General features: G+C 38.9%; 4 protein-coding genes across 17 annotated transcripts in view; 2 read left to right on the forward strand and 2 right to left on the reverse strand.

Annotated features, from left to right (window-relative positions):
- The first annotated feature begins 4,257 nt into the window (after window positions 1-4,257).
- On the forward strand, window positions 4,258-29,924 carry PCF11 (PCF11 cleavage and polyadenylation factor subunit). Of its 4 annotated transcripts, none has more exons than XM_049652869.1 (16): window positions 4,258-4,782; window positions 8,500-8,625; window positions 10,544-10,732; window positions 11,084-11,278; window positions 12,215-13,332; window positions 13,726-13,906; window positions 14,013-14,496; window positions 15,042-16,606; window positions 18,148-18,247; window positions 21,278-21,397; window positions 21,904-22,009; window positions 23,917-24,100; window positions 24,614-24,769; window positions 25,020-25,112; window positions 25,621-25,656; window positions 26,759-29,924. In XM_049652869.1, exons 1-16 carry the CDS (start codon window positions 4,591-4,593, stop codon window positions 26,972-26,974), a joined length of 5,061 nt encoding a protein of 1,686 aa, XP_049508826.1. In that variant the 5' UTR covers window positions 4,258-4,590; the 3' UTR covers window positions 26,975-29,924. The 4 variants fall into 4 exon arrangements, with proteins under 4 accessions (XP_049508826.1, XP_049508833.1, XP_049508843.1 ...); XM_049652876.1 differs by having other exon boundaries at window positions 21,907-22,009; XM_049652886.1 differs by having other exon boundaries at window positions 4,259-4,782; window positions 14,013-14,103.
- Window positions 29,925-31,515: 1,591 nt separating this feature from the next.
- On the forward strand, window positions 31,516-108,256 carry ANKRD42 (ankyrin repeat domain 42). The gene is made up of 14 exons (XM_049640605.1): window positions 31,516-31,519; window positions 35,062-35,290; window positions 35,346-36,358; window positions 39,647-39,810; window positions 52,487-52,594; window positions 55,739-55,858; window positions 57,191-57,326; window positions 66,938-67,138; window positions 71,190-71,315; window positions 75,380-75,485; window positions 78,956-79,131; window positions 101,229-101,355; window positions 104,414-104,555; window positions 108,128-108,256. Exons 1-14 carry the CDS (start codon window positions 31,516-31,518, stop codon window positions 108,224-108,226), a joined length of 2,751 nt encoding a protein of 916 aa, XP_049496562.1. The 3' UTR covers window positions 108,227-108,256.
- A 4,241-nt stretch (window positions 108,257-112,497) lies between these two features.
- On the reverse strand, window positions 112,498-158,379 carry CCDC90B (coiled-coil domain containing 90B). Of its 7 annotated transcripts, none has more exons than XM_049652972.1 (9): window positions 157,839-158,364; window positions 155,054-155,173; window positions 152,822-152,925; window positions 134,408-134,509; window positions 133,726-133,767; window positions 133,562-133,633; window positions 133,416-133,469; window positions 132,057-132,171; window positions 112,498-113,006 (listed from the first exon to the last, which is right to left on the reverse strand). In XM_049652972.1, exons 1-9 carry the CDS (start codon window positions 157,936-157,938, stop codon window positions 112,951-112,953), a joined length of 765 nt encoding a protein of 254 aa, XP_049508929.1. In that variant the 5' UTR covers window positions 157,939-158,364; the 3' UTR covers window positions 112,498-112,950. The 7 variants fall into 7 exon arrangements, with proteins under 7 accessions (XP_049508929.1, XP_049508945.1, XP_049508937.1 ...); XM_049652998.1 differs by having other exon boundaries at window positions 112,919-113,006; window positions 133,416-133,462; window positions 157,839-158,369; XM_049653020.1 differs by lacking the exon at window positions 112,498-113,006 and adding an exon at window positions 116,354-118,050 and having other exon boundaries at window positions 157,839-158,379.
- A 100,208-nt stretch (window positions 158,380-258,587) lies between these two features.
- The window catches only part of LOC125914581 (disks large homolog 2), a 780,669-nt gene continuing 750,898 nt past the window's right edge, over window positions 258,588-288,358 (reverse strand). For 3 of the 5 annotated variants that reach the window (XM_049619999.1, XM_049619986.1, XM_049620014.1), the window contains 7 exons: window positions 283,522-283,567; window positions 272,919-272,969; window positions 271,838-271,939; window positions 269,240-269,412; window positions 266,774-266,883; window positions 261,713-261,804; window positions 258,588-258,775 (listed from right to left, as the gene is read on the reverse strand). In XM_049619999.1, the coding sequence (XP_049475956.1) occupies window positions 258,669-258,775; window positions 261,713-261,804; window positions 266,774-266,883; window positions 269,240-269,412; window positions 271,838-271,939; window positions 272,919-272,969; window positions 283,522-283,567 (681 nt within the window). In that variant the 3' untranslated portion in view covers window positions 258,588-258,668. Of the gene's footprint in view, window positions 258,776-261,712; window positions 261,805-266,773; window positions 266,884-269,239; window positions 269,413-271,837; window positions 271,940-272,918; window positions 272,970-280,316; window positions 280,359-283,521; window positions 283,568-284,404; window positions 284,505-288,358 lie in introns of all 5 variants that reach the window. The other 2 variants (XM_049620008.1, XM_049619993.1) reach the window with 2 other exon arrangements.

Raw genomic sequence — 288,358 nt, forward strand, 5'->3', positions numbered from 1 at the left:
AATATCTTCCAAATTGTATATGCTTCGAGCCCCCACAAAACCTAGATCTACTTCTGTTTTTTTTTTTTTTTTTTTGGTCTGGAATACCCTTTTTTCCCTTAATCTAGGTAATCCAATTCATTCCTTTGAAACCTGCCAACTGTCAACAATTCAGGGAAGGTTTAGTTGACCACTCCAGTCTGATTTAGAGGCTTCCTTCATGCTCCCAGTCTATGCTGCTATCTTGTCACATTGTGTGTGGTCTGACTCTTGTCATCCTGTAGGGTAATTGTTGGTTTACTTGTTTATCTCACCCAGCAGACTTGAGCTCCCTGACAGCAGGGGTCATGTTGAATGAACTAATGAAAAAATGAACACTTTTTTTGTGAGAAAATCTATCTGTACTTTGTTATGAAATAATATTTGGGAGGTTTTCTGTTAGTATTAATTCACTGCATGTCTTTCTGCTTTTTCATCCACAACTACAAGGAAATGAAACATGGTTAAGATAAATATATGGGAGCAAAACTTAAATTGAGAAATTATTTTCGCTCAGTCATATTTTTCTGAAAATATGTGAAAAGATTGCTAAGACTAGCACTGCTGGCAAAATAAAAATTTTAAGGCCCCAAACTATGAATTGGTTTTTGGAACATGGTGATTGCATCATTTGAATTGTCAGTCAGCCTCCCTCCCTGATAATCTCTATCTCTAAACTCTGTAATGTCAAGTCCAATCTTTAGTCTAGGTTCTCGGCTAATCCTGTATTTGTCTATTTGAACTAGAGGAATACAACAGGGACAGGCAAGGTGAAATTGAAATCAGAAGGTCTGGATCAGTCAACAAATATTCATTGAATGTCTACTACAGGACAGTTTTAGAGTCTCCTTTTGAGCTAACACCAGAATGGCCCTATTCTTGTGATAGCTATCTTCCTAAGCCACACACTTGAAAAAAAAAAAAGATTGAATTACATAGTTTTAGGACTGTTCATGAAAGAATGTCCATGATACCTTGAATTTAAAAAGCAAGTAATAAACTATTATATAATGATCCTGTTTCAGTAAAGATCAAAAATAAAAAGCTATACACACCCTGTTTGTGTGTGTGTGTTCACTGAAAAAGGAACGGAAGGATGCATATTAGACTATGAACTGTAGATACCCTGTTCCCAAGGGCAGAGAGGGAGAACGTTCATTTTTTACTTATGTGCTTGTACTTGAATTTTTTAGAATAAGCACGAATTATTTTGTAATTATAAAATGTGTAAACAATAAAGAATGTTTAAATAGGTAAAATGCTTGTTCATGTTTTAGTAAAAATATATATTATATATAATGTGTAAATATTTTATACATATATACATATACATACATATATACATATATACAGTTGGCCCTTGAACAACATGGGTTTGAACTGCCTGGGTCCACTTATTGATGGATTTTTTTTATAGTACGATGAATGTATTTTCTCTTATCCATTTCTTAACATTTTTTTCTTCTAGCTTAGTTTATTGTAAGAATACAGTATAGAATACATATAACGTACAAAAGTGTGTGTTGATCTACTTTATGTTTTGGGTAAGGCTTCTAGTCAATGTAGATTATTAAGTATATGGAGAGTTAAAAGTTATATGTAGATTTTCCACCATGCTACTGGTCGGTGCCCCAACCCACCATGTTGTTCATGGGTCAACTGTGTGTGTGTGCTTGTGTGTGTGTGTACACAGTATATATGTGTGTGCATAGTATAAAAATATAGTATAAATATATATCAATACATGTAAATATTATTTTGCATATTATTTACACACATTGGATTCACATATTGAAGGGGAAATACCACCTGCTGGCAGTGCTAATTAATTATTTACATCAGAAGGGTACTTGATTGTCTAGAACAGAGGTTGTTTTGGGAGGAATTAACTCCTCTTGTTAACACTTTGTGAACCAAAGGAGGAGTATAGTTATTTTCCTCAAAAAAATGGAAGACTTCACATTCTGTGGAAACACAAGAATCAGTGGGTTTGATTTTTGAAGACAGCTCTGGAAAACCCACTGTCAGATGCAGTACTTTTTCATACTACTCCATGAGATTACAATTAGACTGTACATTTCATGAAGGTCAGTCCATGGGCCTGCCATGCTCACCACTGCACCTAGCATAGAGAGGGCGTATAACTGGGGCTTAAGGTTGGTACAAAGAGTGCATTAGCTGCATATTCTGATGAAAGAATTGGCGCTGAAAATCATGGGAGAAGTTTCATTCATTTATATATTTAAAAATAGTGATGATCTAATTTGTGGTCGGTCCTAAGGATATAAAAAAAGAAAAATTCTTGGGGTATCTGACTGGTTCAGTTGGTAGAGCATGGACTCTTGGTTGTGTGTTCAAGCCCCAGGTCGGGCACAGAGCTCACTTAAAAATAAAATAAATAAGTAAAAAAAATAATAAAGGTTCTTGTTGTAGTTTAGCACATGATTTGAAAGAGATTGCTACAGCACTTGAGTTTTTCATGTCTTTTGAGGGTACACAGATTTGTTGATTTAAATCCCAAGCATATATTGTTTGCTCTGCAATGTGTTAGGGATACAATAGAAGCAAAATTAGAGCTTTGAAAAACTCTTTTTAAAGTGCACTTGGTTGTTAACAGAATATAAAAAATAACAAAAGGTGGACAGCTTTTATAACTCAAAGTTTAGTAACTGAATTCACTTTTAAAATTACAAGGAAACCTATTGGAGACTGCTTTACCCCGGACATTACCCTTCAGAAAGCAGGAACTTTCAAAGTTCCTTAATTTTAACTGTGTTCACTGTATCTAAATATCACCACTAACAGTGGTGTGAAATTACTGAAATCAATAAAACCTATGCAACAATATTTCCTAGCTTCAAATGAGAAAAGACAGGCTTTACTTTATCCAGACTTTACTTCTCATTCATATGTGGTAGCACGTCAAAATAGTCTCACGTCAAAATAGTCTCACGTCAAAACAATCTTGTACATTTTACGTATGTGCAGTTTACTATATGCCTCAATAAAGCTGCTTTAAAAAACTCAAAAAACCGAACAAAAATAAGACATGAAAATGTTACTTTATGTGGGACAAATAAAGGAATTCACTTAATTCTTAAGAGCGGTTTCCACTGGAGAACAAAGTATTTCTGCAGGCCCTAGTAGCCTGAGGAGGACAATCGTGAATCAAATTTTACGTAATTAATACCTGTTTTTTTGTTTTTTTTTTAACTACATTTAGGTTACCATCTCTTCAATGAAAAAAAAAAAAAACAAAAACAAAACACAGTCAACCCTTTTAGTTTATTGTGTTATGATGCAGCTCCAGGGCAGAACTATTTGAATGCTTTGTGTCTCGAGAGCATCACTTCCAGCCTCCAAATAGGATTTTAGAAGTCTGGGAAAAGACTCTCGCACGAAGAGACTCTCTCCTACGTGCCCCAAATAGCGTATTCTAAGGCTGTTTCGAAGTGAAGATTGAGAGAGAGGAGATATCAGGCTAGAGGCTGGGTGTGGCTTTTGAGAAACCCTTCCTAGAGATCTGAGTTGGCTCCCCAAAGATCTCCAAATCCCTACGGAAAAGCCTTTCGCACACAACTCTAAATAAAAGCCTTTTCCCGGGGATTCGACTCAAGAAAGCTGGCCTAGGTGTTTTTGTTTGTGGATGTGGGAAGCAGCGTGGAGACCACTTCCCTAGGTTCCGGGTAAATTCGGCGTCTCACTCCCTGTGTCAGTTCCAGGAGGGACAATCTGCCCCGCAGCCGGACCCGCCCAGGCTCTCGGGAGCACCTGAGTCGCCAGCGGCGAGGTGGGGTGTGGCGGGCCGAAAGCCTTCGCTCCCCTCAGCCCCCACCCCCTGGCCGCGGCCGCCAGGGCAGGCGGGAGGGAGGATGATTGACGGAACCGCTCAGTGGCTAGGGGATTGCGGAGGGAGGGACGAGGGGAGGGAACGGCTGAGCTTTCTCCTTAAACTGGTTGGGTTGGGCCTCGGGAACAGGCTCCCCCAAGCCTATTGGCCTCCCTGAATGGGTTGTTATGGTAACAAATGACCGAACAGTCCCTTATGAATCAGCCAATGAGAGGGGCCGTCTTTTTCACCGCACCTCTGAACGGTAGGTGTTGCGAAAGCCCGGGTAGGGCCGGGAGAAGAAGGCGGTGCCAGGACGCCCTGCGGAAGGGCCGAAGGCGGGGCTTGTGACGTTACTGGATGAACCAATCACCCCTGGTTTTCTCAACGGCCCCGCCCTTTTACCGCACATTTCCCCTCCCCTTGCTCATTTCGCACGACGCAGCGGTTGGGAACACAGACATTTTCGGAGCTGGAGCCGCCACTGCCGCCGCCATTTTGTGTCTGTGGAGAAAGAAGCTTCTGTGGCGGCTGGAAGTGGACGGAGATCACCCTTGAGACGGTGGCGTTTCATACCCGAGGTTCCCCCTGTGTCGTCCCCTAACCCCCCTCCGCGGTCAGCATGTGGTGAAGCCGGAGCCGCGAGAGACCCGGGGAGAGGAAGAGGAGTCGGAAGGGAGGCGGGGTATCGAGAGCGGCTTCAGCTTCAGCTGCGGCGGACCTCGGAGGGGGGCCGCGGCGCAATGTCAGAGCAGACGCCGGCCGAGGCCGGTACTGCGGGGGCCCGGGAGGACGCCTGTCGGGATTATCAATCATCACTCGAAGACCTGACCTTCAATAGCAAACCGCACATCAATATGCTGACCATTCTAGCCGAGGAGAACCTGCCCTTCGCCAAGGAGATCGTCTCTCTCATCGAGGCCCAAACCGCCAAGGTTTTTATACACCCCGCAGCCTCCTATTCTTCTAATACTCCCTGATTTTAGTGTCAGCCTCATCCCAGGTCTCGCTTCCATCCAAAGGGGGACAGTGTTCCTCCTCTCCAACCCCCCACCTCCAACTCAGGCTCGGTCTCTGGCCCAGGCTTCGAGCGTGGGCCTCTCTCGGGGGGGAGGGAGTGGGGAGGATAAAGGGTGGAGTCCCACTTCCGCTTACCAACTCCCTATTTAGGCCACCGCATTGTATATCCCGACACACACGTTTTGAATAGAGCCCTTTGGGGAGGGGGGTATTTAAAAGGCAGTTTGTGGTGTGGGGAAGTAAGAGTTAAAACCATTTTAACCCCCGGGAAGGTGGGGAGTGGTGGTTCTCCCATTCCCCGCCCCCACCCCCTTACCCTTTTGGGTAATTGTGCTCTGTGGGTTGGAAGGAGGTGAAGGGGGACCTGGGAGCGAGCTGTTGGTGGGTGGGAGTAGGGAATTGGCCCCGAGTGGAGCAGCCGCCTGTTAGGAGCCCAACATGGCGCCTGAAAAGCACATGATGCGAAAGGGAAGAGAGGAGAATCCATTCCCTGCCAGCCAGGCAGCTGCTCACACCCGTCAGCCCCGTTTTGGGGTGGGGGCGGCCAGATCGAACTTTTATTCTCCTATCGGAGGGTCTAATTTGCCCCAAAATACGGGAAATTGGGGGTTCGGGCGGGGTTCGGGTGGGGGGAGGAGATCTTATCCAACCTGTAGGTGGAGAACTGGCCCAGTGGGTAACAAGTACTTGCAGTTTTTTTTTGAAAAGTTCAGTCCCTCCTCCTCTTCCTTTTCTCTTTTTTTCCTCCCTTCCCTGATAGTGAAGACGTGCTTTTCTTCACCCCTTGACAGAAGTGGTCCTCTGCCACCCTATATTTCCCTGTAGTCCTCCTCTTCTGTGGATTCATGTGGGAGCGATGTCATTTAAGTTACTGTTAAACTTAGTTATCATAATGAGTTTTAATAGCTTCCCAGTATTACGTTTTAAGTTATTTTTCAAGCTTGTACTATGGTTCAGTTTTTTCTAGTTGTTAGTGATTGAAATTAACAGGATGAGCCTCCTTTTAGCAGAGTGAACCCCTTTTAAAAGGCCACTTTAACAACAACCACCAATATATTGTTTAGAGGCGGTTTCTGTCTAGTGTACAACTGAGTGGTCTGACTCTTAATAAATGGTTTTGAAATGTGTGACTGGTATTATAAAATTTGTGAATAAAACATATAAAATATGTATTTGTCTTTTTTATTTACCTTTGTAAGGTGTAGAATCTGTTTCCAAGACTTATTTTTATCTACGTGGTTGTGTGTTTTAAACAAAAGTCTTTAAGTGACTTGGGTTCATTCTTTAGGTTCCATCCACTCTTTTGGGTAAATCTGTTCACAAGATACACGGTTTCAGGTGGTCCTTTCATACCTTAATTTAAAGAGGACAAAAAAGTAAAGATGTTTTGTTTTGTTTTTAAGGGCCCAACAAGTTTGTCATGCTCAGTCTGACAGCTAAAATACAAGTCTTCATTCACCTTTTCCTGTGAATGTCTGTGAAACAGCTATTGTTCTTTTTTTAAAGTATGAGACTTAAAAGGAAGCATTCCTCATACTCAACATCCTTTTTATTGATATCACAAACATGTTGGACGTGAAAACTTAGTTTTTGCCTTGTTGAAGGCTTACCTTGACATTGAATGCCTTTTTTAAAAAACAAAACACTTGCGTTTCTTTCTTTCTTTCTTTTTTTTTTTTTTTAAATAACATTGATTTTTAAAATCTAATTACCTAGTAGTTTGGGGATTACTAATATTCCACAGAGTCTAATATTTAGCAGTTCAGGTTGTCACTCAACAGTTTCCTTGCTGGTTTTTAATGGATCCAGAAGATCTTCGAGAAGTGAAAACTAAATGCTGACGATAGTGACCACATTAAAATTTGTATTTGTGTATGGCGACACAGAGTGGTGAAAATAGATGGACTATTTGCTGATAAAAGCTGAAATTTTTTTGGCACACGTTTCCTGGTTATTTTTGGAAAGCCAGGTTGAGGAAAAGATGTAAAAGTCACTGGGGAAATAATCAGGGTTGGGGTTGAGGGTGAGGGGAGGGATTTTCTGTCATTTGGTAGCAAACTGGCTTGGTTTTGTGTTTCTGGAGGTGAATGTTTGTGTCCTTATTCTCTAGCGTCTCGGCATTACTAAAGGATTCACACCTAATTTGACTCTTCCCATGAGGCAGTAGTAGTGAAAAAATATTACATACAGGATTCACTTGTACAATAAAAAAATTAGCCTACTGAACAGATTTTGGTTTTAAAGAGAGCCTGTCTTCATAAGTACAACAATGACTAAAATGGTATAAAACATGACATGGTAAGATAAAGACACAGCAATAAAGCATTGGACATGTTGGTACTTACTAGTATACCCACATGCAGTGGCCTTGTGAACCCTTTTATTAGGACCCTAAAAGAAATTTTTCATACAAAGTTATTCAAAGGTTTCCTTGGCCAACTTTGGTTGTAAAGGTGTTATCAGAAGCAAGAGCACTTCCACACACTTGTATGGGCAATTGGTTTTGTGAAATATGATGGCGTTGTGTACTGCAGAACTGTGAGCCTACCCTAGCTACAGATAGCTATGGGTAAGTGTTGTTCAGGGTTAAGATTCCGATACACATGGGATGGGTAAATGGGGATAATTTTTTTTTTTTTTATTTTGTCTTTAAATCATGGGTGCTCCTGTGGAGTCGGAGTTAACACTTTTTATGGTGTGTCTTAATGCTCCTCAAGTCTGTGAACCTGCTGATGCTTTCTGGAAACTTGCTGTACATTCTAAAAGCCAGTGGTGGGTTAGGCATTGCAGTTGAACTGGGGGCAACATTTCTTTGCTTTGGAAAGGGCCACCTGTATCAGCATCACCACACTGGCTTTGCACAAATTTAGAAACACTGGTTTGTGCATGTCAGAGGAAAAATATTTCGACGGAGAGTCCATGCTGTGAAGAAAATCTTCAGGACAAATCCTGGTTTCCAGAGTCAAGTTCAACCTGATTTACATGACTCAGCAGCTGCTCCATCCAGTTTTTCTTGTATCAGTAACAACTTGCACCTTCCTGCATGTCCTTGTGCAAGTTTCAGAGTGTTTTTTGCCATTAACTTCATATGTGAAGTGTACTTAATTTCTTTGTTCATTGGATTATAGAAAAGTAATCCTAATGATTTTACAGGTAACAAAAGCGTCATAGAGTCTAACATATAAAATATGCCTATGAAAATTAGGGTTTCTGCCAGAAGTCTGGAAACTTTACTTCGTTGAGTCTAGGCACACTATTCTAAGTTAATGGGAGTCACAAAGCTTACACTTGGGTTACAGAAAATACCCATTCTCCTTTTTGCTCACTTAAAACACAGGTCTTTTTACCGTATGAACCTGAAATTACATCGAGTGTTAAATGAATGTGCTAAAGATTACGGTTTGTCTTTCTGGTATTTCTGAGCTAATTTTATATGCTCAACTAAAGATCATTGTAAGAGATGACACCTTGATTGAACATTTAATTTTCATAAAGGTTAATATTAATTCGAAAGTATTTAGCGTCAACAAGAATAGAAATCTGTATTGTATGTTTGAAAACTCACTTTTAAAAGTAATTCTTTGGTGACAATTCATTATACTAAACTTCTCAGTTTCTTTTTATCACTTCAGGCTCCTTCCTCAGAGAAGCTTCCTGTTATGTACCTTATGGATTCTATCGTGAAAAACGTTGGAAGAGAGTATCTCACTGCCTTTACTAAAAATCTAGTTGCAACATTTATTTGTGTGTTTGAAAAGGTATATATGCATTTAGAAACATTTGAATTTTTTAAAAAATGTGTTCCTGATTAAATAAATACTTGTGTTTGTGTTGGGTTTTCTTGGGTGGTGAAATGTTTTATTCTCTTGGATATTTATCAAGTACCATGCTAAAGTTAGTGTTTTATGTTAGATCTTTAAAGCAGATTCTAGGGCTTTTCCATTATCCATTCAAGAATAGATGGGGTTTGCTTTTAGAATTTGTTTTGTTTTTAATTGAGTTCATTTGATTGAAGGTCTGTTCCATCACTAGAATATGGGCAAAAATATCTGAAGCTATCAATAATACTTCAAATTTCATTGTTGCAGTTTTTGGTGTTAGGATGTTGACTATTCCTATCTGAAAAAGCATAATCTTCCTGTGTGTCCCAGCCTGTGATTGGTGCCTGAAACTTTTGTGATCCCCCTCCCCCGCCCCCCGGAAATGTTTCCTGTTACTTTGTTCAAGTGTGTTTTCTGTGAATGTAATAGGTATGTGTGAATGGTGGACCAGTTAATTGCTTTAAATTATTTTGGAAATAACTTTTAATCCCCTCTTAATGTTTAGAAGAAAGGCTTGTTAGTTTCTATACCCAGAGATTGCAACTTCTTCCTTCCATAACATTGTATCTGGTAGTTTGTTTAATACAGTATTAGGCTGAGGAAGACAAGGGATTTGCTGGAGTAATCCATTCTCTTCCTGTCAGACTTGATCTTTCACACTTAGCAAAAGGACATTTATAAGTAATTTAGTTTTAAATCTTGTTACCTAACATAAAAAAAATGGTAGTTCTTATCTTTTATTAGCTGAACCTGTTGTGTTTGGAGAAATCTTACAGTTGTCAGACTTGGAGAATTGGAATTATTTTGAAAGAAATACCAGATTTTACTTGTTTGTTAGAACAGATTTTACTTGTTTGTTACTTGTTTGTTTTACTCAAGTAGTTGCTACTTGAGTAATTTTTTTCTTCTCAGTTCTTAGAAAAAAATACTGCTTGTAAGTATATGCAGAAGAAATTTGGAAAGCTGGGTTTCAAATTGTATTAAGGGGCTTGCTGATGAATAGTGTATTGTAGACCTTGGCTAAATACAGCTTACCTGAAGCTGTAGTCTAAGAAGCCAACTTTGCATTACAGGAGTTGGGAAGCTAAACCAGCTTCTTGGTTTCAGTTTCATTATGTTCAAATTTAGTTGGGTGTTTGGTAGAATATTACTGAATCTAACAGGGCATTGACCCTGCAGTTGATGAAAATGACTATAATAAATATAATTCTCTAAAGACTTGAATATAGGCCAGGCTTTATTATCCTAAAGCTAAAATTCTAATTCAGTTTTCCCAAGTACTAGGTGTCTCTGCTAACTAGTTTCTGAATATCATTGTTATTGTTATTCCTGTCATAGTTAGGTAACACTGAAGCTCAACAGTGGGTAAGATACCTGTGAATTTCAATTTTTATGGTGCCTTTCATACCACAAATAACTTGTTCATAGGTGCCAACCATATTGTATTGCAGAAGATTGGTTAGGGAGACAGATTTGTCTTACAGGTTCAACTAATTTCTAGTTGTTTTACACTTTTGTCCAGAGTAAGAGTAACATAAGGAATACTATATCAAGCCCTAAAATTTGGAAACATTTTGTACTGTTAAAAATAGAATTGCTTAGTTGTTTGCTTTCATAAAGGCCAGGGGACAATGACTTTACTTTTTCTGAATTTTTTTGAAGGAGAAGTTTCTTAATTAACTTTACATTTTCAAACCAAATATACCTTTAATAAGTTATTACTGTTGTACATATTTATGAATGAGTAGTATGTTTGCTGTATTGAGTAGAACAGATATTTATATAGCTTTAATTCTTAATAATTAAAACATTCTATAGTAACTTAACAAGCCATAGAATTGTTCTGTTGTTCTAGGTGGATGAAAATACTAGAAAAAGTTTATTTAAATTACGTTCCACATGGGATGAAATATTCCCTTTGAAGAAACTTTATGCCCTGGATGTCAGAGTCAATTCGTTAGATCCTGCTTGGCCTATTAAACCTCTGCCCCCCAATGTGAATACATCTAGCATCCATGTGAATCCTAAATTTTTAAATAAATCGGTAAGTTTTAATATGAATGGTATATAATACTTTATCAGATTTCAATTTACCTAAAATTTCTTGTTTGAAATCTCAAGAATACCCCGTGCTAAGTTAGTTTCGTTACAAAAAAACTTTTTTTTCACTCAGGTTCACAGTGCATTTAAAATACATTCTTCTTGTTGAGGTGTTACATAATATCCTTATTTCGGTTTTTAAATTTTTGGAAGATTTTTTTGTGTGCTTTAAACATGACAAGCCATTTATGATTATGGATAATATTTATTAAGAGGTCAGCTGATAATTTTTAGTTCCTCAGCTTCCTTTTTAGCCGTGAAATATATATTTTTAACACATTATTTTCTCTTCTAGCCCGAAGAGCCTTCAACACCTGGCACAGTGGTCAGTTCCCCTAGCATCTCCACTCCTCCAATTGTTCCTGATATACAGAAGAATCTTACTCAAGAACAACTAATAAGGCAGCAGTTACTGGCAAAACAAAAACAGTTGTTAGAACTTCAGCAGAAAAAGCTGGAGCTTGAGCTAGAGCAAGCTAAGGCACAACTGGTAAGTAGAGGAGATTTGGCATTTTAAATATTTTAAACCTGTCTTCAGATAGAGAAGTAATTATTTTGTATTTGTATTAGCATGTTGTTTTTATTAGTGAGTGTATTCTTTTTCCACATTTATTTTGTAAATTATGGTACCTTTATTACACCAAATTTTTATTTCCTTATTGTAAAACTCACTTGAGTATAAACTATACACTAGTTTCTTTCAAGTACTTTTTTCTGTTAAATTGCTATCTTTTAAGATAACACCTTAGTTTAATTAACATTATATCATGTGGACTTAAGACCTGTCCCAAGATGGTTAGGTGTGTTGTTGTGAATGTTTTTGCGTAGTCTTTAATGTTTTATGAGCTTAGGTTTCAGGAGTAGAAATCCAGTTCCTAAAGCCTATGAAAGAAAAGCCATCACAAAATTAAGGAGGCCAGGAAGATTACATATTTCCATGCATGAATGACCTTTTACTAAGTTATTTTACTTAGCACTTGAATTTGAGAGTGAGGAAGTACAGGAAGGCAAGATTTTATCAAGTTCATTATCAGTGACATTAGGAGGAACTAAATTTTATGACCTAAAATTTAGCTGGAATGACTCTGATTCTTGTGCACCTAGGGTGCAGTGATTTATTTGGTAATTTCTTAGTAGCAGTCTGGCTCAGAATCCTGCATAATTAGGAAGAGGGAGGATGTTTTTTTCATTCTCTTAAAGATTATATTACAAAAACCCCAAAGTAAAGGACTAGTAAGAAATAACAAGCCCCATAAGTACATGAACTTTCTCTCTTTATTTTAATCTACACTTAAACACTAGAAGTATACAATGTAGCTGTAGTATTGAATGGATTTATTGAAAAAACATTACATTCTTTATTGTTTTCCTGACAGATAATCTGCATGTTTTATGTATTAACATGAACGTTTATTTTGTATTTCAGGCAGTTTCTCTTAGCGTTCAGCAGGAGACATCCAACTTAGGTCCTGGATCTGCACCATCCAAATTACATGTTCCACCAATTCCCCCTTTGGCTGTTAAACCTCCCCATCAAGTTCCTGTGCAACCAGAGAAAAGCCGTCCAGGTCCATCCTTACAAATTCAGGATTTGAAAGGAACTAATCGGGATCCCCGTCTTAATAGGATGAGTCAACATTCTTCGCATGGAAAAGATCAGAGTCACAGGAAAGAATTCCTAATGAACACATTGAACCAGTCTGATATTAAGACAAGTAAAACTGTACCCTCTGAAAAACTAAATTCATCCAAGCAAGAGAAAAGCAAATCAGGTGAAAAAATAACCAAGAAAGAACTTGACCAATTAGATTCTAAATCTAAATCTAAATCTAAATCACCATCACCTTTGAAAAACAAATTATCCCACACAAAAGACTTAAAAAATCAAGAATCCGAAAGTGCAAGGGTGTCGGATATGAGCAAGAGAGATCCTAGGTTAAAAAAACATCTTCAGGATAAGACTGATAGCAAAGATGATGATGTAAAAGACAAGAGAAAAACTGCAGAAAAAAAGGACAAAGATGAGCACATGAAATCATCTGAACACAGACTCGTTGGAAGTCGAAATAAAATCATCAATGGCATCGTACAAAAGCAGGATACAATAACGGAAGAATCAGAAAAACAAGGGACAAAACCAGGGAGATCAAGTACTAGAAAGCGGTCAAGATCACGATCACCCAAGTCTCGATCACCAATTATACATTCTCCAAAGAGAAGAGATAGGCGGTCACCCAAACGAAGGCAGAGGAGTATGTCTCCAACTTCCACACCCAAAGCTGGAAAGATTCGCCAATCAGGAGTTAAGCAATCACATATGGAAGAGTTTACGCTACCTTCCAGGGAAGAGCGAAATGCTAAAAGGAGTAATAAACAAGATATTCGAGATCCGAGGCGAATAAAAAAGACTGAAGAGGAACGACCACAAGAAGCTGCGAATCAGCATTCTACAAAATCCGGCACTGAACCAAAGGAGAATATAGAAAATTGGCAAAGTTCGAAGTCTACCAAAAGATGGAAATCTGGTTGGGAAGAAAATAAAAGGTAGGATGTTAACGTTTTTAATTAAGTAAAATAATAACGTATGTTTTAAAGACCGTGTTAATTTTAAAATTGGGTAATATTTATTGGATGCTGTAATTAGTGCTTTATTTTTCCTTTTATTTTTCAGTAACTGGGTGAAATACCATTAGTATTCCTATTTTACAGATAAGGAAACAAGTTTAGAAAGGTTAACTAGTCTACCTAAAGCTTCATGTCTAGGACATGCAAGAAGTAGAATTCATGTCTGATTTTCCTGACTTCAGACCTTGTGCTCTTAATCATTTAGTTAACTTTTGTAGTTACATGTATTCATTTTAACCAGATCCTTTGGAATATGGTCCTGAGTAATTGAAAAAATTTTCATGAAGTAACATCATGCTTTTGTGGTTTCAGCTTACAACAGGGTGATGAACATAGTAAATCTCCTCATCTAAGGCATAGGGAGAGCTGGTCAAGCACTAAAGGAATCTTGTCACCTCGAACCCCAAAGCAGCAGCATCGATTAAGTGTAGATGCCAATCTTCAGATTCCTAAAGAGTTAACTCTTGCAAGCAAAAGAGAATTACTTCAAAAGGTAGTTACTATGACCACATGTAGTCATTATTCTCTTTTGTCTAAGTTTTTTTGTAAGTGCTTTTTATACTTAAAATATTTGATTTCCTTTTATCACCCCTACACAGACGAGTGAACGTTTAGCATCTGGTGAAATTACACAGGATGAGTTCCTTGTTGTTGTGCATCAAATTCGACAGCTATTTCAGTATCAAGAAGGTAAACATAGATGCAATGTACGGGATAGTCCTACAGAAGAAAATAAAGGTGGATTAAAAAAGAAACCTCTCTTATCTGATGCTGAATTAACCTACTATGAACATAAAGCAAAACTGAAAAGGACACAGGTTCAGCATTCATTTCCAAGACTTGATCTCTTAGATCCTGATATTTTTGACTACCCTTTGACCGATGCCTTGTTGTCTGGAATAGAATGTGAGCCATCCAAAAGTAAACATGCAAGTAGGAATAGTGGAGCACAGTTTGACAGAAAAGAACAATTTAGTGAAAGAGCAAGACGTCTTTCTCCTATATCTGGGAGTCGTACTTATGCTGAGAATCTTTCACCCCATGAGGGCCGGAGAAGACATGACGAGCAAGTCTCTGCTAAAGGTAGAAAAAGTTAAATCAGATTATGCCTATTGAATCAGCAGTGAAGGGAAAATGAACAAGCTAAGTGGGGATGGATTTCTGTGACTGTTCAGACTACCTTTTGTTTATTTTGTTTCATTTTTTCCCCTCAAAGGGAAGGGAAGGGAGCTAATACTTAAGGCCACCCTATGTGTTAGGTACTTGACTTAGGTTCTTTATATATGTAATCTGATTTAATCCTCACAATAACCCAATTAAATATATTTTATCCCATTTTACAGATAGGAAGCAAGACCAGAGAGGTTAAATAACTTGCTCTCAAAGTCAAATAATTAGTTGACAAAATGGGGATTTTTTTTTTTTTTTTTTTTTCAAACCCAGGTGTGTCTGACTGTAGAGGGCATCCTCTTTCTTGCTGCTTGATATGCTGTCTTTTCCTTCCCCTCTAATAAAGTGAGATAGTTTTGGATATTTTTGGCTAAACATTTACATGAAAATAAAAAGAATTAAGATAATTTAATAAAAATTCAGATTCAGGGAAAATAACATCTTTTTCTTTTTAAAAGGTGTACGAGAAGAGCAGAGGTCACCATTCAATGATCGTTTTCCACTTAAGCGACCTAGATACGAAGATTCAGATAAACCATTTGTAGATAGCCCAGCATCAAGATTTGCCGGCCTCGATACAAATCAGCGACTTACAGCTTTAGCTGAAGACAGACCATTATTTGATGGACCTAGTAGGCCATCAGTAACAAGAGATGGCCCAACCAAGATGATTTTTGAAGGACCTAATAAATTAAGCCCTAGAATTGATGGACCTCCTACACCAGGTTCTCTTCGGTTTGATGGGTCACCAGGACAAATGGGGGGAGGTGGCCCTTTGAGATTTGAAGGACCACAAGGTCAGCTAGGAGGTGGGTGTCCTTTAAGATTTGAAGGTCCTCCAGGACCAGTTGGGACGCCTCTGCGGTTTGAGGGGCCGATTGGTCAGGCAGGAGGAGGTGGTTTTCGGTTTGAAGGTTCCCCTGGTCTGAGGTTTGAGGGATCTGCAGGTGGTTTGCGATTTGAGGGACCAGGGGGCCAGCCTGTGGGTGGTCTCAGGTTTGAGGGACATCGGGGTCAACCTGTGGGTGGTCTACGGTTTGAGGGACCTCATGGTCAGCCTGTGGGTGGACTTAGATTCGATAATCCCCGAGGTCAGCCTGTAGGTGGACTTAGATTTGAAGGGGGTCATGGTCCATCAGGGGCTGCAATTAGGTTTGATGGACCGCATGGTCAGCCAGCAGGTGGGATCAGATTTGAGGGCCCTTTGCTACAGCAGGGAGTTGGAATGAGGTTTGAGGGTCCCCATGGTCAGTCAGTAGCTGGTTTGAGGTTTGAAGGACAACATAATCAACTTGGTGGGAACCTTAGGTTCGAGGGTCCACATGGTCAGCCAGGGGTTGGGATCAGGTTTGAAGGACCGTTAGTCCAACAAGGAGGTGGAATGAGGTTTGAGGGTCCTTCTGTGCCAGGAGGTGGCTTGAGAATTGAAGGGCCTCTAGGTCAAGGTGGTCCAAGATTTGAAGGTTGTCATGCTTTAAGGTTTGATGGGCAGCCAGGTCAGCCATCACTCTTGCCAAGATTTGATGGATTACATGGGCAGCCAGGTCCTAGATTTGAAAGAACTGGTCAGCCAGGCCCACAGAGATTTGATGGACCACCTGGACAGCAGGTTCAACCAAGATTTGATGGTGTACCTCAAAGATTTGATGGCCCACAACACCAGCAAGCATCAAGGTTTGATATTCCTCTTGGTCTTCAAAGCACACGATTTGACAATCATCCTTCACAAAGGCTTGAATCAGTATCTTTCAATCAGTCTGGTCCATATAATGATCCACCTGGCAATGCTTTTAATGCCCCATCCCAAGGACTACAGTTCCAAAGACATGAACAAATGTTTGATTCACCTCAAGGACCAAATTTTAATGGACCACATGGCCCTGGAAACCAGAGTTTCTCGAATCCCCTTAACAGAGCTTCTGGACACTATTTTGATGAAAAGAATCTCCAGAGTTCCCAATTTGGAAACTTTGGCAATTTACCTGCTCCAATAACAGTAGGAAATATTCAGGCGTCTCAACAGGTAAGTCTGTTGTTACTCTAAAATGATGTTCTTTACAGATGTGGACCATTTTAATGTTTCTAGGGTTTGAAGATTTTTAGGAGATAATTTATTCTGTAGATTGACAGTTTGTAAGGTACTCCAGAAGTCCACATGCTAGGCAAGTGGGATGAGAGTCTTGAGCCTTAAATTTGCAATTTAAATCCAAAATTGATTTTAGCTCTCCCAGGATCTGTAGAAATTTCTCTCTGTCTCTGTCTCTCTGTCTCTCTGTCTCTCTCTCTCTCTCTCTCTCTCTCTCACACACACACACACACACGCACACACAGTGTTTGTTTTTTAATGGACTTTATTGTTTTAGAATAGTTTTAGGTTTACAGCAAAGTTGAGCTGTGAAATACAGAGATTTCCCATATTACCCCTTACACATGCATAGCCTCCCCATTATGTTTTTTCCTTTTTGGTTTCAAAGCTAGTAAAGTATTACACAATTGTGAGTTTGTTTCATAGACTCGTGCTACATTGTAGAACTGTGGAGCCCTTAAAGTTATAGGGAGCTGGATTTTTAGACTTTTAAGAACTTCCTTAACCTGAGTTAAATAAAATCAAACTGCCCATGCTTTTACAGCCTTTCTTTTTCTTTTCTTCCTACTTTTCACCACCTTTCCAGTGATTCCAGTTGAATACAGTTGTGTGATATTAATGTAAACACAGGAAACTTGTGACATGTCTCCCAAATACATTCAGTGCATCACCTCAACTTGTACAATCATCTGTTGGTATTCTTTTGCTTTTGTTCTGCATATATTTTAAAATGCATATTGAAATAATTATAAAGCAGTGTGCTTACATTGTGTGATTAATGACTACCTTGCTTGCCTGCTGAAATTCTCCTGGGCTAAATTCACTTTTTTTCTAGGCACTGACATTTTCTTACTAGGACAGATTCATTTTATAGTAGTAATGTCTCATGGAAGAAAATGTAAAACAAAAAGATTTTAAAATGTGTTATAAGCATTATTGATAGCAAGCAGTCTGTACAGTAGTTGTTTGTCTTTTACAGTCTACTTTGCAACCCAAAGTATGATGTTCAAGCAGGATGATCAAAAAAGAGTTAAGAGATTGCTGATTAAAGCAGGCTTTTCATATCTGTGGGAAGGAGTCTCGTCAGCAGTTCTGGCCTCAGCTTTGCTGACAGCTAGCCATTATGATTGTGTACAGGTCATATCCCTAGATATCAGTTCTATTTGTAAAATAAGGGAAAGCATCAGCAAGGTAAAATGATTTGTTTAAGGTCACACAGACTGTTGGCTATCTTATGTTTGCATGGTATCTTAAACTTCTCGTATATCTTATAACCCATGAAACAGGTAAGGGAGTATTGTTTCATTTTTGTAGAAAGTCTAGAAATGAAGTGATCCAGTTAAGTTACACTTGTACATTTTTATTGTAGAAACCAGACCTTATGATATCTGTCGGTATTTTTATATGATCAGAATGTTAAAGTTTTAGTTAAAATACAGAAAGGATGTTCTTTTTTAAAACCAAGGTTTCTCTTAAAGGTTCTTACTGGTGTTGCTCAGCCAGTAGCATTTGGCCAAGGACAACAATTTTTACCAGTTCATCCACAAAATCCTGGAGCATTTGTTCAGAATCCTTCAGGTATGTACTTTCTGAACTTAGCGTTTTTTCAAAAAACAAATATTGTTTTGTTGAGTAGCTAGTTTTGTCAGTTTTAGGAAATGACAATTTTGAGAGGGGATATGCAGTTTAGAGAAATTTAATCTGGCTAGAAATTTGTGTTCCCTTTTTGAGTTTGTTTCCACTGTTTATGTGTATTCACTTGGATCCTGTTTATAGCTAGACATGGTCAGCCAGGGTTTTGTAGACCATAAAAAAGAAAGAAACCTGTGGAGGGTGGAGTAAAGGGTGATGTTTGTGTTGAGGTAAAATGAAATAAATGACAAACCTCAGAAATCTCAGTTATTTGATATTTTGAGTTTTTGTTTTGTGTATATGTGATGATCCAGCAAACACGAAGTGAATACTAGGGACTTTGCTTTATAAAGTTGATTCATTCATATGTCTTTATGGGCACTCAAATAATAATTGTACACAACATGTTAAAAAAGTAGAAATAGGGTGCCTGGCTGGTTTAGTTGGTAGAGCATGTGACCCTTGATCTTGGGGTTGTGAGTTCAAGCCCTGGGTTGGGTGTAGAGCCTTCTTAAAAAAAACAAAAAAGTAGAAAAACCTGAGTCCCTAGCCAGGTCCCCTGAGAAGCTCTTGTTACTGTGAGATGAGGCATAACAGTATTGTTATGGATACAGTAACTGTATTGGGTATGAGAGCTTTAAAAGCGATTTTTAGTTTTGGGGTGTCTGGGTGTCTTAGTTAAGCATCTGACTCTTGGTTTTGGCTCAGGTCATGAGTTTGAGCACTCCATCAGGCTCCATGCTGCAGAGCCTGCTTGGGATTCTCTACCTCTCCATCTCCCTCTGCCCCTCTCCTGCTTGTTCTCTCGCTCTTGCTTTCTCTCTCTTTCTTTCAAAATAAACGGAAAAAAAAAGTGAATTTTAAATTTAATTTGAAAACAATGGGAAGTATATAAATTATGGTATTTTATAAAATAACTGCAAAGCTTTAGTGTATTGAGAAGCAGCCCAACCAAATTGTAGTGGTACTTGCTTTATTTTTTTAATCATTAAAATAGGCACTTTCAGAAACATGCTCTAGCGTGGCACTATTTAGTTTACAAAACTTAGGGAGTTTTCCAAAACTTTGGAAGTAACTAGGGAAAGCCTAGTCAGTCAAGTTCTAGTTTATGCTTTAGTTCTTAAATTGTGTCATCACAAGTATTTCATGTAATTAATTTGAAAAACACTTTGTGTTTTTAGTTCCTAGATTGACAATTAGGATAAATTAATATTTTTTAAATGTTTTTTTGTTGTCACCTTATTGAAAAGGGAAGAAAGAACTGGGATCTAAAGTCAGAAGACCAGTGTTAGAAGCTATACTTTACTACTTTATAGGTAGGCAGGGTATAAGCAAATATCCTCTCCGGGATTCAGTTGCTTCCTCTTGACAGACAATAAAGTCAGTATTTGCTTGGGAAGTTTGTTTTTTAAGAGTCAAATAAGGTAGTATATGCAAAAGTGCTTCGTAACATGTGCTGTATTAACGTATTCTTTTTAGAACTCAGTTTTTTTTTGTTGAGTAGAGGATTTGTTATGTTGGGGTGAGTAGCACGAGATAGTGTGCAAAAACTGCAAATTTTCTTTTTGTTTTTACAACCTTGGGGTGCATGTGTATACACACAGGGGATAGCAATGTCACAGAGGAAATCACATCTTTTTCCTCTAGGTTGGAGGAATTGAGTGAGATGTTAAGTATGCCTTACTTCAGGTTCTGCTCACTCCTACTAAAGAGGTGTGAAAAGCATCCAGTGTTCTATATTCAGCTTCTCTTAAGGTTTCTTCTTGAAAATGAAAGTAAAAACACCTCCTAGTAGTAAATATTTAAACATATTGATCATTTGCTGTATGCTAGGTATTGTTCTAGGATGACTCTTCTTTACCTATAAAACTGAGGCACAGATATGCAACTTGGTTATGTCACACAACTAGAAAATGGGATTTCCAGTTAGAATCCCAGGAGTCTGTTTCCATAGTTCATGCCCTTGATCACTCAACTCAGCTGCTCACAGACTTGTGAATAGCTGGTTACAACTCTGAAACATAAATAGCTAATCCCAGTGAAATGTAAATGTTAAACTAGGGTGTGAAATGGTGTTGTAATTGACTGTTGAGGTTAATTTATTCATTCATGTATTCAGACATTTCAACAAATATTAATTAGCCCGCAATGTACAACGGACTGTGCTAAGGGTACAGTATACAGTGGTTAAGAGCAGGGATTATGTATATTGTGGATGCAAACTGAATTTCTGTCATGAAGAGAAATTTTTAGTAGTTCAGAACTTTTTTCTAGAGGTGTAGTGAGATGCATAATAGATAATAGTGATATACAAATACATTAAAATACTGTGTTTACAGTTGATTTAAAGAATAGTAATTGGGGCGCGTGGGTGGCTTAGTCGGTTAAGTGTCCGACTTTTGATTCTGGCTCAGGTCATGATATCCTGTCGTGGGTTTAGCCCTGCTCAATAAAGTATTTATAAAGTACTTATAAAGTTTCATAAAGTATCAGTGTTTTCAGTGTTAACTTTTAATATTTGTCCTAGAATATATTTTTAAGAGATGAGGACTTGCTGACCTAAATGAAAAGTTCACTTTAGGAGCTTCTGTGATAATTACACTCATCCTGAAGAAGATTTTTTTCAAATTTATTTTTATTTTTTTATTTTCTTTAATGTTTATTTTTGAGAGAGAGAGAAAGAGAGCGTGCACACGCGCCGCGTGAGCGAGCATGAGTGGGGGAGGGGCAGGGAGAGAGGGAGACACAGAACCTGAAGCAGGCTCCAGGCTCTGAGCTGTCAGCACAGAGCCTTACATGGGACTCAAACTCACTGACCGGACCTGAGCTGAAGTCAGACGCTTAACCGACTGAGCCACCCATGCATTCCCCAAATTTATTATTGATAGGGCATCTTGAAGAAAACTTTGAAAAATGCATAGTATGATTTACATCTTTGAGTTCTACTTTCATTTTAAGAGTGCTATTTTTTTAAAGGAGCCCTTCCAAAGGCATATCCTGATAATCATCTCAGTCAGGTGGATGTAAATGAATTATTTTCAAAACTGCTAAAAACAGGAATTCTCAAATTGTCCCAGCCTGATTCAGCTACAACACGTGAGTATGGTTCTTCTATACTGCATGTACACAAAACTTTATTAAGTTTTAAAGGTGTATGTATGATTTGCTATAATGTTATAAGTTATGATAAAAGTCATTAAAATTTTGAATTTTTAATTTTTTTCTGGAAATCAAATATAATTGGCTTATAATGAAATACTTTAAAAATTTTCTAAGATGGTACTAGTAACTTTATAGTGGACATTGTTTCATTTAACGTTCCTGCAAATGCCATGTGCAGACTTTTTACTAGTTATTTTATATTGATTTAGTTTTTAAAAATAATTTGCATATTGATGAAATAAAATTTCATGAAAATTGACTTTGAAGAAATCAGACTTAATTTCAGTTATCAAAACAAAGAATTGTATTTGTTTCCTTGGTCAGTAAATACAGTGAATAGACAAGATGGGGTTCTCTGTATGTTTATGACACTTTAGTATTCCTCTATAATGAATGCTTAGAGAACGGTATTGAGAAGTTTGTTTTTTTTTCAATTGAAGAAGTAAATGAAGTTGCTGCTCAGCCTGCCCCTGAAGAGGAGGAAGATCAAAATGAAGATCAAGATGTTCCAGATCTTACCAATTTTACAATTGAAGAACTGAAACAGTATGTAATCTAATTTTCTTTCTAATTTTCCAAGATAAATGGGACAATGACTTTAATTAAACAGTGGATGTTATTATTAGTGCTATTCATTTTACCCCTCTTTCAAGTGTTTATAAAATTTAGGAAGCATGTTTTCTTTTTCTTTAATGTAGTGAAATATACATAACATAAACTTCAAGAAGCCTTTTTGTTTTTAAATTTCGTTTTAAAATATGTCTGCTGCACAAGTATTTAGGCCAAGAGACCATCCCCAAATTTCAATTTTTTAATATCTGTATTTGGTATAGGAAATATAAGGAGTTACAATAATAGGTATTAATCATCATGTATTCCTTTTATCTCCATTTCTCTTAATCATTATTTTTTCTGTATTTGATATTCTTGTGCTTTTGAAGATAGGAAAATGAGATTTTTATAGTCTAGTATTTAAGAACTTAAAAAAAAAATCTATTTTCATTTCATAAGTAATGCATATTCAGTGTAGGAAGTTAGAAAATTCCTACATGCTCTGTAGAGCATGTGACTCTTGATCTCAGGGTTGTGAGTTTAAGCCCCATGTTGGGCATGGAGCCTACTTAAAAAAAAAAATTAAGGAAAAAAAAAGAAAATTAGAAAATTCAGTTAAATCAAGAAAATAAATTTAACCTACAATTCCAACTTTACTGATAACCACTCTTTTAACATTTGGCGCATATTTTTTCCTAATATTCTATTTGTGTGTATTACTCCTATAAAAAAAGTTAAAGGTGCTTTATGGACTTATTATATCCTTATGAATACTTCATAAAAATATAGACACCTAATGGATTACACCTTTTAAAACTCAATTTTTTTTAACTGTAATTCATGGAATTAAAGCTTTATAATGAAAGTCTTCTAATAAAGGCTTATAATAAAAGATAGTATCCCTTTTTCCTGGCATTACTCTTTACCCAGAAGCATTAAAAATAATTGTTTTTAAGTTTATTTATTTATTTTGAAAGAGAGAGAGGGAGTGTGAGTGGGGAGTGGCAGAGAGAGAATCCTGAGCAGGCTCTACCCTGTCAGCACAGAGCTGGATGCGGGTCTGGCTCTCAACGAACCCTGAGATCATGACCTGAGCCAATATCAAGAGTCAGATGCTTAACTGAACCATCCAATACCCCCACCCAGACGCTTTTTTTTAAACCATTTTTAACTGTTAGTTATGGTTCCTTGCATTTCTCTATTTCTTAAAAGATACATATTTTCTTGATTTCTTGATTTATCACATTTAGACAATCTTTTGATTTCCTGAAAATGAAGATTTAGCCAGCTCTTTTACTGTCCTACCAACTCTTCCCCATATAGTTATAAAACCATTTTTATTAAATCATTATTTAGTATTAACAGTTCATAACTGCCCTATTTATTCAGTTAGTTGGTCTGTATACCTATTTCTTTCCAAATAGGAATCTCAGAATTGTAAGAACTGATGGTGACCTCAGTTTACCATGAGTCTAATTTTTCTTTTTAGTTATGTATACTATTATTATTTCTTTTGTACTACTTTCACCATTCTTTAGATGAGGGTGGGGTAGTTGAGTCATTCAGAACTCCAAAGATCTGAAGAGGTGAAATCCATTTGTTCTGCCATACCCATCTGCCATGTCCACCTTGATGTTGACACTGATCTAAGAGCAGGCCAGCTATTGGCTTATTAGTTAGCAGATGATCATTCCATTTTTAGCTAGAAAGGAAATAACTGGGCCAGGCCTATCAATAAGAGGATAGACTCCATGTTCTAAAATTCACCAAAGTTAATTTAAAGAGGGTCAGTGACATGATATTAGAGAACAATATTGATCTTAGGGTATTATTTCAGCCAGCTTTTGGCCATTTTTCCATATTATCAGAACTAAAGATGATTTCTTTGTTTTTCAAAATAGACGTTATGATAGCGTTATAAATCGACTGTACACTGGTATTCAGTGTTACTCTTGTGGAATGAGGTTTACAACATCACAGACAGATGTATATGCAGACCACTTGGACTGGCATTATCGGCAAAACAGAACTGAAAAAGATGTTAGCAGAAAAGTCACTCATAGACGTTGGTACTACAGTTTAACAGTAAGTAATCAGTATACCTCTAAACCATCTTTTAACCCTTAAATCTTATCATTCTAAAGAGTGTTATAGTTTAAATAATTGCTGGGAGCTATCTCATCAATTTTCTGAATAGAATTTGATCCCTAGAATATAAAACGTTTTTAAAATAAATTTGAAGAGTATGTATTTGCTTTTTGTTGAGATAAGAGTAGGACATAAGTTTCTACTAGCTGTAAAATTCCAATTTCCTATGACATTTTTTTTGTCAAAAATTTTATGTGAAATTTATCTTGTTTAAATTAGTAGTTGTAACTCTAGAGGTAATGGAAAATGAACATTAAGAACTTAACTGTTCAGTAGTTGCTTTGTATTGTCTCTAAGTTGTGGGGTTCATAGAGAAAGTATAATTTTAAATAATATTAAAGCATATTATAGGTAAATGTACCCTTATCTTTCAATGCTATTATATTGAAGATAAGCAGTAAAAGTTTAGAAACAAATGAAAATATTCCTTTTAAATCAACTTGTTTTAAGGACTGGATAGAATTTGAGGAAATAGCTGATTTGGAAGAACGTGCAAAGAGCCAGTTTTTTGAAAAGGTGCATGAAGAAGTTGTGCTCAAAACTCAGGAGGCTGCAAAAGAAAAGGAGTTCCAAAGTGTACCTGCTGGACCAGCTGGAGCAGTTGAGGTAAGAAAAGAATATTAAATTTTCTACCTCTGGTCATCCCTGACTTCCTTATCAGTGACCAACAACAGCAAAATAAATGTTAACTATTTTTGCATGGAAGAATGCAAAATCCTTAGAACTTATTTTGTATTTATATATTGAACTTCCAGATAGCACGTAAGTTTTCTTCCACTTAATAAAATGTTTATATGTTTTTACCTAAGGTGATTGAATATGTTCTGTAAATTTCATTTTTATCATTCTATTTTAGAGTTGTGAAATCTGTCAAGAACAATTTGAACAATACTGGGATGAAGAAGAGGAGGAATGGCATTTAAAAAATGCTATTAGAGTAGATGGAAAGGTAATTTTCAATTCTTTATAAGTGTTAAGATTAGATTTTTTTTGTAGGGGCTAGCTCACCAGTTGGAAAGAAAAATTTTTGTTTTTTGATTCTTATAAAAAAGGTATAGAGTGAGTTGGAAGTTATTTTAGCAGTCAATTGGTTCTATACTCATTTTATATAAGAAGTTGCAGAATTAGTTAACGATAAACCCAGAGTAGATCTGAATCTAGTCAGTCTTCTTTTTACCTAAACCACATCATTTTAATTCTGAATTTATAATTCATCATAAAAAAACTGTTACTATCTTAAAAGTATACCATGTTATCTACTTAAATGTATAAAGCAAGATTACAGAGAAACTGGATGAAATTTTTGTTTTATCCACATATGTGACCGAGTGATTTTTGCCACCTTTCTAAGATAGCTATTTTTTGGTGTAAATTAAAAAAGAAAATCCTATCAGAATAGTCTATTGGAAATGAACACACATGTGAATACCTACTTACTGTTTTTCTTTTTGCTTCAGATTTATCATCCATCATGTTACGAAGATTATCAAAATGTAAGTTCTTTTTGATTACTGTTTTTTCTCATGTACATTAATAAAGTCTATTTTCAGTTATTTTTTTTGCATCAGAGCAATATTTAACTTTATTGAGCTGTTTTGTGTTTTGATGTAGCATTTAGGTTGTTCACTAAATATTGGTGCTAGATTGATAGGATCTGATTTAGATTTTGAAATTTCTGTATTCCTTGCATTCTATTCATTTGAGTCTTGATGTTTTTTACTAAAACAGTAGGCCCAGAGAAATGTGAGGGAAACTGAAGAGGAGGATCATAATGTGAACAGATTTCTAGAGTTATGGGTAGTGTTTACGGCCCTTTTTTTTTTTTTAAACTTAGCATATTATAGCATAGGAATAATTTTAAAGTGATCACATGTGAAATCTGAAAGACCTGTCTTGACTTCAGAAGTTCAAATTTTCATATTTGAGAGTAACCATTTCTTAAAACCAAACAATAAACACTAACTGGTTCAAGAGGGAGTTTGAGGGGCATGTGTGTGGCTCAGTCAGTTAAGCGTCAGACTCTTGATTTTGGCTCAGGTAATCTTGCAGTTCATAGGTTTGAGCCCCACTTCAGGCTCTGTGCTGCCAGTGCGGAGTCTGCTTGGGAAATTCTCTCTTCTTCTCTCAGCCCCTCCCCTGCTTATTCTCTCTCAAAACAAATAAACTTAAAAAAAAACTAAAAAAATAAATAAAAATTAAAAAGGAAGTTTGGAAGATACATTTAGGTCATCAAAACAGAGTAGACATTCTAGGACATTTGATGGTTTGTGAGGTCAGAGTATTTGAAATTACAATAGTCAGAATTCCATAGTATATGTAGGGGTTACTATCTCTGTGGGGTTAAATATAGAAGTATATCTAATCAACTTCTTTTGGCCTGACAGTGGTTACTGCTTTTCTTAGCTCAGATCACTGCTGAGGATGTATTAAATGCTCAGTATATTTATTTGCCTGCTTTTATAATGTTGTATGGGGAAGCAGGTATTATTTATTTGTTATGTGTATGTTTCTTTGTCCACACAAAGGTCTTATACATAAAACTAATGTGGTACTTTTGAACTTGAATTAGAACTCACAGGGCTTTTCATTTTGTAGACATCTTCATTTGATTGTACACCATCTCCCAGCAAGACACCAGTTGAAAACCCTTTGAACATTATGTTGAACATTGTCAAAAATGAATTGCAGGAACCCTGTGAAAGTCCCAAAGTTAAGGAAGAACGAATTGATACCCCACCAGCTTGTACAGAGGAAAGCATAGCAACACCCACTGAAATTAAAACAGAAAGTGATACAGTCGAGTCAGTTTAAATAAAATGAGAAAGGTATGTTTTTCTTTTAAAAAAAAAGCTGCTGTTGGATCTAGAAGGTGAAGAATTTTTTATGTATATATAGACATATATCTATATAAATTGTCTAGCTGAGGCAGGGCCTTCAGCTATCATTTGGTTAATAAATACATTTTAGTATTTGCATTTCCTACTGCCTGCACAGTTTCAGGTGCTTGTTGTGTGAAAGTTCTGTAGATGTGTGCAAATTTAACAAAATGAAATTGTATGTGTAAAAATGTACGATTTTCACTTGTGAAACTGTAAATTATAAATAAAAAATATTTTTGCTATCCATGGAGTGTAATATTTATGCACACCATCAAATAAAGACAGTGTTTCTGTACTTTTTATTGGGTGAAAATGGAATTAAACAGCAACCTCAACATAAAAGATTTTTTTTTCTAGTAGCTTCACATGATTAAAGAAGCAAATTCTGGTTAGTTTTATCCTTCAAATGAGGGTTGTGAGAGAGCACTGCAGGACTTTTCTCAAATAGAAAAGCCAGACTTGAAAAATTTTTTAAACCGAAATAGGACTTTGCATATATATCTCTCCAGCTATAGAGAACCATCCAGATGTCCATTTTTGAAAAGTATCTAATGAAGCAACTTTTATTGAACTTGGACACTGATACCATCAAGCGATTAACAAATATATTTAAGTACTAAAGGTGATTTTTTTTTTTAAGTGACATTTTTCAAATTTGTCAAACAATTTAATGCAGATGAACATATTTCTATTTTAAGTTACAGGGGAATCTGTAAGAATGTTCATTTGAAACATGGTTAACCTTTTTCCTTTGTTGGTTTTGACTGAATTAGATGGATACCATGAGATGTTAATATTCATACATGTAATAAATAGAATGATGAAGAAACTTCAAGTTTGTATCTTTTTATTTCTTCAATGGCTTTAGAATGGCTTCTTTTTCTTACGTCTTGTTCATCACTCTGTTCTTTAAAACCTGAGCATGGCACCTGCTATATAAGGCAGGATCTCTGAGATGCAAGATTAATCTTTTCTGTCATCTATTGGAGATGGGCATACAAAACAGTGAAAGTCAGTTTGTTGAGCACTTGCTATGTGGTAGGCATTGGCAAACTTTTTACATATATTTTCTGTGGTATTTACAGATACTACTACATAGTAGAGTGTGTCCCCCAGTGTACAGATTGAGTCACTAAAAACAGTTGAACAAGAATGTGGATCTGGCTTTACTTCATTTTACTGCGATTACTACTTCATTTCTGCAATTAAAAAAATAAGTAGGTACACTAAACTACCTGGAAGTTGGTTAAGGAAGACTTAAAGGTGGTGGTATTTGAGTCTTGGAGGATAACTAGGAGTCCACATATCTATGGAGAATGAACAGCAAACATAAAATCTTGAAAACACGTGTTTTCAAATGTTTATGTGGTTGAAACCCAACAACTTTGAAAATTATTAAGTCTTCTTTGTCATGCTTAGTTGTATTACACTGGGGAGCATGGGAGCCACTAGAAATTGTAAACAGACCCTATCTGCATGTTTTTCTTTTTTTTTAAGATGAAAGTGAATACAAGAGATTGTCAAATGCTATTATAGAGAGGTTCAGTCAGAAAACTTAGGTGTCCAGTGGATTTGAGAGGTAACATATTTGTGATAGCTGAACTTAGGAATATACATGAACACTGTCATGGAAGAAAGGCTGGGGTCTGCATCCAAAAACATAGGCAAAATTTTCTGTTGTACCTTCCTTTGGGGAGACCATAACTTTTATCAAAGGCTTAAAGGTATGACAATCAAAAGAAAGGTGACATTCAAACCTACCAGTGTACCAAAAGTATCCATACCAAGGAAGAAGGTCAAGGACAGGTCCCTGGGGAGCAAACATTTAGACTCCTAGGTGGGAAGGTGAGAAAGAAGCCCTATTGAAAAAATAAAACCAGTAATGGTAAAATGGTAAAACAAAACAAAAGTTTAAAGACTGGGTAGTAAACAAGCCAAGAAAATATGGAATGACCGAGAAACAATTGACTGAAGAACAGCTAGGTATGGGTGCCAACACCAGTAGCAATGGGTTGTGTGAGAGGTAACACAACAGTAAGAGCTACTCTTATGAAATTTAACTAGAGATTTAATTGTAGTTAGAATGAGGCAAAAAAGAGATGTTAACATGTATATTAAAAGGAGTTCATTGGAGAGACATGTTGAAGACAGATGATTGACCAATCTCAGAGTTGGAAAGAGATTATCAACAGCATAAAAGGAATTAGCTTTGGAGTGGCAGATGGACAATACTTTATGAGATGATTACAGGTATTTACAGTTGGAATTGAAAATTTAGTTCCTAGTTTTTGACACAGGAGGCTGGATGTTGGATAGTGATTTAGGTGTGTGGCCCTGAAATTTCACTGCATTAGAATCAGTGAATATTAAGAACAGATTGTTTATCTCTGGAGGGTCTCATTTAGTAGATTCTCATTCATTCAGGTGCCTCTACCATTTAAGAAGCTCCATAGTTATACCTGAAAATAATGTCAATTAAATCTTAATTAAAAGAAACACCATAGTTGATTTTTAATGAACAGCTAGATCTGATAACTTACCTAGAAAGAAGCAACACTGAATTATAGGCCCCCAAAATGGAAAAGTAAGTCAACACATACCCCTGGGAACTAGAACTAGTAAGTGATCTACAATATGAAGTATAGCAAGGAAAGCCAAAGGAAGCCTCAGGGAAGATGGAATATTGTCTTTTAAAGTAATAGTTGAAGTTTGTGAGAATAAAAGGGTTATTTCCTAAAACTTACAAATTTTCTTTCTTTACAATGTTCTGATTTTAACATAATTTGCTTACTTAAAACTTTGAATTTCAATGTTCTGGAAAATACTAAAATACAACCTTATTCAGCTAAAAATAAAATAAGCTTTGGCAAAAAAAAAAAAAAGACCTAATTATATAATAAAAATTCTAAGATTTCCATGTAACAGCTTAGCCTAAAATAGAACATTCTAGATTCCAGTTTTGTTTTCCTGGCTGACTTTGTTTTTACAAACCATTTAGCAACTATTAAATGCTGTAAGAGGTTTATACAGAATATTCAGAAAAAATGTAAGAAGGCATCTATCTATCTAATCATTCCTGCAAGTGGAAAGATTTAGCAGACTAAAGAGGAATCTGGACGTAGAAATGGAACGTCAGGTTACTGTCAAGGCCTTAACTTCTGTAGAAGTAGGGTTTTCTCCTAATCCTATACAGGGTCACTTTGCTGTGCAGGTGGGAAAGAGCAAGAAACCAAGGCACCCATGGAGTGTCTAGTCAGTTTGCAGGTGTGCACCAAAGGGAGAGCAAGGATGCTGGAGAAGCAAGAGCGTGCCTACACAGAAGGGAGAGGATTACCTGGTGTTGGCTTTACTCCCTCCTCTGGAACTAGATGCAGTTTATCTATGGGGGATTAGGCAGACCCCTCTTTGGAAAACCTGAGAGGTGGAACCATAAGCTTCCACTTCTCTGGAATGCTGAGATGCCCACTTCAGTGTTCTCGAATTTCACTTGAGAAATTTCCTTCAGTCAGTCCCTCACTTACCTTAAAATCCTGTGCATTCTGAGTTTTTACATCTTGACTCCTAAGTTTTCCCAATGACTCCTTGCCAAAACAAGTGTTTTTCTTAGTCTCTTAATCTCTCCTGGCCCATATACTCCTTTAAAAGTACTTTCTTCTGCTTTATACAGCAATGCATGTTTTCCTATCCTTTTGTACTTTTACTTAGGAAGAACTTTTTTTTAATTAAAAAAATCAAATAACATAAAGTCTCCTTTCACATCTTTCTTGTTCTATAAAGTAACTACTGAATTTATCTTCTGTAGATCCTTTTTTTTGAAAAAAACTAAAATGAGATTGCATGTGCAGTTTGCCTTTTTTTAATTCAGTGTATCTTTTTCCATGTTGATGTAGATCCTCATTTCTACAACTGTGTAATATTTCATATGAATGCAGCCTAATTTACCCATTCTTTCACTGATATTCAAGTGTCTATTCACAACTATAATGTGTTGCAGCGACTATCCTACTGTGATTTCTGAGATTTTACAACTGGATAAAGTTACCAAGTACGCAGTGTACATTTAGAATTTTGACAATGCCAAATTGTCCTTCTTGGGTCACACCAATTTAATCTCTCACCAGCAGGGTGTTTTGTTTAGTAAACCTCTTCCAATACTCATTATCCATTTTTTTAGTTTTTACTAGCGATGTGCAAAGAGCATTCTTTCTTGTGCATTTGAGTATCTTTTAACTTGCTTTTTTTTCAAATTGATGTCAACTAATACAACATACATTAGTTTCAGGTGTACTTGCTCTTATTTTTAATTATGTTTTTTGTGCATTACTTCTAGAGTTATTCTTTTTCAGATTTGATAATAAAGCTGGTCTACCTTTGATCTCAACTGCATGTTAACATACCTTGTAGCCTTTTATGTTTATACATTTTTTCTCTGTGGTCTTCAGGGTTCATATTGCTTAGGAAGGCCTTCGCAATATGCGTAAAACAACCTTTAATTCTTAAATTTTTGTATATGGAAATGAAGAGCCTACATTCCTGTATTTGAAATGCTACCTCTATAATGAACATACACATGGGATTATTTCTGAATTCTAGTTTGTTCCATTAATCGAATTGTCCAGTCCTATTCCAATACCTCCCTGTTCTAAATACTCTAGCTTTGTACTTGTGATGTGTATTTGGGTTATTGTATTTTTTTAAAAAAACATTTTGGTTAATCTTGCACATACATTCTTCCAGAGAAACTTTAAAACCATTTTGTTGGGTGCCTGGGTAGCTCAGTCAGTTGAGCATCCTTCAGCTCAGGTCATGATCCATGGTATGTCAGGTTCTGCACTGACAGCGCAGAGCCTGCTGGGATTCCTTCTATCCTCTCTCTCTGCCCCTCCCGTTTGTGCTTTCACTCAAAATAAATGAACTTTAAAAAACCCCAAAACTTCAGATAATAAAAATCATCTTGTTGATTTCCACTAAAAATTGTTAAGTATTTTTCCTCGGAATGCAAAAAATTTATAATCTGAGGTGAATCTTATCTTTCCATTGCTGAGCCTACTCATGTAGGGGCACAGCATTCTTTCCATTTATTTTGATTTTCTGTAACATACATAAATGAAATTTTATGTTTTGATGTAGGTTTTCCTTTTTTCTTGATAGATTTCTAGAATATTTCACCGTTGTTGCTGCTAATGTGAATAGTTCTTTAGAAGTTGATTATCTGGTTTATAAAAAATCTCAATGTTGCTCTGAGAGCTTACCATCTTCCTTCCAATGTTTCATAGTTTTTTAGTTGTTTTAGATTTCCAGGTAAACATTATCATATACCTTAATTTCTTCCTTTCCGATTTCATACCTTACCTTACTACAGTGGATCCCTAATTCTCAGAACAATGTTTAATTGTAGGAATGACAGCGGATAACCTAAACAATGCCATTAAGTGTGCTGTTTATCTTTGGTTGATACCCTTCATCCAGTTAAGCAAGCTTCCTTTTATTACTTAATATGAACTGTATTTTTTTTAAGAAATCAGTAATTTTCAGTATCAATTAAGATTATATAGTTTTTCTTCTTCAACGTAGGAAATTTTCATTACATGTCTAATGTTGATCATCCTTGACCATAACCCAACTTGGTTATTATGTTATTTTCTAAATGCACTGGTGGCTTCTTAGTTTCCTTAATTTCTTTGCAGGTATATTCCTAAGCGGCACTGAGCTAGGTTTTTTTTTTCAGTATCCTTGTCTAGATTCTGTTACAGTTCTGCTACCTTCGTATCTGGGATATACTACATTCTTCTCTATGCTTTGTTCCTGGTGACTTTCGTCAGGGGTATGTAGAGCATTCTTTTATGCTTCCTTTATTAAGGTTTTCTAACTCTTCAGTCAATTTTTTGAAATCTGTATTTTCCTAGAAAATTATCCAAGTCAATTTTCAAGATTATTAGTATATAAGGCTATGCTAGGGGTGCCTGGGTGACTTAGTCGGTCAAGCATCTGACTTCAGTTCAGGTCATGATCTCATGGTTAGTGGGTTCGAGCCCCACGTCGGGCTCTGTGCTGACAGCTCATAGCCTGCAGCCTGCTTCAGACTGTATCTCCCTCTCTCTTTCAAAAATGAATAAACATTATAAAAAAAAAAAAGGATAGGCTAAATTCACTTCTAATTTTGGAGGTCCCTAATATCCATAATATGTTCCCTTTGTTTCCAAAATTGTTTTCTCCTTTTCTCCTTTAGATTTGCTAAGTGTCTACTCTTTTCAAACAACAGCTATTATTACTAATTTTATTTTCTATTTCATTAATATCTTTTATTTTTAATTCCTTTTATTTTGGGAGATCTTATTTTTTCTGCTTCTTTGCTGTTTCTGTTTTCTTTTCTGATCCTTCCTGCCATGTGTGTATCTTTTAAGGATGTGCTGACCCTCAGTGAGTTTATCCACACAACATAGCAACATATGAAGCCTTTACCATTAGCCTATGTAGCCTATGCAGGCTACAAAGTCTGTATTAATCTGGAGTCAGAGTGGGTTCCAATTCCCCACTTCCTACTTATGAGATCTCGGCCAAATGTGAGCAGTTTCTTCATCTGTAAAACAGAAATAATAATACAGATTAAGTTTGAAACTATTTGCAAATCATTTAGCATAGAAACTTGCTCCTATTAGTAACTCAATAGGTGTTTGGTAAGATAAAACACCTCAGTTGTCCTATTTCTAAAAATAAGGGGATTGGGATGACTAATCCCAAATTCCCTCCCAAGTGCAAAAAAGTTTATTTTCAGTCTATCAGTTCATCCACCAGACAATCAACTGATCAAGCCACCCACGAACCCCCACCACAATTACTAAGCCTTCCACTTGAACTAAGTATTCCAAATGTCAGGAACACTAAGATGAATAATGAAAAAGTCTTTACCTTCCAGAAGCTCAGAGTCCTTGGGGAGTAGGGGTGAAGATCAACTATTAAACAGTAATTATAATGTAATATGGTAAGTGGTTTAATAAAGTCTGTGGAAATTCAGACTTTGAAAAGTATGTGCAGCAAAATCAAAGACCTAGGTTGAAAACCTAATTGAGATACTTAATACTAGCTGTGAACCTTCAGGCAAGTAATGCTGATGCTTTATTTCTCTTTCTGTCTCTATACCGTCCTGGTAGGTTAAGGATTGAATAAGAAAACAAATACAAAGTATAAAGTGCCAGAGTCACATGAACTCAGCAAATAGCAGTTGTTAACATTACTAATATTACAAGAGGCTATGGAAGTTAAAGAAAGCCAATTCACTGTACTTCAAGAGAGGAATGATAGGGTCTGGGGAATATCCCAAATGTGTTTACGGAACAAACCCTGAGGATTGGAAAAAAAAAAAAAAAAAGAATGAAAGGGCAATTAAGGTGGGTGATGCTCTTAAAGGGCAGAGAATTCTAATTTTTGTGTTCTCTGCTGCTAGCATTAAATCCAACCCACATATTCCTTCTCTGTCTCCGTTTTTTAGTAGGCTCCACGCCCAACGTGGGGCTCGAACTCAAGGCCTGGAGATCAAGAGTCCCGTGCTCTACAGACTGAGGTAGCTAGGTGCCCCGTGAACCATGTATTTTCAATAAAGAGTGAATGGAAGAATACCCGTTAATAAGGTTGGAGAAATAAAAGATTTGAGCGAAACTGTTGCAAGTATCATTTTACATTAAAGGAAACCTAGGAGTTAGAGTCAGGAATCATGGAGCAGTCTTTTGACTACTGACCTGTGTTTATACTGGCTGCACAACTTACCTGCTGTTTGGCTTTAGCAAATTACTGAGACCTTGAATCGCCTCACCTACAAAACAGGGCTAACACCTACCTTACACAATTATGCTCAGAATTTAGTACCAAGCAATTATCCAAGAGCCTGGCACTAATAAAGCATTCAATAATGAAAGCGGCTGCAGCTAACTTCTCCTTTGGGTCTTTCTCAGTACCTGTGAAATGACAGGATAAGAACAAATTTCCTCCAATGTTCCAACAAGCACTGAAAAATTATACTAGGTTTGCCAAGGACGAAGAAAGGCCCCGCCCGGCCCGCGCCACACAGGTCACCTACGCAAACTGCAGTCCTGGAGCCCGCATCTGCGTCGCTGAGCCATGGAAGGCGTGATCGATGCCAGGCCGTTAGAGAGACGGGGCCTAGACAGGCTGCATGTGAGACCCCGCGGAATCTCAGGAACACCAGCCCACACCACCATCCGATTTCTCTAGAGGCGAAGCCTCGAAAAAGGTTGAGGGGAGGCCGGAAGTGACGCAAGGTCGTGAGGAACCGGAAATGACCGCAGCACGCCGGAAGTTTACCCGTTTCCAAGGCAACGGCTCCACCGTAACTACGACCGGTTAGCTGTAGTCGGGACGCTGGAAAGCACCTCGGAGGAGAGGGTAGCAGCTGACGGCGGCCGCCGCCAGAGCGACTCGCGGAGAGTAGCAATCGAAGACGGCGGCCGCCTCACTAGTCATCGCGTTTGGAGGACAAACGGCCGACATGGTCAAAGCGGCGGCCAGTTAAGGGAAAGAGTTAGCGAAGACAGGGGAAGTATCCGTGAAGACGGCGGCCACCTCTATAGGGGCTCTAGAAGAGTACGTGAAGACATCGGCTTCTCCCGCAGTGACTCGAGAAGAGTCAATGAAGACCTTGGCAGTGTCCCTCTGGAGAGAGTTAGGGGAGATGGTGGCCGCTGTTACAGCACCTCCTGGGAGACATTAAGGGGAGACCGCGGCTTCAGCAGCAGCGACGTGAATTTAAGTGAAGTTGGTAGCCACCAAACTAGTGACTGTGAGGGACCGGTCCGAGAAGACCGCGGCCTCCGCTTCAGTGATTCTTGGGAGGGGGTCAGAGAAGTCCCCCAAACCAGCGACTCCGGGGAGAGAAGCAGTGACTACCACAGCCGCCGCCTCAGTGACTCTTGGGAGGAAGGGAGTGCCGATGGCGGCCACAGCCTCAGTAATTCCTGGGACGAAGTAAGTGAAGATCGCGGCTACGCGGCCAGCGACTCCTCTGCGGTGAGCGTCAGCATAGACGCCAGCCGCCGCCTCAGTGGATTCTGGGAGGGAGAAAGTATAGACGAGGGTTCCCGCTGCGGGAGCTTCTGGGAGAGAACCAGGGAGGACGGCGGCCCCGGTGCTAGCGACGACGAAGGCGGTAGCCGCTGCAGTGGCTCGTGGGTGACAGCGAGTGAAGATCACCGTAGCAGTAGGGGCCTGGACTCGATTCCTCCCCGAAGTCCGCGGGATCGCACCATGCCGGTGGTGTCAGATTCAGGCCCCTCCACTTCCTCTAGGGAGACTGCAACCCCAAGTGAGTCAGACTACTTCTCTTGCCCGTCTCTGCCTCTCTTCTCACTTCACCCACATCACCGTTGGCCCTTTCTGGTAGTTTCGTTTCTCAGCTGTTACTCCTAATTTCCCTCTGACATATTTTAAGTGGGTCCCAAGGCTGTTCACCTGTTTCTCATCCTCCCTCCAGGTTTCCTCACTTTCTTCCCACCTGCTATGTTCCCGAGACTTCCTACCCAGATTGACATCAACGCTTGTTAAATCTTATGGACCCTTGGCTTCTCTGCAGCATTTGATCCTGTGGAGATGACTTTAGATTTACCTAGTTTTCTTCCACTCTACTGACGCTCCCTTTCCCTTTGATGACTTTTCTACCATCCTCTCCTTAAATGCTGTTTTCCCCCCCGTGGATAGTGCCATCACTGATGCTTTTTTTTTTTTTTTCATGGTCGTGTACTATGACTTCAACCCCTTTGAAATCTTTATTATTCAACCATCCAGTAAATATTTACTGAGGGCTTACTATTTGCTGTATCTTAAGGATACATCAGTGAAGACGACAGACACATTCCTTACATTTTAGGAGGAAAAATAAATGAGCAAATAATGACTAGTGTGATGAATATTATAAAGAAGAGTACAGTGTCCTTGGCTTCAGAATGGGGTGAGGGTAGGTATCAGAAAAAAAACTATGTATGAATACTGAGAGACACCTACCACTGAGATCTGCTGCAGACAAATATATACAGCTCCCTCTGGAACTCTTTGGCACCTCAAGATCAACTTGAGAAAAATAGGATTTTGTGTCCATATGCCCTCTCCGTCCTTCTTGGAGTTATCCCATTATGCCTTCCTTATTTCACCCACTGTATGCATCCTATTTCCATATTTGTTGAATCTGTCTCCTTTTCTGTTCCTGCTGTTACTCTCAGTTGAGAGTTTCAGCGTCTCTGGTGTGGACCACTGTAGCTTCTTACAAGGTCTTCCTGAGTCTCTAGTCTTACCTTTTTGCTCCCCTTCAGGAATAGGATGGGTGTGTGTGTGTGTGGTTTCTTGACCACATCCTACAATTCATGCTGTCTAGGATGCCTTTCCCTGTCCCCATTTTATCTGGCAAACTTCTGTTAATCCTTGAAGATTCATCTTAGAACTCACCTTCCCCAGAAATCCTTTTCTTTCTCATTTCCTTCTATCCTGGCTGATTTAGAAGTCTTCTGTGCTTCCATAAGTTCTTATGAATATTTATCATTGTTCTTATTGCATTATTTTATAATTTTTTTGTTTGTATCTCTCTGTGAGTTCTTTGAGGATAGAGACCATGTTGCCTTCATCTTTTTATCTTTATGGTAGAGACCAAATTAATGTTGAGTGGATACATGGGTGGATGAATGAATGAATTGGGATGGAATGTGGTGGGGGAGAAAAGGCTGTAAAGTTAGATGTAGCCAAGTTAGTGGAGGGCGTACATTGTCATACTGAGGGTTTGGGCTTTGTTCTCTAGACTAGCAGTGGATAACCAGATGCGGTTAGTGGAATAGAGGCATGGAGTGATCAGGATAGTGTCCTTGTACATGATGGATTAGAATGTCCTGTATAAAATGGATTAGAGTAGAACATCATTTGTAGATCTTGTATTGCTAGTTTAAAGGAGAATAATGAAAGTCTGACCTAGGGGATTACGTCATTAAACAATTATTAAGTGGCTTGGTTATTTTTGGTGCCCTCCTTACTCCCTTCCCCATATGCATATTTCTTAATTGTTCTTCAAGATCTTGCTCACATGTTTACTAGTCCCAACGTCTTAATTTCACCTATACTCACTTAGGGCAATACTGTCATTTTTTTTTACTTTATTGAATTTATCCAAATACATTTTATTTTTTTTATTTTTTATTTTTTTAATGTTTTTATTTATTTTTGAGACAGAGAGAGACAGAGCATGAATGGGGGAGGGGCAGAGAGAGAGGGAGACACAGAATCGGAAGCAGGCTCCAGGCTCTGAGCCATCAGCCCAGAGCCGACGCGGGGCTTGAACTCACAGACTGCGAGATCGTGACCTGAGCTGAAGTCGGACGCCCAACCGACTGAGCCACCCTGGCGCCCCCAAATACATTTTAAAGTGTTGGTGGAAATAAAATGCATTAAATCCCTGTTCATTTGCCATCATATTATCTTAGTGCCTGGAACGTGCTAGATGCTCAGAAAGGATTTTGAATAAAATGTATAGCATTTTGCTAAGGGGTGGCATGAGATGCAATTCCATCCCTCAAAGAAATTAACATTTGAGTTATTGAGAAAGGACATACACATGGATAAGTAGTAGTACAAGATTGCCTAGATTTTCTACCAGAAATGTCGGTGAGTTCTTTTGAAAACAGTTTGAGGTCAGGAATCATGCCTTTTTGTTTAGGAAATGCTTTGATTAAACTCTGTACTCTTCCTCCCTCAACAGCTGTTCATGCTGAGATATCTGTATTGCTTCTGGCTTACAGTACACATTAAATATTTCACAGTCACAATGCAGTCTTGTGATGTTTGGAACATTAAATTATAAAACATAAGACCCCTAGAGTGTATGAAGTAAAAATTGTGACCTGCCATTCCTTTCTTAGTGTAGTAGTATGAGAAGGATAAGAAAAGTATATTGATAGAATGTATCAGCCTATATGAGGTGAGGCTCTTGTAAAGTCTTTATCACTGGAGAGTAGGCCTTTGTTACAGAGAATGCACTGGGTATATTTCAGAATGATTACTTTCCCCCTTCCCCTGCCGAAGACATGAAAAGAGTCTTCTTGACTTTTCACAGTGATAACCTGGTGGGATTTACCCTAGTGGGGTAAAATCTATGAAAATGTGGGGGCCTTCTAAGACTGTGGCCTCAAGAGTTTCTCACTCATAGGCTAATACTTTCCCGACATCTAGCAATTTGTCACAGTTACCATTTCAGTGCTTCTAGGAGTTTATGGCTCCAGTGGCTTCTGCTCCAGGTAAGCTGAACTTGTTTGTGCTTCTGTATTTGTGTGTCTCTCCAGACTTGAGGCAGTTGACCTTGAGACCTCAGTTCTCTGATAAATCCAAGAAAAATAATTGATTTTCTGTTTGACAGCTTTTTTCCTGTATCTATGCGAGTGACAACTTCAATGCTCTTTATGTGTTAGAGCTGAAATGGAAGTCTGATTAAGATGTTAACCACAAATATCCTTGTAATAAATTATTTGGAAAATCAAAGTGATTTTGTGCTTTCTATTGAATCATTGCTTTAGGCTTTTTTTTTTTTTTTTGTAATATATTTTAAGCAATTTTTCAATAGGTGCCCAGAAGAAAGTGCATTTTGGTAACATACATGATGCAGTACGGGCTGGAGATGTAAAGCAGCTTTCAGAAATAATAGAACGTGGAGCCAGCATTAACAAAGTTGACATTCTCCATAAGTTTTCCCCTTTACATTGGGCAGCACATTCTGGAAGTTTGGAGGTAAGAAGCTGTATAAATTATTAAACTGAAGTTTACAGCTGTTAGCAATTTTGAAAATTTAGCAAATAGGATTGAGACTTTATGCTAGGTATTTGAAATATTTTTCTTTTTCCTCTTTTTTTAAAGTTTGTTTGTTTGTTTGTTTATTTATTTATTTATTTATTTATTGAGAGAGATAGAGTGTGAGCCGGAAGGGGCAGAGAGGGAAGGAGAGAGAGAATTCCAAGCAGGCTCCGCACTGTCAGAGCAGAGCCCCAAGGGGGCTCAAACCCACGAACTGTGAGATCACGACCTGGGCTGAGATCAGGAGCTGGATGCTCAACCGACTTAGCTACCCATGCGCCCCAGAAGTATTTTTCTTTTTCAATTCATCGTGATATTTGTTGTTCTGGTTACTGTACCTTTGTAACAAATTATCCCAAAAGTTAGTGGCATAAAATAACCATTGATACTCAGAAGCAAATCAGGAATTTGAATCTCATGGATAGCTCGTCTCTTTTTCATGATGTCTGGGGCTTCAGCTAGAAGATTGAAATACTGAGGCTGAAATCTTCTGAAGGCTTGTTCACGCAGATGTCTGGTGGAAGATGCAAGCTACAGGCTGGCTGCCTTAATTCCTCTCCATGTGAACTTTTATGTGAGGCCTCTCCACCTGGGCTAATTTGTGATTCCTCACAATGTGGTGGCTGAGTTCCAAAGGCAAGCCTGGAGGGTAACTTACAGAGGGTAACATATGAATACCTAATTCTATCAAATCTTAATATTTTTGCTATGGTTGCTTTAGATTTTTAGAAAATAAATGGAACCTCACAGATGTATTTGAAGTCCCTTAGCACCCCTCACGGGTGCCATTCCTCCCCTAACAACTCCAGAAGTAACTATTACCCTGCATTTGGTGTTTGATATTCCCATGTAGGGGCACCTGTGTGGCTCAGTCAGTTGAGCATCCGACTTTTAATTTGGGCTCAGGTCATAATCCTAGGGTCATGGGATTGAGCCCCATTCACCGTGGAGCCTGCTTGGGCCTGCCTCCCTCTCCCTCCCCCCCCCCCCCCCCCCCCCCCCCCCCCCCCCCCCCTCTCTCTCTCTCTCTCTCTCTTTCTTTCTCTCTCTCTCTCTCTCTACCTTCCCCTTGCCCCCTCCCTTGCCCTTGGGGATGCTCTCCCTTTCTCTCTCTCTCAAAATAAATTAAAAAAATACTATCTATGTTTTATGTTGTTATTAAATGATTGTATCATTGTTCTTAATAACATTTTATATAAATGACATTATACTATGTTCATCATCCTGCAGCTTTTTGTGTTCAACAATGTATTTTTGAGGCTTAACTATGATGGCATTTATGTATTCCATTTCTTTCAGGCATGTTATAATTATTCTTAGACTAATATCATCCATTTTTCAATGGCTATTTAGTTGGTTTTATTTTTTAGCTAGTACAGGCAGTGCTTACTGAATATTTTTATGCAAAAATTATTCTCAGGTTGTGTACAAGGCCAACTGCACTTTTTCCTCATGATTAGAGATTATGTGTGGAGAACTTATTTTAATTACTGCATTTCCCTAGCCGGTAGGCTGCAGGAGGTCTGCTATGAAGTGTTTGTTTTTTCTCCCTACCACACAGAGACTGCTTTCTATGAAAATGGCTTCTCTGTGTGATTTCTTGTTTGTTTGGGTTTTTCTGCTTCTCAAAACTGAATCTGGCCTGGAGAATCTCTCCGCCAGTTGTGTGCCCCACTTGAACTGTTGTAAACAAGGATTTTTTGATTTGGCCTATTAGTGGCTTCCTCTCATCTAGGAAGTATGTGCCTTGATGGTTCTTTCTCAGTTTGTAGCCCTGGGTGGGTATGTTCTCTGTTTCCTTCCATATCCCTATTGGATCTACACTTCGGCAGCTTTTTCCCATTTGTTTTGTAGCTTCGGGTGTTTCTTAGTTTCATCAAGGATAGAGTTTTATTCCTGTTTTTCTTGCCTTTTTTTTTTTTTAAATGATTTCAAAGAGAGTGGGGTTTCCTCTCTTTCGTGGTATCCTTTCAGCCTTTCTGATTACTCCCAGTCTTCTTTGGTTAACCTCCTCTGACTACTCTATAAATATAAGTATTTTTTATATTTCTGCTAATAGCCTTTTCTCTCCTACTTTATGTACTCTCTCTAGACAGTCTTTTAGCATTCCTTGGTTTTATCACTACTACATAATTACTGATTTGCTTTCTCTCTTGAACTCTGCTTATGTATCAGGTGCTTGATCAATAACAGCACATACGCATCTGACTGGATCTCTAATTGGTCTGAAACTAAACTAGTACTCTTTTCCCTCCCTTTCTTAGTTTTCCAGGCTATTGACTTGGCATCATTCTTGCATTGTCTCCATTTTTTCCGGAAGTGAAACACAATATCAACATTTGTCTGAAGGTGCACTTGATAATGCAGTGAGAACTGATCATTAGGTCATTGATTTTGTTCCATCTTTGTCTCCTGAGTTTGTCCTCTCCACCCTTTTAGCCACTGCTTTAGATCTAATTGATTTTCTTCTTTTGAAACCTTTAAGTCTGTGTAGTGACTCTTTATCCCCTATAGGATAAATTTCAAGCGACTTAATATAAGAGACTTCTCTCTGCAACCTCATCTCCCATCATACTTGTTTTATTCTGTAATACTGGTGACTACTGTCATTTCCTAAACTAGCCTGCTGTTCTTTGTTATCCTAGACTTTACACATACGGTTTTATCTGCCTGGTTTCACTCACCTCTTCCTACTGGTTACTTGGTTGAATTCCAGGTCAGGCAGCACCCACTTGGAAAAGCTTTGTGTGTCTCCCCCCCCCCCCCGCCCCCCCAACATCCCTTAGTAACCTACCTAGGAGCTACACCTAAATCTTACACATATTTTTAAAACTATATTTATTTGTATTTATCACATTGAATTGATCACTTTGAATCTCTTTTAGATTTTGAGCTCTTTGAAGGTACCATTTGGGTTTTGTTCCTCTTTTTTTCCACATTTGGCATATTGGATTCTCAATAAATGTTTGCTGTATAGCTGAATTTGCTGAACTAAATATATATACATTAAAAAAAAAAACCCACGTGTGTGTGTGTGTGTGTGTGTGTGTGTGTGTGGTTTTTTTTTTTTTTTTTTTTCTTATGATTTATTTTCGGGACACGCCTGGGTGGCTCAGTCAGTTGCGTGTCTGACTTTGGTTCAGGTTATGATCTCATGGTTTGTGGGTTCGAGCCCGTGTTGGGCTGTGTGCTGACAGATTCTGTGTCTCCCTCTCTCTCTGTCCTTCCCTCCACTCATGCTTTGTCTCTCTCTCTCAAAAATAAATAAATGTTAAAAAAAAAATTAAAAGATTTATGTTTAGAGAGAGAGAGAGAACAAACAAGTGGGGAGAGAGGGAGGGAGAGGGGGAGAGAGAGAAGGAGAGAGGGAGGGAGAGGGGGAGAGAGAGAAAGAGAGAGAGAGAGAGAGAGAGAGAGAGAGAGAGAATAAATATGAATCTCAAGCAGGCTCCATGCCCAGCACAGAGATGACATGGAGCTTGATCCCACAACCCTGAGATCATGACCTGAGCCAAAATCAAGAGTCAGATGCTCAACTGACTGAGCCACCCAGGCGCCCCTTAAATTTATATTTTAAGTGTTAGCATAGTGCATAACAGATATTCCAGAAATGTTTGTTGAATTTAACAAAAATAAGTTAAACCAAAACGTTTTGGTGCCCGTGTACCTCTCCATTTAAAGATCATCTCCTCATTCTCTACTTGACTACTACATTAATGATCTCACATTTTGTTATCCTTTCTGAAATTTCTTAAGACTGTGGTACTTATGTTGGTAATATAATCACTAGATAAACAACTAGTGAAAACTATGCTTCATTAGACTTCATTTTTTTTTTTTCTTCGTGAGATGAAATCAGCTCTTGAGCCCCTATGGTAAACTTTTTATTTCAGATATATTTTTTACTTCCAGAATTTCTTTTTCTTCTTTCTTTTTTTAAAAATAACTTGTCTCGGGGCGCCTGGGTGGCTCAGTCGGTTAAGCGTCCGACTTCAGCTCAGGTCACTATCTTGCAGTCTGTGAGTTCCAGCCCCCCGTCGCGCTCTGGGCTGATGGTTCAGAGCCTGGAGCCTGTTTCCGATTCTGTCTTGGTCTCTCTCTGCCCCTCCCCCGTTCATGCTCTGTCTCTCTCTGTCTCAAAAATAAATAAAACGTTAAAAAAATGTTTTAAAAATAAAAATAACTTGTCTCTTTGTGTATATTTTCTTTTTTTTTCATTTTCTGCAATTGTATTACTACTTTCACATTTTAAAGTTAACTTGGAAATATAATAGTATTTCATATATTTGGATAGGAATCAATATTTTAATATTCATGGACACAAAATAATTACAATTATTTGAAATTAAAATGAATCTTAATAATCTATAATTGAACAATAGTCTCAAAAACATAGATACTTATAGTTTTATTATAATTCATATAATTCATTTTTATCCACAACTTTGAAATTGAATTGTTTGCCAAACATAGCATGAATTAAGCAAAACTTTAATTCAATTAATACATTTTTATGAGTGTGTATTTATTTCTATTAAAGATTTTATTTAAAAAATTTTTAATGTTTATTTATTTTTGAGAGAGAGAGAGACAGAGTGTGAGCTGGGAAGGGACAGAGAGAGGGAGACAGAATTTGAAGCACGCTCCAGACTCCAAGCTGTCAGGACAGAGCCTGATGTGGGGCTTGAACTCATGAACCACGAGATTATGATCTGAGCCTAACTAAGATGGACACTTAAGCAACTGAGTACACAGGTACCTCCCTCCTTTTTTTTTTTTAATAAGTGCACTCTTTTTTTTTTTTTTTTTTTTATATGTTTATTTTTGAGATAGAGGCAGAGCATGAGTGGTGGAGAAGCAGAGACAGAGGGAGACACAGAATCCAAAGCAGCCTCCAGGCTCTGAGCTGTCAGCACAGAGTCTGAGGTGGGGCTCTAACCCATGAACTGCAAAATCATGACCTGAGCCGAAATTGGACACTTAATGAACTGAGCCATACAGGGACCCCTTTTATGTTTTTAAGTAATCTCTATACCCAACATGGGACTTGAACTCACAACCCTCACAGGGTCAAGAGTTGTATGCTCTGCTGACTGAGCCAGCCAGGCTCCTATATGTGTGTGTGTTAAAAAATTTTTTTATAAGTATACTCCTTAATCGCTGTTTCAGCCACTCCTCACTCACCTCCTCTCTGATAACTATCAGTTTGTTCTCTATAGTTATGAGTCTGTTTCTTGGTTTGTCTTCTCTCTCTCTCTTTTTTTTTTTTAACCTTTGCTCGTTTGTTTTGTTTCTTAAATTCCACATAAGAGAGAGATCATATGTATTTGTCTTTCTCTGACTGACTTATTTCTCTTTGATGAGTCATTGTCATCATACTTTCCTTTAATTTTTTAAAATGTTTATTTATTTTGGGATAAAGAGACAGCACTAGTGGGGAAGGAGCAGAGAGAGAGAGAGAGAGAGAGAGAGAGAGAGAGAGAGAGAGGGAATCCCAAGCAGGCTCCACATTGTCAGTTCAGAGCATGACGTGGGGCTTGAGCTTATGAATTGTGATATCATGAGCTGAAATCAAGAGTCAGATGCTTAACCAGCTGAGCTACTCAGGTGCCCCTCCTTTAATTCTTTAAATATAAATTCTTTCATTCTTATTTATTTATTTTTTTAAAGTTTATTTATTTTGAGAGAAACAGAGACTGTGTGAGTGGGGGAGGGGCAGAGAGAGGGAGACAGAATCTCAAGCAGGCTCTGCCAGTACAGAGCCTTACATGGGGTTTGAAGTCACAAAACCTCGAGATCATGGCCTGAGATGAAACCAAGAGTCGGATGCTTAACTGACTGGGCCACTAGGCGCCCCTAAATATAAATTCTTTAAAAAAAATTCCTTTTAGTTATCCCAAACTGTTTATAATAACTGCTATATTAAGTCATATTAAGTCCAGCCCTGGGCCCTCTCAGATATTGTTTCTGTTGATCATTGTATACATCTCATAATTTTTTTTGTTTGCCTAGACATTTTGAAAACCACTTTTTTTTTTTTTTTTTTAATTGAGAGAGGTAGAGAGAGTTTGAGTGGGGCAGAGGGTGAGAGAGACTATCTCGAGCAGGTTCCACGCTAGGCCTGGAGCCTAATGTGGGTCGTGATCCCACAACCCTGGGATCAGGACCTGAGCCGAAATCAGGAGTTGGATGCCCAACTGACTGAGCCACCTAGGCACCCCAGAAAACTGCACGTTTTAGATTATATATTGTAGCAGCTTTGAATTCTGATCTTATTCAGGTGTGCTTGTTGTTATGTGTTTGCTTGTTGACTTACCTGGACTAAGTGTATGGAATCTGTTCCCCACAGTGTGTGGTCGCTGCTTAGTTTTTTTGTTTTTGTTTTTAAAAATTCTTATTTTTTTAAAATTAAAAAAAAATTTGTTTAAATGTAGCTTATTGTCAAGTTAGCTAACATACAGTGTGTACAGTGTGCTCTTGGCTTTGGGGGTAGATTCCCATGATTCATTGCTTACATACAATACTCAGTGCTCATCCCAACAAGTGCCCTCCTCAATGCCCATCACCCATTTTCCCCTCTCCCCAGTCTCCCCATCAGCCCTCAGTTTGTTTTCTGTATTTAACAGTCTCTTAAGGTTTACCTCCCTCTTGTTTGAAACTATTTATTCCCCTTTCCTTCCCCCATGGTCTTCTGTTAAGTTTCTCAAATTCCACATTTGAGCGAAAACATATGATATCTGTCTTTCTCTATTACACTTAGCATAATACCTTCCAGTTCCATCCATGTTGCTGCAAATGGCAAGATTTCATTCTTTCTCATTGCCAAGTAGTATTCCATTGTGTATATAAACCACATCTTCTTTATCCATTCATCAGTTGATGGACATGGGCTCTTTCCATAATTTGGCTATTGTTGAAATCGCTGCTATAAACATTGGGTACATGTGCCCATATGAATCAGCACTCCTGTATCCTTTGGATAAATTCCTAGTAGTGCTATTGCTGGATTGTAGGGTAATTCTATTTTTAATTTTTTGAGGAATCTCCACACTGTTTCCCAGAGTGGCTGCACCAGTTTGCATTCCCACCAACAGTGCAAGATGGTGCCTGTTTCTCCACATCCTTGCCAACATCTGTTGTTTCCTGAGTTGTTAATTTTAGTCACTCTTACTGGTGTGAGGTGGTATCTCAATGTGGTTTTGATTTGTATTTCCCTGATGATGAGTGATATTGAGCATCTTTTCATAAAATATCTAGGAATAAACCTAACCAAAGATATAAAAGATCTGTATGCTGAAAACTATAGAAAACTTATGAAGGAAATTGAAGAAGACGCAAAGAAATGGAAAACCATTCCATGCTTATGGATTGGAAGAACAAATACTGTTAAAATGTCAATACAACTGAAAGCAATCTACATATTCAATGCAATCCCAATCAAAATTGCACCAGCATTATTCTTAGAGCTAGAACACACAATCCTAATGTTTGTATGGAACCACAAAAGGCCCTGAATAACCAAAGTAATGTTGAAAAAGAAAACCAAAGCGGGAGTCATTACAATCCTGGACTTTAGCCTCTACTACAAAGCTGTAATCATCAAGATAGTATGGTTTTGACACAAAGCAGACACATAGACCATTGGAAGAGACTAGAGGATGCAATCTGGGTGGCTCAGTCAGTTAAGTGTCGGATTTCAGCTCAGGTCATGATCTCATAGATCATGAGTTTGAGTCCTGCATTGTGCTGTGTGCTGATAGCTGAGCCTGGAGCCTGCTTCTGATTCTGTGTCTCCCTCTCTCTCTGCCCCTCTCATGCTCTGTTTGTCTCTCTCAAAAATAAATAAACATGAAAAAAAATTAAAAAAATAAAGAATGTAGAATTGGACCCACAAATGTATGGCCCACTAATCTTTGGCAAAGCAGGAAAGAATAATATCTAATGGAAAAAAGACAGTCTCTTTACCAAATGGTGCTGGGAGGACTGGACAGCAACATGCAGAAGAATGAAACTGGACCACTTTCTTATTACCATACACAAGATAAACTCAAAATGGGTGAAAGACCTAAATGTGAGACAGGAAACTATCAAAACCCAAGAGAGGAGGGGCGTCTGGGTGGCTCAGTCGGTTTAGCACCGACTTCAGCTCAGGTCATGATCTTATGGTTTGTGGGTTCGATTCCTGCATTGGGCTCTGTGCTGACAGCTCAGAGCCTGGAGCTTGCTTTGGATTCTGTATCTCTCTCTCTGTCCCTCCCCTGCTCGCACTCTGTCTCTGAAACATAAATATAAAAAAAAATTAAAAAAAAAAAAACCCGAGGGGGAAAATGCAACAACCTTTTTGACTTCAGCTGCAGCAACTTCTTTTTTTTATTTATTTTTTTAATTTTTTTTCCAATATATGAATTTTGTTGTCAAATTGGTTTCCATACAACACCCAGTGCTCATCCCAAAAGGTGCCCTCCTCAATACCCATCCCCCACCCTCCCCTCCCTCTCACCCCCCCCCCCCTCCCCCCCCCATCAACCCTCAGTTTGTTCTCAGTTTTTAACAGTCTCTTATGCTTTGGCTCTCTCACACTCTAACCTCTTTTTTTTTTTTTTTCCTTCCCCTCCCCCATGGGTTTCTGTTAAGTTTCTCAGGATCCACATAAGAGTGAAAACATATGGTATCTGTCTTTCTCTGTATGGCTTATTTCACTTAGCATCACACTCTCCAGTTCCATCCACGTTGCTACAAAAGGCCATATTTCATTCTTTCTCATTGCCACGTAGTATTCCATTGTGTATATAAACCACAATTTCTTTATCCATTCATCAGTTGATGGACATTTAGGCTCTTTCCATAATTTGGCTATTGTTGAGAGTGCAGCTGCAGCAACTTCTTACTTGACACATCTCCGAAGGCAAGGGAAATAAAAGCAAAAATGAACTATTGGGACCTCATCAAGATAAAAAGCTTCTGCACTGCAAGGGAAACAATCAACAAAACTAAAAGGCAACCAATGGAATGGGAGAAGATATTTGCAAATGACATATCAGATAACGAGTTAGTATCCAAAGCAAACTCAACACCCAAGAAATAACCCAGTGAAGAAATGGGCAGATGACATGAATAGACACTTTTCCAAAGAAGACAACCAGATGGCCAACAGACACATGAAAATAATTCTTACTATTTTTTAAAAAAATTTTTACTTTTTTAAATAAATTAAAAAAATGTTTTATTTTTGAGAAACAGAGACACAACGTGAGTGGGGCAGGGGCAGAAAGAGAGGGAGATGCAGAATTGGAAGCAGGCTCCAGGTTTTGAGCTGTCAACACAGCGCCTGATGTGGGGCTCGAACCTACAGACTGTGGGATCATGACCTGAGCCGGAGTCAGATGCTTAACTGACTGAGCCACCCAGGCCCCCAAACTTTTTTTTTTTTTAATATATTTTTTTTTTTAAAGAAAATTCTTGTTATCTTTAAGCCTGGCTTCCTAGGGGTTACTATTGCATCAGTGACTGATCAGAGGTTGTGCTTAGGTACCTTGAGCCCGTAAGGTTTCTGTCTTTTGCTGATGAGTCTGGATGTGGCTTGGGGAATGTTTTCCAAGTCCAAGCAGTTTATTGTAAGTCAGCTTGACTTTGCTTTTTTTTTTTTAATTTAAATTTTTTAAAATAATGTGTTTAGCCAGGGATATATAGCCAACTTGGGCCCTCTTCAATCTTTCCTGAGAATAAGCAGCTTTGTATATGTAGATGGCCTTTTAGATTACAAGGGATAAGTGGAATCTTAGCAAGGCCCACTGGCTCTCTAATTTCTTGGGTGTTTCTATTAGTTTTATGGGAGGTCTTTTGTTTTTTGTCTTACCCAGTATTGTGACTTCAGGTGAGCTCTAATATTGGCTTTCCCAGATTGTTGGCCACTTGGGTTTGGAATTGTTTTTGACTATGTGCTTGGGCATGAAATTTTCAGTCCCTCCAGCAAGACAGTGAGCTGTTCAGCTGGGGAGAAATTCTGTACCCTATAGCTATGGGGTAGGGATAGTTGTAGTCTCAGGCTAATCTGCCACAGATTCCACTTGTTGTTACTGAGATTCAGAAGATTTTCTTGAGTAAATGCTTCTTATTTTGCTATATGCCTCTGATGAATTCCCATAGTCTTTAAATTGTTGTTTTTGAAAACTTTATCTGGTTTTATCATTGCTTCTTGGGGAGGATTTGCCAAGCTCCTCATTTAGCCATTTCTGAAATCTTATTGATTGGTCAGTTGATTTTTGGCAAAGATACAAATGCAATCCAATGGAGAACAGATGGTATTTTCATTAAATGTTGCTGGCACAATGGAACAGTCGTATGTGAGAAAATGAATCTCAACTTATATTTGGCACCTCATGTAAAAATATACTCAGAATAGATCATAAACAAAGGTAAAACTTAATCTTGTAAGACTTCTGGGAGAAAACATAAGTGAAAATATTTGCAAATCATATATCTAAGAACTTGTAGCCAGAATATATGAGACTCTTATAATTTGGTAGTAAGAAAACAAAAAACCCAAATAAAAAATGAGTGCATGACTTCGATAGACACTTCAAAAGTACCAACTGAATGACAATTGGATGGCAATTGAGCACATGACATGTTCCACATCATTAGCCATTAAGGAAATGCAAATTAAACCCACAGCCAGATGCCACTACATACCTATTAGAATGGCAAAACAAAAACAAAAATGATACTACCAAGTATTGACAAGAATAGGGAGCAACTGGAACTCTTGTACATTGCTAGTAGAAATGTAAAATGGTATAGCCACTTTGGAAAACAGCTTGGTAGTTTCTTATAAAGTTCAACATATGCTTTACTTATGTTCCAGCAATCCTGCTTAAACATATTATCTAGGAGAAATAAAAAACTTATACATGAATGTTTGCAATGATTTTATTCTCCTGTAACTGAATGGTGTTAGCATACAGTAGTCTGTCCCTAAATATTTGTTGATAAATTGATAACTTACTGTGATTAGTAGTGAAGTTGAGCCTTTTTTTTGTCATCATATTTTATTGGCCTTTTATCTCTCTGACAGGCAAATGATACCTAAATGTTAAAAGCCTTTTAACAAGTGATGCAGCTATAACTGATGTGACGGTGTATCCCAATGATACAATCAATTCATTCATTCATTCTTTCTTTTCTTTCTTTCTCTCCTTCTTTTTTAAATTTTAAGTAGGTTCCAACCCAGTGTGGTGCTTGAACTAATGACTCTAAGATGGAGAATCTCATGCTTTACCGACTGAGCCAGTCAGGTGCCCCCATACAATAAATTCTTTTTTTTTTAATAAAATTTTTTTTTTAACATTTATTATTGAGAGACATAAACAGAGCCTGAGCATGGGAGGGGCAGAGAGAAGGGGAGACACAGAATCCGAAGCAGGCTCCAGGCTCCAGGCTCCAGGCTCTGAGCTGTCAGCACAGAGCCCGATGTGGGGCTTGAAGTCACGAACTGTGAAATCATGACTTGAGCTGAAGCCGGTTGTTTAAGCGACTGAGCCACCCAAGTGCCCTGACAATAAATTCTTTAAAAAGAAACTTCTTGCAGATAGAATCTCCAAACTTGAACATATGAAGACAGTAATACTGTATGTGGCTCAGACCTCTAGTATTGTAATCTATTGAGACCTATGTTAATTAAAATATTAAATGAGGATGCATTTGACCCTTGCCCCATTTTTCTTTTTCTTTTCTTTTCCTTCCTTCCTTCCTTCCTTCCTTCCTTCCTTCCTTCCTTCCTTCCTTCCTTTCGAGTTTCGAGTTTCAGAACGAGAGCCAGAGCGAATCAGTTGGGGGAAGGGCAGAGAGATGGAGAGAGAGATTTCCAAGCAGGTTCCACACTGTCAGCACAGAGCCTGATGCAGGGCTGGAACTTAGGAACCGTGAGATCATGACCTGAGCTGAAATCAAGAGTTGGATGGTTAACCTACTGAGCTATCTAGGTGCCCTAACCCTTGCCTCAACCATTTTTTAAAGCCACTTAAAAAAATTTCTTTTGGGGGTGCCTGGGTGGCTCAGTCGGTTAAGCGGCCGACTTTGGCTCAGGTCATGATCTCACGGTCTGTGAGTTCGAGCCCCACGTTGGGCTCTGTGTTGACAGCTCAGAGCCTGGAGCCTGTTTCAGATTCTGTGTCTCCCTCTCTCTGACCCTCCCCCATTCATGCTCTATCTCTGTCTCAAAAGTAAATAAATGTTAAAAAAAAAAATTTTTTTTAGTGTCATCAGGATAACAATGTTTGCTCTGACAGAAGCTTTTGGCCCCCTTTAAAGATCTATGACAGAGGTTGCAAATTGGCAGCCATTGAGTGAAGTTGACTCACAGATGTGTTTTGTTCGGCTTACACAGTATTGGTGAAATAAAAGATTTGGATCAGCATTTCACTTACAGCAACAACTGGCTGGGATTAAGTAGCATCTACATTCTATGGGCAAGGAACGTCATCTTCACTTTGCCATAGCTCCCACCATTCCCTAATGTTTACCCCCAAAAAACCCCACAAAAAACAAAGATCTAAAGACATAAAAAACCAGTTTTGCCTTATCACTTGTTAACATGATTATCTTCTTAATTTAGTGTCTTCACTGGCTCCTCTGGCATGGAGCTGATATCACCCAAGTAACCATGAGAGGTTGGACAGCAGCTCACATAGCTGCAATCAGAGGCCAAGATGCTTGTATGCAGGTAATAATAACTTTGGTTACTTTTTTAAAAACTGGTAAGTTTAATTACTTTAGCATAGTTTGGTTGGGTTGTTGCTTTTATTCTAATAATTTGATCCATAGATTTAGTTCTTTGTCCTAAACAAGAACTTACCGAATTCTGTGACTCAGATATTTTGGTACCAACAACTTAAACAAAGTATGTGAGACTGGGGATCCTTTTATCTCTGAAGTTATTGGCTATCTGATAGATTGTTTTAAGGGCTTTCATAGACATGCCCAGATTATCTCCTTCATAGCTTGCCACGTCTAAAATTTCTTATTTAATGTAATTTTTTTTACCAGAGTTACACATTAATATATGCAGGATCTAGCTTATTAGAGTAACTAGATATAATCAGTGTACTGAAATAAACTGGAATTTGGAGGAATACAAAATTGTATAAGCAAACAGTTCCTGGGTATAAGAAGCCTGAGATTCTATTTGGGAATGGTAAGCATTTACTCAGTGAGTTATAAAACAATACAGAGCACAGTCTATGATTAAGATTCTAATGATTGGAAGGTGATAGAGGAATCATAAATGGAGGAAATACAACTTCATCTAAGTCTAAAAGAACAGGTTGATTTCAGAAAGTTAAATAGTGAGGAAGCATTGTAAGTAGAGTTTATATCAGGAGCAAATAAAAATAATGATTATCACTTTTTATGTGTCAATTACAGTTTTCCATGCATCGCATCATTTAATGTAACAATCTTATGTGTTCCCCTTTTTATAGATAAAGAAACAGATTCAGAGAGTTAAGTACCTTGCCTAAGTAAGTGACAAAGCCAGGACTGGAACCTAGATTTTATTCTATTAACCTCTATCTGTAATTCTATGTGAAATACTGGAATTGGAAAAATAAGGGTGTTCAGGGGATAAACTATTATATGAGTTTGAATTGTAGATGTTTTGTTGTTATATACTATTATGAATTAAGTGTGCATAGCCAGGTATGTAAAATATCTTAGAAGTAGAATAAAGATTAATTTGTATAAGAGACAGAGTTTTTATATGCATACTAATATATACTCTTACACATACATATAATACATGCATACTTATACATACGTACACATGCACATGAGCGTTAATAGAGGAATGAAGTAATGAAAGCAGTTTTTCAGGAGATTATTCTAACAAGATTTATCAAGGATTACCTAGGATGAGGAGATGATTTGGAGGCAAGAAGACCAGTTAGAGACTTTTGGTGTCATCACTACCCATAGAGGGAGAAATTTTATGGTGGCACTGGGAAAGAAAGAAAATGATTGAAGACATCTTGCAAAGCAGGCATTGATAGAATAGAGTGAAAATTTAAATTCGTTTAAAATTTATTTTAAAAATTAAAATTAAATTTAAATTCATTTAATTTTAAAGACAGAATGACAGATAAGTATGACACTACAGATACATAAATCTGAAAGGCAGGGGAGATATGGGAGCAAAAATGTTGAGTTCAGTTTGGCACATGTTGTTTAGGGGCCCTGTAGGTAATTCATGTGCAGAAGGTCCAAGCAGCTGAAAAGGGTGCTGGAGACAAAGATTTCAGGAGTAATAAAGTATAGAGAAGAGAAGGGAGTATTGAGGATTGAATTTTGAAGAATGTTACTAGCAGTGATGGTAGGAAGTGGAGAAATGAGTAAAGAATTCAGAGGAAGAAGTGGGAGATAGGAGAGCCAGGGTTCATTAGGGCTGTGCAAATGAAGGAGGAAGTATAAGAAGTTAGGTAGAGTATCACAGTTACAGGACGAAGCTAAGGAAATGCTATTGGACTTGAGAGCTCACTATCAGGCGAGATTGCTGTATTTCCATGTAGTGTTAGGGGTGGCACATGGTTTGCAGGGGAATTTGAAGTTGAGGCATTGAGGTATTAGTTTGAGAAGTAGGCAATGGAAGAGCAAATACCGTAGTAACTTCAGGGAACATCAGGGTCGAATGAAGCTTTACTTGTTGCTTTCCTTCCTCTAATCATTAGATGAAACCATTCCCTTTGTTCTTTTCATTCTCAGAGATTTTGTAGTACTTTTTTGGTACTATACTGTGTAGTTGTTGCTTATCAAGGACTTCTTTGTATAGTTGATGATCTTTGTCTCTATGTATGTCCTAATTCCCTAGGTTGACATGTCTTCATATTCTTTGTAGTGATTTTTAAAACACAGCAAACACTCAGAATATGGTTTGTGATGATTATTGACTAGTTTGTTAATTATGGAGACTATTCTTAAAACTTGATAAGAATTATGACTGAGTCTTTTGCTAAGATACTGGTAAATACAGACTGGTTAAAAAAGAAACAAAGTCTGAGGGCGTATAACTAGGGGCACCTGGGTGGCTCAGTTGGTTAAGCATCTGACTTCAGCTCAGGTCGTGATCTTAAGGTTCGTGGGTTTGAGCCCCTTGTTGGGCTGTCTGCTGTCAGCACAGAGCCTGCTTCAGATCCTCTGTCTCCCTCTCTCTCTGTCTCTGTTTCTCTCTCTCTGCCCCTCCCCCACTCATGTTCTCTCTAAAAAATAAACAAACATTAAAGAAATACAATATTAAAAAATATTAACTAATAATTCTTTTAAACCAATTACTTGGTATACTATATAGAGAGATGGGCTATGTATATGATATAACCCATATACAGAAACTAGGCCAATTGTAAATTCTGATGGGATTTCCTCAGATGCAGTTAGAAATTTTATTTGGAGCTAGAGCTAGTTACTTTAATAAATAATCCTTTTACAGTATTTTGAAACTCAGGTAATAAAAGATACTGCTTTTGAAATAGTGGAAGTTTACTTTTTTAGTTTATTAGCTTAGCATTAAAGTATTTAATTTAGTGATTATTAATCTCTGTTCCTGAAAGCGTGCCTTATAAATTATATGTACATGCTCAAATCAGAGTGTGAAATCAGGTATTATAAATATCTCTTAGGCAAGGTTAAAAAGGATCTCAAGTGTTTTCTTAGTATTAGCTAAGAATTTCTCATACTTTGCCTGTGGCACATGTGTAAGAATTTATATAGTAATCTAGCTATAGGTTGGTAAATTGCTTGCCTAATAATCTGAATCTGCATTTATGATTTAGCATATATATATATATATTTATGTAAACTCTTATATATCTATTTTGAGGCTCTCATAATCAATGGGGCAAATCTGGCAGCTCAAGATGATCGTGGATGCACTCCTTTACACCTTGCTGCAACACACGGACATTCTTTCACTTTACAGATAATGCTTCGAAGTGGAGTGGTAAGAGATTCTTGTTAATATGTGAGAATGTATAATCAGATATGTAGAGTAGCATTTGGTAGCCTGGTTATCTCTTCTTGACTTTTAAAATCTCTTATATGACGTTGGAGAAGTAATTTGATATATCTCTTTAACTTTTCTGTCTTTAAACATGGGAGCAATAATTTAGATAAAGCTTCAAAAAAACCCAGTTTAGGGGCGCCTGGGTGGCTCAAGTCAGTTGAGCTTCTGACTCTTGATTTCGGTTCAGCTCATGATCCCAGGGTCGTGGGATCAAGCCCTGCATTGGACTCTATGCTGACAACATGGAGCCTGCTTGGGATTCTCTCTCTCTGTCACTCTCACTCTTCCCCTCTCTCCCTTACGCCCTCTCTCCCTCCTTCCCTCCGTCCCTCTCTCCTTCTCCGACTGTGCATGTGTACTCTCTCTCTCAAAATAAAGAAACTTTAAAAAATAGAAACCAACTCCAATTTAGCAGTGCAAAGTATTTCAGAGGCCGTGGGTTCTTCATGTCAGTTCAGAGTTTAACTGGGAAGATTCTGAAGTTTTCAAATACATCTTAACCAGTGATTGTAAATCTTTCTGAATTTCTGTGTGCTTGCCTGTTTGTTTTGTAACTTATTTCATACACTAATTTAGAAAGTGATTTTTAATGTTTGTTTATTTTTGAGAGAGAGAGAGACAGAATGCAAGCGGGGGAGGGGCAGAGAGAGAGGGCGACACAGAATCTGAAGCAGGCTGCAGGCTATGAGCTGTCAGCACAGAGCCCAATGCAAACCACCAAACCACGAGTTCATGATCTGAGGCGAAGTTGGCCGCTTAACCGACAGAGCCACCCAGGTGCCCCAGAAATTTTCTTTATTGTAATATTTACTTTAATATTTCCCAGTGGTTGTTAAAAAAAAAAAAAAACTTAAAAGAACTAACCATATTGAAGACATTGTGGTAAGAGTTGAGAAAAAGTTAAAGGACTATTAAGTATTTTTATTTTGTCATTAACTCTTTGTTTATGCTCTCAAAGATATGATTGGATCATTTGAGAAATCCCTTTCATTTTATTGGTCAAGAACACAGGTTCTTTTTAAGTCCCTTTTTAAAAACTATTTTTATGAAACTAGCTATTGTTTTTTTAAAAGACTATTTTATAAAATTTCATTAGTATTTTATTAGCTCATATGTTTAAATCAGTAGTAAATTTTTCTATTAAATTTGTTGTTTGCCTTATATTTTTAAGAACAGTCCCCAATTTTCATTTGCAGAATTAAGCTGCTTGACTTATTGTTTCTTCTGCAAATGGAAAAAAAACTGAGTTCTTGTGAATGTTACCTCTAGGATCCCAGTGTGACTGATAAGAGAGAATGGAAACCTGTGCACTATGCAGCTTTTCATGGGAGGCTCGGCTGTTTGCAGCTTCTAGTTAAATGGGGATGCGGCATAGAAGATGTGGACTACAATGGAAACCTTCCAGGTATTCTTTACAAAAGCAACTTTTAAATGATTGTGTTTAAGAAATTTAAACTTGTCATCATTCTAACAGTCCCTCAAAAACCAAAGTAGTAAATACATTGACATGAACGTTTTTTACTCTTACACCTATGTTATATACCTGTCATATGATAGATTTTTTTTTTCTGGAACCATATCAGCAAAAGAGAAATTAGCAAAATTAAACTTGGATTTACTCTTCCCACCAGCTGTTTTGTTTATCTACTGTCTAGGGTTATTATTATTATTTTTAATGTCTATTTATTTGTGGGGGGAGAGAGCAGGGAAGGGGCAGAGAGAGAGGAAGAGAGAGAGAATCCCAAGCAGACTCCACACTGTCAGCTCAGAGCCTGACTCTAGGGTTATTATTTTTTAACTTCATACAGCTTCACTTCCCAGACTACTGTTTATAAAAAAATCATATAAATAGTGGATACTCATGTATTTGAGTTAATTTTCTAACTGCAGTTGGCTAGCCTGCGATTAGCTGGCTATTTGAGACCTGTACCTTAAACACTCTGTCTTCTTCTAAGAGGTGCTGTAGAAATTCAGAAGAGGAATAGGTCACAGAGTGGAGTGCAGGTTACTAAAAATTATACTCGAATTATGTCTTAAAAGAATCTTAAGTAGCAAAACAAGTGAAGGGGGAAGCCCAGGCAAACTTGTTCATACCTGAATAGCTTCACTCAAATCACTTTTTGGCTTAAAAACTTCTTAGATTGCTATGGAGCTCTGATTTCTTAGCTTGGTGTGCTGTATGCTCATAATTTGGCTTGTATCTTGGCCTCCTCTTCCACCCCTTTACCCTACTGTCTGGGATTGTTTTGCTTCTTTCCAAAGTACATCCTTTATTGTTCATATAGAAAAGATCTGTTGGTATGGACTCTCAATTTTTATATATCTGGAAATTGTTTTGCTCTTATTCTTTTTTTTTAATAAATTTTTAAACTGAACTATAAACAAAAGTACCCAATTTCAATGGACAGCTCATTGAATTTTCACAAATGAGTAGTTTTCTGTAACCATTAGCCAGATCAAGAAATAGTCTCTTTCATGTCCCCTTTTTGGTTACCAAGAAAGAGTCTCCAAAGTTACTCATCTCACTTCCAACATAAAAATTAGTACTTTTTTCTTTCTGAACTCTATGGGATAAAATAATACACTGGTATTCCTTTTTGTCTGACTTGACTTTCCAAGGTGATTGTTATCAGTTCGTACACTGTTGAGTGGTATTTAAGACTTTGAGTTACTCTACTCTCTCATTAATACTTGTCATTATTACTTTTTTTTTGTTTTAATCATTCTTTTGGGTGTAATACTTTATTGTGGTTTTAATTTACATTTTTTTGATTAAAAATGTAGAACAGCATTTTTTTTTTCCTGGAATTTTATACCTCTCTTTAAAATTTTTTTTTCTCATTTTTTAAATTGAAGTATGTATGGGGCGCCTGGGTGGCGCAGTCGGTTAAGCGTCCGACTTCAGCCAGGTCACGATCTCGCGGTCCGTGAGTTCGAGCCCCGCGTCAGGCTCTGGGCTGATGGCTCGGAGCCTGGAGCCTGTTTCCGATTCTGTGTCTCCCTCTCTCTCTGCCCCTCCCCCGTTCATGCTCTGTCTCTCTCTGTCCCAAAAATAAATTAAATAAATAAATAAATAAATAAATTGAAGTATGTTTGACATACATGCTGTATTAGTCAGTTGTACGACATAATGATTTGACAATTCTATATATTACTCAGTGTTGACCGTGATGAGTGTAGTCACCGTCACCATACAACATTATTAGAATATTATTGACTATATTCCTTATGCTGTACTTTTTATTTCCATCATTTATTTTGTAACTGGTAGTTTCTATCTCTTAATCTCCTTTACCTGTTTCTCCCATCCCTTCAAGCCTTCCTCATTCTGGCAGCCTTCAGTTTATTCTTTGTATTTATGAATGTCTCTCACTCTCTCGCTCTACCTCTCTCCTTTTTTTTGTTGGTTTGTTTGATTTTTAGATTCCACATATAAGGGACATCATATGGTATTTGTCTTTCTGTATCTGACTTCAGTCACTTAGCATAATACTCTTTAGTTCCATCCTTGTGGAAAATTACAATATCTCATTCTTTTTATGGCTGAGTAATACTCCATTGTATATGTATACCACTTCCTCTTTATCCATTCATCTATCTATGGACACTTAGCTTGCTTCCATATCTGGGCTCTTATAGATAAGGCTGCCATAAACATAGGGTTGCATATATCCCTTTGAATTACTTTTTTTCCATTTCCTTTGGGTAAATACCAAGTAGTAGAATTACTGGACCTATGGTATTTCTATTTTTAATTTTTTGAGGAAACTCCATACTATTTTTCACAGTAGCTGCACCAGTTTACCTTTACACCAATAGTACATGAGAGTTCCCTTTTCTTCACATCCTCTCCAAAACTTGTGGTTTTGATTTGATGATCATCCCTGATGATGAGTGATGTTGAGCATCTTTTCATGCGTCTATTGGGCATCTGTATGTCTTCTTTGGGAAAATGTCTATTGAGATCCTCTGCCATTTTGAATTGGATTATTTCTGTTTTTATTGTTGAGTTCTTTATATATTTTGGATATTAACCTTTTGTTGGATATAATTTGCAAATATCTTCACCCATTCAGTAGGTTACTTTTTGTTTTGTTGATGGTTTCCTTTGCTGTGCAAAAGCTTTTTATTTTAGTATGATCCAAGTGGTTTATTTTTGCTTTTTTTTTTTTTTTTTCTTTTTTTGGCATGAGAAGATATATCCATAAATATGTTGTTAAGGCCCACGTCCAAGAGATTACTGCCTGTGTTTTCTTTTAGAAATTTTATGATTTCAGGTCTCACATTTAGTTCTTTAATCCATTTTGAGTCTATTTTTGTGTATGGGGTAAGAAAGTGGTCTAATTACATAATTATGCATATAGCTGTCCAGTTTACTCAGTGCCATTTATTGAAGAGAGTGTCTTTTTTTCTATTGTGTATTCTTCTTTGTTGTAAATTAGTTGACCAAATAATTGTGGATTTATTTCAGGACTCTATTCTATTTCACTGATATATGTGTCTGTTTTTGTGCTAGTACCATACTGTTTTTATTGCTGTAACTTTGTAGTTATTCTTGAAATCTGAGATTGTGATATCTGTAGCTTTGTTCTTGTTTTTCCCAGATTACTTCAGCTCTTTAGAGTCTTTTATGGTTCCATTCAAATTTTAGGATTATTTGTTACAGTTTTGTGAAAAATACTCTTGGTATTTTGATAGGGATTGTGTTAAGTCTGTGGATATTTTGGGTAGTATGGACATTTTATTAATATTCTTCCAGTCTGTGAGCCTGGTGTATGTTTTCATACGTGTCATCTTCAATTTCTTTAATGTATGGTTTTCAGAGTATAGGTCTTTCACCTCCTTGGTTAACTTTATTCTTAGGTATTCTTTTTGGTACAATTTTAGATGGAAATTAAAAAAAATTTTTTTAAATGTTTATTTTTGAGAAAATGAGAGACAGAGCGGGGGAGGTGAGAGAGGGAGACACCGAATCTGAAGCAGGCTCCAGTCTCTGAGTTGTCAGCACAGAGCTCGATGTGGGGCTTGAACTCACGAACTATGAGATCATGACCTGAGCTGAAGTTGGCCATTTAACCGAATGAGCCATCCAGGCACCCCTGGAATTGATTTCTTAATTTCTCTTTGTGCTGCTTCATTATTGGTATATAGAAACACAACTGATATCTGTATATTAATTTTGTGACCCGCTACTTTACTGACTTCATTTATTACTTATAGTAGTTTTTTGGTGGAATCTTTAGGGTTTTTTTATGCATAGTGTCATGTCATTTGCAAATGGTGATAATTTAACTTTTTCCTTACTGATTTAGATGCCTTTTATTTTTCTTGTCTAATTGCTGTGGCTAGGACTTCCAGTACTATGTTGAATTCAAGTGGTGAGCGTGGACATCCTTGTTTTATTCCTGATCTAGAGGAAAAGCTGTCAGGTTTTCAACATTGAGTATGATGTCAGCTGTAGGTTTGTCTATATGGCTTTTACTATGTTGAGGTATGTTCCCTCTACCCACTTTGTTTAGAATTTTTATCATGAATGGATGTTGTATTTTGTCAAATGCTTTTTTTGGATCTAATGAGATTACCATATGGTTTTTATCTTTCCTCCTGTTAATGTGTTGTATCACACTGATGGATTTTTGAATATTGAACCATCTTTGCTCCCTGGACTAAGTCCCATTTTATTGTGGTGAATGATCTTTTCAGTGAATTATTGAATTCAGTTTCTAATATTTTATTGAGAATTTTTGTATCTATGTTTATCAGAGATATGGGCCTGTAGGCATTATCATCATTATTGTCGTCATCTTTTTGTAGTATCTTTGTCTGGTTTTAGTATCAGGATAATGCTGGCCTTGAAGAACAAATTTGGAAGTTTTTCTTCCTCTCTGAATTTTTGGAATATTTTGAAAAGAATAGGTGTTAACTTTTCCTTAAATGTTTGGTAGAATTTATTTGTAAATCCATCAGATCCTTGATGTGTTTGTTGAGAGGCTTTTTTTTTTTTTTAAATGTTTATTCATTTTTGAGAGACAAAGAGCATAAGTGGGGGAGGGGCAGAGAGAGAGAAGGAGACACAAAATCTAAAACAGGCTCTAGGCTATGAGTTGTCAGCACAGAGCCCAATGCAGGTCTCGAACTCATGAACTGTGAGATCATGACCTGAGCTGAAGTCAGATGCTTAACCAACTGAGCCACCCAGGCTCCCCTGTTGAGAGTTTTTTTTATTACCAATTCTTTTTTCTTTTTTTTTTTTTTAACTAGTAAACAGTGTGTTTAGTTTTTAAATTTCTTCCTGTTTAAGTTTTGGAAGATTTTATGTTTCTAGGAATTTATCCTTCATTTTTAGGTTGTCCAGTTTGTTGGTATATGATCTTTCATAGTCTCTTATATTTCTTGGTATTTCTGTGGTGTCAGTTGTTATTTCTCCTGTTTTATTTCTGATTTTAATTTATTGGAGTTCTATTTTTTTCTTGATAACTCTGGCTAAAGATTTATCAATTTTGTTTTGTTTATTCAAAGAACCAGCCCTTGTTTTCATTAATCTTTTCTTTTAATATTATTGTTGTTTTTGTTATTGTTTAGTCTCTGTTTCATTCATTTCCTCTTTGATCTGTATTATTTCCTTCCTTCTGCAATCTTTGGTATTCTTTTTTCTTTTTCTAGTTCCTTTAGGTGTAAGGTTAGATTGTTTATTTGAGATTTTTCTTGTTTTTTGAGGTAGGTCTGTATCACTATAAACTTACTCTTAGAACTGCTTTTGCTGCATCCCAAAGATTTTTGATCAATATGCTTCTATTCTCTTTTGCCTTCATGTATACTTTGATTTCCTCTTTGATTTCTTCATTGACCTGTTGGTTGGTGAGTAGTAGGTTGTTTAGCCTCCACATGTTGTGTTTTTTTCTGTTTTTTTTTTCTCTTGTGCTTGATTTCTAGTTTTATATTATTGTAATTGGAAAAAATGCTTGATATGATTTCAGTGTTCTTAAATTTATTAAGATTTGGCCTAACATGATCTGTCCCGGAGAATATTCCATATGCACTTGAAATGAATGAGTATTTTTCTGTTTTGGGGTGGAATATTCTGTATGTATCTGTTAAGTCCATATGGTCTAATCTGTTATTCAAAGCCACTATTTCCTTAGTGATTTTCATCCTGGATGATCTATCCATTGATGTAAGTGGAGTTTTAAAGGCCCTTACTATTATTGTATTACTATCATTTTCTCCCTTTATGTCTGTTCATATTTGCTTTATGTATTTAGGTGCTCCAGTGTTGGATGCATAGTTATTTACAGTTGTTAAATTCTCGTTGCACAGATCTTTTATCATTATGTAATGTCATTATTTGTTTGTTGTTACAGTCTTTGTTTTAAAATCATTTTGTCTGATATAAGGATTTTTACTTCAGCTTTTCTTTCTTCTGCTTCCATTTGTTTGTGAAATATCTTTTTTCATCCCTTCCTTTCAGTCTGCATGTGTCTTTAGGTCTGAAATGAGTTTCTTGTAGGCATCATATAGATGGATTGTTCTTTCTTTTCTTTTTTTTTTTTTTAAGTTTATTTATTTTGAGAGAGAGTGAGAGTGGGGGGAGGGACAGAGAAAGCGGAGAGAGACACAATTCCAAGCAGGCTCTGTGCTGACAGCTTGGATGTGGGGCTCAATCTCAGGGAACCATGAGATCATGACCTGAGCTGAAATCAAGAGTCAGGACATTTAATTGAGCCACCCAGGTGCCTGGATGGGTCTTGTTTTTTTTAATTCATACAGTCACACTGTATATTTTGATTGGAGTATTTAATAGTTTATTTACATTTAAAATAATTATTGATTGGTATTACAGAACATCATTTCATATGTTCAATGGCCATTTTTTAATGTTTGCTGTCCTTTTTTAATTTTAAAAATATATTTATTTTAAGTATATTTTAAGTGTATAAGTATATTTTAAGTATGTAAGTATATTTTAAGTATATTTTAAAAATATATTTATTTTAAGTAATCTGTACACCCAACCTTGGGCTTGAACTCACAACCCCGAAATCAAGAGCTGCATGCTTTTCTGACTGAGTCAGCCAGGCACCCCTCATTATTTTCTTTTGTGCAGTAGCAGTTCAAATGTTTTGACTTTTTTTTTTTTTGAGTTTTCTCTGTGTTTAAAAATGGGTTTTTATATGGGTTCTTTATATAATAGATACAAGCTCTCTGTTATGTGTTGCAAATATCTTTTATTTAAATATCTTTTCCATTCTGTCTTGCCTTTTCATTCTTTTAAGATATCTTTTGATGAATAGAAGTTTTCACTCTAATGTAGTCAAGTTTAATAAGCTCTTCCTTTATGGTTATTCCTTTCTGAATCTTGTTAAAAAAAAAGTCTTTCTCTACGCTTTGGTCATGAAAACATTCTTTTATATTCTAGAAATTTTATTATTTCACTTTCACATGTAGATCACCAGCCCACCTGGAACTGACTTTTCTGTAATACAAGGTAGGGGGTAATTTCATTTTTAGTTGGTTCTTTATTAAATGTCCCTGATCATTTGTTAAAGCCTTTTTGCCTGCTCATTAAAAAATTCCAACTTTTATTTCTTGAAGCATATAAAAACATTTATGACTATATATAGTATATTTTTTAATAGTATAATATAGAGATTAGGAATGTGGCTTTAGTATACACTGCTTGTGTTCAAATCTCTATCCTAGATTGTTATTTGTTTTTGTTTTAAGTTTTTAAAATGTTTATTTATTTTGGGGGGGGAGGGGCAGAGACAGAGGGAGACACAGAATATGAAGCAGGCTCTGGGATCTGAGCTGTCAGCACAGAGCCCAGTGCAGGGCTCCAACTCATGGACCGCAAGATCATGACCTGAGCCAAAGTCAGATGCTTAACTGACTGAGCCACCCAGGCTCCTCTCTGTCTTAAATTATTAATCCAGCATTTATTTCCTGAGCATCTACTATGTGTCAGTCCATCTTGTGTGTTGGGGATATCACAGCAAACAGAACAGGCAAAAGTCTGCCTTCATGTGATGCTGGTCAGAGGGAGACAGGCAATAATCACAAGAATATAAATTATATTAAGTAGGGATATGTGTATGGATAATCAGAGAAGAGAGTAAAGAGGATGAAGTTTAAAAAAGCGTGGTCAGGGAAGCCTTCACTGAGGGGGTGATAATTGGATAAACACCTGACAGAGTTGAGGTAGCAGGTCTTGTGACTACCGTGGGGAAAGAATATTACAGGAAGAGGTGATAGCAAATATAAAGCTCCTGAGGCAGGAGTGTTCCTAGTGTATTTGAGTAACAGCAAGTAGTAACAGTGAGTCAATGTGGTTGGAACAGAAATCAGAGAGTGAGTAATAGATGATGAGGTCAGAGAGGTAACAGGAGCCATTGAAAAATTTTGAGCACTGCAGTGACATGATCTGAATACATTTAAGAGCATCATTTTGGCTATTTTGTTTATAATAGATTGCATTGTGGGTGTGGGGATGGCAAGGGGAGAAATAGACCACTTGTGAGACTGATAGAATAATTTAATGCTGCTCTTTGGTTGGAGCAGTGTAGAGGCAGCAAAGATTGTGAGAAGTAACTGGGGTCTGTGTATTTTGTAAAGATAGAACCAATAAGATTTGCTGATTGATTAGACATAGAGAGTGACAGAAAGAGGAGTCAAGGATGGCTCCGGGATCTTGGGCATGAACTACATGGAAAAAAGACAGTTCCTATTAAGTGAGATGGGGAAAACTATGTAAGGAAAATGTGTGCAAGAGGGATGAGGAGTTGAGTTTTTGATGTGTTAAGTTAGAAATGCCTGTAAGACATGTATGTGTATATATGATGAGTAAGCTGTTAGAGGATTCTCAAATTTTAGGGGGAGTTTTTTGGTGTTTTTCCTGGAAGGTTCAGCTGAGAAAGTGTAGATGGCATGTGCCGGCAACTTCTCTTTTGGATGTTGTTACATCTTGTTTCTCCTGCATTACACTGGTCATTTCGGTGCTGCCTTACTTCTCCAGTGGTAAGATTTGTGTATTGATTGGGCTGCTGCCCAAATACTCCCTTCTCCAGAGATGTAAAGGTGCTCTTGTTCTTCGTAGTCACTGCCCTAAGCTTGTAATCCCCCAGAACCATTCTTATTTTTTGTGGATTTTGGGTTGTGGGTCCCCTTTAGCCTGCTTCAGTATATTTTCTTTCAGGGATTCCTTAACATTTTTTTGTCTGTTCTTGGAGTTCTTGTTTGTTTTTCTAGACCTTTTTGGCTTCAGAAAATCTCTTTTCTATTGTTTTCAAGGATTTAGAGTAGAAATGGTGAGGCAGTATGTGTGCTTTGTCTGCAGTTTTGATCCAGTCTTCCTGTTTTTAATAAAAAGAATAAACGTCTATGGAAAAGTGACAAAATACATAGTGATAAAAATAACATTCATATTTGCATATGACTATTTTTTTTAATGTTTGTTTATTTTTGAGTGTGCAAGCAGGGGAGGGGCAAGAAAAGGGGGGCAGAGGATCCAAAGTGGGCTGTGCACTGATAGCAGCAATCACAAACCGTGAGATCATGACCTGAGTCAAAGTCACACGCTCAACGGACTGAGCCACCAGGTGCCCCCATAGTGACTATTTTGGTTTATTTCTTCCGTTTTTTCCAAAACATTAAAATAAATATATCTATCATCTGTCTTACCTAGCAAGTATTTTCTCATGTAATTATAAGCTGCATAATTGGGATTTCTCTTTTCAAGAAAATGTTCTGGGGCTTGCTCTTTGGTATCTCTCATCTGGCCTCTGCACTCTCACAGTAAGTGTAACTCCACTTAGTCTGTTGCTTTAGCACGACTAGAAGGCTGACTAAGGACTTGTGGGCTTGCAGAGAAGGTGTTACCATTGCTTACAGTATGTCCCTGTTACATGGGGAAGGGACAGTCATCTTCTGGTGAGGATTAGAGCCAATATTGTTCTTTGTTTCTTCAAATTATCTTATTGTCAATTTAAAAATTAAATTCTTTTTCTCTCTCACCTACAGTTCACTTAGCAGCCATGGAAGGCCACCTTCACTGTTTTAAATTCCTACTCAGTAGAATGAACAGCACCACACAGGCTCTAAAAGCCTTCAATGATAATGGAGAAAATGTACTGGATTTGGCCCAGAGGTTCTTTAAACAGAACATTTTGCAGTTTATCCAAGGGGCTGAGTATGAACAAAGTGATTCAAAAGATCAGGAAAGTAAGTAATAAACCTGGAGTGTGGTAGCATTTAATAAGTAGAGTAAGTGGAAAAAGAAAATAAGTTATAAGGAAAATGTTGTATTTAAATATGTTACTTATAATTGTCCACCCATTCATTCAATTTGTCTTCTGTATTATAAAATATTTTAGGCAGAAATATATAGAGATTAATGTGATGAACATTCTTTATGCCACTAATTTAAGGATAAAATGTTATACATATAGTTAAAGTTTCTTGGTTCTGTCTCCTTCATATCATTCTTTTTCTTCCTTCTCAGAGGTAAATATTGTTTTCAATTTATAATTCCATTCTATAGGTTTTAATTTTAATTTTTTTTAATTAAGTTTATTTTGAGAGAGAGCACAAATTGGGGAGGGGCAGAGAGAGAGGGAGAGAGAGAGACAGACAGACAGAATCCCAAGCAGACTCCATGCTGCCAGTGCAGAGTCTGACACAGGACTTGAACTCATAAAACCACAATATCATGACCTGAGCTGAAACCAAGAGTCGTATGCTTAACTGACTAAGCCACCCAGTGTCCCTACATGTTTTATATTTAATGTATATGTACTTACAAAAATATGCACTACTGTGTGTTTTTGGAGTAAGAGACTAACCTGTTCTAACAAAGAAATCATAAAATTCAGTAGCTTAAGGATTTATATGACAGCCCAGATTGGAGAGTGAATCTATACTGTGCAGTCATTCAAAACTGGCTTTCTTTCCAACTAGCTCTCTCTGGTTGTAGCTAATTCAGTAGGAGGTGGGGAGGAGCAAGACTGTAAGGTTAGGACCAGAGATTTTCAAGGTCTAATTTGTATCCATCACTTTTGCTAACAATTCCATTGGCAAAAGTTTAGCCACGTGGGCGTACTAGCCGTGAGGAAGCCTGGAGAATTCAGTATTTAGCTGAGAAGACTTACTCAGCTACAACTCCCTTAATATTGAAGGAAGGGGATTTTAGTGGATGACTAGTAGTCTTTGAGACTTCTCTTAAAATCTTAAGGAAATGGCATAAAACAGTATTCATTCTTCTATTCCTTGCTTTTTTCCAGAAAATACTATGTTTTGGGGTTTTTATTAAGCTGATAGATATACCTATTCTTTTTAAGTGTTTGTGTAGTATTGTATTTTATGAAAACCATTATTTATCCATTTTCCAATTTGACATTTAGATTGTTTTTCACTATTATAGTAATGTGGTTGGGAATATTCTTGTATGTGTCTCCTTATATACACATACAAGAGATTCTGTGGAGAAGTGCTTTACTACCTTTTTAACACAGAGCCCACATAGAAAATATTTTTATGGCACATTGGGATTGTTGGATGAGGCTGCTGGTGGAACTGCCTGTCTTCTCTGAAGACTGAGAGTTAAGAGCCCTGTTTGGGTAAATAGGTGTGATATTCTACTTTAGGGTTTGCTTGGTGGGATATGCCCTTCGTCAGTATAAACAGGCATTGCTACATTCTTCATCAGGTGCTCGTAGAAGTTTGCACTCTAATCAGCAACGTTTGATGGGAATTTAGAGAAATGATATTCGTTATTGTCAGACTTTAAAATGTTTGCCAGCTGATTGGATATGAAAAGGTTTAATTTGTATTTTGATTTGCATTTTCTTGATTACGAATGAGGTTGAACATCCTTCTGTAAGTTATTGGTTCTTCTAGTTTTTTTCTTCTATGAATTGCCTGCCTATACTTTTCTCCCTTTTTAAAAACTGTATTCTTTGCCCTTTTCTAAATAATTTGAGTTCTTTTTTTTTTTTTTAACGTTTTATTTATTTTTGAGACAGAGAGAGACAGAGCATGAACGGGGGAGGGGCAGAGAGAGAGGGAGACACAGAATCGGAAGCAGGCTCCAGGCTCTGAGCCATCAGCCCAGAGCCCGACGCGGGGCTCGAACTCACGGACCGCGAGATCGTGACCTGAGCTGAAGTCGGACGCTTAACCAACTGAGCCACCCAGGCGCCCCATTGAGTTCTTTATATAGTCTAGATTCTAATCCTTTATTAATTTTATCAGATATAGATATTTTCTCTCACACTGTGGCTTGTTTTTTCACTTTGATGAGGATATCCTTTATTTATTTATTTACTTATTTAATTTATTATTTATTATTTATTTATTTTTAAGGGGATATCCTTTTTTTTATTAAACTTTTTTAAAAATATTTATTTATTTTTGAGAGAGAGACAGAGTGTGAGCAGGGCAGGAGCAGAGAGAGAGGGAAACACACAATCTGAGGCAGGCTCCAGGCCCGGAGCTGTCAGCACAGAGCCCGACGTGGGGCTTGAACTCACGAACTGTGAGATCATGACCTGAGCCGAAGTTGGACTCTCAACCGACTGAGCCACCCAGGCGCCCCCTCCTTTTTTTAAAAATGAACTTTATTTCAGTATGATTTACATGTAATAAACTGTACTCATTTAGTGTGCTGTTAGGTGAGTTTGGATGTATACACTCATGAAACCATCACAATCAAGATGGAAAACATTTCCACCACCTCTGAAGGTTTTTTTTTTTATAATACCCCCTTATATTTCACCCTTCCTTTCACCCTGGCCCACTTACTTGCTTTCTGTCAGTATAAATTAGTTTGAATTTTCTGTTTTTTTTTTTTTTTTAATGTTTTATTTTTGAGAGAGAGAGAGAATGCAAGCTAGGGGAGGGAGAGAGAGAGAGAAGGAGACAGAGGATCCAAAGCAGGCTCTGTGCTGAGAGCAGACGGCCTGACGCCAGACTCGAACTCATGAACTGTGAGATCATGACCTGAGCCAAAGTCAGATGTTTAACCTACTGAGCGACCCACATGTCCCAAGTTTGAATTTTCTAGTAGAATCATTTTAAGATTCATCCCTGTTATGTATATTAATAGTTCATTCCTTTTTATTGTTCAACAGTATTCAACTGTATGGATGTAGGCCCCATACAACCTCTTATTTGCTTTATGTCATTATAGATTAGTTTGAATTTTCTAATGGAACCATTTTGAGAATCATTCCTCTAATGTATATTAATAGTTCATTCTTTTTTATTGCTCAATGGTATTCTATTGTATAGATGTACTATATTTGATCTATCTGTTTGGCAATACTACAGCTTGATTACTCTAGCTTTATATAGTAAGATTTAGAATCAGGTAGTGTAAGTCTCTAACTTTTTCTTTTAAAAATATTCTTTGGTTGGGGTGCCTGGGTGGCTCAGTCAGTTAAGCATATGACTTCAGCTCAGGTCATGATCTGTTTGTGAGTTCAAACCCCGTGTTGGGCTGTGTGCTGACAGCTCAGATTCTGGAGCCTGCTTTGGATTCTGTGTCTCCCTCTCTCTCTGCCCCTCTATGGCTCATATTCTATCTCTGTGTCTCTCTCCAAAGTAAATAAACATTAAATTTTTTTTTTTAAATATTCTTTGGCTATTCTGTTTCCTTTTCAGATTTAAAAATGAGAATAGGGACACCTGGGTGACATAGTTGGTTAAGCATCCAACTCTTGATTTTGGCTCAGGTCCTGATCTTGGAGTTGTTATCAGTAAAAACATGTTATCAGGTATTTAATGTGTAGTTAGGAGCTAGGTCAGCCCCTTTTACACAGGCATGTGTATATGTGTATGTGTTTGTATACATACTTATGTATACTTTATCTGCTTCCACTTTATTTTGCTTTCTTCACTTCCTTGCAAACAGAGAGTGAGTGTTCTGTGCAAATGTAGGACTTTAGACCAAAAATGTCTTTATGTGAAGGGTTGAAAATGACCGTCGTGTGTTTTGTGGTGGCCTGAGGGAAGAATGGAATATAGTTAAGCATAGTTCTGGTACAATATTACTTGGCATGTTTGAGGTCCTGAGGGGTGGAAGGGCTACACAATTAATAATAATCTTACTTTATGATTGTCCTTTTTATTACTTGTTATTGCATCAATCAAACTAATTCCAATATAACATTATCATAATTGAGTTAATATTGAAATCTGAAATGTGTGACTGCTTGAGTCAAGAAAAATAGAATGAACTCATGTGTTTACTGAAATACTGAATTTCTATTCATAGCCTTAGCATTTCCAGGTCATATGGCTGCCTTTAAGGGTGATTTAGAAACACTTAAGAAATTAATAGAAGATGGAGTAATAAATATTAATGAACGTGATAATAATGGATCAACTCCTATGCATAAAGGTGAGTTATTCCTGGTTTTGTTTTCAGTTCTGACATAATTACCTTTGAATTATTTACCATTTAAAATAATTATACTTCAGAAACATGTGAAAATGTAAAACTTTTCCTGATACCCTAGGACATTTAAGTCTTCCTTATATGGTACACAGAGAGCTTAATTTTCAATTGAAGTGTGATATTCCTTTTATGATGTCAGAAATTGTCACATTTAGGGTAATTCCAATAGAAATTCTCTTGTGATACTGACATGTTTAGATATGAAATTGACTGCTAGAGAAATTTCTTAGGACTGACATTTTCTTTGGGTTAAAAATGGTCTATTAATTCATGCTAAGGCATGAAAAAGGTATACCAGAACTTGAGAAAAAGGTGTAGCAAATTTTTATTCTTTCTTAGACTCTGAAAAAATGTTTTTACTTCCATAGAAATATCAATGAATGTTTGATTTGAACATATCTTCAAGATGTCTACCACTTTTCTCTGCATTCTCTCCTTCTTTGTATGTGAAATTCTAACATGTTAACTAGCTTTTTGGTTTTTTAATCAGACTGTCAAATTGTCAGTCCTTATTGGGAGTAGGTACTCTAGGATTTATTCTTGCCAATCTTCATTGTATTTATAAAATCGAAAACCAAATCTTTACCCCATCTGAAATTTCCATTTCGCCTCATTTGTAATTTATAAGTTCCTGCAGAATCTAATGGCAGGTAATTCTTGTAAAAGTGTTAAAGGGCCTGCCAAGTAGCTCAGTCAGTGGAGCATGCAACTCTTGATCTTGGGGTTGTGAGTTGTAGCCCCATTTTGGGTATAGAGATTTCTTAAAAAGCCCTTAAAAAATGTTAGAGTAAAAGACAGTAAGTAGTCTAGTTAATGCAGTCATGTGTTTTTTAATTTTTTAAAAAGTTATTTATTTTTGAGAGAGACAGTATGAGTGGGGGTGGGTGTGGGGCAGGGCAGAGAGAGAGGGAGACACAGAGTTCCAAGCAGGCTCCACACTGTCAGCACAGAGCCCGATGCGGGGCCCAAACTCACGAACTGTGAGATCATGAGGTGAGTTGAAACCAAGAGTCGGGTGCTTAACCAACGGAGCCACCCTGACACCCCTGCAGTCATGTGTTTGGATTAGGTTTTTATTTTTATAAATAACTTCTGCTGGTCCTAATCACAGACTATGTTCCTGTCGGTTAGGTTCTTAGTTTAATTATTAAAGTTGGTTTAATTCATAAGGAATCTCCAGTATAGAATCTAAGTACCATGTGTACCAGTAGTTTTGGAAGAGAGAGCTTAGGTGGCATAAGAAGAAGGGGAATGCAGAGATTTCCCCTACACACAAAGGGGTTTCCACTTTGACAAACACTCTACCCTAGACTTGGAAAATCTCACTCCTTTGTCTCTACTGGCTGTCTAGGGGTTTAACTCTTCACCATGGGATTTGCGAATGGGGAGGAGACTTAAAATGTGCTCTATATATGGATAGTTTAAAATGTGGTGCCCTGGAGCAAAGCCCTCATTTCATATCCTAGATATAAGCACTTCTTATTACTAATATTATGATATGTGGAGTATCATTTAGACACTGTAGCAAAAGATAGGCTTGCTCATGATGCTTAATATGCATCTTTCCAGGAACAATTAAGTTTCATTGAAGGCTAGTTTTCAGCCTTTCTCAGTCACTTCTTCACCACTGGAACTAAGATGGAAATGAGAGATCTGGAAGAAGGTTCTAAAGGGACTGATGTATAACGATAGGGTGTTTGGGATGCAACCATTGTGAGATGGGAGGGTGAAAACTGAGGAGGAACCAGTAGTGTTTGCTCTTCACCCCTTCTCTTGTCAGTCTATCCACTGAGGACACCTAGGGCCAGGAGTGGATCAGGTGGTGTGGTAGAGGGGTGAGAGGTGGCTATAATGGGGAGAAGGAGCATTTTGTGTACATTTGCCTTTCCTGGCAAACATCTGTATGTTTAGTTTATAGCCAAATTAATCAAATAAAAGTTGATGTCTCCTTATGATTTAATTCACCTTTCCCACATTTTATCAATCTTTCTGCTTCTTTTCCTTTATTTTATATATTGATTCAGTAAATAAGCTGCTGTGTTTATTATTGAGGCTTTCTTCTTAATCATTTAATGATTTTTAAATTCACCATGACTGCTCCTTCCTTTCATTTGCTAAGCCATAAGTATTGCAAATAATTTCTCAAAAATTTCTAGCCACTGCATATTTTATCTGTTCTCTTATAAAACATGGATTAAATTCTTAAACATATCCTAACCAGTATACAATAAGGATCTTGGGTAAAAATCCTCTTATTGTAATTCATTTTAGAGAAATACTTTTGCCTCCCTTTCCCTTTTTTGTAAACAGTATTTGTGTAATAACATGGAAATGTTTGGTTAAGCTCATTCTGTCTTCTAAAACTGTTATCCATGATACATAAATACTATTTTGTAAATCTTAAAGACAGAATATGTTGCCATCTTTGTCTAAAGTGGGGTTATTTCTAAAGGTCTGGGAAATCTTGTAGTATTCTTTGTTAACTGGTTTTGAGTTTGCTGTAGGAGACAGGGAGAAGGCCCAGGCTTTTCAGGGGCCAACTCTGAGTTTGATAGACGGCTCTGAGTGAAGAAGAGAATGGTGGAAGAATTCGTACAGTAGTGATGGGTTACTCTGTCACTGTTTCTGACTTTCTGTCCTCTTTTCTCTGTTGCCAGTATTGGAGGTGGATTCACTTTTTGGGACACCAAAGATATACCAGAAGTTCCTACTCTTTGATTTATTTTACACAGGCATTTATATTTAGCACCAACCATATGCTTGCACTGTGTAGACTCTATGAGATCCAGACCTTCCTGTTAAGGAGCCACATACTTACAATATGAACAACTAGAGATTTGTAGAAGTTAGGATGTAATAAATGGCAGAAAGGATTTGGTTGTTAAAATACAGGCAATAAGAATTCAAGAGTAGGAACTGAGGAAAGAAGAATTTGGTAAAGGTGAAATTATTAAAGGAGAGTTCATGGGAATTCAGAAATAATATATTTATATGATATTTAACAGGATGCAAAACTGTCATCACATTTAATCCTTGTAATTTTATGAAGCAGCAGTGTACCCTCCTTATAAATATGAAATCATCTTTGTAAAAGATAAGGAAATTGGGGTCCAGAGGAATCAGTTTTCTTGATTGAGGTTGTACAGCTAGCTGGTAAGAGCAAAGCTGACATTTTATTAATATTGTCATTCATTTATTCACTCATCAACTTTACAGACTTTATTGAGAGTCTTTATGTGCCAGCCACTTGCTAAGTTCTGTCCTGTCCTCCAGTCTCATTGTTTAGTAGACCTAAAATCAGGTCTTTTAAGTTTATTAAGTTTTTTCCCCCAGTTTCCCAGAGTCTTGAGATGAATCTAGAAGGATGGATAGAGGTTAGATGAGCACTGGTTGAGTGCTGGGTACTAGGTGAGAAGACATGTAAACAGAGCTATGGAGGTGGAAATTAGTATTGAGTGCATGTGTTAACAAGATTCTGAAAAAGGTGGTAAATGGTTCTGATAATCAGTGAGGGGACTGCAAATTTTGAGTTTTGAGAGTCACTAGAGTAACCTCTTTACATAAGATGATGCAAGATATCTGAAGTCCTTGTGGGTCCTTGTGGCTGGATTGTGCTCACGTTCTGGTGAGATACAGGATTAGTCAGGACCTATAAATAGCAGCAGGCAAACACTGGATAAGGATTGGGAACACCTAGATTATAGTTTCAAATCCATTCCTTGCTAGCTGTGTGATGTTAAATAAATAACCTCGTTGAACTTCAGCTTTTATATATGTAGGGAAAGTCCTCTGTATAGAGACTAGCACAGTAGATATTTGATAGAATATTTGTCTAATGAGTATGTAAATTAACAGAGAAAGTAACATCTGCCCAACTTACTTTTGTTGGTTATTATAAGGATCAGTATTTGTGAAAATACTCTGTAATGGGATTGTCCGAGATTTTCAGATAATTGTTACTACTAACTTTTTTTGTCTGTATTTTCCGTTTTGTATTTTTGAAACAGCTGCTGGGCAAGGCCACATAGAGTGTTTGCAGTGGATAATTAAAATGGGAGCAGACAGTAATATTACAAACAAAGCAGGGGAGAAACCCAGCGATGTGGCTAAGAGGTATCCTTATTTGCTTTACTACTTTCTTCTGTTTTTTAACTTTTGTATATACTCTCTTATATTCAGAAAACTCTGAGGATTTAATGGAATTTTAGGACTCTGTCAAATACTGATGGAATGACAATTTTCAAGCTGAATTGACATTGGATGAGACCTCAACTCTTCTCTCTAAAGTGATGATTTTCAATTGGGAGATAATATTGTCCCCTTTCCTGGGGGAGGGAGGGGATTTGGAAATGTGTGGAGGAGTGAGTGTCACAATGATTGGAGACCAACACTGATATATAGTGAGGTCAGGTCCAGGAATGCTAAACATTCTACAGTGCTTAAAACAGTGGTACACAATGGAGAGTTGTGTCCCACAAATGCTCGTACTGTGTGAAATAGTGTGTGATAAAAAGGAATAATCAATTTGGAGCCACATAGGTTTTGAAACAAATTTTGATGTTTATGTTTGAATTAAATATAACACCTAATATTGAACACCCCCTCACTCAGGTCAGGTCCTCAAGGAAAATTCAGTCAATCCATTTGTTCATTTGGTTGTTTTTCATTCAATTTCCTGTATATATAGTGTGTCCCTAGTGCTATGGTTAGTGTTAGGATTACAAAGATGAAAAAACACAGTCCTTCCCCTCAAGTTTGCAATCTTGTGAAGAGACAATGTACATAATAATAATTATTAATTATAATCATTATAACATATGTGTAAGATACAGTAAGAACTTAGGAGAAAAAGTACCCAGATCTTCCTATTTGAAAGTTGTGGGAGAGAAATGTTAACACAGATGATGGTAAGAGTTATGAAGGAACCTGAAGGGAGATGGAATTTATATAGAGGTCAGGGAAAAAGCTTTTTTTGGAGGAAGCAATGTTTATGCTGGTGCTTTAAGAAGGCAGAATTGTAAGATAGTACCTTGTGTGTTTGAGGAGCTGTATGTGGTTCAGAACTGCTTGAATCTAAGGTAGAAATGTGGGCTAAAAGTTGCAAATGAGGTTTGACAGGATGCCAGAACGTAATCATTCACTGAATTGCTCTGCAATTTTTGTGAGTTCATGTTCTTTAAAATTTTGAGGGATTTCTTTGAAGTCCCGGAGCATGGTTTTGCGGTTCCACATACCTAGGATCATAATCAACTCAGGCCCACTTTATTTTTATTTTGGAAGATGGCTTTTCCAAGATATAATTGGCATGTGACAAAGTATGCATATTTGTATAGTACCAACTGATGAATTCTGATAAATGTATGTACCCGTGAAACCATTAGCACCATCAAGAGAGTGAATATATCCATCATCCTCAAAAGTCTCTTTGTGCTCCCTTTGTATCTCTCTCCTTCCACTGCTTTCTGCTTCCCCTTCCCCTAGCAGATGCGGATCTGCTTTCTGTCACTGTAGTTTAGTTTGCATTTCCTAGAGTACAGTACAAACTCTTATAAATCTGGCGTCTTTCTCTCTGCATCATTATTTTGAGATTCTTTTATGTGTATTGGTAGTTCATTTCTTTCTTATTGCTGAGTAATACTCCATTAGATATAGAATTCCATGTTATTCTAATAGTTCTATAATCCAGTAGCCAATCGATGGATATCTTGATTATATCCATTTGTTGGTTATTATGCATAAAGCTGCTTTAAACATTCACATACAGGGTTTTGTGTGAACATAAGTTTTTAGCTCACTTGGGTAAATACTTGGGAGTAGGATTGCTGGGTCATGTGCGAAGTTTGTGAGTATGTTTAATTTTATAAGAAGCTGCGAAAGTGCCTTCAAAAGTGATCATACCAATTTGCATTCTCACTAGCAGTGAGTTTCTTTTGTTTTCTTTTTCTTGCAAGCATTTGATACTGTTTATTCACCAGAGGAAAATGTACAAATGGCAAATATGCATTTAAAAAATGCTCAAAATCATTTACATTAGGAGAATGCAAATTAAAACCACAATGAGATTCCACTGTATACCTATTAGAATTTTGTAATTCATGCACCAAAATTTTAGGTGTATGTGTACTATTATAGAAATAACCTTGAATAAATTGTAAAAAAAAAAAAAAAAAAAGTAGGGTGGGGGTGGTTCCTGGGTGGCTCGGTGGGTTAAGCATCTGACTCTTGATTTCAGCACAGGTCATGATCTCACAGTTTGTGAGTTTGAGCTCCACACTGACAGTGCAGAGCCTGCTTGGGATATTCTCTCTCTCTCTCTCTCTCTCCCTCCCTCCCTCTCTCTCTCTCTCTCTCTCTCTCTTTCCCTCTCTCTCTCTTTCCCTCTCTCTCTCTGTCTCCCTCAACCCCTCCTCTTTCCCAACTTACATGCATGCATGCACGCTCTCTCTCAAAATAAACTTAAAAAAAAAAAAAAACAAATACACTTGAATCTGGCATAAAGCAAGTACTCAGTAAATGATAGCTGTTAAGTTGCAACCTAGTGGTAGGGATAATGAATTCTGTTAACCTTACAACTTCCTAAAATATTTGTTAATATTTGCAGTACCTGGTGAAAGGGGAGGACAAATGTGTGCATATGGTTATGTAAGTATGTGGAAAAAAATAGGATTTGAGATTTTGTATTTAATGAGTAGTTCTCCATGTGATAAGAAGAAACATTAAGCACTTCAATTAGCATGACTGAGAAAAATATGCAGATTACATGGCAGTCATGTCAACTCCAAAACCTAGGGTATATTACTGGAAGCTTCATGGAGATGTGGGCAAGCTCAAAGAAAATAGAAAACATGGATAGAAAAAGTCACTGTTTTTCCATTAAATTTCAAAACCATGCCAAGTATTTAGGGTTGAGGAAGGATGAAAATTAAGGGGGTAGATATATAGTTACCCTAAAACTGGAAACAGAACTAGTTCTGCAATCTAAATTAGGCCATCAAAAAAGGTAGTAAATATAGGTAAGAAATAAGGTGGTTCTGGGCTTTCTATACAGTTGACCAGCTGTGTCTAGGGCACACCACATATTGTCTTGATATTGGGTCTCTTCTCCCATTTGGATTTTTGTCAATACAAATTATGAAATAGCCTGTAATAGGACTGTTTGTCCTTAGTGTCCAGTAACTCTTTGAGCTGGATGTATGTCAAATTGTCACTGACCTTCAGGTACAGTTGTGTTTTTTTGTATTTTTTTTTAATGTTTGTTTATTTTTGAGAGACAGAGACAGAGCACGAGCGGGGGAGGGGCAGAAAGAGAGGGAGACACAGAATCTAAAGCAGGCTCCAGGCTCTGAGTTGTCAGCCCAGAGCCTGATGCAGGGCTTGAACTCATGAATCATGAGATCATGACCTGAACTGAAGTTGGATGCTTAACTGACAGAGCCACCCAGGCACCCCCAGGTACAGTTTTGCTCCTTTACTGGTAGATGGGTTGGTGGCATAATGTACAGAGTGTAATCTGCTAAATTAAGTTCAAACTGTCATTTCAGTTTGAAGAAGATTGTGTATTAATTTCTGATTCTTTCCCACAGGTTTGCCCATTTAGCGGCTGTAAAGCTATTAGAGGGGCTACAAAAATATGACTTGGATGATGAGAATGAAATTGATGAAAATGATACAAAGTTTTTCTTAAGACATGGTGTTGAGGGAAGCACTGATGCCAAGGATGATCTATGTCTCAGTGAGTTGGATAAGACAAATGCCAGAAGTAAGTGTGCCAACTCTATGTTGATTTATTGTTTAAGAAATACCATAGCCAGTTTTTACCACAAATCTGGAAATTATTCTAATTAACCATCTGCAAACAAAAATACTTTAATATTTTTGGGGGGAAGCCAGACTAGTACAAATGTTTGTGCTATGGGTTTGTGAACACATAGAGTGTAAGAGGGGTGCCTAGGTGGCTAAGTTGGTTAAGCATCTGAATCTTGGTTTTGACTTAGGTCATGATCTCACAGTTTGTGGCTCTGTCTGCACTAACAGCATGGAGCCTACTTGGGATTCTCTCTCTCCCTCTCTCTCTGCTGACCGCCCCCCCCCCCATTCTCTCTCTCTCTCTCTCTCTCTCTCTCTCTCAAAGTAAATAAACATTTAAAAAAAAGTAAGACATAATCTCTGTCCCTCAGGGAGGAAAAAGTTATAAGGAGGAAAAAATACTTAAGTGGGTCATAGGAAACAGGGAAGTAAACATCTTGAGGATTTCCGTGTTAGTTGTCAAATGATTTTTACAGATTAATAATAGGAAATATTTATTGAGTGTCTACTGTGTGCCAGACACTGTTGCACATATCGATGAAACAGTGAACAGCACAAAATCCCTGCCCTGCCAGCAAATTTCATTCTACTGGTGGTGGTGGTGGAGGGAAGGTGATGACTAGCTGATAAGAAAATAAGGTATAGTAGTGCCAAAGATAAGATAACCAGTAGAGGAGGCCTCTCTGAGGGGGTGACATTTGAGGAGAGACCTCTGAGTGATGAGGATGAGCCATATGAAGATCTTGGAAGAACATTCTAAGCAGAAGGAGCTGTGTGTGTAAAGGCTATGGGGTGGACTTGAGCCTCAATAAGTGTGGCTGGAGTACAATTAGCAAGGAAGTGGTAACAGATAAAGTTGGGGATGTAAGCAGGGGCCCAGTCAGATTGTATAGGGCCTAATTAGGATTTTATGGGTTTTTAAATTTTTAAAATTTTTCTTATTTTAAATAGAAGCCACAGGTTGGGTTTGAGATGGGAATTATCTGATCTATGTTTACAAGTAGTATCACTCTAGCTGCTGGGTAGAGAGTAGACTGGGAGGTAGGGGAGAGCATAGCATTTCAGGTGGGTTATGAATGGGCAGGAAGAGAACATACTCACCTGCCAGTCTAAGGTTAGATGAAGTTTTTAATATAATTTAAATTTGCTAAGGACACCAAATTGAAATTGTACAAGAGCGGATGCAGAATGTCTGCACAGATTTCCTGGGCTCCAGGAGTCTCTGATGTGGACCTGGAACTACCAGTGATGCTACAAAGAAAGCTACATTCTGGTTTTGCAGCCTTTTTTTTTTTTTTTTTTTTAATTTTATTTTATTTTTTACATCCAAGTTAGTTAGCATATAGTGCAACAATGATTTCAGGAGTAGATTCCTTAGTGCCTCTTACCCATTTAGCCCATCCCCCTTCCCACAACCCCCCCCCCCAGTAACCTTCTGTTTGTTCTCCATATTTAAGAGTCTCTTCTGTTTTGTCCCCCTCCCTGTTTTTATATTATTTTTGTTTCCCTTCCCTTATGTTCATCTGTTTTGTCTCTTAAAGTCTTCATATGAGGGAAGTCATATGATTTTTGTCTTTCTCTGACTGACCAATTTCACTTAGCATAATACCCTCTAGTTCCATCCACGTAGTTGCAAATGGCAAATTTTCATTCTTTTTGATTGCTGAATAATACTCAATTGTGTATATATATATATACACACACACACCACATCATCTTTATCCATTCATCCATCGATGGACATTTGGGCTCTTTCCATACTTTGGCTATTGTTGATAGTGCTATTATAAACATGAGGGTGCATGTGTCCCTTCGAAACAGCACACCTGTATCCCATGGATAAATGCCTAGTAGTGCAATTGCTGGGTGGTAGGGTAGTTCTATTTTTAGTGTTTTGAGGAACCTCCATACTGTTTTCCAGAGTGGCTGCACCAGCTTGCATTCCCATGCAGCCTTTTTTTTTTTAAAAGAATTTTTTTCTTAAGTTTGTTTATTTTTGATAGAGCATGACCGAGGGAGGGGCAGAGGCGGAGGGAGACACAGAATCTAAAGCAGGCTCCAGGCTCCTTGCTGTCAGCACAGAGCCCGCTGTGGGACCCAAATCCATGAACCATGAGATCATGACCCGAGCTGAAGTCTGATGCTTAACCTACTGAGCCACCTAGGTGCTCCTTAAAGGAATTTCTTTTTTAAGTTTATTTATTTTGAGAGCATGAGAGTGGGGGAGGGGCAGAGAGAAAGGGAAAGAGAATCCTAAGTAGGCTCTGTACCATCAGCATGGAGCCCAACATGGGGCTTGAACCCATGAACCATGGAGCCTGCTTGGCATATTCTCTCTCTCTCTTTCTCTGTCCCTCCTTCTCTCTCTCTCTCTCTCAAAAATAAATAAATTTAAAAAAAAGTGAGTAGAGCTTGGGCACTGAATTCAGACATCAGAATTTCACCACTCTTAGCTGTGTTAATCCTTGCACCTCAGTTTCCTCACCTATAAAAATGAGAATGTTATAATGTCATCCCCACAGAGTTAAAAAGATTAATATACTAGAGAATGGAATGTGCCTAGCCCTTAATAGAAGCTCAGTAAATGTCTGTTCCCTTCCTCTTGATCTGTGGAAAGTATTTTTGGTTTGTTGGGCAGGAAGAACTAGTTAGACCAAAACTACATTCTCTAAGGAAAATTTCTAACTCCCGTCTAGATTTTTAAGAATTAAAAATTAAAAAATTTTAATTGAAGTACAGTGGATGTGTAATATTAAATTAGTTTCAGGTGTACAACATAGTAAGTCAACAATTGTGTATGTTATGAAATGCTCACCATGATGTGCATTACACTATTATTGACTATATTCCCTCTGCTTTACTTTTCATCCTGGTGACTTATTTACTTTAGAACTGGAACTTTGTGCTTCTTCATCCTAAACACCCATCTTCCCACCCCCCTCCCCTTTGGCCACCACTAGTTCTCTGTATTTATGAGTCTGTTTCTCTCTTTGTTGTTGTTTGTTTGCAGTTTGTGACAATGTGAATATACTTGGAGGGTATTACACTAAGTGAAAATAATCTGGACAGAGAAAGACAAATACCATATGATTTCACTTGTAAGTGGAATCTAAAAAACAAAAGAAATGAACAAAGAAATTAAAAAAATGTTGTTAAGAATTTCCAGAGCATTGTCAGGCAGATCATTACTCTCCAGGGTATGGTGAAAGCCTCTTCCCTGGCAAATGCAAGCAAGTAAAGACCTGAAGATGCTGATATCAGGGGCTCCCAACAAACAGTCCACCTAGGTCACCCTGTAGTAAAGCTCAGAGGTAATGATCCCTTCGGAATTTCAGTAGCTTTATTGAGACATAATTCACATACCATTCAATTTACCAACATCTAAGGTACCCAGCTTAATGTTATTTAGTATATTCATAGATTTGTGCAACCATCACTATAGTAAATTTTTAAACATTCCCGTCACACCCAAAAGAAACCCCACATTTGTTAGTAATCGTTCCCCTTTACTCCTGCTTTCTTCTCCCTTCCCCCCAGACCCCATCACTAGGTAACTAGTAATCCATTTTCTGTCTGTATAAATTTGCCTATTCAGGGTATTTCATATGAGTGGAATGATACATATGTGGTCTTTTGAGACTGGCTTCTTACTCTTAGAACAATGTTTTCAAGGTTTATATATCCTGTAACATGGATCAGTACTTCATTACTTTTCATTGCCAAATAGTGTTCTTGTATGGATACACTACATTTTATTATCCGTTCACCAGTTGATGGATGTTAGAGTTGTTTTCATATTTGGGCTATTAAGAATACTGTTGCTGTGAACATTCATGTACATGTTTTTGTGTGTACATATTTTTTCATTTCTCTTGGGTATAAACCTAGGAGTTAGTTGGGACTGCTGAGTCATTTGGTAACGCCATGTTTAACATTCTGAGGAACTTCCAAACTGTTCTCCAAAATGGCTGCATCATTTAACATTCCCATCAACAATGTTTGAGGGTTCCGTTTTCTCTACATCCTAGCCAATACTTGTTATTGTTTGATTGGTTAAGGCTAGTCTATGAGTGTGAAGTGGGATCTCATTATAGTTTCTTTTTTTACATTCTGTAATTGAAGTATAATTAACATACAATGTTTTGTTACTTTCAGGGATACAATATATATACTCGACAATTTTATATATTACTCAGTGCTTACCATGATAAATGTAGTCACCATCTGTAACTGTCAAACATTCTTACAATATCATTGATGATATTCCCTATTATACTTTTCACCTCTGTGACTTATTTTATAATTTGAAGTTTGTACCTCTTGGTCCCCTTTATTTATTTCACCTACACACCCACTCACATACCATCTGGCAAACACCAGTTTGTTCACTGTATTTAAGTATCTGTTTTTGATAGAATCGGGGGGAAGATGGCAGTGTAGGAGGACGCTGGGCTCACCGTGTCCTGCTGATCACTTAGATTCCACCCACACCTGCCTAAATAACCCAGAAAACTGCCAGAAGACTAGCAGAACGGATTCTCTGGAGCCAAGCGCAGATGAGAGGCCCACGGAAGAGGGTAGGAAGGGCAGAGAGGTGGTGCGCGCTACACAGACTGGCGGGAGGGGGCAGAGGGGCAACCCGCCGGCAAAGCAGAGCCCCCGAGTCTAGTTTGCAAAAGCGGAGGGGCCGGAAGGAGTGTGTTCAGACAGCAAGTGGGACTTATCATCTGGAAGGTTATAAGTTAACAGCTCTGCTAGGAGAGCAGGAAGGCTGGAGGACAATGGGAGGGAGAGTTGTTGAGCCCCGGATGACAGAACTCAGCTTGGTGGGGAACAAAGGCACGTGCCAGTGCCATCTCCCTCGCTCATCCCCCGGCCAAAATCTCAAAGGGAACAAGTTCCTGCCAGGGAATTCGCTTGCACCGTGCAAACACCCAACACTGTGCTTCTGCGGATCCATCCCTCCGGCGGCGGGTCTGATTCCTTCCCGGTGCCGCAGGGCCCCTCCCGAAGCGGATCTCTGAAGGATAAGCGAGCTGAGCCTGCCCCTCCCGCCCCTGTGCACCTTGCTGATCCACCCCAGCTAATACTACAGATCCCCAGCACCACAAGCCTGGCAGTTTGCAAGCAGCCCAGATGGGCCACGCCACCCCACAGTGAATCCCGCCCCTGGGAGAGGGGAAGAGAAGGCACACACCAGACTGACTGTGGCCCCAGTGGTGGGCTGGGGTCAGACATCAGGTCTGACTGCGGCCCCACCCACCAACGCAAGTTATTCAACACAGCACAGGGGAAGTGTCCTGCAGTTCTGCACCACTCCAGGGACTATCCAAAATGACGAAACGGAAGAATTCCCCTCAAAAGAATTTCCAGGAAATAACAGCTAACGAACTGATCAAAAAGGATGTAAACAATATAACAGAAAGTGAATTTAGAATAATAGTCATAAAATTAATCGCTGGGCTTGAAAACAGTATAGAGGACAGCAGAAAATCTCTTGCTACAGAGATAAAGGGACTAAGGAGCAGCCAGCAGGAGCTAAAAAATGCTATCAATGAGCTGCAGAATAAAATGGAGACAACCACAGCTCAGATTGAAGACGCAGAGGAGAGAATAGGTAAACTAGAAGATAAAATTATAGAAAAAGAGGAAGCTGAGAAAAAGATAAATCCAGGAGTATGAGGGGAAAATTAGAGAACTAAGTGATGCACTGAAGAGAAATAATCTATGCATAATTGGTATTCCAGAGGAGGAAGAGAGAGGGAAAGGTGCTGAAGGTGTATTTGAAGAAATAATAGCTGAGAACTTCCCTGATCTGGGGAAGGAAAAAGGCATTGAAATCCAAGAGGCACAGAGAACTCCCTTCAGACGTAACTTGAATCCATCTGCACGACATATCATAGTGAAACTGGCAAAATACAAGGATAAAGAGAAAATTCTTAAAGCAGCTAGAGATAAACTCCCTAACATATAAAGGGAGACCGATAAGACTAGTGACGGATCTCTCTACTGAAACTTGGCAGGCCAGAAAGGAATGGCAGGAAATCTTCAATGTGATGAACAGAAAAAAAATATGCAGCCAAGAATCCTTTATCCAGCAAGTCTGTCATTTAGAATAGAAGGAGAGATAAAGCTCTTCCCAAACAAACAAAAGCTGAAGGAATTCGTCACCACTAAACCAGCCCTACAAGAGATCCTAAGGGGGATCCTGTGAGACAAAGTACCAGAGACATCGCTACAAGCGTGAAACCTACAGACATCACAATGACTCTAAACCCGTATCTTTCTATAATAACTCTGAACGTAAATGGACTAAATGCGCCAACCAAAAGACATAGGGTATCAGAATGGATAAAAAAACAAGACCCATCTATTTGCTGTCTACAAGAGACTCATTTTAGACCTGAGGACACTTTCAGATTGAAAATGAGAATGGAGAACTATCTATCATGCTACTGGAAGTCAAAAGAAAGCTGGAGTAGCCATACTTATATCAAACAAACTAGACTTTAAATTAAAGGTTGTAACAAGAGATGAAGAAGGGCATTATATAATAATTACAGGGTCTATCCATCAGGAAGAGCTAACAATTATAAATGTCTATGTGCTGAATACGGGAGCCCCCAAATATATAAAACAATTACTCACAAACATAAGCAACCTTATTGATAAGAATGTGGTAATTGCAGGGGACTTAAACACTCCACTTACAGAAATGGATAGATCATCTAGACACACGGTCAATAAAGAAACAAGGGCCCTGAATGATACATTGGATCAGATGGACTTGACAGATATATTTAGAACTCTGCATCCCAAAGCAAGAGAATATACTTTCTTCTCGAGTGCACATGTAACATTCTCCAAGATAGATTGCATACTGGGTCACAAAACAGCCCTTCATAAGTATACAAGAATTGAGATCATACCATGCATACGTTCAGACCACAATGCTATGAAGCTTGAAATCAACCACAGGAAAAAGTCTGGAAAACCTCCAAAAGCATGGAGGTTAAAGAACACCCTACTAAAGAATGAATGGGTCAACCAGGCAATTAGAGAAGAAATTAAAAAATATATGGGAACAAACGAAAATGAAAATACAACAATCCAAACGCTTTGGGATGCAGCGAAGGCAGTCCTGAGAGGAAAATACATTGCAATCCAGGCCTATCTCAAGAAACAAGAAAAATCCCAAATGCAAAATCTAACAGCACACCTAAAGGAAATAGAAGCAGAACAGCAAAGCCAGCCTAAAGCCAGCAGAAGAAGAGAAATAATAAAGAGCAGAGCAGAAATAAACAATATAGAATGTAAAAAAACTGTAGAGCAGATCAACAAAACCAAGAGTTGGCTTTTTGAAAAGAAAAAATAAAATTGACAAACCTCTAGCCAGGCTTCTCAAAAAGAAAAGGGAGATGACCCAAATAGATAAAATCATGAATGAAAATGGAATTATTACAACCAATCCCTCAGAAATACAAGCAATTATCAGGGAATACTATGAAAAATTATATGCCAACAAACTGGACAACCTGGAAGAAATGGACAAATTCCTAAACACCCACACTCTTCCAGCACTCAATCAGGAGGAAATAGAAAGCTGGAACAGACCCATACCCAGCGAAGAAATTGAATCAGTTATCAAAAATCTCCCAACAAATAAGAGTCCAGGACCAGATGGCTTCCCAGGGGAGTTCTACCAGACGTTTAAAGCAGAGATAATACCTATCCTTCTCAAGCTATTCCAAAAAATAGAAAGGGAAGGAAAACTTCCAGACTCATTCTATGAAGCCAGTATTTGATTGCTAAACCAGACAGTGACCCAGGAAAAAAAGAGAACTACAGGCCAATATCCCTGATGAATATGGATGCAAAAATTCTCAGTAAGATACTAGCAAATCGAATTCAACAGCATGTAAAAAGAATTATTCACCATGATCAAGTGGGGTTCATTCCTGGGATGCAGGGCTGGTTCAACATTTGCAAATCAATCAACGTGATACAATACATTAATAAAAGAAAAGAGAAGAACCATATGATCCTGTCAATCGATGCAGAAAAGGCATTTGACAAAATTCAGCATCGTTTCTTAATAAAAACCCTTGAGGCAGTTGGGATAGAAGGAACATACTTAAAGATCATAAAAGCCATTTATGAAAAGCCCACAGCTAACATCATCCTCAATGGGGAAAAACAGAGCTTTTTCCCTGAGATCAGGAACACGACAGGGATGTCCACTCTCATCGCTGTTGTTTAACATAGTGTTGGAAGTTCTAGCATCAGCAGTCAGACAACAAAAGGAAATCAAAGGCATCAAAATTGGCAAAGATGAAGTCAAGCTTTCACTTTTTGCAGATGACATGATATTATACATGGAAAATCCGATAGACTCCACCAAAAGTCTGCTAGAACTGATACATGAATTCAGCAAAGTGGCAGAATACAAAATCAATGTACAGAAATCAGTTGCATTCTTATACACTAATAATGAAGCAACAGAAAGACAAATAAAGAAACTGATCCCATTCCCAATTGCACTAAGAAGCATAAAATACCTAGGAATAAATCTAACCAAAGATGTAAAAGATCTGTATGCTGAAAACTATAGAAAGCTTATGAAGGAAATTGAAGAAGATATAAAGAAATGGAAAAACATTCCGTGCTCATGGATTGGAAGAATAAATATTGTCAAAATGTCAATACTACCCAAAGCTATCTACACATTCAATGCAGTCCCAATCAAAATTGCACCAGCATTCTTCTCGAAGCTAGAACAAGCAATCCTAAAATTCATATGGAACCACACAAGGCCCCGAATAGCCAAAGTAATTTTGAAGAAGACCACCAAAGCAGGAGGCATCACAATCCCAGACTTTAGCCTCTACTACAAAGCTGTAATCATCCAGACAGCATGGTATTGGCACAAAAACAGACACATAGACCAATGGAATAGAATAAAAACCGTAGAACTAGACCCACAAACGTATGGCCAACTAATCTTTGACAAAGCAGGAAAGAACATCCAATGGAAAAAAGACAGCCTCTTTAACAAATGGTGCTGGGAGAACTGGACAGCAACATGCAGAAGGTTGAAACTAGACCACTTTCTCACACCATTCACAAAAATAAACTCAAAATGGATAAAGGACCTGAATGTGAGACAGGAAACCATCAAAACCCTAGAGGAGAAAGCAGGAAAAGACCTCTCTGACCTCAGCCGTAGCAATTTCTTACTTGACACATCCCAAAGGCAAGGGAATTAAAAGCAAAAATGAACTACTGGGACCTTATGAAGATAAAAAGCTTCTGCACAGCAAAGGAAACAATCAACAAAACTAAAAGGCAACCAAAGGAATGGGAAAAGATATTTGCAAATGGCATATCGGACAAAGGGCTAGTATCCAAAATCTATGAAGAGCTCACCAAACTCCACACCCGAAAAACAAATAACCCAGTGAAGAAATGGGCAGAAAACATGAATAGACACTTCTCTAAAGAAGACATCCAGATGGCCAACAGCCATATGAAAAGACGCTCAACGTCGCTCCTCATCAGGGAAATACAAATCAAAACCACACTCAGATATCACCTCACACCAGTCAGAGTGGCCAAAATGAACAAATCAGGAGACTATAGATGCTGGAGAGGATGTGGAGAAACGGGAACCCTCTTGCACTGTTGGTGGCAATGCAAACTGGTGCAGCCACTCTGGAAAACAGTGTGGAGGTTCCTCAAAAAATTAAAAATAGACCTACCCTATGACCCAGCAATAGCACTGCTAGGAATTTACCCAAGGGATACAGGAGTACTGATGCATAGGGGCACTTGTACCCCAATGTTTATAGCAGCACTCTCAACAATAGCCAAATTAATGGAAAGAGCCTAAATGTCCATCAACTGATGACTGGATAAAGAAATTGTGGTTTATATACACAATGGAGTACTATGTGGCAATGAGAAAGAATGAAATATGGCCCTTTGTAGCAGCGTGGATGGAACTGGAGAGTGTGATGCTAAGTGAAATAAGCCATACAGAGAAAGACAGATACCATATGTTTTCACTCTTATGTGGATCCTGAGAAACTTAACAGAAACCCATGGGGGAGGGGAAGGAAAAAAAAAAAGAGGTTAGAGTGTGAGAGAGCCAAAGCATAAGAGACTCTTAAAAACAGAAAAACTGAGGGTTGATGGGGGGTGGGTGATGGGTATTGAGGAGGGCACCTTTTGGGATGAGCACTGGGTGTTGTATGGAAACCAATTTGACAATAAATTTCATATATTGAAAAAAAATTATGAATGCAAAAAAATGTAAAAAAAAATCTGTTTTTTTCCCTCTATATTTAAGAATCTGTTTTTGTTCATTTGGTTTTTAGATTTCAAAACTAAGTAAAATCATATGGCATTTGTCTTTCTCTGACTTATTTCACTTAGCATAATACTCTCTAGGTCCATTCATGTCACAAATGGTAAGATCTTACTCCTTTTTATGGCTGAGTAATATCTCATTGTATACGTAAATTATACCTTTATCCATTCATCAGTGGACACTTAGGCTTCCATATCTTGGCTATTTTAAATAAGGCTGCAACATACACAGTGGTGCATATATCTTTTAATTAGTGTTTTTGTTTTCTTTGGGTAAATATCCAGTAGTGGAATTACTAGATTCTATGGTATTTCTATTTTTAATGTTTTGAGGAACCTCCATACTGTTTTCCACAGTGGGTGCACCAATTCACAGTCCCACCAACAGTGCACAAAGGTTCCCTTTTCTCCACATTCTGTCAACACTTGTTATTATTTGTCTTTTAGGTACTAGTCATTTTGACAGGTATGAGCTGATATCTCATTGTGGTTTTGATTTGCATTTCTCTGATGATTATTGATTTTGAGCTTTGCCAACCATTTGTCTTCTCTTGAAAAATGCCTATTCAGATCTTCTGTGTGTTTTTAAATCAGATTTTTAATCAGAGCTTTGTAAGTTCTTTATATAGTTTAGATATTAACCCTTTATTAGATATATCATTTGCAAATATCCTTTTCACTAGGTTGTCTTTTTATTTTGTTTATGGTTTACTTCACTGTGCAGAGGTTTTTATTTTGATGTAGTCATAATAGTTTATCTTTGCTTTTGTTTCCCTTGCCTTAGGAGACCTATCCATAAATATGTTGCTAAGACTGATGTCAAAGAAATTACTATGCTGCATTTTTTTTTTTTAGGAGTTTTATGGTTTTATTTAGGTCTTTAATACACTTTGAGTTTTTGTATATGGTATACTAAAGTGGTCCAGTTTCATTCTGTTGCATGTAGCTATCCAGTTTTCCCAACAACATTTATTGAAAAGAATGCCTTTTCCCTTATTGTGTATTCTTTATTTCTTTGTCTTAGATTAATTAATTGACCATGAAAACATGGATTTATTTCTGGGCTTTCTATTCTGTTCTATTGATCTCTGTGTCTATCTTTGTGCCAGTTCTGATTTCTACAGTTTAGTAGTTTATCTTGAAATCTAGGATTCTGATACCTCCAGCTTTGTTCTTGTTTCTCAAGATTGCTTTGGCTACTCAGGATCTTATGTACTTACATACAAATTTTAGGGTTATTTGTTCTAGTTCTGTGAAGAATACTATTTGTGTTTTGATAGGGATTGCTTTGAGTCTGTGGATTGCTATGGGTAGTATGGGTGTGATAGCCAGATTAATTCTTCCGCTCCATGAGCATGGCATGTCTTAACATTTGTTTGTGTCATCTCAATTTCTTTCATCACATAGTTTTCAGTCTTTTACCTCCTCGGTTAAGTTTATTCCTAGATATTTTATTCTTTTTTGGTGCAATTGTAAATGGAATTGTTTTATTAATTTCTCTTGCTGCCACTTTATTGTTAATGTATAGAAATGGAACTGATTTCTGGGCATTAATTTTGTATTCTGCAACTTTATTGCTTTCTTTTTTTTTTGAGAGAGACCAGGAGTGTGCACACATGTGGGTGCCTATACATGTATGCAAGCAGGGAAGGGGTAGAAAGAGGAGAGAGACTCTTAAGCAGGCTCTGTATCCACTGTGGAGCTCAACCCAGGCTGGATCACAGGACTGTGAGATCATGACCTGAGCTCAAATCAAGAGTTGGATGCTTAACCAGCTGAGCCATACAGGCACCCCTGCAACTTTTCTGAATTCATTTATTAATTACAATATTTTTTGATACTCTTTAGGATTTTCTATGTATGGTATCATGTCATCTGTAAGTAGTGACAGTTTAACTTCTCCCTTAATCAATTTGGATGCCTTTAATTATTTTGTTGTCTGATTTCTCTGGCTAGTACTTTGTTGAATTAAAACAGTGAGAATGGACATCCTCATCTTATTCTTGATCCTAGAGGGAAGGCCCTGAGTTTTTCACCATTGACTGGTGAGCTAGGAGTTAGTCATATATGGCTTTTATTGTATTTAGGTTTGTTCCCTCTATACCTATTTTATTGAGAGTTTTTAAAATCATGAACAGATGTTGAATTTTGTCAAATGCTTTTTCTGCATTTATTGAGATGACCATATGGTTTTTATCCCTTGTTTTGTTGATGTGGTGTGTCATGTTTCATGATTTGCAAATATTGAACCACCCTTCCATCCCAGAATAAATCCCACTTATCATGGTGAATGATACTTTTAATCTATTGTTCAATGTGGCTTGCTAATATTTTGTTAAGAATTTTTGCATCTATGTTTATCAGAGATGTGGGCCTGTAGTTTTTTTGTTGTTGTTGTTGGTGGTGGTGGTGGTTGTTTGTTTTTTGCAGTGTTTCTTTTTTGTTTTGGTGTCAGGGTAATGCTGGCTTTGTTGAATGTGCTTGGAAGTTTTTCTTCCCTCTATTTTTGGGAACAGTTGGAGGAGAATAGGCATTAACTCGTATTTAAATGTTTAGTAGATTTTAACTGTGACTCCATCTGGTACTGGCCTTTTGCTTATTGGGAGTTTTTTGATTACCATTTCAGTTTTATTGCTAGTATTTGGTCTGTTCAGATTTTCTGTTTCTTCCTGATTTAGTTTTTTTTTTAATATTTATTTTTATTTTGAGAGAGAGAGATACAGAGATGAGAGAAAAAGAGAGAGAGAGAATGAGCCTAGAAGGGGCTGAGAGAAGGGGAGAGAGAATCCCAAGTAGGCTCCATGCTGTCAGCACAGAGTCCCATGTGGGGCTCGATCTCACCAACCATGAGGTCATGACCTGAGCTGAAATTAAGAGCCGGATCCTTAGCTGACAGAGCCACCCAGGCTGTTTTCTTACTGATTCAGTTTTGAAAGTTCATATGTTTCTATAAATTTATCCATTTCTTCTAGGTACTTTGCTGGCATGTAATTTTTTGTAGTATTCTATTATATTCCTTTATATTCCTGTGGTGTTGGTTACTGTTGCTTCTCCCCTTTCATTTCAAATATTACTTGTGTCTTTTTTTTTTTTTTTTTTTTGATGAGTCTGGCTAAAGGTTTATCAATTTTACCTTTTCAGAGAACCAGCTCTTGGTTTCATTAATTTTTTCAATTTTTTTTTTTTTACTTTCTGTTTCATTTATTTCTTTTTTTTTTTTTTTAATTTTTTAAATGTTTATTTATTTTTGACGGAGAGAGAGAGAGTGTGTGTGTGTGCGCATGAGTGGGGAAGGGGCAGAGAGAGAGAGAGGGAGACACAGAATCCAAAGCAGGCTCCAGGCTCTGAGCTGTCAGCACAGAGCCCAACGCGGGGCTCGAACTCCCAGACTGCGAGATCATGACCTGAGCCGAAGGCGGACATTCAACCGACTGAGCCACCCAGGCGCCCCTGTTTCATTTATTTCTGCACCAGTATTTATTATTTCCGTCTGTGTACTAACTTTGGGCTTTGTTCTTTTTCTAGTTCTTTTAGGTACATAGATTTTTTATTTGTTTTTCCTGTTTCTTGAAGTAGACTTGTTTCACCATGAATCTCCTTTTTAGAATTGCTTTTGCTGCAACCCAAAGATTTTTGACTGTTGTGTTTTCATTTTCATTTGTCTCCTTTTTTTTCTTTTTAAATTTCCTCTTTTATTTGTTGACCTGTTCGTAGTTTTGTAACATACTGTTTAGCCTCCATGTGTTTGTGTTTTTTTCCAGTTTTTTTCTTGGGATTTATTTTTAGTTTCATAATGTTATGGTTGAAAAAGATGATGTGATTTCAGTCTTCTTAAATGTATTGAGACTTGTTTTGTGACCTAATATGATCTATCCTGCAAAACATTCCATGTGCACTTGAAAAGAATGTGTATTCTGTTGTTTTTGGAAAGAATGTTTTGTATAAACCTGCTAAGTTCATTTAGCCTCATGTGTCATTGAAAGACAGGTTTCCTTACTGATTTTCACCCTGAATGATCTGTCTATCGATGTAAGTGGGGTTTTAAAGTCCTCTACTCTTAGGAGTACCTGGCTGGCTCAGTTGGTAGAGTATCCAACTCTTGATATCAGGGTCATGAGTTCAAGTCCTATGTTGGGCATGGAGTCTACTTAAAAAAATCCTCTGCTCTTACTGTATTACATCTTTCCCTTATATCTGTTAATATTTACTTTATGTATTTAGCTGCTGAAATGTTGGGTGTCCAGATACTTACATTTATTATATCCTCTTGACCTGTATTGACCTGTGAATTATCACATAATGCCCTTGTTTTTCTCTTGTTATGGTCTTTATTTTTTGAGAGAGAGCAAGAGAGCATGTGCATCAATGGGGGTGGGGCAGAGAGAGAGGGAGAGAGAATCCCAAGCAGGCTCTGCACTGTCAGCACAGAGCCCAACATGGATTTCATCATGTGAACTGTGAGATCATGACCTGGGCCGAAATCAAGAGTTGGACGCTTAACTGACTGAGCCACCAAGAAGGCCCAAGAGTCCGTTTCTTGGTTTGTCACTCTCTCTTTTTACCCCCTTTGCTTGTTTGTTTTTTAAATTACACATATGAGTGAAACCATATGGTATTTGTCTTTCTCTGATTTACTTCACTTAGCAGTATACTCTAGCTCCATTTATGTTGCAGATGGCAAGATTTCATTGATTTCAATGATTAAATAATATTCCATTGTGTGTGTGTGTGTGTGTGTGTGTGTGTGTATACATACATATACATACTACATCATCTTTATCCATTTATCAGTTGATGGACACTTGGGCTGTTTCCATAATTTTGCTTTTGTATGTAATGCTGCTATAAACATAGGATGGCATGTATCCCTTTGAATTAGTATTTTTCTATTCTTTAGGTAAATATCCAGTAGTCTGATTGCTGGATTGTAGGGTAGTTCTGTTTTTAACTTTTTGAGGAATCGCAATACAGTTTTCCACAGTGGCTGTATCAGTGAGCATTCCCACTAACAGTGCACGAGGCCTCACCTTTCTCTATATCCTTGCCATCCTTGTTTCTTGTGTTGTTGAGTTTAGCCATTCTGACAGGTGTGAGGTGATATCTCATTGTAGTTTTGATTTGTACTACCCTGATCAGTTTCATGTGTCTGTTGGCCATCTGTATGTCTTCTTTGGAATGATGTCTATGCATGTCTTCTGCCATTTAAAAAACAAGGTTTATTTATTTATTTTTGAGAGAGAAAGAGAGCAGAAGCCAGGGAGAGGTGGAGAGAGAAGGAGACACAGAATCTGAAGCAGGTTCCAGGCTCTGAGCTGTCAGAACAGAGCCCAGTGAGGGGCTTGAACCTACGAACTATGAGATCATGACCTAAGCCGAAGTCAGACTCTTAACCAACTGAGCAGGCGCCCCTCTTCTGCCCATTTTTTAAATTGGATTATTCATTTTTTGAGTGTTGAGTTTTATAAGTTCTTTATATATTTTAATACTAACCCTTTATCAGATAGATATGTCATCTACAGATATCTTCTCCCATTCTGTAGGTTGCTTTTAGTTTTGTTGATTGTTTCCTTTTCTGTGCAGAAGGTTTTTATCTTGATACGGTCCCCAAAGTTTATTTTTGCTCTGTTAACCTTGCCTCAGGAGACATATTTAGAGGGAGGTTACTATGGCCGACATCAAAGAGTTTACTGCCTGTGTTCTAGGATTTTTATGGTTTCAGGTCTCACATTTAGGTCTTTAATCCATTTTGAATTTATTTTTGTGCATGGTGTTAGAAAGTGGCACAGTTTCATTCTTTTGCCTGTTGCTGTCCAGTTTTCCCAGCACCATTTGTTGAAGAGACATTCTTTTTCTCAGTGGATAGTCTTATTTTGTCAAAGATGAATTGACCGTATAGTGGGTTCATTTCTCAGTTTTCAATTCTGTTCCATTGATCTGTGTGTCTATTATTGTGCCAGTACCATACTGTTTTGATCTCTGTAGCTTTGTAATATAACTTGATGTCCAGAATTATGATACCTCCAGCTTTACTTTTCTTTTTCAAGATTACTTTGGGTATTCAGGGTCTTTTGTGGTTCCATACAAATTTTAGGATTGTTTGTTGTAGTTCTATGAAAAATACTCTTGGCATTTTGATAGAGATCACATTAAATGTGTAGATTGCTTCTGGTAGTACAGACATTTTAACATATTTTAACAATATTCCATGAACATGGAATGTCTTTTATGTCATCTTCAATTTCTTTCATTAATGTTTTGTAGTTTGCAGAGTACAGGTCTTTCATCTCTTTGGTCAGGTTTATTCCTAGGTATCTTATACTTTTTGTGTGCAATTGTAAATGGGATCCTTTCCTTAATTTCTCTTTCTGATGTTTCATTATTGGTGTAAGAGAAATGCCACAGACTTCTGTACGTTGATTTAGTAACCTGTGACTTTACTAACTTGGTGTATCATTTCTAGTAATTTTTTAGTGGAGTTTTTTGGGTTTTCTATATATATAGTATCATGCCATTTGCAAATAGTGAAAGGTTTACTTATTTCTTACCAAGTTAGATGCCATTTCTTTTTTTATTATTTTATTTTTAGGGTGTACTTATGAATTTATTCAGAATTCAGCACTTATAGACAAAGATAAATGAAAACTAATAATAGAATAACTAGTACTCTATAGCAATACTATCCAGGGTAGTAGTCACTAGACACGTGTGACCATATTGAATAATGCACATAAGGAACATTTTTACATCATCATGAAAAGGTTTTTTTTGGACAACACTGCTATACAAATAATAGATGATAAAATGAGACTTTCAAATATCCATAAACCAGAATGGAAAGATTGGTGGAGAAGCAATATTTGAGCAAGTGATTCTGAGCCTTTTGTTATCCTCAGTCTTTTTTTTTTTTTTAAGTTTATTTATTTTGAGAGAGTACAAGCAGGGGAGAGGCAGAGAGAGAAGGAAAAAAGAGAGAATCCCTAGTAGGCTCTACACTGTCAGCACAGAGCTCGATGTGGGGCTCAAACTCAGTAACTGCAAGATCATGACCTGAACTGAAATCAAGAGTTAGATGCTTAACCAACTGAGCCACCCAGGTGCCCCTAAATGCTTTTTAGGTTTTGTTGTTGTTGTCTGATTGCTGTGCCTAGGCTTCCAGTACTATATTGAATAAAGGTGGTGAGAGTGGACATTCCTGCCTTGTTTTTGACTTTAGAGGAAAAGCTCTCAGTTTTTCCCCATTTAGGATGATATTAGCTGTGGGTTTTTCATATATGGCCTTTATTATGTAGAGATATGTTCTCACTAAACGTACTTTGTTGAAAGTTTTTATCATGAATCGATGTTGTATTTTGTCAATGGTTTTTTCTGCATCAAAATGATCTTATGGTTCTTATCCTTTCTTTTATTAATCTATCACACTAATTGATTGTGAATATTGAACCACCTGTGTAACCCAGGAATAAATCCCATGGATTCAGTTTGCTAGTATTTTGTTGAGGTTTTCTATATCTGTGTTCATCAGAGGTATTGGCCTGTAGTTATCTTTTTTTTGTGGTGTCTTTATCTGGTTTTGGTATCAGGCTAATGCTGGCCTCATAGAATGAACTGAGAAGTTTTCTTTCCTCTTCTGTTTTTTTGAATAGTTCGAGAAGAATAGGCATTAACTCTTCTTTAAATGTTTGGTAGAATTTGCCTCCGAAGCCATCTGGGTCCTGGACTTCGTTTTTTGGGAGTTTTTTGATTACTGATTCAACTTCTTTGCTATCAATCTGTCCAAATTATCTATTTCTTCCTGTTTCAGTTTTGATAATGTATTTATTTCTTGGAATTTATTCATTTCTTATAGGTTGTCCAGTTTGTTGGCATATAGTTTTTCATAGTATTCTCCTATAATTGTTTGTATTTCTGTGGTGTTGGTTGTTATTTTTTTCCTCTCTCATTTGTGATTTTGTTACTTTCTTTCTCTTTTTGCTAAGTCTGGCTAGAGGTTTATCAATTAATTTTTTAAAGAAACAGCTGGTTTTATTGATCTTTTCTATTGTTTTTTTTTTTTTTTAGTTTCTATATCATTTATTTCTGTTTTGATTCTTATTTCTTCCTTCTGGTGGCTTAAGGCATCATTTGTTGTTCTTTTTCTAGCTCCTTTAGGTATAAGTTTAGGTTGTTCATTTGAGATTTTTCTTGCTTCTTGAGGTAGACCTGTATTGCTATACTCCTCCCTCTTAGAACTGCTTTTGCTACATCCCAAAGATTTTGGATCATTGTGTTTTATTTTCATTTGTTTCCATGCATTTTTTAATTTATTCTTTGATGTCCTCATTGACTCATTCATTGTTTAGTAGCATGCTGTTTAGACTTTGGCTGGCTGACTGGAACTTTGGCTGAATGGAGGTCCTGGAGCACTCTGTGCTGGGGCTCTTCTGGTGTCATGGGCAGAGCAGAGGTTGGTGTAGGTGGGGGCATTCTTAGGGCTGTGCATGCAGAGAGCACCCTGGCTGGACAGCTGAAGCTGAAGTGAATATGGCTCAGGGCTCTGTGCATTGAAGGCACCTTGGCAGGATAGCTAGAGCTGAAATGGGTACAAATCAGAGTGTCCCAAAGTGCTTAATTCAGAGGGTTCCCTGCTGATTGGCTAGAGCTGGGGTAGTTGCAGGCCGAGGGTTCCTTCTGCTATGCTGGGGATGCTCTGGCAAGTTATCTGGAGCCAATATGGTATGGACCTCAATGTTGCATGGCACTTTGAGCCTGTGTCACCTTGGCAAGATGGCTGGAACTATTGTGAGTGCAGACCAGAGGGTCCTAGTGTGCACCTCACTGAGGCCCGCCTTGGTGGGACTGATGGGGCTATTGTGGGCTAGGGGACCCAGGATTACTGAGGGGATAGGCTGGCTATGGACATCAGACCCTGCATCTATCTGTGCTATCAGGGTAGAGTGGGAACATGAACTGTGCACCTCGCCAGCCTTTCTGATTCAGAGAGAGTTCCAACAGTTCCCCTGTTGTTTGGCAGGGTTCTAATGGTGGTTTCTTTATATTCTAGTTGCCCCTTTAAACTCTGGCTTTTTTTTCTGGGCCTCTGGGCAGATGAATCTTCTCATGGTCCCTTCCTACTGTAGTTTACAACATCGGGAGTGGGAATTCCCTTCATTGCCATGTCTCTGTTTCTCTTGCTGTTTGTTTTCTATGTGGTCTCTCCATCTTTTGTTGTGCAGAAGCTGTTCAGTAGCCCTCACTTCTTATTCAGGAGCAACTGCTCTATAAATAGGTATAGATTTGATATGTCTGTTGGACTGAAATCTTGCAGAAGCTTTTAATTTTGATAAAGTTCAATTTATCTACTTTTTATTTTCTTGTTTGTACTGAAATTTTTGGTGTTTCTTTTGGGAAGTAGCATGAACTTAGAGCCTCAGAGAATGAGTAGTTGATTTGTAGACTTTCAATTTACTTCTAAAATTATTTGAGTAAGAGATATTTGTAAGGGGATCATTGTCAGTGAATCACAACATTTTGAAAAGATGTTTTAGGACAGACCAAGAATGTGACTAGAACCATTTCCTACTGTGGTGTGTTTGATACAAATGCAGTCTTAAACTCTTGCCGTACAGTGAAGCTCACTGGTACCTAGCTGGGGTGCTTGTAGCTAGTGAAGTTATGAAACCATGGGCTTTTTTCTCATCCTTATTTAATTTTATTCCAGAACAAAACCTGAAGGACAAGACGACCTCTTCTTGGGACACTGCATTTTGCCAGAGCACCTGTAGGGGACTGATTGGATTTCTTGACATAGACAATTCCTGGGACTGAGCCTCAATTTAGAGCATTCTTTAGGAAATTATATTTAGGACTATGGCATCATAGAACCCTATACCCATTTGAAGTTTGGCTTTTGACTCAACATTGCTGTCACATGTCATCCAGCATCCACTGAGTCACCTTCAGTGACAAGACACTCATTGTTTTCCAGGGATCCCATTTTCATCTGACAGCATTCTTGTGAGGATTAAAATGTGTAAGGAACTTAATGTAATGTCTTGCACATCACAGGCACTCCAGAAATACATAATAGCTCTTACTGTTTTTGTTGACAAGTTTCTCCTTTGTTGGGTTAAAAATCTCTCTTCCTGGAGCTAATCTCATTTAATCCTAGCTCTTAACTCTAATGACCCCATAGAACAGCTCTTTTAAAATATAGCCTTTGGATATTAAAGAATTATTGTATGAGCTAAATAGCCACAGTTCTTTTGATCTTCTTTAACCTCTCTTTTCTTAAATTCTACTTGTTGCTGCTGGTTATCGTGGTTCCCAAACCTGTCTGCCCATCAACATTGTCTGAGGGGCTTAGTACCAGTACCTGAAGTTGTAAGTCTGGTATGAGACACAAACACATACCTTTTTAAAGTGACCCTGATTCTGATGTATGTAGCTTGGAACCTGCAGCTCTATAACCTATTGAGAGAGAAATCCGTGTGTTAAGTGTTAGGGAGAAGAGGCTGTGACTTGCTAACCTGGTCCCATAAAGCAGGGTTTTTCAACTTCTGCACTATTGATCTTTTGGGCCAGATGCTTATTTGTTGAGGGAGATTTTCCTGTGCATTTTAAGATTTCAGTTTCATCCCACACCTCTAGCTGCCAACAATCTGTTACTTTCCAAGTATGACGAGCAAAAATGGCCTTTGGAGGAGACAATCACCCAAGGTTAAGAACCACTTCCACAAGGATAGAAAACTCAGTTTGGGGGGCATGTGAGTGGCTCAGTTGGTTATGTGTCCAACTTCGGCTCAGGTCATGGTCTCGTGGTTTGTGAGTTGGAGTCCCGCTTCCAGCTCTGTGCTGACAGCAGAGAGCCTGGAGCCTGCTTCAGATTCTGTGTCTCCCCCTCTCTCTGCCCCTCCCCTGCTCACACTGTCTTTCTCTCTCTCTCTTAAAAATAAACATTAGAAAAAAAAATTAAAAAAAAAGTTTTGGTAGTTGGATAATAGCTAAAAGCAGCTTTCAAAACTTCCTTCCCTCAGTATTCTCTTGCTTAAATAGGTATTACAAGTGACTAATGATAAAATTAGGGGGCTGGGGCTCCTGGGTGGCTCCGTCTGTTAAGTGCCTGACTCTTGATTTCAGCTCAGGTCATGATCTCACGGTTCATGGGATTGAAACCCACCTGAGGCTCCTTGCTGACAGTGTGGACCCTGCTTAGGATTCTCTCTCTCCCTCTCTCTCTCTGTCCCTCCCCTGCTTGTGTGCTCTCTCTCTCTCAAAATAAAGAAATAAACTTAAAAAAAAATTGGGGGGCTGGGTTAGATCTGGTTTATTTTAAATCAAGCATATTTCAGTTTTTCTAATTTTCTTACATATAGTAGATTGTGCATGGTCTTGAAATACACCACTAATCCTAAGAAACCACGGTGTTTTTTAAGCCTTCCTGTTTGTAGTATTAATAACCATAGCAATTTGATACATCCTCCCATAGCAAGAAAAGGATCCTCCATTCAAGTATTTCACTGCTTGTTCACCCTAATCTTCTGTTACTGATATTTATCCTCTATGTATATGCCATCTTCCCCTCACCCCTTTCCGCAGAGCGTTGAGGGACTGGCTCTCAAAGAAGCATGTTTCAGGACCAGCATCCTGTGAACACATGAGCTGTTATCTGTCTAAACAAGGTTCCTATTCAACTTTGTCTTGCAGTGAGAGCTTATAAGAAAATTGTTGAATTGAGACACATGCTGGAAATTGCTGAGAGCAACTATAAACACTTGGGAGGGATAACAGAAGAAGATCTAAAGCAGAAGAAAGAACAGCTTGAGTCAGAAGAGTAATGTCCTCCAAACTATTATGGTTTGCTTTTAGTTACCTTTCTAAATGCTGTGTAAGGGTTTGTTGACAACCTGTTTTTCCATCCTCACCAAAGGGTGTAAGGTTCCAGCCAGTTTTTCTCTTAAGCCCCCAGATGGAGAAGATGTTAAGATGATTTTTGGTTGTGGTAAAATACACATTAACATGGAATGTATCATCTTAACCATTTCTAAGGGTACAATTCAGTGGTGTTAAGTACTTTCACAGTTTTGCACAACCGATCTCCTGAACTCTTTTCATCTTGTAAAACTGAAACTCTATTTTTTTGAGACCACACCTACTTTGAGCTTATCAACCAACAGTCTCTACCTGTTCCTGTCAAATTGGACTGATTACTTGTAAATCTGAGACCCGGTCCTGGGCTCCCCGACTGTCCTGCCCAATCAGAGACTGTGGTCATGTCCAGGGGCAGTGAGGGGTTCCATAGCTGCCCTCACCTTTCACTGCCTGCACCCTGAATCGCCTTGCTGCACATTTGGTGTTGCTGGAAGAGAGGATGCCTCGTGCTCACTTCCTCCCACCGGACAGGTAACAAGGGGAGACAGGACAAGGGATTCTGGCCTAATCAAAACATGGGTCTGTAAAGAGCAGCCCACATGGACTCTGCTTTCCCTTTTCTTTGCTTGAGTCCCTCACACTCTTAGGACCTGTTTCCTTTTCCTCCACCCTCTTCTCAATGTAGCCTCAGGTACTTGGGAATTTAAACTGAAGTCAAAGCCATAAGCCAAAATACCCTCTTAGTGGGATTTTAGACACTAGGAAGCTGTGGCAGACCAAAACAAAACAAAACAAAAAGAAGGATTGCTTTTTAATTAGAGGTCTTTTTGGTATCTCAGGCGTTCACTGCCTCTACATTGATTAAAGTGTTTTGAGGTGTAGAATATTTTTAGTATTGGCCTTTGCTTAAGAGCCTGGCTGAAAACCCTTGTGGTCTGGAAAAGTTCTTCACACTGGAGCATTTTTTTCCCTAGATAATGAGCTTTAAACTTTGGTTTTCTTTGCTTTCCTTCTAGGGTAGATTAGTACTTCTATGGCTGCTTGTATGACTTCTGAGCACTACTGTGTGCTGAGCACTAGATAAGCTTCTTAGATACGTTATCTCATGCAGCCTTCATGGGGCCAGGAGCTATTGTCTTACTACGTGTATGGGAAACCAAGACTTAATATAGAGGTTAAGTGAGTCTCATGAAGTTACAAAGGCAGGAGAAAGGTTGGGAAGTGGAGCCAGGATTTGAGCCTGAGTCTATTTGACTCCAAACCTGTTATCTGAGATGATTATGATTTTTAACAGTCCTTCATGGAACTTTTAATGCTAATATTCACATTTCACTGTGAAATGGTTATCCTGTTGATATGATTTTGAACAGATTCTCCCCCAAAGATTGCTTTAGTCTTCGTGCCGAGTGTAGCTTCATGTCAGCTGAGACTTCAGTGTCTTCTGAGTGAGCTTTAATTCTTCTGTAGCATTTGTTCACCACTTTGTGTTGAGTACATCTTAAGACATTTATTCTTTAGGTACAAACCCGTGCTTTTAGGTCTAATTGGAAAGAAACACTGGACAAGTATTGGTTTGAGGGACGTCCTTTTGATTTTGTTGTTATCGCTTAGTTAGATCAGAGTCACAATACAGCAAAGCACCAGTGGTGTTACTCTGTCCTAGGAATGAATTTCCCTTCTTGTTTGCTGAATCTTGTTTGCTGAATCAGTTGACATTCTTCTTCCCTATTCCCAGTCTCAACCCCGCTCACTTCCATGAGAGAGCTACTACTGATGCTCTTAGATCGCCCTCACAGGAACCTGACATCCCACCCAGCCTGCTTCGGAAATTCTGTTCCCCCCCACTATCCAGCAACAAGGCAGAAAAATATCCTGGTTCAAGTGTCATCATCTCTTGTCTGGATTTATTTTAACATCTCCCTGATGCATTTCCAGCTTCCTGTCCCTGCCCCCTAATTCTATGTCCCCAAACCCTGAAGTCTTTTTCAACACAGCATCCAGAGTAATCATGTTAAAATCTGGGTCCAGTAAATCTCACATACTGTTGACTGAAGGAAGTCAAGCACACAAAAGTATGTAATATGCAATTTCATTTATAAGCATAGGCAAAACTAATCTAACATGATAGACATTCAGAATGTGGTTGCATATGAGAAATGAAGATCACTTGGGAAGGACACGAGGGAACTTTCTGAGGCAATGAAAATAGTCTGTATCTTGGCAGTTGTGGTGATTACAAGGTTTACACATTAATCAAAACTCCTTGAATTGTTCAGTTAATATTTGTATTTTACTCAAATTGTAGATCATCAAAAAAATACGAAAGCAAAACAAAAGTCTAAGCTCATGCTGTTTCTCTGCCCAGACCCTCCAATGGCTTCCCCACTTCATTCAGGGTGAAAGCCTAGATTCTTGCTGTGACTTAGAAGGCCCTGCTTATTCTGGCTCTCTTTTGCCTCTGTGACCTACTAGTCTTCCTTTTATACTTTACTCCAGCCACATTGGCTTCTGGTTTTCTTCCAGTTCTCCAGGCATACTTCTGCCTTAGGGCCTTTGCACATGCTATTCCCTGTGGAATGCTCTTCCCCCAGATGTCTATGTCGTTACCTCTCTCATTTCCTTTAGGATTTTTTTAGAAGCCCCCTTCTCAGGAAGGCCTTCCCTGGCCACTGTGTCTGAAGTATTAATCCCCTCCTCGGCGACATTTTATATTACTCTTTCTTGGTTAAATTTTTTCTCCCTTGGCATTTATCACCTTTCCCCATACCATATTATTTACTTGTTTCTTTACTGTCTTCTTCCATAGCTAAGATAAGCCTGAGGAAGGCAGATTTGGCCTGTTTCATTCCCCAGTGTCTAGATCAGTGCTGGCTCATACTAGACTCTCTGTACCTATTTGTTGAATAAATTATTTCTTTGTTTTATTTGCCTTAAATACAATGCATGTATGCTTTTCGCTATTGCCAAAAATAATTGGTAGCTCATATTGGAGACTGACTGAAAACAACTTTTTTTGATAGGACAATCAAGGAGCTGCAGGGCCAGCTGGAGTATGAACGGCTACGCAGAGAAAAATTAGAAGATCAGCTGGATGAGTATCGCGCAGAGGTGGATCAACTCAGGAAGACACTGGAAAAGATTCAGGTCTCCAGCTTTGCTGTGGTTGGTGTCCTTCTTAACACATTTATCTCTCTCAAGAAGTGGTATATAAGAGTAGCTAAGAGTCTAAGCTAGGGTTTGAATCTTGGTCATAACCCTTTTTAGTTTGGACAAGTCATTTAACCTCTCTGTGCCTTATTTTTAAGCCATAGTTAATAATTTGTGCTTGGTAAAGTGTTGTAAAGATTAAAGGAGTTATGTGTATAACAGTATAAAACTTTATATGTACACACACATACTTACATATACATATATACTGGCTAGTATAGCATCCTCAGAAGTGTGCAGTGTCATTGTGACACATGAGGAAAAAATGTATTTTTTAATATTTATTTAGAGGGCTTCAGCAGGGGAGGGGCAGACAGAGAGGGAGTCACAGAACCCGAAGCAGGCTCCAGGTTCTGAGCTGTCAGCACAGAGCCCAATGCAGAGCTCAAACTCATGAACTGTGAGATCATGACCTGAGCTGAAGCCGGAGGCTTAACCGACTGAGCCACCCAGGTGCCCTGAGGAAAAATATTTTTTTATAAGCAGAGTAATAATAATTCTCAGACAGCTGGAATCTGTATACTTTAACATTCTAAATAGCCAGAATAATGATTCCATGTAAGAAAGCTTCAGCTCCTCAAAAGAAATTGTTAGTATATGTGCTGCCGATGCGAGCAGTTGGATGCAAGAGCAGCTGGAAGAGTAGAAAGGAGCCACCGTGGGAGTGGTCATAGCATCCCTTTGTTCAGATTGCAGAGTAGTAAAAACTAACATCTGTAACGCTTCACCTTCACAAAGTTCTTTCATGTGTTAGCATATGTCATTTGATCTGCCCTCATTTAATGTGAGGAAACCGAGGCTCAGAGACTTTAAGTGACTTGTCTAAATTCACACAGCTAGTAATGGTGAGATCAGTAGTCGGTCTCTACTTTTTGATCCCATAGTTTTAGCTCTGCTTATAATTCTCGGCTAGAACTATGAATTTGGAATTCAAAATATAGCTCTAAAATCTAGAAAAATGCTTTAGAGTGACAAATAAAAAGGACAAATGTGTAGGAGGAAGCTGAAAAGAAATGGATATAAGAGTCACATACAAAGAACAAATACAGAAAAGCAGGTATAGAAAATAGAGTGAAAGTGACAGCAGGTGACCCACAGTGGTGCTCATATCACGGCCCTCTGGTCTCAGAGCAGAGCAGGCAGAATGCAAACTGGGGAGACTCTGTGACCCTCACTCTCTCTTGTGAACGAAGACAGCTTGATGTAGCCCTTGTGGAAGCTCATGTGACACAGGGTAGCGATTCAGGTGCATTTTGTGTTTTCTTTCCCATAGGGAAATGTTTTCTTTGGTCATCGTGGGTGAGTTCATTCTCAACTCTGATTTGTAAGAACTTCCTGGCTCCTTTTTATTTTGTACAAACTTATCATTAGTCTCTTTAATAACCACTTTTAAAATATTAACACATGTGCTTGTTATAAAATGTTAAAAGCAGGGCAGTCGTTCCTTCCCATACCAAGTCCAACTCTCCAGAGGAAGCTACTGGTAATGGTTTGGTGTATCTCGTGTCAACAGCATTCTATTCATCTACAAACATGTGTGTGTATTTCTCTGCATGCATGCATTCACACACTTTCTCTCAGTTTTGGTATCTTACCAGCCCTTACTTTTCCAAGAGATAGAATTAATTATAACCCATTCTCTTCATTTTTGCGGTGCTTACCTTGCACCACTCCTAGCCACTGTGGGAAGCTTTTGTGTAGAGAGGCCAGCCTGTGCGGTCACTGGGTATTGGCCGGGGACCTGAGGACACACACCTTTCATAAACTACCCCCTACAGTCTGAATCCTGATGTGCTGTCTCAACCTGCGGCAGGAGATCCGCCGCCTCCGCCTCCTGGCAGCACCAGATCCTACATCTTTTGGAGATTACCCAAGCCTCACCATCTTTGAGTCATTCCAAATCGATTTGTCTACCTGGAAAATTTTTATTTTTTAGTAGCTATTTAAAATATTACTTTCTTACCCCAGAACATCTGTTCTCAGGGTTGGGCTCGATTCCACATGCTACCGCACATCCCCCCTAAAGCTCTGCTCTCTACCAACCATGTGGTTTTCAGGAGAGCCGACTCAAGGTCACTGTACTCCGGGCCCACCGTCTTTTGCAGTCCTACTTTAGGTTAATCGATTTTTCATAAATGAGCAAATGTCACCAGCCTTTTTTGGCAGCTGCAGTCCTGCCACTGCTTCTTTTCTGCAAAAGCTTCTGAGTCTTCAGTTCATCTTTGAAATGGTGATAACACCGGTCTCACAAAGTTGTATTGATGTTAAATGAAAGACTAAGTGGCAATACTGAGGTATTTTCTATCTCGTAGTATTCATAGGACTACATTCACGCTTTTTCATATCCTTTTCTTTTTCCTTCCTTTCTTTTCATTTTCCATGTTCAAGCTGCATAAACATTGTCGGTATATAAATAAATGTGTGGAGCCCTATACTTGAGAGTAGGAAGAATTAGTTTATTTGGGAGTCTAAATACATAACGTATAAATAAAATGAACTTTCTGTTCAGTGCTCGTTTATACAGATTTAAGAAATTTTGACCAAATCTCCTGCCACCTTCTGGTCAGGACCTATGATTGCATTCAGCTGTGCCTTGAAGACTTTTCTCTGCAACAGTCTGTAATAGTATAGTTTTTATCCAGGAAAAATTTCTCAGGGTAGTTTCTTAGGATCGTCTGACATCTGTAATGTACTTAAATAGTTTTTGATAATAGTAACAACAGCAGCAATTGGTTTTGATAATAGTGACCATATTTATAGTGCAAAGGTGTGGGCAGGAACACCTGGTGGAATCCTAACCCCAGCCACGAGCTCTTCCCATGGACATGTATGTGCCTTGTGTGGTTCTTGGAGCCCTGCATTCAGCTCTGTCCTGGACAGCTGGGTGCAGAGCATTTTTGACTGGGATAATTACTCATGGATGAGTAGCATCTGCTGAGTGAGTGTCACCTTATTTCTAGCTCTCTCTTGCTCCTTGTGGCATTAAGTGGATCTTCTGTGCTAGGTCCTGAGAATACCATGATGGATGAGAAATATTTGGAAACAGTGGTGGCAGGCAGAGTGAAGAGTGAGACAAGGGCAGTAGAAGGATGTTGTATGAACACAGAGGAAGGAATGGAGTGGATGTGGAATGAAGGAATGGAAGGAACTAGATGTGGTTCCTAGTACTACCGGGCTTGCAAAGAATCCAGGCGATGACATTCTAACACTGTGTGTGTGTCATTTAGCAGTATATTGAGAAGTGACAGGCTAAGAAAAAAAGCAGAAATAGGGCTGTTCTCTTTTGGGGATGTATCAGGCAGAGCCAGCACTGGTTGGTTTCTCTAGGTGTCTCCTACCTAGTCCATGAATCAGCACAGTATGATGGACTGATACTTCAGATTTGAGAATTTATTTATACAAAAGCCTAAATTTTAACCCAGAGTTGAAAATAACAGTATGGCTAAATTTCTTCTTTTGGAACAGATCATGTAGAAAGATGAAATTGTGGCTACTGCAGATCTCTCATTTGGCCTTTTTCTTTGTAGGAAGAGGACTCTACTGACTCAAGCAAAGATAAAAGGCGAGTGAAGAAAAAGGTGTCTTCTGGGGGAGTTTTTGTGAGAAGGTACTCATCAATGAAATAACTTTAAATAAACTTGTTTTTCATTTTTAAATTGATATAAAACCTGTAAGTTCTCTTCAGAGTTACTCTTATATATGCTATCCCAGTTCTGAAGGCAGAAATATAGACTATCAAAGGGATTGCTAAAGTTGCATGCACTTAGCTATACTCCCTCTCCCAATATACTTTTATATATTTATGTAGGCAAGACTCCACATTTATGAGTAATTCTGCAAGTAATCACACAAACTTTAAAATATAAGATGGTATAGTCAGTAATCAAAATAAATGTAGACATTAAAAATTATGAAGCCAAAGAGAATTTTAACTTTCTAGAGACTATCATTTTTTAACTTTTCAAATGACTTTTAGAAAGCATGTGGATTTAGGAGAAAATGCAGCATCAGACAAGTAAATTTTAGAAAAGGACGTCTTTACAGTAACAACCAAGTATCTCAGGAAAGTTTTATGTAAAGTGAAAATCTGTTCTTGTAAAAGAAAAAAAAGTCATAGTATGTGTTTGCTAAGGATACCTATTTAAATAATCTGTTTCAGAATTCAACCATTGCCTTGTCTCGCAAGCTTTATAAGAAAGCAACACAGAAATGAGGCAGACTGGACAGGAAAAAAGACACATGGTTTTATTATTCTTTCTTCCTCCTTTCCCCCCTGACATTGCTGACCAAAAAAGAACCCAGCATTTCATTTCAGTTCGGACTTCGTTCCCTCCCTTCCTACCTCTACCTGCTCCCTCCTTGATGTAGCCGATTTGGTCGATTTGGTCGTGGGGCAGTTGTCTAGATCTTGCCTCCTCCTGAAGAGCTGATTGTTGGCTTTGGGCTTCCCAGGGAGCAGCTTTCTCACCATTCACCAGATGCTCACCCTCTGGGTCCTGGCATGTGCTTTATTTACATGGATGCTGAAGGCCATTCTGACACAGTGTCATCAGGACCAGTTTGGCCTGACATGGGTGCATCGGAGTGCTAAGATCGGGCTGATCAAGGGTTTGTAAACAGGTCTTAAAAAATGCCTGAACTATCCTTTTGATAACCTTTATAGTCATTAGTGTTAGTTTCTCTGTGGTTTCCAATAGGCCTTCAATCTATAATAAAACATTTATTTGGTACTTACTATGTGTAAGTCCTTTCCACATATTATCTCTTAATTCTCACCACAGCAGTGGGAGACAGGTATATTTTATAGCTGGAAGATTGATTTGCTCAGAATCACACAGCAATGTGGAAGACCCTAACCTTAGCGGGGAAGGGTCAGCGTCTGCATTCTTGACCACCACAGGAATTCCCAAATCCATTATTTCTCACCTTCTGGGACTACATACAGCTTTACTTCTTCCTTCCCACCCGGTGACCCTAAAGTTAATGCTTTATACTCTAGTTTGTTATTCTTGCTCCGGTTTTCTCCAGGCCACATCTCGCGTCTCTCTTTGTAGCAGAGAGGTAGGGAAGAACTAGATGAGTGTGGTCATAGAAACGTGCACCCTTGAGGCAGAGGTTCCCTGGTTGCCCCCAGTACCTGTTCTCCCTTTTTCCCCCCCAGTGTTAGGACTTACCTGGCTTGTGGCTGCTCAGGATAAGGGCTAACTTCCCAATCTCCTTTGCAGCTAAGACACCAAGTTGTGGCCAATAGAGTATGAACCAAAATGGCGTATAAAACGTCAGGGTCTTGCCCTTAAAGGGAAAGGGCTTGCCTACATCTTGCCCTTTTCTACTTCTGGAATGTGGATATGGTGGTGAGTCACTGGACCTTGTGAATGAGGGCAACACCAGGAAGGGTAGAGTAATAAGATGAAAAGGATCTTGTGCCCAGATACCACGGAGCTGGCATATTAGCCCTGGAATGCTTACACTTGGACTGCAGGTAAGTAAGAACTAAACCTCTTTGTTCTTTAAACAACCATTATTTTGGGTCTTAGTAGAGCAGCTAGATCAAGATTGTAATACCCTCAAATTACATGTATTTAATCATAAGTCGCATACATGTATTGTCATGTGTGCTGTTTCCAGCACAACCAGTTCTTGGATTTTCTGACACTATCCGGATGTTCAACGGTCCAGTTCTGACATTACCCAGAGTTGGCATCAGACTCCACAGGTTAAGAGCTCAGTCCCACAAGAATGCCCCCACTTCAGACATCCTTTTGCAAGTCCCAGGTTGTCACTGGTACTTCTGACTAATCAGCGGTACTTTTGGAGGTTTCAGGAACCCTCTCCTCAGGTTCAACAATTTGCTGGAAGGGACTTGGAGAAACACTTTACTATTAGTTTATTAGAAAGGCTACGTCTCAGGAACCACCAAATGAAGGAGAGGCAGGGGGCAAGGTATGGAGTGAGCAGTGCATGAGGCGTCCATGCCTTCTCCCGTTGTGTCACCAGTGGCCTGATGTGTTCCTTGGGTTGGCCAGTAGTGACTGAACTCAGTCAACCTCCAGCTCCTCTCATGTCCTTCTCCCTTCCCCAAAGGTTGAGTTGAGTTGGGAGGTCAGGGAGGCTGAAAGTTTCACCCTCTAATCATGCCTTGGTCTATTTGGCAACCGGTCCCCATTCTGAAGTTATATAAGGGTTCCCAGCCACCAGTCATCTCAGCATACAAAACCCACTCTTATCATTCCAAAGATTTAAAAGATTTCAGGAGCTGTGTGCCAAGAAAATGGAAAGAAGCCTGTAATTACCTCTATCAAGAAACGGTAAGGGTTTTAGGAGATCTGTGCCAGGAACTGGGGACAAAGGCCAAATATATATTTATTATGCCAAATTATGTTAATGAAAAACAAAAATAGAAGTGAAAAAGATGTTAGAGATAGAAGTAGAAATATTGTTGTGTTTTTTAAAGTTTATTTACTTTTTGAGAGAGCAAGTGAGCATCTCAAGCAGGCTCTGCACTGTCAGCACAGAGCCCAGCACAGGGCTCAAACCCACACGTGAGATATGATGTGAGCTGAAATCAAGAGTTTCAACCTTTTATTTATTAGTCCATAAAATGACAATCAGTTTAATGTTCGTGACCATAGCTTTTTCCGTTGCCTTTTTTTCTTTATATTAAAAAAAAAAATACTGCAAACTTTTATATATCTAAATTCTTAAAGACTGACTAAAGGGGAATTATAAACTTCAATTTGCTTTTTAAATACACTGAAGGGTTTTTACTGACTCTCAACTGGTCCTTATAAAACTCTGCCTGATCTACTTTGTCACCAAATGGAAGTTTACTGAATTTAAGGGAATCATAAAAAAAACAAAACCCTTCATTTTATGTAACAAGTTTAAGATGAATTCCTAAAAAGCAGGGATAAATTGGCTTTTGTGAATCAAAAAAAGTATATGTAATACTCAGAGTTCAAGACATTGGCAACTCTTTAGATTTCATACTGTCATATAATTGCACTAGGGTACACATGATTTTAAAGGTTGTTTTAATCCACTACCAAAAAACCCCAAATCTCCAGTTAGATGGTAAGTTGCCTTTAAAATCCAAACAATTTTGTTATGACAACATTTTATTTATTAATTTTTAAATTAAAATTTTTTTTTCTTTTTTAATGTTTATTTTTGAGATAGAGAAAGAGCATGAATGGGGGAGGGTCAGAGAGAGAGGGAGACACAGAATCTGAAACAGGCTCTGGACTCTGAGCTGTCAGCACAGAGCCCGACGTGGGGCTCGAACTCATGGACCGCGAGATCATGACCTGAGCCAAAGTTGGACGTTTAACCAACTGAGCCACCCAGGCGCCCCATAAATTTTTTTTTTAAAATATGAAATTTATTGTCAAATCGGTTTCCATACAACACCCAGTGCTCATCCCAACAGGTGGCCTCCTCAATACCCATCACCCACCCCCCCTCCCTCCCACCCCCCATCAACCCTCAGTTCTCATTTATTTTTTATTAAAAATTTTTTTTAATGTTTTATTTTATTTTTGAGACAGAGAGCATGAGCAGGGGAGGGTTAGAGAGAGAGGGAGACACAGAATCCAAAGCAGGCTCCATGCTCTGAGCTGTCAGCACAGAGCCCGACGCGGGGCTCGAACTCACAGACTGTGAGATCGTGACCTGAGTCGAAGTCGGAAGCTCAACCGACTGAGCCACCCAGGTGCCCGTTCTCAGTTTTTAAGAGTCTCTTATGTTTTGGCTCCCTCCCTCTCTCTCTTTTTTTTTTTTTTTCCTTCCCCTCCCCCATGGTCTTCTGTTAAGTTTCTCAGGATCCACATAAGAGTGAAAACATATGGTATCGGTCTTTCTCTGTATGACTTATTTCACTTAGCATAACACTCTCCAGTTCCATCCATGACAACATTTTATTTTACATGAAAAGGTAATGGTGCAGTAGTTACCAGGAAAGTTGAGTAAAGTAACAAGTATGTAGGTTTAGGAATAGTTTTTAAATTTGCAACAGACATCAAAGAAATCCTATATGATATACAGTTGTTCAAGCAAACACAAGAAAGCTCAGGCTCAGCTTCTATGAACTATTAAAAGGATAAAGACAAAAGGCCTTTTATCTCAATCGGATTTTGAACAGCTTTTCAACATGATAAAGACACATATAAAATACAAACACAAAATACATCTTCCCATTCTAAAACATTTCTTTTTAGTCCATATATGCTTTGAATAATCTTGTTTTACTAAGTACCGGCTGCAAATTTCACTCCAAGTAATCTCTTCTGGTGTAGTGTTCTAAGAAGTCAATAGCAGTGGCCAGCAGTAGAAGAATATAGTAGTTTCTCTGCTATTTCCAGATTCTGTAAAATCCCAATGCTATTGCCAGGCATGTAAACACTGAGGCTGTGAAAAGAAACCAGGTTATGGGTCATGCATTTGTGATTATTTTACAGAGACAAACACAAAAATGTCATCTTCAATTTAAATGAAGAGCAAAAGACAAAGGAAATCCAATCTTTTTTCTACCTTACGTTTTTTATTCCCAGAAAATTAAGCTAAGGATAAAGGCTATACTTTAGGGCAGGATTAATACCAATTTTTAAAAGCTTCCTGTATTTAAAACCTGAGTAAGGATGATAGTTTACAAATTATGTCAGTTAGATTCTGTGAACAGTGTTTAAAGTCATTATAATTAGCATTAACAATGCTACTTTAATAGTTTATTAAATAAAGTATTTTATTTAATGACTTTAAATAATTATGAAATTGAATTTTAGATCTTGTCAGTGGAAAAACTTTCTTATATATGAAAAAATGATGTAAAGCTAATAAAATAGACATCTGTATTATCCATGAAAAGAAAATTTTAATTGCTTTTTCAGTACATTTAAAAACAATTTCATGATTAACAAATTTATAAATGAAATTTTAATGAAAAGCCTATAAAAAAATCTCAGTGAGGTAGATGAAAAGGCAGAAAAGGCATCAGGCTTTTCAAGTAGTTAACATACTACCTATTCTTTGTTACATCATTCTAGATAGAAAACCTTGTTTTCCTTTAAGAAGTTAAATCTGGGTGAGGCTTTTAGTGACTCCTTAGTTTTTCTAGTGTGTTTTAACAGCCTTAACTTTTAAAATAGAGATTCGAGATGAGTGGCAAACTTTTTGACTAAAGATGCAAGAAACAGCCTTTCATGATAAAGTTACTGTAATTTTAATATATAATATATATCCATGTGATCCTAAGATTAATTGAAACTTGGTTAACGATAACACACAGGGAGGCTGGATATTTGAAGAGGAAGAATAACACTTAAGTTTCTTGTCTTATTGCCACTGGTCAATTCAATTATACATTCACCTACTGGATCCTGAAACTATTTGCCATGTTCCAGGCAGTGTGCTGAACAATTATAAACATTATCTTATGTAGCCACGATTAAAACCATACAAGATTGGTGGTGTCCCACTGTATAGATAAGGCAATAAGCTCAAAGTTATATTGCTGGCAAGTGGTGGACAAGGAGTCAACATTATGTGTACCTATGTCCAAAGCTGTTTAATGTTTATATTTTGAGAGAGTGAGCATGAGAGAGATAGCAAGAGTGGAGGAAGGGGAGAGAGGAGACAGAATCCTAAGCAGGCTCTGCACTGTCAGCGCAGAGCCTGATGTGTATAATATACAACATAATGGTTACTGTATTTAAGTTTCTCATTTCTCTTGTCAGCTGTTACTTCTCATTACTGTTACCCTGCCACCCAAATAGCTTTCACATTTGTTATTTTCTATGGCCTGTAAAGGACACATCCCTATACAGGATGCTCAGGTGACCTTGTACCCGGTACCTCTTAAATACTCTGTAAATGTTAGCTCCTGTTATTACTTGTCTGCCTAGAACAGAATCTACCACATTAACTATATAGATCAAATGGAAACTGCCACTGCCTTACAGTTCTTATCTCCTTGGCAACAGTGATCTGGGTCAAAGGTTGGTGTTTGATCCAAGATGGGCCATAGAGGAGACTCCTGGGGATTTTCTGAATTGGACATAAGGAAAGGGGTAAATTTTCTTGGTTGGTGAAACTGGTACGATAGGAGTCTGGAAGATATTAGTAGCCATGTTTCCAACCCAGGAAGAAAGATGGATAAGAGAATGAGGCAGATATTCAGGGACAAGATAATGAGTAAACTGTGATTCTAATTATCCTGGACTTCAAGCTATACCTCTGCCCTTCCAGAATTCAATATGTAAACTAATGAATTTCTTTCAATGCCTAAGCTAGTTCAAGTTGGATATATGATCATTGAAACTAAGAGTCTTGATTGATACATGATGGGAAACCAAATTATCCAAACTGATTACAATTTATAAGGGTTTCTTCTCTAAGGGAAATCTAAGATCTTTAATGCTGGGGCTTTATTAGTATTTTTTTCCTTTTTTTTCCCTTCTGCTCAAGACTGAATTCAGTATGTGAATCTCAGGTAAGTGGAGTATTACTGTTTTATGTGCAACATCTCAGGTATTCTATGCCCAACTGATCTACTCATGACATTACCTCCCCACCTGCTGAGTATGAGATTCTAATTTCCTAAAAGGCTTAACAATAACCTCAGCAATAACATATATTTGAAGGAAAAGGAGGAAAGAAAATGCCTTCAAAGTGGATGATTCCAAATCCTCAGTGAAAAGAAGGAAACGAAGGTAACTTACATGATGTATTTTGTAAACAATGACTAATTTCTTTTTTCTTTTTAATTTTTAAATATTTATCTTTGAGAGAGAGAGAGAGAGCACGCGAGCAGGAAAGGGGAGCAGAGAGAGGGAGACACAGAATCCGAAACAGGCTCCAGGCTCTGAGCTGTCAGCACAGAGTCCGACGCGGGCCCAGAACTCACAAACCATGAGATCAAGACCTGAGCTGAAGTTGGATTACCAACAGACTGAGCCACCCAGGTGCCCCAATGACTGGCTAATTTCTAAACAATAACTTGTTAATTTCTTTTGTCACTGCCACTAAATCTATACAAGTCTGTCTTATATACAGCCATTACTGAAAGGAAGCTTTCTGGAGATGACCACCATCTTCAAACTGAAGGTAAAAGGGACTTTATTTTTAACTAAGATACTGATCTTTGGATAAATATTCTAGAGGAAGCAGAGTGGAATCTGAAGCTCCTCCTAACCTGGGTTGCTCGGAGATCTGTTTTGAAGGTGGGATTGAATGCTGCAAACTGGGCTATTTTGTAATTTCCCCTGAACATCACCAATGAACTAAAGATGTCTGGTTCCAGAGACTTTGCTAGAAAAGTGGTTTTCAAAACCTGTTTTAGTCTTAGAAGTCTTTTTCAAATGAATCTTCAACAGAAGCTCAGTATTTTAAAAAGACAAAATACTGTAAAAGATTCAAGTTGAAGAGAGGAAGGGGGTATGTATCAACTGAGGGCGGGGGAGGGGGGTAGGCTCCACTTCTACTCCTGCCAGGTCAACATAATTAGTGGCTGCCCAGAAAACCACTGATGGTATAAATCAGCAATTTTATTTTGGAAAATAATATAAATGATTTTAAATGTGCATTATCTCTTTGACCCCCAATTTTAGATGTTCATAAACAATTTATTATATAGAAATACTAGCATAAAGACACAAAGATGTGTGTCTGTGAATGTAATGTTTACACATACATGGCTGTTGGATGCACTATTTCTCATAATGAAAACCTGGCAGAATGTTAATAGAGGTTTGGAAAAATAAATTATGGCTTTTTCATATAATGGAATACTCTGCTTTTGAGTAAAAAGATACATATGTTTTGCCACGCAAAGATACTTAAAACATTTGGTTAAATTTGAAAAAGTTGTAGTCTGTACAATACAAATTATTGTTTTTAATAATCTGTAATGTTTATATATGTAAGAAAAAGCCTAGAAAGAGATCTACTAATGGTAAATACATGTGGGGAGGGAGTGGAAGGCTTTCACTTCAACTATATTGCTTTTGGTTATAGGACACAATTTATGAAAACACATTACTTTTTATAAAAAGAAAGTACTACGAATGTAGGGCATTTTTCTCATTCCTTCGGGCCCTGTAACTGGGTCAGGTCACATGGTACCTGAGCTCAGTATGTAACAGTCTAATTTTTGGGTAGTATCTGTGCTCAGCTGGATTTAAGGTAAAAAGGTAATTTCCCCCCTATACTTGTTATCATTTTTGCCTGTATCTATTTTAGTGATTGTCCTCTGGAGGTCCACTCAAATCCTTATGGAAGAATGTAGGAATAAACATAAAATTTTCATTTCTTTCCACTGTGGAGCAACCAATTTATCTTTTTTGCATCATTCTGTACTTGTTTTTATACATTTCTTAGACATCTATATGCTTTTTCCTATTAGTAGGTTGCAGAGTTGCTCGTTAAACTTATATACTAACTGCTTGTTAAACTTCCACTGCAAGTGATAAAGGAAACCTGTTATACCTCCTCCTTTTTTTCTTTTGTGCTCCATAGTTACCCTGGGAGATAGTAGCTAACAGATCTCAAAATCAAATGTCAGCAATTACTTTCCCTGACAAACAGTATTAAAAAGGAAAAACCACACACCCCAAACGTCACTTAGGCTGGGTCCCCAAACTGAAGCTTATTACCTAATCTAATTGCAGTTTAAACTTGCCCCAGAAGTGTGGTCTTAACCAGTCAGTGGGAATTTTGCAGTCATCCGCAAGGATCCCCTCCATCCCCTAAAAGAAGATGAAGTAATTTGCATGATAAAACTACCTGCACTCCCACTTAGGGAAAGGGACTTTGCCCGGAACAGTCCCTTTCTTTTGCTAATAACCTTCTTGCCCAACCCTCCTTCTACAAAAACCTATTTTTTCCCCAAGTTTTATTTATTTAATCTCTATACCCAGTGTGGGGCTCAAACTCAGGGCAAGAGTCAGCGTGCTTTCCCAACTGAGCTAGCCAGGTGCCCCCAAACCTTCCATTTTGTACAACTTCTGAGAGTTCGCCTCTACTTGCTAGATGAGATGCTGCCCAGTTCATGAACTGTTTAATAAAGCCAATTAGATCTTCAAGTTTACTTAGTTTTGTTTTTTAACACATCTGGTGGCAGCGAACATCCGTTGGCATTTGGGGACAATGAGAAATACAGGTGTGGCACCCAGAAAACCTTAGAGTGTGCTGTCCTTGCCATTTCTGAGGACCACTGGTAAGTCCCTCTCAGTTTCAGCTCCACTTTTTGTGTTCAAGCTGCGGATCTAATTGATTCTCCAGTCCTGGGTTCAGGAGTCAGTTTAGACCTACAGCAGAGGCTCTAATGGAGTGCCCTGGTTCAATCTACAATTCCACATTGGAATCCTTCCCCCAGTTCCAGTCCACAGTCTCCTTGAATCTGCTGGAGTCCACTTTAGGAGTTGCTGGTGGTGTGCATGGCCTTCTTTTGGACAGTCTGCAGGGACATTATTTTGGTTACTCCTGGGGTGCTGAGGTGCATGTATGTCTGTCTTGTGTACATAAAGGCTACTGCTAGGATCTCGGAGGCCAAAAAGCTGCAAAAATTGGTGGGCACAGATTGACATTTAAGAACTATTAGGGTACTTGCCCACCTGACCCAAAGACTCTTGTGTTTGAATAAGATGGTCATGGAAGAGGTAGACTGATACTAGGTCAACTGCCAACGTCAAGAAAACTGTGTAACGAGGCACACTGTAAAATATGTATAACCCCCAAAACAGCAGCAAGTCCCTCTTAGGTATTAGTTTGGCTCTGAGAAACCCAAAGGCCTAGCTAAAGAAATGAGATTCTTTATGTTCAGAGAGTTGAGTGTGCCACCTTCTGGCACAGCTGCTTATTCTGTGTCTAAGAACTTAGTCCTAAAAGATGCAGATAACTAGTAAAATGAAAAAATTTTACTGAGAACAATGTGGAATTACAATGGCCATTATGGGGGAACACTCCAATTAGACAACCTCATTCATTTAAGAAGAATACTTGAAAGCAAGGGCTCTCAAATTAAACAGAACAAATGGTCCAATTAGCAAGCAGAATCCTCTAAAAGGTTTTAAAATTCTATAATAGTTTCATTAAAAAAGCAATGAAAAAGAGAAAAGGTATCTAAAACAAGACTAATAAGATGTGCTGTAACTCCTACTTCTCCCCTCTATCCTTTGAGTACTCATCCCAGTGATCCTGTCTACATTGCCTTTCCACTCTAAAGAGACTATGGCAACAATTACCTTTTAAAATAAGACCACCTGAGGTTATAGAGGATCTTTCACCCTTTGGTCAAAGGCCAAATTAAGGGCTGTAGTTAGAGAATTTCTTAAACTCAGGGAGGATCCTTAAGAGTTTCTCTGAACACCTTACCTCCTGAGCTCACTTGAGAGAGGGTAATAAAATTTCACACTGTCACTTCCTTTCCAAATCTAGATCCACTGATTATTGATCTTTTGTGGGAAGAGCTGTTTCCTTCTTGCTTGTTATTTTTACATCCTAAATATGGCTTGGTTTTTTGCCTGCCTAGGACTTGAAGGTTGTTGGTTCTTCTTTTTGCTCTCTTTGGGAGTGACTCTAGACCTTGTGAAGGTAGTACCTTTTACACCCTCTTTGAGGATGCCTCTTGGGTCCCTGAAGTTCTTTAATACTGCCAGAAATATTTACTATTTGTCCCAGATGAAACCTGACAGACTGACTCAATAACCAGGAGTTTAAACTGAAAGCTGACATTGATAGCTTGACAGAGTACTTTTAGGCCTTCTCCCCTCAGTTATATGTACCAGAGGGAAAGAAGACATTCTCATAGGTGGATGGGTTTGTCAGTCCTTTGGCATCACTGAGGTGGCAACCCAATTCTTTGAGAAATTAAAAATAGCTGTCCTATTTTATATATCTAGTCTTTACAGGATCAGGACCGTGATTCCAAAAACAATTCAAAGACCTCCAATCTTTTTTTTACCACCCCCAAAACCTCCCCTATTTATCTCAAAAGTTTTTAAATGTAAAAATTCTGGCCTTAAGGAAACAAAAATTTCTTCTATGAGAAGCTTGTACTTTATTTCCCTGTGCCTTTAAAATGTTCTACCAGGTCTTCTCCAGGAACTCTTACCTAGTCCATCTCATTAAAATGCAAATTTCAGGGAGATAATTCTTACCAAGTAAAAACAAAAGGGAAGAATCATGTGGAACTTGACTTGCTAAGAACAAATATAAACCTTAAGTGTCTTCTCCACTCATACTAGAAACAGCTCTAGCCATCTAGACATCTGCCAGATGTCTATTATTCCATCTACCAGAAAAACAAATTCAGACCCAACTTTTATAACTAGCAAATTTAGTACCTATTTCATGGCAGTAATTTTAAAACAAGCTATAAGATCTCTATAAGCATTGGTATGTTTACATAAGTCTATATATGTGCATTGTAATTATGTGGTTACTTCCTACCTCTGGACAGTATTGCTAAAATTAATTTGTAATAGAGCTCTATTTAGTTGGTTTGAAGGCAAGCACTTACAAAACTAGGACTCTGAAACTTTCAGATAAAAACGAATCCAAGTATTTTCCAAGTTCATATAATTCGGAAAAATATTTGATAGGAAAGCAAGTTTAAGGTTGATGGTGTAATTAAGACAAACATGTTTTGGGATGCCTGGGTGGCTTACTGGGTTAAGAGTCTGACTTTGGCTCAGATCACGATCTCACAGTTCATGGGTTTAATTAAGCCCAGCGTCGGGCTCTGTGCTGACAGCTCAGGGCTTGGAGCCTGCTTCAGATTCTGTGTCTCCCTCTCTCTCTCTCTGCCCCTCCATAATCTGTGCATGTGCGTGCGCGCTCTCAGAAAATAAGCATTAAAAAAAAAAAGAGACAAACATGTCTTTAGAGTTATCAACATTATATATAAAACTTTTGAATTTACTAGCCAAGTAAGTACATGTTCTTTTATAAGATCTGTGAATAAAAAATAATAGCTTAAGATAATGGCTGACTTTGCCTAATGTTTCAATGAGGTTTTAGTAAGTAATTTAAATATGATTTAATTTTTTAAGCATTTTTAAATTAAAAAAAAATTTGTGTGTGTGAGAGACAGACAGACAGACAGACAACATGAGCAGAGGTGGGCAGAGAGGGAGGGGGAGACACAGAACCCAAAGCAGGCTCCAGGCTCTGACCTGTCAGCCCAGAGCCCGAAACAGGCCTCAAACTCACAAACTGCAAGATTATGACTTGAGCCAAATTCAGACGCTTAACTGAGTCACTCAGGCAGACACCCCAGTAATTTAAATACAATTTTAAAGAACAAGTAGAGTAAATAGAAAGTTTTAAGGAAACTTTTAAAAAAGTTTCTCCAAATCTTTTTGGTAACTTGAAACCTTAAAGTTTTGCTAAGTTAAATGACTTAAATCCATTAAATATCTAGATTACTTCCAAATAAAACAAAATACTAAAACATTAATTTACTAAACATAGGTTTATCTACTTTTGGTTTTCTACTATAGGGAAGCTAAAAGACATCTGGATGTATTAAAGCTACATTAGAAAGTTTTAAATCATTTAAAATGATTCTAGAAAATTTGAAATGTATTCATGAATTTGCAAATTAAAAGCATGCTTTTAATAATAAATAGATGTTCATATATGTTTATGAACATGTTTATATGTTTATGAACATGAACATGTTTATGAACATGTTTAATAATAAAACAGATGTTCACAAATGCTTAGTTTTCACTAGAAATTAAGGTTTCTAAGGGTTAAGAATTATTTTTAAATTTTTTTATTAACAATTTTTTTTTAAAGAGTATTTTTTTATTTAGAGAGAGAGCATGGTAGAGGGAGAATCTTAAGCAGGCTCCATGCCCAGTGGGGAGCCCAATGCAGGGCTTGATCTCACAACCCTGAGATCCTGACCTGAGCCAAAATCAACAGTTGGATGCTTAAATGACTGAGCCACCCAGGCGGCCAAAAGTTAAGAATTCTAATTAATATATGTAGTTGAAGCTACTAAAAATAATAAGGGAGGGGTGCCTGGGTGGCTCAGTCAGTTGAGTGTCTGACTTCGGCTCAGGTCATGATCTCACAGTTTGTGAGTTCGAGCCCCGTGTCAGGCTCTGTGCTGACAGCTCAGAGCCTGGAGCCTGCTTCAGATTCTGTGTCTCCCTCTCTCTCTCTGCTCCTCCCCTGCTCACATGCTGTCTCTCTCTCAAAAATAAATAAAGATTAAAAAAAAATAAAAAAAAATAAGGGAAACATCTCCATATGCCAGGAAAACAGGATGTGTTTTCAGAAAAAAAAAAAAAAAAAAAAAAAGTATGAAAAACAGAGACGTATTTTGTATTTTTTGTTGAGGGAAAAGAGAGTAATTTTGTCCTAAAGTGAGCCTGGTTGTTTAAAGAGGAAAAACAGGACAAAATCAGAATGCAGGAAAAAAGAAAATGTTGTATAGAAGGTTTTTGAAAAAGCAATCTTTAAAAAGGAGTTTTATGTGTGGTCAAGGTGGTTAAGATAAAAATTAATTTAAAATGGTTTAATATCAAAAATAAGCTGGTGCAAAATTAGAAAGTAGTATTCCCTCTGTAAAAAAGGATGAAGTTTTCTTATACTTTTGGTCTGCTTTTGATAAGACTGTAAAAGTTTCTTTACCTTTTATATTTAAATTTCATAATGATCTGTGATCCTTCAGGCAAGTGCTTTAAAAACTTTTTTTGACAGCGCATACACAAAATGATTTGCTAAACCAATTAGGCTTACTTGATATGCACATTACATAGAAAGCACTGGCAAACAAGTAATACAAAGTCTTGTATTTGTAAGATGTGGCACATGTGGATGAAGTCCATTTGGTTGCTGCAAAAATGGCCCCTTATTGCCAGACTTTTGCCATCCTAATGTCCTTGTAACATGGCAACAATGTACTCAAATCTGAGAAAGTAAGAGGGGGTAAGCAATGGCTATAAATTACAGTTGGGGCAAAAGAAACTGAAGACAGCGGCTTGGTTCTTTCTGGCTCCCTGACAAACCCCATTTCCCATTTTTTGCACACCTTCACCTACTGTACATTTAAGAGGACTCAAATTATGAAAAGGCATTGGTGTGAGGCTTGTGTAAATTACAAAAACGGTCTACCAAGACCTGACCTGTTTGGTCCATAATCATGGAAAAATTGTTTGTATTTGGAAGCTTCAGATCTCCTTCTGGACCTTCTTAATACCTGCAGGTGGACTTTATTCAACTATCACTTCGTATGGGTTATCAGTGTTCTTTTTATTGTATGTGTGTTTTCCAGATGTGCTGAAGCCTTTTCCTGCTGTAAGGCACATTGAAAAAGGCAAACTGCTAGAAAACGTGAAATACTCTCTTGGGGTATACCTTCCATGGTCTCTAATAATCAAAGCACTACGTAAATCACACTTCACTGGGCAAATCATATTAGCCTTAATGAAAACCTCACAAACTTCTTGGAATTCTATTAGAATTGAATCCAATTCTATTGTAATTCTACACAACCTTCCGCTGAGTCTCTGTTGTCTCACACTGGCATGACCAGCTACAGTAAGTCTCTAATGTCTTATGCTCAAGCCTGTCATCAACAGGTTAGAGAAGCCTTCCTGGATCCTAATTCAAAGGAAACCTTCAGTCACAATCTGTAGCCTGGTGACTGGGTATTTTAAAAATATCACCAGAGGAAGACAACCCTTGAGCCCTATTGGAAGAGAACTTCCTTCCCAAGTGCTCCTGACACTGTTGCAAATCTAGAAGACGCTAACGACCTCAAAATCAAATTGACAAGAAAGAGAAGTAGCTGACATCATAGAATGCTTCTGCCCAAGATGACAGATCAAAACTTCATACCCTAAGTCAACATAAAACCTTCTTCCTCTTTTCCTTTCCTTTATTCTACCTTGGCCTGTAAAGATAACACCCTCATCTGTAGCTTCCAGGCCACTGATAAAGTGGGGTAACCTCTGGAATTTAAACAACCTTTTATTTCAGGGTAGGAGAAAATCTAACAACTGTGCCTTCAACTTTTCACAAGCAAAGTAAGACATTTCATTGTTTTAGCTCCCCTAAATTTAAATTGTTGAGTTAAAAAGGACCTACACTGGATGCTTTTGTGATTTGGGATTCACTCCTTTTGGCAGATCCCTGTTATTTCCCTGGTTAGGGATAAAGGTAGATGAGACGGTGATCAAGAACTTCTCCTTAATTCTTAAATTATAAAATTTGCTGCTAAAGAAATAGCAGCCCAGCAAAGATCTTAGATTCTGCAGCCAAAGTTGTCCTTGATAATGGAATACCTCTTACGTTTTAGTTGAACAAAGAGGTGTCTGTGCTGTGGGGGCTATCTGCTATGCCTAGAGTAATACTTACGGGGAAGCGGAAACTCAGTTATATAAGATCGAAGAACAGGTTGCTTAGCTTAAAAAGTGGATTCCTTCCAAAGTCTTTGAGTTATTTGCTTTTGACTGGTGCTAATGGTCTTCCTCTCCTTTGTATCCCCACACCCCTACCCCTCTCCTTAGCGTAGGATATCACGTAACCTCACATTGCCTATCTTCGTGATTTCATATCTGTAGGGACTCCCTGTGTATATATGAAACTAAATCTGATTTCCTCCTGTTAAACTGTCTCATGTCAATTTGATTCTTAGTCCAGCTAAAAGAACCTTGAAGGGCAGAGGACATTCCTTCTTCCAGACAGCTGGCATAGTTGGTGGGATAACCTGCTGATGGCATTATCCCTGGGTGCTGCTGCAGCAGAGAGCTCCCCAGGAAATCTGACATGCAGCCCGCAGGAGGTAAGATTTCCTATCTTGTCTCCTGGAATCTCTATCTTTGGAGTCTGAGAGAGTAACACTTGTGAGAACCCTTTTTCTAAATTTATACGAGCAGGAGAAAATATCTGTGGAATTAGTTCCTTGGCCTTAGTGACTCTTGATAAATTTGTCAGAGAACTTTCTGGTTACTGATCCATTTCATCCTGGGAGTGGTCTTTGTATTCTTGTGTCTTTTATGTCGTTTGTCATACATTAAGTAAAGGCTGTTGCTAAGGGACATCTTGGAAGCCAAAGTTGCAAAATTAGTGGGCACAGGTTGGACACTTAAAAGCTGTTAGAGTGCTTGCCACCCAGCTCAAAGACTCCCAGGTTAGGATAAGCTGGTCATGGAACAGGGGAGGCTGGCACTGGGTCACCTGTCAACTTCAAGAAAACTTCTGTGCAACAAGGTACACTGTAAAACACACACAGTCCTCAATCCTCACAATCCATAGCATAAGCCTCCTATGTATTAGTGTGGCTCCAAGAGACACCGGCTTAGCGAAAAGAAAAACCAGATGGTTTTTTTTCCTTTGTCTTACTCTATGTCCTAAGAGCATAGCTTTGTGACCAATGAGTATATCCTTTTTCGTCTCCAGCATCCAGGGTGCACCCTAATGCACCATTAGGTTCTGAGTCTCTCTGCCCAGCCATGCCAGCTCAGCACAGGTGTCTTATGAGAGGTCCCAGGCCATAGGGACCTTTGTCATCTCAACCTCTGTTGCTTATTAGTAATTAGAAAGTTCCATTCTAGGAGGGCCTGCCTGGTGTTAAGAGATTAGTGAGTTTGTGATGGGAAGAATCTCATTTTTGTGGGAGACCAGAGACACTGTTTTCATTGCATTATCCTCACTACCTGTGCAACAAAGGGCTTTGCTTCCTTTGATTAATTTTGGGAGTGAACCTTTGGATCACAGGGGCTACATTATACATGTTCTCTGGGTGCCTCTTGTGGCTTTGGCTAAGCTATTAAAAGGCTTATTGGTTTGAGTTGCTATTAATAGATCTTATTTGTCAATGGCCAATTTAAATTGGCTGTATTTTAAAAATGTATATTTTATAGTGAGCTTTTCAATTATCTTATTAGTATAATGACTAGCCTTAGGGACTTCCCTTACAAGATGAACAGAAATCAAACTGAAGACAAAAATCAATGTCCACATCCAACATAATGCCCCTTCTTAAAATCTAACCTTATCTGCCTGTTTAAACTTCCATTTCCCTATAAGATTTACAGAGAAGTCTGGCATAATCTCTAGGTTAAAAGTATACAGGTTGCTCACGTGAATGCTGAAAGCCAGAAAACGAATGTTAACAAAAGTGCCCAAGACTGTCAGTAAGGCTCTCTTTGTTCCTACCTTCCAGGGCTCTGTAATCGGGCTCCACTAGCTTTCTATGCAATGTCCTTTACAAATATATTCCAGACCACTCACCACAAAAGAAATCATATGAAAGAAATCTGGCCAGCGGAAAAGTCTTTTAAGTTATATAGCCCTTCTACCTCTACTTTCAGAGGATCCTACCAAATTTAGAGAATTGAAAAGGTTAATGACTATTCACAAACCCTCTTCAGAGAGAAACAATGACCAAAATTTCTTCTAGACCCTCCTACAAATGGGCTGTGAAGAGCCAATATTCAGGGGCTGATAGGGGATAAAGCCAAGGTTGAATTGTATACCCAGAAAAAAGGCTTTTGTTATAAAGTGCTTTAGAAAGATTTTACCAAGGCATAAAGCTTTTGATTTCAATTTTTGTTAAAAATCTGATATAAAGAAGCAAATTTAGTTAAAAAAAAACAGGCCAAGCCCTTGATATTCAGGCTATAATTCCATTCTTTGGGAATTGGTAACAACTGTCTTTGTCTTAAAAATCTCTAAATGGCTCAGTGGGTCATGATCTCAAGGTCTGTGAATTCGAGCTCCACGTCGGGCTCACTGTTGTCAATGCAGAGCCTGCTTTAGATCCTTTGTTTCCCTCTCTCTGCCCCTCCCCTGCTTGCTCTCTCTCTCTTAAAAATAAACATTAAAAAAAACTCTATAAAGCCAGAAATGCAACTACAGAAACAAATCCTATCCATTCCTCTCACAACGTCTGTAGGTGTTAGAAAAGATCAGGATATTGGAATGAAATTGTCCTGCTTAAAGAAGGAAAAAAAGCTAAATCTTAAATAGGAGTTACCCTGAAACTAAAAGAAAAAAAATTGTTTTGTATTCTTTCACTCTCTCGAAATTATAAATCTTACCATGTCTTTAAAATGGAAATATAGTCCATAATTGCCTAAGACTGAAAATTAAAAATGTAAACTTCTAAATGGGCTCTTGTGTCCAGACTCTAGGACTGTTGATAATGGAGTAGATATGTCCCATCTCCACCTTGGAGAAAACTTGGATAATATCTCCATACCTTTGGGATATAAAATTTCTACCCCCATCATCTCTAGGATGTCAGAGCCATTCTTTGAAATACAAACATTAGGGGGGCACCTGGGTGGCTCAGTCGGTTAAGCAGCCGACTTCGGCTCAGGTCATGATCTCGTGGTCCGTGAATTCGAGCCCCACGTCGGGCTCTGTGCTGACAGCTCAGAGCCTGGAGCCTGTTTCAGATTCTGTGTCTCCCTCTCTCTCTCTCTCCCTCCCCCGTTCATGCTCTGTCTCTCTCTGTCTCAAAAATAAATAAACGTTAAAAAAAAAAATTAAAAAAAAAAAAAAAGAAATACAAACATTAGGGAGAAGTTTTTATCAGGAGAAAAAAGGGGGAAGTATTTGGAAATTGGGACTGTAATGTCCTCTCCACAAATATGAGTAAAAACAGAAGTTAAGAGTTTCTTTCCATCTTGTCTGGATATATGGGTCTATATATGTTGTAAATGTGAGATATTTTCTCTACCTAGGAATGGTAATATTAAAATCTGTAATAGCTCTATTTCAGTTGGTGTGAAGGCAAGTGCTTATAATTGACTGTTCTAAAACTCAGAAAGCTAGAAACTAACCCTAATTTCAAGTTCATATGATCCGGGAAAAAATTCAGTATTAAAGCCAATTTAAAGTTATTAAAGACACATCTTTAATTAAGAGTTATCAGTATTAAAAAAAAGTCCATGTTATCTCTATTGGAAAATTTATCAGAAAAAAAAAAAAACTTAGAGGACAGTGGGTAACTTTATTGCCTCATGAACTTTTGTGGGTAAACATAATTGTTAAGAACAAGTAATTTAGATGTAAATAAGATTAAAAAAAGGTTTGTAGGTAAACTTTTGATTTTTAAAAAAATTTGTTTCTTCTGAGAGAGAGGTAGCACGAGCTGGGAAGGGGCAGAGAAAGGAACTCAAGCAGTTCCATGCTGTCTGCACAGAGCCTCACGTGGGGCTCGAACTCAGACACCTAGCTGACTGAGCTACCCAGACGCCCCTGTATATAAACTTTTAAATTGCTTCCAGAATCTTTGGTAACCTGAAACTTTAATGTTTTTGCTAAGCTAAACATAAATTTATCTACTTTTGTTTTATTACAGAGAAACTAGAGATAAGTTTAGATGTTAGAAAACATGTTTTGGAATTCATTGTGAAAAAGCACGTTTCTAGAAATTATGAAATGTACTCACAAAACAGTTCACAATTGTTTACTATTTAGTTTTCACTAGAAATTAAGGTTTCTAAGAGTTAAGGATTCTAATAAATGGTAATAATTAAGACCCCTAGAAATAAAGGATACAACGGTGTACGCCAGGAAAGTAAGATAGGTGTTTTGGGTGAGACAAAGTACGAGGAATAAAAATTGTGCACTAAAATTGCAGTATGCAACTGATGTCACCCTTCTCTGACTTGAGGTCTCAGGTGACCTTAAGGAGGAATCACACAGGTAGAACTGGCAAATTGGAAGCAAAATTGCAAGCAATATTTTCAAACAATCAGATATGATAGAAACAATGTATTAAGATGACCTAAGGGTCTTTCTTGTGTCTATCAGTAAACCTGAATTTTAAGGACTGTAACAGATACCTTGTGACACCCAAGTATTTGGAGAATGCTTACAAGCACATAAACTCCTTCCTTTTTATGTATATAATCTGTAGCTCACAAGTTTTTGAACAGTTCTTCAGAGCAGTCTGAAAGACTGTCTCCCAGACTACAGTCCTCAGTAAGAAAAAAAAAAAGCATTTATTAGCATACTTTGAAGTTGGTTTTCTTTCACTTGACAAAATACAGTTTTGCTAAGGGAAAAGAAAATAATTTTGTCCTAAAGTGAGTAAGGTTATTTAAAGAGGGAAAGTTGTAGAAGGTTTATGGAACAAGAAATTTGAGAAAAGAATTCTATGTGTGGTCAGTACTGGCTAAGATTAGGATGAAGTTAAGTAAATAATTTTGTCACTTTGTTAAAAGAACAAAATTTTCCTGAACTACTGGTCTGTTCTTAGCAAGTAATTGCAAACAAAGTTTTTCTTTACATTTAAAGTTACCTGCCTAGAAAACAAGGATTCTCTGTTTGGTCTTCAATGACTTAAGAAAACTGAGTCTTGATATTAAAAGGGCTAAATTTTGGGGCGCCTGCAAGTGTCTGACGTTGGCTCAGGTCATGATCTCGCAGATGACATGTCAAGCTCTGTCCTTACAGCTCAGAGCCTGGAACTTGCTTCAGATTCTGTCTCCCCCTCTCTCTGTCCCTCCCCCATTCACTCTCCCACTCTAAAAAAATAAACAAAAAAGCGCTAAATTTTGCTCACAACTATGTAACTGTCTCTAATTGCCTTTGAAATCTTTTACTGTCACTTTGGCTAAATAATTAAATACTGTTTCAAAATAATTTGTGACCCTATTTAATCAAATATACAAACCTTTTAAATATTTTTGATAAACTTCCAAAAATAAAATTCTGAAGTTTTTGGACCATAATCTTAAATATAAAAGATTTTGTGAAAATTTGGTATATTAAATTGCATGGGAAGCACTGTCAACACTAAACCCTCTTAGATTGTTTATATAGATATGTTATTAACATGGGTGAAACTCCTAAAAATCTGTTATCTTTGAAGTGTTGTATACCACAGAAATAACTAAATTTCCTTATCAACTGTAATCAGATCTAGAACCATGGTCATATTTAAGTCTTGTCATGTTACTGTTTTAGTCTGATGCTATTGCAAATGTCTTTAGTGAGACTCATGTAAAGAACTCTGAGTACAGGTTTCCAATAATTTTAAGATAACCAGGTAAGAATTTTTGAACTAGTGAAAAAACCAGATCTAAGCACAACAAGAATTATTAAATAGGACTGAATGAATGGAGATTTACTTTTAAGGCTTTATTTGAAACAATGCTTTTTGTTTTTCCAGATATATGGAAACTTTTTTCTTAAGCTAACTAATAGCAATTTGAAACATTTATCTTTTTCTCCCTACCTGATCCCTCCAGCATTCAGAAACCCAGTGAGTATTCTATTTTCATGACAGTATATTTGCATAAGTTAACTAAAAATCTCTTCTCCTTTTGACTAGAATGTTGTATTTTAGACAGATCTGCATAGATTCAGATATGAGCAGACAGCTTTAAGGAACTAAGATGGACTTTATGGGGCCTAAAAAGCCCCTTTGGAAATATCATCCTGATTGATACCTTGCTTACAGAGTACCCAGCAGCTTTACCAGGTGAGTAAAGAAGGTCACTTCTTGGTCAGTGCAGGAACCTTGAGAAGAGAATTCACCCAAATATATAGGTATTGCAGGTGAAGTCTGACTGCAAGTATTTGGCTTGGCTTCTGGCCTTGAGATGCTGTTAAAAGTTCAATCTGGAAATCCTGATAAGTAGTTGCAGCAAAGGAGATCTTAAAGAGCCTATAGAGTCAACTGCACTTATGTAAATAATCAGGCCAAATTTTTTTGTTTGGTTTTGTTTTTTGTTTTTAAATTAAACTTATTTTGCAATACAATTAGTGTTAATTTGGCTATGAAGGTGATTACAGAAAGAAAGACACACCTGTGTCTAATACCTGTGTATTAGATTTTAATATTATTCATCAAACTGGAGTAGAGCCTGATTACCTCTAGTTTCCTCCAATGACTGGCTACAACTGTCTAAACTAGTATTTTCAATTTTTCTCCTACCTTTCTGACTTGGAATCATGTTAAGAACTAAAACTATTCTTTTCCCTGAAACCCTACAAACTAAACTTCAGAAAAATCACACTAGCTCACACCTAGAGACAACCTTCATGTCTGTCATTCTATGGGTCACTCAAAAGATCAGAGACAGTTGAACTATAAATGAAAATCCGTCAGACTCACTGCTTGCTCTGACTCAGTCTGAAAATGCTTCCAGCCTGACAACTAGAAGTCATGACTACCCTTGACCCAATCATTAACCGTTGTTTTCTTTTGTTCTGACAGAACCAAAACACCCGATTACTTATTTAATACCTGATTACTTAAATCACAAGCCTAGCTTTGAGAATATCCCTACCTCATAGCCTTCTGAAATGAGTTTAACTGAGCTGATCTATTGTCTCATCTATTGTACTAGGTGATCTGTTGTACAGACTGGTTCAATGAGACAGAACAATCTACCAGTGCTCAACTTTCATGTGTGAAACTTCAGGGAAGTTTCCTTCAAGTGCCAAGGGCAGACTGCCCCAAGACAGGTGATTTTGGCATGAATATTACTTTGAGTTAAAAGCAGTCAAACCTAGCAGATTAGGAAAAGCTTCTTACTCCCATTCAACTGCCTAAATTTACATTTACATAAAGGACAGCCTATATACCAGGAACACAACTATTAGTGGAGATTCCTCTTTACCTAAGATAGTATTTGCATAAGAGCAACTTTTATTTTCCAAACATCTCCTCTCACCTTCCTGCCAATGGCCGTCCTTCTCTATGTATCCTCAGACCCCTAAACCCCTTTCCTTAGCTCAGGATGTCATATAAGCCTTATGTTGCTTGAATGTCTTTGGAATTTCATGTCTGTTTTCTCCTGTTAATCTGTCTGATGTCAACTGCAAAGGACATTCTTCCTCCCTGACAATACCGTAGAAAAGAACAACAAAATAGTGGTAACTGAGAGTAGCACTAATGCCTTAAGTTTTGATCATATTTTTTAGTTAAACTGAGACTTAACAAAGGGGGTGGAACTGTTAAACTGAGATGGTGTCACTCAGGCTTAGTCTGAAAACCAGGGCTTAATGGCTAATCTAATTGTAGTTTAACTGGTCTTAACTGGTCAGTCAGGAATTTTCCCATTAGTTATAGTGGGTCTGCCACACAGCCCTCTCCCTTTCCTCAAAGTGTAATCTGCGTAAGACTTCTTGTTTTTTACCCTTAAGAGAAAGTGACCTTGCGTGGAACAATCCTTTTCTTTTGCTAGTAACTTTCTTGTCCCACCTTCCCTCTACTTGCTAGATAAGAGGATGCCCAAATCATTCAAAAACAAAAAAAACCCCAAACAATTAGAGGGCACCTGGGTGGTTCAGTCAGTTAGAAGTCTGACTTTGGCTCAGGTCATGATCTTGCAGTTTGTGAGTTCAAGCCCTGCATCAGACTCTCTGTTCCTCCCCCACCTGTGCTCTCTCTTGAAATAAACTTAAAAACAAAACAATTAGATCTTCAGATGTACCCCACTGATTTTTGTTTTTTAACAAAATATGGAATTACCTTACCTGCAAGGTAACGGATAGTCTCAAGCTTGTTAGACTCCATCAGTGTTTTTAAAGAAGCAATTTCAGTGTCAATTTTATTACAGGTCTCTGAAATAATACTTCTGGTTTTGGTATCCTGCAGTAAATAAGAATGAGACAATTTTGTCCATATGACAAATATTTACATTAGAAACCTTACTTATGGGCTGTGTATTGCAAAAATTTTAATGGTGATAAAAAAAACATTACATGAACATTATAAACTGACAAAAATTCCTTCTATTTTTAATATTTGGGAGATTATTTATAGGATTATCACATTTTGAGTACATTCTATTAAAAGCCTCATAGGAAGAAATTTGAGACCTAAGAGGGAAAAATTTTAGTCCTAGAACTTAAATTCCTTAGGATATCACAGTTAAAACTTTCAATTGTGTAAAAGAAAAAAACTCAACCAGATTTATAATGCAAACTGGCAGAAATGCTTGCTGGGTAAAAACAAATACTATGTGTAGAGGGGTTAAGGGGTAGAAGAGCTCAGAAATTAGCCCTGAGAGAATTTGTTGATTTCCTTTTTCATCTCCTCTATCCTGACAAGAAGTAAGAGAATATAACAGAATACATGGAAAGGCAAATGATACCCTCCCTTCTATTTAAGAACGAGGTCTCTTCTGTTAGAATGTAGACCCAATGGCTTTTATTAAGACGATGGCTGAGTAAAAAAGCTGCGTTTCACTCAAACCGTAGAGATTAAGCAATGATTACCATTTAGGATTAGGAGAAAGTAAATAGTAGTGGAGTATGGAGTTTAGAATCTGGGTTCACATTCCAGCTCCACCATTAATTAGCTGTGTGACCTTAACTTCCGTGTGTCTCATTTTCCAAACTGGTAAAATGAGAAAAAAGAGGGCCTACTTCAGAGGCTGATAAGGAGAATTAATAGAAGTAAAGCAGGTAGAACTATCTGATGTATAGTAAGCACTCAATAAATATTCACTATTAGTTTTAAAATTTTAAAGATAATTTCATTGAACCTGTGCCCTCATTTAAATGTGAATCCAGGTCTTCCAAAAAATAGTTATTTTCTATATAAAAATAAGCGGGGGGGGGGGGAGCGGGGTGTGCACCTGGGTGGCTTTGTCAGTTAAGCACCTGATTCTTGATTTGGGCTCAGCTCATGATCTCATGGTTTGTGGGTCTGAGCCCTATGCTGGGCTTAGTGCTTGGAATTTTTTTCTTCCTCTCTCTGCCCCTCCCCTGCAGGTGCCTTCTCCGTCTCCCTCAAAATAAATAAATTAAAAAAAAAAAAAAAAAAAAGCTCAGATACAACACATAAAATACATAAGTGGTATGAAACAGAATTTTTACATACTAGCTTACATTTTTGGTAAATTCTGTGGTTGCTTCCATAAGTTTCTTTTCTTGATCTGTAAACTAAAGGATATGACAAATCAGGAGGTTAAAAAAAAAAAAAGACTAGAAGGAATTAATAAGTTACCAAGAAAGTACATTTAGAAGCACATTACCATATCAGTTACTCTGCTTCTTTCTAGGTTGATGTCCAGTTTATTGTCTGCTCTGATCTGACTGGTTTCATTCTTTACAGAAAATCAAAATATTAAAAAAGCAATCTCATAATGTTTGTTCTGAAATTAATAAAATATTTTAAAGTGAGAAAAGTAAAACTTACTATCAGTTGCTGCTTAACTTGTTCCAATTCAGTTTTCATTTTCTAGGTATAGAAAAAATCACACGCAATTGCCATTAAGCCAAAAGCCCATAGCATGATTTATTCAACAAATCTGAAACCTTGCATTAGCAAAAACTGGATGATCTACAGATTTCTAATGAAGCACTAAAAATAGACAAAAAAGGAAAGTAGTATTTCATCATATTCAGAAAATTCTTATGAACAAAACAGTAAAAAATGTATTCTAGTTAGTTTTAAACCATGATTGATATTTGAAATTTAAAAATATTTAAAATTAAAAAAAATTAAAACTCCAAATGAATTACAGAAGCAGTTTTCTCTTAACTCACAAAAATTACTGCAGATTCATATAAAATGGCACATTGATTTAAATTTTGAGAACATTATATTGAGCTATATTAGAAATTTTATATATAACGTGAAACATTTTATATATAAAGATTTCCCCTTACATTTGACTTTTACATGTGTAAGATACAACTCTTATTCTTTGGTCTAGACTATGATTGATACATAGATTAGTTATAGGTTAAACATCTAGCATACTTTGACCAAAAAACTTGTTGAAAGTTACTGAATGACCACATAAAATCATTACTTGGTCCTATTAGAACACATGTGAAATCAGTTATTTTATTAGTAATAAACAAACTAGTATCACCTGGTTCTCTGCTCTCAGATTTGCAAATTCACTTTTCTCTAGGATGACCATGTCTTTCCTGATGGAGTCCAAATGAGCCATTAGTTGTTGTACTGTTATTTCCTGGAAAGCAAAATTGAAATAACCTAGTGATATATGGAATGCTTTCACCTTACACAGAATTGTTTTCATGGAATGTAAAAGAATCTGTTGTTATGCTATAAGGTGTAATGTTGCTTGGCTAACTAAACAAAACCATATGAAGCCTATATATAAAAATGAAAAGGAGGTTCCAGTCCAAGGTTGTGACACAGGAGGACCCTGAACTCACCTCCTCCATGGATACACCAAATCTATACCTATTTATAAAGCATTTCCTCCTGAAGGACACCTCAGGGCTAACCGGCCAGCTTCTGCACAACAAAAAATATACCACAAAGAGAAAGGCAAGAGAGACAGAAGCACAGTAATGAAGGGAATCCCTAATCCTGACACTGAGAACTGCAGTAAGAGGGACAGTACTGAATGACCATGAGCAGATTCATTTGCCCTGGGATAAAGAAAAAATGCTGAGGTTTAAAAGGGCAACTAGAATATAAAAGATCCAGCCCTCGAACTCTTCCAGAGAGTGCTGCTGGGACTCTCTAGTTCTGAGGGGCTGGTGAGCATCACTGTTTACATCCCCCTTCCATTTTTAGAGCACAGACAGGAGCAGGATCTGGGCACCACAGCCAGCCTACCACTTCAGCAAACACTAGGCCCCCAGCCCAAACCAGCACAGTGTCGTGGCCCCAGCGTGGAGACACCAGAATACCCCTGGTCAGTGTTCACAACAGCTCACCTTCCGAGGTGAGGCAGGTACAAAGCACCCCAGAACACTCCAGGCTCCCAGCACTTAAACTCCAGATGACTTGGCATGACACCCCCAGCTCAGAGCATCCTGTTACCTTTCCAAATTAGCTCGTGGCTAATTTGACTCCAGACAACTCATCAGGGCACACTCTGTAGAGTGTGTCCAGGGATCCAGTGGTCCATACCCTGCAGCAGCTGCAGCAACCTGACCAGGGTGTGTCTTGGGCTTGCACTTACCCCTGGCTTGCGCTCATTTCAGCACCAGGTACTCTCTTATGGTGCCATCTATGCAGAGAGCCCCTGGACCACCCTGGCTCATGCTCACTTCAGCTTAAGCTGTCCTGCCAGGGCACTAATTCCACAGAGAGTCGCAAGACCTCCCAGATTGGAACCTTTTCAATTTCAGTTATCTTACCAGGGTATGTTCCATGGCAAGAACACTGGGCTTGCCCCCCAAATGATACCCTTTATAGCACCAGTTGTCCTGCCTGGGGGCCCTCTGCACTGAGAGCCCTGGGAACCTCCAGCTTGCACCCACTTCAACTTCAGCTGTCTGGCCAGGATGCACCTCTATGTGGAGAGCCCGAAGACAGTTCTGGCCTGTACCCACTTTGGCTCTGGCCATCCCACCAAAGTGGCCCTAACATGAAGTGCCCCAACACCCATGACAGCCACATATTCAGAAAGCCAGCTAATGTCACCAGACACACATTCTCCACAGGGGATGACTTGACTATACACAAGATCATCCTACTTTGAAAACGTAGCTGTTGTGTGTAACTCACAAAGTAAGGCAAGAGGAAGAGACAAAAGAATTTGCTTCAAATGAATGAACAAAGCCCAAACCTCAGAAACAGAACTAAATAAAATGGAAATAAGTATGCCTGATAAATAGTTCAAAATTATGGACATAAAGATGCCCACTGGGCTGGACAGCAGAGTGCATAAGCTTGGTGAGAACTTGAACAAAGAGACAGCATATAAAAAAGAACCAAGTTGAAGAACACAATAAATGAAAAATAAACTGGAGGGAATCAACAGATTAGAGAATGGAAAAGAACAGATTAATGATATAGAAAAGAGGGTAATGGAAAGCACCCAAGCTGAACAGTAAAAAGAAAAAAAACACAGGGATAGGTTAAGGACTCTCTTGGACAAAATCAAGCAAGAACATCTGCATTATAGAGGTCCCAGAAGGAGAAAAGACACAGGGAGCGGGGGGAGGCAGAAAACTTATTTGAAGAAATGATAGTTGAAAACCTCCCTTATCTCTGGGAAGAAAACAGGTATCTAGGTTCGATAAGTGCAGAAGTACCAAACAAGATGAACCCAAGGAGGTCCACACAGTAAGTAATAATTAAAGATTAAAGATAAAGAGAGAAGTTTAAAACCAGAAAGAGAGAAGCAATGAGTTACATACAAGGAAACCCCATACGACCATGGGCTGATTTCCCTGCAGAAATTATACAGGCCAGAGGAAGGAGTTAAGATGGCAGAGAAGCATAGAGACCCTGAGCTTGTCTCATCCCTGAAACACAGCTAGATCAGCACCAAACCATTTTGAACACCTAGGAAATTGATCTGAGGATTTATGCAACAATCCGTATAACCTGAGCCACAGAACTCGGCAGATACATGGTGTGCAGAAGTGAACTGGGGGAGAGAAAAGCCACAGAGGGTAGGGAGCTGTTTTTGTGGAGAGAAGACTAAGAAAAAATAAAGGGGTAGAGTATGGTACATTGTGCACAAGAAAAGCACTTGCCCTGAAAGTAGTTTGAGAGAGAAAGAGTGAAAATACTCGCAGGGGACTGAACAAGAAATCTGTTCCCCAAAACCAATGACAGGGAGAAAGGAGAGGGCTTCAATACCACCAGGATTCTATACACAGTGGAGTGCAGAGTCTGAAGATTCAGAGCCCCGTGCCTGGTGGTGCTCTGGTGAGGAAGTAGGGAGAATCCCCAGGAGCAGGCAGTGGGGTTTGAGGGGTCCATGTGCCACATAGGGAAAAGTGGTTCCCCTGCATGGAGTGCATTTGGTAGACACCATATGGCCTCCTGGTGGGCAAAGGTCCCAGAGGACCCCAGAGAAGCAGCCACGTTTGCTGGTATTGGGACAAAGATGCCAGAGTGCTGTGAAACCTGGCACCAACTGTGTGTTATGGACTGCCATAATCTCTGAACCTCTGCCACCGTGTGATCACACAAACATTTTCTGGGGCAAGCTGGCTTCCAGCCATTGCTCAGTGAGACCCTCCCCAGAGAGTCGGTGGGGGTTTCCAAAGTGTGGGGTTTTGAAACACAACCCCATCTGAGATAAATCTCGAGAAGGAGTTTTGTCTCGCAGGCAGACAGCTTAGACAGACAGGGTAGAGGCAGGGAGTGAATGAGACCTGAGACAAAGGAGCGGTGCTTGACTGTGGGTTGGTGAGATTGCGAAGTTCCTGAGCCAGAGATTAGGGCGCTGGGTGAAGTCAATTCCACCTCAACCGCACATGCACAGGTACACAAACACACAGATCCAGCCCAGCAAGCTAAGCAGCACCATCTAGTGGAGAACGGAGCTGTTACACCAAGCCCTGCCCAACTGTGCCCTCCAAGCACATCCCCTAGAAGACCAGCACAAGTCACTCCACCTGCTTAGTATATGGACTATAGAGTGCTTCATAGTTTCAGTTCTAGGGCAAAGTGGATATAAATTCTTTTGGGTTTCATTCTATTTGGTGGCTCATTTGTTTGCTCATTTTCTTTACTTCAGTTTTCTTTTTTTAATCTCTTGGATACAGAGAAAAAATTTATTTACACTTTCTTCCCCCCTTTCCTTTTCCTTTATTTTCTACATTCTATAAAGTTTCTTTCAACAAGGAGACTGAAACAAACCTAGGATCTGGCTTCCTTTGATTTTGTTTTGTTTTGTTTATAATTTTTATTTTATTAATTTTTATCCTTCCTCCAAAATGAAAAAAACAAAGGAATTCACCCCAAAAGAAAGAATGGGAAGAAATGACAGCCAGGGATTTAATCAACACAGACATAAGTAAGATGTCTGTACTAGAATTTAGAACCACGATAATAAGAATACTAACTCAGGTTGAAAAAAGCAAAGACACCATAGAATGCACTTCTACAGAGATAAAAAAATAAAATCTAGTTAGGCCAAAATTAAAAATGCTATAACCGAGATGCAATCTTCAATGGATGCCACAATGGCAACGATGGACAAAGCAGAACAGCGAATCGGCAATATAGATGGTAAAATTATGGAGAATAATGAGGTAGATAAAGAGTGAAACAAAGCAAAAGATCACAATATAGGACTTAGAGAACTCAGGGATTCATTAAAAAGGAATAACATCTAAACCATAGGAGTCCCAGAAGAGGAAGAGAGAGCAAAAGGGACAGAAGGTTTATGTGAGCAAATTATAGAGGAAAACTTGCCTAATCTGGGGAAGCACACAGACATCAAAACCCAGGAAGCACAGAGAACTCCCATTAGATTCAACAAAAACCCATCACCAAGGCATATCATACTCAAATTCACAAAATACACAAGACAAGGAAAGAATTATGAAAACAGCAAGGGGGAAAAAAAACATCCTTAATCTATAAGGGAAGACAGATCAGGTTCACAGCAGACCTATCCACAGAAACTTGACAGGCCAGAAAGGAATGGCAGGATATACTCAACATGCTGAATCGGAAAAACATGCAGCCACGAATTCTTTATCCAGCAAGACTATCATTCAAAACAGCAGGAGAGAGAAATAATTTCCCAAACAAAAACTAAAGGTGTCCATGACCATTAAACAGTCCTGCAAGAAATTTTAAGGGGGACACTTTGAGTGGAAAAAAGACAAAGAAGACCAGAAGCAACAAAGACTAGAAAGGACCAGAGAACATCACCAGAAACACCAACTCTACAGGCAACACAATAGCACTAAATGATTATCTTTCAGTACTCACTCTAAATGTCAATGCACTAAATGCTCCAATCAAAAGATGTATGAGAATGAATAAGAAAACAAGACCCATCTATATGCTGCTTACAAGAGACTCATTTTAGACATAAAGACACCTTCAGATTGAAAATAAGGGGATGGAGAACTGTCTATACTAATGGTCATCACAAGAAAGCTGCAGTAGCCATACTTCTATCAGACAAACTAGATTTTATTTTAATGTGTTTTAATGTTTATTTATTTTTAAGAGAGAGCGTGAGTGGGGGAGGGGCAGAGAGCGAGAGGGAGACAGAATCTGAAGCAGGCTCCAGGCTCTGAGCCGTCAGCACACAGCCCGATGTGAGGCTCAAACTCATGAACTGCAAGATCGTGACCTGAGCTGAAATCAGATGCTTAACCGAATGAGCCACTGAGGTGCCCCCAGACAAACTAGATTTTAAACCAAAAGAGTGTAACAAGAGATGAAGAAGGGCATTATATCATAATGAAGGGGATCTATCCACAAGAAGATATAACAATTGTATTTATTTATGCCCCCAACGTGGAGGCACCCAAATATATAAAGTAATCACAAACATAAACTAATTGATAATAATACTATAATCGTAGGGGACTTCAATACCCCACTGACAACAATGGACAGATCATATAGGCAGAAAATGAACAAGGAAACAATGGCTTTGAGTGACACACTGGACCAGATGAAATTAACAGATATATTCAGAACATTTCATTGTAAAACAACAGAATACACATTTTCTGGAGTGCACATGGGACATTCTCCAGAATAGATCACATCCTGGGTCATAAATCAGCCCTCAACAAGTACACAAAGATCAAGATCATACCTAGCATATTTTCAGACCACATCACTATGAAACTGGAAATCATCCACAAGAAAAAATTTGAAAAGACCATGAATACTTGGAGATTAAAGAACATCCTACTAAGGAATGAATGGGTTAACCAAGAAATTAAAGAGGAAATTAAAAAGTAAATGGAAGTGAATGAAAATGAAAACACGACTGCCCAAAACCTCTGGGATGCAGCAAAGGCAGTCATAAAAGGGAAGTATATAGCAATCCAGGCCTTCCTAAAGGGGGAAGCAAGGTCTCAAATACACAACCTTATGCCTAAAGGAACTGGAAAAGGAACAGCAAATAAAGCCAAGAACCAGCAGAAGAGAAACAATAAAGATTAGAGCAGAAGTCAAGGATATCAAAATAAAAAAAAAAACAACAGGTCAACAAAACCAGGAGCTGGTTCTTTGAAACAATTAACAAAATTGTTAATCTAGCCAGATGGATCAAAAAGAAAAAGGAAAGGACCCAAATAAATAAAATCATGAATGAAAATAGAGAAATCACAACCAATAGCAGAGAAATATAAACAATATTAAGAGAATTTTTTGAGCAATTATATGCCAACAAATTGGGCAATCTGGAAGAAATGGACAAATTCCTAAGAACATATAAATTACCAAAACTGAAACAGGAAGAAACAAAATTTTTTTAACAGATCCATACCCAGTAAAGAAATGGAATCGGCAATCAAAAATCTCCCAACAAACAAAAGTCCAGGGCCAGATGGCTTCCCAGGGGAATCTACCAAACATTTAAAGAAGAGTTAACACCTATTCTTTTGAAGCTGTTCCAAAAATACAAATGGAAGGAAAACTTCCAAACTCATTCTATGAAGCCAGTTTTACCTTGATTCCAAAACCAGACAAAGACCCCACTAAGGAGAAATACAGACCAATTTCTCTGATGAACATGTATACAAAAATTCAACAAAATACTAGCAAACCGGATCTAACAATACATTAAAAGAATTATTTACCACCATCAAGTGGAATTCATTCCTGGGATGCAGGGCTGGTTCAATATCTGCACGTCAATCAATGTGATACATCACATTGATACAAGAAAGGTTAAGAACCACATGATCTCAACAGATGCAGAAAAAGCATCTGACAAAATACAGCATCCTTTCTTGATTAAAACCCTTAAGAAAGTAGGGATAGAAGGAACATACCTCAAGATCATGAACACCATATACAAAAGACCCATTGCTAATATCATCCTCAATGGGGAAAAACCAAGAGCTTTCCCTCTATAGTCAGGAACACGTCAAGGACGTCCACTCTCACCACTGTTATCCAACATAGTGCTGGAAGTCCGGCCTCAGCAATCAGACAACACAAATAAATAAAAAGCATCCAACTCAGCAAGGAGGAAGTCAAACTTTTGCTCTTCGCAGATGACATAATACTCTATGTGGAAAACCTGAAAGACTCCACCAAAAAACCCCAAAAATAAATAATCCAGTGAAGAGATGGGCAAAAGGCATGAACACTTTTCAAAGGAAGACATCCAGATGGCTAACAGACATCTGAAAAGATACTCAGCCTCAAGTAGAACTGATACATGAATTCAGCAAAGTAACAGAAATAGGTTGTATTTCTATATACCAATAATGAAACAACAGAAATAGAAATTGAGGAATTGATCCCATTTACAACTGTGGTAACAACCATAAGACACCTAACCAAAAAAGTGAAAGATCTATACACTGAAAACTATAGAAAGCTTATGAAATGGAAAAACATTCCATGCTCATGGATTGGAAGATCAAATATTGTTAAAATGTCTATACTACCCAAAGCAATCTACATATTCAATGCAATCCCTATCAAAGTGACACCAGCCTTATTCACAGAGCTAGAAAAAATAATTCTAAAATTTGTATGGAACTAGAAAAGACCCCGAATAGCCAAAGCAATCCTGGAAAAGAAAACCAAAGCTAGAGGCATCACAATTCCGGACATCAAGCTGTATTACAAAGCTGTAATCATCAAGACAGTATAGTACTGGCACAAGAACGGACCCACAGATCAATGGAACAGAAAAGAGAATCCAGAAATGGACCCACAAACATATGGCCAGCTAATCTTTGACAAAGCAGCAAAGAATATCCAATGGAAAAAAGTCTCTTTAGCAAATGGTGCTGGGAAAACTGGACAGTGACATGTAGAAGAATGAACCTGGACCACTCTCTTATACCATACACAAAAATAAACTCAAAATGGATGAAAAGACCTAAACATAAGACAGGAAGCCATCAAAATCCTAGAGGAGAGAACAGGCAACAACCTCTTTGACCTCAGCTGCAGCAACCTCTTACTTGACCTATCTCTAGAGGCAAAGGTAAACAAAAACAAAAATGAACTATTGGGAGCTCATCAAAATAAAAAGATTCTGCACAGTGAAGGAAACAATCAGCAAAACTAAAAGCAACCAATGTAATGGGAGAAGACATGTGCAAGTGACACATCTGATAAAGGGCTAGTATCCAAAATCTATAAAGAACTTATCAAACTCAACACCCCAAAAATAAATAATCCAGTGAAGAGATGGGCAAAAGGCATGAACACTTTTCAAAGGAAGACATCCAGATGGCTAACAGACACATGAAAAGATGCTCAACATCACTCATCATCAGAGAAATACAAATCAAAACCACAATGAGATACCACCTCATCATACCCGTCAGAATGGCTAAAATTAACAACTCAGGGAACAACAGATGTTGGCGAGGATGTGGAGAAAGGGGAACCTTTTTGCATTGCTGGTAGGAATGCAAAGTGGTACAGTCACTCTGGAAAATAGTATAGAGGTTCCTCAAAAAATTAAAAATAGAACTAGCCCTAGACCCAGCAACTGTACTACTAGGTATTTATCCAAAGGAGACAGGAGTGGTGATTTGAAGGGGCACATGCACCCCAGTGTTTATAGGAGCGCTATTGACAACAGCTAAATTATGGAAAGAGTCCAAATGTCCATTGACTGATAAATGGATAAAGATGTGGTATATATATATATGTATATATAATTATATACATAATGGAATATTACTTGGGTGATCAAGAAAAATGAAATCTTGCCATTTGCAACAATGTGGATGGAACTAGAATATATTATGCTAAGTTAAATGAGTCAGAAAAAGACAAATATTCTATAATTTCACTAATATGTGGAATTTAAGATACAAAAGAGATGAACATAGGGGAAGGGAAGCAGAAATAAGATTTTAAAAAGTAGGGGGAACAAACCATAAGAGACTCCTATATAGAGAACAAACAGGGTTGTTGGCAGGGTGTTGGGTGGGGGGAGGGAGGTTAACAAGGAGGTTAACAAAATGCTACTAAACAACAAATTTCTTCAATGAAATCAAAGAGGAAATAAAAAAAAAAAATATACGGAGACAAACGAAAATGAAACACAATACTCCAAAGTCTGTGGGACACAGTGAAACAGTTCTAAGGAGATGCACAGTGAAACAGGCCTACCTCAAGAAACAAGAAAATTTCAAATAATCTCATCCTACACCTAAAGGAACTAGAAAAAAAACAAAAACAAAAACAAAATAAACCCGAAGTTGGTAGAAGGAAGAAAATAATAAAGATGAGAGTAGAAATAAAGGAAATACAGATTAAAAAACAATAGAAAAAGATTAATGAAACAAAAAACTGATTCTATGAAAAGATAAACAAAACTGATAAGCTTTTATCCAGATTCATTGTGAATAAAATAAAGGACACAAAATCAGAAATGAAACAGAAGTAACAACTGACACCACAGAAATAGAAAAGCGTATAACAGAATACTGCAGAAAGTTACATGCCAGCAAAGTGGACAACCTAGAAGAAATAGATAAATTCCTAGAAACTGATACAAACTTTCAAAACTAAACCAGGAAGTAACAGGAAATCTGAACTAGTAATGACACTGAACACATAATCAAAAAAAACCTCCCAATGAACAAAAGTCCAGAACTAGACAAATTCACAGATGAATTCTACCAATCATTTAAGGAAGAGTTAACAGCTCTTCTCAAAATATTCCAAAAAATAGATGACAGAAAACTTCCAAATTCATTCTATGAGGCCGGCATTACCCTGATACCAAAACCAAACAGACTTTACAAAAAAAAAAAAACAAAAAACAAAAAAACCACAGGCCCATCTCTGATAAACACAGATACAAAATTCTCAACAAATATTACCAAACTTTGAACTGAACAATACATTAAAAGGATCATTTACCACCATCAAGTTGGATTTATTCTAGGGATGCAAGGATGGTTCCGTGTTCATAAACCAATTGGTGTGGTACATCACATTAACAATAGGAAGGGTAAAAACCATATAGTCATCTTAATAGATGCAAAATAAGTACTTCATAAAATACAACATCCATTCATGTAAATACTCTCAAAAAGAGTGGGTGCAGAAGGAATATAACTCAACATAATAAAAGCCACATATGAGAAACCGACAGCTAATGTCATACTCAATAGTGAAAAACAGAGAGCTCTTCTTCTAATATCAGGAACAAGATGAAGGTGCCCACTCTCACCAATTTTATTCAACATAGTACTAGAAGTTCTAGCCACAGCTATTAGGCAAGAAAAAGAAATAAAAGGCATAGAAATTGGTAAGGAAGAAGTACAATGGTCACTGTCTACAGATGACATGATACTATACATAGAACCCTAAGCCCTAAACACCAAACAAAAAAAAAAAAAAAACAAAACCCTATAATTCAGTTTTTATGTGAATTCAGAATATAACTGAATTTTTGGATTGAGTGTACTTAACAGTATAGTCTTTCTGCAGTGATCAAGTACAAGGCCCTGAGCCTCAAACCCATCTTTCATGACATCTTTGGGGTGGGGGTGGGGTCAACAATTGGATTAGGCTCAATGACGGAATGAGATGTTAATTTCACACACTAATCATAAAAACACCAAAATTTAGCATTTTGAATGTAGGATTAAATGGTATTGCCAGCATAAAACTTCCTTAAGCCACAATTTTAATTCACTGGTTATAGGTAAACTTAAAAATCTAATTTAAGAATATTATCAAAAATGTCAATAGCTTGGACTTTTGAGGAAGATGGCAGAATAGGCAGCCTTTAAATTTTCCTTGTCCCATGAATACAACTTGGTGACACTCACATCAATGCAAATAACCCAGAAAATGACCCAAGATTAGCAGAACTCCACAAGTAGCTGTAGAGAAGAAGCCACATCAAAGAGGGTAGAAAGGCACAGAAATTGTGGGGAGCTGAACCCCATGGGTCTGGCTGCCAGAGGAAGGGAGCTGTGAGGTGCAGAGAGGGGTGAGAAACAGAATATCACATCAGAGAACCTACACAGGGAAGACGAATCTCCACAGGATTTGGCTTTGAAAATGAGAGGGGCTAGATTTAGTGATTTCTTAACCAGGAGAACTTAAAGCCTACAACTTTAAAAATCCCTGAAAGCAGCAGAACGCTGAGTCCCACACTTAAATAGATAGCCCCAAAAAGCCCAGGAGATACAGCTTAGAAGCATCAGTTTGTTTAAAAAAAAAAAAAAAAAAAAACCTAAACACACACAATAAAAAAAATGGCAGCAGTTTGAAAAATGAGAGCATTTGAGAAGGAGAGTTAGTAATCTGAGTTCCTTAAGGGACATCTCCAGGGAAAAAGGAGCTGGCATGTACCATTTCCCTCCACCAACCCCAGCACAATCACCCTTCCACTGGTGGGAACCAGCACCTGTGGGCATTCACTGCCTAATTTGCTTACACTGCACCACCCCAACCTTCTCCAGCTAAACCTGCCTCAATCCAGGTGCTAAAGGTCCTCTCCCCCAGAAGACTAGCACAAATCTTGCCAACAATGTGTTCCGACCACCGGGGGGGGGGATGTGTGCACCTTGTTAAAACTGCATCACCCACCCACGTGTGCTTTGTGGAATGTCCTTAAGCCAACTCCAGTACCCACAGCAGCTGCATACAAGAGGACCAGCCAGCTTGTTAAAAGTGAGCATCCCACCAACTACTCTCAAGAGCAGGAGATGTAGCTGAATTTCCTAACACACAGAAACAGACAGAGCTAGGTAAAGTGAAGAGACCAAACCAAATTAAAGAAAAGGACAAAATCACAGCAAGAGACTTAAGTAAAACAGAGATAAATAATGTGCCTGATAGAGAATTTAAAGTAATGACCATAAAGATACTCATGGGATTTGAGAAGAGTGGAGGACATCTGTGAGACCCTTAAAAACAAAAAAGAGCCACTCAGGGATGAAGAGCACAATAAATTTAAAACAAAAATACACTTGACAGGCTAAATAGCAGGCTAGAGGAATTAGAAGAATGAATTCATGGCCTGGAAAACAGAGTAAGAGAGAGTAATCAAGCTGAGCAAATATAAGAGACAAAAAAAAAAAAAAAAATGCAAAATGAGAACAGATTTAGGGATCTCAGTGACTCCAACAAGTGTAATTTTCACAATACAGGGATCCCAGAGGAAGAACAGAGAAAAGGGGGCAGAAAATTTATTTTAAGAAATAATAGTTCAAAACTTCCCTAATCTGGGAAGGAAACAGATATCCAGATCCAGGAGGCACAGGGAACCCCCAACAAAATTAACCAAAGAAGGTGCACAAAAATACACATAGTAATTAAAACAACAAAAAGTAGTGATAAAGAATTTTAGGGATGCCTGGGTGGTTCATTCAGTTAAGTGTCTGATTCTTGATTTTAGCTCAGGTCATGATCTCAGGGCTATGGGACTGAGCCCTGCATCAGGCTCTGCATGGAGTATGAAGATTGAGATTCTATCTCCCTCTCTCTCTGTTCCTCTCCTGTGCTCATGTGTGCATGATCCCTCTCTCAAAAAAATTAAAAAAGTTAAAAAAAAAAATTTAAACACAGTAAAAGACAGTTACATAAATGGGAAACCCCATAAGGCTATCAGTGCATTTTTCAGCAGAAACTTTGCAGGTCAGAAGGGAGTGGCATGATATGTTCAAAGTGCTGAAAAGAAAAAAGTCTGCATCCACGAATATTCTATCCAGCAAGGCAATCATTTAGAATAGGAGATATGGTTTCTCAAAAAAAAAAAAAAAAAAAAAAAAAGTAAAGGAGTGAACGACCACTAACCCAGCCCTATAAGAATTATTAAAGGGGACTAAATGAAGGACTGTATAAAAAGCAGGAAACACAAAAGAAGTGAAAATAAGTGTATCAGTAAAAATCAGTCAAGGAAATCACAAAATAAAAGGATGCAAAATAGGACATCAATACATAAAATGTGGGTGGGCAGGGGTGTAAAGAATGGGTTCAAACTTATGAGAACATCAACTTCACATGGAGATGTTATATACAAACCTAATGGTATACAAAGAAATCAAAACCAGTAACAGATATGTAAAGACTAAAGAGAAGGGAGTTCAACTTTACCACTAAAGAAAGCCAGCAAACTGTGAAAGAGAACAAGAAGAGGATAAGAGAAAAAGTACAAAAAACAACCACAAAAAAGTAACAAAATGTCAATAAATACATATTTATCAATAATTACTTTAAATGTAAATGAACTAAGTGCTCCAATCAAAAGATATGGGGTGACAACATGGATAGAAAAGACCCATTTATATGTTGCCTACACAAGACTTGTTTCAGATCTAAAGACACCTGCAGATTGAAAGTGAGGGACAAAGAAACATTTACCATGTAAAGGATATCAAAAGAATGCTGAAGTAACAACATTTATACTGGATCAAATAGAATTTAAAACAAAGATGGTAATAAGAAACAAAGAAGAACACAATATTGTAATAAAAGGGACTATCCAACAAGAAAATATAACAACTGTAAATATGGACCCAACATGGTGGCACCCAAATACATAAAACAGTTAACAACAAACACATAGGAACTAATCAGTAGTAATACAATAACAGTAAGGGACTTTAACACCCCACTTCACCCCACTTACATCAATGGTCAGATCATCCATACAGAAAATCAACAAGAAAACAGTGGCTTTGAATGACACAGTGGACCAGATGGATTTAACAGATATATTCAGAACATTCAACCTTAAAATAGAAGAATACACATTCTTTTCAAGTGCACGTGAACATTTTCTAGAAGAGATCACATATTAGGCCACACAACAAGTCTCAACAAATTAAAAAAAAAAAAGTCATTCTATGTATCTTTTCGGACTATAATGCCACGAAACTAGAAATCAACCACAAGGAAAAAATATGGAAAGAGCACAAATACACAGAGGTTAAATAACATGCTACTAAACAATGAATTGATAAACCTAGAAATCAAAGATGAAATAAAAAATTATATGGAAACAAATGCAAATGAAAACACAAAGGTCCAAAATCTTTGGGATGTAGGAAAAGTGGTGTTAAGAAGGTAGTTTATAGCAATATAGACCTACCTCATAAAGCAAGAAAAATCTCAAATAAACAACCTAACCTCATACCTAACGCAGCTAGAAAAAGAACAAAACCTAAAACCAGCAGAAGAAAGGAAATAAAGATTAGAGCAGAAATAAATGACAAAGAATCTAAAAAACAAACAAAAAAAACCAAAACAAAACAAAAAACCCCAATGAACGAGATCAATGAAACAAACCAACAGTTGGTTCTTTGAAAAGATCAACAAAACTGATAAGTCTCTAGCCAGACTCATTAAAATAAAAAGACTGAAATAAACAAAATCACCAGTGAAAGAAGAAAATTAACCCACAGAAATACAAACAAATGTAAGAGAATATTGTGAAAAATTATATGCCAACAAACTGGACAACCTACAAGAAATGGATAAATTCCTAGAAACAAATCATCACCCAAAACTGAAGCAGGAATAGAAAATCTGAACAGACCAATTACCAGTAATGAAATTGAATCAGTAAGCAAAAACTCCCAACAAAAATCTAGCACCAGATGGCTTCACAGGTGAATTCTACCAAACATTTCAAGAATTAATATCTACTCTTCTTAAACTATTCCAAAAAACAGAAGAGGGAGGAAAACTTCCAGATTCATTCTAGGAGGCTAGCATTACACTGATAACTAAAACTAGATAAAGATATCATAAATAAAGAGAACTAGAGACCAGTATCTCTGATGAACATAGATACAAAAACCCTCAACAAAAATATTAGCAAACTGAATCCAACAATATATTAAAAATATCACTGACCACAATCAAGTGGGATTGATTCCCAGGATGCAAGGCTGGTTCAATATTTGCAAATCAATCAACATGAAACATCACATTAATAATAAAAAAAAGGATAAAGACCATATGATCATTTTGATAGATGCAGAAAAAGCATTCAAGATGGTACAACATCCATTCATGATAAAAACCGTCAAAAAAGTAGGTTTGTTTGTTTGTTTAGAGAGTGCAAGCAGGGGAGAGGCAGAGGGAAAGAGAATCTTAAGTGGGCTCTGTTCCTGACGTGGGATCATGACCTTACCTGAAATCATGAGTTGGATGCTTAACCGACTGAGCCACCCAGGTGCCCCAACAAAATAGGTTTAGAGAGAACATAATAAGGGCCTTTATGACAAACCCACAGCCAACTTCATACACAATGGAGAAAAATTGAGAGCTCTTCCCCAAAGGTCAGGAACAAGACAAGAATGTCTACTCTCACCAGTTTTATTCAACACAGTACTGGAAGCTCAAATCACAGCAATCAGACAACAAAAAGAAATAAAAGGCATCCAAATCAGTAAGGTAGAAGGAAAACTTTCCCTATTTGTACATGACATGATACTATATATAGAAAACGCTAAAGATTCCACCAAAACCCACCAGAACTGATAAATGAATTCAGTAAAATTATAGGATACAAAATCAATGTATAGAAATCTGTTGCACTCTATACACTAATAATCAAACAGTAGAAAGAGAAATTAATAATCCCACTTACAATTGCACCAAATATAATAAAATACCTAGAAATAACTTTAATCAAGAAGGTAAAAGACCTGTACTATGAAAACTCCAAAACAATGATAAAAGAAACTGAAGACAACACTAAGAAATGCAAAGATATTCCATGCTCATGGACTGGAAGAACAAATACTGTTAAAATGTCTATACTACCCAAAGCAATCTACAGATTTAATGTAACCCTATCAAAATACCAACAGCATTTTTCACAGAACTAGAACAAACCACCTTAAAATTTGTATGGAATGACAAAAGACCTCGAACGGTCATAGCAGTTTTGAAAAAGAAAAACAGAACTGGAGGTATCACAATTCTGGACTTCAAGTTATATTACAAAGCTGTAGTAATCAAAGCAGTATGGTATTGTCCCCAAAATAGAACAGAATAGAAAGCCCAGAAATAAACCCACAATTATATGGTCAATTAATCTTTCACACAGGAGGAAAAGAATATGCAATGGGAAAAAGACAGCCTCTTCAACAAATGGTGCTGGGAAAACCGGAAAGCTACCTGCAAAATAAAGAAAGTAGACCACTTTCCTACACCATACCAAAAATAAACTCAAAATAAGTTAACCACATAAATATGAGACCTGAAACTGAAAAGTCCTGTAAGAGAGCACAGGCAGTAATTTCTCTGACATTAGCAGTAGCAACATTTTTCTAGATATGTCTTCCAAGGCAAGGGAAGTAAAAAAAAAACAAAAAACTATTGGGAGTACATAAAAATAAAAAGCTTCTGCAGCACAAAGGAAACAATCAACAAAACTAAAAGGCAACCTATGAAATGGGAGAAGATACTTGCAAATGACACATCTGATAACAGCTTAGTATCCAAAATATATAAAGAATTTACACAACTCAACACCAAGAAAACAAATAATCCAATTAAAAAATGGGCAGAAGACATGAACAGACATTTCTCCAAAGTAGATATACAGATGGCTAACAGACACATGAAAAGATGCTCAATCAGCATCAGTCCTTGTTAGGGAAATGCAAATTAAAACTACAATGAGATTTCACCTCACATACTTGTTAGAATGGCTAAAATCAACAACAGAAGAAACAACACATGTTGGCGAGGATGTGGAGAAAAAGAACTCTCCTGAACTGTTGGTGGGAATGCAAACTGGTGTAGCCACTATAAAAAACAGTAGGGAGGGTCCTCAAAAAATGAAAAATAGCCTATAACCTAGTAATTGCACTACTGGGTATTTAACTCAAAAGATACAAAAACACTTATTCAAGGGGCACCTGGGTGGCTCAGCTGGTTAAGCATCCAACTTTGGCTCAGATCACGGTCTCATGGTTTGTTGAGTTCGACCCCACATCAGGCTCTGTGCTGACAGCTCAGAGCTCAGAGCCCAGAGCCTGCTTTGGCTACTGTGTCTTCCTCTCTCTGCCCCTCCCCGGCTCACACTTTGTCTCTCAAAAATAAACAAACATTAAAAAAATATATTTAAAAAACAAACAAAAACACTTATTCAAAGGGATGCATACACCCCTATGTTTATTGCAGTATTATATACAATAGTCAAATTATGGAAGCAGCTCAAGTGTTCATCGAATGATGAATGGATACAGATGTGGTATATATACACAATAGAGTATTATTCAGCCATAAAAAAGAATGAAACCATGCCATTTGCAATAACATGGAGGGAGGCAGAGACTACAATGCTAAGTAAAATAGTTAGAGAAAGACAAATACCTTATGATTTCACTCAGATGTGGAATTTAAGAAACAAATAGGCAAAGGTAAAAAAAGAGAGAGACAAACCAAGAAACAGACTTATAAAAAAAACTGTATAGTGACAGATAGTGACTACATATATCATGGGGGAAGCACTGAGTAATGTATAGAATTGGTGTATCACTACTTTGTACATTAGAAACTAATGCAACGTTGTATTAACAGTGCATCACTTGGGAGAGGAATAAAAAAAGAAGGAAAATCTTAATTCCTAAGTAAAAATGAAGTATTTGTCAAGTCCAAGGGAAAAAAATATACATGTATGTGTGTGTGTATAAAATTACAGAAAGTAAACATTTTTAATCATAGTGATTAATTCACGATTATGAGTTTTATCAATTATATTCCACAGTCAAGCTCATTTAGCTTATTCTATGTTTTATATAAAATTATTCTTTTTCTCCACAGCACCACAATGACAACTGTAAAAAATTAATCTGATTCTCTCCTCAGTGGCAAAGTAGAATAATTCTATCTACTTTGCAAGGTTGTTAGAGGGATTACATAAGATAATATGTGAGAAACCCACAGCCCTGTGCATCTCTCACTGTAAGTTCTTAGTAAACGGCATTATCTGACTTTAAGAATTTGTGTATCCAAATTTAAAGCATCTTAATGAAATCCTTTCCAGCCATGTTTAATTAAGTCTCTTCCGTTTGTGAAAATTAACCAGAACATACACCTGACTGCAGTTAAATGTTTTTATCTAATAGGTTAGCTTTTCTACTGTGGTAGGTATTCTGTGGAGAAGAAGTTGTTTCACTCATCACCTACCACCACCTCAAATAATTCAAATAATATATAATTATCTCACACAATGAAAGCTTTGACAAAATTTCATTCTCTGTGTGACCATAATTTTATTATGACTCTTCTAACTCCTCAATCTCTTTAGATACTAACTTTACTGAAGAGTTTTGCTTTTGTTCTTTGGTCCCTTTGTAGAGAGAAAGATGCAGGTATGTTTGGCAGGTGGGTGGGTTGACAGAGATGCCATATGAAAAAGATTATCTAATGAAATGGTCACAATTGATAATAATGAAAATATTACCTGTTGAGCTCGAGTGACCATCTCCTTATAGATACTATCCAGGCTGACATTTGATAAAGTGGTTAATGCTGATACAATTGTTTCTGCTTGTGCTTTGTCAAATCCTGTAGAGAGCAAATACATATGTGTATATATATATATTTTTTTTTTTTTTAATTTTTTTTTAACGTTTATTTTTGAGAGAGAGACAGCATGAACAGGGGAGGGTCAGAGAGAGAGGGAGACACAGACTCCAAAACAGGCTCCAGGCTCGGAGCCGTCAGCACAGAGCCATCAGCACAGAGCCCGACGCCGGGCTCCAACTCACAGACTGCGAGATCACAACCTGAGCCGAAGTGGGACGTGTACCGACTGAGCCACCCAGGCGCCCAACATATGTTTATATTTTTAAAAAATGATATCCATATCAACATAGACAGCTAGAATAACTTTCCTCATCATTTAAATTTTTTACTTTAAAAAAAAATATTTGTTTATTTTTGAAAGAGGGAGAGATAGAGCATGAGTGGGGAGGGAGGGAGGGAGGGAGGGAGGGAGAGAGACAGACAGACAGAAATCTGAAGCAGGCTCCAGGCTCTGAAGTGTCAGCACAGAGCCCAACGTGGGGCTCAAACTCACAAACCGTGAGATCATGACCTGATCCAAAGTCAGATGCTTAACCGACTGAGTCACGCAGGCACCCTTAAATTTTTTACTTTTTAAAAATGGTTACAATAAAAAATTTCAGATTATGCTAAATTACTCTCTAAAAGCATTCTGCAATTTTAATTCCCACTGATCCATTTCCCCATATTTATATCAACACTGGATACTGCTAGTTTTTTTTTTTTCAGTTTATAATTGGCATTAAAAAATGAAATGGCATAGCATTGTTATTTATACTTAAAATTTGCATTTCCTTAGTTAAGCACCTTACATATATTTATTGCCTATTTATATTTTTCTGTGTGCTATTTATGGCCTTTACCCATTTTCCTATAAGATACTGAACATTTCCTTATTGGTTCATATGAATTTTGTGTATTAAAGCAATAGGGTCATTATTATGTCTATTCCTAATATTTCTAACTTTACAGATGACACCCTTTGATATACAGATTTAAATATTTCAGTAGTCACATGTCAGTCTTTAGTTCACTGCTTTTGAGTTTTGTCTTGTTTCCTCAATCTAAAAGTCTTAAAGTATTCTAGCATTTTTTTTAACTTTTCCCTCATATTTTTACATTTGACTTTTTTTTTAATGTTTATTTATTTTTGACAGAGAGAGAGCGAGAGAGAGAGCATGAGTGGGGGAGGGACAGAGAGAGAGGGAGACACAGAATCCAAAGCAAGCTCCAGGCTCTGAGCTGTCAGCACACAGCCCGACATGGGGCTCCAACTCATGGACCGCGAGATCATGACCGGAGCCGAAGTCGGATGCTCAAGTGACTGAGCCACCCAGGTAACCCATCCATTTGACTTTTAATCAACCTGGAATTTATTTTTTCAAATGGCTAGTCATGTATCATATCAATTTATTAAATAGCCCTTCCTTTCTCTAATTTGTAATGCCTTATTGTTTGCTAAAAATATCTATGTTTACCTATCTGAATACAACTCTATTTTATTAACCAACTTTTCTTATTTTTTACACTGTATTTATTTTTGAGAGAGAGTGACAGCATGTGCATGAGCAGGGAAGGGGCAGAGAGAGAGGAGGACAGAAGATCCAAAGCAGGCTCTGTGGTGACAGCAGTGAGCCTGACATGGGGCTCGAACTCATGAACTGTGAGATCATGACCTGAGCTGAAGCTGGACACTTAACTGACTGAGTCACCTAGGTGCCCCATTTATCAACTTTTCTATTCCTGTATTATCACACAATTTAGTTTAAATTATTGTTTTGACAACTGGTTATTTTTTGTGCTTGTTCCTTTTTCTTTTTTGCTATTCCTAAGCAGTCCTTGTACTTACACATGAACTTTAGTATCAGCCTAGAAACTCTGCAGTTTTTTTCTACATAATTGAAATCATACTGCATATGTAATGTTATATGTTCTCTATCTTGAGTATTTCTCATTATCAGTAAATATTCTTCAAGCAATACCATTTTCATGACTGTAAAATATTCCACTGTATGGATAGCACTTGTATTTCAACTGATTCTTAATTGTCCAAAATAATGATACTGTCTTGACTAGGTAATTTACTATGACTGTTGTTAAATTCTTTCAAGAGTTATCCATTTCTTACCATGAGTTTCCAAATCCTGAACCAGTGCATGGGTATCAAACGTTAATTTCCTTTGTTCTAAAGGAGTTAGGTCCACTCGCCTCATATCATATCCTTCCTTGGTTGTGGTGGTGAAAAAGTCTGAAAAGAGAAGACAGGGTTTTTTCCTTGTAGGAACTAACACAAGTGTGCCACTTTAGCTTCTCAAGCATTTCTCTCATCTATTTACAATACAGTTCTAGCTCTTCTACTTAGGAATTCTGTAATTTCAAGGAAGAAAACGGGTTCCTCTGAGCCTTGGACTCTTTTATCTGAAAAGTGTCTAAAAGTACTCTGTACACGGCATTCAATAAATGCTTCCTTTCCTTCTTTCAGTATGATGTTTTATTTGTTAAGAGTCAGTAAAAAGTTGTAATGTAATATACATCAAAAGCTTTGGATATCACCGTCACGTCTCTCATTACTGGAAGAGTGGAAACCATCCAACTCTCCTAGGTGCTAAGATGTCTTTCACAGAGCTATGATAATTATTTATACCTACATCCTCATATAAAGTAGCTTTTTGAACTCCCACTCTCCTACATATCCAGCTTATTTCCATCACAGTCCTCAGTTCTAATCTGAACTCGTCTTGTTTGTCTCTCTGAACCAGACTACAAGCTCTAGGACACTTTGTGTTTTTCATCACTGTATCTTCGGTACCTAGAACGGTACTCAGCAAATAACTGGGTCACAATATTTTGTTGAATCAATCAATGAATCTGATTTTAAATCCTGGAGTATTTACTAGAGGCAACACAAAAGCCCTAGCAAATTTCTTATCTTTGAAATAAATGTATCATTTCAATAAATTCCCAATTTTTAACCTAGACACAGTACGGTCCTTTTCCATATATTGCTGGCGAATTTCATTAAAAAGTATTCTCTTTCAGCAAGAACTCTGTTTACATTCAACTTCATTACTATTACTATATTTAAGTAAAATAACAGCTAATTAGTATAATTATTAATTGAACACAAGGTACTGTACTAGATGTTTTATATACTACAAAGGCAAGGTGGCATTATCCATTTTAGATAAGGTAAGTGAACCTAAGGTAAAGCATTTTACCTCCAGTCACAGACTCATTAGTGAATTCAGACTCAGGTCTTCTGACTCCAAAGCTCAGGCTCTGTCACCCTATGCTGTCTCTCTTTTTTATCCCAAACCACTTAATATACGTAGGTACTTAAAAAGACACAGCTGCAATCTCAAGTATTGCTTTTCTGGTAGGTACTGTAGGGAAAATGCAATTCTTTCCTATATCCTTCCAGCAATATCCTTCCAGCCAACAGATACTTGAGCACCAGGTACAGAGGATGATGAGAAAACCAGACATAACTGATGTCTTTGCTGACTTTGTGGACTAGTAAGTGGGCAGGAAAGATAGGTTTAAAAACAGTATCTAAATATAAACTCTAAATTCAAATGATGAAAAAGTGATGCCCAGTCCTTTAGATCAATTTATTTAAATACTCAGATAAATTGTTTAGAGATAATGGGAATCAGATGTAACAGTGGATCAATTTTGAACACATACACACACATATTAGCACAGCAGTCAGCAATCTTTTTGGCTTTGAGTGCCATCTAGAAGAGTTCAGCAATGTGCCTGTGTGTCAATATTAGACCCGAGGAGGAAAAGACAAAATTGGAGGAAAATGAGGGGCAGATTTCAGCAATATTTCCAGTAACAATTGTATTAGGATTGATTAGTACCTGAAGTTATCTCTCCTTGATTAGAAGTTTAGTATTTTATTCAAGGTTTACTTGGTGGCGGAGGCGAGAGGGTAATATTTATATGACATGATACTGCTTTCACACCTAATACTTATCCTTAAAATTCTCATGTTATGGATGAGGAAAACAGGCTCAGAAGTGCTAAGTAACTGCCTGAGATGTTATGGTCTCAGAGCTAGGCAGGTTAGTGCACAACTCCTCTGATTTCAGTCAACAAACATTTGAATGCCTTTCACAAAAGGCAGCTTCCTACTGAATATGGGAGAGACACCAAATACCTAACACAGCCACAATCTGCAGGGTGCAGCTGCAGTCTCCTGTCTCCCCTCTTTGGCTCTCTGCTCTTAAGGATTCTTTTAACTCTTTAATTCTCTGAATAACTTAAGAAAGCTCTCCTTTTCTTTGCCTGCTCATGTTTATCCTTCTGAGTTCAGTTTGAATGTCTCCTCCTCCAGAAAGCCTGCCCAGACTGTCTTACGTCAGGTGTTGCTTGTTCACAGGATCCTAGAACAGTTTTGCCACACCTCATGAATTACACATTTATATGACTGTTAACTGCTTACAGTTGGCCTGACCTGAAATGCATGCTGTGTCTACCAAAAACCTGGGTCCGAGACAGCACCCAAATAACAGCTTAAGTCTGAACAAGCCACGAAAGAAACCAGAACTCTCAGAACACAGATTACTCCAGACAGACCTCGGAGAGGTAGGGGATTGCCAGCCTCATTTGATAATAAAAACGAACCAAGCGCTGAGAAAGAAAAGCCCGAGGGACTCTAGTGGTGGAGCCAGGTGGGAGCCCCAGGCTTTCACGGGCTCGCTCTCAAAAGAGGAGAAGCGGTTCTCTACTCAGTCCTGGCCCCTCCCGCCCCAATCTAAGCGGGCGAGATGCAGCGGCGGGGTCGCCAGCACCAGGGACTGGGAGGGGCGTGGCACTCTTGTCTACCGCTCGCGGGAGCAGGCACGAACCACCCGCAATATCCCCAAATAGCACGCAGGCATCGACACCAAGCCGTCTCGTCTCACCTCTCCGCAGGGCCGGCGAGAAACGCCCGCCGAGGATGGAAACCCGGCGGCCGGCACGGCCGTCAGAGCACAGGAGCCGCCAAACACTGCGACTCCACATTTCCTGTTTTCAGGCTGGCGGGTGGAGGTGAGAGGCTGGCTGAATCACGCTCAGGCTTTCGGGCAACGTAGTTCTGGCACCACGAGGATTCTGGGAAGTGTAGTTTTCGGCCTGCAGCAAAAGTCTTTCCCAGCGCAGATTCTAACCTCGGTACCGTTAAGACGGGCCTCTTTACAGACGGACCCACAGTTCGCGAGCATGGTTCACAGAGGCTCCGCTCCTTCCACCGCCCTTTCCCAACCGGCGCACGACGTTACCACTCTAAGAAAGCGGGACCTTGTTTGAGAACTTTCTGGCGCCCGTTTCCTAGCAATGAGGTACAGCTCAACAGCGGAAGTCCCCCGGGAAAACCCAGAGGCCATTACGCCCCTGGGTGTGAGATTGCGTCACACCCTACCGCCCAGCAACCTGGGACCTGAAATCCTCATCCGCTGAGTATTCCGGGGAATCGCGCAGAAACCTGGGAAACGTAGTCCAGCGAGGTGCTCATTCTTGCTGCTTCATGGCCTACTCCTTTGCCCTCTTGTGCACAGGAGGACGAACTGCAGTTAGTTTAGTTACGGTCTTGAGGGAAACAATTTCTCCGTTTCCAGAGCGGTGCTGCTTTTCGTCACTTACCCTCTGAGACTTGTTACCTCAGACTTTGTTCCACACGGAAAAAATGTTAAAAGTAACAACACACAGTAATTCTGGGGTTCAAATATGTTGATATGTTCTTCGTAAATTCTAAAGTGGTACACAATGGTTGGGTTTTAGTGGCTTAATTATTCTCACAAGGATGTAAACAGTTACTCTAAGATTTTTCTAGCTATTTGTTTTCAAAGCTTTGTCAGCATCAGTTGCATAACAAGCACCATTGTAAGCACTGAAGCACATTAAAGAACAGCACTTGATTCCTGCCAGCAAGGGCTTTAACAGGCAATTTATGGAGAGGGAATATAAGTGGTTATTTAAAAATTGAAAAACAAAACAAAACTCAGTTTAATCTCACCAGTTAAATGAAAAAACAAACCTAAAGATATACCAGTTTTACTGATTAAAATTAAAAAAAAATTATCGATGCCAGCAAATATGCAATTACATCGGGTCACTTACACTGCTGGCAAGAATGTAAGTTAGTACCTTCAGAAAGCAATTTAATAATATATATGAAATTCTAATAAAAATGAATAGCCAGAGGTTCACTTCTAACAATCTGTTCTGAGAAAAAATAACCTTAACTGTAGCTAAGATTTTTAAGAATTAAAACCCTGGAATGTTACTTATAATAGTAAAACTTTAGAAATAATTTAAATATTCAAGGTGATTCAGCAACTTGCACAAATGTTCCAAATTGGAATAGTATACAGTCATATAATTGGAATTATTATACAAATGGGAATATTATAGAATCATGGAATATTCTATGAGCGTCACTATAGATGAGGGAGCATGGGGCGGGCTAAGGACAAAGTGCAAGCTAGCATCCCCCCTCCCACCCCCAAGGTGGGATGTGTGTGATATTCCTCAGGCACTTCTGGCTGACCAAGGACAAAGGAAAGGAAAGAAAACAAATGGCCAATTGATAGAGATCACAGTCATACAGACCATGGGTTTCCATCAGTTTACAAATATTTTAGTAAGTTACAAGAAAAAGGCAATCTTATCTATTCTCCTAATCTCCAGAAGCCTGTAGACTGTTTCCTGGAGCCCCAACATCACCCCTCCATAGTGATAATGGGAAACAAAGGCAAGAAGGAAATGGCAGGTAAAATTAAATTCTCAAATACAGAGTATAATATTTCTCCAGGAACCCCCTACTGTCTTAATGTTAATGCCTACTAGAGGGACAGCAATCTTAGCTTGACAATAGCAAGTTTTTGGGTATCTTAGGAGTTGTCTTTAGCATATCAAAGTCCCTCTGGAGGCCTCCCTTTTGACTTTACCTTCCCAACTCCATAGTATAAAACCAGCCATTCTTCACAGCACCGACATAGCTCTTTCTGCCCACGGGTCGTGTTCTGTGCGTTAATAAAATCACTTTTTTGCACCAAAGATGTCTTCAAGAATTCTTTCTTGGTCACCAGCTCCCGAGCCCCCACCATCACCCCAAAACCTCATCGGTATGATATCATTATTTAAAAAAATTCTTTATATATACACACATACATCAAAGTTATGACATATACACATGCGTATATTTATACATATACATATATGTATATATATGTATACATATATGCACATCATGTATATATATATATATATATATATATATATCCATCCAATATGATTGTAATTCTGCCTAATGTTATGATGATTACTGTTCTGGAGAAGCTTACAGACTACTGGAGGATAAAGACCAGTAAATGGGACCACAATATTTTTAATTACCTAAATGATTATGAAAAAAGCTACACCTCTTTATACATTAATATTTATTGGTTATTATTTACATTACTGTAAAACTCCACAACAGAAATGAAGTTTTGATTAGTCACGTGACCAAAGCTGCGCCAATCATTCTCTTTCATGGACCAAGCAAGACGAGTCAGGAATTCTTAATCATCTTCTGAAGCTGGTTGGCACTACAGCAAGTGAATTTGGGAGCTGGGACAGCCATACTCTGACAGTGGGCAGGAGAAGTGCACAGAAGTAGAAGCAGGAATAGCAGATAGAGCGAGAGTCCAGACAGTATTCAGCTAACAGATCTAACCACTCCCTGAGACCTCCCTGATGTACCTGTGTGTGTTTCCAAACTCTCCATTGTTGCTTTCCATTTGTATGTGAAAGCCTTAATTTATAAAAATATTTTCACATATATTTGTTAATATTTCCTCATAAGTTTGTTGGCAGGAATAAAAGACATAATGCATGTAAAATAATTAGCACAGTGCCTGGTGCATATAAACACCCAATAAGCAAGAGCTACTTTTATTAATAATGCCTGTTGACTTTACTCAATATTGGGAAGTAATTCTCCGTGAGTCTCTCACATTTCTGCATGTCTTGCACACAAAGGCCCTCCCTGCCTTTTGCTATGGACTCTCTTTTTAAAGAATTTTGTATAATGAGGAGCCTTGGGAAATTCAGTGTCCTTCTGGAGCAAAACGTCCCATGCTTATTGCCTATTATAAAAGATTTGGGTTTTTCTGCTCAGAGTTCCTCTCTGTGACGTAGTGCACACTCAGGCACATGCCTGGGCCTGTGTATGTCACCACCATGGGAGTGAGGGCTGGGGGAGCTGCGTAATATGCCGAGGCTCAGGCTGCTGGCCATGCCTTAAGTAATTACATCCTGTCTCTGACCAAGGAGTCTTGTGTCTTCCGTCAGCATTCATGAAATTGTGGCTGGCTAACTTGTTATTTGCAAATAGGGTAAGATCTCAGACCCTTCACAGTTCTTAACAATCACTGCCTTTCTAGACTTGAAGACAATTTTCATTTTTTCAGTTTCACTCACAGAAATCTCTGAGTGCCAGCTAGCTTTAAGGCTAGATGTTGTGAGGAGTGCAAAGAAACACAGCTCAGGGGCGCCTGGGTGGCTCAGTCGGTTAAGTGACCAAGTCTTGATTCCGGCTCAGGTCACAATTTCCTGGATCCTGAGTTTGAGCCCCGCATCAGCCTCTGTGCTGACATTGCGGAGCCTGCTTAGGATTCTCTCTCTTTCACTCTCTCACTCCCTCTGTCTCTCCCTCTCTCTCTGCTCCTCTCTTGTCATGTGCATACACACGCTCTCTCTCTCTCGAAATAAAGAATAAATTAAAAAAAAAACTTAAAAGGAACATAGCTTGATCAATTGTTTGTGTTCCTACTATTTGCAAAGATTTCTGCTCTCTGAGAACTTGTAACCTAGTTGGGAGAATAGAACAAGTATACCAATAACTTCCACACAATGCAGTGATGGACTAGTGCCATCTAAGTGTTATAGAGAAGAAATCCTTCAGTTCAATTGTGGATGATAGTTCCCAGTCATGGTTATCGAGGAGAGAGAAGATTTAAGCCCCGTGTTAATGGCTTTTCTTAGGCACAGATTGTAGGGATAAGATCTAGGAGAAAGGATTGGCGTAAACAAGGATAATTTAGTAATCTCCACAGTCCTCACTTCGGGGCTTTTACAAATGGTATTCCCTCAACTTGGAGCACTTTCTCCTCCTTTTTACCTGGTGAATTCTTTCCTATCCTTCAGACCCTAGTTTAAATGCCAGCTCTTTTGTGCCCCCGGTCACATGTAGACTTCGTGTTTTTGTTACGAACTCCTGTAGGAACCCGTGTCCCTGCCCGCGCCCCTGCACTTCCTATTTGTATCCTCCATGATGGCAGAGACACATCTGTCACTGTTTTCTCCAACACCTGGCATCATGCCTGGCTCATAACGAGCCTTCGGTAAACGTGTGTTGAATGAACCAATACATGTTCGAAATATAGTCATAGTTTGGTGAGGAGATCTGATAGACTGGGGCACAGGATTCATTTGGAAGATTGGGTGGGATGGGTGGAGATAAAACTGAAAACAAGAATAAAAAGACTAAGGAAGTGAGTTTGTACAGTAGACTCTCAGGAGACTTGGAAAGTTTTAAAAAAAATCATTTATTTTAAAAACATGCTTATTTATTTATTTTGAGAGAGAAAGAGCACATGGAAGAGCAGGAGAAGGGGAGAGGGAAAGGGGGAGGGAGAGAGAAAATCTCAGGTTCCGTGCTGCCAGCACAGAGCCCCACGCAGGGCTCCATCTCACCAACTGTGAGATCATGAGCTGAGTCGAAATCAAAAGTTGTACACTTAGCTGACTGCACTGCCCAGGTACCTCTAGACCTCAGAGATTTCCAAACAAAAACAGGAAATGAAAGTCTTGAGGACAAAATGTTGATATTGAAACAGGACTCTGGAAGCGTCTCAGAGAAGTTATTACACGAAATGAGATACTCATTTTTATCACTCACAGATATTCTGCAGACCTGAGCTGAAATCAAGAGTCGGGTGCCTAACCTACTGAGCTACCCAGGTGCCCTGATTTTGAGTTTTTAAACCCAAACTGATAAAAGCCGGTTTGAGTACCTTTCCAGGAAACACTTTTTGCCATTCAGTAGTACAGGCTTATGAATCATTGCTCTTCTCAGTGTCTGAAGACGTGGCCTGGCCATGAGAAGTGCTCTCTCTCAGAGAGCAGCCTAGTTTATCCACACCTCAGAGGCCAACAGTGTAGCAGGGGAGTGGGTCTTACCTTTTTCATTGTGAAGGACCACTGTTAATTATCTTTTTATTCCTATGAATCCCAAATTTAAAGCTATCTTACACTCTTTACCAACTGCATACATGAAGCCATTACTTAATTTCCTATTTTTTTTTTTATCATTTTAAGACATAGATAACTACCACTTAGTGAGTGGGACATATGTAGTGCTGATCCAACACTTTGCTGATGATGTCCAACTAAAGGCGAAAATACTTGCCAATTTCTTTGGTGGTTTTCAGTTTCATCTCCAGTGATGGTACAATTTCCTCAGGCATTGTGAAATTCCAAGTCCCTCCTGAGGACCCCAATACTTTTCTTCTGAGGCCCAGAGGTCTGGGAACCCAGGCTGGACATAATTGCAAGAGATGGCCAGTAGCCTTCCAGCTCTGTGAATGTAGCTCTGGTGACCTCAGGGAGAGAAGATGCAGCTTGGACCACTCCTTGCATTATCCTTTTCTCTCAGAATAGGTGATCTGAAGGAATCCAAATGCATTTTTTTAAGCAGGTGAATGAGGATTTGAGACACAGATGGGACCCAATGGGCTCCTTTTCCTTCCCTAGTTTACTCTGAGTTTTTGACACTAGAGGGAGTATGTGGACAGAACAGAAGACCATCCTTTGTCTTTATTTCTGCAACTAATTTTACAGTTTCTGTGAATCCTTGAGTCAGAAGAGCCCATTGTCACAAAAGTTGTGTGCTATTTTATATTTCATTTCACACTTTCACGGCTTGAAAGTAACCATCCTCTATCCCCTACAAATCTGGGACCTTTTTTTCCTGATTGTACTAGGGAGCTGGCACTGACACAATGCACCCAATACAAGTTTGCTGATTACAGCAAAGAGAAAGATGAAAAGAAAAGGAAAGAAAAAGAAAACAAAAGAATTGGTAAAACATTATTATATTTTGCAATGTTACATCACACCTGACAGTGTCTCTCATTGATTATTCATTTATTCCTTCAACTAATCCGTATTGAGCACTATTTATGGTATCAGACACTGTGCTAAGCCATGAGGATCCAGACATAAGACACAGTCCTACCCTCAGATTGCTATCAGCCTAACTGTAGTCAATACTATGATGAAGGAGAAGGGTGCCAAGGGAATGTGTAAGAGAGGCTTATACTACCCAAAGCAGGAAGCAAGCCCTGGGAAGTCTTTCATTTGCAAGGATGAGTAAAAAAATTATTTAGTTAAGTGGAGTTGGTGGATAGTGGTATGAAGTGTGCAAAAAGCAACAGCGCTTGCAAAAGCCCAGAAGTACACGTGGGAGAGTCTGATTCTTTTGAGAGAATGGCTGGTGGAGAGAATGGGCTGAGGATAGAGGGATTCAGAGGCTGGGGTTGGAACAGGTGGGGCTGGCCCTCAAGCTCTCTTTGACTCCTTTTGTGGCTATGGAGGATTCACTGAAGGGTGTTAGGCTGGGGAGTGTCATTAAAAAGAAAGGGTGTTTGCCTGTTCTTTACTCAGTCCTTTAGTCTAGACTTCTGGGAATCAGGGCCATGCATTTCACCGAGGTCTCTTGTCCTAGATACCAACCTGGAGGATCTTCGAGAGCCAGGATCTTTCCTGGCCAGAGATAAACCCTTGCCTGGCAGAGTTCGTAGCTCCAGCCTCAAGGTGCCTGATCAGAGAAACCTTCCTCATGGGATGGCTTGGCTGCCTTGAATCTCAAAGGAACCTGCCTGGGAAAAAGGACTTCAGGGTCTCCTCATCTTCAGGGCCAATTTCTGCACTGGTGTTGGCAAATCTCGCCAAAGCCTCACGTGGCTCATGTCCTCCCTTCCCTAACCATGGAGTGGGACATTCATCTCCAAAGAACTTCTGATACGTTGCTTTATCTCTTCACGGGAGCCCATTCATATACATGAACGCATTTGAGCTCCTTAGCAACTTCATGAGTTGGGGATTATTGCTCCTATTTCACAGGTGGGAAAACTGAGGTTCAGAAGACTGAAGTGACCTGTGTCTCAGGTCACAGAGCAAGTAAGGAGTGGAGATCAGAACTGAACGCACTGCACATGGTACAGAGAAGTCGCACCATCACTTTCCCCTCCACCATTTATTTTCATCGGGCACAGGGCACAAACTGTGAAATCATGGCTACTGTTAGGGACACATGACCTCTCATCCTCCAAGAGGCTATTTCACATCTTTTTTCATTCATTCAGTATGTAAACTCTCTAAGACAGGGGTGGCAAATAGATTTCATCTTCATGACAACTCTTTTCGATAGACCGCTCAGAAGAAAGCATTGGATTGTACAAGGCCACATCCTGGTGCAGTAGGAAAGAACACTACTGTTGATTGGCAATGTCTGCTATGGATCTAGGAGAGGGAAGGGGCAGGACATATGCCATTTCTAGTAGATAAAGATCATGCTTCCCTTGGGTTTCCACAATCCTGCGCTAGGTCGTGATATGTCCACTGACACCCACCTTCACCCCCAATATTCATTTTGCTCACTTTCCCTTATTCCTTCCCTTCCCTGCAGGACCTGTCCCTGCCCATTTAATACTAGCTTCAATGGACTGAGCAGGTAGGTTGTGAAGCTGTGCACATATTATTGCCAGGCCTCACAACAAGCCTGCAAGGTAGGTAGAGATAAGAACAAGGTTTAGAGAGGTTACATAACTTGTTCAAGGGCACACTACGAGGAAGTTAGAGTTTGAACCCTGAACCAAAAATAAGCGTTGTGTATTTGTGGTGGGCCACGAGTCCCTTCTTATTTACTGTTTGTTCTTACCCTCACAACAGCCCTGGGAGGTAGTTCTCTGGGTTTGCAGCTGAGGGATCCTGAGGCTCTGAGAGAAGTCAAGCTGGCTTGTAAGCTGCGGAGCCCTGACTTCAGACTCTGGGCTCAGGGCTTCACCTGCCTGCTCCGCCAGGCTCTCGAGAAGAGCCCTGGACTCCACACAGCCCTTGTGGAAGCTCATCTCACCACTGTGGTGAGAATTTGGGGGCCCTTGATTAATTTTGCCAAGTCATCCTGACCCTGTTTTCAGCTCTCATCATCAAGAAAGTCATTCTTTAACTAGTAGCTTCTTCTTCTGTAACTTAGCCTCTTTCCTTTAAAAACAATTATCTTTTTGAGGTGAGATTCACATAACATAAAATTAAGCATTTTATTTTTTAATATTTAAAAAAATTTTTTAAGTTATTTGTTTATTTATTTATTTTGAGAGAGAGAGTACATAAGTGGGAGGAAGAGCAGAGAGAGAGGGACAGAGAGAATCCCAAGCAGGTCCCACACTGTCAGCATGGAGCCAATGCAGGGCTTAAACACACAAACCACGAAATCACGCCCTGAGCTGAAATCAAGAGTGAGACACAACTGACCTAGCCACCCAGGCAACCCCAAATTAAGCATTTTAAAGTGAGCAATTCAGTATCATTTAATACATTCACAATGTTTTACAACCACTGCCTCTATCTAGTTCCAAAATGTTTCCATCACTGCAATGTAAAACCCTTTACCTAGTAAGCAGGGTTTCTCTGCCCCCTGCTCTTCAGCCCTTAGCTACCATCACTCTGCATTCTGTCTCTGTGTATTTGTCTATTTTGGGTGTTTCATATGAAATCGATTGGATTATACAACATGCAACCTTTTGTGTTTGGCTTCTTTCACTTAGCATGATGTTTCATTCACGTTGTAGCATGTATCAGTACTCTATTCCTTTTTGTGGCTGAATAATTTTCTTTGGATATACATACCACAATTTGTTTACCCATTTATGCACTTTCCACCTTTTGACTATAATGGATAGTGCTGCTGTGAACATGTGTGGGCATGTACTTGCTTGAGTATCTGTTTTCAATTCCTTGGTATAAATACCTAGGAGTATTGCAGGGTCATATGGTAATTCTGTTTAATATTTGGACCCAATAAGACCCATTTCTTGTTGAAGTAGATGGGAAAGTCCTTATGAAAGGGAACGTTTGCTTTTGGAAGATCCAGAGATGAAAAAGGGTATCCTCTACAGATGAATAGAACAGGTGTGTCTGGATATGAGAGAACTGGAAGTGGAGAAACTATAGTACCCCAAAGTGCTATGGGCAGGAAGGGATGTTTGCGAGGTGTGAAAAGTAGCCTGGGGTAGAAAGCCTGTGGGTGGTGGGCATCTCTTGAAGATGGCCCTTCACCTGGAGGTGGTACTCTTCCCAAGGCACACTTGTGACACTGCTCAGCTCTAAGCAGCTGCAGAAAGCACAGCAGGATTGTGAACCTCTTTAAGTTTGAGCATTTTGTGGATGTTTGTATTGGCATATTAGGAATGATGGCCATAAATGCGAACCGTAAAAATAATGATATAGTGATTCTATCAGCACTTAAGGCATGAGCTTGGAACTACAGTAAACCTTCGGTTTGCAAGCATGATTTGTTTCAGAAACATGCTTGTAATCCAAAGCACTTCTACATCAAAGCGAATTTCAAGAACCATTGGCTCTGTTGTGATCATGTGACATTCGGCCTCACAAACTACTCATATTGCAAGACATTGTTCGTTTACCAAGTTAAAGTTTGTTAGAAATGTTTGCTCGTCTTGAGGAACACTCACAGAACAAGTTACTTGCAATCTAAGGTTTTACTTGAACTACAGAAAGGGTGACTGATAATTCTCAAAACCTCAACACTAAGAGGTGGACATGAAAGGCAAGTACATGCAGAACATGGGCTGTGTGGGCCTAGAAAAGGATCGTAAGGCAGAATCAGGATGACAAATGAAGACTTTCTGGACAGGAGGAGGGAAGAAATATTTCTTTAGATATACCTGGCTCAGGATCAAATGGTTTTGCCATTCCTGAAGATAACTTCCTATCCCATTGTGGTGGTTATAATTGATTTCATATATACTTATGCTTTAAAAATTTGCATAGTAATTTCTATGTATTTTATTTGATGGGTTAGGTTTGTTTATTCCCAACTTTTTGTGGCCATGATCAAGGTTTCAAACCTTGAATCATGCAGATAAGATTCTGATGTCCAGAATGGGCAGATCATTTATGCAACTTACAGGTACAAAATGTGATCTGAATACAGTTTTTTTTCTGTATTTAAGACCTTGATAAAAACACTACTTATGGGGCGCCTGGGTGGCTCAGTCAGGTAAGCATCCAACTTCGGCTCAGGTCACGATCTCATGGTCCATGAGTTTGAGCTCTGCATTGGGCTCTGTGCTGGCAGCTCAGAACCTGGAGCCTGCTTCACATTCTGGGTCTCCCTCTCTCTCTGCCCACCCCCCCAATTGCAGTCTGTTTTTCTCTCTCAAAAATAAATAAAACATTAAAAAACGCCACTATTTATGTTGCCACCTTGGTCAAATGGATGTTAAGATGTCAGTATGGTGTCTGACAAGACAGCCAACTCTTAAGTTGATGGGCAGACGCAAAGGGTCTAGCCTTTCTGGTTTAAATTATCCAGACAATTGCTTTGGCTCACTCCTAAAATAGCAGCACAGCACCAAAGATAAACATCAGAATTTATGTCCTTTTGGACAGGCAGGCACATTCACATCTGGATCTGAAATATGAAGCCTGTGGCCCTGAAACATAAACAGTTTCTTCACAGAAAGTTCCAACAAGGAGGAGAAAATCTTGGAACTAATCTTGCCTTTGCCTACAAAATGATCAAACTGTAATTATCACATTTAAGGGGTAATTGTTCCAATTGTACCAGAATGGGATGCTCCAGCCCTCTTTCTTCTGCTGACACAAATAGAATTGCTATGAAGATGGAATGGTACTTCCGGAACAGCTTGCTTTGAGCTTGTTCTTTTTATAGTGACTCTAGGGTCAGGGAAAGGTGCTGTGTGGGCAGGCCCTATTGAGTCTGCTGGGGTGTCAGCTTCTGAAGCTCTTCCCTCTGCACAGCTAGGCTGTTTGGTGCCCACCTGCAGCCACAGACCCAGACCCAGAGTAGCACCCACACTGACCTAAAACAATGGGATTTGAACCATTCTTATCACACACTAGGACTTGGACAGGAGGCCTGATAGTTCTCAGATATGCCACAGGGCAGATGAAGTGGGGAGTCTGGTCTGAGTTGCTTTCACAGGGGCAGGATGAGGACAATAGCCCTTCAATAATAGGGATCTCAGGACATGATGAGAGGAAAAATGAAGGATAATATCACATACTGAGCAACTACTATGTTCTAGGCACTGTGCAGGGCACTTTCTCATATGTCATTTTAATTAGGTAGCAAAATATCAGGCACAGTAGACAGAAATGTTGACGGGGGGTGCCTGGGTGGCTTAGTCGGTTGAGCATCCGACTTCAGCTCAGGTCACGATCTCACAGTTCATGAGTTCAATCCCCGTGTTGGGTTCTGTGCTGACAGCTCAGAGCCTGGAGCCTGCTTCAGATTCTGTGTCTCCCTCTCTCTCTGCCCCTCCTTCACTCACACATTGTCTCTCTCTCGCTCCCTCAAAAATAAACATTAAAAGAAAGAAAATGTTGAGAGTACAGTGTTTGAGAGTCAGCCAAGGGAGCAGTCCTTTTTTGGGAGTGCAAAGGTCTTGAGCTTCTGTCTTTGGCATTCTGTCCCTGGATAAAGGAATAGTAATAGGACAGAGAGCAGACACTAATCCTGCAAACTACTTGTGAGCAACTGAGGTGAGCTTAGATAAAATGGTGGTGGGGTTGGGAGAGGACCCGAGAGCATAGAAACTCATTTTTCTCTTTGTAGTTGTAGATCACCACAGGAAAGGGGCAAGGGCAGGGGACTGGTGAGAGGTGAAGCAGGAGCAAGACCCTGAAGGGCCTTGTATGTTACATAGAGAACTTTTGACTTTCTTCTGGGGCACTGGAAGGCTGTTTGTAGGTTTTAAAATTATGATTTTATTTGAACTTGGAATCTCACATTGATTGTCCAGTTGAGTGGGAAGAGTAAGATTTAGAGTAAGAAGGTGGTGGACACCATGCTACATGTTGGGGAGACACTACCTTTTTGTCAGGAATTTTTTGGTTGCTAGAGGCACCAACTCAACTTGACAGCCAATCGCATGTTGGTTGCACATGCTTCCTTCTCTACCCACACAGGGCAGAATGGTTCCAGATGCAGTCTGGAACATCGGGAACAGGGGCTTGAACATGACCAGGCCTCTTGCCATCTCTTATTTTCACTCTCTTATTTTTGCCAGTTCTGCAAGGTAGAGTCGTGGTTATGATGATGGGCTCTGGAGCCAGCTGACCTCAGGCTCTGTTACTTACTAGCTGTGTGATATGAAGCAAGTTACTTAGCCTTGCTTTACCTCAGTTTCCTCATTCATAAACAAGGATAATCATATTATTTACCTCCTGGGTTTGTTGTGAATTAATGCACATAAAGAGCCTGGCATGGTGCCTGGTACATAGAAGGTGTTTAAAAAGCGCTAGCAATTATTACTATTCTTCAACTGCAGTCTGGCTTTTCCTATATGATAGGAAAACAGCATCTGACAGCTCAGAAGTTTTACATCTGACTTGGGCCACCAGAGAGAGACTGACTGAGTTTTCTCTGGTCCCAAGTCCAAATATCCAAAGGGAAAAGATTCGCAGGACAGCTTTAATTTGATTTTGCTCCCGGACCAATCAACATGGCCAAGTGGACAACTGCCATGATTGCCCCACTTTGATCTGTGGTCTCATAGAGATCACAAAAGACCATCAAGATAAAGTCCCTGGCCAGTCTATTGAAGAAGGCTGGATCCCAACCTCCCCCAAGTAATAGGCACAGTGATGGAAGCATTCACCAAGTCCCACGGACCTTCACATTTCAGAGGGTACCAATGTCTTTGGGGTCTCTGCACTTGAGGAACCCTCGATAGCTTCATATTACCACATGGAATTCAGAAAAAATATAACAGAAATATTGTGATCCTATCAGGCTCTATTTGTAGATATGATGAAGGACTATGGAAATACAATTGATGCTAGATTCCTGGGGACTTGGTCAGCTCTCTGGTCCTAAGGCCTTGAGCTTCTCCCTGACATCTGGTGCTTGAGCCCTGATTTACAATCAGCAGTGCCTCAGTTCTGCTCCCTTGGTCCTTGGCTATCTCCCCTACACAGCCTTCCCCTTTTCTCTTCTTAGAGAGCCTGGCTTGTATCACCTGATGCCTCCAGATCCATTTGTTGGGGCTCACGGACTAGATTCTAATCTCTTACCAATCCTCTTACAATTTTTTCTCTAACAGAGTGGGATAAAGGTGATGGTGGAAATAGGAAGCACCACCATTCTCTGCCCTCTTTGTCCTCCAGGGCCTTGTTTATACCAATCTTCTCAACATCCTTTTAGCTCAGTGACACCTTCCTGTACACTAGCCTTACAGCAGCTGTGATTCAAAATCTTCTTAACAAAATTTCAGAGAAGCCCATGTCTTAGACCTTTAGGGTGGTTTGAAAATGTTCAAAATAGAAAATGTTAAAATCTGTAAATGTCAAGGGTCTACAATACAGATGTGGAAAAGTTCTTCCTGTCTATAGGGATCGATTGAAGTCTTTTTGATGCAGGTGGCACTCAGATGAGCCATGGAGGATGGGTAGAACTTTAAGAGTTAAAGGGGAAAAGGCACAGGGGACAGGGCAGGTCATGTTTTGGGGATGGTGAAAGTTGGATGTTCCCAAGCCTCAGGGTGAATGGAGAGGTGGCAGGAAATAAGGTTGAGATGGCACAATGTGGCCATTGGAAGCTCCAAGACAAGAAGCATACTTTTTTCCAGCAGCCACAGGTGGGTAAGATCTTGAGTGTCCCTTGCACTGTTGTAAAAAATGGGCGGGAGCCTATATTATGAAGAAACAGGGTAGAGTTGGTGGGGCACGTGTGTGTGTTGTCCTTATGGAAGTCAGCCTCACTACAGTGAGCAAGTGTTGTTTTCACATGTTAGATTTAAAAATTCTTCATCCTGTAAAACATTTCCTCATCTTTGTTTCACTTTCCAGAAGATGCTCACAGTGGTGTGCAGTGAACACTTGTGCATTGGAGATGTGCCGCCTTCCAACTGAACTTTCCAGAACATACGTATCTCCCATGTAAAACCTTCTTGGAGTCCCTATCTCTGATGATACATATGTGAGTACATAATTAGCTGCCTCACTAGACTATAAACACCAGGAGGGCAGTGACTAGGTCCTTTTCATGCCCATAACTCCAGTGACTAGCCCAGGACCCTTAGCAAAGTTCTCAATATGGCTTAGGGAGACTGAGTCATGATGAAGCATGTACGAGTCTGAATCTGGGGAATAATCATGGAAGGTGAAAGGCCAGGATCAGTCTGAGAGGGTGTATGGGTAGGTCATAGAAATAACAGACTCTGTTCCCCTGGTTAGCAGAAAAGGGTTTGTGAAAAAGCACGTATGGCTCACGGAATTACTGGGAGGGTCAAAGAAACAGAATATAAAACGAGCTTCCAGAAATGACTCCCCCAATCACACTGCAGGGTTCCTCCTTTTGCCAAAATCAGGAAGCTGCTGTCCCAGCTGTGGTCTCTGAACCTAAGGAGGTTCGACAATGTTCTACTCTGAGAACTGATGCCTCATGCTTTGTCTCTCTCCCCAGAATTTAATTCAAAATTAATTTCTGAATTTAAGTCTCAGGACAGGGCATCTGATTAGGGAAACTAAATCACATTCAGAACCTCAGTGAAAGGAAGTTTGGGCAATTATGTTTTCAGTTTTGAAGCACTTTGTTCAAAGACCCTTGGAGGGGCCTGCACAAACCAGTGCACCACTGTGTCTGCCCTGTGGCTGCTGGGAAGGCTGCCAGATGTGGATGAGGCATCGGGAACTACACAGCCTTATTCATTCAGCAAATATTCTCTGAGAACGCACTGTGTTTAGGGCATGCACTGGAAGAGGTACAGAGGCCTGTTTTCTGCCCCTTGGGCAGGATATTACCCTGTGCAGAGATGTTCAGGATGAAACTCTCAGACCTGCCTTTGGACAGGACCAGCTCTAGAGGCCGGGTGAGGACGGTGATGCAGGCAGGAGTCAAGGAGCACCCCTAGCGTCCATCCACTGGAGGGCCGGGGATACAGATCCTGGCAGTAAATGAGGCCGGGTCTGCTAGCATGAGATTAGCCTTCCAGGCAAAAGCCACTCTTCCAAAGATTCTCAGAGCTGGAAGGGCCTTGGCGGTTATCTGGTCCAACCGTGGTGGTTACACAGGCTTCCTCCTCTCCAGCATCCCTGAAGAGTAGTTAAAAGCATTTTCAGCTTTCTCCAGACTCTTGGTTTTATCCTTTAGTTTTTAGGTTCTCATTTTATGGGTCAATATGTGGCAAGCTGCCATCCAGATGAAATATGTGAACAGGTGTAAGAATGGAAAATTAGATAACAGCAAGTTTAAAAATGTTAACGAAATCAGGACACAAAGGAATAGTAAGAGCTTGGTTCCCACAGCAGCTTAGTTACTGCGGCAGATCACTGTGAATACATATGTGAGGCTGTGCTCTAGCGTCCTCTCTGAAGGGTAGAGGATGGGAAAATCATGGTCACAGAAAGAGCTGGAGAGGATACTGCTTAGGTCAGAAGAGAATGTATATACATGAGCTTCCTTTTAGTAACAGGACCTAAATTGCTCCTATTTCATTTATTTTGTCTCCTTGATAACAGTATGAGGTCTCCTGGCCCAAATCTGAGTCCACATCCTCTCTTCCTTCTGACGGGCTAAGCGCTAAGCTATTGGGGGCTGCAGCAAAGTGCTTTTCTGGCTCTAGGGGCTACCAGCAGTGTGTGGAGGCCTGTCCTCCAGGCTCTTGGGCATTGAAGGTGGTGTGAGGACAAGAAAATGGGACATTTATTGAAGAGATATGTAGCAGTGAGGAAAACAGATGTGTGAGCCCAGCACTGGAAAGTTGAAAGACAGGCCTCACCTTGTGGGAGACAAGGTATCCTTAGCACAGTCAGGCATAAGGGAGTCCAAGAGGCACAGGAGGACGCATTATCAACAGGAGGTGCATTAAGAACCCAGGGCCTCAGGAGCAGGACTGTGTAGCTCCTCACTCTATTGCTGGACCATTAGGGTGCTATTTCTTTGTTTCTCTTTGTAAGGCTTTGGATCCGTCCAGGTCCCAGAAGGAGATGGCTGGCATTCCTCAGCTGGAATTTTTGAAACAAGTGTGAAATGAAGGGATTGTTTGTAAAGGTGTAAAGAGATAAGGATCCCACAAGGAGTCCCTGGAAACTAGCAAGGGAAGGAAGCCATTATCACTCCTGGGCTGATAGAAGCAAGGAGAAGAGATGGTGGTCTTGGAGGCTGGATGAGAGTTGCTGCCATTTAAAGACTGTCTCATGGGGAACTGTGGCTGCAGGGGAAGGCAGATGTCACCAGACCTGGGGTGTGCAAAGATTAAATACTGTGACCTTTCTCTCCTCCAGTCTCCAATCTCCTGCCAGTTGCCCCATTGGCTGATCTTCAGGGCCGTTGTTAGGAGGATGGGATGCTGTGTCCAACCATCTGCTTTGCTAGGTCCTTGAAAATGCACCCTTTTCTCATTTATTCCTTATGATACAATGCCTCTGTAACTAAGTATTCTTATTCCCACTCTACAGATGAGAGAACTAAGGTTTAGAGAAGTGAAGTAACTTGCGCAAGGTCTTATTATCTGTCAGCATTGGGGTCAGAGTCCCAAGTGGGATCAGAGGGTCTCTCAGATCCTTTCCACCATAGGCAGCAAATGAAATGGGTAGAGCCAAATGTTCTCAAGGAGCTGTTTGGGAAGTTATTCCTAACAAGATATTACCCTGGCTGTCCTTTTAATATTTTTATCTACTTCTGGTAAAAACAGCACAGATTTATAATTTCAACTGCAAGATCTGTTCCCAAATGAAAATAGCCATGACATTTTTTTTTATACAAATATATATGCATCCCTCACGAACTGATATGTTTTTTTTTTTTTTTTTTTTTTTTTTTTTTTTTTTACCAGCCTCCAGATACTGGAGTAAAGTGGTTTTAGGAAAATTGTTTTTGGAAACACTTGCTTTTGAAATAAATGCATTATTGTGATTTTAAAAATGCTTTTGATAAAATTTCTTAGTCAAAGCAAAGATTCACTGAACTGAATTTTCCTGAAGAGGTGTTAGATATTTTTGCTGGCTCTCAGAGTATACCAGAGTACAGTCTCCGTGTATCTCCCGGCTAGAGTGTAAATAAAAAAGTAAAAATAATTCCACTATCTCAATAAAACAATTATCTACATTTTGGTGTATTTAGTCTTTTTTCTTATGAGTTCTTTTCTTTAAAGCATAGTTGCAATAAATAACAGTGCATATATAACTTTATAGCTTACTTTTTAAAAAACTTAATATTAACTTTATTAACTGTTTAATATAAGTTGTATATTATTGCCATTTTCTCGTGTGGGCACAGAGACTTTTAAACCATTATATTAGACAATGTAGGTTGGATTTTTTTAAGTTTATTTTATTTATTTTGAGAGAGAGCTTGCATGTGCATGTGCCTGAACGGTGGAAGGGCATAGAGAGAGACAGAATCCCAAGCAGCCTCCATGCTCTATCAGCACAGAGCCCAAGGAGGGGCTCGATCCCATGACCTGAGCCTAAACCAACAGTTGGATACTTAACCGACTGAGCCATTCAGGTGTCCTTGTAGATTGAATTTTTAAAACCAATCTCTTGGTTTTAAACTCTTGGACATTTGAGTCTTCTTTTATAAACCATATAAAATATTTTCAATTAAAAAACCATTTTTAATGTTTATTTATTTTTGAGAGAGAGAGACAGGGTGTTAATGGGGGAAGGGCAGAGAGAGAGGGAGACACAGAATCCGAAGCAGGCTCCAGGCTCTGAGCTGTCAGCACAGAGCCAGATGTGGGGCTTGAATTCATGAACTATGAGATAGTGACCTGAGCTGAAGTCGGACGCTCAATCGACTGAGCCACCCAGGCGCCCCAGAATATTTTCAATTTTTAAGACTGACTTCCAGAATTGACTTTATGGGATAAGAGCATATATATTATTGCTTGTTTTATATATTGTCAAATTGTTTTATAAGCAATTGCATACATTTATCCTGGTATTTGTACTTTTGAATTCATCTGTTTCCCTGTACCCTTAATACCACTGAATGTTATTGTGACAAAAAGTTCTTTTTCTTTATTAATTTCTCATATAGGATGGCACCTCATAATCATTTTTAGTCTTTATATTTTTAATTAATGAGGTTGATTATTTCTCTAGATGTTTGTTTACTAGTTGTAAATCCCCTTGTATGAGTTTTGGCCTCATATCTTTTGTCCAGGTATCAATTAGGTTCTTAAATTTTTTAAAATTATATATTGTATATATATGGTATAGAATTTTTTTGACATTTAAATACTAGAGAAATAGTTATCCTTCCTCTAACATATGCTATGAATATTTTTTCATAATCTGTCATTTTTTTCTATGTTGACACTTTAGTAATATGTATATTTTAAAAGAAATAAAGCAGGAAACAGATTCTTAACTATAGAGAACAAACTGATGGTTACCAGAGGGGAGGGAGTGGGGGATGGTTAAACAGGTGAGGGGATTAAGGAGGGCACTTGCTGTGATGACCACCAGATGCTGTATGGAAGTGTTGAATCACTATATTGTACACCTGAAACTAATATTACACTGTATTTTAACTAACTGGAATGGAAATAAAAACTTAAAAAACTAAAAGAGAAACATTTTACAAATGGCATTTTCAACAGGATAACTGGGTTCATGAGGTTCCAAAAAATCATGTCACAAAAAATAGGATTGAAGGGAGTGTGCAGTTTAATTTGGGAAAGACTTGGGTGAAGTGCATTCTTCACTTATGTGCAAATCAAATGTAGTCTGCATGGTTCAAGAAGTCATAACCAAGGAAGTGGACGAGATGGAAGTTGCAGGTAGTTAATAATAAATGATATTTCCTGGTTATGTTATTTTTAATATTTATTTATTTATTTTGAGAGGAGAATGAGAGAGAGAGAGAGAGAGAGAGAGAGAGAGAATTCCAAGCAGACTCAGTGCTAATCACAGAGCTGGACTTGGGGCTTGATCATGAGAACATGACCTGAGCTGAAATCAAGAGTTTGTCACTTAATCAACTGAGCCACCCAGATGTCCCTAAATGCTTTTTAAATTTTTTTTTAACTAAGGAAAGCTGCTTCTCTTTTCAAGTGTTCCTGTTCAGCCTTACCCCAAACTGAGATGTTTGCTTTAAAAGGGAAAGCCCTATTTAGCACCTGAAATAGTCTGAGGGAGGGGTCCAGTCTTTAGGTTCTATGAAACATTAGAATTGCCTTTCAACACAGAGAACCCAGTGCCTAAAACAATACTGGCCTTTGTGGAGTTAAGTATATTGAATATTTCTACTTGGAAAAGTGTGGTGCAGTTTTTGTGCACATACTTAATTAAAAATGAATGAACAAGCAAAAAACCAGCTCTAAGTGTGGGATGGGGATGGATGGGGAAACACAATCCACACAGGATGTTTCCAAGCCAGAGCACAGAAGAAATTAATAGAGGGGAAGCGGCTTAAATCTAAATAAACTTCAGTTTTCTTATCTGTACCATGGGGATAATAGCATCCTTCACTGATGTGAAAAACATTTCCTTTTTTGATTTTATTGGCTCTGACATTGGGATGTATAGATGAAATGGTGGGGATTTTTCTTTCTTAGTGATAAATAAAGAAATGGTACTTTCTATAACTGAAGGGGTCTTATAGAGGGATGCGTGAATTACATGAGATAATGTAAATCTTATACATTCACACAGAGGGTAAGGTATATAATAAATATTAAATAGGCTATGTTTATTTTATAAATATAATGAATTTTGTTTCTTCTTTTGCAAAGTAGTAGTCCAACGAAGAAACCTAATTGCTTATGGAAATAAAGAGAATATAAGGAAGTGGTGATTTTTAACTAGAAAACACGGGTTTTATAAAGAAAATTACAAGTAAAGGTGATATTTGGATTGAAACGATTAAAGGCTTAAAAAGGGTTTTTAGTGTATTCCCCATTCTTGCCAAATTCTATTAAAAATCCAACTGAAATTATCCTTGGAAAAAGAATTATATTTATAGATCAATTTAGGGAGAATCAATATTTCATAATATCAAGTCTCCCAATTCAGAATATGGTGTGTCAAGACCGATGGTGTCATTCAGTAAGTTTTATTATTTTTTTCATATTATTAAGCTTATTTCTAGGTATTTTATAGCTCTTTGTTGCTGTTGCCTTTGATTTATTCCTAAAGGTTTGGTAGAACTCTCTAGCAAAACTGTCTGAACTAAGAGTCTTTTGAAAGGGGATATTTTGAAACCCTTCTCAGTGTCTTCCTTGGTTATTGGTAGCTTATTCAGAAATTCATCTTTTTTTCTTGAATCATTTTTGGCAATTTATATTTTCTAACAGAGTAGTATTTTTCATCTAGACTTTCAAATTTATCAGAAAAGAATTATTCTCATGATTTTAATAATCTTTGCATCTCATCTATAATATCTCCTTACATTTAGCTTAATACTCATTTTTGGGGTCTTTTCTTTGACTAAACTTGTTAGAGATGCACCGTTTTCCACCATTTAAAGCAGAGACAAGGGACACATCCAAAGAGAAAGTTTAGATTAGGCAATTTACCAAATCATGTAATTCGCTCAGTGGTATTATCCTTTTTCTTTTCAAGGAGCTGTGTCCCTGTCTTCTGCAGGCAGTGCTGGGTGGGCCAGCCTCTGTGTCTACAGGATTCTCTGCCATGGATGACCCTGCCCTGGATGTGAGGGATGAGGGGTGGGGGGTGGGAGATGAAATACCTCTGAAAGTGAAGGTGGAGGATTATTTTTGCAGTTAGTTGATGTACCTGAAGTTCATTTCCTTTCTTATTCTGGTGTAGACAAGGCAGCCTTGAGGGGATAGAGAGGCAGAAGCAGCTTTTGATGTCACAGTTCTCCACCAACCTGCCTCCTGTTCAGTTCCAACCACTCTGCTTCCCTTTGCCCATCCCCCCATGTTTAAGCACAAAAAGAGGGGACTTGGTTGGCAACTGGGAGGGAGCATCAGTCCCAGCTGTACCTCCTTCTTGGAGCACCTGCGGAAAAGCTTTTCTGACTTGTGAATAGCCCCAGGCTTATCTTCCAGTCCATCCAGTCTGAAAGCTGGAGAGGAAGTGGGGAGGCTTCTGCTTAAAAAAACAAAAAAGGTATGGAAATCTATAGAGTTCAGAATGAAATTGTTCTAAAGATGGAAATGTCCTAAAGATAATCACTGTTCACAGTTTGGGGTATTTTTCTGTCCACGGTGCTGCAACTTGATTTCCTGTCATATCTCAGATGTCTTTCTGAATCAGTACATACAGGTCTATTTCATTCTTTTTAATAATTGCATAGTGTTACATGGTAAAGGTTAGGCATTATCCTTTTAGCTGCTCTTCCTATTAATGGAACTTAAGTTGTATCTTTTTTTTTCTGATATCAACAAAACTCCACTGAATATTCCTGTAGGTATTTCTTAGTGCATGTATGTGAGAATGTCTATAGGAAGAATTTCTAGAAGTAGAATGGCCAAGTCAGGGTTTGCACATTGAAAATGTTGAAATATATTGTTATATTGTACCCTAAAAGTCTTCACTAATTTGCATACTCTTATGAGGGCATTCCTTAACTTTCAGTAGCTCTTACCAGCATGCAACATGTGAATTGCCTGAATCAATCGTTCCCAAGTTCTCCAGAGATGTGGGCAATCCTCAATAACTCTTTCAGTGTAGGTCAACACACTTTTGTGTGCCTTTTATGAGTACTAAGGTAGACATGGGGACTTCAAGGATGCCTAGAGGTTGAATAACACTCCATCTTGCAGAAGTTTACAAGCAGAGGAAGAGACAAGTAAATGAAAAGTAAAAGATAATATGCCAGGTATCAGGATATACATAAGATACTGAGAGAACATGGAGGAGAGAGAAACTGCCTCTTTCTGGGGCCCTTGGGGAAGGCTTCCCAGAAGACCTGGGTCTTGAAAGATGAGTAGGAATTCTAGTAAAGAAGTAAAGAAGGGCATTGTAGGCAGAGGGACTAGCATGAGCAAAGGCCCAGAGGTGAGGACTACATATCATGTGCTACATCTGGGGCATGGTTCCATTGATCTGTAGGATGATCAAGCAAGGAAAGAGCAGTGAGAAAATCAAGCAGGAGAGGTGAGCCTCATTGTGAAGGACCTTGAACGCCACACGAGGGAGAAATGTTGAGTCAGGTGCAGAAAGGGCAGAAGACAGAGTGCTTGGAGCCCTAGAGAGTGATTTAGAGACTGTGCATAAGTTCAGGCGGAGTGATAAAAGATGGAATCAGGATGACTGTGCTGGGAACAGAGAGGAGAGGGCTGGAGGTGTAGACAGTATTTACACATGTTCCTTTGGGATCTCAGACTCAGACTGGATTGAGCCTAGAGGCTGTCATCTGGGTCAAATTTATTACACTAGATGGCTAATAAAACTGTATTGATTTCATTTTGTTTTGCAGCAAGAAATCCCTCTGCTGGGGGAAATGTCAAATCTGATGTGTCTGAGAGGAATGAACAAGAACTGCTGGCTGGTTCAGCTGAAAGCTGCTGTCTCAGGACCAGGGATGCTTGCACTGTTTAATAGGCTAAAAGAGCCCGGACACCACCCTGGGCTAGAGAGACTAGGGAGGAAGTGGGGAGAAAACCAAAGGTGATGGCAATGACCTTAAAATAGAAAATCCAGGAGTTATCATGGACACATTTTAATCAATCAATCAATCCATTCATCAAACCTGTATAAGAATGTACTCTGTGCTTAGCAGAGTGCTGGCCAGTGGAGACATAAAGTCCCTGTTCTCCAGGAACCTGATCTAGAACCAGAGCCCAAAACGTTTGCAAATGGGTTGGTCTGGCATGGTCAGATCTTGTCTTCAATAAAATGATGGAGTTTGAGATATTGGCTCTAGTAACTCCTCTCTACACCCCCTTTCTACATCCAGCCCCACTCCAGGCTTCCTTGTGATAGTAGGTTTGTGTACTATTCTTGTTCTCAGCTAACTGCCAGTTCATCTCTATTAAAGCAGCAAGTGATGATCAGAACATTTCTAACAGTAGCTTAAAGCAGGACCCATCCTGAGCTTTTTTTTTTTTTCAATATGTGTGAGAGATAGCCTGGTTCCAGCTAGTTTCAGGCTGATTGCTCACTAGCTTTGTGATTTTGGAAAAATCATTTGGCCTTTCCGAGCCTCATTTTACTCACCTGAAAGTGTGAGGCACCATAATTCTGTTCTGCCCTCCTCATGGGATGGTTGGAAGATTCAAAGGATGTGAATGTGCTTTGAAAATTGTCGGGCGTAATACAAAAGCAAGAGTCTACAATTACTCCCTGTGCTCTCAGTTGCTCAGAGTCAGAAACCCAGATTGTGACTGCAGGGTGTTCACAATTTACAGGCTTCTCCTTTCTTTACCCTAACCCTCAAGGGAATGAACATATCACACTTTGGTCCACCTGCTCCCATTCAAAGATGGCTGGCTCTGAGATTAGTGGGATTGAACTACTTTTTCCCAAGAAGATATCTGTGAGAAGGGCAAGGTGAGTGAGACTTAAAAAGGAATTCCTGAAGATTTGTATGTAGGTGGCAGGATAAGATAAATTAGGCTTAGACTACAGAAGAAGAGATTAGGTCAAACACTGGGAAGAATAACCCAGCTTTATGGTTTGGGAGACCCTGGACTGTGTGACTTTGAACTTTTTAAGACCTGAGTGTTGTCCTTTCTAACAACATTGCAACTTTGCAGCTTTGGGCAAGTTACCAACATGACTCAGTTACCATTTACTAAGTTATCAAAGGTCTCTGGGACTCAGTTACTTCCTAGGGGTTGTACTGAGGTAATAGAGTATGTATGCCAAGATGTGAGCTGATTGAATCTCCTTTTCTGGAACTTGTTCTGATATGAAAAATGGAGGTGGCTCTTTCTATATAATTGGTGGGGCAGGAAAATAAATTAAGTAACTAGAATCCTAGTATTCTGCAAAGCCCCTGTGGAGAATCACATTGCAGATAGTATGAAAACTTGGTGAAAATATAGTAATTCGGAACTGAATGTAGCTGTGCAACACCTGAAATGCTATCATTTGTGCTCTATTGAAGGAGATAAAAACGAAGTTAGCAGGCTGCATGTAAACATCTTGAGCTTTTCTGTACACAACATTTAGAAAAAAAACGTCCTTAGCCAGGACAAAGAGAACTAGTAAGGAGTTAGAGAAGTTTAAATATGAGAAACCTGAGTTTACTTGCCCTTGATGAGTGTATGTTTATGGAAGGAAAATGAAGATTTCAATTCATTATTCACGTCAAAGAGAGACAGGCTCCTGTCCTGAGTGTTTGTGTTGGGACCTCCCCAAGTCACAGTCCTTGGGGGACATATTAGAAGACACGACTGAAAGATGGTGACAAAGATGATGATGATGGTGATGGCAGCTGGTTTTCTCTGGGAACATGCCATGTGCTAGGCTATGTGCCAAGTGCTTCTCATGGATTATCTCACTGAATCCTCATCACTACATAACACATTGTTATCCTTGCTTCACAGATGCAGATACTGAAGTGAATGAAGGTAAATTCCTCGCTCCAGGTTGTCTCTCTAGGGAATGAGCCAAGACAGCAGACTCCCCACCACCCCCCCCAAACCCAACAACTAAATATATTGTTTCTTAATCTGAATTATTTTCTAGCTCCTACTGTAATCATTACTATAAGCTATAAGAAATTTGAATTAAATTAAAGCAGTGTATCAAGATTTCCTTTATTGTAATGTTGCCAGGTGGCTGAACTTTAAATCTCCTTGAAAAAAATCTAAACTTTTCAATCAAGGCATCTGATGGTTTGCAAGTTACCTTACTTATAATTTTTGGAACAATCTCACAAGGTAGGTACTATTATCCCATTTAACAGATGAAGAAATAAATAGAGGTTCAGATAATTTAAGTCCATACTTTTCTAACTTTAATGTGTATGTACATTGCCTGGAGATTTTGTTAAAATAAGATTCTGTTTCATTAGGTCTGGTGTGGGGCTTGAGATTCTGCATTTCCAACAACCTCCCAGATATTGCTAAGGCTGCTGGTATGGGGGGTCACACTCTGAGGAGTGAGGCTAATAACCTGCTCACGATTTAGGGGTGTCTGAGTGGCTCAGTCAGTTGGGCAGCTGACTTCGGCTCAGGTCACGATCTCCCGCTTCATGGGTTTGAGCCCCACATCAGGCTCTGTGTTGACAGCTCTGAGCCTGGAGCCTGCTTCAGATTCTGTATCTCCCTCTCTCTCTGCCCCTCCTCTGCTCATGGCCTGTCTCTCTCTGTCTCTCAAAAATAATAAAAACGTTAAGAAAATTTATATAAAAAAATAACCTGCTCAGGATCTCATAGCATGAAAGAAGGAAATCCTTAAAGCTTAGTGTCTTACCATTATCTGTGCTTCTAAGGGGTGGTATTGGTGGCATTGAAAATACATGGTTGCCCTTTTTCTGGTGGGACAGGTGGTTAGATAGGAATCTAGACTTGAATCTAGCTCTAACAGCTCTACTTCTGGTCATGCCCCACTGTCTCTCTGAGCATCAGTTTCTCTCTATACAAAGTTGGAGATGAATTACATGGCTTCCAAGATCTCTGAATACCAGGATAAATCATGAAGTGGTTCCTATATTAAGGTCCCTCTGTTGGAATGCTTAGAGTGGCCAGACCAAACCCAGACAGATACACAGACTGATATAAAAATGGATCTGTAGACACGATCCGGTTTTCTTATTGGTTAGCTGAGAAGAGTAGATCCTTTTGTCTAAAAATTCTTATCATGCTCCTTGTTACGCATCCTCCTGATATATAACACATGATTCAGTAAATTTTAGAATGCACAGTTTTTCAGAAAGGCCAGATGGTACCTGATCTGAGAACAAATGGTAGTAAGCAGGGATTTTGACTCCTTTCCCTTACTGTTCATCTTTGGAATCTGGCCCCTAGAAACTGAGGAAATGAACTTCTATATAGTTCCATAGTCTGTTTCATGTGATGAAAACCCAATTCAAATTAGAGTAAGCAAAAAAGAGACACTAGTCCATGTACTGGAAGACAATAGTCCAGGTACTGGAAAATCTAAGATCAGAGTTAGCTTTACGTACTGCTAGATTTTGAAGTTCAGACATATTAAGATACAGTTCCTGTAAGTATTGGTTAGATTTCATCTATTGGCTTAATTCTCAGCCAGGGTCTTTCTATGTGGGAGTAAAGATGGCTATCGAGTTTGTTTTTAGAGTCTTATGTCATTCTTAGAGCTTATGATTCCAAAGAAAAGTGAGGCTTAATCTCCCATCTTCCATTTCCAAACCTCATAAACATTGAGCTCATTTGTTATACCTGGGCCTTATGCCCATTTATCAATTACTGTGATCAGAAGGAAAGGGTGGGACAATTGACTGGGTCTGGTTATATGCTCGTCTACCCCTACATTTGAGGACAAAGAGAGGTGAATGATGCTAATAGCTACTCTTGTTTATCTCATTTAATAAACAAAATTACCCTGCTATGGTCTGAATGTTGTGTTCCTCCAAAATTCATATGTTGAAACCTAATGGCCAATGTGATATTTGGAGGCAGGACTTTAAGGATGGAGTCCTCAGGAATTGTATTAATGTCCTTATAAAAGAGACTTTAGAAAGCTCCCTAGCCCTTCCATCACGCGAGGACACAGCAAGAAGTCTCCATCTATAAACCATGAAGTAGGTTTTCACCACTGAATCTGCCAGTACCTTGATCTTAGACTCCCCAGCCTTCAGAACTACAAGAAATGTTTGCTGTTTATTAGACACTCGGTTTATGGTATTTTGTTGTAGGGGCCTGAATGGACTAAGATTATCTATGGAGTAGATATTATTAAATCTGCCTTAACCCAAAGCCCCATTCTGATATACTGTTTATCCTATAAAACCATGTTCAAGAGGGTGACATTGGAGAAGTCATATTTGTTTTTAGGCCTTGCAGGTCTGACCTTGGACCTAAAATAGAAGACACAGTCAAAAGGAATAGAGCAGAAGTGAGGAGTCAAAGTGGGAATGAGATGTGGGAGTCCAAAGTTTTAGCTGTACACGTGGCTGGGATGCCCAGAACTCTGATCAAAGACTCTTGATGTAAAGGGCTTATTACCTCCCGGGTGATGCTTGCCCAAGAGGTACCAGTGAGTTGCTTGGCTCAGGGTGAGCTGTTGCTTTTTGGTTCTAGATAAAGCCACAACTTCATAAAGCTCTGGCTTCAGTTTAGTCCCAAGGTACCTTCTGAAACTCTCTTCTTCTGCAGAGGCTTTCCTCCTTCTGACTCTCCCTGCCCTCATCATCCATTTGAGCATCAGGATGAAATATAATCCTCTTGGAGAGTACGGGTGTGTGCCTTTCTGAGACGTGTACAGGTTAATCACAAGAGATATGCACTCCATCTCTCTTGAATAGAGTGGACTTTGTTGGGTAGACTCACTCAGCCTGATTTTCAACAGTTCACTATAACAGGTTCAGGGATAGGTTTTGGTATAGGGAAGCTCTGATTCAGAGAGAAGAATACACAAGAAAGGTGTAAAACTTATTCATCATTTGATCAGAAAGCATCAATTAAATCCGTAGCATGTATCCAACATTCTTCTAGACCTAGGATGGGTAGGGGAAAAGAGGATAAAGAACAACAAAAAAGTAGAAGACTAGTTCATACTAACAAGAGCCTTTCTACCTAGCTGAAGACTTCAGTAAAAGACAAATTGAAAGAATATTTGAGATTGAGATGATGAAATTTAATAGCAACGGTGCTCATTCATTGGACAAATCTTTATTAGCTGTGTCCTATGCACCAGGCACTATGCCAAAAACATCAGGTAAACCAAACAGACACCATTATTTTTCTCATTTTCTAAGGAGCTTAAGTCTAAAAGGAGATGTTTACAAACAAGTAAAAATCCATTGCAAACATTTGTTGGGTGTTTGCTTCGTGTTGGGCATTATACTGGGCATTATCTTTGTCTTTTGAACTGTGGGTACAAAGATAAAGACTAAAATCTAATCTGTTAACAAAATCACTGATGACAAGCATGTAAATAGATGTATTATGTGTGTATGAAATGAGATTGATAGAAATATGAACGAAGTACCATGGGAACTCAGGGAAAGGAGAATGTAACTATGCATGGTATGAGGTGTGGGTGGCAAAGGTGGGCATGATCAAGGAAGAAGGAAAATTTGGGACGTGATCATGGAGGAGTAGGCATTTGCCAGATGAACATGACATTACTAGCAGAGGGAGCAGCATGTGAACTGTCACCACAATATGAAAAATTCATGGAGTGTTTGGCATCTTCAAATAGTTGTCCAGCTTTGGGGTAAGATTAAGAGGTAGGAGATGAAGCAGGAGAAGTAAACAGGGGCCAGATCATGAGGGACCTGTAGGTCATAATTTAGGGAGCTTGGATTTTCTTTAGAAAACAATGAAGAATCACTGAAGCATTTTAAGAAGGGAAAGGAGTCTAATGATTTCAAAATGTAAGAAGAGGAGGACATTTGAGGCAAGAAGTCCTATTAGGTGGCCATTTTAATAACTCAGGTAAGATACATGTGTTCAGTGGTAGGCATGGGGATGAGGAGGAAGAAACTAAGTCTAAAAATATTTGGGAGTTAGTCTTTTTAGAACTTGCATATGTGGGGTGAGGGAAGACAAAGGATCTAGAAGATTTCGTGTTTCTTACTTGGGCAGTCAGGTGCATGGTGCTGCCATTTATTGAGATTTGGGATATGGGAGATGTGCTGGCTAATTTTAGGTGTTGACTTGGCCAGGCTGTGGCACTCAGTTATTTGGTCAAATGCCAGTCCGGATGTTGCTGTGAAGGTATTTTTTAGTTATGATTAACATTTAAATCAGTAGGCTTTGAGTACCGAAGATTACCCTCCATAACGTGGAAGGGCTTCATCAGTTGAAAGCCTTCAGAGAAAAGACAGGTCCAATGAGGAAGGAGGAATTTTGCCTCCAGATGGCCTTCAGACTCAAGACTGCAATATTAACTCTTCCCTCAGTCTCCAGCCTACCAGCTTGTCCTGCAGATTTGGGAGTGCCAGCTCCCAAAATTGTGTAAGCCAATTCCTTAAAATAAATGTCTCTTTCTCTCGATATACATCCTATTTGTTCTGTTCCTCTGGACAACCTTGACCGTTACAGGAGGGTGTCTTTTTATTGAAGCTTGTGATTCAGAAATGTTTTGCTGAAGTAAATTTTCAGAATTTTTAAAAGAGAAAGTAAAGGCTTATTTTTGTTGTTTATGCCAGGGTATATTGTGGTTCGATATCAATACTGTTTATTTATTCCCTTGAGCTGTTGGACGATGTTCTCTCTGGGATTCTGTTGTTGTACATTGGAGAAAGTGGGATATATTTGTGTAACTCTCACCAGTAATAAAATCCACTGCACACTGTAACTTCTTGATTATTTTATTGAAGCCAGCGTTACCATCTGGTGGTTTCCTTGGAACTTACACAGATTATTTTGTACCTGTAAGGAAGTGATGGAAATGCTTCTCAAAAATGTGCATCACTTAAGATAAGATTGTAAAAGAATACAAGTTTAAAACTATTACTTTATTCTGATTACATTTACACAAGGAGAAGTGGGTCCTTCTGTAGGTCATGGGAGGTGATAGAGTGGGTTAGATTCTCCTACACAATTACAGTTAGAGAGATCCAGAACAGCGAGAGCTTTATATGACTTCTTAAAGCTTTTTACTATTTCTTTCTTAATTCATTTCATTTTCCTCAGGAGCAAAGCCTTGAGATCAAACAAAACTAGTCCTTCCCATACTATCTCTGTGACTTTGGGCAGGTAAATTTATTGCTTTGAGCCTCAGTTGCAACGTCTGTAAAGCATACCACTTGCAGTTTTTGCAAGGGCTCACTGAGATGTTATTTACAAAGTGCCCCATCTAGGGCCTGGGGGCAGAGTGTGCACTAAAGTAATAGAAACTATTTTTATTATTCTTTACATTTATTTGTTCCCACATAGGCTTTCAATTCCAGATTCCCCAGGATAGTTACGTATACTTGGTCTGTTGGACCTTCAGGAATTTTTCCTTGTCCAAATGGAATTTGCAGATTTATAACCTAAAAATCTTGAACTTAAAATTTCTCAAAAATGAAGGGAACTGACAGGAAGTAGACTTGATATCTTCATGGTCAAATAATTCAAGCTAAAGAACAAACCTTATTTCATGAGGAACAAAACTGTTCCTTCATGCTTCTCTCCCGTTTTCCTTCTTTCACATGGCTGGTTGCTACTCATTCTTCAAAACTCAATATCACCTTCTAATGGAGCCTTTCTGTCCTTGCTTAGCACTTCCTTATATTTCAACAGCACCTTTGGTCCTCTTAATGCACGTCTCCAGAGAGCACAGTTAATTTTATTCCGTAAGTAAATAGCAGTCTATTTATTCTATAGAATTGTCCAGTGGTTGGCTCTTGTGTTTATTCTGTAATAGCACTTATTATATTGCTTGTAATCATCTGTTCTCTTGTTTGTATTCATTTTTTAATGTTTAGTTATTTATTTTGAGAGAGAGAGAGAGAGAAAGAGAGAGAGATGGGGGGCCAGAGAGAGAGGGATTCCATGCTGTGAGCCTGATGCAGTCTCAGACTCATGAACTGTGAGATCATGACTTGAGCCGTAATCAAAAGTCAGACACTTAGCCAACTGAGCCACCCAAGTGCCCCTGTATTCATTTCTAATGGGGATCATTTTTAAGAGCATGGGCCATATTCAACTTTCCAACCTGCAGTGTCTGGCACAGTGCCTGGGACATTGTCTAAGGAGAGAATTAATGGATAAATGGATGAATGAAAATCTGCAGTAAGTTACAATGAAGGATATGTGATAAATATTATTCTCTCACATCCACTGTTCCCAATCAGGTTTACATCTTCCCCAAGAACTACTGAGGGCACTGCCATCTGACTCTAAAGTTTATGACATTTAAGAATTCTACAATTTCATTTCAGGCTCCACTCATCAGTCAGATCCAACGAGGCAGCCTCTGTGTGCAAAAGTAGAATGAGGTAAGGGGGACTGTGAGTAGAGATTGTGATTGGTTTTTAATGAGGCTAACTGTTCTAAATATCAAATTGGTTTGCATTCTCATTAGCAATTTTCATAAATTGTTTGAAATGCTCATAACATCAGGAATGCAAACTTAGAGATGAATCAATTATACCTTGGCTTCCTGTGGAGTGGAGATTATTAATTGCATCCTTTCTCATCAGAGCTCCCCACACAACTGCAGCCTTTATTTTTAGCGTATCCCCTATCGCCAGCTTCTATCTGAACCAACTCCACTTTAGTCTAATCAGGGCATGTGAAGTTAAGACTAGGGCAAAGAGAAAGAAGAGCCTAGAAAAGTGAGTCACTTGTCTGGTTAGGTATGGGTTCAACACAGTAACTTTGCAAAGAAGTCATTGTAGGAAGACTATAACAGCCTCCCATTAGCAGAGCACATAACTCCATCTCACACCCCACTGGGTCTCTTCCTATGCTCTCTGACCCCAAGTGGGGACCCTGCCTGAATGCCTTCATCAAGCATTTGTGCCAGAATGCTGCCAGTGCACCAACTGCTCTATCACTTTTAAACTGAGGGCCCCTCACAGAGGAACCACCATTCACAATCTGTGTTTATGAGTCCTGTGCTTTTAGTTACAATTTTAAGTACTGGCAAAGTATACATACTCCTAAGCAATATAGTGTTAAGTTTGTTAGGATTTGAACTTTAGCAAACACGTATCATACTGAATGTTTTGTTCTGTGACTTGCTTTCTTTCATTCATCATGTTTTTGGAACTCAATGATGTTATATGTGACTCATTCATTGTCATTGCTGATAGAATTCCACTCTATCAGTACACAGGTCCTCGGGCTTTAGTAAAAATCCCTGGGGCCAAATATGTTTTCGCATATAGCCATTCATTCATTCATTCATTCATTTATGTAAGCTATACACCCAACATGGGGCTTGAACTCACAACCCCAAGATCAAGAGTCACATGCTCTACCAACTAAGCCAGCCAGGAGTCCACCAAATATAGGCTTTTTTGCTTGTTTTTATAAAGATAATAGGATATATATTCCATCAATTACATAATGTCCCCAGTAGTGTCTTGAGAGGCATTTGGTAATCAAACACATGAATATTTCTGGTTAAAAGGTAGAGAATATTCACTTTAAGAGGAATAATACAGATACTAAATAGCTTTGTGTCAGTTCATATCAGGCTCTGCTGCCAAGTAAGTTATGAAGTCACTTCCAGTTTCCAAAGTTTAGGGATTATGGGTCTGTTCCATAATTGCTATTTTTTCTTGGAGACATTTGGTTGGTGTCCAGTATTTTGTTAAAACAGATAATGCTACCATACCATCTGTATATGGCTGCCTCCACCTACTGGGCTATTTGAAGCCAGGAGCTATTTCATACTCATCTTCATGGCTTAACACAGGGCATCAATAAGTGGGTTTTGAATGAATGAATAAGTGCTCAATTTGCTCCTCTCGAAAACTGTACAGCTACATCAAAACTGCAAAAATGAGTCTCAAAGAAGGAGCTCAATTCACTAGTGCCATTAAACAAGGGACTGGAATAAATGAATAAAATCCTCAAGCAACTTTGGGAGTATTTCTTCTCTTGCTGGTTAGGTAGAATGCTCACATGTGATCTCTGTATTATGATATCATAATGGGTCTTTCAAAGACATTCTATTAAGTATAGTCTTAGTATAATTCACAGTGGTACATCCAATTCACCTCCTTTCTCCCCCTGAGTTCAGGGGACATATATAAGGTTTGAAGAGTCAAACACAGACCAAAGAATGAGGAAGTGGGAAAGTGGCCTCTCCGAATTTGTTGGACAAAACCCGGCACTCTATCAATTACTATCTCTACTGGTGGTTCATGTGGCTTAAGAGTAACAGCAATGGTAGAGAAGGTGTAGGCTGTGCCTAGGGATTAGTTTGAAAGTTCTTGCTGTATGTATTTCCATTTCTACTCAGGGCCCTTGAAGGAGAAGGACCATGAGAGTATACGGTCTTAGTTTTAAGGACAGCCATGACATACCCTTTCTTATCCCTGAACAGAGGCTTATTTTTCTCTTAATAGGATTTGTTACTAACATTTTTGCCTACAGGTCCAGATTTTCCATCAATTTCTAAATAGAATACTGCTACTTTATAGAGGATATTTTAAAAAATTCTGTTGATAAGTCAAAAAGAAATGTGTGGGTCACATTAAACTGGATGTTTCAAGTCTCTGAGAGTTGTTTCTTTAATTATTGGACATCATTCATTCAACAAAAATCCTGTTTATTAAGACTTTGCTGGGTGCTGAGGATGTCAAAGACAAATGAGACAAAGTCCATGTGATATGTTAATTTTATGTGTCAACTTGTCTGGGCCATGGAGCCCAGATATTTGGTTAAACATTATTCTGTGAGAGTGTTTTTGGATGAGACTTACATTTAAACCAATGTGCATAGGGTAAAGCAGATTGCCATCCCTAATATGGGTGGGCCTCATCCAATCAGTTGAAGAACTTAATAGAACAAAAGGCTGACCTCCTCCCCTGAGCAAGGGGAATTCTCCAGCAGACTGTTAACATACTTCATCTGCAACATCGCCTCTTTCTGGTTCTATAGCAGACTGCCTTTGGACTTGAACTGCAAATCTTTCCTGAGTCTCCAGCCTGTCACCTACCCTCCTCCCCCATCAGATTTTGAACTAGCCAAGCTTGTACAGTAACATGAACCAATGTCATCGAATAAATTAATTTCTCTTTCTATACACACACACATTCTGTTGGTTCGATTTCTCTGGAGACCCTAATATAGTCCCTATTCTCTAGCACCCAGCATCTCTTGAAACAGAGATGCAAACAAGCAATTGTATTCCAGTGTGAAGATTGCCCTAAAAGTTGCTTTCATGTATAAAATATGATGAGAGCACAAAGAAGCATCTGTACTCTTGTGGGCATACTTAGGGAAGGCTTTCCAGGAGTTGTTTTCTAGGAGGGTAGGGTCTTAGGGAGATCAATGTGAAAATGTCCAAAGGTGTGGGAAAAGTGTGTCCTGAGGACCATGTGTGCAGGACAAAGTGGTGACAAATAGAAATTCAAAATGTAGCAATTGAACAAAATACTCAAAAGTTAAGAAAAGCAATAATATGCCTGTGTACACCTCTGGACAGACAGACTCTCCTTGGGGAAAAGAGTTCATTGTACACTAGAGTCCAGTGATGGAAACCAGGCAAACAAATGCTGAGATAGCACTCATGTCATGCCCAGAGAAACCGGCCTGCCTTATCCAGAGCTGGAGGGAGCTCTGAGTTTAGAGTGGTCTCCCCATAAGCACCTATGACTAGGACAGTCTTCTGTGTGTGGCACCCCTGGTTTGACCCTCATGGTGAATATGTGCTAAAAAGCACTGACATTTAATATACTTTGCTCCTTGTCTCAAATCCATTGGTGTAGGATTTAGAGAACAAATGGCTTGTGCTTATAGGTATGATTATATAATGTAAGTAAATAGGCTTAAAAACAAGAAAAAAAGCAAGAGAAACAGGATTCCATTAAGATACAGAGTCAGCTGAGAATTCTGCCCCATTTTCTGAGAGAAGTTGAAGAGAAAAAGCTAAAAATAGAGAGGGAATGAGCAGGAAAGGACAGGAATATGAATCAAACAATCCACACCTCTATGCTAAAAATTGATTAGGATTGAAAGTAGGTACACTTAACCTAATTGGGACGAAGTAACTGTAATTAGGTTAAGGGAAATTTGGAGTTGAACATTTCAAGGATACCTAGACCTCTATCAATTTTCCAAGTGGAGGTGTTGAGTGGAGAGGGAGTAGGGCTTTGAGAGTCTTATTCATCATAAAGATAGTTGGGAGGTGGGAATGGAGACTGGGAGGGGTGTTCTGACTTACTCTGGTCCCTTCTGAGCACCTTACCCACCCCTCCAGTGCCTGTTAGCCTCCCCACACCCTTATATTCATCCCCTGTCGAAAGGCTCTCCCTGTGCCCAGCTCTCCACCTTGCCCCGTTTCCATCTGTGGCCTAAAACAGTGATAGCCCATCAGCTGCAGCAACAACCAACAGGCCTTTCTCATTTCCAAGGTCTGTACTCTGACAGGAGCAATTTTTAATGACATTTCAAAGTAAATTGAATGGAGCTTGTAACAGCAACATTATGTGATTGTGCCTTGTGTGGTCATGTTTTCAGAGCCTGTGGCATATGGAAAAGGGATTTGCTTGGTAAACGACATCCTATGGAAAAGTCGAGGAGAAAATTCAATTTGCCTTCAACTGTCAGTACCAACAGTATCTGTCCTGCCTACATCACACAGATGAAAGTTCAAGCTGCACAAAAAATCCATGCTGACCTCAGACTAACTCTGTGTGTGCGCATGTGTATGTATTTGTGCACGTGTGTGAATATGTGTGTTGGTGAGGCTGAAAACGACTCCAGGTATATGGATATCAGCTTCTCCTCAGCAAGGCATCACAGGGGAAGATGGAAGCACTGGCTGTTAAACATAACTTTATTTGGTCTGTGTGAAGATTGAGACTTACTGACAAAAAGTTTTGCAACTAACTGGCTGTTTGGTCTTAAGCCACCTAATTTCTTGGAGCCTCTGTCCTCCTCTGTAAAATGGGGATACAGGAATTGCCCACCTAATGGGGTTTCTGAGAGGATGAAAAAGGCAGCATTTGTGACAGCATCTAGTCTGGCAGTCAAAGTCCCTCATGAGCTGGCCGTTAGTGCCCAATCTCAATTTGCATTGCATTGTTCTTCTAAACAAACCCTTTGCACTTCCTTCAAACAGGAAACCTTACACACACCATGCCATTGCTCACCTGGTTTTCCCTTCCTGCAATGCTAGGTTTTTCCATTTGTCCAAGGAATATAAAATTTTAAAAATTCAGCCTGAATCCCATTGGTTTCAGGAAGCCTTCCTGGATTATTTTTACCTTTGATGATTGTTCCCTCCTTGAACTCCTTTGAACTTTATAGCACCTTATCAAGTGTTTAACACAACCCCCCTTGGCAGCTTAATGGTGTGTGTCTATGAAACAGAGAAAATATTTTCAAATAACTCCTGTTGCATTTTCCTCTCTTCTTAATTCTGTTTATTTTCCCAAAATATTTTCTCTAATAGGACTAGACCAAAAGGCCGGAATGAGGAAAGGAGTCTATGATATAAGGAATGTCCCTTCCTGGAGGGAAGATGAAATCAGAAGCCCTTCTGGTGCTGGGTGAAAGAGGGGAGTCAGGAGAGGAGGCAAAGTGCAGATACAAATGATGTCCCCCCCTCCCCCCCGCCCCCGGGATCAGATATTGGTGGATAAGAAGATAGAAATATAAAGATAGAAAACATATAATCTCTGGCCTGCTGTCCTCACACATGATCCAAAGACAGTGTAATCCCCAAAGAGAAATATGAAATTTAGCATAACATTCCTAACTATGAAGTGCTTAGGTGATAGAGTAGGAATTGCTGAAAGAAGTGCCCAAGAGTTTGGCCTTAGTTTTCTATGGTCTGTTCCCTAGGGGATCCAGAAGTTCTGTGTGGTCTTGGGGCATTGGGATACTTGGGAGATGTTGGGTGACGAACTGAGAAGGTGAAGGGGGGTTGTCCATAGTAGTTAAAAGTGAAGAGATACCACAGCAAAGAGCAGGGCCAGCTACCTGCACTGGTGACCTCAAAGCAGTTGCAGATGTCTTAGAGGACCAGTGGTTCCAGTGAGAACCAGGGTAGGGCCACGCTAGTGAGCAAGACATCAGTCTTTAACTTCAGTGAGAGAAAGGCCCACAGGATGCTAGTCAGGGACCAAGGAATAGCAGAGGCAGCAGGAACTGGAAGGAAACAAGGCGAAGAAGCACATCTTCTCTTAGGTTTTATGTTTTCCAACTGTCTCCCTCCCATGTTCTCCCCCATCACATCGGTGGGATGAGTGCTTGAGAGCAAGGTGAAATAAGTGATAGGAAATGAGAGCTACAGACTCCTTCTCTCTCCCTCCCTCTCCCTCTCCTTCTCTCTCTCCCTCTCCCTCTCCTTCTCCCTCTCTCTCTCTCTCCTCCCTTCCTCCTCTTTTTCCTTTGCACATCTGATAAGTAGTGAGTAGATTCTGGCCTACTTCTGTGTATTTTATCTCCTCAAATAGATTAGAAGTTGCTGATGGGGGCCACCTGGGTGGCTCAGTCAGTTGAGCCTCCGACTTCGGCTCAGGTCATGATCTCATGGTCTGTGAGTTCGAGCCCTGTGTCGGGCTCTGTGCTGACAGCTCAGAGCCTGGAGCCTGCTTCAGATTCTCTGTCTCCCTCTCTCTCTGACCCTTCCTTGTCCGTGCTCTCTCTCTGTCTCAAAAATAAATAAACATTAAAAAAATTAAAAAAAAAAAAGAAGCTGCTGACGGGAGTGACAGAGTTCTAGAACTGTTCCTGACATTGTGTTCTGAACACAGTGGGCACTTAGTCAATGTTGTCAGTTTTGTGGAGTTACAACATATACATCTTCATCTGCAGAAGTGGTGGTGGTGACGATAATAAATGCTTCTGTTTGCTATAAGGGAGACATAGGGTAGCAGATGAAAAGAAGGTTCTGGATCCAGACTGTCTTGGTTTGAATCCTGGGTATGCAACTGAACTAGCTATGGGACCCTGGGGGGAAATCATTCAACTTCTCTGTAACTTAGTTTCTTTAGCTGTAAAATGATCATAGTTCCTAGGACTGTTCCGAGGATTAAAAAAATTTGTACATATATACCTAGAGTGCTTGGGTCATATAAAACACTTGAAAACATTTTTGTCTTATGTGCCAGGCAATTTAAGTGCTTCTTGGTCTCCATTTTATTTATTTACTTTTTAAAATTAATTAGTTGTTTTAGCTTATTTTTTGAGAGAGAGAGTGAGCAATCAGGGGAGGGGCAGAGAGAGAGGGAGAGAGAGAATCCCGAGCAAGCTCCTCATTGTCAGTGCAGAGCCTGGTGTGGGGCTCGAACTCATGAGCCATGAAATCACGACCGGAGCTGAAATCAAGTCAGATGCTTAACTGACTGAGTCACCCAGGTGCCTCTACCTATCATCTATCTATCTATCTATCTATCTAGTAGGCTCTAACCCAACGTGAGGCTTGAACTCACAACTCTGGGATTGAGAGTTGCATGCTCTACCAACCGAGCCACCCAGGCACCCCTTGGTCTCCATTTTAGAGATGAGGTGCAGAAACGTTAAGTGACTTGCACAGGAGCACAGAGCTAGCAAGTGAAAGAACCCAAATTCCAAGGCAGTCAGCCTGAGCTCACAGGCTGCACACATTCATTACCCTTCTCTGGTAGAGAAGAAGTAGGATGGAAACCATTCACTTTCCTATTAGTCCTCAAGTCCCTCACTCTGTGAGCACTTTCTCTCCTACTAGGGCCATTCTGTTAGTGATTTCTTCTCTTCCACACCCACTTAGATAGTGACAACCCACAGCTCTTAAGAACATCCTTCTTGGTGTAATATGGTTAAGAAAAAGAGAAATATAAGGTTTATTTTACTGTACTTATTCTCTCCTATATTTAAAGTTTCTTAAAATTAAAAATTTAAGTTCCTATTATTCTCCCAGGCTATTAATAATTTTATTAGAGTGAAAAATTTGGGGCCATTTGGAAAATTTAGATTTAATAGATTAAGCTGAAAATATCATATTAGATGCCATTTATTAAGTGTATACTGGTGACAAACACTGTATTGTGTCTAGTCTTCACAATAATCTTGAGGGTTTAGTATTGCTATTTAATTTTAAAGGTGAGAAAGCCAAAAGTTTTTAAAATAGGAATCCTCAGGGAAAAAAAAAAAAATATATATATATATATATTTACATATAAGTTTATACACATAATACTAGAAATCCTTTGAAAAAATTATAAGCAGATTTAAAAATACTTAATAAGATGGAGCTTATAAATTATGAAAGAATAATGTCCATGACTGTGAATATATGATGACACATTACTCATTTAATTTTCTGGAGGCCACATCAATATGCTGCCTAATTTAGCCTTGAAAAATTCATGGAGTTAACCTGGTTATTTCCTGGAAGGATTCTTTGCAGAACCTTTCTGTAAGGCAAGACAATAAAACTAGGAAGAAAAATCAAATTATACACCTTGAGTTTAGAAGATCAGGGTTCATGAACACATGGAGTAAAAGGGTAGATACCCCAGGGTAAGGGTTTGCTAGAGAAGTTCTATTTGAATTTCCTTTCCTAAAGCTTCAGATGTAGTTTCAGTATCATATTTTAAGCAGCATTCATACTATTCTGTTAGAAGTAAATGCAGCTGACTTGAGAGCTGCTGGGACTTCCTCAGCTGGGTTAGAAAAGGGGCACAGTCTTGGGAAGATAATGATTTAAGACTGTGTTTCTCAAACTCTGCCTTGTATCAGAATCACCTGGAGGGCTTCTAAAAACAGGTTGCCAGACCTACACCCAGAGTTTGATATAATAGGTCTGCTGTGGGGCCTAAGAATTTGCATTTCTAATAAGTTCCCAGATAATGCAGATGCTAATAAATCCAGGGACACATCTTTAAGAACCAATGATTTGGGAGAAGCTTGATTGCCTTTATCCATTTTTGGTAAGTTTCCTTCCTTCTTCTTCTTACTCTCTGCCTCTTAATCTTTTCAGGGTCTCCTCCATGTTAGGAATGGAGAAACATCACACTGCCCTCTCTGAAATCACTTAGACTCTGGTTTTGGAGACATCATCAAGGTATACTGGAGAGATTACAAAAGATGGAGAAGGAGAGTCCTGGGTATGAGTGTAAGACTTGTCATTCACTACCTGCGTGACACAGGACAAATCATTGAACTTCTTTGAACTTGAATTTCCTTATTCATGGAATGGGAAAAATGATAAGAGCTCCCTACCTATGTAATGAGATTGCTGTGAGAGTGAATCAAAGGACAGGTATGAAAGCACTTTGTAAATCATAAAGCTGCTTGATATGGTATGGCCTCGAACAGACCCGTGTTCGAATATTGGCTTAGTCCAATGTGATGTCTTGGACAAATTTACCCTCTCTGTGCATAAATAGAGGGATAAAATATGTATCTCATAAGTTTATTGTGAGAATTAAATTAGATAATGTTAATAAAGTACCTAGTATATAGTCTTAATAGGGCTTAATAAAGGCTAATTGCTGCTCCTAACTGTATGAAATTGTACCACTTTCTACCCAACTTCTCAAGCTCCAAATGTAAGAATCAGTCTTGATTAACTTCTTTCCTTCATTCTCCACTTCTGTTTTATCTACTGGCATACCTCTAGCAAATGGTAGACATTAATACTTAATAGACAAAGGAATACAATTCTGTTAGTTTTGACTTCCAAAATATATCCTGAATGGGTTTATTTTCCCAACAATGCCCTTGAGGCCAGTCTTGTCCAAACATCTCTTACCTGGACTACATCACAGCCTCTTAGCCATTCCTAGTTTACACTTCTGCCAACCAATTCTCATTTTCTTGTAGACTTGAATACTTTTACTTGATCTCTAATCTTCACAAATTTTACTGGACTGTATCTAGTAGTATGTTTTTGAAAAAATCTTGTTTGTCACTTGAACTTTTGAAATGAGAGCACATAGATTTATTAGATTTGGGAAAAATTTCAACCATAATCTTTTTGAAGATTTCCTGTCTCCATTTATTTTAATTTCTGTTTGAATATTCTATTAGATCCATGTGAGACTTTGGTGTGTATTCTCCATGTGTTCTTATTATTTCTTTTATATTACTCATCCTTTTGCCTCTCAGTGCCACATTCTGGGAATTAAAAAATTTGGTCTTCTAGGGACACCTGGCTGGCTCACTTGGAAAAGTTTGTGACTCTTGATCTCAGTGTTTTGAGTTTGAGACCCATGTTGGGTATAGAGATTACTTAAAAAAAAAATCTAAAAAAAAAATATTCTGTCTTCTAATTTACAAAGTCTCCTTTCATCTGTGTCTAAACTACTTGGTTTTGCTTTTTATTTTTGGTTAAAAAATTTTTTTTAATTTTAAAAATTTCCATTGGATTTTTTTCAGAGTCAGAAGTTATCACTATGTACAATTTAAGTAAAGTTCTCGTTTTCTCCAGAGCAGTGTGGTGGAGGAAAAGATCCTCATCACTGGAGCTAAACCAATCTGGGTTTTGAATGTTGGCTCTACCCCTTCCTAATTGTGTAGCCTTGGGAAATATTATGAACATTCTCTAAGTTCCTCATATGAAAAAAGGGAAAAATAATAGTACTTGCTTCTTTTTGCAATCAAGTGGGAGAATACATTGAATGTATTTAGGTATGCAATAAAAGGCAATTTTTTTTTCTTGGTGGAGTGATAATAGTGGTCAACATAAAATAATCTCCAATGGTTAGAATTTGACCTATCACAAATCTTGGGTCTTGAATGTATGTGGTTTTACATAGTGTTTCTTAAACCATCTCCTTTTAGGCTCACCTGAGTGTGGAGTATTGGACAATATGATAGGAACCCAGGAGCCTATGTTTACACTAGGGACTATTTTTGCACACTCCTGAGAGTACCTATTCATATGACTGCATTTACCTGATAAAATGCATAAATAAGGGAAAGATAAATACTAGCACCTCAAAATTCAAGTAGCGGTGTGGTAGGGTGTAAGAAAAGAAAGAAATTGACATTCTTTGGATGGGCTCTTCTAGCATAACAATGCTATAAAATTATGTTGCTTATTTATTTTGTAGATGCTCCACTCTGAAAATAAGGAAGCTCCAGGGCACCTGGGTGGCTTAGTCTGTTAAGCATCTGGCTTCAGCTCAGGTCATAATCTCACAGTCCGCGAGTTCAAGCCCCACATCGGGCTCTGTGCTGACAGCTCAGAGCCTGGAGCCTGCTTCAGATTCTGTGTCTCCCTCTCTGTCTGCCCCTCCCCTTCCCCCACTCATGCTCACGCGCGTGCTCTCTCTCTCTCAAAAATAAATATTTAAAAAATTTTAAATATTAAAAAAAAGAAAGAAAATAAGGAAGCTCCAGGATGAAGGACACTTAGTTAGGGATTTCACATGGTGGCTGTAGCAGTGGTGAAGTGATATAGAACTTGTCCTCATAAACACATCAGGCAGAGCAGGATGGAGCTGAAAATTTAAGGAAGGAGAGAAATAAAGGAAGGGAGGCAAAAGAGAGACTCTTTATGACACTTTCAGGAGGGAAGATTCTGATCTTTTTTTCTCATGTGATTTGTCTTTTTCTTCTCTTCCCACCTTTAGCTCAGTCAACTCTCATTTAATTTCCCCCATACCCCTTTTATGTTCTTAAGTTTTGTGTTTCTGAACCATGGTGTCTTCCATAGTCTTAAATACTTGTTTGAGAATATTACTTCAGCTTGGAGTTCTGTGTTACAGATTTCTTAAATTTTTAAATTTAAGAAAATTTAAATTTTAATTAATTAAATTAAAATTAAAATTTTAATTAATTTAATTTAGTAAATTAATTTTAATTGAATTGAATTAAAATTTTAAAAATTAAAAATTTTTTTTTAAAAAATTTTATTTTAAAGAGAGAATCTGTGAGTGGGGGAGAGGGACAGAGGAAGGGAGGGAGAGGGAGAGAGGAGAGAGTAGAGAGAGGGTGAGAGGGAGAGAGAAAGAGAATTCCAAGCAGGCTACACTCTCTGTACAGATTTCTTAAGTTTTGTGATTGGTTTTAGAGTGAATTTTCATCAGTAGAAAGGCTTTGATTTGCATTTTCTTATTTTCATTTTTATGTTAATTTTGTATGGATGTGTCTGCTTCTATCCCAATTAACTTCATGGACCAAGTTTATAGTGTAGGAGCACCCTCTTCTATGAATTTTATCCTCTTCTATGCAGTTTCTTTTATGGAAAATAGTGTCATCTAATGGTGCTCTGATGGGGAGGATGGGCATGTCTTATATTTTGTTTCTGTAGGATCCTTAACTTTCCTCCATTATTTCTTTCCTATTACTGATGGCCTTGTCTCCAATTAGTCCACCCCTTTTCTTTGTATCTTGTACTTCTCCCCAAAGCAATGTTTCCTGGGGTTACTATTTCTGGTCTCATATAGTTTCAAGCTCCTTCCCTGCAGATTTCTTGCCTCAGGAGGTAGGGGATGCAGTGGAGGGCATATGAGGAAGTTTCAAAATTAGGTAGCCACCATTGTTCTCTAAACCTTGATGATCCTGGGAGACAGATTGTTCTGACAGAAAGTTAACCCAAGGATATCCATCCATCCATCTATCTATCTATCTATCCATCCATCCATCCAAAATATTTGCCCTATCCTCTGAGCTCTGTGTGTATGTCTGATTGGTTCTCAGTTTATTCTGATGATGGACTGAATCCAGCTGTATCAGAATGAAAGTTAGTCTTATGTCTTCAAGTGTTATGTGTTCAATCTTCCTGTATTGCCTTTCTACCAAGCAAATAGTTCCCCACTTTGCATTTACTCTTTTTTTAGGTCCTTGTTGAGCTCTCTTCAGATCCTTCCTGCTTCCCTCCTGATGTAATACAATTATCAAAAGCAGGCTATGCTTTTAGAGCTTTGTTGTTACCTGACAACAACTCTAAGTTTTGTCAATCTCACACCCTTACTGAGGACTGTTTCATGGATGAAGTTTCTTAGTGGATTGTCAGACTAGTCCAGGGACTTAAACTTATGGTCCTGCTCTGCATTTTATTAATACAGATGTATTTGTATGTCTGACCTAGGAATGAGTTTTGGCCATTTTTGACACTTTCCCAAGGCCAAGACAAAAATAATAATTTAGAATGACCAGCTTCAAAACACTGTAGACACAAATGGTGGCTTATGACATTATTTACATTTCAATACAACTAATAATGTAGGATGTTCAGCACAATTAAGCCTCTGGGGACGCAATCAGCCAGTGCATCCTTTGATTCAAGTAAATTGAATCAATATACAGTGAGTTCCTGTATTAACATGCAGCTTAGGAGGCATTTATGCTCAGCTAAAAAAAAATCTAATTAGTGGTTTCCTGTTTGGGGTACAGTGACTGTTTATTTCATTTCCAGTTCACCTGGGTCTATAATAAGTCCTCATGCTTGATTTCCATTCAGACCTTGACACTTTGCCTTTCACATTCCCAGCCTTTTCACAAAAGACCCAGGAACCCAATGTACCAGAAACAAATGGCAGAGAGGATTAAAAATAAGGACTTTTGATTGAGTTGGTTAGGTCCTCACATCATTAATAGAAAGGAGTTAATAAAATTCATTGTATCAATCAGAAGAGGACAACTGCAACAGACTTTTCTAGAAGCTTTTCTCTTGAGATGCCTGATTTCATTTCTCACCAAGGGCTCAGCCACTTTCTGTGGCTCTGAGTGTCTCCTAAGACTATGAATAATAAACTGCTATTGTTAAATTATGCTTGGGTTCACAGAAAATTAGATGCCACAATTCTTTTGCTGCCTCAACTAAGTCCTGTTAATGTTTATGGGTTTTAAAATTTCTTTCTTAATCTATTTATCTCTATGAGGTCATTTAAAGCTGACCTTATCTGCCTAGGGGCAGGGTTAATGGGTATAGGAAGTTGTCCTACAAATGGCTGTGGATACCATGTGGTTACCCAATGGGGGACCCAATAGGTATGGGTTGTTACCTGTAAAGCACCTAAAGGGAGCAAATTGAGATTTCTGGTGTGCTCAAATAACTGGACCTCCAGAATATAGAATATATATTTTTGAATTGTATAGCTATATGCTACAGGAAAATGATTCAATGTCAATGACCACCTCTTAGGAAAATATTGATAACTCAGTTCAAAATAAGCCTAATGGTCTCTCCACATGTTTAAATGCTTAAAATCATATTCTGCCATTCAAAAACTGAAACTTTGTGGCACTTAAGTTTGTGTTAAAAGTTGCAATGGTGACAATAGGATTGTATATTTCTATTTAAAAGCATGTTTGGTCCTGCATACTTCTGTATGACATTAGCAGTCATTGATGATCATTGACAACTTTTATATCAACTCACGTTACAAAATGGTGATTTCTCATTGTATTATTTATTCTCCATCTATTTATTGGAATTCTTCTATAAAGGAATACTTCTTATCAACTCTTCAGTTACCTTTACAGAAGTCACCAAAAGGTGACTAATAAAACTTTTTAATGTGTCATAACTCATGACTTTAAACATATACGAAGTATCCCAATCAATTACAGCTATTCTTTTTTTTTAATTTTATTTTTTATTTTTTAAAATTTACATCCAAATTAAATTTTGGAAAAGTTAGTATATAGTGCAACAATGATTTCAGGAGTAGATTCCTTAGTGCCCCTTACCCATTTAGCCCATCCCTCCCCCACAACCCCTCCAGTAACCCTCAGTTTGTTCTCCATATTTATGAGTCTCTTCCGTTTTGTCACCCTCCCTGTTTTTGTTTCCCTTCCCTTATGTTCATCTGTTTTGTCTCATAAAGTCCTCATATGAGTGAAGTCATATGATTTTTGTCTTTCCCTGACTGACTAATTTCACTTAGCATAATACCCTCCAGTTCCATCCACGTGGTTGCAAATGGCAAGATTTCATTCTTTTTTGGATTTTGATTGCCGAGTAATACTCCACTGTATATATATATACCACATCTTCTTTATCCATTCATCCATCGATGGACATTTGGGCACTTTCCATACTTTGGCTATTGTTGATAGTGCTGCTATAAACGTGGGGGTGCATGTGTCCCTTCAAAACAGCACACCTGTATCCTGTGGATAAATGCCTAGTAGTGCAATTGCTGGGTCGTAGGGTAGTTCTAGTTTTAGTTTTTTGAGGAACCTCCATACTGTGTTCCAGAGTGGCTGCACCAGCTTGCATTCCCAACAATTACAGCTATTATTCTTATTAAGCTTGAGTTGTCCCATTTTTGTCCAGTGGGAGCTGCTTCAAGTTGGGTCCTGATTCCTTTTGCCACAATTTAGAGGAATAGTCTCTCATCCCAAGCTGTACAGGATTCTAAGACCAAAGCCTGGCTGGAGGCGAGCTTAAGATAGCAAACTTTCAAATCCGTAAGGAAGCAATGAGCAAAAATGAACAAAAACGAGAGAGCGCCAAGAATTTCATAATCAAATGAGAGACTATAAGTATTGTTTAGAGATAGTTAAAGAAGCACAAAAAAGAAATTGAAATTCTAAGAAAAAGGCACTGTGCAAAAAGAGCAGGTAGATTTGAAAAGTATTAGGTAGGGTTTATAAAACTAAAACAAAAATAAACAAATCATGATTTATACCTCTAAAAAGGAAAGCTACTCCTAAAAACTGAGAACAAACTGAGGGTTTATGGGGAGTGGGAGGGAGAGGTGGGTGGGTGGTGGGTATTGAGGAGGGCACCTGTTGGAATGAGCACTGGGTACTGTATGGAAACCAATTTGACAATAAATTTCATATTAAAAAAAAATGCAAAAAATAAAAATAAAAATAAAAAGGAAAGCTATGATAATTTAAAAAAGTCAATAGATAGGTAAAGCTGATTCTTTAAATTACTTTTAAAAATATCCACTAAATCTAATTTATAGGCACAGAGAAAATGAGCACTGAGAGATAAATATATGGCAAATTTAGTGAAATATTAATAAGTGGGGGAGGATAGGAGAAGTTTAATAGGTTTCATAGGAGCTCAAAAAAATAGTTAACATTCAAAAATAATGACTGAGAATTTTCTAGAACTTATGTAAGACATCTTCAGATTTAAGAATCCCAATGAGTCCCAAACAGTATTAAAGATAATAATAACAATTTAAAAATAAATACTGTAGGTAGGCATTTTATAGTGAAAATGCGAAACCCCAAAGATCAAATCTTTTTAACCAAAAATCTTAAATACAGCTAGAAGGAAAAGCAGAGAATCTGCAGACTTTTCTCTGTCAACAATAAAGGCCAGTAGATGATGGAATAAGCATCTTCTAAGTGCTGAGAGATAAAGTAATCCCCAACTACAAATTCTACACATAGTTAACTTTTCATTAGAGAGTGAAGGAAAAATGAAGACAATTTCAGATAAAGGCTGAGAAAATGTATCACTCATAGACTCTTTCTGAAAGAAACTCTACAGGTTCTGAAACCTTTAGAGTACTGAAATTGAACTCAGGGGAAGGAGTGGGGTGCAAGAAGCAATAGCTAAAAAAGAAACTGGTATGGAAACTAAAAAAACCCCCACATTATTAAATAATTTATGGATTAAATGAGAAACAATAATAGAAATGAACATTTATAATAGAATGACTATAATTTTTTTAAGGTTCAGATAAGTCAGTAATTAGAAATTTATAGAAATAACTATTATAATAAGGGAGAATTTAATGAATAAGTGCCTGATTTTAGACTCAAAAAAGTACAACAGAAAAGAAATAATTGATGTGAAAGCACTTTGGAAAATGCAGTGGAATGTATGAGGGAGCAGTTATTAGTAGATGTCAGAACTTAAAATACTGTCAAGAAATGATGTTCTATCTCTGTGAGTATGAGACAATGGAAGTTCAGTGATATGGAATAAAAGATGTTTCAAGACCCCTACAATCCTCATAGAGAAGCTGAGTCTTGCTTTCTTGACCACTGTCCTTGTCAATATATATGTTTGAGAGCAGAGACGTGGTCAATCTGGAGATTTCTCCCAACTTGTCAGGACTTGAGGTGAGCAGAGCATTGATAGAAAAGTTGACCAACTGCAGCTACTTTTGATGCACAAGGTCATGGCTGGTCATTCTTGAAACAAAGCTTCCACTCAAAAGCCAATCTGAATAGGAAAAAGATTCCCAGAAAGTTGAGGAGCTAAGAAGTGACAGAGTGGTTCCTATCAAGTCATCTTCATCTAAGAGGCATGAGTGTCGCAAATCGGTGGCCTAGTTGTTGGCAGATGCGACGTGAAAATGAGGCACTCTAGATACCAGGCATCACCTAGAAGTCTGGCTTTCAGAATTCTGCTCATGGGTCATTGCTAGAGCAAAACAACTGGTGGTGATAGCTGGCAGCTGTTTAAACCCATCTTTGCCATTCCTGTCTCCTGACCCAACCTACAGAATCTTTCAGCTGGTTGAGGACAGAGGATGGGAAGACAAGGAGAAGTGGCTTGGCAGTGGAGTGAGGAGGGAAGGGAAAGAAGGGATGTAAGGATATACATTTTGTTTGTCCATTCATCAGCTGACTGGCTGTCTCCACTTGTGGCTATTTATGAGTAATGCTGTTGTGAACATTCATGTACAATTTTTTATGTGAACTTATGTTTTCATTTCTCTTGAGGACATATCTAGGAATGAAGGTAAATGCTGGGTCATGTGGTAACTCTACATTTAAACTTTTGAGGAAATGCCAGACTGTTTTCCAAAGCACTCACACCATTTTACATTCCCACCAGCCAGTGTATGAAAATTGCAATTTCTCAACACTCTCTGTAACACTTGTCATTTATTTATTTATTTTTACTATAGCCATGCTAGTGTATGTGAGGTGGTATCTCCTGATTTTGGTTCACATTTCCCTGATGACTAATGATGTTGAGCATCTTGTGCTTATTGGCCATTTGTATATCTTTTTCTGGAGAACCACTTATTCGAGTCCTTTGCCCATTTTTTTTTTTTTGTTAAGGTTTTTATTCTTTGCAAACACTTTATAGCAACAAACATATGGAAGAAAGTCACCCACAGCCTAACCCAATGTAGCAAATGTTTTTGTGTTTCCAAGTTTCTTCTCTATACACACACTTTTCTTAACCATACTGTATTTTTAAAATTATGATTAAAATATACATAATGTAAAACATACTATTTTAACCATTTTTAAGTGTATAGGTCAGTGTCTTTCAGTACATTCACAATACTGTAGAACCGTCACCACTATTCATCTGCAGAACTTCTCCTTCCCAAACTGAAACTTTACATTCACTAAAGATTAATTCCAAATTCTTTGTTTGCATCAATTAGGTCAGAACGTTGGGAAGTTATGGCCTTAGGGCCAAATCTAGCCTGTAGCCTGTTTTTGTAAAGTTTAATTGGAACACAGCCATGCTCTTTCATTTAGCTATTGTTGATGGCTACTTTTACTCTATAAAGGCAAAGTTGAATAGTTGCAGTGGAACCTTATGTGACCCACAAAGCTTAAAATATTTACTATTGTCTGGTCCCCTACAGAAAAAGTGTGCCACTCCTACATTACATAAAGTTTTTTAATCACCCAGTTACCTCTTCCAGAAAGTTCAAAATGGTTACACATTTTGGGTCTTCTTACACTGGAGATGGGGTACAGAGAGGTGAGGAGGGGGCAAATAGGAACAAATGATCACAGACCATTGCAAGCTGAGAATCAGAGAAGTTTTAAAGGTTTAATAGCAAATTGTTTTTGTAGAGGATTTTATGACTGCAAGCACAAGTGTGGAAACATTATCTTGTCTTTGAACTTGAGAATTGGAAGGATCCCTAGATATTGCTGATCAGACTCTTTGATTGAAGCTGGACTCTCAGTTCCTATTTCAACCTGCTTTTTTCTCTGGAATGCAGTGTGGGAAATAATGCAATCTGAGGCTTAGGAGACAGCAGGAGATAGTTGGAAAGAATACACAGGCTTCCTTCAAAGCTGAGCAGATCCAAGTTTGTATTCTGGCTCTACTGCTGAGCAGCTGTAGGACCTTGGGCAAGTTAATTTTAAGTTAATTTAATTCCTCCACACCTTACTTTCCACATCTACAACATGGAGTAATGATAACACTGTTATGACAGGGCTATTATAAGACTTAGGAGAATACAGAACACCTGGCCCATAATAGGAACCGTCATCATGATTACAATGTCCTGCAAACAGTCATCTGGCTCTGTTGTACCTTCGGAGATGAGAAACCACTTATAGATCCCAGTATCAGGAAGTTATATATGTTCTGCTAAAAGATGCCCAGGGTAATTATTTAGATGAGTTGCCACTTGGGCAATTGTTTAGATAAATTGTCCCATTTGGAGGTGGGGTATTTTTCCAGGCTCTTGTCCCTCATTGGTTGAAGACGGTCCTTAGCTGGTACTTCTGGGCTGCCCTATGGGCTGAACAAATTTTAGGTGCTCCTCCACAGGTGAGGGACTAGAGAAATGCAGAGTCAAAGCTGCAGCGTCCTGGAGATTGTATACTGTAGCTGCCGAAGGACCGGACGAAGGGTGTGTGGGCTGGGTCCCAATGGTGGCTATTATAGAGCAGGACCCATATCAGAGCTGCTGTGCTGGGCTGTCTTCCTCTCACCGCTCTGAAACTTTGCAAGCTACTCCTGGCCAAAGCACTGATCATGGGTATTGTTTTCCTGGTATTGGGACAAATATCTGCTAACATGATTTATGTGAGAGGTTGGAGGATAAACTTAATTCTATCTTGTTTTTTTAAGTGAAGAGAAAAGCTGCTAAGATTCCAGAGGAGACAGTTAAACAAAGGAACCTGGTTCCTTTGGATTTACTGTGTCTCTCAGCAGCAGGACCAAAACGGTGTCTGGCACAGCTGGGCAGGTGACTGCTTGGCATCCCTGCTCTTGGCACAGTTGACAGCAACACAGGCCCCATGCTGTCTGTTCTCCTGGCCTTTTATCATCGATTCCTTGCCTGTCACTCTGTCAGCACCAGCATCCAGATCAACTGGACCAGTACCCAGATAGGCAGAGAGAGGCTCTGGATGCTGAACAGGACCGTAGGTGGGGCTGAGAAGCGAGGGTCTGGGTTCAAGCCTCCATCCTGCCACTAACTAGTTCTGTCTTGATCTCCCTGCCCACAAAGCCAGAAAGTCAGACCAGAGATCTTTGTCTCCTCTCCCTCATCAGGAGGTGATATTTTCTCATTTTATTTTTCCCTAGGAAGGAAATCTGAGATTAAAGTTCTACTCTGAGTAAAGGCTTTGTCACTTACTCCAGTTACTCCTTGGGCCTTGCTGAGGTTGCTTTCTCATCTATAAAATGGGGTCAACGAAACCTGCTTTTCCTAATTCACCATGTTTTAGGGAGAAGATCAAGTGAGATATTGACTATAAAAATGCTCTATAGGAGCACCTGGGTGGCTCACTCAGTTAAGCATCTGACTTCAGCTCAGGTCATGATCTCATGGTCCGTGGGTTCGAGCCCTGTGTCGGGCTCTGTGCTGACAGCTCAGAGCCTGATGCCTGCTTCAGATTCTGTGTCTTCCTCTCTTTGCCCTTTCCCTGCTCACTCTCTGTCTCTTTCAAAAATAAATAAACATTAATTTTTTTTAATGTTCTATAAACTGTCATTAATTTTTTCATTCTTTCCTTCATTCACCAAACGATTATAAGCATTTATGTCTGTGTTAGTTCCTGAGAATCTAAGGATGAAGTATATAGTCCCTTCTCCTGTGTGGTTTTCAGTTTGATGTGGAGATCAACAAGTAAGCACATAATTAAGTTACTGTGACTCATCCTAATATAGCAGTTATAGGTTACCATGCTATGAGAACACAGAAGACTTGGTGGCCCCCAACAGCAGGCTGACACACACACACACACATCTAACAAGAGAGGGATATATTTATCTAGTCACCACACATTTATAGAATTCCTTCTCACTCCATGTGTATCTCTCTCCTGGTTGAAGCATGAATCTCCCTGACTTTTATGTCACCATTTGTTCTCTCTGTCCCCTGTCACTTGACATGTCCACTTTTGGCATGCTTTTCTTACAGGGCCGCAGGGACAGACCAGGTCTGCTGTCCTTTCTTGGGCAAGCATCCCATAGAGGGAATGGGGCCAACTTCCCAGGAAATACAGGCTGCTCTTGCATGCACACAGCTTCAGGGACCAGAGGTCTGCCAAGCCTAACATGCTTCTTCATGTATATATTATTTCTGAAGGCATGGCATGCCATGAAAAATGAGCACAGAGACCCCAATGCTCCCCCTTTCTCCATAAAATGCAAAACTCCCTTCTATCTGCCAGGTATATGCAGAGCTGTGCTCTGGCCCAGCTCCATGGCTACCACAACCTCCTACCAGATGGCAGGAAGCAAGCCTGCAGGAGATCAGAAGAACTGTCTCTTTAAGAACCATTGCACTTTGGGAAAGGCCAGATTGGTGGTGACAGGCAGTGGGACTGCCCACTAGTCAAAGGAGTATGTAGAAGAGAAGACCTCCCCTAGAAGCATTCCCTATGTAGCCCTGGTCACTTCTGGCAGTGCTGTAGTATCCAGTGTACCTTTCTTCCCAAAGAAATGCATCCCTGTGTCCTTGGTTTTTATAGAAGTTCTTTTAACTAACCTTCACGTTGTTACCTTTCCAAGTTAACTGGGGCTCTCTGTTTCCTCTGTAAACGTTCTCACTGATGCCTGTGGAAGGCCTAGTTCTTGCAGCTCAGAGGTTACTCTTTTGTTTGTGTGCAGACTTTCAGTCCCACTAACTGAGTTACTAGTTAACAGTGATTGCTTAATGAGAGTCAGCTGTATATGATCTTATTACCGCTGTAGTTATTGTTACTATATAATTCACTAAAACATGGTGTAAATTGATGAGATATGAAATAGACTTATTTCCATAAAGTTGAGTTGCATTTTTTTGGAAATCCTCAACAGAAGTGAGGAATTTATAAAAAGTGTTGTCAAAGGTGTAGGAGAGATGATTGGACATCGTGTGATGGAAAGTGCAAAGGCCACCTCTGCTCACATGCCCCTGCCTTCGTCCACCTTTTGCCTTCTGCCTAGAATGCTTTCCCCATCTTGTCCTCACACAGAGGCTCTGGCAGATAAGCCTTGCTCTGGGCATGCTTCCCCAACTCTCCCCACAGGACTAACCTACCTCCCTTGCTTTTGGGGTTCCCTAGCATTTATAGACTCCTCTAGAACACCACCTATGACTATGATGGTTACAAAACCATATTTCAAAATGCTTGCCACTCCTGTGGCCACCTTACTGGGACAGGAGTTGCTGGGCTTTGGATTGTGACTTTGCAACTGTGGTCATGACTGTGAACTGACTGGGCATGAGACAGGCCAGCAGCTTCTAATGTGACCTGGCTGCAATCTGTGCCTTAGGGAAAGGGAGCCATGAGGGAGAAACTATACCAATCAAGCCCTTTCTGTTGAGGAATTTGAATGCAGGGTACCGTTGTTGAAGAGGCTTAAGGACAGCCGCAAAGTCAGTGACAGAAGCCAGGTGGCTGACAGAGGACAGAGTGGGGAGCAAGGAACAGGGACAGATTCAGAGGTTGGGGGTGCTGTTGGATCTCAGGACAGTTGTGTTGTGAATGACTGTGCCTTTGATGGTTCGCTCTGTGTCTTTACTTCCCATGTGGCAGTTTAGATCATATAGGACCTCTCTGCAATTTATTTAACAGACACTGTTCTAAGCATCTCATAATCCTTATAATATAGGCACTGCCATTATTTCCACTCTCCAGGGGTGGAGCAGAGAAGATAAAATGACTTTGTCAAGTGCACACTAGTAATTGTCAGAGCCCACATTCAATACTAGGCTGCCTGGATCAGAGTCCAGGGACTTAGTTCTTCTACTACAACACTTCTTACAGGCAGCAAGCAGTTTTTGAGCACGTACCACATCCCAACCCCCAACTAGGTACCTTAGTATTAATTTCAGTTAATCCTGTGTGCATTATCTCATATAATTTTTGCAAAAAACTCTACAAAGTACATATTGATATACCTATTATACAGAAGAGAAAATAGAGGCTCAAAAAAGTTAAATGTGTTGTCCAAGACCAAACAGCTGGCTGGTGGCAGAGCCAACCATGCCTACCTGGAATGGTAAAGAAACAACTCTTGGCAGTTCCGCTCTGAATGATGGAGGCAGCTGAGCCCCCAGCCTTCGGATCTGCCCCTCACAGAGACAACCTGTACAATATCTGTCATTTCAGGAACTGTGAAACATGAGACAGAGCTTCAACACGTTAAGAATTCACAGGCATTTCTAGAGGCTGCAGCTAAAGTGGGGTGTGGGGGAAGGGAAGAGGCAGCACAAAGAATATAGCTTGTTTTAGTTTGAAATGAGATATTTTTTTCTCTCTCATCTTTTGTGCTTTCTACTTAATTGCCTTATGGAGATAAATAAAGCTGGGGAAAATTACATTTGGCAGCCCTCAATAGGGCTTGAATTCATGGTTCTTTTCTTTCGCTAACGGTAGATTTAACTGAGATTTCCTTCTTCTATACTTGCATTCTTTTTTTTTTTTTTATTTTTGAAGACAATGATATGCAAGTTATGCCATAGCCCTGGGCAAATAAAAATGCATAAAAACATATGCACAAAAATATGCAAATAGAAAATAGACCTCTGGGCTAACTAGCCTTCTTGTCTGAAACCATTTACTTAACCTGTCTGGGCTTTCGTTGCATCATTCATAAATCGAGAGATAAGAAATCCAGCCAAAAGCAACATGGTTGCTGGAAAGATCCAGTCAGATGATAATACTAATTTGATTTTCTTTAGACTGTTGTGTTTTCAGATTTTCCTCTTAAAGTCCTCTCACTGGGTCAGGGAGGTGGACTGTTTTATCCCCATTTTACACATAAAAAAACAAAGTTTGTAATGTTAGGTGGCTAGACTCTCCCCACCAGCTAGAATATGGCAACATCAGGACTCCAAGTAAGTCCCTGCCCAGGGACAAGGAGTTGTTAAAATTCTTACAAAACAATACTATACCCAGACAAGGTCACATTACTTATCTTTTTATCTCAATTGGTTTTTTTAGTACAAAATTTTTATCAATTCATTGTTTTAAATTCAAACATGATAGAAATACAAATCTAAGAATGTACCTTTTAATCTCACCTTTTATATATAAACACTGCTAGCAGTTCGCTGTTATCTTTTTCTAGATTTTTTTCCATAACACCACCATTAGCAGTAATATAGTAAGTCACATTCTGATGGCATGTTATAGTTGCAAAAAAGCTTTTACATAAATGATCTCAAGGCATGAATCTCTACCATAATTTCCTTTTCTAATGATTAGCAGGGATGTTGAGCCTATGCCTTTGAGGACAATAAAGACCAAGTGAATGAGATTTGTATCTGCCTGAGGTCATAAGAGTAAGCATTCTAACTGAACTGACTGTTCCCTTCAGACTGGGGAATTGGCTGCCCTCCCTTCAATCAACACTGATGAGCTGTTTGACAGAGCTCAATGGTTATTTTGACATTTCATAGACATAGCCTCAGCTGCTCCAGACAGAAAGAAATCAGCCATCTACCAAACTCTCAACAGCTGGGATCCACAGGTTTCTAATAAATTAATTTGCAAATATTTGGCTTGAACTGAGCCAAAAAGCTGAATATTCTTTATAAAGTTTATTTATTATGATAGATAGAGCAGGGGAGGGGAAGGAGAGGAGGGGGGGCAGAGAGAGAGAGAGAGAGAGAGAGAGAGAGAGAGAGAATTCAAAGCAGGCTTCTCTGTAAGCATGGAACCTGATGTGGGGCTCGAACTCACCAACGCAAGATCATGACCTGAACTGAAATCAAGAGTCTGATGCTTAACTGACTGAGCCACCCAAGTGGCCCTGATTCTTCTAAGAAAGTATGCAAGGTGCATTCAGATTGTTGGCACTAGTGGACCTCAGAAATTACCTGGTCTAGTCTATACCTTTTATTTTTTAGTGAAGAAAACAGAGGTCTAAAGCTGAGAAGAGCTTTAACTTCTATATATAATTCCATCTGGTTAGGAAAGTGTTTTCTGAGTACCAATTATGTGCTAGATTCATTCAAGGTGCTTGGGTTAGATCTGATTCCAGCCTTCAAAGAACTTCAAAGAATCTTGCAAGTCCATGATTCACTGTCTAAAATATCACACAAACAAGAGGGGAAATATTCTAAACATTTTCATGAAAGAGGTGAACCCAACCTCTTTCCATAGCTTTGAAGTATATACCAGAATGAAAGAACCAGTTGAATAACTGACATCCCGATATTACCCTCTGTGACCGCCATCCCTCACAAGCCCTCTCCCTGGTGATCTCCCCAAGCCTTCCACCCGGACTTTGTAACATATGAACTCGCTACCTCACATCATAGTCCCTTCCTTCACCAGACTGTGGCTAATTTCAGAGTAAAGGTTGTGTCATGCTGGTATTTTTATTCCTAGTGCCTAGCATGCCTATTGAATAAATGCTTGCCAATTAATGAATGAATTTCTGCCTCTTTAAGACACATTGCACTTTTCATGGTGTTATACCTGTCTTCCTACATATAATTATAGGAAGAATATATGTATCTGGAGTGTTAGGTCAGATAAGTATTATAGACTTGGGAATATAAATTCAATATACAGGCACACTGACCTCCACATCACATTCTCCCTTCAGGATGTAGCCCATATGTTCATGCTCTGATTTTTGACCATGTCCTTAGTGTTACCTACCAAAATAACAACTGGCACTCTTCTTTGTGGAGTGCCTATAGAAGCAATATTTGGGCTATGGTCTGTTGACCACTGCTAAAATGTGTAAATTAAGTCCCTGTAGTGTATATTTATGACATTCATGCTGCCTCACATCTAAACGCCTAGAGACAAGTCCATGTGAAATCACAGGGAAAATAACCATCCACAAGCTGAGGAGAGAGGCCTCAGAAGAAACTAAGTCATCCAACACCTTGACCTTGGACTTCAATTCTTACACAACTATGAAATGATAAATTTCTGTTGCTTAAGCCACCTAGTCTGTGGTACTTGTTATGGCAGCCCTAGCCAAGGAATACAGGGATAATACATTTTATCTCATGGAGATCTTGTCAATATTCAAAGAGATAATGTATGTAAAGCATTTGTCAAATAATAGGTGCTCCAAAAAAATGTTAGCTTTCCTTTTCCTTGATTTTTCACATTTTTTCTTGTTAACAACTTCCATTTCATCCAATCCCATTATATATCTATATTTTAAATGGGTGAGATTTCAAGTTAAGCAAATCTAAGAAGTGTTTTTGCTTTCAGAGATCTGGGTCTTTTCCCTAAGGAAAAGATAAGGAATGTAAGATGAAAACCTGACCTGTTTAAAAACATTGAAAAAAATATGAAATCTTAGAGGAATATCACTAGTGTTCTGAACTTTTTGCTTTATATCTAATGTCTTACTAATGACTTCTCTCCATGTTTCTGAATGTGGAATGTTTTCTCCTGATATTGAATTTCACCCACTGAAAATGACTATTTAAGATATCTCACACTTAGTCTAAGAAGGAGCTTACCCACAGTAAATGGGTTAAAATCCTGCCCTTGAAATTTTTTTGTTGTTGATAATATTATCTCTGTGCCATGGAATATGTGTTGACTTAGAGGTGCAAATCACAGGAGTACCAGAAACATCTAAAGATAAAATGTCTTGAGATACGTGTTGACTAAAAGTGCTCGGGAAAAACCACTGAAAATAAAAGCGTCTGGGCCTGGGTGGCTCACTTGGTTGAGTATCCAACTCTTGATTTCGGTTCAGGTCATGATCTCATATGATCCTGCATGTTTGAGCCCCGCACAGAGCTCTGCACTGACAGTGTGGAACCTGCTTGGGATTCTCTCTCCTCCCCCCACCCCTCTATGCCCCTGTTGTACTCGTGCTAACTAAATAAATGAAACTTTAAAAAAAAAAAATAAATAAAAACATCTGGTCCAAAGCCAACCAAAGCTCTTTGAGTAATTCCTAGAAAAATTCTTTGTGATTTTTACTTATGAGATAGGCAAAAGTTTAAGTTTATTAACACTTAGTGTTGGTGAGGTAGGTAACAACAAGAACAAAAAACCAACAGACGCTTTTATATACTGACAATGGAATTGTAAATTGTTTCAATAATTTGAAGAGGAATTTATTAATATATATTTTTTTATTTTTATTTCTGAGACACAGAGAGACAGAGCATGAGTGGGAGAGGGGCAGAGAGAGAGGGAGACACAGAATCAGAAGCAGGCTTCAGGCTCTGAGCTGTCAGCACAGAGCCCGACACGGAGCTCAAACTCACAAACTGTGAGATCATGACCTGAGCCGAAGTCAGTCACTCAACCGACCCAGCCATCCTGGCGCCCTGAATTTATTAATATTCATAAAACTTCAAATGTACATGCTTTTAACTACAATTTCACTGCTAAGAATCTTTCTATAGACTTACTGACATATGCAAGTCATTATAGCATTAGTTTTAAGAGTTTTAAAAAAGAAGGAAAGCAATCTAAAGGTCCAAAAGCAAGGAACTAGAAAAATTATGGTATAACCACAAAACAGACTACAAAATAACCATGAACATAGGTATGCATGGACTGGCAAAGGAAGATCTCCAGGGTGAAAGGGGTCAAAAAATTAACTAACAGTATGAATAGTTTATTTCCATATGTGTACATGGAAAAGCATGTATGTGGTATATGTGTGAGAGATTTACTTCCTAGAAAGATTAAAAATGTGTTAATAGGCATTATTTCTGGAAAGTAATACTAGGACTAGCAGGAAAAATGGCTTTTGCTTTTAATTCTGCATGTTCTCTGTATTTTTAAACCGTTTACTTGTGTTACTTTTATTTAAAAATATATATGCCCTATTTATTTTAAATTTTTTTTAAACATTTACTCATTTTCAAGAGACAGAGAGAGACAGAGCGTGAGTGGGAGAGGGGCAGAGAGAGAGGGAGACACAGAATCCAAAGCAGGCTCCAGGCTCTGAGCTGTCAGCACAGAGGCCCACGCAGGGCTCAAATCCACGGACTGCAAGATCATGACCCGAGCTGAAGTTGGACACTTAACTGACTGAGACACCCAGCGCCCCATATGCCTTATTTATGATGAAATCTTCTTAAACTCAAGATCTCTTTCATATGAGAATCCACCAACATCTCTTTGAGTCACCCTGATCACTAATGGGAGGATGAAAACAGGTAGATGTTAAAATCAACATTTGAGATACCTGTTCTAATTCAAAATTAAGTTGGCTTTTTTTATATCCAAAATGGGAATAAAATATTAAGGAAGAGAAATTTATTGGTTATCTATGGCTGCATAACAAATCACCCCAAACTTAGTATCTAAAAACAACACTTATTACTTCACAACTTCTGTGGGTCCCTGGCTCCACTGGATGGAGAATTCCTAACAACTTCCAGTTTGGTGCTGCCCAATTAGAATTGACTTTGCCTCAAATAACCTATTAAAATTTTCAATATGTGATGGGGTTCAAGGCAGGCAGTCCCCAAATAGGCAATTTTGGCATACTGATTATTTTGAATTAAGGTTACTTAAGAAATAACCAGTGCAAGAAGAATGCTCTGGGGGCACCTGGGTAGCTCAGTCGGTTGAGTGTCCAGCTCTTGGTTTCAGCTCAGGTCATGATCTTGCAGTTCATGGGATTGGGCCCCGCATTAGGCATTGCACTGACAATGCAGAGCCTGCTTGGGATTCTCTCTCTCCCTCTATTTCTGCCCTTCCCCTGATCATGCTTTCTGTCTCAAAAAATAAATAACCTTCAAAAGAAAAATTTTTAAAAAAGAATACTCTGTTCTCCTGAGACCAGGAAAAAAATTCCCCATGTGAAGGGTACCCTCCCTGCACCTGGAGGGGTAGAGGCATCCTTATTGCCAGAGAGAGAGAACTCAGGGATGAGAAGGCTGTATAAACAAACCTTCCTACTTCTTGATTAATTTGCTGCCTCAAGCCCAAACATCTTTATCTTGTCAACTCTTCACAAATTTATTGTTTCTTTGTCTAAAATGTGTAAAAGTGGCCTGCTTTGATCGTTTGAAACTCATTTTTTTTAAATTTATTTTTGGGAGAGAGAGTGCAAGCAGGGGAGGGACAGAGAGAGAGGGAGACACGTAATCTGAAGCAGGCTCCAGTCTCTGAGCCGTCAGCACAGAGCCTGACACAGGGCTCAAACCCACAAAGCGTGGGATCATGACCTGGGCCAAAGTCGGATGCTTGAACAACTGAGCCACCCAGGCGCCCCTGAGTCTCATTTTTATGAGTTCACTTACATATGAAATTAAATTTTTCTTCTGTTTATCTGTCTCAGGTCAATTTAATTATTAGGTTGGCCAAAGAACCTAGAAGGGAAGGAGGAAAAAATCTTCCTCCCCTACGTATGCCTCAGTTTATCTTTTAACAATGCTAACGGGAGATAGGAAGGATATTAATGCTTACTGAGGGCCTTCTTTGTGCAAGAGGTACTACCTTCATCATCAAGTCTCCCAATAACCCTGTGCAGCCTTATGGATGAAGACAGAGAGACTCACATTAGGTAATTAGAATAACTCCTCACAACTCAAAGCTACAAAGTGATGGAGCCTCGGTGTCCATTGACATCAATTCCACAGCTCTTTCTTATGGAGGTTTATATTAAATGATTTTGGCTTCCCAGCACCCACATAATCCTTTTTCCTGCTTTATTTTTCTTAACAGCCTTTATCTCATACACTTGTTTTCTGTGTATGAGAAACTTGTTTCTTAGCAGCCTTTATCTCATACACTTGTTTTCTGTTCATCTCCTTCTTTAGCATGTAAGCTCTCCGAGAATGAGGGTTTTGCCTATTTTGTTCATTGTTGTATTCTTAATACATAACAACAGTGCCAGGTGCTTACAGGGCACTCAGGAAGCATGTGTTAAATGAATACATTTTTTTTAAAGCCTTTAAAACATTTTCTAGTTATTAAGTGAACAGAGACACATTTCCAAACTGTGTCTATATATTATTGTAACTCAGTAAGTCTACTTTCCTCCGGAGAAAAATGTAGCTGCATTGGCTGCAAAATGTATTTAAATAAATCTAGGATAATTTGCCTTTTCATTAAATTTTCTCAGGCTCAGGTTTTCAGGCCACTGTGTTTTAGCAATCCTGAACCTTGAGTCTGAGAGACCTGGGTTGAAGCACCAATTCTGTGTCTTGCTAACTCTGTATCTTCTGAGTAGGTCACAAACCTTCCCTGACCAACAGTTCCTCACTTGCAAAATGCTGATTAGAATACATCTCAGAGTTCTTGCAAGGAATTAAAAACTATAGTGCCTTAAAAACTGCAAAGTGACTTGTAAACTGTAAGGTGGCTTTGAACTTGGAGGTATACAAAGCCCTCTGGGGGTTTTGCAAAGAGCCCAGACTGTTAATTCTGCATCTGAATAATTTGCCTTTTTGTCCTCTTTATATTCCCCACCAGGAATAGAAATCACCTAATAAAGGATGCCTGAATGAATGACATTGAGAAATCACAGAAGTTGATAAAGGAACAATTGAGTATTCTCTGCGAAGATGGCGTCTCATTTGAAATTCTAAGTGAGGCTGAGCTGGGAACACATAATCCTTCAAGGGTTTATGAAGTTTAATTGGTTTGTCTGAGGTGACTAGAGCTATAAAGAGAAAAATCAAAAGAAAATTGAGAAAGGTTAGGTGTCGCCATATGATTCAAATGAAACGTCTAATTTAATGTTTTAACAGTTTCCTGCGTATCTTCCCTCTTCTCCAACTCCCACCCAACATTTTAAGAATCTGACCTTCAGGGACAGATAGAGAGCTACAAAGAAGACGGTGGCACAATTCCTTTTAAAGAACAAATGTGTTTCTGGAACACCCTGGGTAAATTGAATTTTTATATGTTGAACACCCTAAATTAAGTCATATTTAAATGCACTTGGGGTGCTGACTCTGGCAAATTAAAATGAAAACAGTAGAATAACATAGATATCATTTATCAAGGTAACTTTTGTTTTTGAGAGAGAGAGAGAGTGAGCCCAAGAGTGAGCATGCATGAGTCAGTGGGGGAAGGGCAGGGAGGATCTTAAGCAGACTCCATGCCCAGCCGAGAGCCTGATTTGGGGGTCAATCTCATGACTGTGAGATCATGACCCAAGCCAAAAGTAAGAATAGGTTGCTCAACTGACTGAGCCATACAGACACCCTTCAAGGTAACTTTTGAACATGCAATCTTTTATATACATTATCCTAATCACACAATAACTCCACAAGTTAGGAAAATTCTCATTATACAGATGATGGAATTGAGGTAGGGAGTTTCAGAAATCTGTCCACTTCCACACATATAGAAAGTGAGAAAGCCAATATTTAAACTAGATTCAAGTCTAGCCTACTAAAACACAGGTGCCTGGAAAGAGGAAGCTTTTGGAAAAGTGATTAATTTCCCTCTAAATTTTAAAGAAAAATAACCAAAGTTTTGTTCCTTTCAGGTGACTAGAAATGTCCACAAGTTTGCGTATGATTCGTTTTTATCTTCTCTCTCTCCCACTGAAGTCCATCTCTGAGTGTCAGTAGGATCTATCAGAGAGCAAGTGGATGGATTACTTCCTCACTTACCTGCACTGGCTTCTCACTGCCTACAGGGTTAAGTCTTTTCCAATTTCATCCAAAGCCTTTAGGATCTCCTCCTGACCACCTATCTCTGGTCTTATCTCTTCTACTTCCCTATAAATCCCTAACTAACTGTGGTTTCCAAAATGCTCTAGGCTCTGTCTCACCTCTGCCTGGAATGATTTCTTCCTCTTGTCAGTCTGATAAACTGAAGACTTATCTTCAAGATTCAGCTCTAATATCACCTTCTCTGGGAAGCCTTTGTGATCTTCCCACACAGAAGCACCTTCCCTTCCATGACATCTCTGAGTACTCATATCTTTCCTGGGATCATTGTTGTGTCTTCTCTAGACCACAAACAACTTGAAGGGGACAAGTATGAATGTCTCCAGTACCCAGTGTAATGCTGGATTAACCAGTGATTTAGGAACCCTTTCAGAGCTCACCACCAGCCCTGTGGACTTCATTACCTCAATAAGGTATAGAGAAAAGAAACCTGTGCCTTAGGCCTCATTCTCTCTCTTTTTTTTTTTTTTAATTTTTTTTTTAACGTTTATTTATTTTTGAGACAGAGAGAGACAGAGCATGAACGGGGGAGGGTCACAGAGAGAGGGAGACACAGAATCTGAAACAGGCTCCAGGCTCTGAGCTGTCAGCACAGAGCCCGACGCGGGGCTCGAACCCACGGACTGTGAGATCATGACCTGAGCCGAAGTCGGATGCTTAACCGACCGAGCCACCCAGGCGCCCCAACCTTAGGCCTCATTCTAACCCCCAAGTGTTTTCATTTTTTTTTTCTTCCTCTCCAGAGGTCTGGCAGGTCTTTTTGTAAATAGTATATCCTCAATGTTCCTTGGATGCAAGGATGAATGACTTGGTTGACCAGATGTTCCAGAATTCTTGAGCTCCCCAGTGTAGATGGACACTTTCCTCAGTCCCTCTTCACTTATGCATTCCTTATCTTTCAAACAAATATATGAGAAAACCAAAGTATACTTTTTGTAGGTATCTCAAATTTGGTCAGTCCCTCACCGCCCTCTTGTTTGATGTTGCCCTGAGCAGCTCTTAACCTTAGAAGAGTCTCCTAACTCTCTGGCCTTTTAGTGACCTCCCAAGATAAAGGTAAAAACCAGCTATTAGGCCGTTAGGTGTTTTACACACAAAAACCTCATTTTATTGTTACCATCTTCCCAGTTTTGCAGATATGGAAACTGGAAGGTTTGGAAAGTTTTTCTTGACTTATAAAGGGTTGAGCTAGAATTTGTCCTCAGGCTCCTTGATTCTCAAATTCATGCTTTCTCCCACTGCGTCCATAATATTGTTCTAGTCTCAGGGGCTAATGGTGAAAACTGAGAAAGATAATGACAGTGGAATTGCTCTGGAGAGTGTAAAATGCTATAGAGATGTTAGATTAAAAACAATTCATAAAAACATCAACAATATGTAATATCTTATATAGAGTGTGAATCTTGAGTAAGATCACTCCCTCAGAGATGAAAAAATATGAAGCAAAAACGGTATCTTAGAAAAAACAAATTCAGCAGACAAAACAAATTAATAACTGACCTGGGACATTTCATGTGCCTTACTTAATCCTCTGTAAATGCCCAGAATTAATCCCAGGTTTATAAAATATGGTTTTGGCTAGAAGAGACCTAAATGGTCAGAGAGCCCAAATTTCTCATTTTATTGAGCTACAATTGAAATGCAAAGAGGGAAAGTGGCTTGTCACATAGCAGTGTCTGGAGCTAGAGATCCAGAGTTTTGATATGGAATCTGTGCCTATTCACATGAACTACTGCACTTAGAGGACTGTAAAGGGAATCTAGTCTGCACCCCAGCCCATCAGAGCTCAGCAGGAGCGCCCTCCCGCTTTGGTTTTCAGTTACAATGGACTGAGCTTACCTCTTAAGTTTTAGAAATTTGAGTGTGGGTGTGCTGAATCTTCCCTTCCCAAGGGCAATTATGTCTCAAAATTGAGTTATTGCTTATGAAAATATCTTGATTCATAGCGAGAAAGACACTCATGGTTTTGTACCTGGAGCAGATGAAGTATGCAGCTTGGAATGCAAAATTTCATCTCCAAGGGAGAGCAGCTTGATGTTTTACGTAGATGCATCTGCTTTTCCTCATTATTCCTCTGCTAGTCAAAAAGGCTGCCTTGAGCTAATTTCTTTCTAAATAAAATCTTTCTAATCTGATTTTCCACCCTATATGGATTTCAGATGGAAATGATCCTTATCCTGAAAATTAAAAATACTTTTCCCTGTATTTCAATGTGCAGTGGAGCTAATAACCTAGAAGGCCTTTGAACAGAAAGTCTGAGAGCTGATTTATTTGAATTTGTTACAGCAGACAATACCAGAAAGCCTATTGTGTATTAGACATGCCAGGGGTGAAAAGAGGCAGGAGACAGGGGTCATGAACTAAGAGCTCAGGATTTGAAATCAGATTTGAGTTTATGTTTCAGAAGTACCCCCACTAGCATTGTTACTAGGCAAGATCTTTAACTTTCTGAGCCTCATTTTCCTCTTTTATAAGTAAGGATGATCAATCTCATAGGGCCATTGTGAGGAATGAAAGAGAAGAAAAGTGGCTAATATTTAATGAGCACTTACTCTGCTCCTGGCATAGTGTTAAGTCCTTTACATGCATTATCTTATGAAACCATCACAATTTTATGAGGTAGGTGTAATTATGTCCTTCATTTTATAGATTACAAAATCAAGGCTTATGTTAATTAATGTACAAATTTGCACTAAAATTACAGGTAAAAATAGGACTTGAACTTGGATCTAATTGACTCCAAAGTCCATGCTTTTTCTAAACCACTCCACTACCCATTGAAAGTTTGTATTTATATCTTTATTTACAGCTACATCTAGATTATTCATATCCATACCTATATCCATTTTCATGACCCAGATATGTCTATCCTGCTATCATCCTTCTACCTTTCCTATCTAGCATGATAGCTGGCACATAAATAATACAGAAGCTAATACAGTGCATGCTAAAAGCCATATCGGTAAGTGTGATAAGGGTTCAGAGAAGGGTGAAATCACATTATGCTTCAGTGGTCAGAAGAGCTTCAAGGAAGAGATGAAACTAGTGTTGAGTTTTGTAGGATGGTCTGACTAGCACTGTTAGTTTCCACATTTCCCTTCCTCCTTAGTAACAGAATGCCCTGTTGAATGATATGGTTGCCAGCCTCCCTAGCAGATAAGTGTGGAAGCTAGGTATGACTAAGTTTGGCCAGGGATAAGTGAATGCATATGTTATATAGTAATTCCAGAGAGCTTGTTAATGGAAGGGAGTACACTATTGTCCATCCCTTCCTTCATCTTATTGTTTGGAATTTGAGCACGGTGGCTGGAATTCGGACAACCCCTTGGACTCTGAGGGTGAGGAATACATCCTAAGAATGGCAGAGGAGAGAACTGGTTGGGGCATGGGTTCCTGATCATTTTGAAGTTGCCATGCCATCCCTGGGCTGCCTATCTCTGGGACTTTCTTATGTGAAAGAAAACTAATGTCCAATCATTAAGCTATTATTATTTTGGGTCACATGCAGCGAAGACACTGATACAGACAGAGCTTGCTAAACTGAGGAATCTATCAGTGTGAGCAAGGTGGAGAGAAAGTAAATTTTTGCCAGTTCCTTACAAGTCTGGGTTCCATTTGGAGATGACTGAGTTGAAAATCACCTGCTACCAGTTACATTCTATGTGATCTTAGGTAAGTTCTTTCATAGAAAGTTCTGAGCACCCATTTGTGTGTGTGTGTGCTCACATGCATTTCTCACACCAAGTAATTTCTTCAACACCTGCTGGGTGTTCCATAATTCCACTCAATTCTGATACTAATTTGCTGGAGATAACATCAGATTCCACAGGTTAAGGGCTCAGTCCCACAAACCACCCTCTACTTCAGATGTCAGTCACAAACCCAGGTTGTTACCTGTACTTCTGACCAACTGGCTGTAAATCACAAGTTTCCATATTCCCCTCTTTGTGTTGGATTAATTTGCTAGAGTGGCTCATGGAACTCAGGAAATGTGTTTACTCACTATTGATTTATTACAAGAGGTATTAAAGGATACAAATCAAAAGCCAAATGGAAAAGATGCATAGGGCAATGTATGGGGGAAGGGTGCAGAACAACGATGCCCTCTTCAGGGGCACCATTCTCCCACAAATCTCCACACGTTTACCAACGTGGAAGCTCTCTGAACCCTGTATTTTGTTTTCTTAGAAGGCATAAACGTGATTGATTAAATCAGTGGTCATTGGTGACTGAACTCAATCTCAAGCCTCTTTTCCTTCCCCAGAGGTCAAATGGTGGGACTGAAAGTTCCAACTTCCTAATCCCTTCTGACAACCAGCCTCCATCCTTAGACATGGTCCCAAAACTCATCTCATCAATGTAATGGAAGACATCTTTATTGTTTTCATCGCTTAGGAGATTCCAAGGGCTTTAGGAGGTTTGTGCCAGAAATAAAGACTAAATAAATATTTCTTATTACAAATTACAATGTTATACTTCACCTATCCTCAGTTTCCCAGTCTGTAAAGTGGGACAGTCATATCTACCCCCTGGGATTGTTGTGAGAATGGGAGAGAATATTTAACATTAGATGAGTCCCTTAACTTTCTAGCCTTTGGGACACATAGTTCTCAATAAATGGTGGCCGTTATCATTATCCTCTAGGCTGATGATGCCTTCTGTGACTAGGGATGTATAGGAGCATTGCCAGCACTGGCTGCATCTTTGGCCCTCTATCTTGTCCAGGTCTGTGTAAAGACCTCCGTCAGGGCTACATGTTCCAAGCCCCTTGGAGGTTAGTATGCCCTGATGGGAATGCAGGAAGGCTTGTTCTGGTCTTCCCTTTGGCACACAGACGGCACCACTTCACGTGACTACTGTTTAACCTCACTACAATATGCCTCACTCTATAAAAGCTGTAGATTAAGGTCTGGGCTTTGTGGAGAATAGCTTCATAGCACCTGGATGTCACCTGCTCCATCCCCTAATGTCAGTAAGTAACCCTGAATAAAATGACTCCTGCTATGGAGTTATTTGCTTCATTTTTCAGTCTTAAAGTGACTTATTAGTTTGGAGGATACTTTACTGACTCTTCTCTACCTTCTAACAGAATGATTAAAATTCTAGTGCTTTGGACACTAGGATTCTAATCAGAAGATCTAGGATATGCTTTCTTTCTTCCTTTCTTTCTTGCACATGCATGGTGCATATGCATGGTGAGGGGCAGAGAGAGAAGGAGAGAGAAAATCTTAAGCAGGCTGCATGCCAGGTATGGAACCTGATGTAGGGCTTGTTCTTGATCTCACAACCTTGAGATCATGACAGGAACTGAAATCAAGAGTCAGATGCTTAACCAAATGAGCCACCCAGGCGCCCCTAGAATAAGCTCTTTCGGTGATTTCCTTGCTATTTAGCTTTGGACAAGTCACTTTTTGAGCTTTACTGTCTCTATCTGTAAAATGGGCACAATAACCTGCCACTCATAGATTTTTTTTGAGAGAATTAAATGAAGTAAAGGTGACACCTAGGGCGTTGGGAAGCTGTGGTTGTCCTCACAATCCTGTAACCTTGCATTCTTCTAGGGTCTGGTATATTCAAGGTTCTGCCTTATCTAGTCAATTGGACATTGAACGAGCTCCAGACAGCCTTAAAGTCTCTTTTATAGTTGGGAGCTTGGACTGCTGGTGAGGCCCTGATATCTCGTCAGTTCCAGGAATCCCATTTTTTGCAAGCATATAGTGCTAAGGTCTCACTGGTACCTGCTGGACTGTGAGGCAGTAACTGCCAGTGGTTAAGAACACAGGCTTTCAGGGACACCTGGTGGCTCAGTTGGTTAAGTATCAGGTTCTTGATTTAGACACAGGTCTTATGGTTTGTGGGTTCAAGCCCGTATTGGGCTCTGTGCTGACAGTGCAAAAAACAAAAAGAACACCAATAACAACACAAAAGAACACAGGCTTTCAAATCAGACTTGTCTTTAAATCACTCTTTGCTCAGTCTAACTTTGTGACCTTAGGAAATCCTTTTAATTCTCTGAGCTAAGCTTCGATTTCCTCATCTGTGAAATAGGGATAACAACAATCGCTTTCCCTGGTTGACATGAGACTCAGCTGAGCTGGTGTAAGTGGAAAGCTCTCTACAAATGCCATATGTTATACTTAATGTGATTTCCTGGTTCCCCCCTTTGAGTCAGCTTTTATTAGGACTCTGTCTCGCATTCAGCAGGAACTAACCTGAATATTCAGCAGTGGTGGGCACAGAGAGGGGAAAAGCTTCCTGCAGGCATGCTGTTTCTATAGCACCTATCTGCTAAATCTCTGGGGGCCTCAGAAACAGACCCCGGATGGAAGGGTCAGCTAAGAGGTGAAGACAGATCATATAATCTGCCTCTGGGTGGCCTCTGGAAGAAGGGAGGACCTCTGAAATCTCCTAGTGTCTAAGGCATTCAGGTAGAAATTCTGCAGATCTGGGCTAATGGAGCCTGCGGTTGCCATAGGAACTGTTTGGCATTTGGTAGCTGTAGAGGCTTCTCCCTTCTACACTATGCAATGATGATGTCTGAGGTCTGGAAGGAACATTAAAGATCACTGAGCACAAACGGGGAAACTAAGGCCAAAAGAGGGAAAGTTTTGCCAACGACATAAGGTTGCTCGAGTTCTATAATGTCTAGTCTAGCGCTTCTTCATGAATTTATTCTTAAAACAAATATTCACTGAACACTTACTATGTAGAAAGACATGTCTAGGTACGGAAGGTGCAGAGATCAATGACGCACAGTCCTTATTATCTAAGTCAGGTCTAGGGGACAAAGACATAGGCCAGGTGAAGGAAAAGACTCCTCTGCTCCTTCTACTCACCAATTAATGGAAAACTCCTGTTTTTCCTCTGCTTCTTTCAACACCTTTGATACCGGATGTATGGATTTGCCACACCAAGCTATTTTCCCATTGTTAGTAGGCCCTGATTTGGTATCCTACAATTTAATTCAATTCTGATGCCACCTTAGCTGCAGTTAGGCTCATATCCCATAGGTTAAGGACTCAGCTTCACAAGACTTCCCCCCTTTCCCCTCAAATACCAGTTACAAATCCCGTTTGTCACCTGTACTTCTGATTGACTGATTATATATTGAGGGTTCCCACAACCCCTCCTTAGGTTTATATTTGCTAGAATAGCTCATAGAACTTGGCAAACAGTTTACTTAATAGAGTATCAGGTTTTTGTTTTGTTTTTTGTTTTTCGTTTTAATTAATAAAAGCATACAACTCAGGAATAGCCAGATGAAAAAGATGCATAGGCCAAGGTATGTGGGAAGGGGTGAGTGAGGAGCTTCCATTATGCCCTCTCCAGGCACGCCACCTGTTTAACATCTCCACCTGTTTACAATTCCAGAAGCATTCTGAACACTTTCAGTTAGTTTTTTTTTTTTTTTAAAACAGAGGCTTCATTATGTAAACACGATTAATTAAATCACTGGCCATTAGTGACTGATTCAACCTCTAGCTCCTTTCCCCACCCCAGAAGTCAGGGATGGAGCTGAAAACTCCAAACCTCTAAACCTGGGATTCATTCACCTAGCAACAAGCTTTATTCTGAAGCCCCCAGACCCCAGTCTCATTAGCATACAGACTGGTACTTATCAATTTGGAGATTCCAAGGGTTTTAAGAACTGCATGCCAGGAAAGGGTGGCAGAAACCACATTTTTTTTTTTTTAATTATGGCACACCACGTTTTAAGAACTCTGATAGGAGGACCAGGGGAACAACGGTGGAAACTTCTAAGCACTGGACTTGTCAGGAATACCTGGCAGAAGGGGAAGATACATTCAAATGCAAAGTACAAATAATCTAGATGAAGGCAGGTGGAGGTAAAATGTACCAAGTAAAGTGAACATCATGTACAAAGATCCAGAGGAAGGAGAAAACTGGATGTGTGTTCTAGAATTTAAAGCAGTTCAGCCTGGCTAGAGAAGAGTATACAGTGAAAGGGCAGGAACAGATAAATCCAAAAAGGAAAGTTAATAAGATCCAGATCACAAAAGGCCTTGAAAACCTGTATCAGGGATCTGGATTTCATTTCGTAGGCAATAGAATGATCTTTTAAAGAAAAATTTTTAATGTTTTTTAATTTATTTTGAGAAAGAGAGAGAGAGAAACAGAGAGAGGGTGGGGGAGGGGCAGAGAGAGAGGGAGAAAGAAAATCCCAAGCAGGCTCCCGGCAGTCAACACAGAGCCAAATGCTGGCTGAAACTCACCAATCCTGAGATCATTACTCGAGCCGAAATTAAGAGTCAGATGCTTAACCCACTGAGCCACCCAGGTGCCCCAATAGAATGATCTTTTAATAGCTTTGCTTTAGATGTTCTATGAAGACTTTCTTTTTATGAAACATGATAGCTATTTTAAAAAACATCTAGAATTTTATAGATATAAGCCAAATATGGATAGACATTAACGACTGTCAACATTTTGTTACTTAGCTTGTATGTGTAAAGATGTTCATTATACTACTGTTTGGGTAACTTTTCTTCATGTATGAAACTTTTTTATAATAACGAAGTTTAGGGGAAAATGACTATGGTTGTTCCACTATGACCTTGAATGGCTTGGGCCAGGTAGCTAGTCAATGCGCTGGTAATTTATGCCTAATTTCCATAAACAAGTGGCCAGTTCAGTTATTTTTAAGTTACTGCTGATCTTCTTGGAACCCATGATTTTTAAATCCAATAATGCCTCTATTCCAGGCAATAGTTATTTATTGAGCACCTTCTCTGTTCTAGGCATAGAAACTCAAGTGAAAAAGAAGATATGGCTCCCGCTCTCCTGGCTATTTCAGTCTAGGAGGAGACGTAATTAAGTAAACATACCATTAGAATTCAGTGGAGTAGAACATAGAAAAATGTTCAGACTGGTGTCAGAGCACATGTGAAAACCTGACATGACTAGAGCCATTTTAAAATGGAGTCTGAGTGGCCATAGTAGAGAAACCAGCCTACTTACCTTTGTTTGAACTGGGTTGAAATTTTTGCACTGTGCAAAACAGTGACTGTTGTAAAAAATTTTTTTTAATGTTTATTTATTTTTGAGAGAGACAGAGCACAAGTGGGGGAGGGGCAGAGAGAGAGAGAGGTAGAGACAGAATCTGAAGCCTGCTCCAGGCTCTGAGCTATCAGCACAGTAGAGCTCAAACCCACAAACCATGAGATAATGACCTGAGCCAAAGTCAGATTCTTAACTGACTGAGTCACCCAGGCGCCCCAAAATAGTGACTGTTCTAAACAGAAATTTGAGAAGTCAGGAGGCAAATACATTTTAATCACAACACTGATAGTTATGGATTTTCTGAAGATAAAATCAGCTGTTAGCTACCTAGGGTTGCTTAGCTTGTTAACACCCAGAGAAAATTTATTAACACCCATAGAAAAACTATTAATTTCTCTCAACTCATGTAATTGCCCCCTTTGTTTTCCTCATAAAAACCTTGTTTTCACCCTATAAGCAGGAACTTTATTTTTTTAAAATTTATTTATTTTGAGAGAGAGAAAGAGAAAGAGAACAAGTATGTGAGCAGGGGAGGGGCAGAGGGAGAAAGAGTATTATTTGGATATTTACCCCAATCTGTGCTCCCTGAATTGCAATTCTTTGATTCCAAACAAACTCTCTTTTGTCTCTCATTGTGGCTCTTTTGTTTTGCAGGTTGTCCTATCCAAGTCTGTGCTGATTAAAACAAGAAAACTTGGAGTTCCTGGGTGGCTCAATCAGTTGAGGGTCTGACTCTTGATTTTGGCTCAGGTCATGATCTCAGGTTCGTGGAACAGATCCCATGCTGACCGTGGAGCCCACCTAACAGTCTCTCTCTCCCACTTCCCCTCTTCCCCACTCGCTCTCTTTCTAAAATGAAATAAAATAAAATAAAATAAAAATAAAACAAGAAAACCTTACCCCTTCTATGATCTGGATGATTGGAAGAGGCACACACATCAAGGGTCATGTTAGTGACTGAAGTTGGGAGTGGTTAAATAGCTCTGAAATTTCTGAGCCTAAATGAGTTAGCATGTATGTCATGAAATGAGATAGTATATTTTACTGATATCCCCACTCCTCCCGCCCAGAAAAAAAAATCCCAAAAAACAAATAGTAAGCTAGCCTCTCCTGCTGTCATTCATCTAATGATTTTTCTGTTTATTATGGGATATAAGTTGTTATGGTGATGCAAGCTGGGACTGAATTGAGAAGGGATTGTAGAAAAATAATGCTGACTGGGGTTCAATTATAAAATATATGTGGTGTTTTGATTCTCTGTATCTGGCCTAAAGTGACACCCCGGATACTCCAATGTGGCTGTTTAGCTTTTTTAGGACAAAATTAAGTTTCCTAACTTGCCACCAGTTAAGAGAAATGGGAACAGAGGCAAAGAAGTGGGTAGGAGAAACAAGGACACATTAAAACATTTCTTTACCTCTACTTGTGATTGACTCTGGTGGCAATGTTAAGTTTCTTGGGAAGTTTTCATTATTATTTAAAAGGGAAGGATAAAAAATGTATTTTATAGTTTAAGAAATCTATTTCCTTAATTCATAAGAAATAAAGGAAATCCCTCAAAGGCCATGTAGATGTAGTCATTTCTGTAGAAATCCTTTGTTGAAAGAGGCCAAGAAGAAGTCAAGAGGACGGAGGGATGTAGCTCCATGGATGTGCAGCTAGAGGGTGGGGAACGTGAAGTGAGCGGAGATAATACAGACCAAATTAACATGACAGCCTTTTGCAAGAGAGGCATCTAAATCAACAGCTGCTGTTTCTGTAAGTGTTAAAGTTTAGAAAAGAAGGCAGGAAAGCTGGGAAGATGGGTTTCACCAAGTGAGAAAGGGTATCCAATGGAGAGCATCACACGTCTGGCTTTGCCTTAGCTTCTTCATGCTGTTGATGCTTCTAGTTGGGTCAGAGACTTTTGCTTTCAAAGCACAGTTGTGTTGATAGGACAGATCCATTATTCAGAAGAGAAAACTGCCTTCATAGCCATCCCAGTGGATCCTTCTCGATCTGTCATTCTTTATCAACTAGCCCAAGGTCAACAAATAAACGGCTCATTGGGGTTAACTGTGCAGTGAGTGTACCAGGCAATGTGATGGCTGTTTCTCCACTCTACCCTCCAGGAGGCTGCCCCAAACTCAGCCAGATGCTCACTCAGAAGTTTCAGCTGTTCATAACAAGATTCTAAGAATTTGGAATGGTTCTAGATGGGCCCCAAGTGTCCGTAGAAGGTTGTCTATATGGAATGGGGGTATTAGACCTCAGACTAGCTGTCAGTTTCCAGCTGGATGGTTGTAAGAATTGTCATATTTTAACACCTCCTTTCTGTTTGTTCTGCCCATCCCATCCCTGTCTGGATACAGACAAGAATGGCAGGTTCTGTCATGCTCAAGGCCTGAACAATCCTGGGTCAGGCTGAAATGTAATAGAAACATCACCAAATGGAAGCAGGAATGGTCTAGAATTGATCCTTTGGTTCAAGCTTGTATCCATTCGGGTGGCTGGGGGCCAGCCATGGGACCTGTGTACCAGCCAAGTAGTTCTATCTGAGCAGTGAGCAGGGCCACGCCCAGGGATCGGATCAATTACTACAGTTTTTAAGCAAAATACCTTCTTGCTCAAAATCCATGCTTATCAAATATTCTGGCTATGATTCAATTCACATCCAGGGGCCTGGAGGGTGAGCTACTGTGATGATCTTGTCCTCTAAGCAGCCAGGATTTTTATCACCACTATCCAATTCCACAACATTTCTACTGACCCACAAAGCAAGACTGCACCTGCTACCAGTCACTCCCTATTTCTCCCTCCTCCCCACTCCTGACAACCATGAATCTACCTTCTGTCTCTGTGAACCTGCCTGTTCTGGACATTTCACATAAATGGAATCCTACAATATGTGACCTTTTGTGTCTGGCTTCCTTCACTTAGCATAATTTTTTCAAGGTCCATCTATATTGTAGCATTTATCAGCACTTCATTCCTTTTTATCATCCAGTAATATTCCACTATATGGACAGATCACCTTTATTTACCCATTCATCAGCTGATTTGTTTTTCCTTTTGGATTATTATGAATAATGCTGCTATAAACATTCATGTACATATTTTAGTGTGGGTATATACCCAGAAGTGGAATTGCTAGGTCATATGGCCATAACTCTATATTTAATGTTATTTTAATTTTCAATTAATGAGTTGGCTTTCTCATCACCTATCAGTCTCTTATGAGCTTATTTGTTTGAGTTCATATAGGAGAGACGGGGCTATCTGGTGAGCTGACAAAATCAGGCCCTAAACCTCCAAGACTCGAGTCCCCACGTTCTTCTGGCCAGCAGCCATGTTTTCTGGAAATGTTTATAGGCATATTGAAGATGATCATGTTGCCCACAAATTGTGCTTCATTAAAAAGAAGCTTTAAGATAAAGACTGCATTTGTTTCCATGGAGATACAGCAGCCAGATTTAGCTTTGTGTAGAGATGCCCTTGATTGTGTGTCAGAGGAGGCTTCTCCAGATGCTGTGCTCTACCTCCTTACAGAGGCAGATGTGACCATGAGCATCTTGCTGTCATTTGCTACATAAAATGAGCCCAGTCACTTGCTTCTTCTCCCTACCTGCCTTGCCTCTGCATAGTTGCTGCCTACTATAAATACCCCCAAAGTCTACATCTTCCCTGGAGTGCAAGGTGTTGGTAGAGTTAGGACCATGGGAACCAGTGGTGGTCAGAAAGGAGGAAGGGCTGATGGGGTGAGCTGGTGAGGACCCCATGGAGCAGTTCCAGGAGACTGGGGAGCATTTGAGGGCATAGGTGAGTCTGAATGGTGAGGTCCTTGAGCACCTGTGGGCCACTGGAGACATACTCACTGTCTGGATTATGTTTTACTTCTTTTTCTAATTTAAAAAAATGTTTGTTTATTTATTTATATATTTATTTATTTATATATTTATTTTTTAATTTTATTTTTTATTTTTTAAAATTTACATCCAAATTAGTAGCATATAGTGCAACAATGATTTCAGGAGTAGATTCCTTAGTGCCCCTTACCCATTTAGCCCATCCCCCCTCCCACAACCCCTCCAGTAACCCTCAGTTTGTTCTCCATATTTATGCATCTCTTCTGTTTTGTCCCCCTCCCTGTTTTTATATTATTTTTGTTTCCATTCCCTTATGTTCATCTGTTTTGTCTCTTAAATTCCTCATATGAGGGAAGTCATGATTTTTGTCTTTCTCTGGCTAATTTCACTTAGCATAATACCCTCCAGTTCCATCCACGTAGTTGTAAATGGCAAGATTTCATTCTTTTTGATTGCCGAGTAATACTCCATTGTATATATATGCCACATCTTCTTTATCCATTCATCCATCAATGGACATTTGGGCTCTTTCCATACTTTGGCTATTGTTGATAGTGCTGCTATAAACATGGGGGTGCATGTGTCCCTTCAAAACAGCACACCTGTATCCCGTGGATAAATGCCTAGAAGTGCAATTGCTGGGTCGTAGGGTAGTTCTATTTTTAGTTTTTTGAGGAACCCTCATACTGTTTTCCAGAGTGGCTGCACCAGCTTGCATTCCCAAAAAAATGTTTATTTATTTTTGAGAGAGACAGAGCGTGAGTGGGGGGAGGGTAGAAAGAGAGGAAGACACAGAGTCCGAAGCAGGCTCCAGGCTCTGAGCTGTCAACACAGAGCCCCAGGCAGTCTCCAAGTCATGAACCATGAGATCATGACCTGAGCCGAAGTCAGACGCTTAACCGACTGAGCCACACAGGCCCCCTACTTATTTTCCTTAATTTCTAAAACTTTTACTTAAAATGATAACATATTAGGATATGCAAAGAAGAACAAATAAAAGGAAAAAAATCATCTAGCTCCAGAGATAAATGTAGCTAATTTTTTTTCCAGGTACATGCTCTTTCTCTCCAAACAATCAGGATTATGCTTGTAACAGGCTACACAATTTGTATCCTACTTATTTTGTTTTGAGCATTTCCCAAGGTTGTTCAATGCTGTTCAAAAACACCATTTTAAGTGGCTGTATATGCAGTTTTGTATCTACCATTTGGAGGGTCACTGGTTCAAAAGATTTATTCTCCCTTCCCTGACTGGACCTGTTAGTCCTCCCCCATTATGGTATCAGAAATAAAATTCCAACCTCTTTGTTGGAAGGTGGTGGGGAGGGAGACTTACAGGTTTAACAAAGCAGACACACATAATAGGTGTAAATTGCCACCAAAGTAGTAGTCCTGTTTGGCTCTCCTGGCAACCTGACCAGACTTCAGCCTCCTTGCTCCCCCTCCACCCACAGCCCTCTGTCCACCCTCCTGGATTGCAGCCAGAGAAGCAAAGTGGAGACTGAGTCTCCTCTGATGTTCAGCATGAATCCCTAGTCTTTCAATAGGCAACTCCAAGAGAAACATAAGCATTCCTGTTCAACAGCATCTGCTAAGAGCTGCTATTTAAAACACCTGCTGGTTTCATCTATTGGCCAAACTAGGTAAGAGTTCTGGTGACTCCACTGTGATGAGATGCATCTATCAAAGTATGAAAGCTCCCAACTGGTACCCTTCCTGTTGAGCAGGTTCTACTTGCCTTACCAGTTATTGGTCTTTTTTAATGGAGAATCTGGAGGAAAAGGGAAGAGAGGTTCATAGGAAGTATGTGGCAAGGAGGCCGGCTGGAATTCAAAGGAAGTGTTGCAAGATATAGAAGGGACCAGTTGCCAGATGGGAGGCAGAGGCTAGGAGAGATGAAAGGGGATTTAAGAAAGGTTCTGACTTTGTGGTCCTTTCATGGTGTTTGAGATATACAAGTAATAGACTTGAGTTTTTTTGAAATCACATTTAGTAGCATGGACTGTGCTTCTTCCCAACATTTTGCTAGAAGTGAACCATGAAATTTTATAAATACAACCGAAGTAAATAAGGAGTGAAAGGAAGTCCATTACTAGTCAGACAAGTAGAGTCCAAAAGCAAGTGAGGTTTGGGGCTGGCTATGTTGATACTTTTGGGGGCCCCGGGAGAAAGGTAATGAAATTGTCAGTATAAGGTACATACACAAGTTTGGCAGATTCACGTACTTAAAAAGTTAGGGCTAAATTCCCATCTCATTTTGTCATCTTGCTAATTGTTTTGTTCCATTGTTCAAATATCCATGAGAGAAAATTTTCTCTTGGTAACTATCACATCATGCATCAGCATACATTAATAAGTGTTTATAATCTCCTTCTTCTTCTGTCTTGTAGGTTTTGCAGTGAAAGGGTAATGGCTTAAGAATCAGAAGAACCAGTTTACATTTGGCTCATTTCTGGTATAGTCTTAAAAAGATTTAATTTCTCTGAGTTTTAGTGTTTAGTGGCTAGTGCATAGTGGGTGTGGAGTCAGATAACCAGGGTTCAAATCTTGGTTCTGCTGTTTATTAGCTGTATGAATTTGAGAATACTTAACTGTTCTGGATCTCGGTTTCCTCATTTGCATATCAGAGATCTGTATTTCATGGGAGGTGTTGTAAGGAGATTATACATATGAAATGTTTAGTACTATGCCAGTTATATAATAAGCGCCAATATATATAAACTTTTTGCTATTTAACATGAGAAAGTAAGGTTACATAAGCTAAAATAATCATCACTTCCAGCTGTAACATTCCAGGATCACAGGCAGAATTAATGTAGAAACAAGGAACAGTGACACTAGGGTCAGAATTGTTTTGAATTCTGGTCTGACCACTTATGGGTTGTCTGATTTGGGCTCTTGTATGAATTTTCATTTGCTCATTATAAAATGGGGATACTTATACCTCTTATAATCCTTAAATCAAGCAAATGTGGCATATAATCAGATACAACTTAATTTTGTTTTCCATAGTTCCTTTAAAATTTATTCAATAGATGATATTTTTAGCTTTCCACTGGATGAAATTGGTCAGGTTTCATAAATGTTATGCTTACGTTTAGGTGATAGAAAGTCTGAAGGTCATATTAAGCCAAAAAATACAATCTCTATTTGGTAATTAAGAATGTTCAGTCCTACATAATAATCCATTTATGAACTTAAGTTAAATCTTCTCCCCTACTTGCAACTCAGTCTGGGGGCGAGGTAGCTGCCTGGCCTGCTTTCTGTTTGTATTCACCATTTCCGGTTTCCTCTGGCATCTCTTTCAGTCCCTTCCTGGATCAGATGCAGCAGGAGAGGGGATCAAGGGGAAAGGGAACATGGTGGGTGCTACCGCTGTTTCTTTGGCATCTCTGAGTTACAGGTGTGCAATTACTGATTCTTTCTCCTGTGGGCCATTTGTGTGAGTATCTTTGGAGGCCCTCCTGCTGACTTCTTTCATCTGCAACCCTGTTTCAGACCCTGCACTCCTAGTTTCCTGTTCTTTAGTGGTGCTCCAACAGACTACCTGCTGGGTCCCCTCATACCCACTAGGAGGTTCTCTTTGACAGAATTTAGAATGCCTCCACAATGGCATCTTCTGTATGTTTGACGTCTGGTACTTAGGAATGCCCACTCATCAAAAATCTCAGGGAATTCAACCTGATCTCAGAAGCTGCAACTTTGCCAGGCGTGTTACCAAAGGAATTGGTCAGCCATTTCTCTTGGCTGCTAGATTCCCTGGATTGGACTCTGATGCCAAATTCTTATGCCTCCAAACTCCAGGAGACAAAGCTTAGGATCTGGATGTAGTCATACTGAAGTGCTCTGCATTAAGCTTGAGTTGAGAGAGCAAGAACACTCCCTCTCTGTCCCCACAGAGGGGGCTCCCAGCACTCCATTGAATACAAAATCATCTTCACAAAATCAGTACTCGAAATCTTGTCTCTCTTTCAACAGCCTGGTATTTGATATGTGCAGGTTGTCTAACTATTACTTGGCCATCAATTTGAAAACTTCCTCCTCATGGTGGGGCTAACACTATTTTGTATCTGATATTTATCACCTTGGCTCTTCACTATCAACTTCAATTTTAACATGCTGTTTTACACTCTTTTATTTTGGTGATGAAATAATATAATATATGGAAAGTACTTGGTACATAGAGGCACTCAGAAATTATTAGCTGCCTTCCTACCTGCTTCCTTTAGAAGATTCCATAATAAACAGTACTGGGCACTGAGGAGAAGTGAGAGTACCTCTATTCAACAGATATTTATTGATTGTTGATCATAGTTTCTGCTCTGTTGGGGTTTGTCATCTAATGGGAGAGAAAGACTATCTTCATTAATAATAGTACATTGCACACTGATGTATAATTTATTTATATAGCTCTTCACTGGGCTGTGGACTTCTTGAGGGAAGGATGCTCAGCATAACACTTAATACATTTTTGTTGAGTTGAACTAACAATAATAGAGAATGTTCGCTGAGCCTCTGTTATGTACCAGATACAGCACTGTTTTACCAGGTAGGATATTCCCCATTTGTCCTTCCATTTGACCGAGTCACTCCTGTACCCCACTCTCTGTTCCAGGATACTGGCCTGTTTGGGCCCCTTTGCCATCTGAGATCTGGTTAGCCCTCATTGGAAGGAGGTAGGAGATTGAAGCAGTAAAGGGAGGAGGAGAGGGAGGTCAGGGATTTATGCCTCTGGCTCTCTTCTTCCCATGTCATTTCTGGTTGGTGGTGTTCCTTGACCAAAAAGGTTATAGTACCTGTTGTAGTACACCTCTCTTCACAACTTACTCTTTCCTAGAATCTGGGTAACTGCTTCTTCTTATTGTCTTTTTGAATTTAGAGGTGATAAAAGCCAACAGGTAGTGTAAGATCTCTTGTGATTTCCCTATACATGCTCCTGATGATAAATATTTTAACAGCCAGGTTTCTGGGGGTAGGGGAGGTGGGAGGAGAAAGCCCTGATTTATATAGCATTTGCCACTTTGTCTGATGTGAATATTCCCACCATGGCTGATTTCAGAGTGCCAATGGCATGTCATTGGGCATGAATTTGGGAAAAGATCCACTGTAGCATACATTATATAATATTCCTACCACACAGATACAATAGATGTTAAATATCCACAAGGACATTTATGATAGTAAAATGTAATAATTAGGGAGTAATGGATTTTAAGTATTTATTACCTTTGTTCTAAATGTAATTTATTTGAATTTATACAATTTTTAAAATAATGGCCATATTTAACAACTGGCTTGCAAAAAATTCCTGAAAATCTAACTATCTCATCTTATGAGCTGCCACCAACATACTGCTCCCCGCTCTGCCCTCATCTCCCAGAATTATCTTACCATGCTTTTGTGGTCTGGTTACTGCTGGGACCCTGACTAATTCGCTTCTGATCACTTTCTTATTTAATCCATAAAACAGTCTCTGTGAATCAGGTGCTATTACCTATATTTCAGAAATGAGGAACCTAAAGTCTAGAGAGATTAAGTAACTTGCCCTAGGTTACATGTGTAATAGATTCTAGAACTGAAATACAAACCAAGGCTAATTCCAGAGCTGGTGGTCTTCACCAGGATAACAATACAAGGGAGAATATTTTAAAGTGATTTAAGAGTGGGGCGCCTGGGTGGCTTAGCTCGTTAGGCATCCGACTCTTGATTTTAGCTTGGGTCATGATCTCACAATTGGTGAGATGGAGCCTTGTGTAGGGCTCTGAGCTGACAGCACAGAGCCTGTTTGGGATTCTCTCTCTCTCTCTGCCCCTCATCCAGTCATGTACATGGTCTCTCAAAAATAAATAAATAAACATAAAAAGAATAATGTGCTTTAAGAGTGTTCAGAGTCAACATGGAAGAAAAAAGAATACAGATATGTGGGACTTGTACAAATGAAGATTGAGGAGGGTTAGAAAAGAAATCAAATACTGGAGGGTGCAGTATGGGCAAAAGCAGGGAGGTGGGAGTTTTTCATAGAGATTTAAGCACAGTGGATTGAAGCTATTGATGGATAGCTTTAGAGTGATAGTAATGGAAAGTTAATAACCGAGACTGTGGAGGCTAACAGGTTATTTTGAAATTGCAGAAAACAGACTATCAAGTTTAGTCAGAAAAACATCTCTCAAACAAGAAATGCAAAAGACCTTGAAAACAAATGCCAAATCACAAATATCAGAGAGTACTTCACTCTGGCATTTGAGTCCCAAAGGCGGGGGGAATCTTGTTACTTCCTGAAAAAAATGTAGGTATTGGGATATTGATGGGGCAACTTTCATTTAAAAAGATTATTTTAAGAGGCTGTGGTTGTTAATGGATTTTTCAAAGTTTTTTTTTTTTTATTTTTGGGACAGAGAGAGACAGAGCATGAATGGGGGAGGGGCAGAGAGAGAGGGAGACACAGAATCGGAAACAGGCTCCAGGCTCCGAGCCATCGGCCCAGAGCCTGATGCGGGGCTCGAACTCACCGACCGCGAGATCGTGACCTGGCTGAAGTCGGACGCTTAACCGACTGCGCCACCCAGGCGCCCCTGTTAATGGATTTTTTAACCTGCCCTCTTACTGGACACTTAGCAACCAGGCTGTTACTCACCCCTTTTCCTTGACATACTGTCCTCCAAATCCCCTTTACTTGGATAGTACTTACTTATCCTTAAAGATCAACTCTGGTACAAAGAGCAATGGATCCAAATGGCAGAGTGATCACATGAATTTATACCTGAAAACTGGGCCATAGATCTGCAGGCTGTCCTTCCACCATCCATGCATATGGGGTTACCTCACTGGGGAGAGTCCTGTGCAGCCCATGGAGGGATGTGAGCCTTTTGGAAGTTGTGGCACCTTTGACAGGGAATTTTAGGGGGAAGGAGGATGTCTATATAATTTTAGAACATCAAAGCTGGAAAGGGTGTTCTCTTGGCCAGTGCTTCTTTAGGGGTCACTGTAAATAATGATAGACCAAATTCTTTCTAGTATCTTCCCAAACCCAGCAAACAGTAACTATTTACCTGCCAAAGCCCACTCAGGTGAACTAAGACATCAATCTTCTTATCTTTTAGCAAAAATTATTTTAGCTCACAGGGGTAACACTGATTATCTATCTCAAGTCCTGATTGGTAGTTTGACTCTGGTTCACAAAAAATGGAAAAAAAATCAGTAGTAATAAAACAATAGCAGTGGAACAAAATAAAAAGTACTAATAATTAAATAATTGGCAGGCATTTTTATATCCTCATTTGTTGATGAAGAAGTTGAGACTCAGAGGGCTGAATGAACTTTTGTAAGCCAGTAAGTTGTCTAGTGGACAATAAGTGGAGTGAATTGAATGCTGAGTGAATGATACAGAACTTGAGTTCTTTACTAGTGTTTAGATGTTATCAGGAGGGGAAGAGGGCTTCTATGTAAACCACAAGAATAAGCGGAGACTTCTTAGTGGGAAAAGTTAGCAAAGTAAATAAAACTGCAATAATGAGTCTAGAATGAACTAGACTCAAGTTTCTAAGAGTCTCTAATGACTTAAAATCCCAATGTGTTAACATGAATAGACACTTCTCTAAAGAAGACATCCAGATGGCCAACAGGCACATGAAAAGATGCTCAACGTCGCTCCTCATCAGGGAAATACAAATCAAAACCACACTCAGATATCACCTCATGCCAGAGTGGCTAAAATGAACAAATCAGGAGACTACAGATGCTGGCGAGGATGTGGAGAAAGGGGAACCCTCTTGCACTGTTGGTGGGAATGCAAATAGGTGCAGCCACTCTGGAAAACAGTGTGGAGTTTCCTCAAAAAATTAAAAATAGATCTACCCTATGACCCAGCCATAGCACTGCTAGGAATTTACCCAAGGGATACAGGAGTACTGATGCATAGGGGCACTTGTACCCCAATGTTTATAGCAGCACTTTCAACAATAGCCAGATTATGGAAAGAGCCTAAATGTCCATCAACTGATGAATGGATAAAGAAAGTGTGGTTTATATACACAATGGAATACTACATGGCAATGGGAAAGAATGAAATATGGCCTTTTGTAGCAACATGGATGGAACTGGAAAGTGTTATGTGAGGTGAAATAAGTCATACAGAGAAAGACAGATACCATACGTTTTCACTCTTATGTGGATCCTGAGAAACTTAACAGAAGACCATTGGGGAGGAGAAGGAAAAAAAAACGTTAGAGAGGGAGGGAGGCAAACCATAAGAGAGTCTTAAAAACTGAGAATAAACTGAGGGTTGATGGGGGGGGTGGGAGGGAGAGGAAAGTGGGTGATGGGCATTGAGGAGGGCACCTGCTGGGATAAGCACTGGGTGTTGTATGAAACCAATTTGACAATAAATTTCATATTTAAAATAAAAAAAAATCCCAATGTGTTGAATTAAACCATCCGTGAGATCAACAACAAGCTCTCTGACAGGCAGATCAGTGGTATCAAACACAGAGCACTGGACAGGGAATCAAGAGAGCTGGATCTGGCCCAGGTAGCTAGGTCATGTTAGGAAAATCATTTCCCAAATGGACTCCTAGCTAGACTTCTCTCTCTAGTCATGTAGATGGGCTTTTTCAGGGTAACAGTTTCCCAGAGAGCAGAAGAATCTGTCATGTCTCTTAAGGGCTAGACCCAGATTTGACACAGCATCACTCTTACCACATTCCATTCAACAAGGTAAATGACAAGGCCAGCTTACATTCAAGGGGAGAGGAGATAGACTATCTATCGATGGAGGGGCACAGCATGTGCATACAGGAATGGAGGAAGTATTGGTGGCCAACTTTGGAGACCATCTACTACACATACTGTGAGCAAGGAGTTCCATGCTGAAGTAAGTTTGGGAAATCTGGATTAAATAGAATTTAAAAACGTTTCTTAACAGTAAGGCTTCTTAGAGTTGTTAACACACTAATTGAAGTGCCCAAAATGATATAAAATTGGTAGCAAGTGTAAGAGGAAGTAAAGGGAGGCATTTAATTGTTACTTTCTAGCCTAGCTTTGTCCTTCCTGACCTTACACAGATCAATATGAATGAGGTGGATAAAAATGTAACCATCAATGGGAAATATTTGTCGTTAAACTGGCTACCACAGACAACTGCAATCTTTGAGAGATGTAGAATGCCTTTAGAAGTCGCAAAGGACAGGGACCAACTTCCGTATTTTCTCTATCCTTCACAGAAACAGCCACTTTTCTTGGTAATTAAAGCCTCCTTCAGCATAAATTGAGATTCTGGACTTGTTGCTGAGGAGGAAAAGTCTATCTCATTGCTAATTAAAATGATTTCTTCCTGCCTTCAGAATCAGGTTTTTTAATGAGTCCCAATTAGCTGGGGGAAGATAATGAAATCTTGGATGACTTTTCAATTCTTTGCCTCCTATTAAGCAACAAGTGTTGTTTTCTTGACTTTCTGGTCAACTATAAAGCACAAAAATGACCCATTGGGGTGACCGATGCCCTGGAGAGATGTGGAAGCAGCCTAAAACTCTCTGATCCTCAGTTTGCTTATCTGTAAAATGGGGATAAAGATACTAAATTACAAGGTTTTTGGGAGAAATTAAATGTAAATGTTGTATGTTTACCTTTTTGTTTTGACCCATAACTCAACAAACATTTAGTTACAGAGTGCCTGACAAGGGGCAGGAAGTTTTACGTATATAAAAGCTCTTATAAAGGGACTGACTGAGCTCTCTCCCATCTTGTGCTTGGATGGCAGACAAGATGATGGGGACTGCAGTGGCCTTATCACAACCAGGAAAAAAACCTGAGGACAGAAGCCCCTGCTAAGGAGGCAGAACAGAAAGACTGGGCAGTAGACTATAGCATCAAGGGTATTTTTATGATACTTGAATCACTATATAGTACATATAGAATTACTATATGGTACATTAGAAACTAGTATAATACTGTATGCTAAACTGGAATTTAAAAAAATTAACTGAACAAAAGAATATTTTTACAGAAGAGAGATCCCTGCACATTGGTGTGAGCCAGCAGGAGGAGGACAGACTGGTGAGGAAGAGCCAGGGTGTAATGACAGGGCTGTGACCCATAAAAAAGGCAAAAGGAGAGAGATCCTGGGTGTCTGCTGATGAGTTGGCCTTTGACAGGGTGCTGCGGAGAGTTAAGAACCCTTGCCAACACCCTTTTCTGGGGAAAACTCCTCCAGCAGCTCTGACAGTCCATTGCCCTCTTCATCCTTTGTCCTTTGATCCACGGACTAGAGGCTTTCGTCTCTTCCTTCCCAAACCCACTCCCCACACCGCTGCCAGAGCGAACATTCCAAAACACAGATCTCATCTTAAAAGGTGAAGTAGCTCCCCGTTGCCCGCGGGGTGAAGCCACGCTCTCTTATCTTGCATTTATGATGCTCTCTTTCTGGCCTTTCTTTCCCGCTTCTTCAACATTTCATAAAGCCTTCTGCGTGGCAGCCATGCCTGCCTACTGGCATTTCCCTAACGGTGCATGTGCTTTCCAACTTGTCTCTCTTCAGGCTTCCTGCCTTTTCCCTATCCTCCTTTCCTCTTTCACTACTCTGCTTCCTAGGCACAGCTCAGAAGCCAGGCTTTCCTGACACCTCCAATGAGAATTCACTGCTCTTTCCTCCCATTATGAGGATGCTCCACCCTCCAGGCAGGTGATAGAGCTCTTCCCACTGGCTGTTCCCACCGGACTGTAAACTCTGGAGGTCAGGGGCCACGGCTGATTCAGTTTTGTAGTCCTGTTCCTCCATTCAGCTCAATACGTATTTGTTGAATGAATGAATGATTGCTTTCTGGACCAGGCCTCCCATTTACTAACAGGAAAGCCATGAACATCTGCTGTGTTGCCCGTTTAGCTTCCCTTCCTTCTGTGTCTAGTAAGAGTATCCCTCGTTTCTTGAGGGCCTTTCTCTCTTCAGTTCCCACCAGCTGGAGTTATTTCCCCCCCTCCCCCTCCATCCCAGGCTCCTGCTGCAGCTCCTTTAATTCTGTGAGTTGCCCAGCTGACTTCCATAACACTGGTTGATTAAGTTGGTTGGAGTTTATGGTCAGAGGTGAATGAGACAGGGTGTGGCTCACTGTGTCCTCTTGGCAGCAGGAAGAAAAGTGTTCTTTGGGTTTATGTGATATCTTCTGACCTCCCTGCTTTCCATGATACTAGTCTGTTATTTCCAGGATGTTCCTTGTCCACTACAGGGATGCTTGCCCTGCTGACATTTGTGTCTAAAGTCAAAGCTGGTGTTACTTGCAGTCTGGTCTCTCTAGGCTGGCAGAGGCTGTGGTACTTCTTGGCTGCCAATCCCACCTCTAAAATCTCCACTGCACCTCTGCATATCCTCCATTGGCTACTGGTTGGGGTGGGATGGGGTGTGGGGTAAAGCCCATCATTCTTTGCTGAGTCACCTCTCACTACAGTAGAGGACCAGGTTATGTGGATGTAAATCTACATTAATATTTTCCAAATATTTCTTCTTACACATTTGACTAAAGAAGCCTAACTTATACAAGCAGCATAATACACAATTCACAACTCGCTTGTGGATAATTTCATATTTCCTTTTTGCTAAAGCCTTTTCAAGAATGATCCAAAAGGGAGTTGAGCCAGATTATAAAGAGAGACAGATGGGACCATCATATTGGCAGTGAGTGGGAGCAGGAGACTCTGGTCAGGTTTGGGGAACAGAAGCTCACCCATCCTCATGATGCCATCAAGTGATGTAAACACTCTGGAACCCAGGTGCCATCTGTGGAGACTGTGGGAAGCAGGGGCAAGAGAGTCGACAATTCTAGATCATTGTATAAATTACTGTATTTGAGTTCATCTAAACATGATTAGGATACAAGGCAAGTCAAAGGCTAAGAATTAATCAGTTGAAATGGTGATAAAGAAAGAAACAATATGAACCCTCAAATTTTTGACTGAAATTCTCTCTCATATGAGGTGGGATTTGTTGCCCTTTAAGTCAGTTACTCTCTATTTTTCCATGTTCTGGATGGGAGAGAGTCTAGATGTTTATCAAGTTTGGAAAGAAGTAGCGGGAGCCTGAAATAATCAAGACACTAATAAAAAGCCACAAGGTGAGAGATTAGAAGGTTCTCTATGACTTTCCTGAGCAGAGGTCCTATCCTGGATCAGCTAGTCAGAGTGAAATAAAGAGATGAAAAAATGATTGACATTAGGTTTCTCACTGTTGTGAGTAGGGGAGAAGCAAGGGGAGAAGGCTGGAATAATCCATGTGGTAATGGATAAGAATGGAGACATCAGTATGAACTCATGCTTAGCTTAATATAGATACAGATGGTTACATTTGGAAATATTGTAGGTATGTGTATAAATATAATGTATACACATTTATCCCCTTGCTCTGCCAGCCTGTGAAATGACACCCTAAGTAGCTGTGAGCACATTTAGTTCCAAGATTCCAGTTTCTAATATTATTCTCCAATAAAAGGAACCAGGGTACCTTAGAAAAGTGGCTCATTTTAGGATACAGGCAAAAAATATACAAAATGAGCCTGGACCTCTCATAGAGCCAGAAAATAAGGAAGAATTAAAAAAAAATCCACATTGATGGGGATATGTGAAGGGAACCCAGGAGCCAAATGAAAGCACTCTCAATGGCCAAAGCTGAAACAATTTGAGTAACAAAATAAAGTTGTATTGAGTTATAACTCAAATTATAAAACATTCATAACAGGGGATAAAGGTGACTTTACAGAGAAAAACTTGAAAAAAAATACCTCAACCAGGAGAACATGATTAATAACATCAACAGTGATCAGGTAATGTACCCTAGATATGGTGTGATGAGAATGACATTTCAGCTCTGTAGTTTTCTTTCCCCAAACACATTACCCTGGTCTAATCATGAGAAAACACCATACAGAGCCCAAGTGAGGGGCATTCTATAAAATACCTGACCAGTACTCCTCTGCACTGTCCAGGTCATCAAGAACAAGGGAAATCTGGGGCGCCTGGGTGGCTCAGTCAGCTGAACTTCTGACTCTTGATTTCTGCTCAGGTCATGATTTCACAGTTCGTGAGATTGAACCCTGAGCTGGGCTCTGCGCTGACAGTGTGGACCCTGCTTGGGATTCTCTCTCTTCCTCTACCTCGGCTCCTCCTCTGCTCATGCTCTCTCTCTCTCTCAAAATAAATAAATAAACTTAAGAACACAAAACAAAACAAGGGAAGTCTGAGAAACTATCATGGCCAAGAGAACTAAGGAGAGTTGATGACTAAATGTAATATGGTATCCTGAATGGAATCCAGGAGGAGAAAAAGGTAAAAATGAAGGAAATCTGAATAAAGTATGGACTTGAGTTAACACATTATAAGCATTGCTTCAATTAATCAGGACAAGTAGTTAGCAATACAAGAAACTGGTTGATGGATATATTGTAGCAGGATTCTTGCACAGAGTCCTGACACCGAGGCTTTTCTTTCCAGGAAGCAACTTTATTACTGCCAGCACCACTCAGTTGGGTTAGTACCGGAAGAATTGAGACCCGAACGTCATGTGGTGTAGTTTTTTATATACTTTTTACTTCTTTGTCTCCCATATATGGTAACACGAACATGCAGTCTGATTAAGTGGTCTCAAGTTACAAGGTCATGAGGGATGTTGTCACATACGTGTATAGCCAGGTTGCCTTGAGGTTTTTTTCCCTTTGGGAGGGGACCCTGCCACAATATGGGAATCCTCTGTACTGTTTTTGTACTCTATTAATCTAAAACTATTCTAAGATATGGAGTTTATTTAAAAATGACTGGCATTGCAGCTTGTGGTGTGGTAGAAAAGACTGATAAATCGGCATCATTTTTTGTCCCTTTCATGTCACAACCGGGAAGGTTCCTATACATTTTCAAGCTTGTTTATTTATTGTCTCGGGGACAATAGTGCCTTTGTCACAGACTTGTGGCAATGATGAAATGAAATAATACATCTGAGGTTCTACACCCAGCACAGGGAAAATTCTTGATAGCTCCCTTTCCTTCCCTTCCTCTATCCTCCCCCCCACGTCCCTTCTTCTCCCTCCTCTTCCCTCTTGCCACAGAAGGCCAGGTACAGTGCTCTGTGGCCTCGCTTTAAGTATCGCTCATCCACTCTTGCGGTGCCTGGGTGGCTTGGCTGGTTGTCTGACTCTTGGTTTCTGCCCAGGTCATGATCCCACCATGTGTGAGATCAAGGGCCCCTATCCCCTTGGGCTGGGCACTGAGCATCGAGCCTGCTTGGGATTCTCTCTCCCTCTCTTTCTACCCCTCCCTACTCATGCTCTTGCTTTAGCTCTCTCTTTCTCTCTCTCTCTCTCTTTCTCTCTCTCAAAATAAATACATAAACTTAAAACTAAGAATAGTTCACCCACTCTTAAAAGCCTTCCTTTTCTTGCCTTTTGTCCCTCAGTTCTGGTCATGTCGTTTAACAAGCTAATTCCTGCATTCATCCTTTTTGAGAGGTCCTTTCCTGATAATATCTTTGCCTTTTGACTCATTCCTCATGGGACAGGGGTACAGGTAACCCATGTAGGAGGCAGATGGCTATCTGCTTGTCCATCAGGCTAGCCTTCTGGACCTTTTCTGGTAATCACTGCTCCAAACCAGATCCTTAATTAACATTCACAGAGCCTGTCTGGTGCAGCCATAATGGACACTGAACAAGAGAATCTGAAGCCTGAACTTGAGACCCAGCTCTGCTGCCAGTGTGTCAACTTGGGGGAGACTCCCTCCTTCCCTCAACCCTGATTTATTCGCCTCTAAAATGGGGAAGCAACTGGCTTAGTCTCTTTCACAATGTCCAAGAATCAGTGAATACAATAATGACAGCTAACACTTGCTGAATGCCTAAGCTATACCAGGTGATTTCCATGCATTTCTTCCTAACAGTTTTCTCTTCATAGCAGATGCTATTATCACTAAGTTTCAGTGAGAACATTGGCCCTTGGATATGTTAGGGCCCTCATCAAAGGTCATGTGGCAAGTAAAAAGTGGAGTCAGAATTCAAACCCAGGCCTCCTGGTTTCAAGTCTGTGTTTTACATTGATGTTGGATTCTCACTTTACTGCCCTTGGTGGTTCGTGCCAAGGATTGCCTCCTTAGTTGTAGTGGAGACAGTCCTGGATTTAAACCTCGATCAAGTTCGTGGATAAGGTATTTTGTATGTATGACTTTTGCAAGCCCCCTTCCTCCATCCACATGGGGGTAGTAAGAGACTGGGTGGGTTCCTATGTTTGAGAAGGATGCCACCAAGTTAATTGCTTATTCCAAGAGGTATCTCTCTATCCTCCTTTTCTGCTATTTGCTTTTTTTGTTTTCACCGTTGTAGTTAGTAACTCACTTTATTAAAATGAAGTATTTTTTCCCCAATGCTCCTTTCTTCACAGTTGATTTAGTTTTGTAAACTAGTGTGTCAAACTTTAACTTGCATGCACTCACTGGCAAATCTTATCAAAATGCAGATTCTGACTCAGGAGGTCTAGGATAGTGCCTGAAATTCTGTATTTCCAATAAGCTCCTGGCCTTGCCCACAGAGAACCTCCACAGACATTTCTTTTTCTGAACCAATGTTGAGGTTGACTGTTCCTTGTGGTATGATGATTGCAAGATACTGTCAGTGATAACCATCAGGAAACTTTGAAAGGACAAGGTTTAGTACTCACCTATCCTGGAAGGTGTGGGCATGCCATCTGCCACACAGGGAGATTATGAGGAGGGAGGGTGAAAGGGTGGGGTGCCTAGAGTTTTGCAGGTTCACTCTTTATAGATTAATTTAAAACCTAAGAGCAGGAATTAAAGCTCTGGAAGGGAGACACAACTGGTCAAAAGATCAGTTATCTAAGACAATGAGAGATGTCTCAAAGGAAATTTGGGGGGTTGGGCCTGGCTTTTTATCTAGTGGTGTAGCTGGTAACGTGTTTATTGGAGACAGCTGTCTTTTTCTTTTAATATATGAAATTTATTGTCAAATTGGTTTCAAGACAGCTGTCTTTAAGTGGATGACTTTACAATCTAAAACCTTAAAGTCACATACTTGCATTATAACAAAAACAAAACAAAACAAAAACAAAAACAAAACAAAACAAAACAAAACAAAACCAAAAACCAAAAAGCAACAAAAAAACCCATAACTATTGTGTGGGGCTTATGGGGGGTGGGGAGGAATGCCAGAGAAGAGACTCAATTTTGCCATACAGTTTCTTTCCAGGGTGTGAGAAATGGAGCAAGTCCTGAGCAGGTGTACATCTGACTCCTAGATGTCAAGGTCACCCTTTCCACACTCAATGGTCTGTTTAAAAGCTTCTCTGCTTTATCTTTTTTTTTTTTTTTTTTTTTTAAGTCTCAGCTACTAGGTTTGCATTCTTTTAGAAGACAGGCTATGCCCTGTACATTTATATTTTTATTCTATCATCTAAATAGAACCTGGCTCCAAGCAGGAGCCTGTGTAAGGAATGATAACTAGATAAATAATACAAGATGCCAGCTTCTTTGAAACAGTTTTCCTTGTAGGGCATTTTAAATTAAGCAATTGCTAGCCTTTCTTGCATGCAATGTTGGCTTAAATACTCCAAAATTTAATGTGTTTATTGACCCAAGTTTAAAATAAGATATACATTCCTATAACTTTATACTCTGAAGAATTTTTTTTAAGGTAGCCTCCATGCCCATTTCAGGGCTTGAATTCATGACTCTGAGACCAAGAATCGAGTTGAGATCAAGAGTCTGATGCTTAACCGACTGAGGCACCCACAAGCCCCTGAAGAATTTTAAATAGTCAAAATCAAACCACCAATTGTTAAGGAAAAAGATTGTGGACTCAAAGTCAGATTTAGTGGCTATAGTTAATTAGGATAAGTAACATTGTAAAGTCCAACATTGTAAAGGAAACTTGTTTGTAAAGTCCAAGGGGAGAGATTTCCTTCATGGGAGGTGGGGAGGGAGCCGGCAGGTTATTTGTACCAGAACTGCCAGATAAAATACCATCGCGGCACACAGAATTTCTGCAGAAAGGATACTGTCAGTGAAACAGGTGTGGCCCATGAGAAGTCAAACAATCCATTTAGGATCCAACTTTTTAACTTGCTGTTTTTATAATTTTGTTGAATCAAATCAACTGGTTTTTTCCTGAAGGACTCTAACTCCATTACTAAGAAAAAGTTGGTTGTAATTTGTTATTTAGAGTGACAAGAACTTTGACTTTTTTTTTCTTTTAGACAGTGAGTGAGATTGAGGGAGAAGGACAGAGGAGGAGAGAGAGAGACAGAGAGAGAGACAGAGAGAGAGACAGAGAGAGAGAGAAACTTAAGCAGGCTCCTCAAGGAGTGTGGAGCTTGATGTGGGACTTGATCCCACGACCCTAGGATTATGACCTCAGCCAAAATCAACAGTTGGATGCTCAACCAACTGAACCATCCAGATGCCCCATGGATTTGACATTTAAAAAATACTTTATTTTTGAGAGAGAGAGAGCACAAGAGCAGGGGAGGAGCAAAGAGAGAGGGAGACAGAAGATCTGAAGCAGGCTGTGCACTGTCAGTGCAGAGCCCGACATAGGGCTCAAACCCACAAACTGTGAGATCATGACCTGAGTGGATAGACACTTAACTGAGCCACCCAGATGCCACAACACATATTTATTAACCACTTACTATGCATAATGCAAGTGGCAGGATACCTACTATTCTGCTCTGTGCAAGTCCCATCAATAGGAGAATGTATGAAGGGAAAGTGGAAGTATCTTTAAAACTGAAGTGAGTCAAAGTGGGAAGTACTTTTGAGGTCCTAGATTGGTCTGCGGAATATTTACATCGGTAGGGAGCACAGAACCCTGCAGGTATTAGGAGAGAGCTGTTGTATGCCTTCGCCTGAATCTCCTCCTCCTCCTCCTCCTCCTCTTCTTTTCTCCTTGTCCTTCTCCTCCTCCTCCCCCTCCCCCTCCTCCTCCTCCTCCTTCTTCTTCTTTCTTCTCTTCTTCTGGTATTAATATGGTATTTTAATTTTCTTAAATTGAAGTATAGTTGACATAATATCTGTTTCAGGTGTACAGCATAGTGATTCAACAATTATGTACATTATGAAATGCTCACCATGATACATGTAGTCCCCATATGGAGTTATTACAATATTATTGACTATATTCCCTATGCTGTACTTTTCATCCCTGTGATTTCTTTGTTTTACAACTGGAAGTTTATACTTCTTAGCTCTCTTCATCTGTTTTCCTTATCCCCTCATCTCCCTCCCCTTCTGGCAACTACCGGTTTGTTCTCTGTATTTCTGCTAATATGAAACAGTATTTATCCTTACTGACACAAGAGGCACTCTAATTTCTATTTCATTTTTTAAAAGTGCTGGTTTATGACCTTCTGGTGGGTGGTCAGCATGAGTTTGAAAAACAGAGCCTGGCCACTCCAGTATCAGTAGCACTTGGGAGCTTGTTAGAACTGTGTAGGCTCTTGGTGTCTTCCCGCACCTCCAACATCATAATCTGCATCTAAGGTGATTTTACAATTACACAGTAAAGTATTCTAGCGTTGTCCCAGCTGTGCTGAGAGAAACTGGGGACAAAGTACGGACTTGACATAGGTTGTAACACTAGAAGGGGCAGGGGATCGGTTTCATGAGAGCAGTAGTCTTCTGAGATGTCCCTAAGGGACAGGTGAGTCACAGAAGCTAGTGGGGTTATGAGACCTGGCATTCTTGACCCATAGACGACATTGTGCCTGACAACTTCGGAGACTCTGGGTCTGGTTGTGCTGGGAAGGGTTGTGGCCCCTCTGCAGATGTTCCTTAGCTTTGTTCCCCACCAAGGCTTTTAAATTCTGTCACTGGATGGTTTAGTCTCAGAATACCTACAAAGACCGTAAATTTGAAGCTAGACCCTCTTAGGTTCAGAGGTGTGCAGTCCACTATTTTTCTTTAATGTTTATTTATTTTGAGAGAGAGAGAGAGAGAGACAGTGAGCAAGCATGAGTGGGGGAGGGACAGAGAGAGAGGGAGGCAGGCTCCAAGCTGTCAGCACAGAGCCCAACGCGAGGCTTTAACACATGAACTGTGAGATCATGACCTGAGCTGAAGTTGGAAGCTTAACCAATTGAGCCACCATGGTGCCCCTTAGAATGGTCATTTTTTTTTATTAAGATTTTTAAGTAATCTGTATATCCAATGTGAGGCTTGAATTCACAACGCCAAAATCAAGAGTCATGTGCTCCACCAACTGAGCCAGACAGGTATCCCTAGGATGGTCATGTTTTTAAAATACTTAGAAACAAAAAGTCATGAGCTCCTTTAGCTTCCCCCACCTGGAATTAACATACCCATCATTGGAGCAAATCTGGCTTTTGTGGTGTTACTATGAATACTGAACCTGGTGAGTCTGTGTAAATGTTAAAAATTGAATAATTGTTGACACATGAGGCTTGCACTGGGCTTGCAGCCTCAGTCAATGCCTTCTTATGCTGTCTTCTCACTGCTGCCAAGCCCCAGGGACAGCAACAGGACACCTGCTGGAGACTCGTGTGGGCTCGCAGTGATGGCCAGGATGGTAATGACCAACAAGTCTGGTTTCCCAAATGACTGACCCAGTTATGTGATAGTTCATTGTGAAGCAAAACGCACTCCACAGTGGTCGTTTTAACGGGGAAATTCCACTCTCTGCACAGGAGGACTTTGTTTCGGCCCGTCAGCTGTCAGACCTTTGCTGTCTAAATGTCAATACGACAAGGCATATGTTTAACCTAGCGGGAAGAATTTAGAATATTATCTGGCAGATTCAGGTTCCTAAACCTGACATTTTGGGCATGTTCAGATCTTTGGAGCTGGCATATTTTGTGGCCCAGGGTACATGAATAGTGACATCTCCTTTCCAATCTGTGCCTTTCTTTGCATCATAAGTATTAGATAAGAAAAAAAATATTTTTTCTCTATTATTAGCATCTTCTGGAATCTCACAGTTTGGAAACTGGGGAATAAATTCTTTCGACACAAATGTGAGGGTCTTAAAAAAAAACCTGTCTTTTTTTAAAAGAATTTTAAAAATATTTATTTATTTTTGAGAGAGAGAGTGCAAGTGGGGGAGAAGCAGAGAGAGAGGGAGACACAGAATCCGAAGCAGACTCCAGGCTTTGAGCTGTCAGCACAGAGCCTGACATGGGGTTCGAACTCACGGACCCGCAAGATCATGACCTGAGCTTAACTGAGCCACACAGGTATCTCCCAAAAAGCCTATCTTTTTAATTCATTGTTCACTCTTGGTAAAATCCTGATGAAAGCAGGCAAGATAGTAACCACATATTTAAAAATGTGCAAAAGTACCACTTTCAGCTCCTCTCAGCAGTTCCAATGTTTCTCAGAGCAAACCTCCTATAACTATACTTTAGCTCTGAAATCAGATAAATTTGATGACAACAGAAATGATTGATTCTATTCTCTATGAAACAAGACAAATTATGCTTTGGGAGAAAATAATTTGCTATAAAGTATAAAATGTTTTAATATTTATATCTTATAATAAAACCATGACATGTTTATAAACACTCTATCAAGCATTTTTACAATGGGGCCACCGCTGACAACTAGAAATACGCAATAAATATGCACAGACACACTGAGTATGAAATATACATCTCGATTTTATAATTGTGTGTGCTTTATTTTTTACACAAATGGAATGGAAGTGTCGAATATTTACACTTAACAGGAGTGTAAGCTGTGCAGTGTCTCTGTAAACTCCAGCTCAGGCAAGGAGTATTTCCCCCCTCCCTCCCATCCTGCACTACAGCTCGATGGAGAAACATCCTGTCAGAGAGAAGCACAAAACTGTCATTTTGAAAGGATCTAACGGGTACATCCTGGTGCACTCAGAAGTTAAGACACACTTAGGAAACACAAATTCAAAAAGGAGAGAAGAAAAGTTTGCCATCCCATTGGGAGTCAACTTTGCCATTTGGTTGTCTGTCCTCATGAGTTGCTAGGGAGATTCTGTGTTCTGTCTCCTAGGTGATCTTTGTCTAAATCATCCACCTGTCTCAGCTCGTCCTCAGCTGCTACAAGAAACTGCACAGCTGTACAAGAAATGATTTCCAAAGCACAGTTTTCAGTGAGGAAGGATATTTACAGACTGGAGTGTGTGTGTGGGTTTCCATCCACATTCATTCATACCCGATGTGGTATGTGTGTAAATGATGTACATACCACATAGACCATACATACACATAAGTAAAATGCATATCCACAGAATTCTGGAGGGAGATCTCTGGCAAATCGGTTGTCAGCATGTCACTCCACATGCTTTAAGAGAAATGTCCCCTTTGCCCCCTAGGAGTGACAAATTACTATGTATGATAAACTTAGGAGCTAGCCTGAGTCCTTGACTTAAATACTTTTGTAGGAATTTAGGCAGGATCAAGACAGGAAAAAAAGAGATGTTAGTTCACCAGCAAGTCCATTCAATCTCACCAGAGCAATCACCAGCTGAAAAGCAGAGGGGGCTTCACATGAAAATGGGGGGGAAAAAAGCTTATGAGTGGGGAAAAAAATGTCTCTCTCCAAACCAAGGTGATGGCATGGCTTCAATGAGAAGAAAGAGGTTTGCTGTCAGAATGATTTTGGGGCCAAAGTCTGCCTTTATAGAGAGGAAGTGTCCTCAGAGCCACGGGATGATGCTGGGAGTGGGCTCACTTTGGACCAGCCTTCAGGCAGAGAGGCACCCAGGTGCCGGCAGGGCCCAGAGCTCATGCATCGTCGCTGCCAGGGCAGCGGTGCAGGCTGGCTCAGTGAGGCGTGCTGGAGCTGGCTCCAGTCTGGGACCTCACGCTCAGCTTTGCTTTCTGGGCTGCGCGGGTGAAACGGTGACCCAAAGGAATTGTGTCATCAGTCCAGTGTATGGACTTGCTGTCCGAATCAGCCATGAGCCCTTATAGGACAGAAATATTACGGAGTGAGGTGTGGGAGAGATGATCAGAGGTGTGAGGAGAGGAGAAAGGACAGGAAGGGAAAGGGGAATGGGAAGGGGAAGGGGAGAGACTGAAGGAGACGGAGAGATAGGGGAGTGAACGGAGGGAGTAAACGAGAGAACGCAGAAGAAAGGCAATACTCAGGGAAGACAGGCCAGTAGGAGAAAGGGAGAGGTGTACACAAGAAGAGGTGGAATGAGACACGCATGGAAGAGGGTGGGCAGAGGAGAAGAATGAGGAAAAACCAGAGGCGAGAGCCAGAGGAGCGGAGAGATTTTCCCTGGCTCAGGGTCCTGAAGGGCTGGCAGTAGGATCTCAGACAGCTCACAGGCACCTGAGTGCGGCTTCAAAAAGATGGGCTCACTGGGCAGAAGGAGCCACACCGAGAACTCGGGCTGGGGGTGGGGAGGTGGGAGGAAGGCCGGCAAAGAAATGGCCAACAGATCCTGTGGGAGGAGAGCAAAAAACAAACGCCCCTGCAATTAGCTGACAAATGCGATTTTGATTTTGGTAAAGCTGAGACCCCCGTGGTGCTACACATTGTACCAGAGCATGAAAAATAGCACCAGTGACACGATCTGGCACTTTTCTGAAAGGGCCCAGCATGTGAAGGTGACATTGCGCCCCCAGCAAGCCTTCAGATTGGAGAGAGCTCCGGACAAAGTTTGCAGTGTTAGCACCAGTCTGGCCCCAGGCTCCAAGTGCATTTGCACCAGATGTAATCTGGGTAACTTTCCTGCCGTGTCCATACAAGTCATCAGATTTGCTGCAAAATACACCAGTCGTTGGAGCCATAGAGACCTCAACATTGGGAAGCGCAAGACAACAAAACAAATGGAGGTGTAAATTCTATAGGAAAAGACCCTCTCACCAATTTGCTTGGTGATTCTTCAAGCAAATATATATGTATATATATATTTATATAAATCTACATAAAAAAATCAGTGCAAATGCCAATTCTAATCTGGAAGCATCTACACTAGGAAAATAAATAATTATATTACTACAAAACCAAGGGTTGGTGGATCAATTTGATTGTACTCAGCCACAGCAATACTTAAATGGAAAGCACATCACACGACCCGCGGAAACATCTACTCATTAAGGACAGTCCTTTAAATAAATGGTTGCATGCTCAGTTGAGAAACCAAAGAAGTTATTATGGTGGCCTAAAAATAGAGCTGGGATCAGGAATGGCATTCTGGTGGCAGAAAACTTCTGGCAGCAATATTGATGAAAGTAGGCCTTGACCTGAAACTGGCAGATCGCAGCCACGGACATATCTTAAACATTTTGAATGCTCTAAGGAAGTCTCCAAAAATTTAACTTTCATCATAGGGAAAATGCATTGCTAGCCCTTCCATTGGCAAAGGCAGCCTCGAGACTATAGGTAGATGCATAATTTTGCATTTTTGTGTTTGGTTTGGTGACTGCAGGGAGGCAGACAGTGGTAGTTAGTGTAAGATGAACAACACTGGTTTTTGGAAAGAGACCCTCATCCTGAACTCTGATGTTCTTACTGTGAAGAAGCCCCATCACTGCTGATGGCTCTATCTCTTGCTCTCCTATCCCAGCCTGCATGCTGGTTTGCTGCACAGTGTGGCAGAATCCCTGCCAGGTCTGGATGTACCCCAGAAATAAGGCGATGGGGCTTAGTCTGGGCATGCAAAGAACCCAGAGTTGAGTGGTTATTGAGATCACTGAAAAGTCTCTCTCTAAACACCTTGGGCACAAGCAATGCTGATGTCATCATCAGCTCTAAAGTGGGATATAGGCTTCGGGAGTTTTTTTTAAGTCATCATTATTATAATTGCTAAAAAATAAACTTGGTCCAGGTGCAGACCCCAAGAAAGGCAGTTCAACTGGTTGAGCTCAAAGTTGTTAGTTGTCTTTCCTTGTGTTCTATCTCTTTGCCCCGTACACAGAAACAAAAGTCTGCACCCCTCACCCCCAACCAGATACTTCCCTCTTCCTCAAAGAAATAGTGCTTCTTGGGACAGATCTCTCCATGGCTCTATACCATCTCTGGATAGTACAAAACCCTCAGTTACTTGTGAAACAGACAAAAAGAAAAGTCCTAATTACTCATGGTTGGCTGAAATACTAAATGATCCTTTAAGAATTGCATGTAAGTAACTAGGAACCAAGTTATTCAGCTATCTATTTGCATGGCAGGCCCAGGTTGTTTAACAAGATGAAAGCAAAAACTTCCCTTTAGATCATTTGCATGAGTTTGTGTCTGAAAGCCATCAGCTTAAGAATACACTAATCAAATGTCTTCCAAAAATACCCACGAGCGCAACTCATTAAGGGATGTGCTCCATGAGAGTGTGTCACTAATATGGAAGGGAGATCATGGGAGGTAAGTGAGGGAGAAGTCTTTCTCAGACTTTGGAAGGAACTCAGATGCTCTTAATGGATCATTGGCAACAAAAGGGAGAGTGCAACTTTCAATTCTTGAATTTGATCATCTGCTGATAGTGCATACATTTAGTCTTTCAATTAGTCTTTACAAAATATTTCACAAAACTTTTTTTAACCTATAGAAATTTGTTTCTATACATTTGATATATTTTTATTGTATAAATTATTCTCATCTTTAGTGCCTTCTTTCAGCTTATAAATGGCAAAATAGACAATAAACAATCATAAAGCTAACCTCAGGTGGAATCCCCTCCTCTCAGTGAGGTCAGTCCTCCATATACTTGTGAATTTTATGAAATGCTCGTCTTTGTAGATGCCAGTCAGAGAAACTACACACTTATCCTTCCCTGATATTATGCCGTTTCCAAAGGGACTCCTTTCCTTTTTCCTTCTTTCTTTCTTTCGCTTGTTAAGAAATCAAAGGGTGTGCATAGTTATAAAATTCGAAGTGTACCAATTACAGATGTGGGTAATGGGAAGGTTGGTGAAGTTCAAGTGCTGGCAACTTTTCTTTAAAGCAAAAAACACAGAGAGCTCAGCAGCTAAATCAGCTCTGGACATCTGCCGGGGTGAGGAGGCTGCCCATCTCTTGGCCAGAAAGCCCGTCAGAGGTTCATCCCTACACCTGGCACTTTGAGCAAACCAAAGCCTTCCTGCATACTGCAGTGTCTTTTCTGTCCCACCCTTTGGGCCCTCCGTTTCCTTCATGGCTTCACACAGTTTGTGTTGTACATTCATAAGAATTCACATTGACTGCAAAAACATAAATGCAACAAAAACATAAAAGCCTCCAAGTAGTATATTATATATATTTTGTTCTTCTAAATGCTCTTCTGTCATTGTTGGAGGTGCAGTAGCTAATTTATAACTTCTCCTTTGAGGGAATCCAGATGAAAGGCCCAGATTGCTCTTCAATAACAAGCTTGCATTGATTATATATATCTTCTAAGGTGTCTCCTTGGACAATAGCTAGAACAAAAGCAAACACAGCAGAGTCAGGAATCATTCCCCGGTTGGTGAAGAACAGCCATCAATCACACTGCAGAAGCTCGAACCAGTGACAGACAAATGCATCTGGGAGCTTCATATTACCTTTCCTTAGTAAGAAAAAAATGGAAAATTTACTTAAGCAAGATCACATCAGTGATTAAAAGAAAAGAAAATGCTTTCATTGCGTGTCTTAGATCAGGTAACAAGTGTACCACAGTCTTTCTACTTTTCTACGTGTCTGTCTGTAATTCTGGAAAATGAATCATTTATATATTTAAATTTTATGGGCGCCTACACTGCGCTAGGCATTGATCAATTTTCAGACTGATATCTCCCTGCTCATCAAAGAAAGTTGGTCTCATGTTCTGTATGCTGTAATTACTCTGACAGGTGCAGAAATTTAGACATTTTAGACACAGAGGAAATAATAAGGTTTGGAGGCAACTTTAGTTAAACCCTTGAACCCCAAACCCTTTAATAGGAACCCCCATTCATTCTCCAAGTAATCCGGTAAACTGATATTTCACCATCACAGGGCTGCTCGTATTGAGAATGCCTTATGACAACTACTTATAAGAAACATAAATAAGGAAATATAAACACCCTGATAACCTGCATATTACCTAAAACACCAAGTCACCCGACAGTAGATTGAAGTACCTTTCATAATCTCCTTTGAACTAAAGTTATCTTACAGATAGATCTCCAAAACGTGTCAGCACTATCTATAGGACATTAGGGATTAAAAATTAATTGATACTGAAAAATAGTTTAGATCTTCAAAAACAACCCTGAGAATATATTGACTATTGTATTTTCTTTTTTTTTTCTTTTTTTTTTTTTTAAAATTTTTTTTTAACGTTTATTTATTTTTGGGATACAGAGAGACAGAGCATGAATGGGGAGGGGCAGAGAGAGAGGGAGACACAGAATCGGAAGCAGGCTCCAGGCTCTGAGCCATCAGCCCAGAGCCCGACGCGGGGCTCGAACTCGCGGACCGCGAGATCATGACCTGAGCCGAAGTCGGCCGCTTAGCCAACTGAGCCACCCAGGCGCCCCGTATTTTCTTTTTTTTTAATACTTTATTTTTATTCTATTTTATTTTTTTCTTGGTTAATCTTTTTTTTTTTGAATTTTTTTTCAATATATGAAATTTATTGTCAAATTGGCTTCCATACAACACCCAGTGCTCATCCCAAAAGGTGCCCTCCTCAATACCCATCACCCACACTCCCCTCCCTCCCACCCCCCATCAACCCTCAGTTTGTTCTCAGTTTTTAAGAGTCTCTTATGCTTTGGCTCTCTCCCACTCTAACCTCTTTTTTTTTTTTTTCCTTGCCCTCCCCCATGGGTTTCTGTTAAGTTTCTCAGGATCCACATAAGAGTGAAAACATATGGTATCTGTCTTTCTCTGTATGGCTTATTTCACTTAGCATCACACTCTCCGGTTCCATCCACGTTGCTACAAAGGGCCATATTTCATTCTTTCTCATTGCCACGTAGTACTCCATTGTGTATATAAACCACAGTTTCTTTATCCATTCATCAGTTGATGGACATTTAGGCTCTTTCCATAATTTTATTATATTTTATTTCTGATATGAACCACTGCTCAAAATGTGAATAATTTTGATCTGATATTTATACCTAGATGTTCTTTTAGGGTGACACATAATTAATACTTTTGTTACTGATAGAAATTTTACTTAAGATTACCTGATTCAACATATTTGCAAACTGCTAAGCCACTGGCATTGTCATATTCCGATTAAGATGAAAAATAAATCATGTAACTTCTCACAAGGAAATTCAGGAGGAAATTTCCTGCTTTAATTTTTTTTTTTTTTTTTTTTTTTTTTTTTTTTTTTTGTGAGAGAGAGAGGGAGGGAGAAAGAGTGAGGGAGGGAGAAAGGGAGAGAGACTCTTAAGCAGGCTCCACGCTCAGGGTACAGCCCAACTCAGAGTTCAATCTCCAGATGGTGAGATGGTGAACCACCCAAGGAATTTCTTGTTTCTAAGCCATTTGTTGTTGTAAGGCAAACTCCACACAGTTTGATTACTCTTTGGATTCGGTCAGTGTTTCATGAAAGTAAGGATAGAGAACCCAGGATACCTGGGGCAAGAAAATCTTCTCTATTCCCCAAACTTAATGTTTCTAAGGAAATGTTTAAAAAGAAAAAGGAAAAAGGGGCATGTGGGTGGCTAAGTCACTTAAACATCCAATTCTTAATTTCAGCTCAGGTCATGATCTTAATGGTTGTGGGAATGAGCCCTGGGTCTGGATCTGCACTGAGCAGGGAGCCTGCTTAGGATTGTCCCTCTCTCCCTCTCTCTCTGCCCCTCCCCTGCTCATGTACACGTCTCTCTCTCAAAGTAAATAAACATTTAATAAAAAAGTAAAGGAAAAAAGTCTTGCATTGGGACTTGACGTAGAATTAATGGAAACACTGGGAAGTGTTTCATGATCATGTTCAAGTGCTGCTAACGGGAACACAGACCTGCAGGTCACTGAAGCAGAGAATGGAGCCCTGAGACTGCTTCTCATGAGTCACCACTTTGGATGCTGCCTATTTGAGCCCTAAAAGTTTCTTTTTTTTAAAGTTTTCTGTTGATATCAGGGAGATAGTCTAATGAGGTACCAAATCCCTAAAATCTTCTTAATAGCAGGAGATAGCTCAGTGCCATATGTGACTCATGGTTTTGGGTAGGGCCAGTGGGAACCTGGAAACTGGCTGCAGTTGAATCCAAAGAAGAGAGAACCCAAAGTTCTGGATCAGATAGGTAAAGCAGAGGGAAATTAGGGCTTCTCTGTGGGAAGGTTTTAGGGCCAGGTATACCAAGCCTGGACTCCTCTCTAAATGCCAAATGTCAGACAGTTGATTGTTTCTCTCAGAGTACAAGGGTAAATGAACTTACCTGTAAAATATTCTCCAAATTCCTGTTCTAGCTTAATTGCACGATCATAGGTTTTCTTTGCTTGTTCCTCTGTTAGACGTTTATTCATCTCCCTGGGAAAATGAGGTTTTGGTATTAGAACATACGGGGAAGTACCTGACAAATCCTGACAAATTAAAATATGTGGCAAAAATGAATCCTGCAGGAGGCACAGTAATCTTAGCAGCTTCCTAGTCCTCATTTGGGATTCTTCTTTGTGGAAATAATTTCAGCAATGAGGACCCCCTCCCAGAGAGCTCACTCTCTTGGTTCCATCCTGGAACCAAGATTGATGCAGAATATATCTGTTTATGATTTTCTGTCACTGGTTCCTGTTCTGTTCCTGTTCCTGTTCTGTCCTCTGCAGTCACACAGAGTGGGATGAAACCTCTTCCCTCCATGACAGCCACCGGGTCTTAAAATCAAGTGCTCATGTGTCCTTTGAGGCTACCACTCCTTCAGAATAAACTGTCCTACTTCATTCATCTGTTCTCTCATTGGATGTGATTTCCAAATCCTAACCTTCCTGGTTACTCTTTGGACTTTTTGGCTGCCTTGATCTGTCTTAAATATGGGACATAGATTTGAATGAAATCTTCCAGGGGTGGTCAGAAGTGGGAGAAGAGATGGAGAGAAGGGAAGGGACATCACAGCATTTTGTACCTCATCACATCTGAGAGAACTAGACTTGACTGTTGGCAGGTCCTGCTTTCACAGAAACCTTTGATTTCTCCACTCTCTGTCCTCCCCAAGGGCTGTGGCTCATCATCAGTGTGTAACAGGAAATGCGTGGAGTGGAGAAACAAAGTGCTTCCTGAGAAAATATTACAGGCCCCTTAGGCATGTGTACTTTCAGGCCAAAGAAGCATTCTGCCACTCTCCCTGCTCAATTTCTGCAAAGGGTGAGTCCCCTCTATAGAAACAAGAGCCCTGAACTTCTCTGTTTTTGTAATCAGTTGGCTTTACAAGGATCTGCTGAAGGAGGTGTGAATAAATGGACAGAGAGAGAATGTAACAATCAAATGTGCTGGGAGAAAATATTTTCAAATAGATTATAATCAAGCAACCTACATAGGGAGCCAGGGTAGAGGATCTTGGTAAGAATCTCCAGTGTTGACTTTGTCTTGTTGCTCTTCTGATAGGAGAATGGGCTATAAAGGCATTATCCCTGGGATTCTCTCTGTGTCCCTTTTTTTCTGTCAGTCTCTCAACGATGGTGTATATAAGTGATCCTTAATCATTGTGAGATTATTTAAGTCCAACCTAGGCTCAAGGATAAATTGAGTGGGAAGGAAATGGAAAAATAATCCAATCTCCTGATTCCTACTTAGCAGCAGCTTTATCTTTCCATGTCCTCTAGGTGTTAAAATTCTTTGCCTACCCAACAAGCTGTACTTCACTAAATAAAAATGATATTGTCTTCCCATTTTTTCTTAATCAAAGACATTTTATTAACCAAAGACTGACAATTCTTTCCTCTGATCATCATATGAATACCAGTGTGGCTGTGATGGGCTGATAAAAGTCTAGCCAAGAGTGAAGATAACTTGGTTGGCCCACTGGGATGCATCACAGGGGCACATAGAATATCGAAAGCATTGCTGCCTTTGCATGCCACTGAAGAAGCCAGAGATTAGGGTATGGGACAGGTGGATTTAGAGCAAGTAGCTGTGGCCTGAAGTAATAAAGAGACTTGTGAAGGTAAAAGAGGAGATCTGCTGTCTGAACTCAAAGTTTTGGAGTTCTTTTAAAACAATTTTAGTCAAATAGACTTACCATTATACCAAGACTTTCCTAAGAGGGTTATTTAGAAAAAAAATTAAAGAACTAAAGTCAGACATTAACATGATTTTAGACATGATCTGATGGCTGCAGTATAAAAAAGTAGCAATTTCCTGAACTCTTGATGTTGAAATAAAGTCATCTCGTCCCGAGGGATGGTATCTACAATTCTTCTCCCAAACAGCACCAGCCCCAGAAGCTGAGAGTGCATGTCACCTTTGGGTACAGAAGATGCTGGGCTAAACCCAGGGATACTTTTCTTAGAAGTATAGGGTTTTGTTCCAGATGTCAAGAAGTCATGTGGCTCTGGACCTCTTTTGACTTGCCTGCCTCATGCTAGCCTGTGTTCTTAAAATTCCCTTTGCACTTACTGTAGCCATGACTGAATTTAGATTTTTATCCTCTAATATATCATCTATTATATACTTTGTCTCCTTGCCTAATTTGCGAGTTCTTTGAGGGCAGAGACCAGGGCTTGTTCATTAGCATGTGTCATGGGGTCTGGCTCAAGACTTATTTGTTGAATGAGTAAGTGAATGGATGAATGGAGAACTGGACAAATAAACATAATTATGATACAGTTGAAGACAGCAGTAAACATGGGTCACTGTGGGAGCAAGAAGGCAAAAACAGATTGGGGGTGGCAAGGTAAAGAGACACAGGAAGCTTCACACTACCATGGCATGGGGGTGAGGAACGGAAGTGGCACAGCGGCACGCTATAAAAAGAACATCTCTTTTATACACGCCCTTGATTTTATGCTCCTCTGAAGAATCAGCTATGTATGTACTAATAAGCTTTGTGGTTTGATGTGGATAATGTACTTGAGAAATAATGTGTGTGATGATGTGTCAATGCCTAAATGTGACAGCCGCCATGCTTTTGTTCCAGTTGACCTAGCATTCACTCCTCCCCGGGGAATGGGCAATTCATGCTAGCTTTGCTCCTAAAGTAAAACCCGTGGAAAAGAGTGAACTGGAAAGTAAACATCCAGCCTTTAATAATAAGATCACATTGGTTTGAATGTCACCATTACTGCACTCGAGATTCACGAATATGGCTGCAGCAAATTATGTCGGATTCATGATCTCATTGTGGAAGCCAGCCTTCAGTATGTTTAATTTTCCTTGGTGATAAGTGTCTGTGACAGTGCCCCAGGCAAAACTAAATAAGTCATCTCATAGTTATGGAAGGAAGTAGACCTTCTCCCACCGAGCACCAGATGGGAATGTCTCCCAATATCACACTAAAGCAAATGTGCCAAGGTTGTTTCTCCCTCAGGCTTCACTTCCCTGGGAAGCCATTTATCTCACTGTGTATTTATGATGTGAAAAACTATTTTTCTATTTCTGAAACAGGACTTTAAGATGTTATTCCCCAAAGGTGAGGGCCATTTTTCTATTCTTCATAATGTTGGCATTGCTAATACTATTTATAAAGCTCTTTGCAGATTATAAATCATTTTTACATCATGAAATTCATGGTTGCTTAATTTACTTTGTTCACTACCCAACCCAGTATCCCATATGAAGAGAAATGTGATGCAGGTTATCAAGGATAATACTATCAAGAACTAGTATCTTATCATCAACACATGTTTTTCCATGTACCAGCTATGGGCAAAGCTCTTTATGTTATAATTTAACACTTAAATTCTTGGGGCAGAAGGCACTTCAATGACCTCTTGATTTTATTTCTTCATCCTGGGAAGAACTTTTGTCCATCTTTTATTTATGGGAATAAATACGTCTCTGGCAATTTCCCCAGAGGCTGACTGTGTATTTAACTTAATTCTCTTAGGTTGCAATTCTAGCTACTGAAGCTTGCTTTGCTTCTTCACTCTTCGAGAAGACATGGAACAGCTGGCTGATACCTTTTGCAAGTAATTGTTTCACCTCTAGGATTATGTAATTTCCTTTTCTTCTTTCCATGCACCCTGTTTTCCAGTCTCTGGTTCACTTCTGGACCCGGTCAAATGCTCTAAGATCTTGAGGCCCAACTGGAGGCACATTTGAGCAAAATTGTTGCAACAGACACACTGGCATTATCTCTTGTGGCCTCTTGGAAAAGGTAGTTTATAAGTTTTGTAATGATAAAATGGTTTTATTCCTTTTACAATAAAATAACTTAAAATTTTTAACAGTTATAATAGCTACTGTTTATTGAATGCTTACCATATGCTAAAGACCAAATGGAGAACTTTGCATTCATAATCATGTTTAACCTTTGTAGTAGCTGTGAGGTACACATTATTACCTAGTTTAGGTAATAGGTACATACTATGCCTAGTTTAGAGGAGAGGAACTAAATCTGACAGAGGTCAAGCAGCTTGCTGAGGTCACATAACTGATCAGAGGCCAAGGGAAAAAAAACCACACCTAGCCTGACCCATTTTCAAGTCCCTGCTCATAGCCTCTTTGCTCTGCTACTTTTTTTGGCTGCCACAGCCTCGCATTTGTTTGAGAGTTGTCTAGAAAGCAAAGCCAACAATTTGTACCAAATTGCCACTGAAAATATGTTACTTTATAGTAAGGTTGTGAGTATTTGCCCAATTTGTTTACTGATTTTTTAAAGGAAGATATTTTGTCAGTCCTCTGAACAATAAAAAGAACAACAAAAAAATCTGAGTCATACACATTTGCCTGATTCATAAACATGCACTGGTAGAGCTATTGGTGTGAGTTACAGAAGTGTTACTGCCATGTTGCTAAGAAAACTCCCTTTTAAGGACAGTGGTTTACAGACATGAGGTTTTAATTAAGAAATAAAAGAATTATCTGCTAGAAAAAAATGAAATGTCAATAGAAAGAGTCTAAAATACTGTCTGTTCCCTCTAGAAAAACCCACACATTTAAAAAGATTTACTAATGGAACTGCTTTCAGAAGAAAGAGACAAGCAAAGATGATTGCTTCCTCACATTTGAAAACCCAACCAAACCAACATACCTTTAAAACAACAAAACAAAACAAGCCAAAGAAAAAAAAAAATCACACACACACACACACACACACACACGCAAAACAACTTGTGAAATGAAAATAAAAATCAAGAAGCATTAGGAAAGACATGTTAGGGAATTACTGACGTTATGTCTCTAGAGGTCCAAAAACATTTTAATGTATTTTTTAAAAAGGAAATGCTTTAAAAAATCAACAATGGAACTTCTGACTTATAAGCATTTGTGACAAAGAGCTGTTAGCAATTTGCTGTGTTACGTGGAACAGGCCGCTGGGTGACAGCCTCCTGTGCACTCCACTTACATGAGAGGTTCCAGAGATTTGGGCTTAATGAAGATGGCAATGGGATAGAGCTGGGCAACTTGTAACCGCTTGATAGCATTTCCTGACACATCAAGTATACAGTGTTTGCCCTGGTAGAAAGAGAAGAAAAATATGGAGTTAATCCAGAAAGAATGATCATAATCCAACCAAAACAAACAAACAAACAAACAAAAAAAGTAAGTGTGTCTTAGAGGAAGGTAAGGGATACTGAATTCCTAAAGGTTGAAAAAAGATCATTGCAAAGCATAAATGAAAGTTGACATACAGGGTCATCATCGAATACTTTTGATAACTCCTATTTATGATTCCTTTACTAAGCGCCTGCCACTGGGATAGAGATTTTACATGTGTTATCTCAGTTAGTTTAATTTTCTGAAATAAATATCTGATGTTTCACACAAAGAAGATATGTGGCATTATGTAATGTGACTGGGTCCACGCTCATGGAGCTGTCATAATCCATCTCTGAAGACAACTATCGACAAGAAATTCCCAAATCTATGAGATAGGTATTATCAGCCACATTTTTACAGAAGATAAGACTAAGGCTTAGAAATAATATGTAACTTGCCAAAATCTTAGTGCTAGAAGAAATCAAACCCAAGTCTTGAAGCATTGACAGAATTGTTGGTTGGAATCAATAGATACCTCATTGCTTTACCCTGACCAATGTTGAATCTAAAAGAATAGTAATCACGTGAATTTGGAACAATTCCACAAACATTTGTTGAGCGATTTTATGTGTCCTGCCCTGGATATGCTCAATCTAGTATAGCCAAGGACAGACACCTAAAGAGTTACCTTAACTATTTTATCTTAAGTGCTGAGAGAGAGTGTATGCACTGTGCATATAAATTTCTTGTTTGTTAAATGAAAACCCTATTACATATAGCACACCTCATTTAACTTGGCTTCCACTGCAATGAGTTCTCAGAGCAAGGAGTTGCTTGCTTTATAAAGTATTTCTGGAAAAGTAGATACATTTGCCAAATATGATATTCTGACTCCTGGGGAGAAATGGCCTCATTACGCTGAGGCCAGAAGAACTTTACAAAAGAAGAGAAAAAACATATTGTGCAGATAGGAACAGTCCTAAATCAATAACGGGGGATTAAAAACTGTATAAGAGTTTCACGTGTATTACCCACGTGAAAACAAAGAGACCCCAATGAATACCTGAGCTCTTCTAGGAGAAACATACCAAGATGGTTCAACCCTATATCACTTAAGTAATTGCAAGTTTGCTATTTGTGAAAGACAGCAGCTATACAAGATGTCTAAATGCTGTTTGATTATTCACTGGCCAGAACTTTTCAAGTTAACAAAGGTTATATCTACATTTCAAAGGGGAGAACAGATGTAATAATCAGGAAAATGGTTAGAAACAATATGATGAAGCTCATAGAACCTAATTTTTGAGAGAGAGGAAGAGACACAGCTTTCTTCCTGTATTCTCAGATAGACATTAAAATTTCTTCTTTAATTTTTTATCAGTACATCAAAAAGTTGTGTCAAATCAAATAAAATCAACCCAACAAGTATGAATTGTATAACAAATGTATTGGTTCTTAACTCTTTTCTTTTCTCTCATAAAATAAATCCTCTGTGTTGACAGATTAGGAACACTCTACAGGCAGATCTTTTTTTTTTTTTTTTTTTTTGATAGAGAAAGAGAGCTTTTGCAAAGTAGGAGAGAAGGAGGAGAGATGGGGGAGGGGCAGAGGGGCAGAGAATCTTAAGCAGGCTCCACACTTAGCACAGAACCCAAAGTGGGGTGCAAACTCACGAACCATGAGATAATGACCTGAGCTGAAGTTGAGTTGGATGCTTAATTGACTGAGCCACCCAGACACCCCTCTCTATCTATAGGCAGATCTTAAAGCCACATTCAAGTGCCTTCCTATCCTGTTTTCTCTTGAACATTCTCTTCTTTTCTAAGCTTTCGATATTACCAGCAAGAAGGGAATTGCAGTATTCAAACCCCACTAAGTTGAAATTTCTGCCTAGCCCTCTTCATCTACCTACTCCTCCACCAAGAGAGTGTCAAGTTTTCAGGGAGATAAAATGTAACTCCTGCTAACAAAAAGAATTGAGGTTCCTGATCTAAACAACCAAGAGTAACAAAGCTTCCTTAATAAATTCAAAGCTGTTTACTGGGGCCAAAGATGAGTGAGTCAAGGACAAAGTGAATTTCCATAAACTTCAAGCTGTTAATTGCCTTTAGGTTTATAACACCTTCCTCCCCACAAGTCAGTCAGCATACTTTACTGAGATTAGAACAAAGATTAATGACCTTGATCTAAAGTGATTCTCTGCTTAGAGGTCTTAAAAGGAATATTTAATCAAAATTTACACCTGCAATCAGGAAAGAGTAATGACCAAACAATGCAGTTTGCCACCTGGGAACCTTCTTTAGGGGAGGTATAAGATGATTGGTGAACATACCCTTTCTGCTACAAATCTCACAGACTGCACACTAGTTCCATATAAATTGTCATTGTACTGGCCAGCTTCTATAAACTTGTGCTCTTGGATATCTTTCTCCATTTGTTCTCTGGAAATGACAAAGTGATAGTCTCTGCCATCCACCTCATAGTCCCGCTTTGGCCTCGTAGTATCTATATAAAACAAAAGTAATAAAATTAAGGTAATTTATATTCATAAATGTCCTTTACAGTTATTTTCTTTACCATACCCCCAACACAGATATACAAAAATATGTAATATGACATAGTAACAGGTACCAGTTAGCCTCTCACCGTAAGCAACTACAAAATTAGACAAAGTATATGGAACAGCCATTGCCAGGCATCAGACAACAGGCAACACAAGGTTGTGATCTTGAGAGAGGAGAAACCCACGAGGGGAACTCTATATTCATTCCACCTCCGTTTCCAAGAGGGAGGTCTAGGGCTTATATAGTGCTAGGAGACACCGGAGTTCACTCAGAACTGGGCATTTGGTTGAGTACCTGAAAAGGCCAAAATTTAGAAGGAGACTCTAGATTTATTCTAAACCTACCTTCACAAAGTGTGTAACCAAGTCATAACTGAAGAAGCTGATTTGCCAGTAAATTATTATCAGCCAGAACAAAAACAATATTCTATAAAGAAAGATAACCAAATCTGGACTGTCAGTAATGTAGTGTCACAATGTCCAATACACAATTAAAGATTACGGGACACGCAAAACAACAACAACAACAACAAAAACAAGAAAGTGTGTCATATAACCAGTAGGGAGAAAAAAATGGATATACAGTAAAAACATATTTAGGGGTTTAAAAAGATGTAAAATGAGATCTTCACACTTAAGGTGAGACTAAAAGTCAACTCTAACCATGGTTAGAGGTGGTTAAACTTCTTGGTAAGAAGAGAAGGGAAAACAATTTATCAGTATAAATAAAAGTTGTTAAAATATTTCCAATCTTTGATTCAGGTACTCTCTTCCTAGGAATCTATCTTAAAAATTATCAAAGATTCAGATATAAATTTATCCGTATAGATATTCATTATATTAATTTATAAATTACAAATAATAATTATAACATAATTACAACTAGAGAAAAGTAGAGACATCCCCAAATACTCATAAATGAGGAATGATTAATTATGATATAATTTAAAATATTTATATGAAATTTCAAATACTTTAAAAATACTTTTAAGCCAAAAAAAATTGTGTACATCCAAAATGTACCCAATCAGAGGAGAAAATGTGTGCATAGAAAGAAGGACTAGGTAAAAATCTATGAAAATATTAACAATGATGTTATCTCTGGATCCTATGTGAAATTCTGTATATTTTTTATTTTCTTGTTTAACTTTCTTTTTGGCATTTTCCAAGTTTTGTACAATGAACACACATTAGTTATCGTAAAATAGTGCTATTAAAACAAGAGAAAGAGCACAAGGTAGAGGGAAAAGTAGGAATCGTGTTTAAGGACCGTCTGGGTTTTTTTCTTTCCAAAGTGGGGAAACACACTGGAGGCCGCTATGAATGGAGTAGGGTTTGTCTGGATCGTTTATGTCTGGACACCTTCTCAAGATATTCTCTGTGGCAGGATCCTTTCCCAGAGTCCTTGCTGGAATAGTTTCATGACATACAGCAATCACCCTAGCTCCCCTCTGTGAACTCACACACGTGCAACTCCTGCTATTGTTAGGTATTCTGGGTGACATCTGCAGTGCTGAGGTGTTAGAGACACTTCAAAGCATACAAAAAGCTTAAAAATGTGGAATGAGAAAAAATATTTGTTGGAATCAGATTTAAGAGCTCAATTATCTAATAAATTGAAATTACCTGGTGGGGGGAGGTTCTGTTTACACACACACACACACACACACACACAGAAGGCCTCTACACATATCTGTGTGACACAGTGGCAGTAGTGGGTGAATGGGAAGGTGTGGTGCATGGGAGGAGGTAGAGCAGATGGATCCTTAGAGGGCTATAAACAGAGGGACCAGAAGACCTGATGATTGTCCATAAGGACGAGAAAGCAGATTAAAGTCCACAATGGCCTGCAGCATAGATTAAGGTTTTATACACCTTCTTGTCTTCATCCTCTCAATACCTTAGACTGTTATCACACATGTTTTGGGATTCACACATGGTCCTAAGTCATCCTGAGATGATTTTAATATATGGCTTTGTTTCTGATCTCTCTTATTCTATGGGAAAAGATGCTTCCATGGCATTTCAATCAATTTATAAGAACATACTGATGACTATCAATAATCTTATGCTATTTTAAATGCTATGGGAATTATAAAGAAAGTATTTATCTTGCCTCCTAGGGGACCACAGTCAGTTTGGAGAACATATTATGCTCACTAAATAGAGAACAATATATGGCTGCACTGATGAAAAGTGTTAAGCAGAGAAAATTAAGTAAGGTGCTCAAATTAAAAAAAGATGCTCAGATAATATGTAACTGACAGTATTGCATCAGTGGAGAGACCATCAGAGGAACAGAATTATACCGTATCGTCTCAAAAGGAGTCGAGCTTTTCTTCTAACAAGATGAGAAATGATACTTACGAGGCACACAGGAGCCAAATTTATCAGGGAATTCAGATATCAAGTCATCATTGATCCGATCCTTCATGGGACCCAGGATAATCACTGGCCGGGTATAGTTTACTGCAAAGAGGAGAGGGAAGAGGCAAATGAGGAGGAAGACTTGGACATGACTGCAAAGCTGTTCTGCATGGGTGACTGCTAAGGCAAAAATGCCAAACAGAACTGGTGTGGGCGTTACTTCATTGGATGAATTGCCCATACAGCCCTGCATGAGAAATTGATGTTCAACATTCAGTATATTGGCTGTGCCTACTTTCTGGAATTTACCAATAGGGAAAAGCAACTGCAGTGTCTGTCAATGAAAAGAAACATCTGGAAGAGTTTTGCTTACTCTCAGGTTTTGCCTTACAATGTCAAAACAACTACTGAATTTAGCCAATTGAGTGGGTGAAAAAAGATTCCAAAGCAGCTGTTTGGCCATTGTTTAGATAATGACTTTAAGAAGCAATTGTTAGTATAATGACACCTTATGTTTTTATAATTTCTTTTCCTCAGCTCCAAATGCTCTCTATTCTCTTCTGGGGTTTTCCTAATTCCTTTGTATCATGAGGTTAGAAAGAACTCTAAAGTCCATTTGCTACAACTCCTCCTCGATGCTTCAATCTTCTCAGCAATATGCTTGTCAATAGCCATTAGCCTCCCAGAAAAAGAAATACAGGCTTCTGGAGCAGCGCAGAAGATGGCTTGTATCTTAGGACAGGTCTGCTAGAAAGCCTTTCTCAATTCTAAGTGGACGTCAGTCTCCCAGGAGATTTTATCCATTTGTCCTTTAGGTGGGGCTTTTTAGTGATTCGATGGGCTCCTTCCACTTAGGACCACTCATCTGGAGGGTAGCTCCATCCTCGTGGGAGCTGTCCCTGCCCATGCTTAGCAGGGAAGTTGTTTGATGATAGAGCCAATGAGAAAGCAGAGACTAGTCTGGGGACAGTGGAGCATCAGGCAGAGTTTATCATCCTTAGTCCTTCACTCTTTGGCTGCTATAATGATATCACCTGATGTGGCCTGGAAATCAGGAACCAGAGCATGCTGGGAAACTTACTTTCTTGCCTTGTGACAGGCTCATAAGAAAGAATGAAGTCTTCTTGCCCTCCTGAGAAGAGAAGAAAGGAAAATTACAGTGAACTAACAACCAGTCATATACCACACACCACAGCTACAAGCCCTGCTCTGAAACACAGGAAATAGACACAGGTCAGGGGTCATTTTCCTTGCTCTCTCTCCTTGAGCCATCCCCCCAAATCCCTTCATCATCCTCATAAAACTCTTTAGCACTATTATAGTATCAGGTTATTGATGGTCATAACTCTAAGCAATGACTGGAGGCTAACTACCTACAGTTCAGCAGGGCAGTGACCTATGAGACTGCCTTCTTTCTGATGCTGAGAAGTGGAGTCCCTATTACTTATAATGAAACCATTCAGTTCTAGGAGAGGTCCATCCAATAGTTTGTTTCCACATTATCAGAATTCCTGGACCTGATATTTCATTTTCTATTTAATTTCCCAAAAAAGCACATTGTTCAAAAGCAAGTGTCTGCTTGGTTCATTTATGTTGCAAAAACTTCATCAGCATATACCATGGGACACGGAAGATTTTATTGTAATGGTAATTCATTAAGAAAATGCTGGATCAGTTCAAGGAGATAAAAAATTGAGGAGGCCTCTAAATCACTGATTAGAATCACTGCTAAATCTAGCCTTAAAACTTTGGAAAGAGAACTAAGGAAGACAACGTAATAAAAGTGTCAGTCCCTCCAATGACATTTACTTCAGGCCTTCTGATTCACAGTGAGGCTCAAGTCAACAAATAACTATGGAAAGTTAATTGGTTTTAGGCTATTATTTTTTCAAACATGTGTTTCACCCAGTTGATGAACTGGGCATGAGATTAGCCTGATTCAGCTGTGAACCCAGAAGGGTCTACTCTTTTCTCCTCATTAGGCCCAGTACTGATAGCCTTTTGATACAGAAATAGTTTAGAGCTATTGGAAAGGACTTCCTGTATGCTGTTCTGTAGAGGAGTGTTTTAGGAGGTATTTTTTCCTGAGACCAAAGGGCCATGCATCTCATTGCTTTCTCTTCTCAACCCCCTAGATATACATTCCATCTGTCAATATCATGTGCTCCTCCTTCAATAACTACGGAATCAGGAAAAGTGAGTTAATTTCATAAAAGGAATTAATATTTACAAACAGTTTTGATGACAACTAATTTAGGAGGTATTAGGCAATATATGGATAAAGCTGTGAAGCATAGACGTCTTCCCTGGAGACTAAGTAGCTGGGATGAGGAAGGGGTTGAGAGTAGCTTACTTTTTCAAGTGTGAGAAATGGCACCAGGCCAGAGTCATATCTCTTTTCATCTTCAAGCAAGTTTACCCTGAGAATGGCACTGCTAGACTAAGCTACTTCCTCAGGACATGGAGAATGAGCCTTGATGTTCCTTCTCAGTGACATCTACTCATGGCTGCTCCAGGGATGATCAGGGACTTTTCCACACCTGGTCACAGGTTTAGTATGTGAGGAGTCAGAGTCACAATTATTATTTTTTATTCAGTACAATATGATTCCGTTTTAATAAACTAAACAGCCGAAATTTACACAGTCTAGGCCAAAAAATAATGAAAGTGATTGACTTCAGTTGTCTAAAGCCTGAGACAGGTAGAGGTCATAGGAATTCAGAAGGTAACTGTTAAAATGGTTGGGGACAAAGTATAGCTTTGGGGCTAGCAACATGGCAGACTAGTACTGCAGTGTTAGACTGTAACTTTAAGGGGAAATCTTTATGGAACGATTAATATGTAAGAGGAGAATCCTGATCACTGGGCAACAAAGATTTTAAACACCAGGAGATACTTAACCTCTCTACTAGACAAGGAACTCCATAAAGGCAAGGACTGGGTTTCATTTACCAATGGTGTCCCAGTGTTCATCATAGAAAAAAATGTCAATGAATTTGCATTCTGATTTTAGTGGTAGGAAATGGGATGAGTAATGAGGCCAAAGATAGGTTTTACTTTATGTTTCTGTCTGGATGCTTTCATTTTGGGAAGTGTGGTTTTCTCGAAATAAATATAACACGTCATGTTCCCATAGGAATCTTTTTCCAATGTCCTTACAGATCATTCTGATGGGACAGTCTAAAGGCAAACCTTAAATAAGATATTTGGTGTCAGGATGTTTAATTTGTGATTCAGAAAACTAGGACAAAGCAACACAGCTTTGATTAACTTTGTTCGAGAGTTGTGTAGTTCTTTTGTTTATCCCCTGCTTTCTGGTTTACTTTCTAACTTACAAAATGCATTGGTTCTTGTTCACAGCAGGAAGACTGGTGGTAGCATCCTTTTGTCAGGGTCCATCCCACTTCCAAAGACCCTGTACCAATCAAGTACTATGTTAGGAAGCCTGCAGGGAAGCTGTCATGGATGGGATTACATAATAGCTATGATTACAGCACCTCAAGCCAATTTTTACTTTCATGTGTGGGAACGAAAAGGTGTACAGGGAATGTGAAGGAGACTAAGAGAAGGGGGGAAAAGAGTCACAGTAATAAAGGAAAGACAATTCACATCTGTGTGGCCATAAAGGGCTTTCACACCCATTGTTTTCTATTTTTCACAGCCATTTCTGTTGAGGTCGGTGTTCTAATGAACCCCGTTTTACAGATGAAGAAGCTGAGGCTTGGAGATGTTAATGGGGCTTGTTTCCTCAGTTATTAAGTAGTGGAGTCAAGATTTAAAACCACACCTTTTTTGACTACTCAAAGGGATGTAGAATTTTCTGTTGGGATGGGGATAAAAGGGACACCTTACCAATGAACAAAGAATGGGTGGCAAACTTAGGAGATGAACCCAGGTCAGAGTTACTGGGAGGCCATACAGTGCTCCATCTATAAACACCAACTGTTTTTTTGTTAATGCTGCTGTGTGTTGTCTCTGTACAATAGTCATTCTTAGTAGTTTTTCTATTTTTTTCTCAGGAGGTGTTGGCACTTAGAAATAACAGCTAACAAAAAGGTACAAACTATTACTTGGTCTTGTTTTGGCAAGTGCATGGCTGAAAGTGGGAGAGCAGCACAGTGCTGTGTGCAGACAGCTGCAACTGTCAGGGAGTCAGCAGAGGCCTCTGTTAACAGTCTCTATGAGACCTTTGTGTTTAAACTGGAAGCAAGTCACAACTAGAGGGACTCAGAGTAAGACCTTCAGATGTCCTCATGATCTAGAAAAGCAAGTTGGTGTTTGTTAGGAGTTTTTAGAAACTAGAAAAGAGAGAGGAGGGAAGGGAAGACCAGGGGCAGTACACTTAATGTTCTAAATTTAGTGTGTAGCACCTGCATTTGATGATTATTAAAAATAAATTAGGTTCTTAGAGGTATGGAACATCAGTGCTAAGAAAGGGTTTGGAGGTCATGTGATTCATAGATGGCAAGTATGGAGCACACGCTGTCACTCCCCCATTTCGTGCCCTTGATAAGCATCACAGATTGATCTTTGCCCCCATTACTGCTGGGCTTCAACTTGGCCTCAGTACTTTTCAATACAATTCTTCTGGTGGCTGTTACCCATGGGTCAGCATTGGGATCTTGGTTAAAATCTGCCTGCCATCTCTGTTGTAACTCAGGCTACTCAATTTATATAAGAGAGAACTGAGGTTCAAAGATGATGGGTGATTTCTTCAAGGTCACATAGTGAATTGGTGGTTCAGTGTCTCCAAAGGAGTTCAGAAGATTAAATCAGTTAATGTACACAGAAAGCCAGGCTTAGTGCACAGTTAATGCTACATAAATGTTTCTGCTTGTATTAATTCAGTAGCCGGTATGGAATAGTTGAAATGTACTGTATAAAACATAAAGAGGCTTGGATTACAAACTATATGGCAGAGTGACAATGTATGGAATTCAGAAGTAAAATCTCTTGCTAGGTCTTATAATGCCACTATATTATGCAGCCTCTTGAAGCTTTAGCTTCCTCATCTGTAAAATGGAATGTTAATATAAGACATATCTCACTGTTTTATTGCAGAAATCAAGTAAGAAAATATATAATGAAAAATTGCTTTGCAAAGTCCAAACAACTAGAGGATTTATAAGGGCAATCCTTGAGCAGAGTGGAGAAAGGAGAAGAATATGGGCTTTTTTTGATGGATTCCAGTGGAAAAGTTTTGGGTCTCCTCATATCAGCACTCAGTTACATTCAGATCATTTTGAAAATCCTACTTAACTGATGAACACCAATAGAATAGAAAGATAATCATCAGTTCCCCTCTACCAGTGATGACATAAAGAACTTTATGAGCTTTGGGGAAGGCAGGTCTCAGCTGTAGACACTTGCAGTCTTCATTATGCCTACATGGATGGTCTTTATTGCATCCTAATATGAGGACGTTTGAAAGCTAAGATACAAAAGCCACCACAGATACAAGCCTTCACTGTACTACTCTGTTGACAGAGAGAAATCTGGAATTAGTCCTTAATTAAGAGAGTTTTGAGGGGGTATTTTGCAGAATTACACAAGGTGTGCTGTAATTAACTGCATTATAGCTAGTGCCAGTACAGTTGGGCTTTGAAAAATTCTTTTTTTATAATGCTTGAGATGGTGCAGGAAATGTCTGAGCTGTTTATTAGAAATTGAGGTTTGTGTAAGTGTGTGTGCATGTGTGTATATCTCAGGAAATATATGCGGCTTCACTTAAGGTTGTCACAACATATGAGTCCCTGATGCAGTGTGAATGGTACCTCTGGGGCTCTGAGACATCCTGGTCTGGGACTTTGTTTTGACCACTGACCATTTTTTAAAGCCACTGTGTCCCAGAGTGGACACAGAATGGTTCTAAGAGTAAAAAAAAATAATACCTGGACAACAGTGAACGAGGGTCTTTATAGTATTTGTTTATACTACTGTTCATAAACATAAAAGTTAGTCATAATTACAGCAAAACCCAGGAATTCAATAGAAAAATGCAGTTATTTTGATTTCAAAATGGCAATTTTCTGAAAACAATGTCTGTTCCAACCATGGCATGTTGCAAGTCTCCATGCCTTCTTTCCTGCCACTGCCCTACCTGGAAATTTCTTAACTTGTCTAGCTGGCGAGCACCTCATCTTTCCAAAACTCAGCTCAAAGGTCACTTCCTTTGAAATCATCTCTGAAGTCTCTCCTATTATTCAGCAAGACTTTTACCCTAGAAACTGCTGCACTTTGTGTATTTTGTTGTTGTTTGAGTGCTGAGTTCTAGAGTTGGTTGAGATTCATACTGGCTCTCATGGTGCCTGTGAAGAGAGCATGGCATGGTAGATGTTGACTGAGTAAATGAATAATCCTCCATAATTCCTCATATTTCCATCCTGGGGAAAGATGGAAATTTTTCCTCTGAGCTACAACAAAGGCTGTTTTTACTTTTATTCATTTGTGAAGAAAGCAATCTGAGTGGCTGAACTGTAACCTCAGATGAGACCCAGGCCAATATAGATTATTGGACTCTACATTTGCTCTCCTAATGTCATAGAGTCCAGCTCCAATTCTTCTCTCTTCTCATAGATAATTCAAGCTGCTGCAAGTGCTTATTTTATTCACCCAGTAAATATTTATGTGCACCTACTATTTGATAATGAAGACTTATTGACGTCATCTTAGAGCATCACCACCAAAAACTTAAGCAGCTGAAAGCATTGGGCCAATTTTTCTAACTTTATTATTCTGGGAAGAATATTCCTACCCCTGAAAGAGAAAACAGGGGCCTCTAAAATACTCTAAGAAGGATTTACAAAGAAAAGCATAGTTCTTATATCTACTTTCTGTAAAGAGAATTGAAAGGAGAAGGTATGATGTTTCCCCTTTCTATACCTGCGTCTGCAGGATGGAAGCACAACACTTAGAACTGAATATCAGAGAAACTAGGGCCATTGGTCCTGTGAAACCCTACACACAAGTTGTATTTTTCCTTATACTAAATTGAGGGTACCTCATGTGTCAGGAAGGCAATTTTTGGTCACTTTTTCTTGGCCTGGTTTCTCTTTGTTTTAAAATTCAATGAAGGGAAGGGGGAGGCAAGTGTTTTGCCAATTTGGGAAAATCATAAAATTTTAAGAGTGGGAAGAAGGGAAAAACATTAAGGCTCATGTTGAGAACAAGAACCCTTTGATACCTTTCACCAATAAGACTTGCCATTCTGTTGTGGAAGAAAATTAGGTGGTTCTGATATTATCTGATTGATCAAAGGTATCTGTTTTCATTTCATCTTCCTCCTCTGGTCCCTTCCTCCATCTGGCACTTTTCTTCTTTTGTGCTTTTTTCTATTTGTTACCAATCTGATTCTATGAAGTCTTTCTCAAAATCCACATTGAATCTGTCACATTCCAAGAATACCAGTGGGTACTCCACCACAAAAAAGGCATGGTTTTATAACGTAACCATGCTGTAATGGAAGGAAAAAAATAAAGAGTGTTTTAATTTTAATTAATACACCATTCAAAGGGGAAAAAAACCCAACCAATTTCTGTCTTGGTAGCTGTGGGTCATTTGTATTGGGCCTGTAGTTTTCTAATATCCTCAGTAATTTCTTTTGAGGAAACCCATTTTATGAAGGAGGGCAAATAAATATTATAGAAGTTGTGAGGATCCCAGTAGTAATATGTACCTACGTTGGTCACCAAAAACCAGTAAGAGGTGGTAAGAAACCACAAGAATGCATCACAGGGATTGCTTGGTGTTTGGTGAAAATTTTTATACACTAAGCAAATGGCTTGAGGTGACCCAAAAAAGACCAGAGATAATTTTTATCACCTACCTTTTCAGAAAGTTAAGCTTTCTGATCCAAGATTTGTTAACTTAAAAAAAAAAAAGTGAGTTCCTTCAACATTAGAGGATGAAACTTTTTCATCACTTCCCAGCCATCAAAAAAAAAAAAAAATAAAGTTAGATATATCACAGTATCTACCTTAAAATATTAATCAAGGAGAGAAGAGATATAAAAGTTCACACTCAATTTAAAAGGAACACTGTAATTTCTCAAGCTTTCTCTCGCAAAGGGGAGCCAGGAACAGAAAGTAAAGGCAAAATGAGAAGGGAAATCAAACTTTTTATCCCTCCTGCAGGGAGTTTTAATTATGTTGGGGGGCAGAATGTCAAAGTCCACCAGGTTGAACTTTCCCCCCATCTTCTCTGGGAGAAGTGCATCAGCAGGCCGCAGCCAACAGAGGCTGGAATCGTTTACTAGCAAGACTGCTACTGCCTGCACAGATCACAAAAGAGTCCACAGATGGCCCTAGTGTCTTTTGTATCTTTCCACATCAAACGACGATTTCATTTCAAGCCATTTGCTTTGGATGAGGATGATAAAGGGCAGCAATTGGAACACAACAACAGCAAAAATCTGAAGTGACCACCACAGGCAATGGAGCAATTGCAAAGGAAAGAACCACAAACCAAAGCAATAACTTACGGTAGCTACTTTCGCTATCGCTGGCATTAGAAGAAACATGTTCTGCAAGAACAGCACAGCAAATTAAAGAAATACCAAGCATTGGAGAGCAGCCAGAACTCGAAGGAATACATTCATGCATGGCTACTACAAGTGTAAGCAGAAGGCAAGGGAAAGGCTGCAGAAGAGACGGCATTAAGAAAACTCCGTAAGATACAAAAGATGAAAACTTTATCTCCATTTTACAGGAAGCTGCTACTTGATTGCTGGGGCTTCTTTTTAGTAAACAGGAAAGCACCTTTAATCACAAAAAATGTATAATGTCCATCTAAGCACTTTTCTTTTTATGAATACTTTAACCCCATTCATACGGGACTGATTTTCCACTTTCATGTTACAAAGGTCAATGTGTCTCAGCTGGACCGTTTCCTGACTCTAAGTTCAGAAGCTTCTGGTGTGTAGACATTGTTTTCTTACGAGCTTTTTGTTTCTCTATTTTAGCCTTTAGGTATTTTGCTGGAATATTGCATTTCACATTGCCAATTGATCCCTTGAAATTTATTTCTACATAGATGCTTCCTAAACTAATTCTCAGGATGAAAAGGGACTATTGAAGACTTTTCCTGCTCCAGTGAGTGAGGAGAAAATCTTGGAGGAAGAAATGAGTCACTGAAAAATGATTTATGAATCAGCTTAATATCTTCTTGATTTTATTTTTAAGATTCTTGCTTGGATAGCTATTAGGTTCTGGAGGAATGAAACAGGCAGGGGACAAATGGTCTGATACCAAACACAGGTCCTGGCATGAAATATGCTTTTAGTTCATGTTAAATAACTTGCTTGTACAGTGATATGTCAAATTTTTTTTTCATGAAAACACAGTTTAGCTGATGTTACAGGGATATATGTGCCATATTTAGAGACTTTATGTCCCCAAATCATTTTATTTGCACTCTGTATTAAGTTATAGAAGATAAATTCATTAACTTATCAAGTTCTTTGTATATCAGGTTAATTAAATGAGGAATACGTGACTGACTTCTGATGCTCATCAGTAATAAACTCAGGCTTTTAAAAAGTGGCAACTGTTGTACATTTTTTGAAAAAGGAAAAGAATATATAACATTATTCTCTAACAGTAAAAAAGTGCTTTAAAATGTATTTGTACGTTCTCACAAATTGAATGGATTTTTTTTTGTAGCTTTATTGAGGTGTAATTGACAAATAAATTGTAATACACTTAAAGTATACAATGTGATAATGGGATATGTGCATATATTGTGAAAGGATTCTCAAAATTAAGTTAATTAATACATCCTAGAAGGATTAGTTCTAGAGAATGAAACCAAGGAAAACCAAAACATGAGTTAAAATCACAAAATCACATGAATTATTTCTCTTTGTGTTGGTGCATGTATGACCAGGACTATACTGCTAATTTACGCACACATTTTACAAGTGCAAAGGGGCACCAGGGAAAGAAATGTGAATTTGTTTTCTGTTATTGAAAAAAGTCACGGTACACACCCAACAATGGTGTATCTTCATGTACATGATTATCTCAAGTACCTTGAATTGGGGATGACAGGGTTTTTAGTCTTTTTTTTTTTTTTTTACTTTAACTAAGAATGAAGCTACACTATTCAGTGTTTTGCTTAGCCAATCTCTCTTATTATCAAGATACTGTATAGCAGAATTTTTCCACTTTGTATGTAAAGAGAAATTGAAAATATGTTCAAGCTAAAGTGCAAATTATGGCTAATAATAGCGTTAACTGGCAAATAAATTTAGTGAAATCTGTTCAGTTTTTAAAAAGTAAACAAACATTTGCACATTCTGGATTTAAAAGGTCATCACTCATATTTTTGACATTCTAATAACAGCTACTTTTTAGTGATGTTCATTTATTAACAATATATCAAAATGCTTCCCCTTCCCCCACCGACCCCAGTTGAAAATCTAGAAACTGGTGGTACTTGATGCTGTCCAGGTAATGTTGAAATCAATACCTGAACTTTAGCCACTAATTCAAGAAAAATTTTATGACATACTCCATATAGAGACTCAAAGATAAAGTTTTCATCTTTCAAAAGATCAGTAGTTACTCTTGATCAGATTTTGTTTTCTACATATATATCTAAAAGAAGAGTCCAAATTAACAATCTGAAGGATGAAGCATATCATTACACAGGGTTATAGAAACAGCTCTTGAAAACAAAGTCCAGCTCAATGCTATTTTGTTTAATACAAATGAAATGAACAGCTTCTAAGAATATTGCCCATAGCTGTTAAATTAAAACAAAACAAAATCAACCAAAAAAATGAACATGTGATACAGCTGCAAAAGACACAATACTGTTCTTATTTCATTGGTGCCTATACAATGGTGTTAGTATTACAGAGAGAAAAATTATAGCATAGTAGATTAACACAGGATTATTATTTTTTACTGCTCAGTGCAATGAGACACAGACTAAGGCATTAATAACTAGAAAATTTAAAGGTTTAATATACTTTATTTTGCACTCTATACTATAGAATGAAGACCTGATGATGTAATACAGCTAATAAATGACTGATAGAAAAACATATTAATACATATCTAAAATTTTATCATACAAACGTGCCAAGCAGGATCACTGCAAGTCGGGGAAAAAAATCAACCGTAGTTAATAACAAAGAATTACCCATGGAAGATCAAATAGCTTAATGTTTATTTTTTGAGAATGCATGTTCCTTTTGACAATAAAATAGCCCCTTTACTAATAGCAAAGTACACCCCAATTATGGAAGTTGGCAAGGTCATTAAATATTTCTGGGTAAAAAGGCAGAAGAAAGGACATAAAGTACATTTCTGCTTTCTTGTTCTAAACATTTAGCTCGCCCTTTCTTTCAACATGGCTTCTTGCTCTCTGGGAGGTGTTAGGCGGTAGAGCAAGGGATGCCATGTTGGCATCAGGACCATGTTGGCCACATCACACGGTCAGAAAGGGAAGGTGTGAACTGCAACAGAAGTTACAGTGCCTGACACACTTTGCTTTTCAATGCTGACATGCAGAACAAAACGGTTGAAATTACTCTGGAGGAGCATTCACAGCTAGGTAACATAAAACTCGTATCTTGTGCATGCTAGGAGTGAAAGGCCCTCAAGAAAAGGAACAAAAGCCAAACTCAAAAGGAAAGGAAAAGAAAAGAAAAGTTACAGTGACCATTCCTGGGAACTTACTCAGAGTCTTTGTTCCATAACCGTCGTCACCTAATCCGGGGATGTCCTGCATGGAAGTCCCCAGAGAGAGCAATGAGAGAGGAAGAACAGCCACGGAAGAGGAAGGAAGAAGTCAGTGGAGTTGAAATGGATACTACCATGACAGACCATGTTGCCTAAGCAATCTGGATCCCACTCTCTCTTCTTTTGAAACGACTTTCACCCCAAACTCCCCGGGCTGAGACTCAAAGATTTGTAAAGCAACTCAAAAGATTGTTAGTTAAAAAAAAAATCAGAAGACTGTTATAAAAAAGAGGAAGATTCGTCAAAAGCCATTTTTGCCCACTGTTCATGTTGCCACAGAAATGTGCCACTTAGAGCAATGGTCCACTCCAAGTTTCAAATCAAATTCTTAGATTTAGTATCTACCAGGACAAGCCCGCTGCTCAGTAAGTGTTTAACACTGGCTGGGAGGAAGAGTGTAAACACGATGCTAGCAATCAGTAGAGAGAATTTAATCACTCCCAATGAGCTAGAATTCCAAAACATACATGTGGCAATGGAATCTGGTATTTCTGTTCAGAAAAGAATTCGTCTCAAGCCCTCAAGAGCTGTATGATAGAAGAGACAAACCCAGCCCTGGTCACAGAAAAATTCTGGTTGGAAGCAAAGTCCAAGCTTCCTGAAGTCCCTCTCCCATGCATTCTGCAAAGAAGAGCCACATCAAGGGAAGGATCCAGACTGCAGCCAAACACTGGTCACAGTAGTAAGCCCTGACCTGCCTGCCTGCCGTGTTTGTTTGCCTAGGCGTGTGGCGTGGGGGGAGCCTACATCATGCGTGTTGCCCGTGAAGAATATTTTTCTCTTGTGTTGCATGTGACATTCTCTTCGAGAATCTACTTACGTTCAGGATCACTGGTTTCCTGCTCACTCTGCTCCTTGTTCTTGTAGAATGGGAATTTTCGTGAAAAGATGAAGCTCTTTTTACGCTTGTCATTGAATGACTGTGAAGGAGAAAAGGCATGGGGCAAAAACAGGGGACGTCTAATTGTTGTCACACTCATGCTGACAAAACAACTAGTTTGTAAAAGCAGAGAGAGCTGTAGTGACGCAAGGGGATAGTCTAAAGAGGTGTCAGAGGGTCCCTAACAGTAGATTTTATTTTCAAGGAGTGTAAATTCTGAATGATGACACTTTGGAAAAACTGCCTCCTAATGAAAAGACTGGTTGCAGGTAAATGATGATGGAGGAAAAGAGCCTTAAATTGGAAGCAGAAGACCAGGAGCCTCTGTCCTGGCTCTGCAATGGGCTAGTCCATCACCTTAGATGGGTAACTGAATCTCTCTAGACCTCAAAATCTTCTTCATCTGTATAATGAGGATAATGATAGCAGCTCTTAGGATGTGAGACTTAAGTAATGCAGGAGATACGAAAGTGCTATACAAATGAGATCTTTATCGTCATCATTACTATCAGGGAGAAAAGACTTTCTTAGAGATACTAGACACATCAGTGCCTCGACATCATTTCTAATAAGTTGCATTTGAGTTACTTCAAGTAACTCAAGCTGAGTTACTTCAGCTTGGACTTAATTGAAAACACACAGACAAGTGTGTGGATTTATGATATATGACAAATATAGTGTTACACATAGATATATAATAATTATTCTTTCAAAAGAGATTTTAAAGACATATGAGCCCCACACCCTCATTTTGTAGACAGGGGGCTAGAGGCAACAGCAAAGCTGAGTCCCTTGCTGATATCACAGAGCTAGTTGGTGACAGCTAGGACACTGTCAACTAAAATCCAATATTGGAAAATGGTAACTTGATATTCACTCAGGCGAGGGAGAAATAATGGTCATTCATCTACATTCTGACATGATAAAAAATACTTTAAGAAGGACCCTTCTTAAAAATGTAAACCACTTCATTCAGTTAAATGAGGCTGAATTAAAAGTAATACAGATATACATAATAAAATAAATTTGAAGTTATTCATTTGCTTGCCTAGAAAACTCTTTAAGAAAATTTCATTTAATTCCCACTCTTGCTGTTATGTAGAAGCATTGTGGGGTTCTTCTTTGGGACATGTGTTCACCGTCATTTTTACAAGCTGTAGGTGATGCAGGTCTTTGTAATTTCACGTTCACATATCATTTAAAAAAAATGTTTCACCAGCTTGATTATCATCCTTATTTGACTGGCTTTGTGAGTCACTCTCCAAAGAGCGAGACTTGTTACCACGTAGGTATTAAAAGGAATGCACCAAAGACTACGAAGGTAATCTGGCAAGGGGTATTCTAAAATAGTTTTAGCAATGGCAGCTGGTAGTAATAAATGTAGGGACAACAGGGTGACTACTTGGAAGAAAAAGTACGTGTTTGGATGTATGTATTTTGGCCCATTGGTGGGAATTAGTTGCATGCCCTATTGATCTGAAGCTTGACTAAATAGTGTAAATAACTCATCTTCTTTGTATACTCATGCACTCTCAAATATCCATTTTGGTAGTCATGTTTACTTAGGAAACATTAAAGTGCTAAAATTTTGGTGCTGTCATTCAGGAACTTGTTACTTTTTTGGGTGCTGGGAACTTCACCAAAATCAGTGGAGCTTAATTTTATGTTCCATTAAGAAAGCTTTAAGGAAAAACAATAAATCAAATACTTAAGAATTTTTGAAATTAGGGAACTTATTTTATACTTATTATGTCAAGTATTAGAAATATATTCTCAGGATAGAAAGAAGTATTGCTTCAGAATTTATTACTCTGCTGACAGCACTTAGGTTCCATATAATTTTGCCATAATTTGTGTCCAAAGGATTTGTGTTTTTAGACAAGGCCGGGAACTCCCCCCAGATTTTCCCAGCTAAAAAATGGCAAGTCCTTAAAGGAACATTAAACATTCTTGCATCACTCCAGTTTCATGCCACTTTTACATTTCAAGCATATTTAAACTTCAGTAACTGAAAATAAAAGAAAAAAATTATGTAAGAATTAATGACATGTGATATTGCAAGATATGTTAGACATTTAACTTCAACATCATGGATGGCTTGTCATGCAAAAAAAAAAAAAATTTACAGACTTTCATGCAAATACGAAACAATGCCCAAAGAAGTAAAGCCTGGGGCTAAAATGTAGACACAGATGGACAGTGTGGAGGCGTTTGAGGGCCAAAATGGGGCCACATGCAAACCACATCATTTAGCTTGTCTCATGGGGTCAAAGGAAATGAAAATGTGTTGTCTGTGATTAATTCTTTTCTCTTTTCAAAGCAAGGACTGTAATGTGTTAACATTTCCCAAGTATGAAAATGTTGTATATCATGAGTCACCTGATCGGGATATAATAATATTTAGCACCACATCTTAAAAGAACAGAAAAAACATAATAATTCCTCAAAATTAAATTATCTAATGCATTAGTCTTATTACCCACAGTCATTTTGTGTTAGAATTAAAGAGAAGGTAATAGAGTCATCGGTGGTTAAACCGACTTACATTTACGGACACAAAACCAAATCACAATTTCCATTCACACTCATAGACTTAAAAGACACACATTTAGGGTCTTAGTTAAACATTTCAAATCTAAGAGGTTATATATGTGGTTTATAATGCTCTAACACTAGTCCTTATTTTTTATTAGACATGTATAATACCATTACATAAACTTTTGTTTCTGTTAATTTTTTTTAACTTAAAAAAGGAAATTCTGTTACATGATTGTTAAGTGAGAATAATAAATTAGCACTTTTACTATTTATAGAACACATGGCTCTAAAGCAGCTGAAGGCTGGTTTGCATCTCTGTATATCATAGTTGGTCAATGCTATTTTTTTCTCTACATTGCAGTATCTTAAATCTCGATCTAATGCTTTCATGGCAGGAAACTTCTTTGAACAGAGACTTTGAAAACACCAATCACATGTGTAAAGTGGCAAGTTGGCATATCTAAGAATTCCATTTTAGAATTTGACCTGTGAAGTATTGAGTTCTTATGAACAAAAGTGATACAACAACTACAATTTATGGAGCACTTATTATGCTCCAGGGTTGTTCTAAAAGCTCTGCATGTGCTAATCTCCACACTAACTTCATGAGGTTGGTATCATCATTATTCTCATGTTGCAGAGGAGGAAAATGAAGTTTGCAAATCTTCTGTTACTTGTCCAGAGTCACATAGTCAATGAGAGGTAAAGTCAGGATTTGAATTTGCAAATATTACTGATTTCCAAAATTGCTGTTCTTATGAGCCAGAAAAGCTTCTGTAACTCAAGCCTGTTTCAAATTGATATTTAAAATTATTACCATTTGACTCTCATAATACTATAATTTGTCATCATTCCTACAGGTTCACTGCTTAGCAGTTATTTATTTAAGCCATCAGGTGCTATTGGATCCAACAATAGTTTCGTGGGTTATTCTGTTACAGTTTTTTTTTTTTTTTTGGATACCCATTCATGTTTTGGAGGACTCTACGGTATTGTTCTTGTTCTTATGATAATGTAAAAAAAATGAAATAAAAAAAGAATTTCAGTGGGACAAGCTATGAATGGCAATTAAAAGTTGATTGTCCATAACAGGCAAATCTATAGAGACAAAGTAGATTAGTGGTTGGTTAGGGTTGGGGATGGGGTATACAGAGAGTGGGTAGTGAAAACTGATGAGTATGGTGTTAGTTTTAGGGGAGATGCAATGTTCTAAAATTAGATTGTGGTGATGGTTGCATAACCCTATGAATCTACTAAAAACACTGAATTGTACACTTTAAGTGGGTGAATTGTATACTATGTGAATTATATCTCAATAAAGCCTTTAGAAAAAAGGAACCTCTCCCCAACCCCTAC

The sequence above is a fragment of the Panthera uncia genome, chromosome D1, assembly GCF_023721935.1.
Source record: "Panthera uncia isolate 11264 chromosome D1, Puncia_PCG_1.0, whole genome shotgun sequence".
NCBI lineage: Eukaryota > Metazoa > Chordata > Mammalia > Carnivora > Felidae > Panthera > Panthera uncia.

Bases quoted from the DNA above. Each gene is read 5' to 3' on its own strand.
- ANKRD42 (XM_049640605.1), top strand. The intron at 35,291-35,345 runs GTTGAGGGGAGG...AAATGACCGCAG, and splicing joins GAGGCGAAGCCTCGAAAAAG to CACGCCGGAAGTTTACCCGT. The intron at 71,316-75,379 runs GTGAGTTATTCC...TTTTTGAAACAG, and splicing joins ATCAACTCCTATGCATAAAG to CTGCTGGGCAAGGCCACATA.
- PCF11 (XM_049652869.1), top strand. From the start codon at position 4,591: ATGTCAGAGCAGACGCCGGCCGAGGCCGGTACTGCGGGGGCCCGGGAG. The intron at 11,279-12,214 runs GTAAGTAGAGGA...TTTGTATTTCAG, and splicing joins AGCAAGCTAAGGCACAACTG to GCAGTTTCTCTTAGCGTTCA. The intron at 25,113-25,620 runs GTAATTTTCAAT...TTTTTGCTTCAG, and splicing joins CTATTAGAGTAGATGGAAAG to ATTTATCATCCATCATGTTA.
- CCDC90B (XM_049653020.1), bottom strand. From the start codon at position 157,938: ATGTGGAGTCGCAGTGTTTGGCGGCTCCTGTGCTCTGACGGCCGTGCC. The intron at 152,926-155,053 runs GTAAGAAATGGA...TGCTCTCTACAG, and splicing joins TCAGGATTTGGAAACTCATG to GATTTGACAAAGCACAAGCA. The intron at 132,172-133,415 runs GTAAGCTAGTAT...TATTTACTGCAG, and splicing joins CCACAGAATTTACCAAAAAT to GATACCAAAACCAGAAGTAT.